At 36.7% G+C, this 278,992-nt stretch overlaps 8 protein-coding genes across 20 annotated transcripts; 5 read left to right on the top strand and 3 right to left on the bottom strand.

Annotated features, from left to right (window-relative positions):
* Positions 1-18,543: 18,543 nt before the first annotated feature.
* On the top strand, positions 18,544-19,440 carry Kmn2 (kinetochore Mis12-Ndc80 network component 2). Its single transcript, XM_067763406.1, has 4 exons — positions 18,544-18,652; positions 18,761-18,885; positions 19,060-19,158; positions 19,210-19,440. The coding sequence occupies exons 1-4, from the start codon at positions 18,649-18,651 to the stop codon at positions 19,264-19,266; spliced, it is 285 nt and encodes a 94-aa protein (XP_067619507.1). The 5' UTR covers positions 18,544-18,648; the 3' UTR covers positions 19,267-19,440.
* On the bottom strand, positions 19,174-20,767 carry PIG-H (Phosphatidylinositol glycan anchor biosynthesis class H). The gene is made up of 5 exons (XM_067763404.1): positions 20,703-20,767; positions 19,772-20,358; positions 19,578-19,705; positions 19,435-19,512; positions 19,174-19,364 (listed from the first exon to the last, which is right to left on the bottom strand). The coding sequence occupies exons 2-5, from the start codon at positions 20,103-20,105 to the stop codon at positions 19,281-19,283; spliced, it is 624 nt and encodes a 207-aa protein (XP_067619505.1). The 5' UTR covers positions 20,106-20,358; positions 20,703-20,767; the 3' UTR covers positions 19,174-19,280.
* Positions 20,268-94,872, top strand: flfl (serine/threonine-protein phosphatase 4 regulatory subunit 3 flfl). Of its 7 annotated transcripts, none has more exons than XM_067763399.1 (13): positions 20,268-20,296; positions 20,356-20,437; positions 68,210-68,338; positions 68,398-68,519; positions 68,592-68,835; positions 68,912-69,099; positions 69,163-70,101; positions 74,330-74,507; positions 74,594-74,849; positions 77,051-77,317; positions 77,407-77,534; positions 77,592-78,601; positions 80,368-94,872. In XM_067763399.1, exons 5-13 carry the CDS (start codon positions 68,598-68,600, stop codon positions 80,464-80,466), a joined length of 3,303 nt encoding a protein of 1,100 aa, XP_067619500.1. In that variant the 5' UTR covers positions 20,268-20,296; positions 20,356-20,437; positions 68,210-68,338; positions 68,398-68,519; positions 68,592-68,597; the 3' UTR covers positions 80,467-94,872. The 7 variants fall into 7 exon arrangements, 5 of the variants coding, with proteins under 5 accessions (XP_067619500.1, XP_067619499.1, XP_067619498.1 ...); XR_010949182.1 differs by lacking the exons at positions 20,268-20,296; positions 20,356-20,437 and adding an exon at positions 30,026-30,525 and having other exon boundaries at positions 80,368-80,704; positions 80,794-94,872; XR_010949183.1 differs by lacking the exons at positions 20,268-20,296; positions 20,356-20,437 and adding an exon at positions 30,026-30,525 and having other exon boundaries at positions 80,368-80,704; positions 93,408-94,872.
* Positions 94,873-103,466: 8,594 nt separating this feature from the next.
* LOC137238432 (cilia- and flagella-associated protein 36) lies at positions 103,467-108,829 on the top strand. Of its 2 annotated transcripts, XM_067763402.1 has the most exons (6): positions 103,467-103,476; positions 105,333-105,653; positions 105,975-106,174; positions 106,556-106,725; positions 107,760-107,913; positions 107,977-108,829. In XM_067763402.1, exons 2-6 carry the CDS (start codon positions 105,476-105,478, stop codon positions 108,295-108,297), a joined length of 1,023 nt encoding a protein of 340 aa, XP_067619503.1. In that variant the 5' UTR covers positions 103,467-103,476; positions 105,333-105,475; the 3' UTR covers positions 108,298-108,829. The 2 variants fall into 2 exon arrangements, with proteins under 2 accessions (XP_067619503.1, XP_067619504.1); XM_067763403.1 differs by lacking the exons at positions 103,467-103,476; positions 105,333-105,653 and adding an exon at positions 105,216-105,290.
* Positions 108,830-114,211: 5,382 nt separating this feature from the next.
* f-cup (flyers-cup) lies at positions 114,212-162,495 on the bottom strand. 4 transcript variants are annotated; one of them, XM_067763407.1, is made up of 12 exons: positions 162,219-162,494; positions 158,884-159,013; positions 138,981-139,558; positions 123,460-123,647; positions 121,367-121,570; positions 120,919-121,042; positions 120,367-120,539; positions 118,043-118,491; positions 117,432-117,575; positions 115,905-116,093; positions 115,056-115,247; positions 114,212-114,982 (listed from the first exon to the last, which is right to left on the bottom strand). In XM_067763407.1, exons 2-12 carry the CDS (start codon positions 158,886-158,888, stop codon positions 114,874-114,876), a joined length of 2,355 nt encoding a protein of 784 aa, XP_067619508.1. In that variant the 5' UTR covers positions 158,889-159,013; positions 162,219-162,494; the 3' UTR covers positions 114,212-114,873. The 4 variants fall into 4 exon arrangements, with proteins under 4 accessions (XP_067619508.1, XP_067619509.1, XP_067619511.1 ...); XM_067763408.1 differs by having other exon boundaries at positions 158,884-159,020; XM_067763410.1 differs by lacking the exons at positions 138,981-139,558; positions 158,884-159,013; positions 162,219-162,494 and adding an exon at positions 131,576-131,841.
* ninaB (neither inactivation nor afterpotential B) lies at positions 162,140-185,849 on the top strand. The gene is made up of 6 exons (XM_067763411.1): positions 162,140-162,370; positions 180,743-181,143; positions 182,760-183,121; positions 183,192-183,947; positions 185,266-185,327; positions 185,382-185,849. Exons 1-6 carry the CDS (start codon positions 162,326-162,328, stop codon positions 185,655-185,657), a joined length of 1,902 nt encoding a protein of 633 aa, XP_067619512.1. The 5' UTR covers positions 162,140-162,325; the 3' UTR covers positions 185,658-185,849.
* Positions 185,692-213,852, bottom strand: Adgf-D (Adenosine deaminase-related growth factor D). 3 transcript variants are annotated; one of them, XM_067763413.1, is made up of 10 exons: positions 213,767-213,852; positions 205,500-213,704; positions 204,300-205,437; positions 190,576-190,700; positions 190,156-190,516; positions 189,918-190,087; positions 187,836-188,017; positions 187,635-187,771; positions 187,125-187,482; positions 185,692-185,888 (listed from the first exon to the last, which is right to left on the bottom strand). In XM_067763413.1, the coding sequence occupies exons 3-10, from the start codon at positions 204,304-204,306 to the stop codon at positions 185,789-185,791; spliced, it is 1,440 nt and encodes a 479-aa protein (XP_067619514.1). In that variant the 5' UTR covers positions 204,307-205,437; positions 205,500-213,704; positions 213,767-213,852; the 3' UTR covers positions 185,692-185,788. The 3 variants fall into 3 exon arrangements, with proteins under 3 accessions (XP_067619514.1, XP_067619513.1, XP_067619515.1); XM_067763414.1 differs by lacking the exons at positions 204,300-205,437; positions 205,500-213,704; positions 213,767-213,852 and adding exons at positions 192,745-192,992; positions 199,525-200,468 and having other exon boundaries at positions 185,697-185,888; XM_067763412.1 differs by lacking the exons at positions 204,300-205,437; positions 205,500-213,704; positions 213,767-213,852 and adding an exon at positions 199,525-200,472 and having other exon boundaries at positions 185,693-185,888.
* A 12,456-nt stretch (positions 213,853-226,308) lies between these two features.
* LOC137245508 (adenosine deaminase 2-like) lies at positions 226,309-241,749 on the top strand. Its single transcript, XM_067776301.1, has 7 exons — positions 226,309-226,367; positions 228,203-228,313; positions 229,733-230,230; positions 235,621-235,790; positions 235,863-236,044; positions 236,098-236,234; positions 240,028-241,749. Exons 2-7 carry the CDS (start codon positions 228,241-228,243, stop codon positions 240,489-240,491), a joined length of 1,524 nt encoding a protein of 507 aa, XP_067632402.1. The 5' UTR covers positions 226,309-226,367; positions 228,203-228,240; the 3' UTR covers positions 240,492-241,749.
* Positions 241,750-278,992: the final 37,243 nt, after the last annotated feature.

Here is a 278,992-nt window from a genome sequence, read left to right on the forward strand (position 1 = left end):
CCAAATGTTGGAAAGTTGCTAAGGTAATCCCAATCCCCAAGCAAAACAAGGAGTATAGGCCTATAGCTAATAAAGATCGGTGGTATATATAGTATATATATGGTGGTATATATAGTATATATATATATTTTCGCAAATTTTAGCCCCATTTTAACAGCTAGAAGCTTCAAATTTCACCGAATACTTACGTATATAGCATATATTGTTGTCTGAAAAAATCATAGAGATCGGTTGTATATATAGTGTATATCTCATACAACCGATTGTTCAGATAAGAAACTTTTCGCAATTTCTACCCCATTTTAACAGCTATAAGCTTCAAATTTCACCGATTGCTTACGTATATAGCATATATTGTTGTCTGAAAAAATCATAGAGATCGGTTGTATATATAGTATATATCTCATACAACCGATCGTTCAGATAAGAAACTTTTCGCAATTTCTACCCCATTTTAACAGCTATAAGCTTCAAATTTCACTGATTGCTTACGTATATAGCATATATTGTTGTCTGAAAAAATCATAGAGATCGGTTGTATATATAGTATATATCTCATACAACCGATTGTTCAGATAAGAAACTTTTCGCAATTTCTACCCCATTTTAACAGCTATAAGCTTCAAATTTCACCGATTGCTTACGTATATAGTATGTATTGTTGTGTCAAAAAATCATAGAGATCGGTGATATATATAATATATATATGATGGTATATATAGTATATACGTATATAGTATATATATATTTTTTTACGATTTCGGCCCCATTTTAACAGCTAGAAGCTTCAAATTTCAGCAAATGCTTACGTGTATAGCATATATTGATGTCTGAAAACATCATTGAGATCGGTGGTATACATAGTATATATCTCATACAACCGATTGTTCAGATAAGAAACTTTGCGCAATTTCTGCCCCGTTTTAACAGCTAGAAGCTTCAAATTTCACAAAATGCTTAAGTATATAGCATATATTGTTGTCTGAAAAAATCATAGAGATCGGTGGTATATATATTATATACTTCATATAAACTGTCATTTTGACCCCTTTTTTATGGCTAGAAGCTTCAAAATTCATCAAATTTCATCAAATAGTTACGTTTACGTCATATATTTTTGAAATACGTGATTCGTAGTCATAGTTTTTACATGCAGACCACAAAAAACGTGAAGCTTTGCATCCTCACACAGATTACCTACCTATTTTTTATTTTATATTTATCTTAAAATCGTTTAGATATTGTAACGAATTTACTTGCAAATCCTCTTATTTGCCCTTCTACTAAGTTCGAACCACTAAACTGTTGAATAAATAACTCCAATATGTAATAATGCAAAATGGCCTTTATTCAAGTATTTCACAATAACACTCAAACTGTGCAACGAATAGCTTGCTCAATAACCAAACTGATTGACTTTCAAAATAATACTTCTATTGCTCGCTAGATATCGTCTTAATCAAAACTGCATGACAGCTCAAATCAAACTGAATTACATTTTACTCGCTTGTGCCGCTTTTATAGTTTACGCTGCATACATCTAGGCTCTTCTATTTCCAGAACTTACCAACTATTTCGAGTGTTTATAGTTCTCATATAGTTTCTACTTGTTTACAATTTTCTACTTTTCAGCGTCTCTCAGATGTATGTGAGTTTGTAGTTTACAGTCTCTCGCACACACATAGGCGTATAAGTAAATGCATCTGTGTGTGACATCTCTCGGCTGCCTTATATATGTGTATACATGATTTGATTATTGACGTGAACATCGCTTAGAATCGCCTTAGTGATGGTATAGCTTAGGGATGCTAATATCCGTGACACTGCCCTCCACCTAAGTCTGATCGTCCCGATCAGACAAATCTCTCGATCTAAACGCTGCTAGCATCGCCAAATGTACCACTCTTCTACTCCGTGGTTTCTCAATGCTTTGTATGCAGTAGATGGTATCACTGATCTTCTTCACAACCTTGTACGGGCCTTCCCAACTGCACCGAAATTTGGATGGAACACCTTTCCGCCGGTGAGGGTTGTATAACAGTACCAAATCTCCCGCCAAGAAACCTTTCGAATTATTTTCCTTGTCGTACCTGTGTTTCATCTTACTACTCATTATCCTGGATCGTTCCCTCGCACTCTGTTGCTTGACCAATGAAGAACTACTTCGCAGAGCTTGCGCTGGACGGATTTCCTTTGCATAATCAGTATCGTTCCGACGCTTCACAACAGTAGTGTGCCTTGGCTTGAAACCACCCTTGCATTCTTTCTTCGTTTCAGTACGTCCGTTAGGGCTTTTCAATGCCAGTGTTTCTCTCACAGGTACCTTCGGTTTTGATTTGTTTGGCCCATTTGTTCCATCAACCTTTACCTTTGAATTTCGTGGCCTTCGTCGAGTCTTCTCCACCAGTACCGGATTACTGCTGAACCCTTTTTCCAAACTAAAGTTAAGTGGCACATCTTGGTTCTCATAACACATCACCCTTCTCTGCATATCGATCTTGATGTCATGGTCAACCAAGAAATCCACTCCCAATATAACTTCATCAACAATCTCCGCCACAACAAATTTGTGTTGAACCATGACCTTACCAATCAATACTTCACATATCACTTCTCCCTGAACTTGGTTATAGTCGCCAGTGACCGTACGCAACTTTGCTCCAGGTAACGGTTTTACTCTCCTGTTGACCAAGTCAGATCGGATCAAGGAATGAGATGCGCCCGTATCTACAGTTAGTACTCGTTCTTTGCCATCCACATTCCCTCTGACGGTAAGACTGCTTGATTTCCTTCCAATTTGCGACACAGATATCACAGGGCATTCAATAGCTGGATCTAGCTCTCTACCTCTTACTCGCTCTTGCTCATCTCCTCCAGCTTTGCGTTTACGGCCACCCACATTGTTGGAACTATTAAGACCAAGATCGCAATGACGTGCTATGTGACCGGACTTCCCGCATTTGAAGCATTTGATAACTTTTTCACTTCGCTTTTGCGATCCTTTCAGTGCCTCCAATATTACGTCTACCCACTCTGGCCTTTCTACTTCCACACGGCGTGCTTTGAAAACTGGCTTACACAGAAGCGACGCCGTTTCCTGAATCAGAGCTTGTGACACCGTTTCTGCGAATGTTGGCTTTGGGTTCGCGTATGTAGCTCGCTTCGTTTCCACGTCCCGTATGCCATTTATGAAACTCTGGATTTTTACCCTTTCAGTTTATTCCACGGGTGCGTCCGCATTTGCAAGATGAGCCAATCTTTCAATATCTGAAGCAAACTCCTGCAATGTCTCATTTGCTTTTTGGTAGCGGTTTTGCAACTCAATTTGGAATATCTGTTTCCTATGCTCGCTTCCATAACGTCGTTCTACAGCAGCCATCAATGCTTCATAATTGTTCCGCTCTCCTTCGGGAATCGTCTGTAGAATTTCCGCTGCTGGCCCCTTCAATGCCACGAATAGTGCAGCAACTTTATCTTCCGCATTCCAGTTGTTCACTGCTGCGGTCTTCTCAAACTGTAGCTTAAAGACCTGGAAAGGAACAGAACCGTCAAAGGATGGTGTTTTTACCTTTGTATTGCTTGCTGAAACAGCTGGGCGGTTTAATTGCAACTCTTGTATACGACCTCTCAAAGCATCCACCTCGGCTTCGATTTTTTCCTCAAACTGCGTTATTTTCTCGTTCATACGTGCTTCGAGTTTTGATGATATACGCGCCCCTTGTGCTTCGAGTTGTACTGTTATGCGTGCCTCTTGTGCTTTCAGTTGTGTCTCCATCTTTGATGTAATCTGTGTCGACATTTCTGCCATACGCGTTTCTTGTGCTTCAATCTTCGATGTAATCTGTGTCGACATTTCTGACATACGCGTTTCTTGTGCTTCAATCTTCGATGTAATCTGTGTCGACATTTCTGACATACGCGTTTCTTGTGCTTCAATCTTGGATGTTATGCGTGTCTCCTGCGATTCCAGCTGAGATGACATGTTGGTGGATATTTGTGATGACATTTCTGTTATACGTGCCTCTTGCGCTTCCATCTTGGATGTTACTGTCGATGTTTGAGCAGTTATTGCAGCCAATATCATGTTCAAGTCTGTGCTGGTAACCGTCTGCGATGTTTCGTTTTTCTCTTCAATTTTTGTTGTTGTTTCGTCCCCATCAGGATAAAAGACAAACTCGTCCACATCAATTCCTTGCGACTCCATTACCTCTCGTAGCCGTGCTTGAAGTTCAATCTTATTGCCGGTTGTATTTAATCCACGGTTCTCCAACTCCTTTTTCAGTTGCTGGATCTTCAATTCACTGAACTTTGCCATGCCCAAGTTGTATTCCCAATCTTTGGAATTTATTCAACAATTCCTCTTCTGACACCAATTGTAACGAATTTACTTGCAAATCCTCTTATTTGCCCTTCTACTAAGTTCGAACCACTAAACTGTTGAATAAATAACTCCAATATGTAATAATGCAAAATGGCCTTTATTCAAGTATTTCACAATAACACTCAAACTGTGCAACGAATAGCTTGCTCAATAACCAAACTGATTGACTTTCAAAATAATACTTCTATTGCTCGCTAGATATCGTCTTAATCAAAACTGCATGACAGCTCAAATCAAACTGAATTACATTTTACTCGCTTGTGCCGCTTTTATAGTTTACGCTGCATACATCTAGGCTCTTCTATTTCCAGAACTTACCAACTATTTCGAATGTTTATAGTTCTCATATAGTTTCTACTTGTTTACAATTTTCTACTTTTCAGCGTCTCTCAGATGTATGTGAGTTTGTAGTTTACAGTCTCTCGCACACACATAGGCGTATAAGTAAAATCATAGATACCGGTGGTATATATAGTATATATCCCATACAACCGATTGTTCAGATAAGAAACTTTGCGCAATTTCTTCCCCATTTTAACAGCTAGAAGCTTCAAATTTCACCAAATGCTTACGCATATAGCATATATTGTTGTCTAAAAAAATCATAAAGATCGGTGGTATATATAGTATAATATGGTGGTATATATATTGTATATATATATATATATATATATATATTCGCAAATTTTGAGAAAATCATAGATACCGATTGCTTACGTATATAGCATATATTGTTGTCTGAAAAAATCATAGAGATCGGTTATATATATAGTATATATCTCATACAACCGATTGTTCAGATAAGAAACTTTTCGCAATTTCTACCCCATTTTAACAGCTATAAGCTTCAAATTTCACTGATTGCTTACGTATATAGCATATATTGTTGTCTGAAAAAATCATAGAGATCGGTTGTATATATAGTATATATCTCATACAACCGATTGTTCAGATAATAAACTTTTCGCAATTTCTACCGCATTTTAACAGCTATAAGCTTCAAATTTAACCGATTGCTTACGTATATAGTATGTATTGTTGTGTCAAAAAATCATAGAGATCGGTGATATATATAATATATATATGATGGTATATATAGTATATATATATAGTATATATTGTAACGAATTTACTTGCAAATCCTCTTATTTGCAATCCTCTGCTAAGTTCGAATCACTAAACTGTTGAATAAATAACTCCAATATTGAATGATGGAAAAATGGCCTTTATTAATTACTTCACAATAACACTTATACTTTGCTACTCGCTGGCTTAATAACCAAACTGATTGATAACTCAAATGAAACTCTACTATTGGCCGCCAGATCGCGTGCTTAATCAAACTGATTGATAGCTCAACTCAAACTGAATTACTTCTTACTCGCTTGCGCCACTTTTATAGTTTACGCTGCATACATCTAGGCTCTTCTATTTCCAGAAGTTACTAGTTAGTTTCGCTACAAAATCGCCAGCCACAACTACGTGCACAAATTATTGCTCTCTCTTGTGACAACTCAGATAAGATATATGCATGTGTTTGTGCATTGCCGCTCCGCTGCTCGTATACGTACATATGTGTAGACGCATTATTTATTCGTTTATGTATATACATAATGATTGAATTATTGATGTGAATGTTTGTAGTTTACAGTCTCTCGCGCATACATAGGCGTATAAGTAAATGCATCTGTGTGTGACTTATTTCGGCTGCCTTATATATGTGTATACATGATTTGATTATTGACGTAAATACTGCCTATCGTGGCCTTAGCATCGCCTTAGTGATGGGATAACTTAGTGATGCGAATATCTGTGACAATATATATTTTTTTTACGATTTCGGCCCCATTTTAACAGCTAGAAGCTTCAAATTTCACCAAATGCTTACGTGTATCGCATATATTGATGTCTGAAAACATCATTGAGATCGGTGGTATACATAGTATATATCTCATACAACCGATTGTTCAGATAAGAAACTTTGCGCAATTTCTGCCCCGTTTTAACAGCTAGAAGCTTCAAATTTCACAAAATGCTTACGTATATAGCATATATTGTTGTCTGGAAAAATCATAGAGATCGGTGGTATATATATTATATACTTCATATAAACTGTCATTTTGACCCCTTTTTTACGGCTAGAAGCTTCAAAATTCATCAAATTTCATCAAATAGTTACGTTTACGTCATATATTTTTGAAATACGTGATTCGTAGTCATAGTTATTACATGCAGACCACTGGCCTGGTGGATGTTGCGCGTTTGGTAGGCGCTGCCGATGGTGGCGCGCGGTGGTGCACACAGTGATGGTGTTAACGCGCGGTTGTTGGTGGTAGCGCGCGGTTGCGCGATCAATGGTGGTAGCGGTAGCGCGCGATGTTGGCTCTGCTGGTGGTATTAGCGCCCGTGGTTGTGGCGCGCGGTTTTGTCGTGCGATGTTGTTATCGTGACCGCCTGTTTTGTTGTTGCGCGCGATTAATCGTGGTAGCGTTGATGCTATTGGTGGTGGTTGCGCTCGTAATTGGTGCAGTTGTTGGTATTAGCCCTCAGGGTTGTGCGGTTGTAGCGCACGGGTTTGTTACTGCTTTTGTTAAGGGTGGTACGTGGTATTGCGCTGAGAACGGTGGTAGCGGTAGCGCGCGATGTTGGCGCTTCTGGTGGTATTACCGCCCGCGGTTGTGGCGCGCGGTTTTGGCGTGCGTTGTTGTTATCGTGACCGCCTGTTTTGTGGTAGCGCGCGGTGTTGGCGCTATTGGTGGTGGTGTCGCGTGCCGTTGATATTCTCCCCGGCGGCCGCGCACTGAATCCCAAATTAACTTTAAGTGCTAAAGGGGAACGCCAATCACATGCAATATTCATCAGAAAATAACGTTCAAAACAGTGGCATTTGATCAATGCATGATTAGTTACTACAACTGAATAATATTCACTCAATACATGACTATGCCCTACGGAGCGACATACAATGAAATAAATTGCTATTTTAAACTTTCCAGACGTGTCGTCGTTACCCCTTTCACAATCGCTATCAGCGCGAGAAGCCAGGGCCTTCCTGCAACTTGTTAAACAAAGTTAAATCGAATGGGTGGCCGTTGTTACCCTTATAAAATTTGTATGCACCCTATCAAATATTGCATAAATTTTACCATTAATTTTGTACGCATTATGCATAATTTAACTCATATTAATCTTTTCCTCTTTTCTGCTTTTCATTGGTAATTCACTACAACAATGGCTGCGTTTCAGCTTTGTCGCACCTAATCTCCATAAGCCACTGCGCATCCATTTTATTTTCTTCAAGTTTTGCCAATCGTGAATAGAAACTTTTTACAAAAGTTTATTTCAACTTCCTTGTGTAATTGACCACTGAAAACACCACAACCACCCGCTACAGAATTTTATGTTTTGAATCCTTTGAAAACGAAAGGCGATTTTCTCCAATGAAGCAAGCGTAAGCAGCGAGGCAACGCCCAGCCGAAGTAGTACACACACGATTTTCTATTTTCGCACAATTGGAATTTCACTTTAAACGAAAATTAATTATAAACACATTGGAGTGTACGTCCGTCGTCGCCTCAGCTAATCTTCTCGTGCACAAGTTCTAAGCTAATTTACTTTTTCCTCCCGTCCTTTTTAGGTTTTTCCCGGCACACATCAAAATCAATCACCATTCTTTTTCTTTGTCCAAACGCCAACTGACCATGGCATTCTAGCAAATTCCATGCTGTTATTGCCCATAGTGTACAAGTACAAGTGTGTTGACTTCTTTCCATAGTGTACAAGTACAAGTGTTTTGACTTCTTTCTGACAGGCACTCGCTTAAGTGGGCATAACGGGAAAATCTCGGTTGCCATTGTTGTTTCGGTTGAAAAAGGTCAATTAGGGTTCTGTGCAGAGACGTAAAAGATTGAAACAGGGTTTATGTAGTCACAAAAGTGTTGCTCCTGTTCCACAGCATTTTAATTTTATATCATGGCGAAAAACGTTCAGTTCAGAGTTATTGATTTTCATTAAAAGTTTAATTTATTACGGAGGGTTACTCCTTTAATTGTAAAAAGTAGAGAAAACGTAGAGTTTTTCAAATTATTGTGAAAAACTTTTTAATTCGAATTTCTGTACCCAAGTTCACTATGAAAACTGAAAAATGTACACTTATTGAAAACTCATTTGCACACACAATTTACACTTTGAATTTAATTGTATTTTTATGCACAAAATTTTGAAACTAAAAACAAAATTTTCATTTGTCAGAAAAAATAAAGAAAAAACTGCCTAATGTCAAAAAACCCTATCGAAATACAAACTGGCTTGTTTGTTTTTAATGAACTACGTCGAAGTTTTCTTGTATTTCGTTAGTTTTTTCAAATATAGTTCACATACTTTCACCAGTATTGAAACCTTATTGGCTCCCTCGACAAAAAATATAAGAGAAAAAAAAGAAAAATACATAGAAAATAAAGTAGCGTCATATAGGAGTTTGATTTGTTTGCAATTAGAGCACCATTATATTTGCAGAAGGCTTTCACAGCTACAAAAATTAAGGCGGATTTAAACAGACGCTTTGGTTGTGTTGCATTCATTAATTCATCTATCGGGCGAAGTATCGAAAAATTTACATAAATGCTTTGGTTGCGTGCCTACGCTAAACTATATTTCAAAAAACTAACGAAATACAAGAAAAAATACAACCTTTCATTAAAAACAAACGAGCCAGTTTGTTTTTCGATAATTTTTCTTTATTTTTTTCAGACAAATGAAAGTTTTTTTTTTAGTTTGAAAATTTGGTGCATAAAAACACAATTAGAATCAAGTTTCTTGTGAAAAAAGTGAAGCATTAGAGAAAGAAATAATTTGCGCGTGTTAATTGCATTGTTTTATTGTTAAAAATGTTAATGTAAAAATAAAATGTAAAACATAAACAAAAACATGACAAACTCGCTAATTATGGGGGAATAGTGGCCTCGCTTTTTCATGATAGAAATTATTTTTGTGTTTAGAAGTTCCGATAAAGTTTCGTTAGTTTTTTTAGCTTGAAATCCAAGCAAAAATAAAGTAGTGTCATATATGCTTTTGAAGTGACCAAAGCGTTTTATATAATTTTGCCCTTATGCATTTGTGTAAACAGCCTTAGAAGTGAAAATTTTCCATGTTACACGTGTGGCGCTTTATATTTTGACTCTAATTTAAATAAATTTTGCTTTCCGTATGTTTCCGCATTGTTGCAGGCTACAAATCTAGTATTCTTATTTCCGCGGAAATTCCCCCTGTGGGTTAGGGGTTAGAATATGCCCACGGTAGGTATACCGGTCGTAAAAGGCGACCATAATACCATGGGTACCCAATCCATGAGTAAGGTGTTTTACTCGAAAGGTAGCAGGGTGGACGCGGGTATCACCCTGTGGGACCCTAGGCAAGGTCTTTATAAAAACTGCTACCGCGGGAGCAGGAGAAGCCAGTGTGATCTGGTGCACTGCATCGAACGATGCTTTGTACTCAGGTCTCACCTCCTGTCCTGGGATGGCCCCCTTGTGGGAGCATCGCGGTGGCTGTGGTTTCAAATAGAGTTTACTTATGACACACGCTCTGAGTAGACTTGTTTTCCCTTGGGGACCTAAGACCCAAGGGAATTCGGTCTCATGCTTGCCACAAGAATCCTAATTTCATTGAGAAACTGACCCTGAGGGGCAGATGAAAGGTCGGTCACATCCCTTAATTGTGGCAACCGGAGGTGCCGGTTATATATGCTGTTAAACGGTGACGAAAGATGGTGAAGGAACGCATGTCTATCGTCAGCCGAAAAACAATCGATAATTGTACGAGTGGGCCGGTGTTCATCTCGTATTTTGAGATGTTTGAGGCTGCTTTAGACTGCGTAAGCGAATAGGAGGCGTTCGCGGTGTGGATGGCCACATCCAAATATGTGGCAAGATTTGACGTTGTCAAATCACTGCAGTGTGGCGGACTGCATTGCAAGGATGTTGCTGGAGCAGGTACTCGGTCACTTACAGGTCTGTGAGCGGATAAGGTTGGACACATCCCTTTAATTGTGGTAGGAGTTTATTTGGAGGCATAATGGAGCATAATTGTTGCGTAATTGAGTGAAAATTGGAGCGAATTTAGTAGAAAAAATAGAAGCCAATAGTAGCACAATATGGCACACAATATTTGTCAACGTAGTGTGGCCTCAAGCGATGTCGAGGGGCATTGTTGAGGCGGGCACTCGGCACTCACAGGTCTGTGTGCGGAAAAGGTTGGTCACATCCCTTGATTTTAATTGTGATGGAGTTTTTAAGACGGGGCATAATTTAATGCCAATTCTCACTCTGTTTGTCAACGTAGTGCGGCCCTTTAAGCAATATCTAAGCAAAACCAAGCTCCGTCGTTAACAATGTATTTATACATTCTTGTAACACTGCAGGACAGAAAAGGTTGGTCACATTCCTAAATTGCGACAAAAACACAATATCTCAATCTGATTAACTTGTTAATCAGATATCGAGATATCAAAATCAATGAAAGAGGGATTCTGAGGCAAGCACGGAACTCGCGGTGGAGTTGCCGTGCAACCGGGTGCCATTACCCGAAAATGGAAGAGGAGGATGGATAGTCCTCCTCGGCCAAACCAAGGCTGGTTGACTTGAACACCCCAGCTCACCGATTTGGTACCAACTTGTTGGGCCGAAGATCAACGGACATTGGTCTGTGTTTTACACCGGAGGTAAGTCTACGAAGACAGGGACTCCCGTAAGCACTCACTGTCTGTCGGTTGAAAGAGTTTTTAGTGGCATGAAAATTCTGAAAACTAAATTAAGGAACAAACTAAAAATTAAAATGCTTAATGCGCTGCTTAATATTAGATGCTCGTTAAAACGATTATCTAAATGTTGTAATGACTTTCAAATTACCGATGATCTCATATCTATGGTAAATAGCCAAACTTTATACCCAGACTTAAGCTCTTCTGATTCTTCAGACGGGGAATATTTTATATAAATAATTAGTTTGTAATATTTTTTTTATGTATATACACATATGCAATCATTTAAAGTAATTCCATGTGCTAGTCAAAGAAAATGTGCCTGATATGTTTTGAAACAGGAATGTTGGTCCACCAACTTTTAATAGCGACTGTTACACCAGAAATAAGATGCAAATTTGTGCTCACAGAAGCTTTAAAAAACTGTTTAATAGAGAAATGTGTTACAATATTTCCATAGTATAATACAACATTTTCTTACTTTAGTTTTCCGTTAAAATGGATAATATTAGAAAAAAAGAGAAATATTTGTGTTATTCAGTCGTTCTGGCGTTGATGTGCGTCTTCATTACAAAATGGTTCTTATTCTTGTATTAGTGTTGCCACACTTCTTGTTTTAAATGTAAGGTGGTGTTGCAACATTCTCCCCCCGGTATTGCGACCCTAGGGAGATAATACCCTAGCCCGATGCAACGTCACCGCTGATATCACCTTTCACATCAAGTATGGCTATTTTCGCTGCTGGACGATGATACTCGCCATCCGATGTACAACTTTTCGTCGTTAAGCTTAGTTTCAGGTGTCACAACGCGGTACAAGACGTTCTTGAAATTGAGCTTGTAGATCTTGTACGTTCAGTTTGTGATACGCTTCCCGTAGCTCCTTTTCCGCCGCCGCCAAGTTTGTTCCGTTGTCAGTGAACACCTGTATTGTCATTCCCCGTCGACTCATGAAGTTTCTGATAGCCGTCACACATGAATTCATGGATAAGGAATACGCCATCTCGACGTGTATAGCTCTGCATGTCATACAAGTAAATAAGACTCCATATCGCTTTTCTGTATGCCTCCCGACGGTGGCTAGAAATGGTCCGAAGAAATCTATTCCCACGAATGAAAACGGTCGTGTGTACGGCGATAGGCGTGCTTCTGGTAACACTCCCATTCGTGGTGGAACTGGTTTAGTGGAGTGCAGTTTACAATATTGACAATTTTTACGCACTGTACGTAATGCTCGTCGCAAGATGGGTATATAAAATCGTTGAAATATTTCGTTCACTATAGTCTCGTGAAGGAATTGTTTATACTTGCGGTGATACCATTCAATAACGAGTTGCGTAACTTTATGGTTTTTAGGTAGTATTATTGGATTTTTTTCCGCATGGCTGTCTCTCTATGTGGACGCCAACATATTCTGTTTGTAGCAAGTTAACTTCGTCCTGGCAATTACCGTCGCTACTATCTGATGCAAAGTCGGACAGCTCTGTCTGAGGTGCGTGTAGAAAATCTGGTCCACAAAAGCATTTACTGGTGGGGCTAAAGTCTGTGGTGTTCTTACACTTCGTGGTATCGTCTGCTGTATTCAGTTTAGATGGAATATACTTCCATTCACTAACCCTTGTGTTTTCCTGAATTTCAGCAACTCTAAACATAACAAACTGCTTATACTTCCGTGGGTCTGACCTTAGCCATGTAAGAACTGTTCTAGAATCAGTATAAAAATGTGTTTTTTGAATTTGGAGGTCATGGCCTCTAGTGATTTCCGCAGCAAGACGGGAACTTAGTACCGCTGCCAGTAACTCCATACGAGGGATCGAAATGGGTCGCAAAGGTGCTACCTTAGTTCTGGAAGCAATGAGGGAAACTTGAACTTGATTGCCGTTTGTAATTTTGAAGTACGCCACCGCCGCAGATTCCGCCTCGCTAGCATCCGCAAACACATGTAACTCTATCTGACACATCTTGCTTGGCAACGTACCTGAATAGCACCTAGGAACGTGTACTGGTTTGACGAATTCGAAAACAGATAACCATTGCTTCCACGTACTAACATGTTCTGTAGTAATCTGTGCATCCCAATCAATCCCACTGCGCCAGATCTCTTGTAGTAGTATTTTTAGTTGTATAGTGTAGAAGGACAAGAATCCTAGAGGATCGTATATTGACATGAGCAACCGTAAAACTTCTCTCTTGGTTGGCAGCCTGTGTCCGTTTATAATTTCTTTACTTCCTTTAGTAAACCTTGTGCTAAATGTAAACACGTCAGCGCTGGTTTTCCACCATAACCCGAGTACCTTATCCGGTTCTATAACTTGGTCAACAATTTTCCCAGCGGTACAAAAGTCTTCACGTTGTGAACCATCACTTACCGGATCGTTAGCAACCTCACCCGAATTAGTAAGCCATCCTCTAATATGGAAATTACCTCGCTGGTGCACTTCAGTTACATCACTTTTTAGCTTGGTAGCCTCCTCAACGGTATCAACGCTATCCAGCATGTTATCTACATAGCGACGTTCTGTTATTGACTTAGCAGCTCGTGGGAACTCGTTTGCATAATCCATGCATCCATTGCGCGATAGACGGGGAACAAGTTGCACCAAATGACATTACTTCTAGCACATATATATCTGGTTTTCGAACCGAATCGCAATCGCGCCAAATAAATCGCTGAGAGTGCTGGTCTTCTTCGTGTACTCTTATTCTGTGAAACATCTCACATATATCGCCGCAAATACCGATTTTTCCTATGCGAAAGTTGAAAAGTACGTGTATAAGTGGTCTCAGTAGGTCCGGGCCTTTCTCAAGGCAGTTATTGAGGGACCTTCCTTGATATGTAGCTGCTGCATCCCACACCACTCGTGTTTTATTGGGCTTGTTTGGATTGCTAACTGAAAATATGGGTAGGTACCACTTACGTTGAAATTCTTGCTTGATCTCGCCCTCACTGAGCTTCCGTATGTACTGTTTTTTTCCATGCTACCTATTAACTCATATACTCGGCCTCTTAAATCGCTATCTTTTCCCAACTTTTTCTCAAAACACACAAGTCTGCGCATTGCAAATTCAAATTTGCTTGGTAGTGATATATCGTCAGAGCGCCACAAGAGGCGGGTTGTAAAGTGATATCCTGTTCGCATAACGGTCTTTTCCAAAATATCTAGCTGGCTCGGGATAGTACGTAAACTCGATATTGCAGCTTGCTCTAGATTTTCCAGTTTCATATTTTCTTTTACTAGTCTATCAAGTGCCATGTTATTGTCACACTCGCACACATGTAGTTGAAAATCATTGTATATATTACGCTCATTACCCTCCACGGTGCCATACACTGTCCAGCCCAGACGTGTTTTTGTAGCAGCTGGTTCGTCAATCTTTCCTTCCCTAAACTTCAATGGCATGGCCAAGTGCTTGGACGCACCTCGCCCTTCAATTGCAACATTTTTATTACGTCGTGTTCGATTATGGTTGGTCCTGACCCATCATCGAATAATGCGTACACCTCAACGTCAGCATGCTGGCCGTGAATCGTGACTGGTACAATCCTGTACAGCACCTTTGATGTAGTATGGATCTGCGTGGCAAGCAGACTTGCTCCCGTATCAGCTTTTTTGTTTACTGCCACTGGCTTGTGTAGACTAGGTTGGTGTTTTGCGGTGCAGCCGTTTATACTACATTCGTTGCGCTCCTTACAAAATTTCGGATTATGTTTTTTAAGGCAAGAGCGACACAATTCCATGCGATGAATTATGTTCCACTTGTCGTGATAGCTCATCCCTTGAAAATTCTCACATTGTGCTATAAAATGATTTTCGTCACATGCTACACATTTACGTTCCTCGGTATTCTTAGTATATATCTTTTCCTCTTCTTCGAGAAATCCCACCCGGTACGTACGACGTACTTCTTGTTGACTACAGATTGGTGGTTTCATCATGATAGAACTTGCTGCCTGCGCTAACTCGAACAACAAGTCACTAAAGTCTGACAAGTTTGCTCCGGTAACGTATTTGCAATGAAGTGCCCAGTCCAAGCTAAACCTAGCTGACAATTTACCAATTAATTCTTGCAGAAGGATTGGATTGTCCAAATGTGCCATGAGGCCGGCAGCTCGCATTGATGAAACTAAGTTTCTGACCTCCATTGAATAAGAAACTAACGTTTCTAATTTATTTGCATTGACACTTGGTGCTGAGCGAATTTTTTCAAGAAGGCTATTAATGATAAATTCAGGCCTACCAAAAACCATTCGCAATGTGGCAATAACTTCTGGCACCAAATCAGGTAGCAGCAGTTGACTGCTTACATATTCAAGGGCTTTGCCTTTTAGTGCGCGCTGTAGTCTTAGCATATTTTCGTCATTAGTGAATCCACATATACGTGTCGAGCTATCATAATTGCTAATGAAAATTGGCCATTCCTTTAGCTTACCGCTGAATGTTGGCAGCTCTTTTGGAATGGCATGCCTTGCTTGTATCTGCTCAGCACGCAAAGGTGACCCCCAATACATACTATTCTGATTGTGCTCATAACAACGATTATAGGTACCATTCTGATCATTAGGTTGATTCTTATTATCATGTACTTGCCTGTGTTGCTCGCTTGTTCGATTTGTTGTACCTGCTGGTCCGACTGTCGGGTATACCGCTTTTTTACATGAAGGAAGACTAAACTTGTAAAACTGACTTTGTACGAATTCTTTTGCACAACTGCTTGTATTGCATGCATTCATGTTAGGTGTACGAGAATTTACTACATCATTTACGTTTGCCACACGAGAAATTTTTGTGGCTTTGCATGCTGTAATTTGTTGTTTAAAAATGTCGTACTTTCTTGCTACGTAACTTAGCTCTGCTTGTCTTTCCTCCTGCAAACGCTGTATCTCCAAACTCACATCAACTGTGGTACTTACATTTGTCTGGTCGGTACTCTTATGCTCCGTGTTGTCTTTGAGCTGTGCTTGACTTGCAATTGTATTTGTTGCTTGTGTTACCGTATGAATGATGGTTTGGTTTTTTTTACAATCGTTGCAGATCCAGTCGACCTTTTCGATTCCGTCTGAGACTCCAGCACAATGGAAGTGAAACCACTTGTCACAGTCATCACATTGTACCATTTTCCCTTCATCAGGTTCATTGCATAGTCCACAGCTTACCTTATCTTCGTTATTTTCGGCCATTGTAAGGTGCTTTTCAAGGTTTTAAATTTTTTAAAGAATGTTGGTCCACCAACTTTTAATAGCGACTGTTACACCAGAAATAAGACGCAAATTTGTGCTCACAGAAGCTTTAAAAAACTGTTTAATAGAGAAATGTGTTACAATATTTCCATAGTATAATACATCATTTTCTTAATTTAGTTTTCCGTTAAAATGGATAATATTAGAAAAAAAGAGAAATATTTGTGTTATTCAGTCGTTCTGGCGTTGATACATGGCGGAACGATACAAGGTGGCAGCATGGAACAGCTGATTATACGCTTTTTTTTTTGATTTGATACATCAACTTCCGACGCAGTACGATTTTGATGTTTGCCCATCGAATTAACAAAAACAAAGTACATGGAATTTTTATTTATGTTTGTAGGTATGTCATCATGCTGCCACCTTGTATCGTTCCGCCATGCGTTGATATACGTCTTCATTACAAAATGGTTCTTATTCTTGTTTTAGCGTTGCCACACTTCTTGTTTTAAATGTAAGGTGGTGTTGCAACAAGAAACCCTACAAGAATACTGACTATCATATGACTATCATCTGCTTGTCAGCAATGTCTACCTAACGATCAGCGCCTCATACAAACTTTCTATCACAAACTTAAGGGAACTTGCGCAAATGTGATGCAAACAACTGTGTACGTGTGAGTTTTTGTCTCCTTCTTATACACCAACATGGCCTACTGATTAAGTATATAGCCGTACTGCTCACTCTCATTCCTTTTCCTGGATCAGTGCTGACACTATAACTATCAAAAAGTGTCATAAATGATAGTTTACTGTAGATATCAGGTTTGACTGTTATACTATCATAAATGACCATTGTTATATTCCGCCAAAAATGAAACAATGCTTTTTGCTTTTTATTTACTTTATTTCATTACGTTTTTAATTTTGTACGTGATAAAAGCATACGTGTTTCTTATTTGTTTAAAATAAATAGTTTTATAAGAATTCGAGTTCAGAATGTTCAATTTAAATTCAGAAAATAACAAAACAACAGAAGAGCGCTTTCCTCATGCGGAAACACATTTGGGTACATGCGAACATGCGTGTGCGAACAAAGGAACATACGTAAATTTGAGTATCAATGTTGACGTCATCGCAGGATCAGCATTGTCAATTACAAGTGTGAGTGTATTAGTAAAACTATCAGCGTTTCTTGTAGGGAAAGTTATGCTTAAGTTATGTTTATAAGTTTTTATTTACAAATGTGTAAACTAAAATATAAAAAAATTTAATGAATTAATCAAAAAATTTCTGGCCTTTTTTTAGCTTCTTTTTTTCTAAATTTAGCCTTTTCTAACCTTTTTTTTTGCCAATCTAGCTTCTATTTTTTGCATCACCTAGCAACACTGGATTTAACTGTGGTTGCCCTGGTGGTTGCCTACGAGGTGGTAGTCGCAGTGATATTCCTGCGGCCATCATTAAAAGTTCCAGATACTTTGTTTTTGTGAACCGGTGGGCTAATGTCAAAATCGCACCGCGTTGAAAGGTGAAGGGTCAAATCGTATAAAAACGACAAGTCAGCTGTCAACTTAAATAGTTGCCGTTATTGGGAATTTTTCCACACCATTGGATTCTTTCGCGATGCCACCTGCGCGAAATTAACAAAAAATTGTTTTAACCACCCCAGGCAGACATGAGTGAGGGTGAATCCTACCTTTTTCCTATCACTAGCCAACTGGTATGTTCCAAGGGTGACTCTCCAAGTGGACCATAACAATTTCCTCCTCTGTCGCTGACTTACGCACTTGAACACCATTTTCGGCCAGCATTGAAACGATTTGCTGTGTGCTGTTGTCGTCCATTTCGGATTACGGAAGATATTAAAACTTTTTTGGCGGAAGAAATTTTCCGGAAGATATTTTTCTTCAATATTGTAACTAAAATTTGCCATTTTTTTTCTTTGGTACGGTACCACACCTAATGCTTTAGTAAGTCGGTTGCTATGTATCAATTGATTCTTTATTCGGTGTGTATTCAATCTTTTCATTTTTTTGTTGTTCACAATAGCATTGTATTACGATTCGTAATAGAATATGCTAATCGTAATTTACAATACATTACATATACACATATACTACAGAATCAAAAACCAAGTTCTCCAAAAAAAGTTTCTAATAAATGTACGTTACCATTTAACTATAATTTCCCGCTGGGAAGCTAATCCACTTACATTTAAATTTTTGCGTCCTTTCATTCCTAATATCAACAATACAGCTAAAGGAAATGTCAAAATATTTGTTGTATTTCAAAAGAGAGTAGAACAAAGGTGAAAATAAAACGAATTTGTAATGGGTCAGCATTTTAAACTATTTGATTTAAAACATAAAAGTATTGAAAGCATACATTTTGATTCCAAGACACTTTTCTAAACTATAGTCTAATCATTCAATTTATCTCTAGATGAACGGCTGCAGCAAATTTTTCATCTAAAGCCCTTGCAAGAGGAAACTATTACATATCGTAGTAATATGAGGATGTATAAGACTTTGATGAAACAGACGTGCAGAGCTGAGCTTCATAATTTGGTAAAAAATTCCTGTAGTTTTTGTAACAAAACATGACTTATTTATTACATTAAACATGTTCCTTCAAAGTTTTGTTCTTTAAATGCTTAGTTAAAGTAAATTCAAAAAAAAAAAAAATCAAGGTTTTTAAACAGTTTTGCTCTTTCAAGTAATAATTTGTTAAAATATATGCAGGTAAACGTGGTAATGGACGTATCTTGCACTGAAATTAAGATGGTCGATCAAAGTCAAATACCACAGTTTTCTGAACCCCGTCCGGACTTAACACCTAAAGCAAGTTACATCATATAAAATTACTTTACATTTATTGTCACATATTTACAGATTGATACATTGCGGGAAGAGATAAAGATGACTTCTATTGGAATGAAACTATTATAAAATATACTTTGTTTTTATGAAGGTGCATTGCTATTTGGCATTCTTTTATTAAGACAAATGTATATCTTTTGCAAGCACTCGAATGATGGATGTAAAGTCTGAAATATAAAATTTTATCAATAAAGCAAGTTTATATGCGTCCGTATCTATGTATCAATACAAGCTTACATTAAATATTGAAATTATTGGCTTCTTTTGGAAGAGCTCTCCTTGTGTTCTAATAATAAGTATATAATGCACATCCAACTAAGGGATGGTCAATAGGTTAGTTATGCCTAAAGTACATATTTACAATTTCTCGGCTGCCTTACATTTTCAATTACTTCGTTTATAACGATATCATAAATATTATTAACCGGAATGAGCAAGTTGGAAGAGCGTTGCAAAAACCGTACTGTATGGCACTGAAGAGCAAGATCCAAGCAAAATATAACCCTTTCTATAGAAAATAAAATAATTGTTCAAGCAGTTCGGTACTTTTTGAAGCAAATAAAACCGACTTTACCTGATTGGATCAGTGAAAAAAGGTTGATGAGTCGATACAGAATCCACAATATAAAACTAATATCACACAATGCATGCTTGCTGAACCATACTTCTCTGCTTGACGTAGAAATAGTATAAGCTATCCAAACAAATAGAAACAATATTATATGTTTAATCTTTTGACGTTTCTGCGAAGAATATTGCATATTTGTAAGTTCTATTTCGATGGCATCTTGTCCATATTCGCTCAAAGTTAGCTGCAAGTCGGGGGTTTCATTGCCATCGTACAGTTGACCGCGGCTATGACACAGGCAAACTTTCTTAGAGCGCTCCGGCGGAGATGTTTGTGACATTGCTTGGACGGTAGGATTTATCCACAGCTTTTGTCTTTAAAAAATACGGTCAGTAAACTGCGAGCATTGATTTTTGTTAGCTACACCATTCACCTACTACTGCTTACCGCTGTTGTTGTCAAACATATTTGACGTTTATTTTATGTACTTCATTCGTTTACGGGCTTCGAAGTTGGTGTGACAGTTTTTAGGTATTCATGGTGTATGAAAATTTTTTTATAGTTGCATAATCGAAAAACTTTTTGTATAGGTGCTAAAATGGGAAGATAAATGTGTGCTTTAATGAATAAACTAAAACTTTATAAGATTGCATGGAAACTTAAGCGAAATTTGTAAGTAGATACATTCCAAATATGCGAATTTATCTCAAGTGCTTTTGAATGTGTGTTTATCAATTTTGTCATTATAAGCCGTTTATCATATGTAATCATGTATTGTCATTCTCCGCAATATCTCACACGAAAATTCGTAAATATTGACAAAACCAAGAAGTTTTATACAAAAAAATGTTTGTAGTATTTGTGGTTGATTTGTATTGAAAAAAGGATTTGGAAATAGAAATTATAAAAAATTGTTATGCATATAAATGCAACAAACCTTTATTAACACGCAAAAACGTGTTTTGTGTACTTCTTGAACATGCAGTAATTGCACAAACTACGGTGCCACCTTGGGGCGAAGAGTGAGGTGTCGGTGATAGAGCTTAACATGCCAACCTAATAAAACCGCACTGCGTTTTTTTAGCGCACGCAAACAACCGGCGTTTTTTGCCCAAACCCAAATAAGCATACGTTGCGACAATGTAAAGCATGCGTGCAAACGTCAAATCTAAATGTCACGCAGAACAAAAATTTGGAAATCGAGTTAGGTTTTCACGCAGCAAATTCAATTTGGGCTGCTCTCATACAAGTTGTATGTGCATGAGACATTTTTGACAGAAACTGACTTGCGTGCGTTTATATTAGGTTGGCATGTAAGTGCCTAGCCGGATTAAGTTTCTGTAGTATTAGTAGTTCATACATATTTATGAATTATTGTGAGAACATTTTGCCATTCAAATGTATTTTCATAAATTTAAAGTGGAGTTTTGTCATTTCATTCATATTTTGCAAATGCAACATTGTGTTCCGCCGCCATTTTCGATCTTCGAATGTTGAAATAAATCGGAACACTTGGAATCAGTGTTGTCGTTGCCACTTCATTTGGTTTAGATCACTTCGTTTCTCCCTCAAAAAAATCACTTGTTGAGAGTAAAAAATCACCCCTGTATAAAAACAAAAATTTTTTTAAAGCCTTTTAAAATGACATTCGCTTACGAACTTCCAATTATAAGAGCTTTACAAAACTTTTCCATTTTTTTTTAATATGGGGGTTGGTATAAACATTAGAAGTGACTATTCGTTTATTCATTACGTATGAAAAAAAATATATAAATTAAAAACAAGTAAGGACGGGACTGCCTTCCGTTTTCATCAATAATGAATAGCAGTGAACTATAATCTGATTTAAAAGGTGAGCTGTTAGTAGCTCAAAGAACGTCACATTCAGTCCCGGTTTTTCAGTGCAAGTTTTAACAGTTAAAGTAGAGTTTAACACTGCCAATTTGGTTGCTTAAATTTAGATGAACGGCAAAATTATATGGTGTTGACCTGAGTTGCAGGGTTAAACTTCAGTCAACTTAAAAGGAAGCTTAAAGCATATATGACACTACTTTAGTTTTGCTTGGAATTCTAAGCTAAAAAAACTGACGAAACTTTATCGGAACTTCAAAACACAACAACAATTTCTATCATGAAAAAGCGAGACCACTATTCCCCAAAAATTAGTGAGTTTGACATGTTTTGTTTATGTTTTACATTTTATTTTTACATTAACACTTTTAACAATAAAAACAATGCAAATAACACGTGAAAAATATTTCGGTCTCTAATGGTTCACTTTTTTCACAACAAAGTTGATTTTAATTGTGTTTTTATGCACTAAATTTTCAAACTAAAAACAAAATTTTCATGTGTCAGAAAAAAATAATGGAATAACGGCCAAATGTCAAAAAAACTTATCGAAATACAAACTGGCTCGTTTGTTTTTAATGAACTAGATTGTATTTCCTTGTATTTCGTTTATTTTTTAAAATATAGTTTACACACTTACACCAGTACTGAAGCCGAATTAGGAGGGAGTGCGACAAAAAATTGAAGATAAAATACAAGAAAAAATACACAAAAATAAAGTGGTGTCATATAGGTATAACCTTGCACTTAAAAACCGTGCCTTAGTACTGCAAAGGGAGGGGTGTATAGTTATAGTCCAATTAAAATAAGACTTAAAGCTAGTGCTGTGGAGGTGGTGGTAGCGTGCTCCACCTACCACACCGAAGATCCTGGGTTCACGTCCCGCCAATGCAACATCAAAATTCTAGAAACAAGTTTTTTCCAATTAGAAGAAAGTTCTTCTAAGCCCTGTCGTACCTCGGCAATGATATAGCAAGCCCTCCGAGTGAATTTCTGCCATGAAAATCTTCTCGGTGAAAACTCATCTGCCTTGCAGATACCGTTCGGAGTCGGCATTAAACATATAAGTCCCGTCCCGTCAATTTGTAGGACAAATTAAAAGGAACACGAAAGAGAAGCTCGGTTTAAAATCTCGACGGCAGTTATCTCGCCTTACATTTATTTTCGTTTTTTTTTTTTAAAGTTGGTTACAGCATTTTTACATAACTTTCTATAAGATATTTTTCAAAAACTAATAGCATTTTCTTTTCTGAAATAAATTGTTGCCTAAGTAAATGGTAAAGCTTTAATAGAGTTACTCCTACCCCAAGGCGAATCTATAACAGGTGGTGGCAAAGCGAATTCAATCAATTCGCCGTGCAGATGAATGTCAAGTCAAAAGAAAATTTTCATAGATTTCGATTAACTGACATTTTGTTGTACAAGGCTTTGTATGGAAAATTATCAAGAAGAAGCAATCAGCTGATGGGATAGCACCACCTGTAATAAATTCGCCTGGTCCTACCCAAGAAAATGTTCAACATTTATAGTGCATACAAAGAACATTTCAACTCACCATATTCACTCATATTAACAGAGTATATGTGGAACTTAAGAGCGAATTGAGAGTTTCACAGAGTTCCACGGCCACACCGCCATTTTATTCAGGGTAAAAGTGTAACGCTTTTGCGTTGCGAGCAGACAAACGTTTTCACAAAAGAATGAAATACCCCGTAAAGGTGTTGCCAGTTTTTTAGAATAGAACAACAACCCTTGCGCGGCGTACAAAAACCGTAACACTTTAGTCAGAAAAGAAAACGCAATAACTATAGAACCTATTTTATTTTGACTAAGGCCTATACGCAAAGGCTGTTTTGATTTGTAAAAATATATATTTCATGTAGTCATTATTGATATTAGTATATATATATATATATATATATATATCTTTATATATAAAAATCACGTGTCACATTGTTTGTCCGCGATGGACTCCTAAACTGCTGAAAGGATTTTGAATTTGTTTAGCACCCCGTGTTGAGTTTGATCTAACTTGAAATATAGGATAGGTAATATCTCAGTTTATTGTCGCAATATTATTTTATTGCAAATTTTTTTACGTGTTTATACGTAATAATAAAATGTTACGTATACCCACCGGCACTCATATTTTCAGGTGGTACGGATATACTTCCGTGTAATTGGTTGGTGTTTAATTAAACAACGTGCTTAGCAATAAAAAATATTATAGCGAATGATATCAAATATAGCACATCACCAGGCCCGGCGAGAGGGGGTTGGGGTATGGAATGGGGGGATTACCCCCGGACACAGGGTTTCTAAGGGAACCCGCGATTTAGAATAACTAAGACATTTTTTTTAATTCAGGAGAGTCTTTAGTTGTTCCATGTACAATTTTAAGCCGAATTTCAAAGCAACATTTCGTTTTAATATTATAGTGAAGTGTGAAAAATAAAAATCTATATATATATAAGGAAAGGCTAAAATGTGCGTTAGTTGGTCGCCGGTGTTTGAAGAGATGCGTCAGTCGATTTTGTTCAAACGTGGACCCGGGTACCCCTAGAATGTGTTTATATAATATGGATATCAAATGAAAGCTGTTAATGAGAGCTTAAGTACAGAGTAATATATTATACCGCTTGGTAACTAGGGTCTCAAAATATAGGCCAAAACGTGGACCCGGATACCCCTAGAATGTGTGGGTAATATGGATATGAAATGAAAGCTGTTGCTGAGAGCTCCAAAGTAATTTTCATTGTGATATTCGATTTAGTCGCATCAACCTGGCAAAACTGATAAATATGCATGCGAAGCCGAAATAGAGACATGAATTAATAATACCCACATACCTATTTACATACGTCCTATTCGTTTTGCCTGAAATTTGGTATATAAATTTGCCTATATTAGTCTTTACGATCCTTTTTTTCGGGAAGTAGACTAGAGACGGACTGGGACTGAGACTCGGGGTGGGACTGGGACTGGGACTGGAACAAAATACATACCACCCTCTGGAACAGGCATTAAGGGATGAAGAAGAATGAGAAGAACGTGAGAGAAGAGAAAAGAGAGGAAACTGAGAAAGAAATAGAATGAGACGAATATGGAGATAGATGAAGCGAAAAAGACGGAGGGAGGAGTGAATAAAAGGAGGATCAGGAAAATGAAGAGGGTGGGGGGAGGGCAGAGTTAGACGGAAAAAGCTTATTAGAATGTATGCAGATAGACCAAATTTAGGGCACAACAACGTCTGCCGGGTCTGCTAGTATATATATATATATATATATATATATATATATATATATATATATATCTTCTTATTAAAATATTTACCGTTTTTCTTGAATGCTTACCTATATGACACTACTTTATTTACTCTTTATTTCAATTAGTCAATGGACTTAAATCCTTACAGACTATGATACAAACTAAAATTAAGAGATAGTTATTTGAAAAATAATACGTGGTACTTAGAAAGCAGATTTTAACATATTTAACAGTTTCGCTTTTGGAGCAGAAAAGTCTAGAGTAAAACAGTACTGATAGAGTTAAACTCACGGAGAGCACGAGCAATGGGAGCATTACTGGAATAGTGGGTTTTAAAATTGTCACAATAAAATGGATAAAAACTGCGAAGACACCTCCGAGGAATATTAAATCGAATCCTATCCAATAAATATGGACAGTCAACGGACCCATTAATAATATCATACGTAAATGACAAGCAGAGTATTGATCTGTGATTTTCTAAAGACTTAAGGCTTAAAAGCATAAGTCGCGCAGAGTAGGCGGGTATAGGATCAGAGAAGTTTAAAGGATGAAGGGCATATTTGAGAAAAATTTTTTTGTTTTCTTTCAATTCTGGTAATAGCAGTTTGACTACTTGGTCTCCAGATTAGATCTAACAAAAGACGTGTAAAGTAGCTTAAACGTGTAGGGATCATAGAATTTGGCAGCATTGCGCCTCACAAAGCCAAGCATAGAATATGATTTAGAGGTTATGAAATTTATGTGCTTACTAAAAGAAAACATATTGTCAAAGACAACACCAAGGTCCTTAATCTCATTAACACATTGAAGCTCACAATTAGAAATACTATAATTTGTAGTTAGAAGATTAATTGACTTCGAGTAGGTCATTTGAAAGCATTTGGACGGATTCAAAGAGATACCGGAGTTCAGGCACCATTGGTGCAACTTATTAATATCATTCTGCAACATTAAGGCATCATCTGGCGTCTTAGTGGCAGAAAATAGCTTTAAGTCATCGGCGTATAGCAAACACTTCGCGAATGAAAAGCAACTACTTACGTCATTAATAAATAAGATAAATAAAAGTGGACCTAATATACTCCCTTGGGGAACCCCAGAAGTAACAACAACACAACTGTCTGTTACTTAAATAAGACTTTATCCATAAAAGAAACGAAGAGTGGAAACCAAGGCAACCTAATTTTTTAATTAAAACACTATGACGGATTTTGACAAAAGCTTTTGAAAAGTCAGTATAAATGCAATCAACCTGAAAACCTGCAGAAAAAGATTCAACACAATATTCACTAAAAAGAGCAGGATTAGAAACTGTTGATCTACCAGCGACAAAACCATGCTGGAAGGGAGATATTAAAGACTTAACCGCAAAACTCAACTTGGCATTAACAGCATGCTCAAAAGTTTTGGAAATGGTAGAAAGCTTTGAAATAGGTCTGTAATTACGCACATCATTTTTGTTACCACTTTTAAAGACGGGGGTAATGGAGGTGAGCTTCCACTAGTCAGTGAACGTACCGGACGATAGAGATTTATTAAAAATTATTCTTAAAGGAAGAACTAGAGTCGGGCAGTTTTTTAACAGGACTGAAGAAAACCCATCAACGTCTGTTTGAGACGAAGATTTAAGTTTGAGGATAGCATTACTAATATCATCAGAAGAGAGACAGATGGCACCAAAGTTTAGAGCAGTGTTAAGATTCGAGGAGGCATCAAACGATTGATAACTATCGTCGGCAGAAAATTTTGATTTAAAAAGCTCCGCAAATAAGTTGGCTGTATCATCTGGTGTTCGCGCTGAGTGGCCATCAAGGAACACTCCAGACGGTATATTGGAGCAACCTTTTTTGGACTTGATATAGCTCCAAAATGTTTTCGGATTCAATTTAATATTAGACTCGATTGTATGAATATAGTTGGTGTAGAAGCTTATCCAAATAATTAAATTTCTTCAAGTATTGCTTGTATTTAGTGAAGAACAAATGGTTCTTCGTATGTTTAAACTTACGCATATATTTATTTCTGATATTCCTCAATTTTTTCAACTCTTTCGTATACCACGGAAGTCTGTAAGCCCTCATTCTTCTCATAGGAATTTTATGCAGGCAGTGATTTAATAGAATAGATTTGAAAGTTAGGAAACTATTAGAAGTATCCAGTCCCTCAAGTACCACTTCCCAGTCTATTTCAGATAAAAAACTATTAAAACTGGGAAAATCAAACGAATTAAAGTTAAAAGTAAATCTGCTTTCAGAAGTATCCTGTGCATAACTATAAAAACTAAAATTAATAACCAAGGGTAGGTGATGCCTGTCCTTGTGAATGATTGAATTTGTACATTCACTGATTTCACAATTAATATTATCACTAATAAATATGAGATAGAGTAATCTATTTAAAGTATTAACACATTTGTTGATTTGCAATAAATTAAGACTAAGTAAATTATCAATGAAATATAATTCGTGATTTGAAGAGAGATTATTAGGTGTAAGACCAAAATTACAAACATTAGTTGACCAGTCAATATTGCATAAGTTGAAGTCACCAAGCACGCAGAGATGATTATCACTTAGGTTATTAATAACTAGCGAAACTATGTTGTCAGCGTGTGCCTTGTATAGTTCAAATGAACTGCTTGGTGGCACGTGTGATGCAAGGAGATATAGGGAGCCTTGTGAATCAGAACCATTAATGCAAACACAAATTTGGTCGAGCAGAATGTCACCATTACTAAGGGGAAAGAAACAGGAGGATAACTGACGTTTGACCGCAATTAAGACCCCACCGCCACGAAGACAACCAGTAGCATTAGCATCTCGATCTTTGCGGAATACATTAAAAAGATTAGAGTCGAAGAACTCACTGTCGAAAAAACTTCCATTCAGCCATGTTTCGATGAAAACAAAGACGTCATAATCCAATTGGGAACTGAAGGTGTGAACAAGATCGGCTTTGGTCCTCATCCCAGAAAGGTTTTCACGGTATTTTTCTTGTATTTTCTCTTATATTTTTTGTCACCCTCCTTCCTTATACGGTTTCGGCACTGGTGTAAGTGTGTAAACTATATTTCAAAAAACTAACGAAATGAAAGAAAAATAAAATCTAGTTCATTAAAAACACACGAACCAGTTTTTATTTCTGACAAATGGAAATTTGGTTTTTAGTTTGAAAATTTTTTGCATAAAAACACAATTAAAATCAACTTTCTTGTGAAAAAAGTGTACCATCAGATACCGAAATCATTTTCCTTTGTTATCTGCGTTGTTTTTATTGTTAAAAGTGTTAATAAGAAATAAAATTTAAAACATAAAAAAAAAACATGTCAAACTCACTAATTTTGGGGGGAAGAGTGGTCTCGTTTTCTCATGGTAGAAATTGTTTCTGTATTTTGAAGTTCCGATAAAGTTTCGTCAGTTTTTTTAGCTTGGAATTCAAGCAAAAATAAAGTAGTGTCATATAGGTATTACTTTTGTTTAAGACATTTGGTAGAGCCGTGTGTATGTAAAGTTTTACCGTTTTGAGAGAAATGTCAACTTTCGCAATCGTACGTAAAATAGATTTAAAATTTTGATTTTCTTTGTGTTTTGATTTCCTTTCGTTTGGCAATTGATTTTTACATAGCCTTGTCTTCAAAAACATAATTTATTACTGAATAATCACAACATGGCTCGTTTGCTTTTAATGAACTAGGTTATATTTTTCTTGTAGTTCTTCGGTTTTTTAAAATATAGTTAACACACTTGCACCAGTTCTAAGGAGGGCGAAAAAAATAAAAGAAAAATAAAGTAGTGTCATATAGGTATTACATATTGTACGTAGCGTTACAATAGCATAACCCCCCTGTACTTCCCTTTTTCACTTAAACCTGAACCCCTCTGTACTTCTGTTTCTATAGCATAGCCAACAACCACTATGGTAAATAACCACACGCTACCACACCTACACTCGCCAGAGCATCTATCATCATCAACAATTAGACATTCCGATCCATTTTGTTTATCCGTCTTTTTGGAGAAATATCATTTCCCACTATAAGACACAACTTTAGCATTTGAGCCACACTTTTAGATTTCATTAGAAGCAATTTAGATTACTGGTAGCGTGTGGTTATTTACCATGGTGGTAGTTGGCTATGCTATAGAAACAGAAGTACAGGGGGGTTCAGGTTTAAGTGAAAAAGGGAAGTACAGGGGGGTTATGCTATTGTAAACGTTACAATATTTTGTCTTTTATTTATTTGTTAAAATGCGGTTTCTTACTGTTAAAAATTTAAGAAAAGTATCTTCTTTTGGGAGTTATTATACTTGCAAAGTCCGAAGCCACTCATAGCCAAAAGAAACGTCAAATTCTTCTTCTTATGCTTTGCCTGCAACAAAACTTTAAGGTTGGTTGGAAGTACATCAATCTACGCATCTTCTGCGTCGGTCCTATAAGTGAGTTTTGAAATTTACAGTTTTTTTGGCATAATTTATATGAAAGAAAAGTTTTAATTGCCCTAGTCCAAAGTGACATTTATTGGCAAGAGTGATTCCTCGCTGGATTTCAGAAATAATGTTGTTGTTTGGGTTAATGCTGGTTCCCAAATAAACGAAGTCTTTTACTACTTCAAAATTATGGCTGCGAATAGTGGCTTGGTTGCCAAGGAGCAAATGCGCTGATTTCTTGCTCGATGACAGCAGGTACTTAATTTTATCCTTAATTTCCAACAAACCAACATTTTCCGTTCTTTTTCCAGTTTGGAGTAAGCAGAATTTACGACCCGCGCCGTTTAGGCCGATGATATCAATTTCAAGCACACGCTTACATAATATAGTCCCAGAGGAGAATTATGCCGTATTGGCTGGTTAATCATCAATTCACGGCTGCCGGTTCGAAAATGCCCTAGTTCACTATTTGCTCGAAAATGACCAGTAACGATATTTATAAGAAAAATCTCACTATTAGCTTCAAAAACGCTATATCTCAGAAATATCCTGAAATTGAGGGACTAGTCCTTGCCAGCTTCAATGCTCTCTCCGTTTGTTATAAAAAAAATCACCACTATAATCACTCAACTTTGTAATTTCGAAATATATCACTTTTTGAGCGTTATCACTGTGATCGAAAATGCAGGAACGACAGCACTGGTCGGCACAGTGTTGGTTGGAATCCATGTTTTCTGATAATTTGATGGCGACCGATGAAAACGACTACGTTCACGGCTCGTTTGTAAAAGCTGCAAATTTTCGTGTGAATTAATAAATAGTGAGGGCTATAAAAATAAAGAAAAAGTCCGTAAGGATTTTAAAGAATTGTAAAAGTGTGTGAAATATTTAAAAATATGCGAAAACGCAAGTTAAAGTGTTGATGGGGGAAATGCAAGTATAATTGGAATCAGGCGAGCATTAATTACGAATAAAAAAATATATGTGCGTATACATATACATATATGTATATATAAAACCCAAGTTGAATCAAAAAGGAATTGAAAAAGTGAAATAGTGTGGCCAGCGCGAAAATCGTGAAGCTAGAGCTATTGCATATTTGACTTCATACATATAGAGGAACATACATGAATCCAGAGGCCGAGATTTCTCCAGCACGGCCGAGATTTCTTCAATACGGTTGATTTCACATCCATTTTGCGATTGCTGCGAGTACGAAAATTTTATTTATTTACAAAATTTATATCGTGTGTGTGTGTTTACTATTTATCTAACCATTTAAAACAGCAAGTGAATATCTACACAGATAAAATATCCATGCACACAAATTATCTACATATACTTCAATATGAATTTGATCTTGATTAGTAGGAGGTATGGTGAGGTGTAGCGTAGTAGAGTTATGCGTGATGATAGAGCTTCGGCAATGAGGTGTGAAACGTTTTAGGTTTGTGTGCAGGAGTACTGCCTGCTACTTCGACATTATTTGCGGCAAAACGGCCTACAAACACCCTCAAATTGCTTGCGCCCACTTCACAAAGCCAAATCATTGTTGTTTTGAGGCACTTCGTGTAATTTCGTGTGTGTACATCACGACAAAGCGTCACAATAATGCAGCAGCAATCTCACGATGGCGGCATGAACGAATGCCGCTTGACGCCCTTTGCCCTCTTATATACAATTGCATACATATCTACTAATCCACTCCGTACGCATTTAATTCATAAACATTTTGAAAGCGTGAAGGGCGAACGTAAATAGATTTTCTATTAAAATGAATCATATATAAACATTGCATAGAATTTGTTTTTAAAAATATGAATACAATTTGGTTTTGCAAAAGTTTTCACGTGAGAACGATGTTTATTGACAATTTCATGATTTGCTTTTAAATGTTTTCGTCACTATTCTTTTCACATCTATTGTTGCATTTCATGCGAGCAAATTTTTGTGGTGGATTGTGAAGCTGTTTGCTTACTCGTGGTGTGTTGTTGCAAATAACGTGTGTGTATCCACTATTTTGTTAATTACTTCGTCTGGTATTTTTTTTAATACGTAGCTACGTGTTGAGATCACAGTTTTGTTTGCTGTTGTTTACCTGTCTATTAAGGTTATACTTATTTAATTATTTATTAGGTATTGTTTGGCAAGACGGAGCACCATCTAAAAATTTGGTAATTGTTATTTGGGGTACAACTGCTAAAACTCGTCCAAAAATATCGGGAGAGGTGTCAAAAGACGCGCTTTGGACCCAGGATCACAAATCCGTAAGCGGAAATTGAGAATTATATTTCTGTGAAAAGATATTTCCAAAAAACCGAAAAATGGCCCCGGAGTGCTCCGAACCCGGAGATGGGATCCATAGTATTTTTGTGCAGAACACCTTTCTCCATTGGTGGCCTCCGGCCGTGCTTACAAAAAATTACCCTTGGTGGGTCCAACACCGGTTTGGAGACCAAAACTATATCCGCGCAAAACACACACAGTTTCTCTTGTGGGTAAAACAAAATCATCAAAATTACAACAACCACATGAAAATTTTCGATTTGTTTGCAAATATCTCCGAAAAGAAATAAAACTTCTAATTTCCGCTTTCGGATTCGTAGCCCTGGGTTCAATACGCGTCTTTTGACACCTCCCGATATTTTTCGACGATTTTTAGCAGTTGTACCCTAAAGTAAACAATTATCAAAAATTTTAAAGGGGATATCAAAAGACCCGAACCTGCAAATAAAATTACATATGTAATTTATTTTATGTCAAAAGTTAGAAGCATGAGGTTGTTCTGCGCGGATATAATTTCAATCTCCAAACCGGTGTTGGACCCAGCCGGGGTTATTTCTTTAAATCGCGGAAGAAAACCGGTCATAGAAAAAGTTGTCTTGGGGGGAAAAAAATATCTATTGATCGGACCACCAAGTTCGGATCCTCTCGGGGTCGCTTTTCAGTTTTTTTGCAAATATATTTTGATAAATAAAATGTGTAGTTTCCGCTTTCGGTCAAAACTCGTCTTTTACCTTCGAATATTGTGCTGGTATATTCGGGATCTGACTTTGCAAAAAGTACATCGCATGCCTACTCCAATTTTATCACGCATGGTTTCTATTCCTTGACCTTTGGTATATTGAGGATCTGCGCTATAATCACTACATAAATCCGCGCACCCGTCCCTTGCTTTTGAGGGTTTGAAAGAATTTCCTCTGGCCACCGCAGGCTCACGTATTAATTTATGGCACACTATCATCTTTACACCATTGTACCAGTCCGCCGAATCAAAGGTTGGAAGGGGCTTACTTGGTTCTTCACGCATCATTGAGCATTAAGCTAAAAAGCTCCCTTTCTACAGATCTCTACCACGAGAAGCGATAAAGTACTATTTAGGATGTAGCTTAAAAATGACTTCATTACTTGGTAGAACTCTCTCTACGAAGCTTTAAAGCAAATTTATTATTTGAAAGAAAATAGTAAATTATGAGAATAACTCATCATGGAGGATTTGCCACATTTTCAAAATATGGACTAAAAATATGCTATGATCCCCTAGCCCGAGCAATAGACATACTGCAAGGGAAAAGGGTCGTCATTACGGGTATTGGAGAAGTAATAGCGCAATCCTACATCACCTGCTTTAGATAATTCCTCTTTCAACTTTCGATCTACTGATTTCGGCGAGCTGAACAATGTATTATTTGAAATTAACTGGGAAAACATATTTCCCTCTAATGACGTCAGTGTTTGTTATGATATTTTCTTATCGAATTTGACTGAAACATTTCAAAGTATAGTGCCTCGTTTTGAGCCCAGGCTTCATAAATTACCATGGTATAATAAAACTCTTAAGAGGTTGAAAAATAAGCGTAACAAACTCAATAACTTATTCAAGGCAGATTCAGATAATATCCTTCTCAGAGAACAGTTACCTACCAGTGTGCGTCAATTTAATGTCCTTGACAAATTCCTTTACAATCGCTATATGGGTAGGCTCGAAAATGAGCTTAAAGAAAATCCCAAAGCCTTTTGGAACTTTATCCGATCGAAACGTGGTTCGACGAATATACCGATCTGCATGAGCTTTAATGGTGTACGCTCCCAGTCCCTACCAGAAACAGTTGAGCTGTTTGCTGATTTCTTTAAATCAAACTTTGATGATGCTACTGTAGATCAGAATGACTCTTATTCGCGATCCGGGCTCTATGATCGTCTAGATTTTGGCTCCCTCGTGATCTCCGGCGATGACGTCAGCAACGTTATGTCCTCCCTTAAACCCTCGTTAAAATGTGACAGTGACGGTCTCTGTGCCTTTGTCCTGAAGTTCTGTAGTGTATCTTTGTGCATACCTCTTCGGCATATATTCAATTTATCCCTGTCTTCCGGAACTTTTATCGATAGGTGGAAAAAAAGTTCCATTTGTCCAATCTTTAAAGCTGGCAATAAAAATGACGTCTCTAATTATAGGCCTATCGCCAAACTAACAGTTTGCTCGAAGCTTTTTGAGAAAATTATAAAAGAAGAGCTAACTTTTGTCATCAAAAGCGTCATTGAGCCGTTCCAACATGGGTTTGTGGCTGGTCGTTCGACTGTTACGAACCTAGTGTCGTTTTCTGATTTCTGCATCTCTGCATTTCAGGACGGTTGCCAGGTAGATACTGTATACACCGATTTCACGAAGGCTTTCGATAAAGTATCGCATAAAATATTTTTATTTAAACTGGAATCCATTGGATTTCACTCTGTTTTCCTATCATGGTTAAAATCTTATTTGTCGAATAGGTCCTTGTGCGTCGAAATTGAAGACTGTAAGTCCCAACCTTTCTTGGCAACATCCGGGGTACCTCAGGGTAGCATTCTTGGTCCTCTTTTATTTGTGCTCTTTATTAATAACATTGGTTCCTGCTTTAATTCGTCTGATTTCCTTTTATATGCAGACGATCTTAAGATTTTTCGTAGAATTAATGGCCCGTCAGATGCAGTGCTCCTACAAAATGATCTAAATAATCTTGTTGCTTGGTGTAATGCCAATAGTCTCTACTTAAATGTCAAAAAATGCTTTCAAATGTCTTTTTCCAAGTCGTCTACCCTGCATACCACGCCCTACGGTATTTCAGGTGTTCCACTGGCTTCTGTCAAAGAAGTTATTGATCTAGGTGTTGTCTTCGACACCTCTTTCTCCTTCGTTAGTCATATCTGTTATGTCCTTCCGAAGGCTTACAGAAACCTTGCCTTCCTTCGCAGATATGCAAAAGACTTCAAGGATCCCTATACCAGGAAGGCACTTTTTATCTCTTTAGTTCGCTCAAAATTAGAATACGCCTCAGTTGTCTGGAATCCCATCTATAGTGGCCACTCTGCCAGAATAGAGAGGGTTCCCCCATGTCTTAAAAGGTGGACCGCAAATTATCTGGGTGGTCGGCAGGCATAGGTGCAAACCAGAAACGAAACATCAAAACAAAGGAGAATTAAACAAGGGGTGCCACAGGGTGGTGTCCTATCCCCCTTTTGTTTAATTTCTACATATATAAGCTACCTTCACCACCGGAAGGAGTCACAATCGTTTCCTACGCCGATGACTGCACAATAATGGCCACAGGCCCAGGCCCAAAGATCGATGAGCTATGCAATAAAATAAACGGCTATCTCCCTGATCTCTCCAGTTTTTTCGCCTCGCGAAACCTGTCATTGTCACCGACTAAATCTTCCGCGACCTTATTTACAACATGGACGCCCCAAATGTCGACTATATTGAACATCCATGTCGATGGCACTACGCTACCGACTGTCCTACACCCCAAAATCTTGGGTGTGACGTTTGATCAGGATCTACATTTTGGTGCGCACGCAACCGCAATTGTTCCAAGAATTCAGAGCCGTAATAAAATCCTCAAATCCCTTGCTGGCAGTACCTGGGGAAAAGATAAAGAAACGCTCTTGACCACATACAAAGCAATTAGCCAGCCGATTACGTGCTACGCGTCACCCATATGGTCGCCAAGCCTAAAAACCACCCACTGGAAGAAACTACAGGTTTGCCAAAATACTGCTCTCAGAATCGCCACGGGCTGTCTTCTTATGTCCCCAGAACACCATCTGCATAATGAGGCGAGAATACTCCCCATCAGGGAGAGAAATGAGATGCTGACCAAACAGTTTCTGTTGAATACCCAGAAACCTGGGCATCCCAACAGACATCTGATTGACGAACCAGCAGCGCCTAGGGGCCTAAGGAGTCATCTCCGTAAGCATTTTGAGGAAATACGGCACCTGAGAACCCAGCCGTATGAAGCGGAAAAACACAAGCAGGTCCTTGGTGAACTCCATAGACAGGCGTCGGACCTTTATGTCGGGAATTGCCCGGTGAATCCAGTGCTTGAAGAAAAATATCCAGAACTCGCAGAAGAGGACCGCATACTCCCCAGGGAAACGCGTGTCACTCTTGCTCAACTTCGTTCTGGATACTGTAACAGGTTAAACTCTTACCTATCCAGAATCAACCCCGACATACAAAATGTATGCCCTGCTTGCAATGTGTCCCCACATGACACCAACCATCTCTTTAATTGTAATGTGGAACCAACGCCTCTAACACCCCTTTCCTTATGGTCCACCCCTGTTGAAACGGCAAGTTTCCTTGGACTCCCGTTAGAGGATATTGATGACAATTTGTGATCGGTCGCGGCTATTAGGTGGGGCGAGCATTGCTACAACAACAACAACAACAGAGAGGGTTCAAAGAAAATTCATTAGATTTTGATTAATTTCTATTAACTTTGACGATCCAACCCCATCCTATTACTCGCGATGCATGCTTATCAATCTCCAGTCTCTTGAAATCCGGAGAGCTGCGCATCTACTAATGTTTGTTTATGATCTCATCACTGGCTCTTTGGATTGTTCAGCTCTTCTAGCTAAAGTTAATTTTAATGTACCTAATAGGTGTCTTCGTACTTTCTTGCCCTTTTACTTGCGTGTTGGTAGAGCTAACTATTTGTTTGACCCGATTTTCCGCGCACTTACCGTATTTAATAGACTCTCAGGGAGTTTCCTTCTTGATTTCTCTTTGTCGAGAAGTACGTTCAAGTCTTCTCTGGATTTGTGGCTGTAATTTATTTTTATTATTTATTCATCTCATTGTTATCTTTTTTCTTTTTTATTATATACACGGTAATTAATATATAAGTTTGACTATATAGTTTTTATATATTTCTATTCATTTGTATCTAGCCTGTAAGATTCTTTTCGATCATAGACTTAATAAACATATATACATATACATATACATATATACATATACATATATACATATACATATACATATATACAAAAGCCAAGAGCTTAGTAGAAAAGGAAACGGACGCCCTTATCAAAATATTTGGAATTTTTTTTAAATATTAGTGACAGCAACGAGAGTTTGCTGCATTAAGCGATGAGGTCAAATACAAATTAAAAAATTTTACTAAAAAAGAGCGGACAAGTTTGCTTGTTGTTAACGAAACAAACTCGAGAGCCGGAAGAATCAAAATGAGGATTTTCTTTGATTGCTTATTGTTAACGAAACAAACCTCTAGAGGCGGAAGAATCTAAATGAGGATTGTCTTTGATTTCTAGAACCACATTTTATTTACTGCCCAACAATACTACTAGTAATAAATTATACGTTAATTAATAAGATCCAAATACAGCAAAACAAAGCAATGCGTTTGATACTAAAATGCTCTTATAGAACATCAAAAAGTATTATGCTTCCTATGTTAAATTGGCTTAGTATTCAACAATTAATCTGTTATTACTCTTTGAAGTGTATACATTACATAACACGGAATGTTACCAAATTATCTGAGTGATAGGATACAGCACAATCATGAGATCCATAACTAGGAACTAGGCGTAGCAAAAATTTAAGACTGCCTAAAGTAAGAACCGAGTTCGCAAAAAAGACCTTAGAATATGTAGGCTATAAAATGTATAATGACTTCCAGCAGAGATAAAAGACTGTGAAAACGTTGTTAAGTTTAAAGAAAAACTATTTCTATATTGTAAAAATTTAGATATATAATATTGGTTAAACAATGAATTTACTCATTTCTTTTTAATGATATAGTTTTAAGAAACAATTATGAATTTTGTAAATTGTACTATACAATGAATTAGGCTTTTTTGGCCGTAATAAATAAAAATAAAAAAATAATAAATAATAACGAAATAAACCTCGAGAGCCGGAAGAATCAAAATGAGGATTTTCTTTGATTTTGAAAAGGATGTCGGTAATGTAGACTTTCCGTTGTTACTAAAATAAGAGTCGGATCATATTGATTTCTAGTGGCCAAATTCGAAAAAAACTGGTATTTGGAAAAGTTTTTTTAAATGTATCAGTAAAAAATACAAGCTGAAAGTTTATAAATCCCACAATATTTTTTATTGCCAATAAAACACTACCAAGATACAAGTTAGGTAAAAAAATCTTTGACGTTTATATTAGACATAAGATGATACTCCCGTTAAAAGTATGATCGAAGCACTAAACTGGTTAAGTGTACGGCAAGGACGCAAGGACAGACAGTCTGCTGACTATAAAAAGTAGGCATGGCTTTCAGCCGATTTCGCTCATTATTTCAAGAAACTGTTATTGTCATAAAAACAATGCTATGCTTTTTCCATATAAGCCAGCCAACCAAGTTTTGTAAAGGTATCTTAATTTTTATTTATGTTATACGATCTTGTTGACCTCGGTTAGGTACATGAGATCAATATCTAAATGGTTGTGTTTTACAATAATTATATAATTAATTTCTTGTATTCCGGCCTTTTAGTTAAAATATTCAAGGTATGTTTGACCAGGTGCAGTCATAAGTTCATGAAGATGACTTCAGATTGAAGTCGAAATATTGGCAAGACAAACCATTCGACAAATATATATACATTGTTTAAACACATTTGCTGTTGAGTCCGTATTTGCATATTCGCAACTTTTATATATGTTAGTGTCGAAAGGGTTAATACTCAAGCACAATCTATCAAATAGTTTTGACATTTGTTCTATATTACCATTCTTTGTTTTTTTTTCTTATTATCATCATTCTTCTTGCTGCATATTCGACCGCCCGCTTTATTTTGTGATTAATAATTAAATTAGTTTTTAGTGGTTATATTGTAATAATTGAACTCATAATTAAAGTCATATTTGATTTAACCACCCGCGTATTATTTCACACGTGAGTTATCGTCAATTGGTAAACCGCTCTTTTAAAGCAATCCGCAGCAGTGCATCTTGATTAGATGGTCCGCATACAGTCCACAACCAGGTAATCCGCAACAACATTTTTTGATCCTTACGAGCCGAATCTGCTAAGCTGTGCAAGTATATATAAAGAAAAATATTCGCATTTAAATATATTTGCAATCCACATACGGGTCGTCGCATCGGAGATTTAAGTAGGTGTCACATTCTTACATTGTTGGGTGAACAATGGGCTCGTTTTAACACCGCGCAAGATGCAGTAGAAGTTTCGTGTGGAGCCGACAATATTGAGGTGGAGGAAAATGCTCGCATACAGGCCGAAACCTGGTATTGCACGGCGTTAGCCAATTTTAAGCGCGTGCAGATGTGTAGAGCTGAATCTGTATCGCAACCAATGTCATCGTCAGCAACCGTATCTGCATCCATATGGCTGCCCAAAATGGACCTTCCGTCATTCGCTGGTGATTCCACTGAATGGATCGCTTTTTACGATGCTTTCTGTTCGTTAGTGGACAACAATTCTACTTTGTCAGGCGGACAAAAGCTACATTATCTGCGTAGTTGTTTAAAGGGAGAAGCACTTAGCTTAATTAATGGGTTCCAGATTAGCGACGCTAATTATACAGAGGCGTGGAACCTGCTTAAGTCGCGCTACAAAGTTATGCGCGTCATTGGCGAAGCACATCTTCGGGCAATGGCTGACGTCAAAAAAGCCACAGGTTATACTGCTGATGCTATAAAGGGCGTTCTTAACTCATATCACCAGCATATACGAGAGATCAAGGCGTTAGGAAGGCCGGTCGATTTTTGGGACGATTGGTTGGTTCACGAGATAGTCAGCAAATTAGAGTTCGATACCCGAAAGCAGTGGGAGTTGTCCCTGGTTACGGAAGAACCACCAACACTTGAGCAGCTTACTACGTTTTTGGAAATAAGATGTCGTTCGTTAGCGATGCTTACTACGCCCGTTGCTCAAGTTTCTATAGGGAAAGCAGCATCGTCAAATCCAGTTGGAAAATCAACAAAAGTGTTTCACGCAATTTCTGAACCCGCAAACACACGTTGTATGTATTGAAAAGCAGCTCACAAGATTTATACTTGTGACAAGTTCCGCATTTTAGATTCCACTGCCAATTCCAAGTTTCTTAAAGATTCTAAAGCTTGTTTAAACTGTTTGAGTCCAGGGCACTTCAAAGATCGCTGCAATAGCACATCCCCCCGCACCATTTCGGTTGCTCCGTCTACCATGGGCCAGCCAACTGCTTTAACCAATCCTGAATCCTCTCCCATTAGTTCTCCGTCGAATACTGCTACCAATTCTGTCTCATCGTGTCTGAGTTCCGAAACCGACCCGCTACCTGTGAGGCAATACACCGTCTTGCTGGCCACCGCTTCTGTGAAGGTTCGCGATTACTCCGATCGATGGCAGACAGCTCGCCTATTATTTAATTCGGGTTCACATGCCACGTTTGTAACCGAGGCTTGTGTTCAGCGCTTGAGACTATCCCGCACATCGTCTTCGGGATTCGTCACTGGGATTGGTTCATCTCAGGGAGGAAAATGCAGAGGTGAGACATCACTTCTACTGTCGTCGCGTTTTTAGGATGACCGCTACTCTGTAGACGCCTTAATTCTGGCAAAAATCACAGGTGACTTGCCGTCACAAACGCTAGACATTCCTGAATGGCCTCATATTCGGGGATTGGTTCTGGCGGACCCGCAGTTCACGAAACCAGATCGAATAGACATTCTGGTCGGAATGGATTTCATGTCTTCTATCATCTGTGCCGAGCTTCGTAAAGGACCACCTGGCACACCCATTGCACAAAAAACCGTGTTTGGATGGACCTTGTGTGGAAGTGTCAATACTTCGTCGTCAACGTATAAAGTACAGTCGCTGCACTGTGACTTGCGACTAGATCGAGCTTTAACCAGACTATGGGAGCTTGAGGAGTCTCCGCGTAAAACTTATTTTACACATGAGCGCTTTTGCGAAGATCATTTCGCTTCTACACATCAAAGGTCACCTGATGGTCGCTTTCTAGTGGAGTTACCGATTGAAAATTGATGTACCATTGGTTGATTCGCGCGATTTTGCAGTCCGCAGTCTGCTACGCATCGAGCAAAGGCTTGCTCGTGATAACGACTTGCAATGCCGCTATAATGAATTCATGCAAGAGCTTTTAGATATGGGCCATATGGAACCTGTATCCGAATCAACGAGCAAAGGTGTCTACTATATGCCGCATCATCCAGTCTTGAAAGAGTCCAGCGTTACGACGAAGCTAAGGGTTGTTTTTAACGCTTCAGCTAAAACAACATCCGGAAACTCCCTAAATGACGCGTTGTTTGTTGGCCCCCAGCTGCAACAAGATCTTTATTTAATATTGCTGCGTTTTCGAGTTCATCGTTTCGCTGTAACGGCTGATGTAGCGAAGATGTACCTCCAGGTCTGCGTTCGCCAAAGCGCGTTGACTTGCATCGTATAGTTTGGCGTAATCATCCGTCTTCGCCAATTCAAGATTACCGCATGCTACGCGTAACACATGGTGTCGCAGCTGCGCCTCATTTAGCTGTAAAGGCCTTACAACAAACCGCAAAGGATTCTTCGAACAGCTGCGAAAAGGCCACTTCCGTCATCTTAAGCGACTTCTACATGGATGATCTTCTTACTGGTGCACCTTGCCAAGCTGAACTGCAGTCGCTACAAAAGAGTGTATCTGAGATTTTAGAGGAAGGTGGCTTCGAACTTAGAAAATGGGCATCAAACTGTAAGGAGTTGAACGAAAATATCGCTGAAGCCGCTAGAAGCGTAGCGCATTACGTAGTCGATGGCAAAGATGTTCATGCTTTGGGTTTATTGTGGGACACCGAGGGAGATATATTCACTTTTGAAGTTAACCTTAAGAAAGAACCTGCGAATTTGACCAAGAGATCATTTCTTTCAGATGCCAGCACGCTTTTTGACCCTCTCGGTCTGCTGGCTCCTGTGACAATTAACTCCAAAATCTGGTCCCAAGACGTTTGGCGCTCTGCAGTTGGATGGGACGACAAGATACCTGACGCAATCTCAAAGTCATGGCAGAATCATCGTTATGAGCTGCAGACACTGAAGGAGTTGAAGGTTAGACGCTGGCTAGGATGCGGATCGGTTGGTTCGTTTACGGAACTTCATGTCTTCGCTGACGCGTCCGAGCGAGCTTATGCTGCTGCTGTCTACGCCCGTACCTTGCAACAGGACGGCGCAATCACTGTTTCTCTCATCTCGGCTAAAACCAAGGTGGCACCGCTTAAGACAACAACTCTGCCTCGTCTCGAACTTTGTGCAGCGCATCTGGCTTCGAAATTAGTGAGAAGCATTTTGACCAGTTGGTGTAATCTCCGTTATCCGCTGTATGGTTGGACTGATTCAACGATTACCTTAGCCTGGCTACAAGCACATCCCAGCAGATGGACGACCTTCATTGCTAATCGCGTTGCCGACATTCAAGAGATCTTGCCACCAGAATGTTGGAATCATGTGCGATCTGAATTGAACCCAGTTGATTGTGCTTCTAGGGGAATATCGCCATCCGAACTACTGCGGCATGATCTGTGGTGGAACGGACCCGATTTTCTGAAGGGTACACATCAGTCTTGGAAAGAAAGCTCTATGAAGCAACACATAACAGATTTGGGCATTCGTAACAAAGTTGTAGCCCATGTGACGAGCTCAGACGAATACTGGCCAGTCATCACAAAATATTCATCGCTTTTAAAGTTGCGCCGAATCATAGTTTACACCTTAAGGTTTATTTTCAACGGTCGCGCTGCTATCCAACGTCTCGCTGAAAGACGATATGGATCTCTAAGTGGTTTGGAGGTAGTAGAAGCGGAACGCAGCGTAATTAAGTATAATCAAAATTTTTACTTTTCTAACGAAATATCTCGTTGCAGCGCAAAAAGACCGATCCCGTTGCGAAGTAGCCTTTTGCGCTTACAGCCGTTTCTCGACTCAAATGGAATTCTTCGCGTAGGTGGGCGACTGAAATCCGCAGAAGTCGCACAGGATATCAGGCATCCAATAATTTTACCCAAAAATCAAAATTTTACTTTTCTAACGAAATATCTCGTTGCAGCGCAAAAAGACCGATCCCGTTGCGAAGTAGCCTTTTGCGCTTACAGCCGTTTCTCGACTCAAATGGAATTCTTCGCGTAGGTGGGCGACTGAAATCCGCAGAAGTCGCACAGGATATCAGGCATCCAATAATTTTACCCAAAAACTCGCCTCTATCACGTCTCATTATTTGCGACATTCATCGTTTCACTTTACACGCTGGACCACGTATAATGCAGGTGGTTTTGCAACGTCGCTATTGGGTTATTGGTGCTCGTAACCTAATTCGTAGCATTTATCACAAGTGCAAAAATGTAAAATGTACCTGCTTGGCAGACAATACGCTGCAGTCATTTTTTGCGGAGTCCAATATTGAATGGCGATTCAATACACCAACCGCGCCACACATGGGCGGGTACTGGGAAACTGGTATAAAACGTATAAAATACCATTTAAAACGCGTTTTGGGAGAAACCCTACTATCCTACGAAGAATTCAACACGTTATTGACGGAAGTGGAAGCTTGTGTGAACTCGCGCCCATTATGCGAAGTTTCGACAAGTGCGACCGATCTCGAAGCGCTTACGCCAGAGCATTTTATCATCGATGAACCGATTAAGTCTATCCCGGAACCTGAGGGTCAAGGGTTCCGGGGAAGTCTCCACGAACGGTGGCAGCTAATTTCAAACTTGAGACGACACTTCTGGCGCCGTTGGAGAGACGAATATCTCGTCAGCTTACAACGTCGTAGCAAGTGGTTTCGGCCGTCCCGAAATTTTGAAGAAGGTGATGTTGTAGCTATTTTTAACGAAGCTACCCCTCCGACAAAGTGGACATTCGCAAGGGTAATTCGATGTCATCCCGGAACTGACGGGCGCGTGCGAGTCGTGACAGTGAAGACGGCCAATGGAGAGTACGTACGACCAGTTGCTAAACTATGTCTACTACCAACGAAGGCTGATCTTTTTTGCGACGAATAGTCATAAATCAAATTGTAATATTTTCTTTGCGTTTCAATATTTTTCTATTGTAAATTTTTTAAATAATTTATTGTCATCTTAAATTTTGAACCTATTCGTTTGCATATACTAAGATAGTTCAAGGGCGGCGGTATGTTGAGTCCTTATTTGCATATTCACAACTTTTATATATGTTAGTGTCGAAAGGGTTAATACTGAAGCACAATCTATCAAATAGTTTTGACATTTGTTCTATATTGCCATTCTTTGTTTTTTTTTTCTTATTATCATCATTCTTCTTGCTGCATATTCGACCGCCCGCTTTATTTTGTGATTAATAATTAAATTAGTTTTTAGTGGTTATATTGTAATAATTGAACTCATAATTAAAGTCATATTTGATTTAACCACCCGCGTATTATTTCACACGTGTGTAACGAAGCTTTTTTCCGTCCCAGCGCTTCTTCAATAAGTGCTAGGGGTATACTCGCCGTGTCCAAGGTTCGCTTACAATAGATTTGTAGATTTGGGACACCGTACAAATCGCTTTCATATATATTCACTTTATTTCTCTAATTCTATATATGTATGTACACTATAATTAAAATGAAAAATTCTACGTAATCAAAAGAAGAAATATTTGTTGTTTTCGTTTCACTGTATGCTTGCTCTATACTGCGTGGTGGGCCAACGGTACTCGTGTCCCGTTATGACGCCTCGATCGTCGTTGCTTGTGTGTGTGTAAATGTGTTTTGTGACGCCCTGCGTCGGCGTGCGTGTCCCGTTAGGAACGTCCCGTTAGGACGCCCGGCTGGTCGTTGCCTGAGTGCGTGTAAAACGTGTTTCGGTGCCGCCTTGCGTTGGCGTGTATGTACGCAACCCTAGTGTGGTTGACGTCGTGTATTTGCGTAACTCTGCTGTGGTCACCGTAGTATGGGTGCGTAGTGCTGTTGTGGCCAGCGTGGTGCTGTGACCAACGTAATGTGCTTGCGTAGCGCTGTTGTGGCCCGCGTCGTATGTTGGCGCTTGCGGTCAACGTAGTGGGTTGGCGCAATGCTGTGGCCAACGTCGTATGTGTGCGTAGTGATGTGGTCCACGTAATACGTTAGCGTGGTGCGGTTGCGGTCAGCGTAGTGGCTGGCGTAACGCTGTGGCCGACGTAGTGTGTGTGCGATTGTGGCCGGGGTAGTGGATTGGCGTAATGCTGTGGCCAACGTAGTATGTTTGCGATTGTGACCAGCGTGGTAGTTTGGCTGGCGAATGTCACCTGCTCGCGGGGTGCGTCACTGTGGTGGTGCCGTTGCTCACGAGGTCTCAAGCGGTGTTTGGTGGTATAACCGACACATTCACCACTTGAGGCCACGACTCACTCTTGTGAAGCGACCTGTCCGCATGGTAGAACCGACAACTTCAAGGGACGCTCCACAAGTAGCTCTGGTCACGACCACAGCTCCGTGCTTCGGCACGAGGGTAACTCTGGTACAGTTGACGTAGTAGGTTTGCGTAACTTTGCTGTGTCAACGCAGAATATTATCGGGGCGCTGTCGTGGTCAGCGTAGTAAATCGGCGCAGTACTGAAGCCAACGTATTGTATTAGCTATGGTGCTGTTGCGGCCAGCGTATAGGCTCCATTACTGATACTTAGCATAGACTTGACTTGGCTTGCGAACTGTCACTTACAGTTCTGTTAAATTAACATTGCATGTTACTGATTACTCAAAACTTAACTTGACTTAGAAGTCTGTTGAATTTTGATTTTCTATGTAAGTTCTAAGTGACGTTTACATTTTGAGATGCCATTTGTTTGTTTCCATTTCATTTTGACATTTTGTCATACAAATTGACATTTATTTAAAAATATATTTCAACGCTGATTATGATGCCAGATTTTATGCGCCAAGTGGAGTATAATCGTGGCTAAGTTGCCAAGTTTACGCCAAGTCAAGTCAAGTCTATGCTAAGTATCAGTAATGGAGCCTTATATAAGTTAACCCGTTGTGGGTTTAAAACTTAGAAAAAATTATTTTTTTGCCGGCTTATGCCGGTGTTTTTCACTTTATTACTTTTTCATGAGCAAGATACAACTGAAATACAACTGAACTACAACTGAGATACAACTGAACTTCAACTGAACTTAAAACTATATTAGTATGGCTTTTTATTAATTCTTAGCGACGGCCCAATTGCAGCGGCGTCGCATCGTTGTTGGTATTTTCATATGTTGCAGTGGTATCGTATCACTGCCAATGTTCCCATCCGCTGGTGACGCGCGGTTGACGTTTGTTGGATGCTCGTATAGAAATATGAAGCTAAGGTATGCGCAGTACTTGCAGTGTGAACTATGTTCCCACGGAGCGGTAGTGAGGCATCAGCATTTATTTCATATGCATGCGCGTTTTGTAACTGGAGTGAAGAATGCAGGTGGCTTATGTTGTTGATATCATATCACCAGTAATGTTCCCATGATGTGAATATGCTTAGTCAGCGTTTATCGCATTCTCGTGTGCTGCGATGTGACTTAGAGAATGCAGGCAACCCACTATGTGAATGTTTGTGAAGTTTGAATGTGTGTGGTGTTAACTCCTCCCCTCTTAAAGACGGTTGTCCTCGATCGTCTGAAAAATTTGAAAAGTCCTTACTTCGGGTACTGGGACTTGGACTTGCCTGGTTGTTTCTTGGCTCTGGCTGCCTTGAGTGATTGATTGTAATGGTTGCTTTGTAGGTTTATTTGTTTTTTTCCTGCAGTGCCTCCTGAGGCTGGCAATGACAAGGATAACTAGGATTATGGTAATCCCTGAGAATATTCGGTTGGCCGTGTTTTCTGTTTGAAGGGACTGGATTTTTATAGTGTTGTTCAAGTGTAACTCGCTAAGGGCTTCGAGTGACAAAAGTTTGGTGAAGCTCTCCTCCCTTGGATTTGGCTGTGCTATTGCTGGCATCACCCTTAAAGGAGGTGTTTCGAAATTCCTATAAGTTCTGCCGTTAGCTATTACCGTCTCATTTTTGAAGTTCAGTATATAGGTGCCATTTATTTTGCGCGTATCTCCGCTGATACTTATATTGCCATGGTAATCATTAAGGAATAGTATTCCTGGGGCAATTAGCTCGTCTCTTGGTATGTGGTGGCAATTTATCATGGGGCACGAAGAATTAAGGCTTTTAATTAGGTTAGTTATACAAAAGTCATTTTTTAAATCTAACAATTCGTCTTGCTTACAAATGCTAATTGAGTTATATTTTTTACAACTAGTTTTTATTCCGAATATTTCTTCTTTATTTTGAATAATATTATTGAATTTTAAATTAATCATTATATCTTTTTTTATTACTGATTTTATAATAAAATTGTTATAAATTACTTCTGTAGTTAATGGAATTTTCAAGACGTACAAAACAGAAGTTGAGTTGCTTAATACGCTAACTTCGGCTAATTCTAGAGCCTCTTCCATTGTGTTGAAGGGCATATTTTCCTTATTAAACTCCTTAATGGATATTTCAATTTCTTTCCTATTCAAAATCATGGAATTTATAATACCTAATCTAGCCCATTGTATGGCATATTTTATGTTAATTATTTCTTCTTTTATAAGCCTAATTTTATTTTGTAAATTTAAAGCGATTTCGTTTACAATTACCTCTTCGTTCTGAAAGTTACTTAATATATCGTTAGTGATTTTCGTTAGATTATTTATCTGCTGCTTAAAAGCATTGTTTATATAATATTGCTTATTATTATTGTTAATTAGTTTTTCTAAATTACCATTTATCATAATTAGGTCGTCATGATCTGGGTTTCCTGCCAGGTATTTCCAGGCAGTGCCAAGGATATCTAGGGATCTTCTTTGTCTGGGACTATGAGGAGGCTCTACGATTTCCAACATTTCAATAGCTTGTTGGGCCTCGTGTTGCAAGGTGGGATAAATAGGATTTTCGGTGGTTAAAACTTTGTCTATCATCTCAGTAATGTTTTGCAGAACTTGACGGTAGACTGCGGTATCAATGATGTGGATAAAGTTAAGGGTGCCATCCTTGATTTTTGAGAAACCATTATCGATGGTTATTAAGTGGGATGAGGAATAGTCGTGAATTTGGACTTCTCCCTGGGTAGTGCAGGCGAGTAGGCTGGAGAGAAAAAAAAATAAAAATTTTGGGGATACGACCATTTTATGAAATTTCCTTACTCTATTTATTCGAAGTTTTGTGAAATTTATTTGTTAAATCGTTCGCCTATGGCGTGTTAATCGATGGAAAATTCGTTACATGGAGGTAAGATAAGAAATGAGAAAAAGTGATTTTTCTTCTTTAAAAAAAAATTTTTTTTATTTTTTTTTTATTTTTTTTTTTTGTTATATTTTTATCAGCTCCTTATCAGCCCTTTGTGCACCGTCTTCCCTGATTGGGTTATGACTGTGGAGTTCCTGTCTTCTCTGACGACCTCCTTCCTGTACCTGGGTGTAAGCTTATTGCCTACTCTTTTGTTTATTCTGACATAGATGATGTCATTGGGACTGTAAATTTTGAAGATTGATCTTTTTTTATTGTGGAATTCTAAATCTTTTATTTGTTTTTCAGCTAAGTTTTTTATGTTTTCTTGCCTGTGGTTTTCCAATTGTTCGGGGTCGGTACTTACAGTCCTTCCGAAAAATACTTCTATTGGTTTTCTCTTAATTGTCGAATGGATGGAATAATTGTAGATTGCAGAGTGATCTGTTAAGTAGATCTTCGAAGCTGTCGTGCGTCCTTTCACTTTTCACGCATCGCATTATTTCTGAAAGGGTGGAGTGGAAGCGTTCAACCTGGCCGTTGACAGTACTGGTGTAAGGGGGTGTCTTGTAAATCTCTATTCCGTATTGGTTTTCGAGCATAAAGGTTATGGTTACAGAGTTTAAGGATTTTTCGTTATCAATAACGATTTTTTCTGGGATACCAAAAGAGGTTAGCAATTCTTGAAGGGGTTGTTTTATATCCTCTGTCGCCCTTGATCTAAGTACTTTCGCTTGGGCGTATTTAGGAATTTGTCGATGGCTGTGAGGATAACCTTATTGTTTGTGTGATATATATCGATATGGACAATGTGTCCTGGGTAATTGGGAATTGGGGTTGCTTGTATGATTGGGGCAGTCGGATGTCTTTCGTACTTATTTTCATTGCATATTTTGCATTGTTTTGTGATTCTTTTTATTTTAGCAGTCATTTGCGGGAAATAGCATTTATCTAAAAGCTGTTTTTTATTTTCTATTGCATTTCGATGAGCTCTATTATGCTCCTTTATGATTTCTGTTTCTTGTTCCGCTTCGTTCAAGATATCCTTTATGAATTTGCGGGTATAGAGTACTCTGTATCTGCTAAAATGAGTTTGGTATATTGTTTGGATTTTGCCCAGAATGCTATCTTCGGTTCTTATGCAGTTTGTTGTTGAAGGATTTAAGTATCGTTTAAGTAGGGTGGTGAGAGTTTCCTCCGTAAAATCTCGTTCGATTATGATATGACGGTGGTAGGTGGGGAAAATTATCTTAAATTGGTATGAAGGAATTTCTCCTACTGAAATAAAAATTTGGTTCTTGAATGCATTGATGGGTGCATCGGTGTAGGGAATAAGGGTTTGACCTGAACTTTCGTCGCTGTGTTGGGTGGGTGTCAATGAATTTATTTCTTGTGGTGGTCTAGAAAGTGCGTCCGCTACGACGTTTGTGTGGCCGGGCTTGTATTTGATCTCATAGTTGTACTCCTCCAAGATGGCTTTCCATCTCTTCAGTTTGCTATTGTTGTTCTTGTTGCTGAGGGCATATGTAAGAGGTTGGTGGTCTGTGAAAATTTTGACTACGGCAGGGCCGTAAAGATAGCTTCTCAAAGATTTGAGGGCCCAAATGATGGCTAACATTTCCTTCTCATTTGTTGCGTAGTTTTCCTCGGCCTTTGATAGGGTTCTAGATATGAATAGAATTGGTTTATTATCTTGTTCAAGCACTGCTCCTATTGCGTAATTGGAGGCGTCGGTAGTTAGATGGAATTCTTTACCAAAATTGGGGTATTGTAACATCACGTCGTTGAACGTAAGCGTCCTTTTTATTTTATTGAAGGCATCTATTGCTTCGTTGTTCATGGTTATTGCTGTTTTTGTAGATAAATGTTTACTCATTCGTCCTTCCTCCCCTCTTAAGAAGAGAGTAAGGGGTTTTGCTATTTTGGCGTAGTCCCTAATGAAACGTCTGTAAAACCCAGACATTCCTAGGAAAGATCTGAGGTCCTTTAGTGTTTTTGGTATGGGTACCTTTTCTATTGCTTCAATCTTTAATGGATTTGCTCTAATGCCGTCTGCAGTGACTATGAATCCTAAAAATTCTACTTCCTGCGCGAAGAATTTGCATTTGTCTAGCTGGATTTTCATATTGGCTTGCTCTAGTGTATCGAAAATTATTTGTAAGGATTTAGCATGGTCTTGTTCTGTCTTGCTGAAAATTATGATATCGTCTATGTAGACGTAACACAACTTCCCTATGTGTTGCCGTAGTATATCGTCGAGGGTGCGTTGGAAAATTGATGGTGCGTTTTTCAGTCCGAAAGGGAGTCTAGTAAATTCATATTTTGCGTTGTTTATGGAAAATGCGGTTTTTTCGATATCTGATTCTTTCAGGGGTATTTGGTGGAATCCGCTTTTCAGATCGATGACGGAAAAGAACCTATTACGTCCTAGTTGCGCTAGTACTTCGTTTATTTGGGGGATGGGGTACCTGTCTGCAATAGTAACCGAGTTGAGCTTCCTGTAGTCAATTACTAGCCTGTATTGTTTATTTCCTGCAGAGTCTGGTTTCTTGTTAACGATCCAAACGGGGGAATTATAGGGGGAGTGAGATGGTCGTATAATCCCATCTTCGACAAGTTTATTGACCTGTTTTTCGACCTCATTTTTTAGAGACATTGGATAAGGGTAATATTTGGTGTAAATTGGAGAGTCGTTTGTTGTACGGATTTCGCCGACGATTCTAGTGGTGTATGTTAGTTTTTTATCGGGTTCGGCGAATAATGTGGGGAACTGTTGCACTAAATTCCCGATAATGACTTTTTGTTCTGGATTCATATGTTCAGTTTTTATTTCTATGTTGTTCACTGACTTAGAAATTTGTTGCTTAATGGGGACTTTTATTTTGTTTTCTATAAGCATGTAGTCATTAGAGGTGTAAATAACAGCTTTGAGTTGTTTTAAGCTGTCGTTGCCAATTATGGCGTGAAAGGATTTCAGGGTTGGTAGGATAAAGAACTTTAGCTTTTTATCTCTAAGGCCAAAAAGGTTTAGTTCGGTATGATGTGATACACTCATTTTTCCGCCTACGGAGTTTGCAAAGAACACGCTGTCATTTGGTTTAGGGTTTGTAACTAACGCGGGCTGAATGTAATTTTTGTTTGAACCAGTGTCGATAAGGAATTTAAGTATTCTGCCACCGCTTGTTTTACATTCAAAGTAAGGAAGCGATGAGGGAGTTAATCTAAAAAATGAACGTCCACGTATTCGTTTGCGTCGTCTTGGCGATACTGGTGCTCCTGTTGTTCGTAAGTGTTGTAGTAGTCCTGCCATGATTGTTCATCGCTCTCCGGATCGTATGTGTTGGTGTCGCCTTCGTATTGGTCAGAGTCGGTTGTGGTGGAATCGAGGGTTGGGGAAATATGGTTGACACGTTGAACTTTGTTCGGGAAATTCCTAATATGTTGATGGGATTGCGTGGGCGGTGGTCGTTTCGACGTAGCATTGTTGTCGTTAGGTCTGTTGATGTAGTTAACATTCCTCGTTTTCAGCGACTGGTCTACTTCCATTGGTACCGGCGGCTTTGGCTGAGTTGGTCTTGGAGGTGGTTTATTGTTAAGAGGTCTACCAGGAGGTACACCTTGCCCATAGTAGTACTGAGGATAGGGCTGTCGGTCCGCCCTTGGATGAGACAGGTCATTTGGTACTCGAGGGTGCTGAGATCCCTCTTGTCGGCGTAGTGCGTTGTAAGACAACGCGAAATTGCCTTCCAATTGAGCGGGGTGTTGTATGCTTCGAGCGCGGCATCTGCACCACCGATAATTTTGTTTCTGATAATGTTCAGGATACCAAAATACCTTGGAGTACCTACACTGGGTTCGTAAATTTTTAGTACTCTTTCTACGCTCTTCTTCCAACTACTGAACTCAGTAGGGCTTCCGCTGAACTCTCTTAGGGAACGGACGACGTCAGGGATCTTGTCCATGTCGGAAATGCTATTTCTGAACCTCTCGTCAATTGTCTGATCAGTTAGCAAAGGGGGTTGAGCACTGATTCTAGTCAGGACTGAAGCGTCGGTCTGAAGGATTTCGGCTAGGGTGCTTCTTACAACTTCCCTAAATTCCTCGGTCGTTGTTACGACTTGGGGAGGGGAAAGGTTTGCAGGTGCTGTTGAGGCAGCTGTTGCTCCTGTATTTAGGAGTGGAGGCCTAAGTATATTATTCTGAGCCATTTTTCTCATTCGCTTACCAACCTCGCAAGTTAGTAAAACAAAAATTGTTTAACGATAGCAGTTCACTTTCACTTCACTTAACTTAGTTCTATCTTTATCTTACATTAGTCCCACGGCGTAGAGGGTTTTTGGTCCTTTTTGCATCTTTTCTCGATAGTTATAGAAATTCTCTGCTACTCTGGTTCCCTCGATGCGCACTCTGCGTGGGTGCGTGACTTTCTTCTACTGAAGCTATTCACTTGTGGATTCCCGTTGTCGCGATGAGTTTTCCGCGAATCTGTTTGCGAGGCACTGCTTTAGGGCCTTTTGGAGCGTTAAATTCGCGGGGCACTACTTTAGGGCCTTTTAACTCGCGACTGGGCCGTTGGGCGCCAGTTAACCCGTTGTGGGTTTAAAACTTAGAAAAAAATATTTTTTTGCCGGCTTATGCCGGTGTTTTTCACTTTATTACTTTTTCATGAGCAAGATACAACTGAAATACAACTGAACTACAACTGAGATACAACTGAACTTCAACTGAACTTAAAACTATATTAGTATGGCTTTTTATTAATTCTTAGCGACGGCCCAATTGCAGCGGCGTCGCATCGTTGTTGGTATTTTCATATGTTGCAGTGGTATCGTATCACTGCCAATGTTCCCATCCGCTGGTGACGCGCGGTTGACGTTTGTTGGATGCTCGTATAGAAATATGAAGCTAAGGTATGCGCAGTACTTGCAGTGTGAACTATGTTCCCACGGAGCGGTAGTGAGGCATCAGCATTTATTTCATATGCATGCGCGTTTTGTAACTGGAGTGAAGAATGCAGGTGGCTTATGTTGTTGATATCATATCACCAGTAATGTTCCCATGATGTGAATATGCTTAGTCAGCGTTTATCGCATTCTCGTGTGCTGCGATGTGACTTAGATAATGCAGGCAACCCACTATGTGAATGTTTGTGAAGTTTGAATGTGTGTGGTGTTAACTTATATTAGCTGTGGTGCTGTTGCGGCTAGCGTTTTATGTTTGCGTAGTGTTGCTGCGGCCAACGTATATGCTTGCGTAGCACTGTTTGTGGCGCTGTCACTGTCGGCGCAGGCGGACGGACGCTGCCTGTTCGCGGGTGCGCGTTACTGTGGTAGTGCCGTTGCTGGCGAAGTCTAAAGCGGTGTTTGGTGGTATAACCGACACATTCACCACTTGAGGCCACGACTTACTCCTGTGAAACGACCTGTCCGCATGGTAGAACCGACAACTTCAAGGGACGCTCCACAAGTAGCTCTGGTCACGGCCATAGCTCCGTGCTAACTAACTTCTGTCCTGTCTGTTGCTCCTTTTATTGCTTTGTTTGGTATTGCTGGCTCAAATGGTTGCGTTGCCATGGTTGCTGTTCGATGTTGCGAACGCTCGTTGCGTTGCTGAGATTTGTTAGTTTGTTGTGTTGGCATTAAAGTGTTGTGCTTGCCCGTTGTGTTGCTGAGACTTGTTGGTTGGTCTGCTGCTATAGCCTTTTGTGACTGGCTGTTGTGTCAATGCTGTATTGAACTTGTTGGTTGGTCTGTCGCTATAGCCTTTTGTGACTGTCTGTTGTGTTAGTGTTGTATCGAATATGATGTATGCTGTATTGAACTTGGTTGGTCTGTTGCTATAGCCTTTTGTGACTGGCTGTTGTGTTAGTGCTGTATCGAATATGATGTGGGGTCGTTTTGTGTGGGCCAAATTAATGGTGTTATATTTGGTCCTCACACGTGAGTTATCGTCAATTGGTAAACCGCTCTTTTAAATCAATCCGCAGCAGTGCATCTTGATTAGATGGTCCGCATACAGTCCACAACCAGGTAATCCGCAACAACATCTGTTCAAAATTATTCGATTACATTGTGAAACAAAAAATATACTTTGCTGTTAAACCTCTAATCACTGAAAATCAGCATGGTTTTATGGCCGGTAGATCCACTGTAACAAACCTATCTATCTTCTCTGATTTTTGCATATCTTCTTTTAATGACCGTTGTCAAGTTGATACTGTGTACACCGACTTCTCAAAAGCATTTGATAAAGTTAGTCATTCTATCCTGATTTCTAAATTGACTCGCGTGGGCTTCCACTCAATGTTTTTATCATGGATTAAATCATACCTCCACCAGCGTAGCCGTGTTGTGGTTATTGACAATAACTCTTCAAACACATTCACAGCCACCTCCGGGGTGCCTCAAGGTAGCATACTTGGCCCATTACTTTTTGGTAATTTTTATAAACGATATTTCCACCTGCTTCCAGCACTCTGATTTTCTATTATACGCTGATGACCAAAAGATTTTTAATACCATCGCAAACTCAGACGACGTGAGTAAAATACAATCTGATTTAGATAACGTTGCTGTTTGGTTTCGTGCCAATAACTTGCCACTAAATGTTAGCAAATGCTTTCTTGTAAGCTTTTCTAAATCACGTGGCCTCATTCCCACTTCCTACTCTCTCGATGGTACCCACCTCTCAACTCTTAACGAGATAAAGGACTTGGGGTTGTCTTCGATTCGAAATTTTCTTTCACGACTCATATAAATTCTACTATTGCTAAGGCGTATTCACTTCTGGCTTTTATTAGGCGTTCCTGCACAGACTTCACGGATCCCTACACCCTCAAGTTATTGTTCACTGCACTAGTTCGTTCGCAGCTGGAATATGCCTGTTTTATTTGGAGGCCGTATCATGAATGCCATATTGTTAGGCTTGAACGTGTGCAGAAAGCGTTTGTTCGGTTCGCGCTGCGCTCGACGAACTTTTCTGAACCGATTCCATCTTATGAATCCAGGTGCTCACTTATCAAATTAGAGTCCCTGGAATGCAGAAGAACTGTCCTATCGCTCACGTTTGTTTATGACATCATTAATGGTGTAGTTGATGCACCTTGTCTCCTCAGGAGTCTCCAATTCCATATCCCTATAAGGCCTCTTCGCAATATGCCTCAAACGCACCTTTGCTTAGAGTTATGACCGACTTTAATCGCATCTCTGATTCTTCAGCTATTGATTTTGCTCTTTCTAAGTTTACTTTTAAAACTATACTTACTGATATCTTTTCAAACAGATAAATGTACTGGTCAATCTCGTTATAGCATGTAAGTTTTATTGTGTCTATACTCAACTTATGTACTATACTATTAAATAATTATCTAACTTTAATTCAACATTGTTATCTAGTCTGTAAGGGCTTTAAATGCCATAGACTGAAATAAAGAAATATGAAATATGAAACATTTGCTGTATTTTAATAAACATATGTATATATTGGCCTAGAGCACAAACATACCTTGAATAATTATATAATAATTTCTTTAATTGATTGATATTTTGACATTCTTTTATTTTTATTGGCGGCCACCGTGGTGTGATGGTAGCGTGCTCCGCCTACCACACCGTATGCCCTGGGTTCACACCCGGGGCAAAGCAATATCAAAATTTTAGAAATAAGGTTTTTCAATTAGAATAAAATTTTTCTAAGCGGGGTCGCCCCTCGGCAGTGTTTAGCAAGCGCTCCGGGTGTATTTCTGCCAGTGAAAACTTATCTGCCTTGTAGATGCCGTTCGGAGTCGGCATAAAACATGGGACCTATATGTCCGGCCAATTTGTAGGGAACATCAAGAGGAGCACGACGTAAATTGGAAGAGATGATCGGCCTTAGATCTCTTCGGAGGTTATCGCGCCTTACATTTTTTTTAGTACGTTGTATTGTCTCAATCGCTCGTAGTATACATGCATATATTGTTCTTGTCGAATTCCGAACGAACAGCTGGCAGACGAAAGTTATATCTATTTCTTTTCTGGTAATAATGAATCTCATTTTTGTATATTTTACTCGGCCATTCAAATATTTCCACAGGTTGCCTAGTTTGATGTTATGTATAAATTTTAGAGTGTAGTGCATAATGAGTTGTGTTACACTAAGCCAATTTAAGCTTTCAAGCATTTCATGTATTGGGTTATCGTACCGTTTTGTAAGAATAAACCGCATTGCTTTATTTTGTTTCGCCTGTAGGTTTGCAATGTTCGAGTCGGTTTACAGGAATAAAATCGATCCTTAAAAAAAATCCTTACTCAAGTTATCATGTGAACGGACGGACGAAGCGTCGGACATGGCACAATCCAAATCTTTATCGATGCTGCAGATTTTGATATAAGGAAGTCTATATATACCATACTTTATGCCATTACACACAACCGTTATCCCATTAAATTTATTCTTGTGTACAATTACACGCAGGATATAATAAGATTAGATTGGTATATACATATCGTTAGCTTAATTCACAAAGGCCTTAACAAACTTCATGGATTGTGGTATGATATATGTATAAAAATACTCTCAGGAAAAATTAAAAAGTATTAGAACCAAATCCGAAGGGAGCTACGTCATTTTAAAAGCACAAAAAAACAAAAAATCCGGTAAATTTGTAAATTTGTTGGTAAGGGTCGCTGTGAATTAAGCTAATGATATCTAAATAAAAAATAAAAATAAATGAAAGGCGCGATAACCTCCGAAGAGATCTAAGACCGAGCTTCTCTTCCAATTTGCGTCGTGCTCCTATTGATTTTCCCTACAAATCGGCCGGACGGGACCTACATGTTTTATGCCGACTCCGAACGGCATCTGCAAGGTAGATGAGTTTTCACTGAGAGCTTTTCATGGCAGAAATACACCCGGAGCGCTTGCCAAACACTTCCGAGGGGCGGCCCCGCTTATACAAATTTTCTTCTAATTGAAAAAACTTATTTCTAAAATTTTGATGTTGCTTTGCCCGGGGTGTGAACCCAGGGCATACGGTGTTGTAGGCGGAGCACGCTACCATCACACCACGGTGGCCGCCAATAATGATATGTAGTTTTACAAAAATTAAGTTACGCTAATACACACCCAAGCACACATATGTATCTACACATATTACTTTATATCTAGCGTTTTGCATAAGCTGAGCTTGAACCTTAAAATTGTCAACAAAATGCTTGTGTTTTTTACCCACTTTCGTTTCCTTATGCATCCGCCCAATTAGACTTCTTCCACTTTGCCAATATGGACATTATCTTCTTTTACTTTTCATAAACTCTTGTATAAGTGCCAGTAAAATTATTAAGGGCCGGTGTTTGGCTTTTAGTCCGCAAGTAAATAAGAATTTTCCTTAGGGGTTAATCACTTTGTCGTAGATTTGACAATACTCTCGATGATGACAATAAAAATTGAGCTGTATATCAACAGATCTAGGTCAAAATCTTCAAGGTCCCAGGATGAAGAATTATTTATATTTTTCTGACTTAAAATAAGAACTATATTGTGTGCTAAAAACTGTTTTTAATCTTTTTAGTGGATACCGTGTTGGGGTTTAGGGTGCCTACTACACCGAAGGTCCTAGGATCAATTCCCAGACAAAACAACATCAAACATTTAGAAACAATTTTTTTCAATTAGAAAATTGATTAGGGAAAACCTACGGTGTTTCTGCCATGAAAATCTTCTTAGTTAAAATTCTGCCTTGGAGTTGCCTTCCGGATCCGGCTTAAAAATGTAGGCCCCATTCCGCCAATTTTTTGGGACACCCTAAAGGAGCACGACGGAAAGTGGAAGAGAAACTCGGCCTAATTTCGCTCGGAAGTAAATCGCGCCAATAATTTTTTTCTAATCTTCACAGTTCGCTAATATCGGTCGTATTAAGGTGGCAGACACACTATAGCAATCAACAATATTGTACATATTTTAAATAATTTATACCGCATTTATTGGCAATTTATTACCGAAAAAGCAAAAAAAAAAAGATGTATAGCTACGTCCGGTTCCGTGAAAAGTGAGTGTGCTGGCTTACATATGTACACATTACGCTCATACTTGCTACAAATAGAGGTGTAAAACTATCGATTATAGTATCGATATGTCGATAGTTTGTACCTTTCGATGATACTATCATTGTTTTATGGCTATCGAAACTATTGTTTGTAGCGATTCAGTACTATTGTATAAAGGAATTATAAGTTTATATAGAACTAGCAGACCAGGCAGACGTTGTTCTGCCCTAAATTTGGTCTATCTGCATACATCTTAATAAGCTCTTTCCGTCTAACTCTGCCTCCCCCCTCCTATATTTTTCTTAATCTTTTATTTACTCCTCCGTCTCACTCTATCTCTTTCTCAATCTCCATCTCCTACCCTCTGTTCTCTTCTCTCAAGTTCTTCTCATTCTCCTTCATCTCTTATTGCCAGTCCCAGAGGGTGGTCCTAATCCCAGTCCCAGTCTGTCTCTGGTCTAGTTCCCGGAAAAAAGGATCGTAAATACTAATACAGGCAAATTAATACACCAAATTTCATCGAATCGAAATCGAATAGGACGTACATAGGTACATAGGTACATATATAGGTATGTGGGTATTATTAATTCATGTCTTTATTTCGGCTTCGCATGCTTATTTATCAGTTTTGCCAGGTTGATGCTACTAAATCGAATATTACAACTTTAAAGCTCTCAGCAATAACTTTCATTTGATATCCATAATACACACACATTGTACAGGTATCCGGGTCGACGTTTTGGCCTATATCTCAAGACCCTTGTCACTCAGCGATATAAAAATTACTCTGTACTAAAGCACACATCAAGAGCTTTCATTTGCTATCCATATTACACACACCTTCTAGGGGTATCCGGGTCCACGTTTTGGCCTATATCTGGAGACCCCAGTCACACAGCGATATAAAAGTAACTCTGCACTAAAGCACACATCAACAGCTTCAATTTGATACCCATAATGCAAAAACACATCCTAGTATTACCCGGATCTACATTTTGGCCTTTATCTCGAGACCCTAGTCACCCAGGGATATGAAAATTACCCTGTACTAAAGCACTCATCAACAGCTTTCATTTGATATCCATTTTGTATAAACACATTTTAGGGGTGCCCGGGTCCACGTTTTGGCCTATATCTTGAGACCATAGTCACCAATAGGTATGAAAACTACACTATACTAAAGCACTCATCAACAGCTTTCATTTGATATCCATATTATATAAACACATTCTAGGGGTGCCCGGGTACACGTTTTGGCCTTATATCTCGATACCTTAGTCACCAATAGGTATGAAAACTACCCTGTACTAAAGCACTCATCAACAGCTTTCATTTGATATCCAAATGTATAAAAACATTCTAGGGGTGCCCTGGTCCACGTTTTGGCCTATATCTCGAGACCCTAGTCACCAATAGGTATGAAAACTACCCTGTACTAAAGCACTCATCAACAGCTTTCATTTGATATCCATATTGTATAAACACATTCTAGGGGTGCCCGGGTCCAGGTTTTGGCCTATATCTCGAGACCCGAGTCACCCAGGGGTACGAAAAATACTCAGTATCAAAGTACTCATCAGATCCCATTTGATACCCATATTGTACAAACACATCCCAGGATTACCCAGGTCCACGTTTTGATCTTAAGATCCTAGCCAGAACGGGATAAAAAGTATCGTATGTCCGTTCCCTGGTTATAAGCTACCTCTCCACCAATTTTCGGCCAAATTGGTTCATCCGTTCTTGAGTTATGCGTATTGTAACTAACACGACTTTCTTTTATATAGTATTTTTCTAAAAAAAAATCATAACTCAAGAATGGCTAAACCGATTTGGGATTTCAAAATCAACTAACCATCATCTCTCCTTACTGTATCTTTCCTAAAAATTTCATGGCAATCAAAATGTACACTTCTTTTTATATATATAGATATAAAATGCATTGGTAACTCCTGTTATGCTGGCATGTTGGTAACACTTATTGTCTTTTGTCCCAAAATTTCGGGAGAGTTATCAAACGACGCGGCTTGACTACGAGAACGAAAATCCGAAGGAGGAAAAGAAAAGGTGTAAGCTGTCACGAGATGTTTGTAGTTGAAATTGAGAGTTTTCAAGTGATTGTTGTAAAGTTGTTGTACACAGAAAGTGAATTGGTATAGAAAGAGGTTTTGCACAGATTCAATTTTTAACCCAAAGAGTTGTTGGACCGGCCAGTGCAATTTAATATAAGCGCGGGCGAAGGCCGCCAATGCAGAAAAGTAGTTTGCGTGAAAACTTGGTATTGGTAATTCGTCAATTACAAAAGAGACAAAGGAATTCGGATAACGGAATTCTAATGATTTTGAAATGCAGAAATCGGAAAATAATACTTCCGTTCAATAAAATAATTAGCTTGGACTCTAAAATGGTGGTAATTCTACACGACAGCATGACACTGCTAATACGCGTCCAAAAATATCGAGAGAGGTGTCAAACGACGCGTCTTGACATCAGTATTAATAATCCAAAGCCGGAAAAAAAAATTTTAACTCGTACAAAAGATACTAACGAAAAACCGAAAAATGACCCGCGGGTCCTTCGGAACACCTTTCTGCGTTGGCGGCCTTGGGCCGCACTTATAAAAAATTACCCTGGGTGGGTCCAACAGTGGTTTGGAGGCCAAAACTATATCCGCGCAAAACACTTATGTTCACAATTTTTTTGTGGGTACTCCAACATTAGAACAACCACATGAAAATCGCCAACTTCAACTGCAAATATCTCCGGACAGAGATACAATTTTTCTTTTCCGGCTTCGGATTATTGTTGTCGAGGTCAATACGCGTCTTTTGAAACCTCTTTCGATATTTGGATTTGGACGCCTATTAGCAGTGTCATGCTGTCGTATAGAATTACCAAAATGGTTTTCAAAATGGCAAACATTTTTTTTTTTTTTATTGAATTAAAAACCTATTTTGTGCCGCTTTGTAGATACCCATTAAGTAACTATTGAGAATTGAACACCATGAATACTCGGACATTTATTCTTTATAATCCAATCGGTCGCATACAAATTTCATGAAAGCTCTCCTAGAGGAGGACGTCAAACCGACCTATTAATAAAATGATGAAAGGCAATATGTACATATGTAGGCCCGCAGACACTCACTTTTCTAGAAACCGGACGCAACCTTCGGGGGTATCTTTATCGCTAAAACTACAACCAGAGGTTTCAACAAGTCAGTAGTGAGTGGAGCGCAAATTATAAAAAAATTGATTTTTATCCCAGATCATATAACGCGATACGGGCCATGATCACATTGAATTGTTTTGAGAAAATTGCCAATTAAAACCTTTTTCACACCAATCATTCAAATATAACCCGCTTGCAATATGTCCCCACATGACACCAACCATCTCTTTAATTGTAATGTGGAACCAACGCCTTTAACACCCCTCTCATTATGGTCCACCCCTCTCATAATGGTCCACCCCTGTTGAAACAGAAAGTTTCCTTGGACTCCCGTTAGAGGATATTGATGAGAATTTGTGATCGGTCGCACTTATTAGGTGGGGCGCAGCACTGCTACAACAACAACAACATCATATTCCAGGCCAAGGAAAGAATTATTTGTTCGGATTTAAAAAAAAATGCAACTCTGGGACTGGCTCGAATGATCCCGAAATAAGTAGTTCCGACAAGATTAAAAAACAAAAATAGTCCCGAGGCTATCCTAAATGCTTCAGAAATTACCTGTTTGTTTTAGGTGTGCATTATTTAAAAAAAAAAGAAAAAAAAAATTCTGGACGAATAAAAAACATCATTCGTCCGAAACTTGCGTGTTTTATTTAAGATTTCCTTATCAACTAAATATAAAAAAAGCTAAAAAACAAAACAGACTTTTCTGATTAAAAAACGAGCTACATATCAATAGCGTGGCAATTCCATCTCGGCGCGTTTTTGTATAAACTATAATAAAATTCAAGCTCGCATTCTTATCATAAATTAATTCTCCCAAGGTTAACTGTCTCCATAAAGTCCAAGACTGATCTACCAAGGAATGGAAAACTTCACGTGCAATTGGGCACGTGCACACATATACATATGTATGTGTATGTAAATTACAAAATGTGCCCAGGCTTGAACAGAAGCGTAAAAAATACATTGACGGCACCCTGTAAAAGCAGAGAAATTGGGTTCTTCTTTGTTTTTTGATATCTTGTTTTAGATTTTTTATGAAAATCTCGATAAAGCGGGTTTATTTATTTTCATTTGATGCAAGAATTCCTAAAGAAAATAGAGAACTGTCAATTTTACTATTGCTTTGTTTAATATATTTTGTTTATGTGATATTTTTTAATTTTACTTGCAATTATTCATTTTCAGACCTGCTCTACTCCTATACACTTATAGCACTTTTGTTTTTGTTTTGCCCTGAAGAATAGGCACAGATACAAATTCACACATTGAATATAAAAAAAATCATAGTACTCCCATATGCCCCCGCATATAAATTCGATTCATATGAAACTGCTTGAATTTCATATGAAAGTGCAAAAAAAAAAAACCACTTCCGTATGAAGCCAAGGCACTTCGGTATGATATTCAAATTTACATTATTATTATATTTAATAACTGTAAGTCAGAATCTATAAATGTTACTTCTGGTGTTCCTCAAGGCAGCCACCTTGGTCCAGTGCTGTTTCTGCTGTTTATTAACGACCATCCAAATGTTTTGAAGTACTGCAAGCCGCTAATGCACGCTGATGATGTCAAACTACTTATGCCTATCCGCTCACCTGTGGATAGATCAAATCTACAATCGGATCTGGATAGCCTAGTCGAATGGTGTAGTGTAAATATAATGTCACTAAACCTACCGAAGTGCAAGTTCGTGTGCTTTACATGGAAATCATACCAATCCTACGAGTATATGATTGATGATTACACAATTAACCAATGAGCCTTTTGCTCATACGGGCACGCTTTGCACATTTAAGTGTTAGGTGATGGACGATCAAGTGCAGGTATGTGGGGCGAAGAACACAGGAAGAGAATGATATACAAACACACATAAGATTGATAAAGAGAGAGTATTTGGCCTTATACATATGTGGAAAAAAGAGAGAAATTATTCGGCGTTTTAGGATAAAATAGCCTTTACCGGCGGCTTCGGTCGCACTAAAGGCCACAAATATGCAATTGCGCTTTTGTGATTGACAACTCGAACTGAATTTTCAGCTGTCATTTTAAAAGTTCCTTTATGATTCAAATCATAAACAAAGCAAGTTTTAAAATTAGAAAAATGGTCGCCGTAAATTAAACACACATGCTCCAACAATTTTTCCAGTGTGGATTTAACGATAAATGTATGTGAGCTGAAGAAATTTGAAAATTCCTCCATAATTTGAAATTTATTAATGAAAGCAGTTATGATAATAAAACTGATAAAATTAGTCGTTGTTTAAGCGATTGGTACCTTTTTTTATTTGTAAACTGTTACATTTCTTTCTAGGCACACGGCAACACTGCCAACAAGTCTGAAAATGGTTTCGTTTTCCCACGATTGTATACGAAACGTGCAGTAGTACGTTTTTCTACTACTACTTCCTCTAATGCTACTATAAAAATACTTTTTTTAAATACTTTTATGTATATATTGCAAAATGAATCGGCTTGCATATAGTTAATGTATGTGAAGGCGAAATGAATGTCAATAATGCGCTGCTTAGCATAAAGTCGACTTCAGTCTATGATTATTCCGTTTTTCGTATTTCTTGCCAAAAAATGCATGTTTTTGTTTTCGTACTATTGCAACACAGTTTGGAAATTGGTTTTCGAGGTTGAGAGAGAATATTTTCATTTCAGTTGTTTAGTGTTTCCGCAACCTTCTTGCCATTGTTTACTATATAGTTTGGCAGCTTAAGTAGAGGTTATGTTGCGAATAGAGTGAAAGGCAGTGGACTAGGCAGTCGAATGTTATATAATGAAGGAATGGTGTTCGGAGATTTTTCAAAGTTAAAAAAAAAATGATAAAAGCTTTAATATAAATAAAACTATTGTTTTAATAACAACAGAAACGCCATATATATTCTGTATACATAAATTTGTAAGGATTATCTCACTTTAAAATTTGAATTAAATAATCTAAAGTTGTTTTTGAAACTGAGTCGAGAACTGTGCGTGTGAATGTGCGAATTTTCACCGATCAGCTGTTAGTTGCGCTACTTGGTAAAATTTACAATGCTTCTTGCGATGAATATCGTTTAAGACGAAGCGTACGATATTTCCAATGTATTTTTTTACTCCCCTAACACCCCAAAACACCCAAATTCTCACCAAGCACTCGCTGGCACTGAAACTGATTTATCCATATTTTACTAAAACTCTCTTTATATCTTTGGTCCGCCAAATTAGAATACGCTTCGATAATCTGGAACCCTCGTTACCAGACGCACTGCGACAAATTCGAGTCGGTTCAAAAGCAATTCCTGATTTTTGCGCTAAGGGACTTACCATGGGACCCCTCAAGGATTCTTCCTCCCTACTCCTGCCGTATAAAACTTATTCAGCTTCCTACGTTACGGAGTCGTAGGGAGATGGTAGGTGTGTTATTTGTAGTAAAACTTATTAGAGGGATGGTAAATAGCCCTTTTCTGCTTGGTGAAATTTTATTTAATGTTCCCTTTATACCATCTAGACATTTTCAACCGCTTCATATAAGCACATGCAGATCGAATTTTGAAATGCACGAACCTCTTCGTTGTCTGTGTACTGACTTCAATAAGCACTGCAAAAACATTGATACGTGTTACTCACTCCACGTAATAAAAAATATCTGCTGACTACCTTAAATACGCAATGATCTGGGTGGGTGGCTTGGAATCGCGTCCTTTCCAACCTCCCACTCTTTATCACCAGCTTCAGTAACTTTGGGCGGTTGGCTTAGAATCACGTCCGTTCCAACCTCCCGGACATCGCAGCCCTACTCATTGTGTGTTAAATATACATCAGCTGCTCGAAATCACGTCCATTCCGACAGCACTAATAATCAATTCCCGTTGCTCGGCATCACAGTCCATCCCGACAACTGATTTAATAATATATATACATATTTTATAATATAATTTTGTTCAATTTGAGTGTTTCTGTAATTTATCTGTAATCCGTAACTACATATATTTAGTCTGATTAAGGCCCGATATTTCAGTACAGCTCAACTCAGTTTGTCAGTTAAACTACGCTTAAACTTATTCTGCAGTTGTTCAGTCTACTTTAACTGAAGTTTAAGCTGAGCTTAAGCGGCCGATCTTCCAGGTTTAAACTCTAGTTAACCTATCAGTTATTTACGTTCGTACGAAATGGCGTTGAATATACCCAAAAGCATTTGGACTTGAGTACCATTAGAGCTCATTTTGATAACTAGGCATACTTCTAAAATCTCAAGAGTTGTTTCGAAACAGTGGCTCAACTCGAGAATCATAGCGTACTCAGCAAAAGAGGGAAGTCTTTATAAAGCAAAATATGCTATTACTTAAGTTGAAAAAAAAAAATGTAATTAACAACGTGTGGTTCTCCAACTGGACTCAAATGTAAGATTCAATCAGGCATGCTTAACGAACGAAACGATATCATTTCGTTACGATAATCAACGCTAATAAACGAATCGAAGTCACTTCGTTTCGTTTATTAACGTTAAGATCGTCAAATCGTTTTCGTTTCGTTTATTAACGTTGATTATCGTAACGAAATGATATCGTTTCGTTCGTTAAGCATGCCTGGATTCAATGATGTTTATGTAGGATCTTCGATGTGGAAGGCGAAGCACGCTACCATCACACCACGGCGGCCGCCTATATAATTTATTCTTGATTAATCACGTTCATTACTGCTATCAGCCAGGTGTTTATTTCTTACAATAAACAGCTGTTGGTTTTGGTGGTACCTTCTTGGAGACTTTTATCAACTCCACCTCAACTCGATATATAATGTAAGATATCAACTGGAGAAATGGGTTGAATATTCATTTGAGAACTGTACATTTCTCAAAATCTCTCGAAATTAGGATAATAATCAAAACTTTTAATTTTCCAAAATTTCTCAAAGATTGGATAGTGACTGGAGAATGAAGTTGGATATCAACTCGAAAACTATCTGGTTTAAGAATAATTAAATAATGATGTTGGCTAGCACTTCCGGAACTAGATATATATTTCGCCGGAGAATTTTTTTCCATGTTTGTTGGGTAAACAAAATCCAGCTGTTTCCGTATCTACAAATTATCTAGATAATAAAAAACCAATGTTGCCGTACAAAAAAGCCTTCCCAAAGGCGGCCTTAAACTGTGAGTGAAAAACTGCTCAGTAGTTAAACTGGAGTTTAAATTTAACTAGAGTTTAGGCAAATTTAGTTTAAGCTTAGCTTAACCAACCACTGATAAACCGGGCATAATTGTTAATTTGTAGACTAATAAATAAAAAATAAATACACTAACAAATTGACACCAACAATTTTTTCATTACGGGGACCATCAAAACTCTTTAAACATTTAAAATGCATTTTTTTAAATTTATTGGATTTTTTTTCTGCTCAAGACAGTCCCGCCCTTACTTGTTTTAATTGTTTCCGTTGTTTCTCCTGTGTTTATTGTTGATTTTATTACATTATTAGAAATATCTATGTCAGCAAGAAATTTTTTCAATTGTATATAAACCGCGCCCACTTTTACATATATATAATATCTCTGTAAATAATCATGATAAGCCAGTTAAATTTGGACAGTCGATAAGTGCTTACAGGAGTCCCTGTCTTCGTAGACCTACCTCCGGTGTAAAACACAGATCAATGTCCGTTGATCTTCGGCCCAACAAGTTGATACCAATCGGTGAGCTGGGGTGTTCAAGTCAACCAGTCTTGGTTTGGCCGAGGAGGACTATCCATCCTCCTCTTCCATTTTCGGGTAATGGCACCCGGTTGCACGGCAACTCCACCCCGAGTTCCGTGCTTGCCTCAGTTTCCCTCTTTCTTGATTTTATAATCTCGGGTATCTGATTGTCAGGTCAATCAGATCGAGATTTGTGTTTTTGTCGCAATTTAGGAATGTGACCAACCTTTTCTGTCCTGCAGTGTTACAACAATGTATAATACATTGTTAACGACGGAGCTGATTTTGCTCAGACATTGCTTGAAGGCGGCACCTCCCTCCAACGCTATGCACCACATGTTATGATCAAAAACGCCCGTTCGCCGTGAACCAACTACCGATGTAATCTATCAGCGCAAGTGTCTTTCCTTAAGCATGAATAGCTACTTAAATGTTCCCTAGAGTGAGAGCGTCATATAATTCCTTGTGAATAAAACTATCTGATATTTGGTATTATCAGACAGTGATGCTCACAAGTACTTACGACACAAACACTCACAAGATACATCTTCACTAATCATGGTACTAAACCACTTGCGCAACAAGACACATCTCGCTAGTCACATGTACTTGTGCGTTTAAGATCATGTTCCAACTGAACCCAGCTAAACGTTCTATTCAGTTTTATGCAACTTTGTTCTGCATTATTTGCTACTTTATATATGCCCACATATTCATCGTTATTTGCTACTGTGGTATACAACTTCTAATAACTCCCTTCGTTGTATAATCTTCCTCGTTATTCTTCAATTTCGCTCCGTTTTATTCCACAATTTAGGGCTGTGGCCAACCTTTTCAACCATAAACCTGTGTTGGGGGGCTTTCCCGCCCAGCAATATCTTTGCATTAGCAGCTCGCCACACTGCAGTGATCTAACAACGTTAAATCTGCCACATTTTTGGATGTGGCCATCCATTCTGCGAACGCCTCCTACTCGCTATGCAGTCTAAAGCAGCATCAAACATCTCAAAAGACGAGATGAGCACCGGCCCACTCGTACAATAATCGTTTGTTTTTCGGCTGACGATAGACATACGTTTCTTCTTCACCATATTTCATCCGTGAGAATCTTTCTGTGATGGCAAATTAAAAAAAAATAAAAAAACAATCTTCATGACATATTTACGTAACTCCAAATTCCATCGCCTCAAAAATTTCAATATGGGCGTCGACACACTAAATATATATCTATAGTCACCTGAAATTCAAAAGACCTCAATCAAATATTGGGCTTTTGATCGATTATGATACATCACAAAAATCTAAAAAGGTTATCATACATTGAAAAGGTCAAAAATATGTAATATTTTAAGATGTTGCGATTTCCTTACCTTATCAGTTTTTTCATAATATATCAAAATAAAAAAGTATTCTCTTTCTAATAAAATGTGTATATTTCTTTTCCTTTTTTTTTTCAGACTATTTTCGCCACCCGGACGCTACTCCAATGTATGTCGAAAATTGAGAAAATTGTTGAAAAACAATGATTTTGAAAACTATTATGAAATTTGAATTCTAAATTCAAAGCCCCAGTAAAATAAGCTTTCGTAAGTTTAATAATCGTACAATTTGGCGTATTTAGTATGTAAAAACGTTTGTTTTTTAGCTGCCATTAGCAGCGGGAATAACAGGCCTTTGTGTATTAATTAATTTGTCGTCTTTTGTCTGCCAGTATAGAAGGAATCGAGAGCAGTGCAACCGGCTAACTACAAATAAAGCATTTAAAGTGTATGTATTTTATTTATACAAATAAAAGGCATTTTAACAAATAGCCTAATATGTAGTATTGTTAACTCTTAGATTTTTATGTTGCAGACTGAAAAGTGCGATATAGCTGCAGATCACACACTGGAATTTGTTGGTAATAATATATTAAAACGTAAACTCAAAGTAAAATTAAAAAGATTAAGAGAAGGCAATTTGGAAGAAAATATGACCACAGATACCCGCCGACGAGTTAAATTGTACGCTTTGAATGCGGAGCGACAATGGGATGATCGTGGCACAGGCCATGTATCATCGAATTATGTAGATAGGTTGAAAGGTGAATTATTGTTTAATATTTTTGATTTTTTTTTTTTTTTTTTTTTTATTATACTTAGCTTGTATTCATTCGATAGGTATTTCATTGTTGGTACGTGCCGAGTCGGATGGATCTTTACTTTTAGAAAGTAAAATTCAACCTGATACCGCCTACCAAAAACAACAGGACACCTTGATTGTATGGTCGGAAGGTGATAATTTTGATTTGGCACTAAGTTTCCAAGAGAAAGCTGGTTGTGATGAAATATGGGAGAAGATTTGTCAGGTAAACGAAGTTTAAACATAAAATATACACTTAAAATTCACAAAAAACGCATGTTTGTTTTAGGTTCAAGGCAAAGATCCGTCAGTTGAAATAACACAGGATATCGTTGAAGAATCTGAAGATGAACGCTTCGAAGATATGTCTGATACGGCACCACCAATTGAATTGCCGCCGTGTGAGCTGGCACGTCTTGAAGAGATATCCGAGACAATACAAAATTGTTTAACCACACCGTTGCGAAAAGAAAAACTTTCCATGGCATTAGAATCAGAAAATTATATAAAAAAATTATTAAATTTATTCCATGTATGCGAGGATCTTGACAATACTGAGGGCTTGCATCATCTATTTGAGATATTTAAAAACATTTTTCTTTTAAACAAAAATGCATTGTTTGAAATAATGTTTGCCGAAGATACTATATTTGATGTGGTTGGCTGCCTGGAGTATGATCCAAGTTCTACACAACCAAAGAAACATCGTCAGTATTTAAAACAATGGGCTAAGTTCCGTGAAGCAGTACCGATTAAAAATCAAGATCTGCTCGCTAAAATACATCAAACATTTCGTGTACAATACATACAAGATATTATATTGCCCACGCCATCGGTATTTGTCGAAGACAATATGCTAAACACACTGTCCAGTTTTATATTTTTCAATAAAGTGGAAATTGTAACACTTATACAAGAGGATGAACGTTTTTTGGTCGATATGTTTACACTTTTAACAGATCCTAATACCAGCGATGCCAAACGCCGCGATATTGTGTTGTTCTTAAAGGAATTTTGCAATTATGCACAAAACCTACAACCGCAAGGTAAAGACTCTTTCTACAAGACCCTTACTTGTTTGGGTATATTGCAAGCACTAGAGATAACATTGGTAATGAATGATCAAAAGACCAAGGCAGCCTCAATCGACATACTCACAGCAATTGTAGAGTTCTCGCCATTGGTGGTGCGTAACTATACACTGCAACAGGTTAATCGAACAGAAGGGGTAAGAAAGTTGTGGAATGAAATACAAATACAAATATGTAATTTTATAGAATTTTTGAGCTTAATATCGGTTAATAATAATTGTTATTCAATTATAATTTTTTGTTATTAAGGAAAACTGGACAAACATTTACTAATATATTGCTATTTTTATTTATTTATTTATTACAGTCTTTGGACTTAGATTAAATATATGAGATCACATTTATACATTGTACAGTTTTTGGATTTTGCATAATTGATTTTGATTTATAAAATGTATTTCTTTTTTACCTAATAGGTACTCCTTTACAATATTCGTATAATAGCCTCTTGAACTCTTTCATATTTTTACAATCTTTTAAGTCCCTAGGTAGTTCATTGTATTCTCTTAATCCCTCAAAAGATATACTCTTTTTATCAAATTCGGATTTTACAATTGGCAAGTGGAAATTATTTGTTTCTTGTGTTATAGTTATGGACATCGTTGTTGTATTTTACGCGATCATTTAGATAATTCGGTAGGCCTCCTAATTTCATATTGTGTATGAATTTCAAAGTATAATATAACACAAGCTGTTTCACACTAATCCAGTTCAAGCTGTTTAGTAGCTCTTGTATGGGAGTGTCAAAACGTTTCTTTAGAATAAATCGCATCACCGTATTTTGTTTTTTCTACAACTTATTTATACTTGAATCAGCTATGGTAAATAGAATCGTTGGGCAATATATAAAATGAGGTTCAACGATAGACTTATAAATCATTGTTCATAAAACCTATCTTCTTTGAAACTTTCCCGTCTACATATTTAAGATGCTTATCAAACTTTAATCTTTCGTCTATTATAACTCCTAAGTATTTTATTTGATTTATTCTTTCTAATGGGATATTTGCTATTTTTAGGGTAACATTGTCAACTCCAGAGTGGATTTTACTCGTAACCATCCATTTTGTTTTCTCAATATTAATTTTGAGCTTGTTTAGCCATAGCCATTTATATACAGAGTCTATATCCGCTTGTATTTTTGATATGGCTTCAGTTATGGATGGACAGCTTATCGTCAACAATGCATCATCTGCAAATAGTCTTATTTTACAGTGACTCAAACAAGTTTTATATTATGAACAAAATCGCGGCTAGTACTGATACCTGTGGTAAACCTATTTCTAATTACAGTTGCTGTTTTCTTCCTGTAAGGTAACTATTGAATTACTTTAAAGCTGTATTTCGGACGCCGATGTTATATAATTTCCTGAACTTCGTATCTCTGTCAATAGTTTCAAATGCTCTTTTAAGGTCAAGAAAAACTGAGACTGTTACTAGTTTGCACGACATTCCTTCTTTCCACTCTGCTATCACCATGTTGAGTGCGGTTTCACAGGAGTGTTTTGATTTAACCCTTATTGCTCGCTAATAATAATTTCATATTTATTTACATATTCGAGCAGCTATTCTTTTACAATTTTCGCTATTATTTTTTCATCGCTAGGTAACGTATTTATTGGTCGTATTTCTTCTGGTTTTACTGCTCCTTTAACCTTTTCTACTGGTATAATTGCAGACGTTTTCCAGAATGCTGGAAAAACACCACTACTAAATCTTTCATTAACTATGCTAGTACAATAGAATCGAAAGTATACCATACTATCTTTGAAGACACCTTCTGTTAATAATTTTTTTCCACCATATTTATTTTGTAATGTTGCCGCTGTACGCATGAACTGCTCCACATTTACATTTTTAAGTTCAAATAAATTTCCATTTATGTCTACCTCAGCTTCAACTGGCATATTGGTTTCAATACTACTACGGATTATTCTTACACTCTCAACAAAAAACTGATTTAATTGCCTTGCAATTTCATAATCTTCCTCAACATAAGTTTTGTTTATAAGAACTCATTTATTTGAGAATTCTCGTTGTTCATATTTACAGCATCTTTTAGACATTTCCACATCAACCTTTGGTTGTTACTGTTGATTGTGATTTTATTCTCCATATATTTCTTCTTTCTAAGCTTGATTACTCTTTTGTAGTGTCGTTTTATATCATTGTAATTCTCCCATGAGTTTGATATCTTTGCCAACTTGTTAAGTTCATATTTTTGCTTGTTCAGTTCTGTAAGCTCACGATCGTACCACTTATTCATTAGTATGATTTGAACTTGCTTTTCAAATATGATCGTATCCATTACGTCTTTCTCATCGATGTCACAGTTTGTAAGTTCGGCCAGATTATAGTTTCTAAGGTGGTTTAATAAAATTTCCCCCGTATAGTTGTCTCAGCATAAGCGGTTATCATACACTCTCATTTTGTAGTTTTTTTGTACAGGCAGTATACAAATTGTTTCGTGATCTGATATTCTCTGATTCTCTAAGTTTTGTATTTCGATATGGTAAAAACCGTAAGTTAATGATCGAGTAAGTAAGCAAACTAATATCAGCAGATTTCCCTAGTTTTAGGAACTGCGTCTTTAATTGCATGTTATACTGGGTACGAATGCCGGCGAAACCTCTGAAGAATAGAATAGAATATAATTAATCGCAATATACCAGTAAATGCTTGTTATACTCAGCTGAGCAGAGCTCACAGAGTATATTAATTTTGTTCGCATAACGGTAATCCGTAACGGCATAAACTAATCGAGATAGATATAGACTTCTATATATGTATCAAAATGATCTAGGCGAAAAAAGAAATTCATTTAGCCATGTCCTTCCGTCCGTCCGTCCGTAAACACGATAACTTGAGTAAATTTTGAGGTATCTTAATGAAATTTGGTATGTCAGTTCCTGGGTACTCATCTCAGATCGATATTTAAAATGAACGAAATCGGACTATAACCACGCCCACTTTTTCGGTATCGAAAATTTCGAAAAACCGAAAAAGTGCGATAATTCATTACACAAGACGGATAAAGCGATGAAACTTTGTAGATGGGTTGACCTTATGCCGCAGAATAGAAAAATAGTAAAATTTTCGACAAAGGGCGTGACACCGCCCACTTTTAAAAGAAGGTAATTTAAAAGTTTTGCAAGCTGTAATTTGGCAGTCGTTGAAGATATCGTGATGAAATTTGGCAGGTACGTTACTCCTATTACTATATGTGCGCTAAATAAAAATTAGCAAAATAGGATGACGAACACGCCCACTTTAAAAAAAAAAATTTTGTTTAAGTCAAATTTTAACAAAAAATTGAATATCTTTACAGTATATAAGTAAATTATGTCAACATTAAACTTCAGTAATGCTATGGTGCAACAAAATACAAAAATAAAAGAAAGATTCAAAATGGACGTGGCAGCGCTCTTTTTCATTTAATTCGTCTAGAATACTTTTAATGCCATAAGTCGAACAAAAATTTACCAATCTTTGTGAAATTTGGTATAGGCATAGATTCTACGACGATAACTATTTTCTGTGGAAATGGGCAAAATCGGTTGAAGCCACGCCCAGTTTTTATGCACAGTCGACCGTCTGGTCTTCAGCTCGGCCGTTAACACGATAACTTGAGCAAAAATCGATATATCTTTACTAAAGTTAGTTCACGACTATGACCACGCCCACTTTTTCGATATCGAAAATTTCGAAAAATGAAAAAATGCCATAATTCTGTACTAAATATGAAAAAAGGGATGAAACATGGTGATTGGATGGTTTTTTGACGCAAAATATAACTTTGGAAAAAACTTTGTAAAATGGGTGTGACACGTACCATATTAAGTAGAAGAAAATGAAAAAGTTCTGCAGGGCGAAATCGAAAGCCCTTGGAATCATGGCAGGAATACTGTTTGTGGTATTACATATATAAAAAATTAGTGGTACCCGACATATGATGTTCTGGGTCGCCCTGGTCCACATGTTGGTCGATATCTCGAAAACGCCTTCACATATACAACTAAGGGCCACTCTCTTTTAAAATACTCTTTAATACCTTCCGTTTGATACCCATGTCATACAAACACATTCCAGGGTTCTAGGTTCATTTTCCTATATGGTTATTTTCCCTTATTTTGTCTCCAAAGCTCTAAGCTGAGTATTTAATGTTCGGTTACACCCGAACTTAGCCTTCCTTGCTTGTTTTACATTATTTTTTTTTTTTCATTTACATAATAACCAAAATTAAATAACAATTGTTAATAGCGGTTTTTAGATCATGAACTCTTAATTATGTCAAATTGATACACCATTAAACACACAGACAGACACATGTGTAATGTTTATTTATTTTTTGTTTATTTTTTAAAGGATCGTATGTTATTAAATATTGCTATAGAACAAATGTTGAGCGATTCAGAGCCAGAATTGGGGGTTGCAGTGCAATTAATGGGCATTATTAAGATATTATTGGAACCCGAAAGTATGCTTACGGAAAAGGCAGACTTTTTAAATTTCTTTTATAAGCATAGCATACAAACGCTGATTGGTAGGTCGTTTTTGGGCTTAATAACTAATAATTTAAGTGTATGTAAATTTATTGAATCCTACTTCTTTGTTTTCATCACAACTTAGCTCCATTACTTATTAACACAATCGGTGATCGTCCAGATAGCGAAGACTACCAAACCGCACAATTACTTGGCATTGTCTTGGATATATTGTCATTTTGTGTGGAGCATCATACTTATCATATTAAAAACTTTATCATACAAAAAGATCTCCTAAAGAGAATACTTGTGCTTATGAAAAGCACACATACGTTCCTCGTACTTGGCGCACTTAGACTTTTAAGGAAAATAATTGCACTAAAAGACGAGTTTTATAATAGGTAAGCTGCTAAAAAAAAACAGAAGAAGAAGGTGCAAATTAAACACTTTTGTTTAACTTTACGTATCGAAGTTTCCTCCCCTACCAGAAGCAGTTACATATGTGAGTGGTCGCACTCATTGAATGGGGCGAAGAACTGTTAACGCAACAACAACATTGTGCCCTACGCCGATGACTGCAGGATAATGTCAACAGATCTCGGCCCATCCATTGATGAGCTATGATATAAAATTAACGTCATCTCTCGGGTCTTTCCACTTTTTTCATCTCGCGAAATTTGGCGCTGTCACTAACCAAATTCTCGGAGACCTTATTTGCAAAGTTGATAAAGCAGATGTCGACCATATTGGACATCTATGTCGATGGCACTACGCTATAAACTGTCCTATACCCAAAAATACTGGGTGTGACGTTCGATTAGATCCGTAACAAAATCCTCAAGTACTTGCCGGCAGCACTTGGGGCAAAAAAAAAGAAACGCGCATTGCCACTTATAAAGCAATTGGCGCTTGTATGCTAGACGTCCACAGTATGGTCTCCGAGCCTAACAGAAACACACTGGATAAAACTGCCAGCTTGTCAAAACCCATTCGGCATTCAAGAAGAAAATTAGCACAAAAAGGACCTCCGATACATCCCCGAAAATTAGTCAAATTGCTATGCCATCAATTGCCCAGTGAACATTATTCTCATAGAAAAATACCCTTAACTCGCCCTTAAGAAGAACAAGCTCCCCAGGGAGATGCGCGTCCATCTACCTCAACTTTGACCTGGATACTGTGATAGGTTAAGCTCTTACTTAAACTTGTCTATGTCCTGCTTGTAACGTGTCCCAACATAACACCAATCATCTTTTAAATTGCAATGGGGAACCAACGCCTCTTAACATCCTTATCTCTTTGGTCAACCCTTCCTCCAAGTTTACTTGAACTTCCGTTAGAGGATATTGATGACAATTTGTAAGTGATCGTACCTATTGGATGGGGTAAAGAACTGCTACAACAAGAAGAAGGTACAACACTTGGTGCTTGAATCGAAATCAGGAAAAAGTTTACAAGTTTACCATTTTTCCATTTTCGTTGTAAAGCTATACAAGATAAGTTTGTGTTGCCAGAAGTAACAAATTCGCATAAGCTGTGCCACAATTTGGAAGGATTTCGGTATAATTTTGGATTATCTTAGAATCCATCCGGACTATCATAATAATAATATTTCAACCGGATTATTTGGGTATTTTTTTTCGGGGTCTTCCATAGCTATTTCGGAATCACTTTTGGAATGTTTAGGTATGTTGTTGTTAGGGATTATCGTTCTGGAATCATCTCGAAACTATTTCCGCACTTTTTCGGGGTTTCGTTCGGGATGTCTTTGGATTTGGTTTAGGGATTATTTCGGGACTAGTGCAAGATTGTGTTGCGGATCATTTCGGTAATGCTAAAAACTTTCAGCGTTACTAAAAACATTCAAACTCACACCATAAAACGCGCTCTCTTCCGTTATACCCTTGTATAATTATAGCTCTTATGAATTGTGCACTTTATATTCAAAACTCGTGGAATTTTCCTGGGTAGATATGTAAATATTTTGATATACATACATATAATATCGACTATAGCATGCGTCTGGTGAAAATATGTATCTTATGTTGTTGAATCAAAGTTAAAAGGCGGACAACTTACCGAGGTTCATATTTATATGGCCACCGCGGTGTGGTGGTAGCGTGCTCCGCCTTCCACACCGTATGCCCTGGGTTCACACCCCGGACAAAGCAACATCAAAATTTTAGAAATAAGGTTTTACAATTAGAAGAAACTTTCCAAGCGGGGCCGCCCCTCGGCAGTGTTTGGCAAGCGCTCCGGGTGTAGTTCTGCCATGAAAAGCTCTCAGTAAAAACTTATTTGCTTTGCAGATGCCGTTCGGAGTCTGCATAAAACATGTAGGTTTCCCGTCCGGCCAATTTGTAGGGAAAATCAAGAGGAGCACGACGCAAATTGGAAGAGAAGCTCGGCCTTAGATCTCTTCGGAGGTTATCGCGCCTTACATTTATTTATTTTTAAGTGTAAATAATGATGTGATAACCTTGCATTTGACTTTTAATCTTAAATCTGTCGTAATAAAAAAAATTATATAATTTGAAATTTCTAGTTTATTTTTTAAATTTTTTTGTGAAATTACTTCAACATATTTATTTCTTGAAAACAGGCACATAGTTAAAGGTAACTTATTTGCACCAGTTGTTGACGCATTCATTAGAAATAATGGCAGATATAATTTACTCGAATCGGCTATATTGGAACTTTTTGAGTTTGTAAAACTAGAAGACATCAAAACACTTTGCGTCTACTTTGTGGAGAATTTCAGTAAAATATTTGATGAAATCGAATATGTACAAACATTTAAATATCTTAAGAATCGCTACGATCAATACCAAGACCGAATAAAGGATCGCGACAAGATGTCGCTGGATACGTAAGTGGTCATATTCAAAATAAATATTTTATTAAGAAAACATGAAAGGATTAACTTAAATATAACTTTTAACTATCACTTAAATACAGTGGCATACCTATTATACGTAGTCGTTTCCGCCGTGATCCGCGACAAATGGACGACGAAGAAGAGATGTGGTTCAATGAGGAAGAAGATTTCGCAGATGAATATGACACCTACAATAGTGTTATGAAATGTAGGTTTTTCGTTTTTTTGCTTTTGAAGTCGCGCTATTTATATTTTACACTTATAGCTGTTACCGAAAAGAATGGCCCATCACAATCTCCGTCACAACAATCATCTATGCAACAAAAATCACCACCCCAAGGTGCACAACATAGCGGTTTACTTGGCAGCAGTAGCAGTGTGAATACTTTGAACTCCACAACGACAACTTCAACGGCATTAACATCCGCCGTAGGTGTTAATACTGTTGGTAACGTTTCATCAATTAGCAGCGTTAGTCTTAGCGATGTGGTATCAAATGCGTCTAACAGTAGTAGCAGTATTGAGCATTCACAGTCTTCAGCTGCTGCCACACAGTCGCACTTGGGTGCTGCCGCAGTGGCTGCCAATCTTGCTCTTCATCATCAGCAACAAACGTCGCTGCACAATTTTCAGCAGCAGCAACACCTCAATTTGAATAGCACTTTGGTGGCAGCAGCAGCAGCCGCTGCAGCTGGTGTGGCAAGTACATCGACTGCCGGTGCTGCTGCGCATTTGGAAGCACAAAATCAGCACCAACATCAGCAGCAACATACAGATCATTCAAATGAGGATCCCGATATTGTTGAATTACGTCAACATTTGGTTTCCATTGTACCACAGCATCAGGAGTTGGCATTGGCCGCAACATCTTCATCAACTGCCGTGACACCGTCACCATCATCAGCGGTGGCTGCCCTGCAATCGCAATCACTATCGTCATCGATAGCGACACCATCCACATCGACTGCGCTATCAGAGTCGGCAGCTGCCGCTGCGGCAGCAGCTTCACAATTACTAACATCGATTGCATCGAGTGATGCTGTCGCTGCAGTAGCAGCAGCTGCAGCTGCAGCTGTAGCGGCCACAGTTACTGGTGTAACATCGAATATGGGCGGCAGTAGTGGTGTAGTAACTGCAGCAAATTTGGCTAATGCTGCGGACTCATTAGCGTTAAATGTTGTAAAGCACAACGATAATGTCGACAACATGAGTAGCGGCAATGTCAATGATGGCGCTATTTCAACGGTAGTCACTGGAGAAGGTACTTTAAAAAAGGTAAGCGAAATATAATAGGCCCCTCCCAAATATAAAGTTTACGTTGAGAGAGTTAAGGAAATATTTTTTTATATATTTTAAATGCTTCGAAATACAGACGAAGTTTTTTTTTTTGTAACTTGGTTATTAGACATGCGATGTTAAGAATTGGTATGTCATTGTTTTGGTCTTGGAAACTGTCTATTTGTTTTTAATGCCTTTTCGAACTGTGAAGTCGATTAGGATTGCTAATCCTGGTTAACCTGACTCTTATTATAAAAAAAATAACATTGGCAATGGCATATCTTTTTCAGATATCCTCTTATGTATAAGGCTTATTAGTAGCGTCGATAAATCCGCAAGTTTTCTTAATGGGGTGGGGTTGGAGTTACACTGAAATAGCAGCCCTTGGTCGGGGAAAAAAATTCTGAGTCGCTTCGGTACATAGAACCGTGGGAAGCGAAGTTTACTTAATGAAAATAGAAAGCGATCCTCGTGTTGTGAGTCTGCAAGTACTGTCTGTCACTGACGACATGGGTCATATTCTGGCAAAACTAGGAAGCCCGGAACAATATAAAATACTGTAACGAATTCAGAGGAAACTCCGATTATTTTACACCCTCTGCAAACGATCAAATCGCTAAACTGTTGAATAAATAACTCCAATATTCAATAATGCAAAATTGTCTTTATTAGACTACTTTGAAAGTACTTCACAATAACACCTATACTTCACAACCAATAGCGTGCTTAAATCAAACTGCTTACTGACTACACAGCTTATGCCGCTTTTATACTCTCCGTTGCTTCATTCGCTTATTTCTACTAAGGTCTAGTAATTTCGTGAACTTCATGCTTGGTTACCAGCCATATACATGTACATATATTTGTAGTTTATAGCCATATGCGTCTGTATATGTGAGTACTACTTCGGCTGATAGTTACATGTGTTTATGAGTAGCTCCCCGCTGTCTTGTATGTGTGTGTGTAGATGATGATTGATTTGTCTACGTACATACGAGTGGCTGCTTAGTATCGGCTTAGTGGTGGTAGTATCGCTTAGCGATGCTAATATTCGTCACAATACTTAAAAAATATGTACACTTGGCCCGATTCACCTCCGAACAGATTTACGCCGAGCTTCTCCTCCAATTTGAGACGTGCTCCTTTTTTTAATTTTTCCCTTCATATTACAGGGTCTGGACCTACATGTTTTATACCGAGATTGAATGTGATTTTGTATGGAAATCACCTAATAGTGTATCCCCAGCGCCGTCTGACGCCATAACCAGCGCTATAGAACTTTCAACTTTTGCTGCAAGCAAAACGTAAGAAGAACTTGGCTATGAGTGTTTTGAGACTTTGGAAGTATAATTATTTTCCCCACTCGTTGGTACGTTTATAACATTTTTCACAATTAAAAAGCGCATTTTAACAAATGAATAGGAGATCAAATATGTGAGCAAGTATTGAATGCCGAAACTGCTAAGTCTGAAGTTCTGTTTATATTTACAAACGCAACATGCGCGATTGTGACGAAGTTTGCTTCTGCATCAAAACTCATGAGCATGAGAGAATTAATTGTGACGCGGCCATAAGTCTGATACAGACAAAGGTTTAAGCTCTTAAATTTTTTTCCGAAGGGTATTTTATATATTCTATCATACAAAATGTGTTAAATTTAATTATTTCCTTATTTTTTGTTTTACACTTCGTTATAGATTTTTTGAATTAACAACAATTACAAAAAAATTGTATGTCGTTTATAATATTTCAATCAATTGCAGGGTCTTGTGGATTATGAAAGCGATTCCGGCGAGGAAGACGACTACGAAGAAGAGGAGGAGGAAGAATCGCCGCATCAAAAGAAACCACGTATGGCATAGCAAAATTATGCTACAAATACGGCTGCTGCAGCAGCAGCGGGGGCCGCAGCAGCAGCAGCAGCGGCAGCCGCAGCCGCCGAATCAATTATAAAAACATTCGCAACAATGTCTTCAACACATTACAACAGCAACAACTGCAACAATTTGTAAAACAATAGCCATAAAATGAAGCAGTTACCTGTTCCGTACCGAAATAAGTACACGCCAGCAACTACAACAACAGCAATTACAAAAATAGGTATAAAAAATAAATACATTTAATAATCATACAAAATGTAATAAACTCATAATGCCAACAATAAAACCAACCGGCTTTTGTTTGTGAAGGCAACAGCGACAACAACAACAATAACAGCAAGTTACGAAGAAAAGTATTAAGAGCGTAAGAAATTTAAGGAACTATTTGGTGTTTGGTGTTGATAATTAAAAAAAAAATATTGGCATTTGCAGATGAGTGAACGACAGACAAAATTAAATTTAAATAAATATAAAAGAAAAACGTACATACATAATTATACATATTGCATACAAGTATATATAACGCGTAATCTACTAGAAAATAAATAAAATGAAATTAATTTCGCAAAATATTTATTAAATAACTTTTGTCAAATTATAAAACAACAAACACAAAATTAAATTATGAATTGCAAGATTAGACGGTCTTGAGAGATGACGCATAACACACAGTTACATACACACACAAGCCATCATTATTAGTTAGAAAGTTGTTATGCAGACGAACTTTTAAGATAGATGAACAATTGATGCATACATAATAGACTGGGTCGATTTATTAACCGTGCGAAATTTCATTTTTTTGACTTCGATTTTCATTTTTAAGGCTTTTTTCATAACCTACTAAAAAATTTTCATTGGATTGTAAAGTTTTCATGTATAAAAAAAAAATTTTTTTTTTTCAAAAAACTGTTATCGCCAACGTGAAAGAAACCTTAAAAATCAAAGTAAAAAAAAAAAGAAATATCGCAAGCTCGAAAATTATTATGCCCAGTGGAACTTTTATTTCCTGAGCCCAAATCCTATAAAAAAATCGATGGCGCGATATCGGTTACTCTCGTCCATACAATTCGACCCAGCCTAATCATAATTTTCATGATTACTTGCTTTAACAAATGTAAAGCATTATGTAAAAGCGAGGGGAATTGTTGTCATCGTCGTTGTCACCGCAATGTTAAATGTAATTTACATGAGACAACAAAATAGATTATACAGCCATTGAAAATTTAAAAAACTTATACTGAAACATCCAAATAAATTCTACTCATTGAAATAGAAAACTGGAGTGCGTTTTTTAAATGTTTTCTTGCTAAAAATGAGAATTTATGAACAGTTTAAATGTGAACATGAAAAAGGCAGCAAACAAAACAAAAAATTTTATCTGTTATTTTCTTTTAATTATTTTGGTTAATTATAGAAAAAACTTAAGAAATTTTTTTGACGAAATTGCACAATTTTCGTTTCAATTTTAAAGAGTGTCGCAAAAATTCGAAAAGTACCGAATTGTTTAAGAAATTTCATACAAGGTTCAAAATTTTTACTGGGAATTTTCAGAAACTTTTTGATTTTCTTCGATAGCATGGTTCAACTATATACAGGTTGGCTCATCTGTAAAGCAACAAAATATGTCTGTTCAAATTGTCAAAATCTATGTATTGGTGTTGGTGCGAATGGTATGGAATGGAAACATAAAACTTAGCAGTTTTTGTATGAGTAAGTAAAATGTTGCCAATGTGTTGGTTTCATTTTGAGTTTGCCATCTCCTTTTGACAATCCCTTCGACCATGCAATGACATAAATAAAATCAGCTGATGAGATGAGCCAACCTGTACATAATTGAACCATGCTTCGATAGGAAATGTATTATTTTTTATATGGTAGAAAATCTGAAGAAAACTTCGAAAAAAAAAATAAATAAAAATTTTAAGTCAATGCGAATTGAGAGACTTATACTTTGTTAGATTAAAATTGATTCCATTACAAAACTGCAAATTCAAAAAGGTGACTTAAAATAAAAAATTACCTAATTTTATATGGCTTTTTAAAATTTTTTGGAATTTTCAATTATTTAAGCCCACTTGCAGAACGCAAGTTAACTTTTTAACTCAGAGTTAAGCTGACATGAGGGGTTAAACTCATAAAATTTTTATAAGATTGAAAGTTAACTCCAAGTCAAAAAGATAGCTTGCCGTTCTGCAAGTGGGCCTAAGAAAATGTTTTTAAAATTGGTTTGCTTAGCGTTTGTGTAAGATTCACGTAAATAATTTTTGCTGCTTCTTCAGTTTTCACAGTTATCATTAAAACAGCATGCTGGTGTTTTGTTGATTTCATAATTTTTGAGCTTTTTTCTGGGTATTGGACCGACGCAAATTTTTTGAGTGGAAAAAATAAAGTTTCTACATTTTTTAAATTGAGTGTCCAAATCAAAATATACAACAAGAAATGCCGAAAAGTCGTTACAAAATAGCTTTAATTCTTACCCTGTTGGAAAGAACAATATTAGCTTACGGGTTTCCGAAGCTCAAACATTTCTTTAAATTTCATGATATTTCTTTAATATTTATGATGGTGTGGTGGTAACGTGCTCCGCCTACCACGCCGAAGATTGTGGGTTCAACTCCGGGTCAAAGAAACATAGCTTTTTTCAATTAGCAAACAGTTTTTCTAAACGAGCCCCTCGGCAGTGTTTGGCAAACACTCGGAGTGTATTTCTACCATGAAAAGCTTCTCAGTGAAAATTCATCTACCTTTCAGATGCCGTTCGGAGTCGGCATAAAACATGTAGGTCCCGGCCGGCCAATTTGTAGGAAAAATTAAAAGAAGCACATTACAAACTGGAAGAGAACTTCGGCCTAAAATCTCTTCGGAGGTTATCGCGCCTTGCATTTTTTTATAAAATAAGCATGTGAGGGTGACCTGCCTCTCCACTTAGGCTGATTTTTTTTTGAAAATCTGCTCTTGGCACATTCGTTCGTGTTTTTATTAATTACCTATGTATACTTTCTTCACTTTCGAAGACTCGGAAGTTAACTTCGAAATTCAATCAATTTTTTTTTTTCCTTATAACTATTTTTTTAATAAAGAGGGATATGTCCAATACGCAGCCGATTGCTGTAAAGTCGCATATAAAGTTTTTTAGTTAGTACTTTGAAAAAAAAAAAAAAAAACAAAGAAGACAAATGTCATTGCAGTTACAGCATAATAATTAACGAGAAGTCAAGAAAATGAGTTGAAAACTTAAATAAATTGTACGCACATACATATAACAGATTACACAGTTTAAATGTGAACATTTGCATATACATACATACACACGCTGATGACCCTTAAGCATAATAGCAGATATAGCAGCGCTTTTAATTAAGTATAAGTTTCTAACACATACATAACATATACATAGTTATCTTAATTTTTGTATTTTACTTTAAGTTTAAAAAGATATTTTCAATAATTGGATATAACTTTATATTAAAATAAGAACGAGTCTTGCTCAACTGAAATTTAGACACACTTGGCATTTTCTTTTGGCTAATAACTGAATTTAATTTAGTAGCTGACGCGAATACACAAAAGTCAAGCGCCACATATTCACAATGAACCAAGATTTATATATAACACATGGCAGTGTGAAATACTAGTTATAATATAATATATATGTATGTATATACAAAAAGCATATTGATTGATTTTATTTATCAAAAAGTAGATAAAATGTTATTTGAAAGAGATCAAAATTGTATAGCAAATTATGTCAATGTGCTGGTATTTGTTACTGATTGCTGCACTGTTGACGTGATATACATACATACATATCGTCGACGTCGTGGTAGAAACTGCTAATTCCATACAACAAAGTTTTTCAGTAGAATGAAAAACGCATTTGAACGAAAACTTTGGACTTTCAAAATGTATTTAAACTATATGCAGTTAGTCGCTTTTCATAAAATTGTAGGAGTTAATAGGCTTTATTTTTAGTGGTTGTGGACTTTAAACAGTAAATTTTCATTTACAGCCGTGTACAGAAATCGTCCCTCATTCTACCAGTATCAACAAGTCGTTTTTAACGGAAAATGCAGCTAGCAGCTCTTACCGCGGCCTCGACGGTGTGTATGTTTGCTATTAAAATTTAAAATTAAAAAATTCACAAAAACCATACGAAACTAACTTGATTCTTTGAAATGCGTGCTTGAGTGGTTTTCTATCTGTTTTTGTTGTTTATTTGCTAGTTTTTCCCAATTACTAAGGTTGGCTTGCACATTCCAAGTAGCTTTTAGTTAAGAAATAAAATCACCAATTTTTGATTGCTGAAGTTATTTAATTGAATTTATAAGTATTATATTTATTCATAGAATACTTCTTCAGCGTAGCCATCGTCGCACATGATCTGGGAACGAAAGTGACTTTTGAAACCACAATAGTTCTGAAGTTATATGTTGAATTGTAGATATAACACGTCTTTTTAGCAATTTTGGTGTAACCAACAGAAAAAAATAAAATTTTATTGTTGTTAGTAACTCACGTTTAGTAAAAGTATAGTCAACAACGTATAGTGAACAATAGAGTTTGAGGAAGAACTCTGATGTAAAGTTTTTATGAAATATAAACCAAATACAAAACACCCGAACCTTGGCTGTGAAAGTTGAATTTGATGTATGGTTCAAATGCTGTCCAGAGATTATCTAACATAAAGCAAAACAAGTTGAGCTGTTTTTAACACACAACGCACTTACCGGTTGAAGTCAAAGTCTATGTAAAAGAACTCTTAAGTCACATTTCATACATACGAAAGTGTCACTGTCCCTGTCAAAAAGCATAGATTGATAAATGTTTGGTTTACACCAAGGTAAATTCTTTGTTTAGTAATTATTGAGAGCTGTATTGGCCGTTGAGTTTAAAGCAAAATACTAAATTTTTCTTTTTTAACTCCGACGCGTTTCGACACGATATTTATTGTTTCTTCTTCAGGGAGTACATAATATTGATAAATTTATTGGTTACACCAAAGTTGTGGTTAAGGCTCGAAACTTTAACGGTTTCATATATTTTGTCGTTTAGAAAATAGGTTTCGACCACGGATCGCATACGACGATATCGCCTCAGGTCTATTATTATAACGTAGCGGATATTTTTCAAGACATTCTGGTTTAATCATAACTCCAAAAAACAGAGACAAAATCATAATTGTGTTTTAATTTTTCTTTCCTTTCCGTTTATTGTAAATTTTTTGTTGCAATAAAAATTGGTGGCTGTCGTGGTGTGGTGGTAGCGTGCTCCGTATACCACACCGAAGATCCTTGGTTCGATCTCCGGGCAAAGCAACATCAAAAATTTAGAAACAGGGTTTTTCAATTAGAAGAAAAGGTTTTCTAAGCGTGGTCGCTCCTCGGAAGTGATTTGGCAAACACTCCGAGTGTATTTCTGCCATGGAAAGCTTCTCATTGAAAACTAATATATTGGAAGAGATTGTCGGACTAAAATCTTTTCCGAGGTTATCGCGCTTTGTATTTATTTATTTTAATAAAAATTACGCAGGAACAAAAAAAACTTATTCAACAGAAAGTTCCAGGCGAGTATTCGCTACATAATAATGTAAGGCACATGCAATCAAATTGTATTTTTAAAATTGATAGTTTCTATACTAAACGTACAACTTTATACCATTCAGGCCCGGTTTTTCAGTAGTTGGTTAAGCTAAGCTTAAACTAAGTTTGCTTAAACTCTAGTCAAATTCAAACTCCAGTTAAACTACTGAGTAGTTTAAGGCCGCCTTTGGGGTAGGATTTTTTGTATGGCAACATTGGTACTTTATTATCTAGATAATTTGTAGATACAACAGCTGGATTTTGCTTACCCAACAAACATTTAAAAGATATTTCTCCAGCGAAATATATATCTAGTTCCGGAGGTGATATCTAACATTAGATAATTATTCTTAAACCAGATAGTTCTCAAGTTGATATCCAACTTCACTCTCCAGTCACTATCCAACCTTTGAGAAATTTTGTAAAATTTATAGTTCTCGAGTTGATCTCCAACGTCATTAGCATTTTCAATTTATTATCCAAACTTTGAGAGATTTTGAGAAATGTACAGTTCTCAAATGAATATTCGACATGTTTCTCCAGTTTATATCCTACATTGGACATCGATTTGAGCTTAAGTTGAAAAAAAAAATTTCCAAGGTGGTACCACCAAAGCCAACAGCTTTCCCTCTTTTGCTGAGTACACTATGATTCCCAAGTTTAGTCACTGTTTCGTAACAACTCTTGAGATTTCAGAGGTATGCTAGTTATCAACATGAGCCGTAATGGTATTCAAGCTCAGCTTACACTTTTGTTAAAGTAGATTGAATAAATGCAGAATAAGTTTAAGAGTAGTTTAACTGGCAAACTGAGTGGAACTTGTACTGAAAAACCTGGCCTCAGTAAACCAAACAAAATCATATAAAGCTTCGTACATTGAGAATTTGTGTTGTTGCGGAAAATTGTGTCTTCAAAAGAGAATGTAATAAGTGTAGACGTTTTCGAAAATACAACGTAATACGTGCTTGTCGCCGTCATATCGACGCCTGAGAGGAATCTTGTTGTTGTTTTTGTAGCGATAAGGACACTCACCGAAGGTTTTGGGGAGTGTTATCGATGTTGATGGTTCTTTGACGGATATAGATCCGGCACGTTCGATGCTTGTGACCGCACCATTAAGGTACTAGCCCGACCATCTCGATTTAATATGACCCTATTCGAAAGCAATCCATATAGGGCTTTACAAAATTAGCAACGATGTAGTTAATGAAATAATAAACTTTCACGCTTAAAGCAAAATAAAAGAAGTTTACATCAATTATATCTAAAAGTTTCCGACTCATTTTCTTTCGCGGCTTAATTTTTTTAATTGCATATAAAGGAATGTTGTCTAAAAAAAAATACTTATGCGTTATTAAATTTTGTTAGAAATAAATTAAAATTGTAGGCATGTTTCTATTACGTTTGTTGTATTATAAACCTATATAATTTAAGTTTATATAATGGTCCATACACACAGTTATAAAAGCGAAATTATAGCAACATGACTGATTTACAATTTTTATCTATGATTTTATTTATTTGTATTCGTTATTTTAGACAGAACTTAAGCGAATTGTATAACGAAAACTATGCAAACCAACTTAAAAAAAATAGCAAAAAGTCGAGAAGTGTTTGAAAGTATTTATGAAAATTTGGATACATTCGCTAAGAATTTTAGGAAACTCTCTAAGTGTGCAATTTTTTAGTCTAAAAAACTGCAAGTTTGAATTTTCAAAGTTCGCGTTGACTTTTGAAATTGTTTTCTGAGTGAAAACAAACAAAATTCTCAAAAATTAATCGAGAGACTTAAAGCTCATATGATTGGACTATAAAACTGTATACTCAAAAAGTTTCTAAAAATTTATTAATTTTGTTTTGTTGATTTTCCGGCAGGGTGGAAAATTGATGTATATTGGAACGATTTTCTGTCATCCCTTGTCAAATTTGGTTTGGATACAAACCGGTTTCGGCGTTGTGCCATCGTTCCAATATACATCACTTTCTAAAATTTTAAATAAAATTTTGAAATTTTCAATAAAATTTTCCAAATCTTCTCGAGTACTTTTGCGAACATTTTTGAAATTCGTTTGTTCAGTTTTCATTCATTAGCTTTTTTTTGTAAAACTAACAAAAGATAAATTAATTAATTAGTAATTGCTGTTATTTGCGTGTACACAACTGTATGTATCTATACAAATTACGTATTTTACAAGCAATAGGTGTAACCGGTAATAAGGCCTTTGGCCAAATTATAAATACATATACAGCCCAATTCTAAACAAAAATTCCGTGCGAGTTTTTTCCCTTCTCCCATTCCTCGTATTCTAAATAAAAATTCCTTGTGAGTTTTCTCACTTTTCCCTTTCCTCCTATTGTGAACAATGTTCGAAAAAGCGGAAACCGGTTACGGGAGAAAAGTAGGTATTATGAATGTGAGTGAGCTTATTAAATTAAAGGGAATGCATCGAAACAGTTCAAGGAAATTGGTTCTTTTAAGAAAGAACACTTATTTTTACAAATTTCTGCTAAAATATGTGCATTCTAACACAATATTCTTTATTTTAAGTCGAAAATATAGCATAAGCAACGGAAGAGCTCTTGGTATATTTGATGCAGCCATCCAGAAATTGCGCAAGGATTTTTTATGAAGGTTTAAATAGATTTTGGCATATGACGAAAGATGAATTCAACTCGACTTGTCCGCCAGAAAATTGCTTTGCTGAATGGAAACAGGCAATTCCGGCGGATTTGTGTTATCCCGCCGTCTTCTTCTTCTTATGCTCCTCTGTTGATGTTGCTGTGGCACCAATTCATTACTCATTTCAGTGAATACTACATGAAATGCAATACTGTGCATTGTATATATTTTATTTCTTAATTTCAAACAAAATTTGCAATAATAATTAAATTTTTAAATTTTATAAACAAAATAAGAAATGCGCAACGAAATTTCAATTGACAAAACAGCTGAGTTCGAAAATTCGAAATTCCCGTTCCCCAATTACTGTTCTCCCTAGGAGAAAAGAATTGGAGGAATTTTTCCGCGGGAATAAAAAAATCCGCGAGAACAAAATTCCGAGGGAATATTTAGATTTGGGCTGATAACACACACCCAACAAAAATAATACGGGCAATTGAATGCTGACTTAATTTGAAAGTGAGAATATTGTTTGGGTTTCCAGAAGAAGAAGAAGAAACAAAACAATAATAAAATAAGCAATTTTTCCAAACATTTGTGTACCTCAACTGCGTATTTACTTGGAACAAAATTTGAACTTACACAGGCTGATATTTATCAGACGGTCGCTCACCCTTTGCTTAACATTCTTAAGGCGCTAAATTCGTATCGAATATAGGTTTGTCCCCTACGAACCCTGGTTATTAAGCATACGTTTATTTGAAGTCGTAAAAATGCAAAAATACAAAAAAGCGCACCAAAAGCAGGGCTGCAAACCCAAAAAAAATGGTTCGGTTCTGTTCAAAATAAAGTTTCAACAAAAATCACTTAACTTATTTAATTCACCACTTTGCTTGAAAATACAACTCTAAGATAAAATTGCACACATTTTTCTCGATGGCAACGCCGTCAGTTGTCACTTTTGATTTTAATAGCGTCTACTTGGTGAAAAGCTTGTGCAAAAATAAGCAATTTACATAATGAGTTCAAACCCCGTGCATAACAACTTTGTATATGAAAGAGCTTTTTCATTTTTCATTTATAACATTCTTTCATTTATAACATAGTCCGAACTATAACACAAACCACATACATATGTATAATTATAAATATTTTTTAAGTTAAATTAATAAAATTTTTATCAATTTTTGAAACTTTTTATTAACAATTTTTAGAATTTTTTTTTCTCATTGAATTGTAGTGTAATAGTGTGCAAGTTTCAAGTAGATAAGAATTATCGTTAATTTTTTGTTTAAATTTTTTTCCCCGAGGGTGTTGCCCATATCTACCATATAAAAACAAATTTTGTTCTTGCGGTGTATGGCAAAAAATGCGAACACCCTCTTGAAACTTGCACATTATTACACTACAGTTAGATGAGCTACAAAACTGCACACTCAGAAATTGTTTGGAGTTTTTAATAAGTCTGGAAAACTGATGAAAATTTGATTAATTTTTGGGAGCTTTGTGTAAGCTTTGAAATTTATATATATATATAGTTTGTGTTATAGTTAGAACAATATTTTAAATTGGAATTATTAAAAACAAATAAACATAATTTGGGAACAATACTAGTTTTAAAGGGAGACCATATTATTTTTCACATAACCGTATATAAAAATTTATAAGCTTAATGCCTAAGAAAAGCAAAGAAGACATTTACATTTTCATGAATATTTTTTATTTTGTGTAGTAATCTCGCATCTAAACTTTAGTAGGTATGTTTTATATGTTTATGGAAAGCAGCTAATTGAATAATATTTAATCTCAATAACTGTATTTTATTTGTATGCTTAGTAGGTACATATCGATGGTTGGTTGCACACAGATCCCAAGAAACGAATTTCAAATTTTATTTACTATCAAAACTCAGTATTAAACGTTTGAACCACTTGAACCGAACCGGTTCGGCGGTTTAGAGTTATCCGCGAACCGGTTAAATTTTTGCCTGAGTGGCTCGAACCACTGAACGAACCGCTTCGATTTTCGAGGGGGTTAGGAGCCCTGCTAAAAAGGAGAGAATGTATTGAATTCTTATGAGAGAATTAGGTTATATAATTTTCACCGTCCTGTTTTGTATTTATGCCTTTTTACGACTTGAAACATAAGTTATAGAAAGTATTCAATTGAAAGCGTTGAACAGCGAACAGGTCACAGCGATGTGTGAAGCTGTACTGAGATTGTTAATCGAAAAATAAAGCCAGTTAATAGTACACAGTATACGAGCGTTTTTTTTTATTTGGCAATCTATTGCGAAGTATCTAAGAGTAAGTAAAATAAAAAATAAATGTAAGGCGCGATAACCTCCGAAGAGATCTAAGCCCGAGCTTCTCTTCCAATTTGCGTCGTGCTCCTCTTGTTTTCCCTACAAATTGGCCGGACGGGACCTACATTTTTTATGCCGACTCCGAACGGCATCTGTAAGGCAGATGAGTTTTCACTGAGAGCTTTTCATGACAGAAATACACTCGGAGCGCTTGCCAAACACTGCCGAGGGGCGACCCCGCTTAGAATAATTTTTTTCTAAAAACCTTATTTCTAAAATTTTGATGTTGCTTTTTCCAGGGTGTGAACCCAGGGTATACGGTGTGGTAGGCGGAGCACGCTACCATCACACCACGGTGGCCGCCATGTAATGGACGAATTAAAAAATTCTTTAATAGCATCGTTCGCTAATTTTCAGCATTAAATTCCGGAACGAACGTGCGGAATTTGACTTACACCATTACTGCTTTTGGTTTATATTTGTAACGGTTTAGTAGATTTGTCCGGAACTGAAAGTGTTTTCTTTTTTTTTATTTTCTCTTCAACATATCTATGTAGTAATATAAAGCTAATAGCTATCAACCTGGGGCTCAATGGAAATCCTCTAGAAAGCGTTAAGCTCAGTTTTATTTGTTTTATTGACTTTTTTATATTTTTATTTTTAATTATCAGCCAGCCGGCTTGGTGTGGTGGTAGCATGCTCCGCCTACCACACCGAAAATCCTGCATTCAATTCCTGGGCAAGCCAACATCAAAAATTTAGAAACAAGTCTTTGCAATTAGAAAAAAGTTTTTCTAAGAGGGGCTACCCCTCGGAAGTGATTTCGACAAACACTCCGAATTCAAATATTTCTGCCATGAAAAGCTTCCCAGTGAAAACCCATCTGCCTTGCAGATGCCGTTGGGAGTCGGTGTAAAACATGTAGGTTCCGTCCCGCCAATTTGTAGAAAAAACTAAAACGAGCACAACGCAAATTCGAAAAGAAGCTCGGCCTAAAATCTCTTCGGACGCTATCGCGCCTTGTTTTTATTTTGTAATCAATACGTAAATATTATCGTTAATTACATACATAATTGCTTACATACATATTTTTTTTCTGTCGCTTCATCTTTCTTGCTTTTCTTTAGCCATTACGGGTTTATTAATTGAATTTATGTGTTTATTACAGGGATGCACCTTAACGTTAAGCTAATCGTTTATCAAAAAATTTCCACCGTTTCCGTTGAAACACTTCGAAATATTATCGATAAAGAAATTATCAAGGTAAATTGTATCTCGTTTTTAACCGAAACGAAAAGCTTTCGTTAACGTTAAAAACGTTAACAAAAACGTGATACTTTATGTTTGAATTGTGCTGGCAATGCTATAGCCATGGTGAAGCCGTAAGGTGCTAACAACGAGCGCACATACACACACAAACTCCATGTAATTTGTTTGTGTAATTCGTTGGTGGTAATGTCAAAAATACTCTGAGAAATGTTCGTACTGTCAAAATTCATGAGAAAAGTTGCAATCAGCTTGGCTAATGCTTTCACCTTTAATGACTCCGCCATCAATCAGCTTTGCCAGCATAGTTTGAAATTAATAATCAACATAAACGATTTGATTTCGTTTTGATATGGCAGAAAACGAAACGAAATCATTTCGTTAATTTGACGTTCTTAACGTTAATAAACGAAACGAAATGACTTTGTTTCGTTTATTAACGTTAATTATCGTAACGAAATGATATCGGTTCGTTGGTTAAGCATGCCTGGTTTATTATATGAAAGGTCAGCAATAAAAATTAACTTATTTTAAGAGTGGATAAAATTAAAAATGAAAATTTTTAAACACCTGCGAAAGAAAATTACGTTTAGTTGAATGAATAGCTAATTTTAGGACCAGAAGTCATAAAAGATATAAATACGGCGAATTGGCTGTAACAATAACAAAAAAAAAAAAACAGTCAATTCAACAATTTCATCATGCCGAATACGAATGAAGCAGCACGATCACTTATGTTATAATCCGTGTAAACCATGTTTTTTCGTCGACGATTCATACGAAAACTAGCATTTTCAAATTTTGTACATTGAATTCCTTTGTAAAAATTTTGAAAAGATTAGTTTTCGTATGACACGTCGACGTTTTCCTTATACAATTTTTAAGGTTTTTTAAAAAACTCAAATAATAACTGGTACAATTTTTTGATACATTTTGTTGCTGTTTTCATGTTCACAACTGTACATATATGAAAGCCGCAATTTATGGTTATGTTAATGCATTTTTTACATATTTATGTATTATTATTTTTCCATATATTTTTTAAATTTATTTTAATTTAAAAAAAAAAAAATATTTATTATATTTTTTTATAACTTTTTTATTTATTTCGATGTATGTATGTTCATTTATTTATATTTTTGAGTTTCAGTGCATACTCGCCTCGATATTTTTATTTTGGCCAATTTGTATCCCTCGCTTAACTATGTACGCCAAAAGTACAATGAATCCAACAACAACGCGTTCGCTTCCATAAAATGAACAAAAAACACGATACCCAAATATGTAAAATAAAAATAATAATTTGATAAACAAAAACAAGTTGAGCAAAACAATAAAAACTAAAACAATACAAAGCTAAAATGTTAAAATAAGTTAAATGACAACAAATCGTTTGTGACGTTGTTGTTGCAGTGCATCAGTAACTTACAACAAAAAAGTTATGCTAGTTATATTAAAGTATGTATATTATACATACTTTACATACATACATACATACGTAAATATGAATGAATGGATAAAAGTATAGTTTTTATTACTTACCATATAAAACTACCTATGTACTATTATTAACTATATAACTATTATCTTTACCGCTATTATGATTAATTATGCAGTTAAATCTATTATTTAATTAAATGTGTTGTATATATTATATATATCGACCTATCCTAATAGGAAGGTCGTAACTCAAAAGTTTTGTTAATCAGGCCGTATCTCAACAAAGTCGTTAATAAAGTCGTACCTCAGAAGACCGGTTAAAAAGAATGTAAAAAGCTTCAAATTTAACTCAATTTATTTCCTATTCATAATTCGCAAAAGACATAAATTGGTGAACCCGAATATGGATTCATGTGTCCTCTATAATAAAGTTTAGATTTTTAAGTCTAACGAAGTTGCGAAAAGAAATTCAACTAAATTTAGGTCATATCTGTTCTATCCAAAATTTTTTTATTTAAATTACAACCGTTTTAAACGGACACCCGAGATCCGACTTTATTAACGACTTGCTGAGATACGTTCTTTTTAACAAAACTTTTAAGTTACGACCTTTCTATTAGTATAGGTCGATATATAAATATTTATATATATTATAAATGAATATTGTATATATGTATGTGTATGTTAGCATTTCGCCTTTAAATAACATACATACATACACAAATAGATGCACCAAATCACATACTTTCTTAATCTTAAACAAGATTCTTCTATAACTTGCACTTTTCTTTTTTATAATCTATAAATAAATGTCGCATTTTTCTTTTGTTGCCTAAATGATTTTGTAACGATTTCTCTTTTTTTGTTTCATTTCCATTTTTAAACAAAAAAAAATAAAAAAAAAGGAAAAGAAACAATGATTGTCCAACAACTCTCACATGTGAACGAAATTCGTGCAAGTGCACTTTAGTAAAAAAAAAACAATAAATAATTATAAAAATAGCATTAAATACATAAATATAAAACTTTAGTTTACATATCTTTTTTGTTGTAATTTCTGCAGTAATGATTTTGTAACGCAATGTTTCATAACCAAACAGTTGAAACGAAGTAAATATGAAACGAAATAAGTAAAAGCAAATTATAATAAAATGGAATCAAATACAACATAAAAATATTGTATTTTAAAGTTTTCTTTACGTCTCCATATATAAATATATATACATACATGCATATATATCTACGTTTATAAAGTGGAAAGAAGAAAGAGTAATAAATTAAATAATAGTTTTTAATAGTTTTTAAACAAAAAAAAAAAAACAATGGTTTTTGATTTGGAAATGTATACAGGAAGAACATCCCAACGCACACTGGTCGGTCTTATATGGAGTTGGTGGTGATAGACAGCTTACATCAGATGTAATTTCTTTAAAAAGCCAGCTCAGTGAATGCCAAAATAATGCGGTGCTGTCTGATTTATTGTTAAGTGGGGTCCCCCAAATGTCAAATCAGGATTTGTCTGGAGTATTTCAGAGCATATGTCGCACGGTTCAAATAAGCGCGCCAACAATACGTGATGTTTTTCGAATTCAAAAGAGCAAAAATGGCAACTCACCCATAATAATAAAGCTCAATTCGCCTACCGAACGCTCTTTGCTTTTAAGAGCAATTGCGAATTTTTGTAAAACAAACAAAAGGCCATTGACACTCAGTGATATTGGGCATAGTGCATGGCAAAATATTTGTCCATGAGTGCCTAACGAGGAATAACCGCGAGATATTACAGTATGCACTGCAAATGAAAAACAGAAGCGAATCACTGCTGTTTTCTCAATTCGTGGATGTGTGTATGTCCGCGCTAGTCAACAAAGCGAAGCGCAGAAAATTAATGACAGAGAGAGCGCTGATAAAATTGCAGCAGTCAGCACATTGAAAAGTACTCAACTATAAACATATGATAAACATGACTTACTCATTATTGATTTTTTGTTTATTCTCAATTTTTATTACTTCTTTTTTATGGTGTTTATTTCCCTAACTTTACTCTTTATGTTCTCAATATTTCTAATTGATTTTTACAGCTTACTTAAAATCATCCAGCTTGTTTATTTTGATTATGGATAAATTGACCAATGATTGTGCTGACAGTGGGCATGTAAGGTTCATACTGAGTCAAATTTCAAAAGAACATGCATTTAACTTATGTCACCTAAATACACGTAGTCTTACGGTTGAAAAATTAGATTATCTCTCTTATGTATTTGCTGAGCAAAATATTGATTTAATTTGCATCACTGAGACTTGGTTTAGATGCAGTGTTGATGATCGGTCATACGCGATTAATGACTATGTATTACTGCGAAATGACAGAAAAGGCAATATTCGTGGTGGTGGAGTTGCAATTTATTGCAGAGAGGTTTTAAACCCAAAGATTATTGTTCAGATGACGCAAGTGTGGTTGAATATATTTTCATTGAAATAGGTGACTCACGAACAAACTGCTTCGTAGCGTGTATTTATAACCCGAGTAGGACGAACGATTTGGAAGATTTATTTAAGAAAATTTCTGAATTTACAGTTAAATACCAACATGTTGTCATCTGCGGAGATCTTAATTTTGATCTTCTTATTAACGATTCCCGTAGTAGAAGCATTCTTGGTAATTTTCAGGCTTATGACTTGAACATTGTTAACCAGTTCGCGACACGCTTTGCGCCAAATAGTAAACCTAGCATGCTAGATCTTATATGCGTTAACAATACTAAGTTTGTAAACCATGTTGACCAAATTCCTATGGAGGGTATCTCTGACCATGAAATGATTTTCCTATCCTATGGTTTAAAATTTAATGCAATAGAGCACGACATAGAATTGACGTACAGGGATTTCAATGGCATAGTGATGAAGCATTAAATGAAGAGGCCTCTCGTCTGGACTGGAGTGGATGTTTTTCATTTTCTCAGTTAGATGAAAAGTTGAAATATTTTAATAATCTTGTCCACTACCTCTTCAGTAGATTTGTACCTCTTAAAACCATTAGAGTTCGAAGTAATAAGAAACCATGGTTTACAAGAGAAATTTTAAATCTTATAAAAAAACGGGGTAGAGCATACAGGGAATGGAAGATATCTCAGAGTAAAAACCACTGGGAAGTTTACCGCCTTTTGCGTAACCAAGCTACCCTGTGCATTCGGAATGCCAAGATAGCATACCTAAACACAAAATTTAATAATAATTTGCCCCCTAAAACGCTTTGACAAAATCTTCGCTCGTTGGGAATATCTAATAACAGTAAAATTCAATGTAATTTTGATCCAAATGAAATGAACCAACATTTTTTGGGCAGTAGTGCTGATGGTAATACTAATGATAGTATCGATAATATGTCTTTCAGTGTAGACAGTACACCAAATATCAATCGCTTCGATTTCTCAGTGGTTACAGAGGCTGAAGTGTTAAACGCTATATTTGCTATTAAGTCGAATGCTGTAGGAATCGATGGAATTAGCATACGATTTATCAAATTGATCCTTCCTGTTGTTATCTCTGCGCTTACTTACATTTTTAATTTTTCTGTAACTAGCAGTAGTTTTCCTAGTCAATGGAAAATAGCCAATGTTGTCCCGGTCCCCAAAACTAAGTCTCCGAGCTCCTGCAATGAGTTTATACCGATAAGTCTGTTGCCTTCTTTATCGAAGGTATATGAGAAGTTATTGGCAACGTAAATAACTGAACATATAACTACGAATAACTCTCTATCGGATGTCCAGTCGGGATTCAAAAGAGGGCACAGCTGTGCGTCATCCGTGTTAAAGATTCTTGAAGATATACGTCCAGCCTATGACAATAATGAACTTAATGTGTTAGTACTAGTGGATATCTCCAAAGCGTTTGATACGGTTGATTTCAAAATACTTCTTTTCAAGCTCGAAGCCAGCTATAATTTCAGCCCTTTTGCAATCGAGTTAATGCGAAGTTATCTCCTCGAGCGATTTCAACAGGTTCAATGCGATAACCAAGTCTCTAGTCTAAAACCAATCACATCTGGTGTTCCACAGGGATCGATCCTAGGACCATTATTGTTTACACTCTTCATCAATGACATAGTTACTTGTTGCCACAATGCCTCCATACATTTATATGCAGACGATACCCAATTATACATGTCTCGACCTATCGGTCTTTCCGAAGACTTATTTGCTAGACTGAATGAAGACTTAAGACGTATAGCAAACTGGGCTAACCTAAATAAACTATCTCTCAATGCAGCTAAATCTAAGGCGATTGCGTTAGCAAATACATCAAATGACGTAAACAACTTTCCTGATATTATTCTCAATGGAGATAAAATCATTTTTCATAATGTGGTAACTAATTTAGGTTATAAAATCAACTCTAAACTGACTTGTGTTGACCATATCAACCTTGTGGTGAGGAAGATATATAATACCTTGCGTAATTTATACAGAACTGCCTATTTGTTACCACGAGACGCTAAGATGAAACTGGTCAAAGCTCTAATAATACCTCAAGTCTCTTATGGTGAACTAATATACGGTAACCTGGACTCAATGTCACTCAACAAATTGCAGCTGGCCTTTAACAATGTTGCCCGGTTTGTTTTTTCTAAAAAGAAATTTGATCACATATCTTCTTATGCAATGCAGATTCTTGGATGCGATATCTATAATTTCCTAAAAATGCGAAATCTCTGTTTTTGGCATAAGCTAATACACTCACAAAAGCCGCCGTACTTATTTAACAAACTAAGTTTCTGCCAATCTACACGGACTTTGAATCTAGTAGTCCCGAATTTTAAGTACACAACGTCATCCAGAACGTTCTTTGTCAGTACAATCCGTCTATGGAACTCACTCCCATACGCAACTAAAGCTATTAGGAAAGCAGGATGTTTTAAGCAGGCAGTATTATCTTTTCTCAACTCTTAACCTACCTTTTAATTATATATCTTTATCCTTGTCACAAAAATTTTGAACTGAGGATGTTTAATTGTTAAAGAATAAGTTTATTTTATTATATTTTTAACTCTTGTATTTGCGTTATATTATATTAGATTATATTATATTACTCTACTTTTATTTTTGATAATGTGATACGATTGATGTACTACCTAAAAGACTATGTCTTACTTGTACAAAAACTCAAATAAATAAATGAAATGAAATAAAAAATACTTCCAATAGAGATATCAAGGTGAAACTTTGGTCACGTCTTTAAAAATATGGGAGAATTATTTTTTCAAAAAATTGGTGTCGGTGTACCTTCATACCGACCGACAACCACCCACTTTCAACGCATGGATATATGCACATGCGCGATAGTTCGCATTGGTAAGATGTGTCTATCGCAAATACAATGTTTAATACGATTAAATAAAGAAATTAAGTATATTTTTTGTTGTTTTTTGGCCTTTAGTTTGTAAAAATGTTTGTAAATTGTCGAGCTCGAGGCCACACAATATTAAATAACACACAAAAACTTTTTATTTATATATGCTGTGTTTTTTTCACATCTATGTACGTTTACGCTTAAACTTTATATGGACTGCTAAGCGACAAACTTTAAATACACCTCTGAGATTTCAATACGCATTATACTCACATTTAACTGAAATATGTGTCAATGTTAACTTAATGAAAACTTTGGAAAAAAATTTCCTAAACAAAGTTTGAAGCAATCCATTTTGATCGTAACAAAATTCTAGTGGAATTAGTGACTAGTTTCAAAAACGGCTGTCTGTCTGCACTAATTCTATGCATTCTATGCGCGTCCACTATTTATCATAACTACCCTTCAAAAAACGCGAGTACTCCATAAATAGTGTAAGGAATACTCCTTTAGATGTATAGGAGTGTTCCAAAACTAATCTGTATTCATACAAAAAATGTGCTCCAATTAACATTGCGATGTCCTAGGAGAGGAGTAGGTGGTCCCACTCTCGCTTTGTTTGTGAGTATTCCATAGAGTACATACGTGAGAGTACTTTCCAAAGTACTTTCACTGTAGTACTCCATGGAGCACCCACAGAGGATCATATGCCAAACTACTAAAGAGGAATTGTGTCGGAAAGAATTATCGAAGTGAATTTAATTTAAAATGAAAGTAAAGGAAGAGGGGCAATACAACTTTTATATTTTATGCTACGAATATCCTAATGTTATTTAGCATTTGCGTGAATAAACTAATATTTCTCTATACATATTATAGTATTGTAACGAATTTACTGCAATTCGTCTTATTTGCAATCTTCTGCTAACGTTCGTATCGCTAAACTGTTAAATAAATAACTCCAATATTGAATAATGGAAAAATGGCCTTTACTAAAGTACTTCACAATATCACTTATACTTTGCAACGAATAGCTTGCTTAGTAACCAAACTGACTGATAGCTTAAATGAAACTGAAACTCGCCTCTACTATTGTCGCCTATTTATACTGTCTGATTTCCTCGTTGCATATTTCTAGGCTTTTCTAATTCCAGAACTTACTAGTTATAAATTTCTCAGCTACAACTACAGGTGAATAATTTTTATAGCTTCTCTCATACCCCATGCGCTTGTATGTGTGAGCGACAATTCCCCAATTATAATTGCATACCTTTCGGAGCATCTCAGATAAGATATCTGCATGAGTTTGTGCATCTATTCTCCGCTGCGTGTACGTACATAGGTGTAGACAAAATGATTAAATTATTGATGTGCATTCACGTCACTGCTTAGCATCGGCATAGAGATGGCAGTACCCCTTAGTGTTGCTAACATTCGTAACACTGCCCTCCACCTAAGTCTGATCGTCCCGATCAAACAAATCTCTCGACCTAAACGCTGCTGGCATCTCCAAATGAACCACCCTTCTACTTCGTGGTTTCCCAATTGTTTGTATGCGGTAGACGGTGTCACTGATCCTCTTTACAACTTTGTACGGGCCTTCCCAACTGCACCGAAATTTGGATGGAACACCTTTCCGCTGGTGAGGGTTGTATAACAGTACCAACTCTCCCCCCAAGAAACCTTTCGAATTATTGTTGCCATCGTACCTGTGTTTCATCGTACTACTCAATACCCTGGTTCGTTCCTTCACATTCTGTTGTTTGGCCAATGAACTACTTCGTAGAGCCTGCGCTGGACGGATTTGCTTTGCATAATCAGTATCGTTCCGACGCTTCACAACAGTAGTGTGCCCTGGCTTGAAACCACCCTTGCATTCTTTCTGCGAAATTCTTTCCTTTGTTTTAGTACGTCCGTTAGGGCTTTTCAATGCCAGTGTTTCTCTCACAGGTACCTTCGGTTTTGATTTGTTTGGCCCATTCGTTCCATCAACCCTTGCCCGATCTGCTTCCTTTGACTTTTGCTGTTTTTGTCGGATCTCTTTCACCAGCACTCGATTACTGCTGAACCCTTCTTCCAAACTGAAGTGGCACATCCTGGTTCTCTTAGCGCATAATCTTTCTTGGCATATCAATCCTGATGTCATGGTCAACTAAGAAGTCCACTCCCAATATGACTTCATCAACGATCTCCGCCACAACGAATTTGTGTAGAACCATGACCTTCCCAATTAGGACTTCACATATCACTTCTCCCTGGACTTGGTTATACTCGCCTGTGACCGTACGCAACCTTGCTCCAGGTAACGGTTTTACTCTTCTGTTGACTAAATCAGATCGAATCAAGGAATGAGATGCGCCCGTATCTACAGTCAGTACATGCTCCTTGCCATCCACATTTCCTCTGACGGTAAGCTGCTTGATTTCCTTCCAATTTGCGACACAGATATCACAGGACATTCAATAGCTGGAGCTAGCTCTCGATTTTTACATCTGGCACGCTCTTGCTCATCTCCTCCAGCATTGCGTTTACGGCCACCCAAGTTGGAACTACCAGGACCAAGATCGCAATGACGTGCAATGTGACCGGGCTTCCCGCATTTGAAGCATTTGATAACTCTTTCACTCCGCTTTTGCGATCCTTTCATCGCCTCCAATATTGCGTCTACTCACTCTGGCCTTTCTACTTCCACACGGCGTGCTTTGAAAACTGGCTTACACAGAAGCGACGCTATTTCCTGAATCAGAGCATGTGATACCGTTTCTGCGAATGTTAGTTTTGGATTCGCATATGTAGCCCGCTTCGTTTCCACATCTCGTATGCCATTTATAAAGCTCTGGATTTTTACCCTTTCAGTGTATTCCACGGGTGCGTCCGCATTTGCAAATGAGCCAATCTTTCAATATCTGAAGCAAACTCCTGCAATGTCTCATTTGCTTTTTGGTAGCGGTTTTGCAACTCAATTTGGAATATCTGTTTTCTATGTTCGCTTCTATAACGTCGTTCTACAGCAGCCATCAATGCTTCATAGTTGTTCCGCTCTCCTTCGGGAATCGTCTGTAGGGTTTCGGCTGCTGGCCCCTTCAATGCCACGAACAGTGCAGCAACTTTATCTTCCGCATTCCAGTTGTTCACTGCTGCGGTCTTCTCAAACTGTAGCTTGAAGACCTGGAAAGGAACAGACCCGTCAAAAGATGGAGTTTTTACCTTCGTATTACTCGCTGAAGCAGCCGGGCGATTAAGTTGCAATTCCTGTATACGACCTCTCGAAGCATCCACCTGTGCCTCGAATTTTTATTCAAACTGCGTTATTTTCTCGTCCATACGCGCTTCCAATTATGCAGAGATCTGCGATGATACCTGTGCTGAAATTTGTGCCGACATTTCGGATATTCGTGCGTCTTGTGCTTCAATTTTAGGTGTTATTTCTGACGATATCTCTGAGATACGTGTCTCTTGTGATTCCAGTTGGGATGCCATATATGTCTTTTGCTCTTCCAGTTGTGATGACATATTTGTGGATATTTGTGACGACATTTCTGAAATGCGCGTTTCTTGTATCTCCAATTGTGATGCCATATATGTCTTCTGTTCTTCCAGTTGGGATGCAATTTGCGACGACATTGATTCTATGCATGTGAACGTAGTCTTACCTGTCGGCTGTTGTCGGATATCAAAAATCTCGAAAAACTAAAATTTTGTATTACATCCGTTTACAATAAAACGGGCGATATAACGAACAGTGGAGTCATATGGCTGAGTGGATAGAAGCATTCGGCTTCTGCAGTTTTTTGGTTAGAAATTGGCTGAGACTATCCGCATATTCGAATATCAGGATATCCATACGGATATCCGTTGACACGGATAAAATCGGCTTGAATATCCGGTTAATATTCGTTGTAAAGCTATCCGAATTTATGAAGATACGGGTTAATAGCCGTATTTTTGGACATCCAGTGAAAGCAACAAATTGATGTACCATATATGTTTATTTAACATTAATAACAATAAATTCGTGGGACATTTAAATAAATTAACAACGTTGTTTCACAATATAAACACGGGCATTCTTACTTTCACTTGTTTGTAAAATTGTAGCTTCTTAATTTTTGACGTTAATTTAATCTACAAATATATTTTGTGAATAATTTTTCGATGTTTGCTGAGTTCAATTCTGATATGCAGATATTCAACTTATATATTCCAGTATCCGGACATACGGATATCCGGATTTCCCATTTATGCATCCGGATATCCGGATAGCCGGATTTTTTGCTTAGCTATCCGGTTAATCGAATATCCGCTTCATCCGGATAGTTGAAAAATCCGGATGCAGTTCACAGCCCTATTTCTAACATATACATTTGAATGCCTTAGTTGTCGGTTGTGAGTTTATGTGTGGTTAAGTTCCGCTACTCGGCTAAGACGAAGTGAGAATGGCAATATCCCGGTTAAAAAATAACAAGGATATTGGTAACGACGGACTATCCGTCAAATTGTTCAAAAACGGAGGCTAAGAGTTCGTAAATCCAACTCATATGCAGAATATGGTCGGACGAGCGCATGCCACAGGGGCCTGTTTCAAATAAGTTACATGAGTGCAAATGTCGCTTTTCTAAAAAATAACATGTGAGAAAATTATTGCAGACTTTTCTGTTTCATAGATACCTGATAGACACGATTACGATAAAAGTTGAAAAATCGACAATTGTTGGGCAAAGATGTTGACCATTGTCAGGACATTGACAGGATGTTCAATATGGCTACATTTTAGCGTTTTGACAGGGTGTTCAACAGTGTTGCCAGGTTAGCCTTTTTATTTACCTTTTTGTTTGCCTTTAGCCTCGAAGTTTTGGGTTTAGCTTCGTGACTTTTTCCTAGCCTATTTTTAATAATTTCTAAAATAAAATAATTTCAATAGTTCCTGTGAACACCTAATACCTAATAATATGAGTTCTCTAAAAAAGATTAATTCTTTTTCTGCTGAAAATTCGTTGAAAGTTTCAAAGCCAGATGTATTTTCTTACTTTGAAAAAGAGGAGTATAGTTATTCTTCAAGTCAAATAGCATTAATAGAGCTGCAGTGGCGAAAACTTATAACAATACAATGGAAAAATGTACACTCCACCATGGAATTTTGGTCGGAAGTACGAGAACATAAAAATGCATTAAACGAACCTCCTTTTTTAGAACTTGTCGAAATCATATTTAGTTTTTTAGTATTACCACTCAGTAACGCGGAGGTTGAAAGAATTTTTAGTGGCATGAAAATTCTGAAAACTAAATTAGGGAACAAACTAAAAATTAAAATGCTTAATGCGCTGCTTAACATTAGATGCTCGTTAAAACGCTTATCTAAATGTTGTAAGGATTTTGAAATTATCAATGATCTCATATTTATGGTAAATAGCCAAACTTTATACGCAGACTTAAGCTCTTCTGATTCTTCAGACGGGGAATATTTTATATAAATAATTAGTTTGTAATATTTTTTTATGTATATACATATATGCAATCATTTAAAGTAATTCCATGTGCTAGTCAAGGAAAATGTGCCTGATATGTTTTGAAACAAGAAGTTATGTTTAAGTTATGTTTATAAGTTTTTATTTACAAATGTGTAAACTAAAATATAAAAAAAAATTTTATGAATTAACAAAAAAAATTTCTGGCTGTTTTTTAGCTTCCTTTTTTTCTAAATTTAGCTTTTTCTAACCTTTTTTTTTGCCAATCTAGCTTCTTGTTTTGTCATCACCTGGCAACACTGGTGTTCAATAAGGCGGCGCATAGGGCCGGCTATCTTCAGGGGGTGATAGAAAGAGATACAGAATGAGACAGCGATAGACAATAACTAATCAGGTGATCCATTCTATTTGTAATTTTGACGTCTATGCAGAAGTTATCACACTTGTCTTATCCACAATGATGCTGACGATTGTCGTTCTGACAAAATTGGCGTGACATATGAAAGCAAACTTTGCAAACTTGTTTGCAAGATATTGAATATAAATTAGTTTTTAAAATGATTTTTGGTAATTTTTTAACCCGATATAGGCAATTTTGTTACTTTTTTGATGAAATTTTACATAGAAAAAGTTAAGCGAGAATTAATGATGCGGTTAAATGCACTTCATTACCATTCACGATGTGGTAGTTCTTATTTGAGACCAGTTTATACCGCTGGTTATACATTTTATTCTATACGCTCGAACAATGTAGCACAAGTGTTAATTTTCCTCCAAAGGTACATGCAAGCTTTTATATATGTAAATATATCTTTTAATAGGTCGTATGGCACTCTGCCATGAAATGTGCTAGCACAGGCAAAATTTCCGACAAATCGTTGTCCTGACAACCATTTTTTCAGGAACTAAATATGACCACAACAAATGTACATTCGGTCAGTATGGCTATCGTAGGGACTTTAGTATGAAATCACAGTCATACACATTTACGAAGGCTTTCAGTTTAAGTGCAGATTTTAATCGCTTGCAAAGTTTCATTATGAGTACGGAAGACTCATGGGTATTGGATTCTTTGGTGTGCTTTTTGCATGGACCAGTTTGGAATGCGCCACTGCAAACATTTATCGAGGAAAAGTCTTTGGGTACGTTGGAGATTTTCAAAATAGTCTATTCTAGCTAGTGCCCACGGGCAATAGAAACGATTTTCGTGGATTGAGTTTTTATATCGTGTGGGATGGCTGGAAAGCAAACTTTTGTGTTTATGGACTAAAATATTTTATTTGGGAAATTTCCAACCGCACGAATTAGCTGTAAAAATTATTTTCGCCTATTTGGAAGCGCCTCACAATCATTTACTCAACAAAAAATATATAAAACCCATCGATAATAATAAGAAAAATCGACGATTATGTACTGTAGTCGGGTGCTATTTAGTTTGTTTTTTACTTTTAATGTTGTTGCAGTTTTTGATCCAAATATGCAACCCGATGAGAAGAGTTCCGATATTGTGGCAATACACAATGAATATAAAAATTTAGTCGATTTTATGTTGGGAAGTTTTATGGAGGAAATGCAAATTACGCCAGAACAATTTGAGACTGCATGCATGGAGGGCCGGAATCCCGACAATCATTTGCACTTTCATCAAGGACTATTTCAGCAGGTTCGGTGCATGGGACTTTGGGCATCTAAGGAGCGGTTTGGCAGACATCTTTTGATAATTTGTCGAATATATCCTCGTATTGCGAGTGTCAATCGATTATTTGTCGATTCCATCTTATCCATTTAATTTTGTTGCTATGCAAGTAACGCCAAATCCTTGGACGATTATCTCATGCGAAGCAGATTTTGAAATTTTTTTGAAATTTTTTTGATTTACATATATAGTACAATTTTTATCCATCATAAAAATAATCGAGTATTGCTCAGCGGTCGATACTCGCAATAGGTGGCATATTTTCGGTCAGCGTTGACCGAAGATGGTGAAAACGGCCCTTAATATTTCTTCAAAGCAGACTCGATTATATTTGTTACACTTTTATAGATTTGGGCTGCCAATGATATAAAAATGTTTATACGGATGATGACTCAAAGGAATGTGGAGTTGCAGCTACAAGCATTGGATCTGATAGAGAAAAATCAATTGACTTTGTTGCAGGAGAACGAATTGGTTGACAATGTGAGCCCCACTGGCAGCAGCATTGGACATCCGAGGTTAGTCGGTTATCGGTTAAAAGACGCACGTTTTATACCCAGCTGTACTTGTGCACAGGGTATTACAACTTTAAACGCATTGTAATGGTATAAGTGATAGCATAGGGGTGCTTTACGTTGTTTTGGATGAGTTATCGGTTTGTTATACATTTTTTATCTGCGAGGGCTAGACGACCGATATAATCTCCATTTCAAATTCGTTATTTTTCGAAAACATCGATGTTTTTTTGATAAAAAGTGGATAAACTTGCGATAACGTTTCTATAATAAACCGGCTGCCCTCTAACACCTTCCCAAAACGTCCTAAAACAATCCCGACGAAATCCAAAATAATCCCGAAATGATCTGAAAACAATACCACAGTGATCCCAACATTACTAAAACAAAATCTCGAAATTATTCCAAAATTATTCCCGAACCATCCAGCAATAATTTCAAAAGGTCATGCAACTAGCCCAAAAATATACAATCGGGGCGTGGTATGATTTTTCTGGTTGAGATTTTGAGGATTAATTGCATACAGAACGTTAAATTTACATTATGTTAGTTCTAACTAAACTGCAGAGATATTTAAAATCCCCGAAATCAGTTTAAAAAAACCCTAGGCAACCCAACGCGCCTACTGTAAAACTTCTGTATGTTGGTCAAGAGTTTTTGACGGTTTCGGCTCGTTATAAACTTTCACATACCAAAATTAGAAGTATCGAAAAAGATTTTTAGTAAACCATGTTATCCATTTGGGATCTTATTTTGTAAGGGAAATACGATTCAAATGTTGTACATTGCGTATACTTGTTCAAATCTACAAGAAATTTCTTTCAAATCGAGCTACATAAGAATGCCTCTCTTAGTCCGTCCGTCCATGCGTTAGCACGAAAGTTGAGATACCTTTACCAAATTTAGTACAGAAATTTGTTTGGATCTAATAAAAACTTCCGAGGGGTTTTGTGCTTGCATAAGCTAAATTCTTGCTAAAAACTCGTTTCTAACTAAAACTTAATTTCCAAAACCGAATGTCTAATTTATCGATTCAGCGAAAAATATGATGAAGTCGAAGATTTCATAGCCAAATCCGTGGAAAAAGAGCTGGATAGTCCCGTTGCGGCTGTAACTCCTGAACTGGAAAATGCAGAAACAAGCGTGAGGGATAAATTTGAGCGTTTAAATTTATTTTTTGACAATCAAAGGGTAAGCAAACACGATATACACATATTTATCTCTCCCCATTTATCATCTATTGGCTTCTCATAGATTAATCCAGAGGATATTGTAACGCGACAAGAGTATCTACGTCAGCAACGTGATAAAATTATTGAAATAAAGAAAAAAACACGCGCCAAGCAGCTACTCGATACGGTGCAGCACCGAAATGATACTGAAGGATCAACATCTACCGGACGTCCTTCATCGGCACGAGTAGCTCAGAAATTATTAGAAAATGGTGGAAAATCGACTGAATTACTGGAAAAAGTGAATGCAGTTGAAGACATTGATGGGCAACCTAGCTCGGCATTACAGTTACGTAGGACTCTGGCTAAACGTTTGCGAGCCGAAGTAGTTGAGCGCCAGTAGATAGATCTACACCTCAGTCAAAAGTTGTAATAAAAAAAAACTTATTCACCTTTTGATGCAACAAATACTTGAATAAACATGGCTTAAACTGAAGTGAAAGCTCATTTTTATATTGACGTCTGAGTGGAACATGCTGCCAGTTTGAAAGTCTTATCTCAGAAAAATCTTATCTCAGCCAACATCATTTCCAAATATCACCATTTTTTTGCTTCTTTTTTATTTAGTAATAAAAACAAAAACTTTATTGAATTGCATAACGACAGGGATATAAATCGATTTCGAAAATGCTTCCCAAAAAACTGGAAAACTTATAATTTAAATATGTATGTACATCGAAAATTTCCAAAATTTTATTTAGAATTTCCGAGGATGCGGTTTTTTGAGTCGATTGATTTGACGCTATTTACACAAAAAAATGTTGTGTTGCTGATTATCGGCAACTTCTCTTTTCCATGCGACAATTTGACACTTTTTTAAGTTTTTTTTTTTTTAATTTTTATTTATTTATCGAAAATTTGAAAACTTATTATGAAATATGAGAAATATAATTATATTTATAAAAATCATTATAAAAAACTTACAAAAACACAGAATTTGACTACGTATGAACAGCAAGTCGCCGAGCACAATAACTCGGTGCTCGTCCGCTTTTCTCGCCCCCTCTTTTTAGCAAATAAAGAGTTCGAGCACCAAAACTATTTTTGTATATACAGTGACGTTTAGTCTGACAAGTCCGAAATCTTTCCAAAATCGCACCAATTTTTAGCATTTTTTTCCGAAGGGTGTTTAAGACTTTTTTCATATATGGGTAGATCCTTAAAATGGTCAACCAGAAGTGAAAAAAATGTTTTCCGATCGCAAAATCGCGATAGAAAATAGATGCCTTCATATGTCTTATACTTCAAATAATTACGATTTTACTGTTTTTTCTTTAGACTGCCCAAAAAATACATATTTGTCAAAAGTGCGTTCTCTTATGCAGTATTGTGTTTTTATTTAATTTGTTTACTAATTCCATTAATTCAATACTAAATGTCTCTCTTTAATATTTGTTCTATTATTGAAATCTATTTTAGCTCTTCGATATTCTCTTATGACAATACTTACAACTCAGCCGTATAACTGTTAATCACGCATTAACGCTAAGCGTCCAGTATGTAACGTCCATAACGAAAATTTCCAATTTTTTGTCCAAAAAAAAGTGGTGCGTTGAAAAATACAGCGAAGTCATTTCTTAAGCAAGTTGCATTAAAGTTAGAAGAAAAACAAATCGAAATTCGTAAAAAGTTATTAGTCAATTCCTTTTCCTTTCGTAACTTTTGTAACGTCCGAACGGTAAGTCGCTCGCTGAAAAATTAAGGACAAGCAGCTACAATCGTCAAAGAACTTTTCAAGAGAGAAAAAAAACAGAAAAAGGTATAGTAGTTGCGCCGTACAGCTGTAAACAAACTTTAGGAAAGGCTCTTAAAAAAGTAGAGAGCCTTGCCGCAAGATATCAATAGGAAGCGTAAAATAATTGATGTCCTTTATAAAAAGTATGTACGCAAGAGCATAGCTGATTGTAACTACACAGAAGAAGAAAATGAAGATGAGGACGTTAAAACAATACATAACTTTTTTGGTCGTGATGACATTTCAGTTCAAATGGCGGGTCGAAAAAATACACTCTTGAAGCATATCAATTATTTAAAACAGAATTTGTTCATACAAGTATATCTCGAACAAAATTTTACGACAATAGACCAAAAACCGTGCTTATGAGTAGGGACAAGCCCCATAATATGTGTGTCTGAAAATATCATGCGAACTTTGCTTTTATGTGGGAAGCTGTGACCAATAAAATCCCATTATTTCCTTCTAAGTTTATGACTTTTTAAAAAAGGTCTGTTGCGATATCAATAATGAGATGTGTATGTTAAATCAATGTAAAGATTGCGAATACAACATAACATCAACTTTAGTTCCTTTACGTTTCTTAAATGAACTGAATGAAACTATAAAATGGAAGCATTGGCGGACTGTCGACAATCGGATGCTTTTAAGTGTATCTGAAGAGCTAATGAAAGAGCTCATTTTTGAAATATAGTCCCAGTTACCTGCTTTCAAGCTGCATACATTTATTAAGCGCACTCAACAAACTTATTTTGAAAACTTAAAAATGAATCTTAAGCCCAGGGAACTTGTTATTCAAATTGATTTTGCTGAAAACTATAGAATTAAAGTACAAAACGAAGTCCAGTCTGCTCATTTTAGCTACACACAAGTAACATTCTTCACATGCGTAGCATGGATCGATGGTCAGGCTTACTCAGTTGCTATTGTAAGTGATAAATTTTTTGCTGAAGTTATCAAAAACTTACAGCAAAGATATGACATTTCAAAAATGTTTGTATTTTCGGATGGTTGCATCAGTCAATTTATTTTTTTATTTATTTACTTGTATGTCTAATATACAGCAGACACTTAAGAATATAGTACAACTAATGTAAATTAGGTATTACTTAAAAAATAGGTTTTTAGTTTGAACTGTATAACCGATTTGGTATACGTTAAATCTAAATCCAGAAAATTTGAGAAATAGTTGTAATCAGAAATAATTCTATACAAGGGAGCGTTGGCGCTATAGACTGTTATGTTAAGTCCAACACGAAAAACAACAAAATTCCGTAAATTTCTGCCGGGCACATTAAAGTTAACTAGCTGAAGTAAGGAAGGACAATCTATCCTGCCAGAGACAAGATCAATAATAAATGTAACCGATAACAGCGTTCTCCTATCGGATAACGATACCAAACTAATTAATCGACAACGAGCAACGTGCGACGGAATCCGTTCAGTAAAGTTAAGAGAGCGTAAAGCAAAACGAACAGACTTGCAAGTATTCAGCCGAAGAAGCAACATCGTGTTTTTTTTAGAAATGTCCGCGTAATAAGTACATATTCGTTTTATGTAGTAGTGTCGTGTAAAAAAAATATGTTTTGTGTTAGATAAAAGAATTATGTTTTAGATATTTAAATAAACTTTCGTTTATTAATAAAAAATTTTTTGTAATTATGTGAAAGATTAAACTCAAATTTATTTTGCTAATATCATAATCGTATGATATAATGGAGAAATAAGCGTTTAAATCATGATATAACGGAGCAACATAACTGTAAAATGAATATTAGTGGTTGACTAACAAAATTAACAAAATAGAAAATTTAATTATGTGAAATATTAAAATCAAATTTACTCTAAAGCTACTATCATAATTGAATGTAAAATGAAGATGCAGAGGTAAAATTATCATAAATACAAGAAAAGCGGTAAAATTATCATAATTTCATGATATAACGGAGCTACAAAACTGTAAAATGAAAATTTTTTGGATGACTAACGGAGCAATCAAAATGGAAGAAAAATAAATTAAGTGATTAATAGATATGCAACAATTAATACAATACGTAAAAGAAGTACATTATAAAAATTATTAATCGACATAAATAATGACACCAGCTAGTATTTAATAAATCAAAAGGACATTAGTAATCACAAACATGAATTGATATACATATGGATACATGCACATGCATTATACTTATTTTAACAAAAAATTAAATTAACATGTGACTATATAATCTAAAATTACCAAACTTAAAATCTATGATACGATGAAAATTAAAGGAAAAATTAAGGACTTAACTAAATTTTGGAGACACTGTGAATAATGGAAAGTTAAACAAAAATATTGACACTGCAACATAACTTATGAATACAAAATTTATTTTAACTTCCCAGTCTTTGCATGAAGCAAAATGGTTAATTAAAAGACCTTATATCTATGGAAAATATAAACAAATTAAATTGGACAAAAATACAAATAAATATTATTTCTATGATCATATTTGTATGATAAAATGGAGTGACAAAGCGGTAAAATTATCATAAGTTCATGATATAACGGAGTTACAAAACTGTAAAATGAGAATTATTGGAATGAATATAAATTTATGAAAATACGATACCTGATATGACGAATATACATCTACAAAAATAAGTCTACAATTGAAATTACAATTAAAAATTTAATAATCTACATAAAGAAAACAAGTCATCACTGGGAATTACCCAAAAGAAATGATAGTACCGACATAAAAATATAATTCATGAAGATTTACAAATCTTGATAAAGCACATGGCAAAAAGTCATATATTTAATAAGTACAAGGAAAAAATTTGTGCTACGGGTTTGTATTGTGCGACATATGTTAGCTGCTTATGCACGTCTAAATGTTGCAAGTATATTACCTTTATACGTTTGTTAACCTGGCGATTTAAGAGGCAATTTAAAAGTCCTCTTGCCATTTATTGGAATTGAAAGATTCAATTTCCAAAACAGGAAAAAAAAGAAGCAAAACGAACAAAGTTGGACTTTCTCCAGACGATTTATATGGACTGAATGGTATGGTCTCCAAATGATAGCTGCGTATTCCAGTTTGGAACGGACAAGGGCCGAGTACAAAAGCTTATAGGTATATGGGTCTGAAAAATTAGAAGAGTGGCGTTTCACAAAGGCAAGTGTTCCAAAAGAATTTGTAATTATGTAGTTTAAATGAGTAGTAAAATTTAGTTTACTATCAAAATACACGCCAAAATCTTTAATTTCATTAACCTCAGAAAGGCACGAGTCCGCCAACCAATAGGAAGTATTCAAAGGCTTGACCATTTTAGAGTAAGTTACTTTGAAACACTTGTTAATATTTATATAAAGCCTGTTCATAGAGCAATAATCTAAGAATTTATTAAGTTCACTTTGAAAATAAGTTTATCTTAAGAACCATCCCTCACTTTGCTCAACGCTTCAATACGAAATTTTTTCAATTGAACTTTTTTGCCACATCACATGGCAAAGGAGCGGTGGATGGAATTGGAGCTGTCGTGAAACGCAAAGTCTGGGAACTTACCAGAACACAAGACATAGTCTTGAGCAATGCTAAAGATTTTGACGATTGTGCAAAATCAAACATCACTGGAATTGAAATAATTTATATTTCTTAGTTAAAATAAATGAAGAAACAAAAGACTTAGACGGAATAGGGAATTATGTAAAAAATATAAATAACTTGATGTCTTACCACACTTTTACTTACTCTCATAAGAATCATATAGAAGCTGCTATAACATCGAAGTCAAAACCAATAAATATTTATATCTGATAGCACAATTTCTATGTTCAACTAATTTTGCTATAAAATAAACCCGTTTTCTTATATCTTCATACTATTTATTTTTGATTTAATTTATAATTTACATTGGAGGAACATATTTGTAACGTCCGTAACGTAACGTCCCAACTTATTTGTGCCATGATTACAAGGTCAATTCAAACCGTAGACTGTTTTGATAATGACTTTCGCTTACTTAATTTTTTCACTTCCAAATCAATTCGCACGAATTAGATGAGTTAGAGGAGAACATAAATGTTAGTTCCAATTTGAGTAACGTCCGAACACTAGTTTGGATGCCAAAAAAATTCTTAACACCACATACTTACAGTTATAACACTTTTTCTATGTAAGTACTATCTCACAGTATTACTTCTACCCTAAGACACATATACTTTTTTGCTGTAGTGCAATCTAAAAATCCCTCATAAATTTTTTCACAATTCATGAATAAAGCATCCTTAGGCCCATATGCAGTATGGCAAGTTAACTTTTTAACTCAGAGTTCGGCTGACAGGAAGGCTAAACTCATACATTTTTGACAAACTTTTTAAATGTACTCCACGTTAAAAAGATAACTTGCCGTTTTCAAGACGGCCTTAAGAAACAGATTTTATAAAAAACAATGCGAATTCAGAAAGCGGAAAATGCTCAGATTATTTGCTACTGCTTTTTAACTCGTAAGTTCAAGAACTTTAATAAAATAATTTATTATTTAAAGGCTTTGGTTTTTATTATAGTTGGCGTTACAGCTTTCCGAATAATTGCTTTGTATTTAACAATGTAGACATTTAAAATTATTGTAAAATTTTTATATTCTAAAATGATGTTTAACAAAAGTATATTCATTGCTTAATTTAGCTGATAGTTTAGAGCGACAAATAATTGTTTCTATCACATATCGTTTAGTGCTAATTTTGTGTATTACATTTATTTTGATATTTCTTTAATTTTAATAAAGCTGAGTTTTCAAAAACAAATTGTTGCACGTATATGACTAGTTTAGTAGATTATTAGTGGCAATTAAAAAATAAATGTGGTCGCATCCCAAAAGAAACGGTAAATTCCTAATGCTAAACATATACATACAAGCATCGTACATACATCATATTTGTATGCAAATTGCGGTTTCTGTACTCACAAATAAAATTCCGAAACTAAATTAACCCAACTGCTTTTAAATGTGCCAATGCAACACACAAAGCGGTTGAGTTTTTTTATTTTTAAATAAAATATAAGAAAAAGTCTGAAAATTCTCGCGACTATAAAATTGTTAAAGACATTTCTCATTTCTTTACCAAAAACTTGCAAAGTTATGCTATGTTAAAAGTAAAACAGAAAAAATAAAAAACAAAAATTACAGCATAATTTATTTAACAGGTATACGATCACGCAGGTATGACATAATAGCATCCGTGCCCTTGGCTAGTATTTGATGTCGTGGCTGCCGGAAGGGATTACCAATCAGCTCGAGTGTACTGCGATACAAAGAAGTGAATTTAGATTTAAAGAAATTGATTAGAAAGCAAATGATAGTATTTTTGAACTTACACAAGTTGTGTTAAATTACCAAGAACGGGTGGCACTTGTTCAATGTTGTTATTGCGCAAATCTAGGATAGATAACCGTTTAAGTGCACCCAATCCATCTGGTGTGGCATCTATATGATTGATACGATTATCGCTGGCTAATAGGATTTCAAGACTTTTTGTTTGATAAAGACAGCTTGGTATGTGATCAAAACTATGAGAGAAATGAGAAATTTACAAACGATATTTAATAGCTAGACGTTTCCCCATTATTCATTAAGCATCGACTGTTGAGTGAAATATCAATCTCGGCTACCGTTCGAAAAGCCATCTACCTCAAAAAACTTTTGGAAAGCGCCATATTTCAGAATTTGTTTCAAAAACGACATATTTGAGCATAAATTCTGAAGAGATTTAAGTGGTTGATAAGCGCAATACAAAGCTTTATAGTTGGTGACCCCTGACATCTTCATGGAACTAGGTGGTGGGGGCTTTATGGGCTATATGCTTGTTTTGAGTATAGTAAATCATTCCCGAGTTAGCCGGGCTCGTACCTCATTCAACAAATGACCATCAACATCGATAACACTCCCCAAACCCTTGTGGTAATAAGATCACAATGCTATAATACCGCAACATTTTTCTCAAATAGGGGCTATGGTAATGTAAATTCTATGTTATAGGAAAATTTTGAGATTGGGCGTTTTCGAACAGCGATATATGGTGGTATACCACTCAGCTGTTGATCTAGTTTTTTACGGCATTGGCAATGAAAAAAAAGTTGATGAGAACTTTCTCAGAAAACTTCTTTAAATCACATATGTATTAACTTTTAATCGAAATCCGAACAGTTTTTATTATTAACACTTACCGATTATTGCATATGTTCAACTCCCGTAGCGTATTCAGAACACCCAGTTCTTTCGGCAGATCGGACAGTTGATTGCATGACAAATTGAGCAAAGTAAGGCGCGTAAATTGAGACAAAAATGCTGGCACTTTAGTTAGCTGATTCTTGGCAAACACCAACTCACTAGCACAGCCCTTGAGAAGTTGAAGCCTGTGAGAAAAAGTAATAAATGCGATGAAGAAATTTCGTTACACGCAAAGATTGCAAAAAACTGTTATTGGCCATCTACATAAGAACACCAATACACAGACTAATACAGACAGATAAATGGATTGATTGTTATTTTTTTGAGTTGTACTAGCTTCTTAAAGATTGTGAAGGTCCTCTCCGAGCAATTCGAAACCAAACGAAGCTTCAGACAAGGCGACATATTTTATTGCGACTTCCTTAACCCAATACTGGAGCAGATAATTCTAGAGGCGGAACTAAACTCTGATGCCACAATCTCTATACATGGGTCCAATTGCTGGCGTATGCTGATCATATTGATATAATTAGCTTGAACAAACTCGACGTGAGCTCTACTTATCTGGATTAGATAGAGGCAAAATTAAGTGGGCCTTGCGGTAAATTGGACAAGACGGAGAGCTTACTGTCAACTAAGAAAGATTCGGAGCATGCGCGCCTTGGTAGGCACATTAACGGATATAAATTCAAGACTGTGAAGAACTGTGTCTATCTGGGACCAAGTATTAGAGAAGAACTCTTACCAACAACTGTTACTTTGGACTGAGTAAGCAATTGAAAAGTAAAGTCCTCTCCCGTCGAACAATAATCACGCTCTACATGTCGCTTATCATACCAGTCTTGATATGTGGCTCGGAATTATGGACGGTGTCAGGAGAAGATGATATTACAATTGGAGTATTCGAGAGAAACTTTTCTTTCAAAGATTTATGGTCCTGTACGTGATACCGACAGCAAGTATTTAAGAAGGTATAATGATGAGCTTTACGCAGATAAAAATTTAGTGGAGCGATTAAAAGCCCAAACGCTTCGCTGGCTGGGTCATGTAATGCGATTCGAAGTAGTGTGGTTTTGAAGAGGCAGGTGGAGGAAGACTTTATCTCCCTTGGTGCTCCCAATTGGCGTCCGTCATCGTAAAATAGCTGGATTGACTTCATGCGAAACCGCTTAGGCGGTTAAACACCAAATAATGATTATGATGATAACTTGTACTTTGTTAGCTTTGTTTGTTGACAAAACTGCATACTCAAAAAATTAAGAAAAATCCGAATAAAAGGTTCGAAAATTTCTCGCATTTTCGAAAACGTTTTTGAGGTTGGTTTACATAGTTTAAGTTGCAAAGTTCATAAATATATTAGATACAAAACTCATATGTATATAATGTTTGTAAGCAATAAACAAAAACTAAAAATAAAAAACTCCAGAAATAGTATTATCTTTAGAGTGAAAAATAAAACTCGAGTAATGTAAGTATCTGTAATAAGTATGTATAATATCTGTGTACAAATTTCTTGTACTTACGATTCAGGCAATGTTTCCAAACGATTTTTAGATAAATCAACGCAACTAACATGCTCCTCCGATGCCGTTTGGAATACCTCATCAGGAACTGTTGATAGATATTGCATTGTCACATTAAGTGTGTGTGTATTTCTCATTTTGTATCTGAAATTTTAAGCACGTATTCGATTACCGTTAGTCCAATCGGAAGCATGTATGTAATTAAAGAATATTCTGCGAATAAAAATTACAGCCACCACGGCCATAAGGATCTTGGTATGGTATTGGCTGTTGATATATTGGATAATGTGGATCGTAGGTTGACGTTGATGTGCCATAACAGTTATTATATGCGCTAAATGGATTATTAATATATTTCGATATATCCATTTTCATATATTGATATCCATTGCAGTTGAAGGCAAATTGTTGCATTGTATGCATTGCTTGTATTTGTTCTTGTGCTTGTCCACCTGTTTGATCCATAATATTCTGATGTCCATAATTCACGTTTGGATTAAGTCTATATGAAGGGGAAAGGAGGGGATGGGCACACTCAATCACACACACACACACAAACATACATATCAAATATTCACAAAACTTCACTAAATAAAAAAAAATACACTCACTTATCGGGAAATATTGCATCCTCATCATAGCCGCCAGCTGGACGACGTGGGCTATTCAAACCATCTGCACCCATGTTATGCGCACTATTGGGTATAAATGAAGTTGCCGAAGATGTCGATGATAAAGAATTTGTGTCACCTTGATAAAGATGTTGTTTTTCGACAGCGGCGCGCGCACGTTCACGCAATGTTCGTAGAATACGCGTCGTACCACACTGCAATATATCGCGTCGTATGGATTTAATCGGATTGCCGTCGATTTGCAGGCTAACCAAATGTGCCAAGGAGGCCAACGACAATGGCAGATTACTTATTGAATTATTTGTAAAATCAAGCCGTATTAGATTCTTTAACAGCGAAATTTCATCCGGGATTTTCGTAATTTTGTTATCGCGTAAGTCGAGAATTTTCAAATGTGGCAAGTTTGAGCAAAAACTCTCGGGTAAATTCTATAAAACAAATTAAAAAAAAAATTATAAAGTTTTTTTGAGTAGATAATGGGTCAATCAATTTTAAAGTTGCCTTTAATAGGGGTTACTCAAGATGCGTCTGATTCGAGCCATCTGTATACGAAGAAAAGTATCACAAAAAGGCCGTATGAGACATCCGCAAAAAGTCACCACTTTACTATGCCAACAATTACCCGATGAGCCCCGTTCTCAAAGACAAATACCCTCAATACACAGCAACCTCCCGAGGAAGATGGGTGTCACTCTAGCTCAGCTTCATTCTGGATTCTGTAATAGGCTAAACTCTCACATATCTAAAATCAATCCCAACATATCCAATGTATGTACCGCTTGTAAGTGTCCCTACGTGGCACCAATCATATTTTAAATTGCAATGTGGAACCAACGTCTCTAACACTCTTATGTTTTTGTTTCAACCCTGTTGAAACAGCAAGTTTCATCGGACTCCCGTTAGAAGATATTGATGACAATTTTTAGAGTGATCGCACCTATTGGATGGGGCACAGCACTGTTATAACAACAACTGTAAGATTCTTCTGGCCTACGCAGCTGTTATCTCTTGGTCTCCAAATAGTTTGGGTGCATATAATAAGCGAAGATGATGAAAAGATAGAAGTACTGCCAAAATACATCAGGCTTAAGACAGTCTAAGATGCTGTTTGGGTGTTATACACCACATCTCTACAATGCCACTGAAATAATAATTTGAGAATCCTAATAGGTATTATTCGGCGCACTTGCAGAACTGCAAGTTGTCTTTTTAACTCAAAGTTAACCTTAAGATACGTGTCGGGAAAAAAATAAATAGTTGGCACGATTTACACCAGAGGAGATTTAAGCCGAGTTTCCTTTCCAATTATCGTTGGGCTCCTGTTAAATTTTTTCCTTCAAATTGGCGGGAAGGGACATACATGTTTTAAGTCGCCTCTGAACGGCAGCTGCAAATTAGATGAATTTTCACTGAGAAACTTTTTATGGCAGAAATACACTCGGAGTGTTTGCTTACCGCTGTTCCGGGCGAGCCCGTTTCAAAAAACTTGATAGCCATGTTCGTCCATGCTTGTACGCTAGCTCCCTCACAAATTTGATTTACCTTTATCATTTGTCGTAACCGATTGAATGGTCCACCCCAATTAAAACTGCAAGTTTCCTTGGACAATAGAGGATATTGATGACAATTAGTGATCGCTCGCGCCTATTGGATGGGGCGAAGCACTGCTATAACAACAACAACCACTAAAGCATATAGTATCATACAACCGATTATTCAAATACAATTTTTAGCGGTTTAGGAGGCGGCAGGTATGCCTGTCGTAAAAAGCGACTAAAATACCAAATTGATTTAAGGGGCTGTGTAGTGCAACCCAGTTGTCAATCTCACCTACCTGTGGCGAATCCTGTTTCTTTAGCTGCCGAGGCTCTGGCGACCCCAAGTTCCTCATGGATCTAGGAGGTGGGAAGGTCGGATGGCCTAGAAAGTTCCATGTGGTTGTTGTTACTGTAGTGATAAGGACACTCTCCGAAGGCCTTGGGGAGTGTTATCGATGTTGATGGTTCTTTGCCGGATGTAGATCCGGCACGTTGCTGTAACAAGCACCATAAAGGTACTAGCTCGACCATCTCGGGAACGATTTTACTAATTTGTCCCTTATTTTAACAGCTACTAACTTTTTGTGTATTAGAATACTCGTAGCCATGCCAAATTTTCCAAAGAAACTTCTGCTTTTTCAGATAGTAGAATAAGCACAATTTATCCTTCATTTTAACAGCTATAAAGTTTAAATTTAATGGGATGCTTACAGATAGAAATTGTTTTTTTTTTTTAAATACATAACTAATACAAAGTGTGCTCACCGCCACCAAATTATTGGCAACATATAGCTCCTGCAAACTCTGACATCCCTCAAAATTTGGCAGATGCGTAATATCATTATGTTGCAGGTACAGGCACAACATCTTCCTTAGACTGCCCATGTCCTCTGGTAGGGCAACCAAATCATTGTGATTCAGATCCAATTTTTGCAAAGCTTAAATTGTAATTAAAAACATTTATTAATACTCAATTAAATAAGTAGTGGGTAAGTTAAAAAATCGCACACCTAGATCAAAACAGCGAACTACTAAAAAACCAGTAATATTCAGAAAATGCGAAAAACTGGCTGCCTTCCCCATATACGCAGAATCAATTTTTTATTTTTTACAAAATATATTCTCGCTGATTAGTGAATGTGCTAGTAAATCGAGTATACATTTCGGTAGGTATTAAATTGGGGAGCCCGGAGGCTTGGCTATATTCAAGATTTTTGAATAAACTACCCATTGATCCAGGTGTACGATAAGTATGCGTTATAACGACTCAAAGGAATGTGGGTATTTTAATTTATATTAACCTACAAATAAACTTACAACGCATATTCACTAGGTCGGTTGGCAGATCTTTAATGTGATTATAAGAGAGTAAAAGCTCAGAAACGCGCACCAGGAAACCAATACCGTTCGGCAGCGCCGTAAGGGAATTATGTGAAGCATCCTTTTAGTGATATAAAATTGTTAAACCATATACCAAAAGCCATAAGCATGTGTAATATTTTTTGCATTGTTATTGCTTACATTATACATAAATATGTGAACGTATTAAGGTATTAAAGTATGTATAAGATAGTTGATTTGTTATTAAATTGTACATATTAATATAGCGCACATTTCATACATACTAAAACTATATACTTGAGGTTTAAAGAAAAGATTTATCATAGCTACATTTTAAATGAAAAAATATACTCCTTACCGTCAGTAATTATAAAAGGTTAAAATCAAAAATTATAATTATCTATTTAAATTGTTTCATTCATACCAAATACTCCAACATATGCAAATCACTTAGAGCTGGATGCAGTTCCTCGAATTCATTGTACGATAAGTTCAAGTAACGTAACTCAGGTAACGAATAAAAATCAACAGGTAACTCTCTCAATTTGTTGCGACTCAAATTAACACGCACTAATTTTTCCAATCTGCATATTTCTCTAGGAAGGCTGGTTAATAAATTGTCATGGAGCTAAATAAAGAGGTTTAAAAAAATTTTTATTAGAAAATATTATTATTTTTATTTATATATTTATAAAAGCTTATACCTCCTGCGAAGACAGTCACCTTGTAGCGGTGCAGGGGCTTACGCCGATCGCATTCGATACTAATTGGTCAGATGGGAGCGGGGCAACCGCGCTCACCTGACAGATGTGGTCGAATGCGATCGGTAACCAGGAACTGTCACCTCCTAATCCAGGGTGTCATGCGTCACCGTGCCCATTGGACTGGTTTGCAGCCAGGAGGTCCACAACACCGGCTGTATTATAACGGCGCCTCCCCAACACCGGGCCACCTTGGGGAGTAACCATGGCCTTACCATGTCAAGGGGCTCTGCCGCGGCGGACCAACCCAGTTCCCCAAACTAAAGCAGAGACAACAACGCTTGCCATGTCAAGCAAGTTGTCGTAAGGAAAAGATGATGAACAACAACAACAAAAAAACCAACAACAACAATAACAATAAAAGCACAACAAAAAAAACGGGCTCCAGGAAGAGCAGCGGGCAGAGAAGCAGCAGGCCACGCACGTACTCCAGGCAATTCCTGGAAAGCCTCACGAGAGAGGAGGCAATGCTCTTCTTAGAGCATCAGAGGGACGAATCTCCCTCCACTAGCACTGGAGTATACAGGGAACCGGCTCTCAAAACCGCGAACCCAAGGGCAACACCAAAACCCAAGGAGAGCAGCGCGGGCCCGAAGAGCACTCCAATCAGGAAGCAGAGGAACCCGCGATCCCCAGTGGACCCCTATCCACTGGTGAGCAGCGCGGGCAAGTCAAACAAGGTGAGCAGAAGGCGGCGGAAGGAAACAAACCCGCGATCCATGGAGGGCCCAGTACCTCCATTGCGCAGCGCGGGCCGAAAGAGAAAACAAAAGAGTTAACTGCAAGAGAGCGAGAAAAGCTGACAAAGAGAGGCTACGACGGTGCATCCAAGCACGAAAACCACCACCCTAGCAGTCCCTCTAGAGGGACGAGTAAGTCTAGGCGTTCACCGTCGGAGCATGACTCTAGTAGCAGCTCACAGAGCACCTATGAAAGGTCCCAGGAAGGGAAAAATACAGAGCGGAACCCGGAGGAGTGGAAGCGGCCTAACAGAAGGCACAACAGAGGCAGGCAACCTGCACTTCCACCACGGGGCAGTCCAGGAGCGCTGGATGACAAGAGACGATTTGGACTAAGTGACGGACGGACGGACATGGCTCAATCAAATTTTTTTTCGATACTGATGATTTTGATATATATTCCTTTATACCTGTACAACCAACCGTTATCCAATCAAAGTTATAATACCCTGTGTACAAGTACAGCTGGGTATAAAAATAGAAAGTAGCTGGATTTGAAGATTTAATAGTTAAAGTAGCAAACTACTTTAACTGAAAATAATATTAATTTCACACAGAGGGCTAATAAAATAATTAGTCTAGTTTTTTACATTAAAGCCGTTATTGTACTCAACCTTCCATACAAAATACTGAATTCTTAATTATCTTAATATTGCTTTGTGCTTCGAATTTTATTGTCAACAATATAACAGTGATAAAGAAATTATTTAGGAAAATTTATGAAAATAGAAATGTACATTGTTTTTTTTTAGCAAAGGATAATTAGGCTTTGTAAAACAAGGGGAACATTTCTGGTCAGGTGAAACATCTATGAATTGTTGCGCATGCATTTTATTAAATTTTTTTAACGTTAAATTTTGTTTTAGGCTATTCGTTAATAACGCAAGACGCCCTGTGTGAAAAGGAAAAATTAATTGTATCATTAAACAAAATTTAATGCCATTAAGTTTGTCTGTGAAATTTGTATAAAAACTTGTTTGAAACAAAGGTAACAAGCAAAAAGAAATTATACTCACAGTTAAAGTAGTCAGTGAATCGAGATTCTCAATTTTTGGCGATAAATGTGTTAGAGCATTTGAACTCAGGTCTAAATTCGTTATAGGCATTTGATTCCACCAAGCATCCTCTTCCTTCACCGAAAGCTGTTCCAATGATGTTGGCAGATCTTTATCCGTTTCATTTATTTGGTAAATTTGTTCAGGCACTAGAAGAAAAGTTTTGTTTATATTTTTATGAGACACATTTTTTCATTAGATCTAAAGCTGCTAATTTGTCCCGCGTAATGAGGCATCAGGATATTGAGTAATGGCCCGATTACCTAAATAGCAAAATAACTAGAAAAAAAACTATAAATATATGTCTAGTAGAAGCATACAAATCTGGTGCGGGTTATTAGGGTACAGGGATATCTAACTAGAATATTTTGTGACTTAGACTTGGCGGTGTGGTGGTAGCGTGCTCCGCCTAACACACCGAAGGTACTGGGTTCAAGTCCAGAGTGTATTTCTGCCATGAAAAACTGCCGTTCCGAGTTGGCATAAAACATTTAGGTCCCGACACGCCAATTGCAGAAAAAAGTAATAAGGAGCACGACGCAAATTGGAAGATATGCTCGGCCTAAATCTCCTCGAAGGTAACTTGTGACAAGTATTTATATCTTTTTTGTGTATTTTAGACTTTTGTCAAAATATTTCAGAAACATTTCAAGACTCAAGTAAGTTTCGATAACTGACGCTAATTGTGAGATGCAAGGGAGATCAAGTCTTCCTCCACCCGTCTCTCTCTCTCAACTCATAGGAGACCTCCCCTTCTTTTGCTTATAAATACGGGTGTCGATAGGAATAATTTCTAAGCTGGAGCGTCTTCGTATATTCGCATAACATCACCTAGCAAGCAAAGCCTCTGGACTTTTATTCGTTGCATTATGTTCATACCAGCTTAAGATCATTACTATGCCTTCTTCGGTACTCGCCTTCGGCATCACATACGGTATCAGAATTTGTATCTCGAGTACTTGAATGGTCGTCCGATCGACATTCGACACCGTTCATGAATCCGAGTAGGTTGGATATATAGAGCGTAACTTTTGTACGTCGGGAGATGATTTTACTTTTGAATTTCCTACTCGGTTCAAAGTATATTTTCTTGGCAAGAGTTTTTATGCGCTGGATTTACTGGTTGACATTGTTGGCCGCCAACTGAAAAATGGTGAAAGCCGCCATTATCATTACCAAAGCAATCTGCAGCGAGCTAGAAGCTTAACGTCATTAGCGGGGCCGGACTCGTACTCTACTTCTTCTTCTTGTAGTTGTGCTTCGCTTCATCCAATTAGTGCGATCATACAGTTTCAATACAGTGGAATCAAAGAGATATGGGTGTTAGGGCGTTGATTCCACTTTGCAGTTGAAGACATTTATTGCCGCAGGACTTTGCCGACTCATTGATGCGGCTTAAACCATGATTTCTTCATTGTGCTTGCGGAGATAACTCCTTATGTCCCTGGGAGGCGGGCTCTCTTAAATCAGATGTCTGTAGGACGCCCTGGTTTCTGAGTATTTAACAGAGACCACCTGTTCAGCATTTCGTTTTTCTCCTCGCACTCAAGCCGTTCGGCTTCATGTTTATTTATCTTCTCGTCCACATACCGCGCGTTTCTGCGCTACATTCCTCATCGCACTACGAGTTTTTGCGGTCTTCCTGGAAGCCTATGGTGTCCGCAGAAACGGTATATATTGAGAGAGGAATTATGTAACACCGCTCGACAGTAACGTCCGGTCGAAGATTGCTCTCAGTAATCAGTTATGCGAGCCAACTGAAGTAATCATCTGCTGGCAGTTTCTCCAAGGCAAACTATCCTTGAGCCAATGCATGTATTTTCTGCGCTGCACAGAAGCGTTTGCGTATCCAATCAGATATTCGCATGTCGCAGCGCAGGGACATACATATCGCACACTAACTACAAAAGAGTCACAACTTAAAAAAATGTAAATGTTCAGGAGAGAAGAAAAACGGTTTATGTGAAAACGTCTGTAATGTTATACTGAAATCCAGTTTTCAAAGAAGGATACCTTCATTACAAAATGAATTGACGAAATTTTGTTGTAATTATTTGTTTACGGACAAAATATATAGCAATTTTGAATTATGACTATTTCTAAGAAAACTTACTACTCGTACATTCACAATTATTTCACCAAAAAAGGCATATTTCACAATAATACAAGCAACTTTACTCACTATTTACGTATAAAAAGACACAATTTTAATTAATACACAACAAAGTTAAAAGTTTTCTGCAACAAGATAGTCAGAATTTAAAATAATACACTTTATGCGTAAAAAAACTGTTCACTTGTTCTTAAGCACATTGACACAAATAAAAATAGTACTCTTTAGTTGATAGAGCGCAAGCGATGCAATCAACACCAAAACTGGCATAACGGTAATTTTCCAGTTAAAGAAGAAAATAATGACAACGAAATTTAAGGGGCAGTTAGAGATGTGTGCTGTGAATTGGTTTATGGAAAAAATCGATTTTGAAAAATTTTAAGCTGTGAATCGTTTGTAGTTAGTGTGCGAAAAAAAAAAAATCCTGTCGCCTATTTGGGAGCCGAGTAGCCGGCAGGTGGGCGTCTCTTCTCCATGTAAGGAGCGGCCTGCTTCGAGCAATCTGTGAACTCATCACTCGCTGATTGAAATTTAAATAATATTCTAGCATGGATCAAAACGATAACGGAACCTATTCTCCACGGGGTAACCAGCATTTGCGACACAATCCCTCTGCTTCGGCAGCTGGCACATCGGATGTGGAGGTGCCAAATTCACGCTTTAATATTAGGATGAATGAAACTGAAACGACCGACCAAGATCATATTCCTGAAAGTAACCAACATCACAGAATCGGCATGAAGCATAAAACACAAATATGTACATGGAATGTACGAACTCTCTATGAGAGTGGTAAGCTTGAACAGCTACGGAGGGAAATGCAGCGATACAAAATAGACATATTAGCCATACAAGAGTGCAGATGGACAGGATATGGCCGAATAAATGACCAAGGAACAACGTTCCTATACTCGGGCCGAAATGAAGGAGAGAGTCACACCAGCGGCGTAGGTTTTTTAATAACAAGTACAATAGCGAAAATTATCATTGAATGGGTGCCGATAAGCCCCAGAATTATTATACTTAAACTCCGCACTAGAGCAAGGAAACTAGTCATCATCAATGTTTATGGACCAACAGAAAGCCAAAATGACGAAATCAAAAACGAATTTTTCGATACGCTCAACACCTGCGTAAATTCACACGTTAATCAAGGGGACATATGTGTTATTCTGGGCGACTTTAATGCTAAAGTTGGATCTGACAATGATGGTCTAGATATATACATGGGTAAACACAGCCCTGGTACCCGGAATGACAATGGTAGTAGGCTTATAGAATTTTGTTGTGAAAACGGTCTGGTGATCGGTGGAAGCTTATGCCCACATAAATTAGTCCACAAAACAACATGGACGTCTCCGGATCAACGCACTAATAACCAAATTGATTACGTACTAATAAACAGCAGATGGAGGTCATCCTTGCTAGATGTGCGCGTTAAAAGAGGAGCAGATATTGGTAGCGATCACTACCTTGTAGCTGGTAGTTTCAGATTTAAGGTAGCCGCAGTACAGAAAAACCTTCAAAAAATGAGCAAGAAAATTGATATTGAGAAACAAAAGCATGAAGAATATCAAAATGCCTTTAATGCCGCAGTACGCGAACGTGTTGAACAGGTAAACATGAGTGGTAGTACAGGTGACAGGCTAGACTCCGTTAATAATATCTACCAAGAAGTTGGTAGCAGTATCCTTGGACACAAAAACAAAGCAAAGTATGGCTAACAAATAATACGTGGACTCTTATTGAACAGCGGCGGAAAATTATAGAATCGCTTCTCAGACTACAGGTTTACGCCGATCACTTTATCGGCGGCGGCGCGCCGGCGTACGCCGGTGTTCTTACTTTAAAAGCTTGATTTTTCTATTTAAAAAAATAATATTTAGGAAAGTTTTTGTTTATATGTATTTAAGGAAATCAAAGTGTTGGCCATTACGGAAAGATCCGGGGTTTTTGCATCAAAATCTCGCAGACCGTTCAAAAATTTTCAGGAGTAGCTCCTTGCGAAGGGATTGTCCCTCGTCCGCATGCTCCAGAGAGGCTTCGAACCTAACCCCGGTCTTTGGAATTGGTACTACTGCGTCTGCTGAAAAGAAATAGAGATACATAAAATAGTTACACTTTTGCCTGTATATCTCGTGCAAAGCGTAGTTTCACCTAGGGTTAACTCTTAATAATCGTCGCGAACACAATTTCTTTAAATCATTTGTCGCTCCTTGGCGGTCACGCATAAAGGCGACTTAGGGTTGCTATGAATGGTCTATTAATACTCATGACTATCGTGGCACAGGGCGCCTCCAGTTTTTTCGGCTGTTTTTAAGAGCTAAAATTTCCGATGTGCGAACAGTAGGAATCCCTACCACCAGTCGCTACCACGCCTCCTGAGCCTCACACCATATGCCAGTACAGAAGCTATACGACTGCGACTTCGAACTCATACCTTCGTCGACGTCACTTTCCTAGAAGCTATAGGTGTAGCTCCGAAGACTTTCCAACGGATGCTTTTGTTGCGCTATGCTGCCGAGCTACACTTTGAAACGTTAGGGAGTGACTATTCGGCCAAAGATGCCGCCCTCGAAATCATAAGCAGTCTAAGTGGATGTCATTGGGTCATGGGTGAAAATCCGTATAATCCTCGGCGCATCTACATAATTAAAATTTTACAAGGACCCTGGATAAAATTTTTAAAATGTAGATCAAAGATTGCAGACATTTGTGTTCACAACATTGATTTCAATAGTCTTCGTTAAATCAAATTTAGAATGAAAGTCGACGGATTTTAAGTTGAAAGTTGTTAACTACGGTTTTCCGGCCTTACGATATAGGAGCTCATTATGGATGACCGCGTAGCTTCAGTTTTCAGACAAGTTCAACTGTCCACTACGTTATGGTAGTATCACACACGGTCATTAGTTCCACTGTCTTGGGAAAGCTTTTGCTTCACCACTTTGAGTGTTCTTGCGAAGGACAAAGCCTCACCTGGTAGATATATGTACCTACGTATTCACAATTTTAAAAGGAGCCGTAACATGTAGGTGATATTTAAACTTGGTTGATAGGCTATAATCAATGTGATTCACTCCAAGGAACTAGTTTTGGATAGGGCCGCCAACTTTAGAAAATGTCAAACCGGGAGACTTGGGTGTTGAAGGATGAAGTGTGAAAATCAAAATTAACATTTCAGACGCTATTGTATAGTTTCGCAAATAAACAACAGATGTTTGAATGTAAGCCCAAGCGATTTTTCAAACCCTTCTCATATGTACATATATCCTCAACTTAAGTATGAGGTAAGAATAATTTCAAAGGAGTGTTTATGCCCCTAGAACCTACTAAAGGATTTTGCATCACTGATTTCGCTTATTCTTGAGGACAGTTTAAAAACATGTTCGCCTTGGGTCATTTTATTTGAAATAATTGTTCATTATTAATTTTTACAAAAATGCAAAGTGAGCATATAAATTTATTATATAACTTTTCTTTTAGTATTTTGTTTTAATAACTTGCTGAATTGGGTGATGGAAAGTCCGTGTTAAGCTGACATCGAAAGCGCCTGTTATTTTAAATAACTTTTGAATAGTTATAAAGAGTTAAATTTCGCAATTAGTTTCTTATAACTGGCAGTGATGCGCATCCGTTGATACCACTTTCGACCATATCCGACCAATTTTCGACATGAACCATAAATGGCCTAAACAGTCTTAAACGAGTAGAAAATATAGTAACGCGCCGGACGCCGCGCCGCCACGCCGATATTTTTGACATTCGGCGGCGGCGTGCGAAAAACGACCAAAATCGGCGGCGTATATCTCTATCTCAGACGGACGAACAACAATGACACGGAGGAAGCAAGGCAGTTATCCGCAAGGTATAAAGAAATATGCAAGCTAATTAAGAAGTCTGCTAGAAAAGACAAGAGGGAATGGGCTGACACATTAGGAAGTCGAGCTGAAGCGGCAGCCAGATTAAATAATATGAGGGAACTCTATGAGATTAGTAGGGAACTCACCGGAAAATACAGGAGTGGTCAAAAACCAGTAAAAGACTTAAACGGAAATCTTATTACTGATAGCGAACAACAAATGAGTGTATGGGTGGAACACTTCAAGAAAGTATTAAATAATTCTGTAGGTGAAGCGACCTTAAATTCCAACACTATTGCTGCAAACTACAACAACCAACCCCACTTCAATGGGGTAAACAGCGCGTCCCCTACGAAAAATGAAATAATTTCAGCAATCAAGTCCTTAAAAAGGGCAAGGCCCCAGGAACTTATGACATATATGCTGAATACCTCATAGCAGATCCAGATACCGCAGCTGAAACCTTACTTCCAATCTTCTGTGAGGTATGGGAAGAAGAATCCTACCCTCGTCAGTGGAATGAAGGCATATTTGTAAAAGTCGCAAAAAAGGGAGATACCTCTGATTGTAACAACTACAGAGGTATCACCTTACTCTCGATTCCTAGCAAAGTGTTCTCCACGATCTTACTGTCCCGAATTCAAGAGGCGGTGCACGGGACTCTAAGAGAAAATCAGTTTGGCTTTAGACAAAACCGATCCTGTATTGATCTAATAAATACCGTCCGAATCATTGTTGAACAATGCTGTGAATACAGAACATCAGCTTATTTACTTTTTATCGACTTTAAAAAGCCTTTTGATAGTCTCGACAGGAAATCTATTTGGGAAATACTACGAAAACGAGGGATGCCCAATAAAATAATCAACATTATAAAGGCAATGTATGCCGAATTTAAGTGCCGGGTCAGTCACGATGGGTGCCTCTCAGAACCCTTCGAAATTAAAACCGGGGTGCGACAGGGATGCATACTCTCGCCGCTCTTGTTTATCTTGGCATTAGACGAGGTTATGAGGAACGCAGAAAATGGTGGACACGGTGTACAGTGGACGCCTTTCACTCAGCTAGGGGATTTAGAATATGCAGACGATGTCTGTCTGCTAAGCCACAGAAGTACTGACCTTCAACACAATTTAGAAGCTGTCAACACACATGCAAAGGAGGCCGGACTAAGCATCAATACAGCGAAAACCAAATTCATAAGATGCGGCTATAGTATTTCATCAAGGCCATTGATGCTTACGGTTGACGAAAATGAAATCGAAGGTGTAGAGTCCGTTGTTTATCTTGGTAGTATTGTCTCAAATAAGAGCGGTGCAGATGAGGACGTTCAGTCTCGCATAAACAAAGCAAGAATGGTTTTTGGGCAACTGGCAAACGTGTGGAGGTCCAGCCAAATATCTTTAAAAACGAAGCTTCGACTGTTTAATTCGAATGTTAAATCAGTACTGTTTTATGCTTGCGAGACGTGGAAAAGCTCAACTTCAATTCAGAAACGTCTACAAGTTTTTATTAATAAATGTCTGCGCCGAATCCTGAAAATTCGATGGCCGGAAAGAATTTCAAATGACGACTTATGGTCTAGAACAAATCAACCAAAGGCTGCCACAGAAATAACCAAGCGTAAATGGTCGTGGATTGGTCACACTCTCAGAAGACCTCCAGTAAATATAGCCAGACAAGCATTGCGATGGAATCCACAAGGAAGCCGACGACCTGGTGCACCTGCGAAAACTTGGCGCAGAACTGTGGATAAAGAACTCGAAGACGCAGGATATACGTGGAATGACATCACAAGAACTGCACCTAACAGAATAAGATTTAAGTCGGTGGTCGAGGCCCTATGCTCCAATAGGAGTTGAGGAGGATGATGATGATGATGATGATGTGCGATATGCTACGTTCCATTTGGACTATTGTTCTTTGATACGGATAGAGTCAAGTAGCTGGTATTGCAGATGAGAAGATTTTATGTGGGGCTCCCAACCACAGCGTACGCAGGATAAGTACACAAATTTACGAATTTTGTTTAAGTTTAAAAAAAATTCAATCCAATTTATTTTAATTTAATGCTTAATTCCACTACTTTTTTTAACTTTACACTCCATTGGCAGCGGTTTTGCGATTTTGGGTTCGATTTCATCCTCGGTCTCTTGCTCGCTGGTCGAAGAAGCCATACGATATTCTCGTATGTGATAGTATAAACGCCTATGTGCCGGACCACACATACAAAACGACGTGGGCGTTTTGCGTGGCTGCTTTAAGGATGCAATTTTGTAAGTTTATTTAATTTAAATTTGACTGAAATGATCTTAAAAATATTTAAAATTGGTTAATAGCAACCGCGAACTTTGAACGACAATATCTAACTGTGTCAATCCATGGCAAACTTTTACTTAATGTAGTTTCTTTTTTTGCAAACGTTCTACTGTTTATAACGGTTAACGGAGCATGAAATTTGGTAGGACCATAACGGGGTGAAATTAATAACGACGCAATTTCAACTGATGCAATATGACATTCAAAGTATTAAAACAAATAAAAATATAAAAGTTTGCATATATACTATTCACAGATTGTGCAACATATTTCTTTTCAATGTACAGTAGACGGTTTCAGGAAAAAAACGACTCTGTGTTTCTTCAGGCTGTTGAAAAATCAAGTTCATTTAGTTATGTCTGTTCACGGATCGGTCGAAGGTGGACGGAAATGTCCGGCCCTCCCCGTTTTTTGTCAAGAGCTAAATGTAAGCTGCAAGTTTAAGTTAACTGATCACTGTAGCGTCTTCAAAGTGGAAGTTGCAGCGATTAAAGATACGGTGGATGAAACCATACTCTACAAGTCACTTATCGTTCCCGTGCTGCCATATGGTGCAGAAGCATGGACCATGACAACATCAGAGCAAACGGCTCTGGAAGTATTCGAGAGAAAAGTTCTTCGAAAGATTTATGGACCTTTACGCGTTGGCGATGGCGAGTACCGAAGAAGATTTAACGATGAGCTGTACGAATTATACGAAGACATCAACATAGTCCAGCGAATTAAAGCGCAGCGGCTGTGCTGGCTAGGCCATGTTAGAAAGTGTTTCTATCGGAACCCGCCTATGGAAGGAGAGGTAAAGTGCGGCCCCCACTCCGTTGGAAGAACCAGGTGGAAAACGATTTAAAGCGCCGGTTGGCAGAGAAGGAGCGACTGGCGCGCCTTGTTGGACGGCCATAACCGTTTAAACGGTTAAGCGTCAATTAAGTAAGTATCCTGTGCTGCCGCAGTCAGGGAATTTAACATCTAATCTGATAGCTAAGTGGCTATCAAGGCTTTGAGTTCAACTATAGCGTGCTATAGGGTGGTTTGGGAGTGCCTGACCTCGCTTGCGATTGCATCAAACTATTTTATGATAACGGTAATCTGCGTCCGGGCCATAATGATATCCCAGGCAACTATAAAGCAGATCGCCCGCATCGGTACAATTAAGCCCGATGAAGATGGTTGTAGGGATTTCGGGATTCCGCTGGTCACCTGTGTTCTGCTCTTGCATAGATGGACCTCGAATCAGCTCAGCAAGCGTTGGGTGGACACCACCTCTTGCATGGAAGCAAGAACTTTATGGCCGGAAGTGGGTGGCAGGAGGACTGCAGAAAACATTGGTTTCATCGACTCACTTTATGCTTGATTGCAGTTTTTTCCAGAACTAGGAGAAATTATTTCGGTCGCGATTCACTTGAACCTCCGGAGGATTTCTGCAAGATTGAAATCGGTTTCCCTCGTAACTATATCGTTGCTAAGCAACGATTCTCTAAGTAGATACGGCTACGACGCCGTTATTTGAAGTGGTATGACAACAAACATCCTGTCCAAGTGATCTTCACCTACTAGGGGCAACTACCACCTAACCTAACTACCGCTTCCCAAGGCAGTCGGTTCTATGTACCGGAGCGACTCGGGATTTTTCCCGACCAAGGACTGTCATTTCAGTGTGACCCCATTTAATTTGTTTCGTCCCTCCCACAAATTGTCATCCTCCCAGCAGCTCCTTGCAGCAGGACTGCTACACATTCTCTTACTCCGGGAAGGTATCGAACCCAATCCGGGTCCGTCTCCTGACCCCGGTCCTGAGAAATGGTTTTGCTGCATTTGCCAGAAAAGAATCTTCTCTGTTCAGTGTGTCTCGTGCAAGGGATGGTTGCATCGGACAGGTTGTTCTGGGCTTGATCCCAAAACCCGACGTCCACGTAACTTTTATAAATCTTTTGTGGCTCCTTGCTGCTCACGCCCAAGGGCGTCCCGTTGTCTACGCCTAAGCGCCCCCCACTACCTTCCAGCAGCCTCGCTGCTCAGCAAGCCACAAGTACCCGCTGCTGCTCGCGCCCCACGGCGCCAACAACTCAAACAGCTGATACCACTCATAACTACTACCTTCGTAGTAGAGCTGGTAGCAATGCTGAGCATCAGCCCCTGCCCCCGTCTTCGTCTCCCCCCCTCTTTTCTGGCAGCAATCGTGCAGGTCAGGGAAACAGACTCTTAGTCCCTACCTCCGTTTGCACCGTCTGCCAGCACAGAATATATAGGTTTGCGACATCCGCTCAATGCAGCTCCTGCCTTGGGTGGTGCCACTTTCCTAGATATTCTGGTCTCTGCGACGGCAACCCCTCGACGGGTTTCATCGCGCCATGTTGCCAGGTCGCAAACCCAAATCATCCGGGTACCCCAATGCTTGCCCAAGGGCACCCAGCCCCAAGGCCACAACAGCAATTGCGTCCTGGCCTTCCACAACCTAGGCGTAGTCACCCGTCACTTACCCCTAGAGTGGCGGCATCACCCCTCATGCACTTCAGAATTCTGTAGTTAAACTGTAATGGACTAACTGGGAAGATTACGGAGATAGTTGATTTCATGAAGCGGCACAACATCCGCATTGCTGCGATTCAAGAGACTAAACTCATAGCAAGATCTGCATTGCAGACCTGCTCTGGGTATAATGTCCACAGGAAAGACCGTGAGAGCGGAAATGGAGGCGGCCTCGCGTTTATTATACACCACTCTGTGCAATATTATATATTTGATCCTGGCATCGACCGCAGGGACAATGTCTTAGAACGTCAAGGCCTATCTGTCCGGTCAGGCGATGCAAATCTAGAAATCATCAACATCTACATCCCTCCTGTCACCTGTTGCCCCAGGGCGGTATCCACCCTAATATCGAGGCCTTACTCACTGGCAACAATCGCATTATCTTAGGCGATTTCAATGCCCATCACGACCTATGGCATTCAAACTTGCGGGCGGACAGTAGGGGTGAGATGTTGGCGGATCAAATAGAAGAAACGACGTTCTGCACAATAAACGGAGACGCCCCCACACGTATGGTAGGAAGCTGTCATAGCTCGCCAGATATCTCAATCGTGAGCGCAGAACTCGTAAACTGCGTCAACTGGCAGCCGATGGTAACATTGGCATCCGACCACCTGCCCATACTTATTTCGTTCGAGCGTACCGCCGACTTCATCGTCACCGAAAAACGCACTTTCATAAACTTCAAAAAAGGAAAGTGGGAAGAATATAAATCTGCAACAGACAGCAGCTTTGCTGACCTCCCTATCCCGACTGATGCCCGCCAATGGGAGCGTGCCTTCCGTAAGGTCATTGAATCCGCCAAAGACAAAGTTTCCATCGCCTTTGGTGATAAGGTGCTGTCGGATGCGAAAAAATGCGCGAGCGCTTTCTGCCGACAATATATAATGCATCCTACGGTTGACAAAGATAGACGGAGAGCCAATAGACACGCACATAAACACAAATTCAGCGCGTCACCAATCACCATCACCGCTAGAGAGGTTGAGGACGCCATTGGTCGCGCTAAACCATCCAAAGCAGTGGGCCCAGACGGCATAGCCATGCCGATGCTTAAAAACCTAGGGAAAGAGGGTTTCAAATATTTAGCGCATGTCTTCAACCAGTCTCTTTCCACCTTTGTCATACCCGAGAAATGGAAAATGGCCAAGGTGGTCCCGCTACTAAAGCCTGGGAAACCAGCTAACGTAGGTGAGTCATATCGTCCGATATCTCTCCTATCGCCAGTGGCAAAGACGCTTGAAGCCATTTTGCTCCCTTATTTCCAAGCACATTTGCAGCTAGCCCCTCATCAGCATGGCTTCAGAAAACTCCTTAGCACTACCTCCGCGCTAAATGTCATTAGCACCCAGATAAATTACAGTTTGAATCAATATCCCCACCATAGAACAGTACTCGTAGCGCTAGACCTATCAAAAGCCTTTGATACGATCAACCATGGCTCGTTACTGCAAGACCTGGAAGGGTCTACCCTTCCCCCATGTCTTAAAAGGTGGACCGCAAATTATCTGGGTCGTCGGCAGGCATCGGTGCAATTCAGAAACGAAACATCAAAACCAAGGAGAATTAAACAAGGGGTGCCACAGGGTGGTGTCCTATCCCCACTTTTGTTTAATTTCTACATATCTAAGCTACCTTCACCACCGGAAGGAGTCGCAATCGTTTCCTACGCCGATGACTGCACAATAATGGCCACAGGCCCAGGCCCAAAGATCGATGCGCTATGCAATAAAATAAACGGCTACCTCCCTGATCTCTCCAGTTTTTTCACCTCGCGAAACGCATTATCACCGATTAAGTCTTCCGCGACCTTATTTACAACATGGACGTCCCAAATGTCGACCATTTTGAACATCCACGTCGATGGCACTACGCTACCGACTGTCCTACACCCCAAAATCTTGGGTGTGACGTTTGATCAGGATCTACATTTTGGTGCGCACGCAACTCCAATTGTTCCGAGAATTCAGAGCCGTAATAAAATCGTCAAATCCCTTGCTGGCAGTACCTGGGGCAAAGATAAAGAAACGCTCATGACCACATACAAAGCAATTAGCCAACCGATTACGTGCTACGCGTCACCCATATGGTCGCCAAGCCTAAAAACTACCCACTGGAAGAAACTACAGGCCTGCCAAAATACTGCTCTCAGAATCGCCACGGGCTGTCTTCTTATGTCCCCAGAACACCATCTGCATAATGAGGCGAGAATACTCCCCATCAGGGAGAGAAATGAGATGCTGACCAAACAGTTTCTGTTGAATACCCAGAAACCTGGGCATCCCAACAGACATCTGATTGACGAACCAGCACCGCCTAGGGGCCTAAGGAGTCATCTCCGTAAGCATTTTGAGGAAATACGGCACCTGAGAACCCAGCCGTATGAAGCGAAAAAACACAAGCAGGTCCTTGGTGAACTCCATAGACAGGCGTCGGATCTTTATGTCGGGAATTGCCCGGTGAATCCAGTACTTGAAGAAAAATATCCAGAACTCGCGGAAGAGGAACGCATACTCCCCAGGGAAACGCGTGTCACTCTTGCTCAACTTCGTTCTGGATACTGTAACAGGTTAAACTCTTACCTATCCAGAATCAACCCCGACATACAAAATGTATGCCCCGCTTGCAATGTGTCACCACATGACACCAACCATCTCTTTAATTGTAATGTGGAACCAACGCCTCTAACACCCCTTTCCTTATGGTCCACCCCTGTTGAAACGGCAAGTTTCCTTGGACTCCCGTTAGAGGATATTGATGACAATTTGTGATCGGTCGCGGCTATTAGGTGGGGCGAGCATTGCTACAACAACAACAACAACCACCTAACCTAACTTAGTCGGAAATTTGTGCACTAAATTTTCGGGACGAATAGTGAGAGCCCTGCGGTTAACACCAAAACGAAACTATTTGGTGAAACTATTTTTTTTGAAACGGTCTAATGTAAGCTCTATTATTTTATAACATAGAAGTTTATTGCTCTAAAAAATGCATTGTCAAGTTCAATGCGTGTAAATACATATATATATATATATATATATATATACATATATATATATATATATATATGTTGCCTCACTTTAAAATCACTCAAAAAAAAAAAAAATCGTATCAATATAAAAAAGCACTCCCCCAGCGGGTTAGGGGGGGTCAGAATATACCCGCGGTAGGTATGCCTGTCGTAAGAGGCGACTAAAATACCAGATTCAAGGGGCTGTGTAGCGCAACCCTGCAGGTTGCCAGCGAAACATATAGCTTCTCCAAACCCAATTGTCAACCTCACCTATCCGCGGCGAATCCTGTTTCACTAACAGACGAGGCTCTGGCGACCCTAAGCTCCTTATGGAACTTGGGGTTGGGGAGGGAGGGGATGGCCTGAAGGTTTAATGTGGCCACATAAATCGTTCCCGAGATGGTCGGGCCAGCACCGGAGCGTACCGGATCTGTATCCGGCAAAGGACCATCACATCGATAACATTCTCCAAAGCCTTCGGGGAGCAACCTTATCGCTACAACAACAACAACATTAAAATGTGCAGCTTCAAGTCGTGCCAGACAATCGCTCGTTTCCTATGAAATTCGCTATGGTTCATGCTCATTTGGTTCAAACGGCTGAGCTCTTAAGTATGAGCCCGATCTCTGCGCACTGCTTAAGGATATGCCACTTATATTCCTGCGAGGAGGGGCCGCATCAACCAGGTGTTTATTGGAATTTAAACAGCCGATAAAGTGCTTTTTAAGAAACTCCATATTTGGGCTGTTCACAGCAGACCATCTGCAAAGAAAGTTATTGGGACTGCGATTGGAGCTGCGACTGAAATCAAACGTTGAAATTCCCATGCGCTCATTGTGAACTCCAATCATATAAAGCCCCGTTAATAACCGAATAAAAATACCAAAAGAGAGACTTTTTAAATTAATCGGAAACGGGATTTAAGGGGTTGTTAAATGCAATATAAAGTTATATAGCTTAACAGCTTCCTCCAGCAGAAGTGATTCTGGCGACCTCGCGTAACTAAGGGGCGCAGAAGTTCAATGTGGCTATATCGAATCGTTTCTGAGATCCTTCTGAGTGTTAATCGTTACAACCTTAATGAGAAATCAAGCTCGAATCTTATCTATGACACCTTCTCATTCTACCCACCTTACATGTGGATTTCAGTGCCCACTTCACATTAGTTTTAAATTAATACTAATACACAGCAGTATTTGCTCGCAGCTTAAGGTGATATTGAAATTTTGATATACATACATATGTATACTAAAATTTTGAATTCCGGACCCTGCTAAAAAGCTATTAGTACATATATTTGTTTTTAATTACTGGTTGAGTGATGCGCTCCTTTTCGTAAATTTCTGACTTGGCTTAATATACTTCAATATAATATGCGACCGACTTTACAAAATGCCTACCATAAATAGTAAGTAATTAATCATTATGTGAACGTATGACGTACAATCGGCAGGGATAATTCCAATATATGTGTAGCGATAAACAACAAAACTTGCTCATTCGCGGGATGAGTTATTGGTTTTTATAATTAACCAAAATTAATAGCGCATGGACAATACTTATTCTTCTATGATTTTGTTCCTTGCAAAAGTTATCGATTGTGACCACACCATTACTGTTTTTATAGCAATTTTATATCACTTACCTGTGGTTAAACCTTTGCCACTTAGCTGCAAGGCGCCCGTTTTGCGTGCCTGTTTTAGTAAATGCTTCGGCAATGCATTTTCATCTTCTGTTTTATCTCTTTTATGGAATAACGGATTCAATTGGCCCAACCGCGAGCGCACGCGACGTGTACGAGATGTAGAATTATTGATGGAGTGCATCGAATTAGTGGTGGATGTAGTGGCATCAACACCAGTTGTACCACCACCACTGCCACCACCATTCAGTCTTTCGCTGCTCATTGGATTAAAATATTGCGCTGAACTAAAACAATTACTATTTCCAGCTGCTATATCAATATCTTGATCCAAAGGAGGCCAATTTGTGTTTGGCAATCGTAAGAAATTGTTGAAGTTGTAGTTTGTATTGGAGCCGGATAGGTCGTTGGACGGCTCATTCTCTATGCTACTGAATAAATGGAATAATGGATTGTTAGCATTACTGTTGCTGGTAGTGTTGTTGCCCTGTTGGTGAGGACAATTGTCAGGGTTAAGAGGTGAAAAATCCAGATAGTTCTCTTGACTAATGCAGCGATAATAGGATGGATAATTGCGGCAACTGTAAATGGAGGCCGATTTAAGTAATGCTGCATTGCATTGCATGAACAATTCTTATAAAAACAAATATATAAACATTACCGAAGTAATCAATTACAGTGTGCACCATTTCAAGTGCCCCGAAATTGCGTTGCTTAGGCGTGTTGTGTGCCCCCCAAAAGCGGAGCGTCTTATAAGCAGTTTGACTGACTACTTACTTAGATTTGTTATTATTGTTTTAACGGCTTTCGGCACTTGTTTTATTATTGATTTACCTAGTTGTTTTTGTTTTCATTTATTATTTCATTCGGTTTTAATTGTTTTATGACTAATATAACGTGTTTTTGTTTGATTGTTCATTATTTGGAACAGCTGATCGAGTTATTGGTTTACGAATGAGCAGGAAAAGCATAAAAAATGTTGGCGAGAAAGCGAGAAAAAAGTTCAAAAGTTAAATTAACATAAAGCTGTAACTAACAGTGAACTTTATAAAATTGGAAGCAGATATGCAGAGCTTTTAAATAGTGGGAAAGGCTTTAAGTTAAAATCAGCTTTTTTCATCTATGGTAAATAAAATGGTGAAAATAAAGTATTTACCATGCATGGTGAAGATTAGAAAGCAGACAGTCGCTCAGAAAATGATGGCACCACTACGGTGTGGATTAAAGCGCCGGACTCTAAAGTGTCGAAGATTATCTGTAGGCCTTACATCCTTAGACTAAAAAAGTTGCTTCTATCATTAAAAAGAGAGGACTGTAGACTCATCCTGGGTATTCTGACTGGACACTGCCTTCTGCCGTCACATGCTTTTAAATTAGGCATGGTCAGTGATAATCAGATGTAGAAAGTGCGGGTTGGAGGAGGAATCTATCGATAACATTTTACCAGCCTAAGACTCCACCTATTAGAAGTGATACAGCTGTCAGATCTAAAAGCAGCTAGTCGCATATATCCTAGATAGCTTCGGGTATTTGCCAAGAGGACGGATTTATTTTATAACATGCATAGCTCCTGGTTTTTATAGGGGTTTGGTCGTTAAATAAACTTCTGGTAACACTACGTACTCTTTTTTTTTTTTTGAGATTTGATATAATGGCTGGAACGTTTGATTCCACTGCCAGGTAATTCTTCAAAACTTGACAAATAATTCAAAAATATTATTGTAGAATTAGTTCTTGACAAAAATTCCAAGCTTGATATTCTTCTTGTAAATCTTCTTCCTTGTTTTTATATCCGGGGCAAGTTGGTCATTTAATTTTTTAAATTATATGTATACGTGACCCGGTCTATGAAAAGGTGCTTCATTAAAGGAGTTAATCAATTGAGTTACTTTGGTAAGATTCATATTAATAAAAATATCATTTGAAGAAAAATTATTAATAAAAAGATCATATGAACTTCTAATCTTATTCAAAAAACGACAAACAAAAGTCTTATGATATACATCATCAATCAAACCACACCTACAATAAGGAGAACTGAAAACTCCAATTTTGTGTAGATATTATTTATCATATGTGTGACCAGTTAAAATTCTGTTAATTCTTGTAATATCATAAGGAGACAAACTAATTTTACGAAACCAACAAAAGTTGTTCCTTATATTAAAAATGGATGCAAACAAATTTGGGTGATCCTTTGAAAAATTTAAATAATTTGAAAAATTTAAATAAAAACCATCAAATTCATATTTCTTAAAATTTTTTGAGCCTCATCAACAGTGAATTTAACATTTTTAAAAACACGATCATAAATAGCCTTTTTACTTAATTCATCAGCTTGGTCATTACCATAAATGCTAACATGACTAGGTGTCTAAATAAAATGTATGTTATCAAATTTACTATCAATAATTTTCTTATGAATTCTAATAGCAATAGAATTAACAGTGTTATTATTTTTTAAAACTTGACATGAAACTAAACTATCAGTAAAAATAACTACATTAGAGCAATTATTAATAAAGGAAACATCAATAGCTTCTTCAATGGCTAACAATTCACCAAAAGAAGAAGAAGCTTTAAATGATAAATTAAAACAAACTTCTAATCCATTATTTAAATAAAAAATTCCACAACCAGTGTTATCATCAGAAAGAGAAGCATCATCATAAAAAATTGAAAAATTACGAGATTTATAATCATTTAAAATTTCATTATAATGACATTTAATAATATTATTTGGCAATAACGATTTTTTCATAGGTAAAGTTTTATCAATAATTAACAAATTCGATCGAGAGAAATCATGAATAATCATATCAATATTAACAAAAATTTACTTATATTCTTTATAAATAGAATAATAGCTAGAATTACAATTCATGTAATCATTCAGTCTATGTGAAGTCATCATGGACCGGCCAGTTCAATCTAACGTACCCTACGGTTATAATTTACAACAGGGGTCGACCGCTAATACGCGGAAATGGAGGCGGCCTCGCGTTTATCATACACCACTCTGTGCAATATCATATATTTGATCCCGACATCGGCCGCAGGGACAGTGTCTTAGAACGTCACGGCTTATCTGTCCGGTCACGCGATGCAAACCTAGAAATCATCAACATCTACATCCCTCCTGCCACATGTTGCCCAGTGGATACCGCCCTAATATCAGCGCCTTACTCACTGGCAATAATCGCATTATCTTAGGCGATTTCAAGGCCCATCACGATCTATGGCATTCAAACTTGCAGGCGTACAGTAGGGATGAGATGTTGGCGGATCAAATAGAAGAAACGACGTTCTGCACTATAACCGGAGACGCCCCCACTCGTATGATAGGAAGCTGTCACAGTTCGCCAGATATATCAATCGTGAGCGCAGGACTCGTAAACTGCGTCAACTGGCAGCCGATGGTAACATTGGCATCCGACCACCTGCCTATACATGTTTCGCTCGAGCGTACCGCCGACTTCATTGTCACAGAAAAACGCACTTTCATAAACTTCAAACATGGAAAGTGGGACGAATACAAATCCTTTACAGACAACCGCTTTGCTGCCCTCCCTATCCCGACTGATGCTCGCCAAGGGGAGCGTGATTTCCGCAAGGTCATTGAATCCGCCTCGGCTCGCTTCATTCCCGCCGGTAGAATTCCCGAAATTCGGCCTCACTTTCCGGCGCAGGCCGGAAATTTAGTGCGAAAACGTGACCTTATAAGACAGCTCGCTCCCGGCGACCCCCAAATAAGGGATATAAACCAACGCATCAGATTGCTTGTGGATGAACACGAGCGGACGAGATGGGAGGAGCACCTAAGCGGTTGTAACCTCTGTACCGGTGTAGGTAAGCTTTGGTCCACCCTAAAGTCCCTATCGAATCCGTCAAAGCACAATGACAAAATTTCCATCACCTTTGGCGATAAAGTGCTGTCGGATGCGAAAAAATGCGCGAGAGCTTTTTGCCGACAAGGTATAATGCATTCTACGGTTGACAAAGTTAGATGGAGGGATAACAGGCACGCGCACAAATATAGATTCAGTGCGTCTCCAATTACCATCACCGCCAGGCTCGTCGAGAGAGAGGGGGAATGGGGGGATTCCCCCGGGACCGGGGTTTCTCAGGGGCCCGCGATTTAGAGGTACTAAGACAATTTTTTTAATTCAGGAGAGTCTTTAGTTGTTCCATGTGCAAATTTTAAGCCGAATTTCAAAAGCAACGAATATTGATAATGATTTTTTGCCTGGGTCTTCGAACAGTGAGGAGACAAAAATATATGTTTAGATGAATCCGAAATCGTAAAGTTTTCATGGTGACACTGATGAAGGTTCATCTACAAAAAGTCTTCCAACAATACCACCAATTCTGTATCAAAGTCCAGTATATGTAAACGACTTCGATATCGGTACCGTGAATAATGATTTTTTGCTATCTGAAGAAGTCAACGAAATAATTCGTCGAGGTCATCAAAAGTGTCCTGTCATTTTTCCACGTAATTGTCATGACGAGGCATTTCCTACCTCGTTGTTAAACAGAATCATGCAAAATGGAGAAAAAGTGGAGCGTGACTGGTTAGTATGGAGTGCCTGTAACAATGGTTTTTATTGCCTACCATGTCGTCTGTTAAGCACCAATACTTTAAATCGACCTAAAATTTATTGTGCGGATATTCTAAATTTAAGGTATGGAAGAATAAACTGCCATCACACGAAAATACTCAAGATCACATTAAACGATTTTTACAAAATCTAATTCAAAAGGTTACAATTGATACACTTATCAATGAATAGCTAATCACTGAAACTCAAAAGTGGAAAGAAATTTTATATAGAAATTTTGACACTATTTTATTTTTCGGTGAAAGAGGCCTAGCTTTGAAAGGCAAAAGTATATATGTATCTTGGTGAATGAAACGATGGACATTTTTTGGGCATCTAAGATCTCATAAGCCATTATGATCCGATACTTAGAGATCATTTGGAGAAAGTTAGGATTTCACAACAGCAGCACAAACGTTTACAAGTTCACTATCTTTCAGACATTCAGAACGAGTTTATAGAAATTTGTGCAAAGCACGTGAGGGCAACTATATTAGATCAAGCCAAGCAAGCCAAGTATTTTGCTATTATCGTTGATGCTATGCCTGATGCTAGTCACGTTTACTACGTTCATTTTGCGCTAACTCCATTTCAGTTCGAAAGCAACAAATTTTACAATTCAAGAACGGTTTTTAGCTTTTGTGAATTGTAAGCAGAAAATCGCTCATCTAATTTGCCATACACATTCACAAAAGCACATTCTCGACAAAAACTCGAATGCTGATTACTCGCCTTGTGAAACCCACAGTCCCAATTTATGTGGTGTTGATGCTGCAGAATGAAAGTTCGAATGTATCTTGCTGTCCTCAATTTGGTTCAAAATACTGACTACCATTAATGAAAGAAACGTGGTCCTCCAAGCTAGAGACGCCACCGTAGATGTTGAGGTCCGACATCTAGATGTCTTATTAGCTGATTTGAAGTTGATCAGGAACCAATGGGAAACAATTTTAAACGAATGCAAAACAGTTGCTATCCAATTGAACATATCGCCAAAGTTTCCGGACATTCGAAAGAGAAAACCCAAAACACGTTCTGAAGATGATTTAAATGAGATGATTACGGATGATTCAAAGTCTTGACTTTTAAAACAATACATTCCTGGTGATCGTTGATTCGGTAATCACTGGCATTACAGAACGATTTGCAGCTATGAGATATTTGAGCGAGACGTTTTCCTTTTTATGGAAATTCGAAGGCATGGATGAAACTACAGTTCGGGCGACCGCAGAAAAATTTGTCGAAAAATACAAGTCGGACATTTCTCAAAGCTTAGAATGCGAAATAATTCACTTGAAACACATTTACGAAGCAAATTTGATAAAGGTCTATCACCATTGGAATTGCTAAATGCCGTCTATGTTCAAAATCTGTATACAATTTTCCCCAACACTTTGCACTATACCTGCCACTGTAGCTAGTGCACACAAAATCACAGGTAAAAAGCAACAGAGTGCCAATGATGGAACCTATCTTCCTCCGGTCCGAAATTCGGTTAATGCAGCAGAAATTCTTTGAAAGTCGAGTGTTCGTACTTTATGAACAATGTGGAGAGTTGCTTAAATGTGGATAAACTTTTTGCATTTTTCAGCTAAGACAACTAATAAAAATAGTCGTGAATTAGCCTAATTGACATATTTATAATGTTTCAAAACCTGTATAAGAGCTTTCAATTCACGACCCGAAAAAACGGAATAATAAGATATCCTTTCCAACAGGTTGTTTAGGGTTCACAATAAGCGTAAATTTTTCATGAAACATAAACTTTCTCATCAAAAACAAGTGAACACTTGTTATTTTCATCTTATAATTATCTAACCGGAATTTAAGCTTACCTTATTGCTTTTGCTGGTTCAAGACTCTGGCGGCGCTGTGGTGTAGTGTACTCCGCCTACCACACCGTGGGTGCTGGGTTCGAGACCCGCGCAAAAGCAACATCAAAATTTAAGAAAAAAGTTCCTTCAATTACAAAAAAGCATTTCCAAGAGGGGTCGCCCTCGACAGCCCACTCAGCATTTAGGTGATTCCATTTTGAATTTCCCTACATATCAATACAATTTGATTTCTCTTTCCGACTAAATAATGAGTTATCATTCAATTGAACAAAAGAAATCATCAAATATGAATACTTTTGATGATGAAAAACTAAAAAGCATATTTCGATCACTCATTGGAATCATTTTTGAAGTATTTTTATGAGTAAATTTCAATATTTCATAAAAACCAACAAAAAGAATAATGAAGTATGCTTACCTTTGATGATCAAAAACTGAATATAGTTTTTCAATCACATTTTGGAATCATATTTGAATCAAATGTGTTTGCTTTAGGTGATCAAAAATTTATAATCATTTTTTATTCAGCTTTCTGAATCTTTTATGAATATATTGTTTGACTGAATAATGAATTTTATACTTGTTGAAATTTTACTTTTCATTAAAAATTTTATTTTTTTCACATACACATATTTTTTCAATCATCAAGATAAGAAAAAATATATAAAAATTTTATTATTTATGCAAAAAATATTCTTCAAGACAAAAATAATGTAATGCTGCTCGTGAACGAAGATTTCCCCAACCATTTCTCCCTTTCAGCTTCCCAGAAAATACACAATGATTGGAAAATACATATGAAGGTTGTGAGCTATTTGAACCCCAGGTAAGTGAAACTATCTTGACATACCTGGATACAGCTTCAACATCCCGTATCGTATCCGTATTTTAAGATGCAGACGATAATGCTGATGTTGGATGTTGTAGTCGTAGGTGTATATCGGTCAAGTTTGTTTGCGAGTTACCTGTGAATCTAATAGCTCACTCTTGAATGCTTTCTTCCCCTGATGAAATAAAATTATTATGTAGTATCATATTTTGAATGAGATATGAAGAATAAATGCATTATAATGGCATTCAAAAATGATTCAAAAATCTCAACCAAAACGATTGAAATATATTCACGAATATGACCAGAAAATGACTGTGAAAAGCAGTCAAATATTGCTCTAAAACTATTAAAGCTCAATTTTACAATGATATCAAACATGAATAAAAAGCGTTTCGAAATAAGAATCATAAATGATTATTCAAGAATAATCACATTTATGGTACATTTTTCTCCCGACGATACGTTAATTTTCGAACAGAAAATGCTTTTAAATTTGAACGTTTTTAATCATCTTGGGGTATGATATTTAAATATTTTTTGATCAAAATTTTCAAAAAATGCTGGCTGGAAGTGGTTTGGCAATCACTCCGAAAAGTTTCTGCCATTAAAAACCTTCTCAGTGAAAATTCATCTGCTTCCAAGTGCCGTTCGGAGTCGGCATAAAAAATTAAAGCCCCGTCCCGTATATTTGTAGGAAAAACTAAAAAGGGGCAAGATGCAAACTTGAAGAGAAGATCAGCCTAAATATTTTCTGAGATAAATCGCGCCAAGTATATATTTGTTTTTAATTATTTTTTATCACGGTTCAGGCCTGCTTATTCAATCGTTTATTTGTCAATTTAGTAATGTCTGGCTCCATATTAAAATGCTGTGATAATTATTTCTTTGCGCTAAAAAATCTGAGAACGTGTGTTAAGTGATCCCATTGCCCTACTATAAAAAAAGATACACGCACATAAAAATAAATCTTGTATTTCATAGTTTTGATATCGGCTGACACTTCGGCCAAAAAGCCGCCTGAATATGCATTGTAATGTGATATCTTGGAGAAAAATCTATAATTTTGTTAATCAGTCTTGGTTTAAGTATATATTTTAGTAGCGCAAACAAATCTATTTTTTTATCACTTTTGCTCTCGCTTCCGTACAAAGAACCAGACTGGAGGAAAAGTGGCCATCAGACCAAAACTAAACAAAAAGCACCACTTTTGTATAAATGGATCGAAGTGGTAACCGTAGCCGCTATGTCAAAAGTACCGTTCTTCGAATCTGCTGTGAACAGTGTTGTCGTTGAAAATTTGCAAAAAGCGGTCAATAAAGATTTTACTTTTATGCTACACTTCCACACAGAAACATGCCACAAGCAAGACCGCACCAAAATTATACATTGAACAGATCCGTTTAAGTCAAGCTCTTAGCAATGCACCTTTTAATTGAAATTTGTAACAGGTATAAGCTGTAAATCAAGTTAAAAGGACTAATAAAAATCCTTCTCTACATTAAAATACCCAAAAAACTATGGTCATATTCACAATCAATGTTATGTAGGTAAGCTTTTTAAAATAATTTGCTATGGACAATATGTCAAAAAAGCTGTGACCAAATTTGAAGTATAGGTAACTATATTTCGACTTTGAATTCGCACCTTTATATTTAAGTTACGGATTTCTTATAAATTCGAAAGGATACAAATTCTGAATCTATAGATACTTCTTAAAATAATCAAGTGAATTTTTATTTTGATCTTTATGACAGGGTAAAATATTCAGCCCCAAAATAGTTCTAAAAATATTTGAAATAGTTTTCAAAGGAGCAAAATGTTCTAAAAAGGACGAAATCTCCGCAAAGCGACACAATGACAACACTGTATGTATATACGTATGTATGTATTTCAAAAAATCTCTCTTTGATTACCCGCAAACGTTCATGCAAAACCCCATCTGAGAGAAAAATTCTAAAAATTCTTACTGAAAGTTAAAAATTTGCATGAAAATTCGCGGAATTTTCCCCAATTTTCTAAAAAGTCTTAAGTGTATATTTGGATTGTTGGTGTTATATAATAACACATATTTTTAAAAAATATCGAAAATAATGAAGGTCGAAGCAAAACTTAGTAAAAACTGGAAAAATCTGAGTGATGATGACTTTTGTAGATGAGTGTAGATATGTATGTGTGTTTGTATGAACAATTTTAAGGTCACTTTATCTTACTTAAAAGGTTGACTAAAATCAACGTGACATCAGGACGGACAAGGCGACAGCTGTTTCGATTATACCTTGTAAATCTCTTCTCTTCGTTTAAATATTATTCCATAAATTAAAAAACAAGTCTGATGTTTTTTTACAAATCGATTGTAATGCATAATTTGCAGTTGAGAATTGTTTGGTCGGCCAAGTCTCACGAGCACGTGCTGCAACTATTCTCACTCGCATTCATTCATTGATTTTTGTAGCATGTGGTGCACATGTGCAACATTCGAGTCGGTAGTGCTTTGATCGCTTAGGTCATTCAGTTAGCTCATCAAGTTTGTTGTCAAGATCAATTATGTCGAGGCAGACCCGATACTATGGCTGAGCGACGAATAAAAACCAATATTTGACATATACATATGTATGTTTATAGCTGAGTGAGCTTAGAAGCGCTAATACTTGCAAAATGTCGTCAATTCAAATCAAATGTTTATTTCAAGGGCCGAAACTGTTATTCCTTTTATAATATAATTCCTTGCAAAACTATTAATTTTGGACTTTTAATATATTTGGATCAAGATAAAATTATTTTCGGATTTTTATTTTTTTAGTCCGATAGAACTGGTTAAATTCGGACTTTTAAAAATAAAAGTCCCGAAATAAGAGATAATCCGGCCTTTTATTTTTTAAGGCCCAAATAAAAGTCCCGCTTGATAACAAAGAAACAGCTTATCCGAAACAAACAATTTTTTTATTCGGATAAGCCGTTTCTTTGTTATCAAGCCGGACTTTTATTTGGATTTAACTTTTATTTCGGGACTTTCAGTTTTAAAAGTCCGAGTTTAACTAGTTTTATTGGACTAAAAAAATAAAAATACAGATTTTACTTTTATATGTGGACTTTTATGGAAAAAGTTCGAAAAATAAAAGGGATGCATGATTCGACATGGTATTGCTATAGGAATACCTGGGAACTCAAACATTTTCACCTAGGACAATTTTTTGACCAGGACTTTTTCGACTCCGGAAAAAAAAATTATTATTTTCCGTCCCTGGTTTATTTACCTCGCCGGAAATCGACTGAGATTCTAAATGCACTAAAAGCGCAATTACCTCAAATCAAAAACTCTCCCTGCAGGGTGTATATACATATGTTGATAAATTTTGTAATACCATAACATATGCAAATGAATGCACATATTCGACGATCAATTTGATTACTTCGATAATGAACTTAAATTAAGCAATTGCAGAGGGCGATGCAGGGCGTGTTCGAAAATGCAGTGCATGCAGTATTGCAGAAAAACATCTAAAAAATGGGTGGATCCAACTTTCATCACTAAAACTCATTTACATAATTATAAAATAGTAATCCATCTTTTAAATAATGCTCAAGAAATAGTCAGTTTCATCTTTCTCTTGAGAAAATAAGAATGTGAAGTAAATGTTTCCTCTACATTTTTTTTAGGTTTAGTTCGGGAAGCTGCAATTGAATTTCAGAATTTTAAATTTTTAGTTCAGAAAAATATAACTGAAGTTCAATTGAAAATTCTGAACTTCAATTGTAACTTTCTGAATTTCATTTCAACTTTCTGAGCTGAACCTGAAAAAGGTGTAGTTTCCCTAGATCGATTTCATACACCCCGAATAAAAGCCATCTGCTATTGGATGTGATACATAGCAGATAGGACAATTTATGCTCCACAAAAATTCGTTGACTACATTGACTAGTAGTTATATTACAAGCAGTGCAGAAATAACCACCTCTTACTACTTTGGGGCAACTGCTATATAAAAAAAATTGACTTCGTTCAAAGAAACTAAACACACGTTGGGTTTTTGAAAACCACTATGCCAAACCTTGTTGGAAACCAACTTCTTGTTAGCTCGTATTTAACTTCTTTCCCAGCTAGGTACGTACTTCTTCCATTAAACAATATTCCAGAGATCACTAAAGGGTTAACATGTTCTAGAAAAATATTCACCAGGACAATATTAATAAACTTGCTCTTGGTTGAAATCCTTTTAAGAATAACGTGAAAAACGAAGGAACGTAAAAAAACAAAATTTGACCCTTTGAAATGTTCAACATATTTCGTAATCATACTCGTAAAGCCTTTTTGTATCCTATAAATAAAGGGCCAATTAATGGTGACTTATCCATAACCAGATAAAACAGCTAATCGAACCAACCATATGGAAATCAATGTAATCGATTAATGGTGCCATACCATAACGCTAACGCCGTAACCATACCATAGCCATCCAATTTGTTTTTGGTATCTCGCCATATACATAACCTAAAAATATTTGAGTTGTAGCATTTAATAACTTTTTGTAGATTTTATTCATTGTTTTGGATACGATATGACTAAGAGACTTATTTTTTGTGGAATATGTTTGTAATTTTTATACCTTTCATGAACATGAAATGGTATATTAATTTCGTCACGAAACCGAAAATTGTAAGTCCTTAAAGGAAAATAGATAGACCCACCATTAAGTATACCGAAATAGTCAGGTTGAAGAGCTGAGTTGATTTAGCCATGTCCGTCTGTCCGTCTGTCTGTTTGTATGCAAACTAGTCCCTCAATTTTTGAGATATCTTGATAAAATTTGGTGAGCGGGTGTATTTGGGTGTCCGATTAGACATTTGTCGGAACCGACCGGATCGGACCACTATAGCATATATCCTCCATACAACCGATTTTTCATAAAAAGAGGATTTTTGTAATATCTTACCCAATTTAACAGATTGAAGCTTCAAACTTCACCATATACTTTCGTATATTGCACATATTGTTGCCTGAAAAAATTTATGAGATCGGTCGTATATATAGTATATATCCCCCACAACCGATTGTTCAGATAAGGAACTTTTCGTAATTACTGCCCTATTTTAAGAGCTAGAGGCTTCAAATTTCAACGAATGCTTACGCATATAGCATATATTGTTGTTTAAAAAAATCATAAAGATCGGTGGTATATATAGTATATATATGGTGGTATATATAGTATATATATATATTTTCGCAAATTTTACCCCCATTTTAACAGCTAGAAGCTTCAACTTTCACTGAATACTTACGTATATAGCATATATTGTTGTCTGAAAAAATCATAGAGATCGGTTGTGTATATAGTGTATATCTCATACAACCGATTGTTCAGATAAGAAACTTTTCGCAATTTCTACCCCATTTTAACAGCTATAAGCTTCAAATTTCACCGATTGCTTACGCATATAGCATATATTGTTGTCTGAAAAAATCATAGAGATCGGTTGTATATATAGTATATATCTCATACAACCGATTGTTCAGATAAGAAACTTTTCGCAATTTCTACCCCATTTTAACAGCTATAAGCTTCAAATTTCACCGATTGCTTACTTATATAGTATGTATTGTTGTGTCAAAAAATCATAGAGATCGGTGATATATATAATATATATATGATGGTATATATAGTATATATATATTTTTTTTACGATTTTGGCCCCATTTTAACAGCTAGAAGCTTCAAATTTCAGCAAATGCTTACGTGTATAGCATATATTGATGTCTGAAAACATCATTGAGATCGGTGGTATACATAGTATATATCTCATACAACCGATTGTTCAGATAAGAAACTTTTCGCAATTTCTACCCCATTTTAACAGCTATAAGCTTCAAATTTCACCGATTGCTTACGCATATAGCATATATTGTTGTCTGAAAAAATCATAGAGATCGGTTGTATATATAGTATATATCTCATACAACCGATTGTTCAGATAAGAAACTTTGCGCAATTTCTGCCCCGTTTTAACAGCTAGAAGCTTCAAATTTCACAAAATGCTTACGTATATAGCATATATTGTTGTCTGAAAAAATCATAGAGATCGGTGGTATATATATTATATACTTCATATAAACTGTCATTTTGACCCTTTTTTTATGGCTAGAAGCTTCAAAATTCATCAAATTTCATCAAATAGTTACGTTTACGTCATATATTTTTGAAATACGTGATTCGTAGTCATAGTTTTTACATGCAGACCACAAAAAACGTGAAGCTTTGCATCCTCACACAGATTACCTACCTATTTTTTATTTTATATTTATCTTAAAAATCGTTTAGATATGTTCAAATTTCACCAAATGCTTACGTGTATAGCATATATTGTTGTCTGAGAAAATCATAGATACCGGTTGTATATATAGTATATATCCCATACAACCGATTGTTCAGATACGAAACTTTGCGCAATTTCTTCCCCATTTTAACAGCTAGAAGCTTCAAATTTCACCAAATGCTTACGCATATAGCATATATTGTTGTCTAAAAAAATCATAAAGATCGGTGGTATATATAGTATATATCTCATACAACTGATTGTTCAGATAATAAACTTTGCGCAATTTCTGCCCCGTTTTAACAGCTAGACGCTTCAAATTTCACAAAATGCTTACGTATATAGAATATATTGTTGTCTGGAAAAATCATAGAGATCGGTGGTATATATATTATATACTTCATATAAACTGTCATTTTGACCCTTTTTTTATGGCTAGAAGCTTCAAAATTCATCAAATTTCATCAAATAGTTACGTTTACGTCATATATTTTTGAAATACGTGATTCGTAGTCATAGTTTTTACATGCAGACCACAAAAAACGTGAAGCTTTGCATCCTCACACAGATTACCTACCTATTTTTTATTTTATATTTATCTTAAAAATCGTTTAGATATGTTCAAATTTCACCAAATGCTTACGTGTATAGCATATATTGTTGTCTGAGAAAATCATAGATACCGGTGGTATATATAGTATATATCCCATACAACCGGTTGTTCAGATAAGAAACTTTGCGCAATTTCTTCCCCATTTTAACAGCTAGAAGCTTCAAATTTCAGCAAATGCTTACGTGTATAGCATATATTGTTGTCTGAAAAAATCATTGAGATCGGTGGTATATATAATATATATCTCATACAACCGATTGTTCAGTTAAGAAACTTTGCGCAATTTCTGCCCCTTTTTAACAGCTAGACGCTTCAAATTTCACCATATGCTTACGTATATAGCATATATTGTTTTCTGAAAAAATCATAGAGATCGGTGGTATATATATTATATACCCCATATAAACTCTAATTTTTGCCCCCTTTTTACGGCTAGAAGCTTCAAAATTCATCAAATTTCATCAAATAGTTACGTTTACGTCATATATTGTTGAAATACGTGATTCGCAGTCATAGTTTTTACACGCAGACCACAAAAAACCAGAAACTTTGCATCCTCACACAAATTACCTACCTGTTTTTTATTTTATATTTATCTTAAAAATCGTTAAGGTATGTAGATCTGTTCACTATATATTTCTTATCTTATACATCCGATTATTCTGAGATTACGAACGGGATAAGATTATTTTTCAGCCCCATTCATGAAAGGTATGAAGTCTTCGGCACAGCCGAAGACAGTCCCGTTCTTACTTGTTTGCGTTTTCTTCATTCTTATGAAATTTTCACGATTTTTAGGTTAAGGCATCATTAATCGATCACATTGGAGTTGGTTATGGATATGGGTATGATTACGACTATGGCGTTAGGGGTAAGGAAGTTTAATTGGCCCTTAATAGCTGAGTTTCAATGAACACCATATATGTAGTACTCCTATATTGCTAGTACACTGATAAATATTACAATAAAAATTAAAAATATGAAAATGCAACAAAAACGTCGTGATGCTGATATTTATCTGACTGACTTCGAATCCACAAGTCGCGGATGGTGGTAGCTTTTTGACAGCTAACCACTGTTTTTACCAGACAAACATACAGACTCATCAAAATCGGCACATACATACATGAAAAATAGAAGTATCACAACAAAATGTGAAATTGTTCATATGTAGCACATGATATAGCTCCTGACAGAAGTAAAATTTTGAAAATCAGCCTTCGAGCGATTATTGCTATGTGCTAAATGCGTTGAACAGTATCAATTTATAAAAATTTTATTACGTGTTTTAACTGTTCTGGTTTTTTAAATACAAAACCCCATATAATTGTTAGAGAAAATACATTGCATGTGTGGAATGGTTTGAAGAACTAAAAATATTTATTAATTTGACAATTTATTTTGAATCTCGAAACTAAACATTTAGGTGCCTAACAGAGAAAAACCGTTTGTAAATAACAGCTGCTTAGCTCAGTGGAACGCGCTTAATGCGAACTAAATAAAGTATGAAAAAATTATTGCCTACTTCAAGGCGTCAATTTCTTTTTTTTATAATCTATATATAGTCTTCCGTATTCTTCGAACAAATATTTCCTCGAACTTTCATTCGGTGTTAAAATTATTACGCTCACAAAAATGATACGGCACGTGTCATAAGCGACGCCTTGCGTTTGCAGCACGAGAGTACTGCATTTCCGAACGCGCTTTAAATGTGCGAGACACGGCGTATAAGTGATATTTTGTAGTTTATACGCGAACAATTATTGTTTAACACATCTAGATTAGCTAATAACGGATTATTAAACGCATACACTTAAATGTTTATATTAACTAACTACATTAGAGTGGTTCGAAAACCAATTGCAAAAGACCGCCGCTGAATGTAAATCTTTTGTTGAGAGTATATCGAAACAAAATTTAAATTGGTTTGGTTTTTAAATATACAGCTCGAAATTGTTTCTATTTTTATAAATTAGGTATTAGACATACGCTTCTTGAAACTTATTTGCAATTATTTTGGTCTTGAAAAGTTGTGTATGTCCTTCTAATGTCCTTTTAAGCTCCGACTCCGTTTTCACATAGTTGTGTCTGCTAAACGATTTATAGAACCCTAAGCTCCTTTTGCAGAATTAAAATTCATCTTTTTAACTCAGAGTTAACCTGACATAAGCTCACACGTCTTTGACACATTTTTTTAAACCCAGCTGTACTTGTACACAGGGTATTATAACTTTGATTGTATAACGGTTGGTTGTACATGTATAAAGGAATCGAGATAGATATATATCAAAATCATCAGTACCGAAAAAAAAATTGATTCAGCCATGTCCGCCCGTCCGTCCGTCTGTCCGTCCGTCTGTCCGTTAACACCATAACTTGAGTAAGTATTGAGATATCTTCACCAAATTTGGTACACGAGCTTATCTGGGCCCATAATAGATTGGAATGAGCGAAATCGGATGATAACCACGCCCACCTTTTATATATGTAACATTTTGGAAAACACAAAAAACCTGATTATTTAGTAAATAATACACCTAGAATATTGAAAATTGACGTGTGGGCTGGTATTGAGACTCTTAAAATGGGCGTGGCACCGCCCATTTGTGATAAAATCAATTTTACAAATATTATTAATCATAAATCAAAAATTGTTAAACCTGTCGTAGCACAATTCGGCAGAGAGGTTGCTTTTACTATAAGGAATGCTTTGAAGAAAAATTTACGAAATCGGTTAAGGATCACGCCCACTTTTCTATAAACGATTTTTAAAATTGTCGCTGACGAATAAAATGGGCAATATCTTTGCAGTCATTTCCCAAGTGGATTTATAACAATAAATAGGAAAAAATTCAAATTTAAAAAAATGGGCGTGGCACCGCCTCTTTTATGACTAAGCAAGTTTCTCTGTTTTGGGAGCCATAACTCGAAGAAAAATTAGTTCAGAATAGAACCAAATGTATGTATATGTATTATTGCGTAGACTTGTAAGACTATTAAGCACACAAAACAAACAACAACAGCATTTCGAATGTACAGCTGGATATGTAATGTTCGGTTTCACCCTAACTTAGATTTCCTTACTTGTTTTAACTAACTCTGTGTTAAATATATAACTCGCCGTAGGAAAAAAACTTTGTAAAAAGGACTAAAATGCCTGAAAGGCACATTAGAAGAACATCTGGAGCTTCTTAAAATAAAAATAATTGCACCTTGTTTTTCAAGATTTTGTATTTGAGTTTCATTATAAAATTGCTTGAATGTTCTGTCAAGCTTAGAAGTATAAAAAGTATCTGGCTGGACAATGCCACTAAAGAGAGTATCTGGCAATCAGGCTAGTGATTTCTAATATCGTTACGAAGATAATATATGAAAATCAGACTTTATGGACTGACGAAAGTAAGGTCTAATTTTTGCACCATATCAGCTCAAGCCACACCCATCAAGATTCATAGTGTACCAAAATTCCTATTTCAGGTGGAATTATGCGCTGACGAAATTTCAGCTCTTATAAAATGACCAAGGTCTGGCTGTCACAGGCCCTTAGGCTATTTCAGAAAAGCTCAAAAGAGAAGTTTTATTTTGTTTCGAGACGCTTTCAGAATAAGTTTCAAATCTTAGGTGCAGTCTTTTGCACCTTTTTTATTTTATTTAAGACGCCAAATTAGTTTTTGAAATAATATTAATATTAGTGTGGTTCGCTACTGCACTCTTAAATTTGATGCACAAATTGCATTTTCCGATTCGTATAACTATTTGACGGATTATTATCCTCCGTTTGAAATATTTTAAATTGTGAAGTTACAGACGACCACCCTAACTTTTATATTGGAATTTCATATTTTTAGGCCTATTTGGTATCTAGTGTGTTAAACGGTTGTGCGGGGTTTCGAGAACATACAAAACATTGTTTTTCAAAACGTTGAAAAATTTTGGAAAAGTAAAGTTGAATCATCTACATTGCATATTGTTAGCTTAATGTGAAAATGTGTCAACTTTCACGAATTTTACAGGAGGCGAAAAAAAGGAATAATTTTTGAAAATAACCTTTTTTTCAAAACTGTGAATGAGGATACCTTAGTAATACTTTTGAGTGTAGAAGCTTTGAAAAAAAATAAATAAAATCATGTATGCTAACCCAGCAGCTATTTTATGACTTAACACAATTTCCGCGCTCAAAACACATTTTTTCTCCAGACTTAACACTTTTTACTCAATGTTTCCCCATCACTCCTTCCCTTTAATGATTGAAATATAACACTAAAACTATATATTTCACAAAAAATACTATTTATTTGTCAAAATATTTTAAATTTAAACAAATGCTTGGGTGTAATTTTTGACTCCAAACTCTCTTTTTCTAGTCACATTGAATCCATTGTTTCAAAATTTGTTGCAATGTTTGGGTTCGGTAGTCGTAACACCAGTGACTTTAAGGACCCTATGACGTTGAAAGGACTTTATATATCCTTGGTCAGAAGTGGTCTTGAATATTGCTCAATAATATGGACTCCTTTCTATGAATCTAACTTCTATAAAATTGAGAAAGTTAAAAAAATGTATACAAAAATTGCTTTACGTATGCTTCACTGGCCAGATAGCCTCCCATCATATACTAGCAGGCACATATTGCTTGGTCTTCAGGCTTTGCATGACAGAAGAACTTTTATCTCACTCATGCTTGCCCATAATGTAATAAACTTTAGCACGAATTGCTCTGATTTATCTAATTTGTTCATTCCATATATTCCACTGGGTGATCTTCGCCATAATAGATTATTTATCGAAATAACTCATAAAACGAATTATGCTATGAATAAACCTGTAACTATGACTATACATCTAGCAAATCGATTCAGTAGTGTTATTAATTTAATAACAGCTTATATAAGCTTAAGCTTGAATTGTTTTCTATTTTTAACTAGTCTGTAAGAAAGCATGTAGTTATCGACATGTAAGAATTGAAGTAGATTGTGGTCAGCGCAAAGCATTTATCATACACCAAAGGCATGTCTCAATTGGGTGAATCCAATTTCAAGGGGTTGTGTTGCGCAAGGGGTTTTCAGCGCTATTTATATAGCTTCTCCAACCCAATTGTCAACCTCACCTACCCATGGCGAATCCTGTTTCATTTACAGCCGAGGCGCTGGCGACCCCAAGTTCCTCATGGAACCAGGGGGTGAGGAGGGCGGGATGGCCTAGAAGGTTTAATGTTGTCAACGTCCTGATCTATATCCGGCAAAGGACCATCAACACCGGTAACACTCCCCAAATCCTTCGGGGAGTATCTTCATCGTTAATACAACAACGAAGTGTGTACTTTTAGACTGAATGAATTAGATAAATAAATAAAGTGTGCGCACAAAGAAATTACCAGTAATTCAGATTGATATTATTGACAGGTTGACTTAGCACATTTACACATCATTGCCCACATAACGTAAAAATGAAAAATAAAAATATATTTTTTTGTGATCGATGTATTTTGAATTTAGTTTTAAAACTGCATTAAAATACACTTTTTCAAGAAAAGTGACTTAGCACATTTTCACATTAAGATAGCGATGTTAGTATTCCTTGTTTTATTAATTTATTTCATTCAATTTGTTTCAAAATCACTTGTGTCTGGCTGCCTTTCTTCTTATATTCTGCTGCTCAACAGCTCTTTTACTACAATTTCTTATTATAGTTAATGGATATTCACTTCTGTACTTACCTCATTTTCCTTTTTTTACCTATTTTTGTAGAATTATTTTCAAATTGTCTTCTATTTTCTTTAGTTTGCAGGACACACTTTTTGGAAGAAATATTATAAATGTTGTTGCTGTTGTTATACTTCACAGTGGCTATTGACTTGAACGGCGTTTTACATTAGAATGCACATAGGCACGTGAATGGAAATAGAATAAGCATAAAGAGAATATATAATGTTATTAGTCAGATTTATTTTTATTCTTACATTTATGGTTTCGTATTGCAACCACAACAATGGCTTCACTACAACAACAAACATAATAAGTCTTTAACGCGCTAGAATAGCGTCAAGGTCATGCTGGTGAGGCTACTTTGTTAGACGTCAGGCTTGGTGTCCGCTAGTCGAAAGTATAGAATTTCTTTACATCGAATTGTTCATGTTCCATGTGTGTTGGATTGTTTAGTGCTAGTACGCTATTTTTAGTTTATGAAATATAATTTATGCATAAGTCAGTTCGGTTGGAAAAAGAGTTTACTGAGACAGTTTGTGTATTTAATATTTTATCGGGATATGGGTTTCCGGAGCACTTGAGCTACTCAGTCGTATATCTCCTCAGTCTAATACCTGTTGCTATGTTTGAAGATTCAAGTTGGTAGCTCAGTGGCAAGTCTTTTTAAATTTGATCGAGACATTAATCCCTTCCCAACAAGTTTCCAAATACCCTTTGTCCTCTGAAATATGTTTAAAATTTCAGATCTTACTTTACAGGAGGTTAAATAAAAATATATAGAAAAATTTCAAATTTCAACCCGTGATTTCCTACCCCTTTTGTTGCACTATCTTGGTCCAATGGACCATGTGTAGGATATCAAGTTTAATGGAAATTTTCTTAAAACTTGATCACGAAACTCCCACCTTTGCTATGAACTTTCTAAATATCTCGCTTCGTGCGCCACCACTCGCAAATTTTCATTTTATTCAATGCATTGCCATCGGGTTCTCAATAACGTGTGAGGTATTAAGTTTGTAGCTCATTCGGAAATCTCTTAAAAATCGATCGCAAAACTCCATCCTTTATGCGCGATTTTCCAAAATTTTTAGATTCTTGCGACATCTAGCGAAACAATTTTCAAATGTGTTTAGTTGTTTTCTCTTTTACAGACCTCTAGCTTGCCGTGAAGTATAGTAGGTAAAAAATTCTAAATCTCGTATGAACATTCTAATTATCTCGACGCGTGCGCCAGCTGGCGAGATTTTTTTTGCTTTTATTAAAAATTAACGATGCCCTGAACAAGTTTCCAGCTCAACGAAAATTTTCTTAAAAATCGATTGCAGGATTCTACATGCTCTGTATGGTTTTTTTAAATATCTCGATCCCTGCCACATCTGAAAGAACTATATGCTATGATCAAAACCTAGAGTTTCCGTCTAAAGGGGAATGTTACTTTTCCACATTCGGAAGAGTTTCTTTAAAATCGTGTTCCCGAAGCCGCCTAACACCATTTTTTCCCTCATGTTACGTTGCTATCGGGTTATGAGCTATCTTTTTCGTTCTCACCCCCTCAAATTCTGAGATGGCACAATCTTCAACCGAATTCTGAGATAGGGCGTTTTTCTGAGATAGTCCATTTATTTTAAGATAGGGCGTTCTCTACCCAAATTCAGGTGGGGGGGCGTTGGGGACAGTTAAGGCGTTTTCACACAGAGCCCTATTCTGACTGACCTTTGACTTTTTATTTTCAAGGCACATCATAATAAATACATACATACATACACATTAACCTGGGACAAAAAAAGTTGAAAAATACTGCTCCCCAAGTTTAAAGCTGATGGTGGGGTGTACCTGGAATTTTTATTAACTGTGCGCAGGTTTTTTTATGATTCTTGTAAATACAGCAGCGAACAGAAGAATAGCAGAGGCAAAATTTTTTAAATTTCGCAACCAAAACTCTTCCTTTTTTATTTTCGATATTTTATTATTTTTTATTTTATTTTATTATATTATTTTTTTTTATTTGTGAATTTTGTAACCGAAAGCAGACAAACCAATTTCGAAAACGTTTTCAAAAAAAATCGGTTTTTATTTGAAGCGCTCTTAATTTTTTTGCGTATGCATTTTTGTAACCTAATCAATTTTAGTCTAACAACTTTGTAATTAAACATTCCATTTTAAAAGTTATATGCCACTATTTTCGCTATTCGCAATCTCTATACTTTCTTCTAATGTCCTTTCGACCTCTGAGGTTGTTTCATTTAGTTTTGCCGAGTTTGTCCAAATTTTGGAAAAGCGACTGCGGAGCTAGAAAAGATAGTATAAGAAAGTAAAGACGAAATAGCCTAATCAAAACTAAAAATAATTTCGGCGGTATTGGTAAGGATAAGCAAAATACCAAAAAAATTCCGATATCCTCTCAACTTAAGCTGTAAATTTAGAGGTAGTCCTTTGCAACTTTTTTTTTTGGACCCAGTCTAATATACATACATTCCTATGCCAATCCTGAAACTGCCTTTAATAATTCAACTAATTCAAATAAAGAGCCATATAAAATTTCCTTTCATTTCCAAATCTGCCACTTAACTGAAGAATAATACAAATATACAATTAATTTCAAAAAAATTCGCACACAAATAACCTTTCGAGTGTGTAAAGCTTTTCAAATCATAATTTACCTTGACTTTGTCACAGCTACGCGAGTGTAATGGCGGTCAATGCTCTTCCTACTACTTTGAGCGCCGCAAATTGTGGGATCAATTACTGCTGATTAAAATGTGCGTGAACAAATTTCGGTTTTGTAGGCAATGCGGGGGCGGGCATAAGTCCCGTCATTTAGGAACATATTAAATATTTATGTATTAAAAAAGTAGCAATGCCAGCGCCGGTAAAAAGGTAAGTTTTTGTTGTAGGTAAGCATCGTCAGGGGTAAATCGTGGTTGTAGTAGTGACAGAAGCTGCTGCCTTTGCTGTGGGTTTTTTTGTTTAGGCTTTGTTGTGCCCCATGATAACCAACTTATTTTGCGCAAATTTTGTATGCTTTTAGTGTTTGCTACAAACAAACAAACAAACCAACTAACAAGCAAACAGACAAACAGAAAAATTGCACTTAGTGCTTAAAGGTATTATGAAGGTACAAGAACGCAAATCTCTGAACATGTGAATTTTTAAATTATATTTGCCTCTGACCGGCTTCTCTGCAGCTTTGTTTGCAGCCAGTTTTATTTACGAACGTTTGAGGTGGAAAAAAATTTACATTTCTATTAGTTGTCGTTTTTATTTCGAGCTAAACGCATCGCTAGTGAATAATCAGTCTTGTTGCAAAACGTTTCTAGTCATTCATTTAATTAATAAATTTAATTACCTGTCAGACACGGTGTGAATTTCTTGGTTGTGGCAACAGATGTCCTTGACTTTGCTGTTGGAAAAAATTATTCACGTTTGGCGTTTAAAATAAATTTAGCTTAAATTATGGCCGAAGGCGTTATAAGGACTTTTATACGCGACTTTTTTGCGGTTTGTTGAAATTTTTGCTTAGTTTTGAATTTTTAAATTATTTGTGAAAATTTTTTGTTATTCTGCAAATTTTGTTGAGAAAATTTTGCATAAAATTTAGAAGTAGTGCAACCGAAAAATATTTGCTTCCGAACGTTGTTAATTGAAATAATTTAATGAATTAATTTGACTTTGACTTGAAAATTTTTGTTTTGATTATCGGAGTTTTTTGTGGTTCATATTTGAAAGGAATACATTTTAGAGTGAATAACTTGTTCATTTAAATATAACAACCCAAATAGCATAAATTTTGTAACCTATGCGCAAAAGAAAAAATATATATTTGGCGCCATAAACCTCCGAAGAGATTCAGGCCGACCTTCTCTTTCAGTTTGCGACGTGCTCCTTTTAAGTTCTTACTAAATGGAGGAACCGGACTTATATATTTTATGCCGGATGCGAACAGCAGCTGAGTTTTCACTGAGAAGGCGGAAAAACGCTCGGAGTGTATGCCAAATTACTACCGAGGACGATTCCTTGAGAAAAACTGTTTTCTAATTCAAAAGTTTTTTTTTCTAAATTTCAGTGTGGTAGGCGAAGCACGCTACCACCACACCACAGTGTCCACCTAATTTTGTAGATCTCTCAATTTTAGCACTAAATAGTGAAATGTGAAAAAGTCTGGTGTAAATATACATGATTACACATTTCGGAGTGATATCAAAACAAATTTTGGAGTCAACGCTGCTGCTCGTTGTTTTGAATAATGACAGATGTCAGTGGTGTCAGTAGCGTGCTCTGCTTTTCACCATGACACAAAAAATGGAGGTAATTCCATTTAGTGTGACGTTAGCCACTTGACCTTTGCGTGGACAATGACAATTTCACCAAAAACAAGCTACCAGATTGAAAAATGTTACGAATTTTTCTAATTTTGATGGATTTCATATTAACGAATACGACTAAATTATTTTCATAGTTATTTTAAATAAAAAAAAAAAAAACAACAAAAATGAGCCCCATTCCTTGGAAATATTTTAATACGAATTATCAGCCTAGAAAAGGTTTTTAATAAGTTTTTCGAGCTCCCGAAAATTGTTTTGGTGGAAGAAACATGGATGGAAGTATGCAAAGCAAGGGAATATAGCCTTCTTAAGTGTCCATACGTTTGCGCAGAACATTTTGACAAAACATACACGTTTGTCAATTGCTTGCTCGAAGGAGGTCCTTATAAACCGACACCGCAATTTCTTGATAAATTGGCTACAAGTCCCCATTTTTTAATATAATTCAAGCGTTGCGTATTAGGAGGGAATTGTTAAACCATTTTTTAGGGAGAACATTACCCTGTAGCTCTGCAGTTTAGCCACTAGTTATGAGAGTGTTTTGCGGCCAGAGGTCACATTGGAGCAGCCCCGCCTATACACGTTCTGTGCCCTTTTAGCATTGGCATAGATGTGCAGACTTTGGAGGTACACTTTTTCTCAACATCCCGTGAGAAATATCCACTGTAGGGGCATGATAATAGAGCCATGCTAGAACAACAGGATTTTTCGTGTATTTTTTTTCTGCCTAGGGGTCAAGGTGCCATGAAGATATGTGTCATTAACCGGTGTATGAGTCGTTATCCACTATTTTTCAATAAAATTGCATGTTTTACTGTATTTTCAATCGATATGTATGCACATAAATCTTGCTAAAGCATATTATTATTGTCTCAGGTGACCATTGCGTTTTCATCCTAAAGGAAATTTCCCTCTCGAAAAACCACAATTTCGCCTTAAACAGTAACGGTATGGCAACGCTTCTTGCAAAACAACAAGCATTATGAAACTTCAAAAATCCCCAAATACGTCAAAAAATTTTGAGTGGAACTACCTTCTTTTTTGTATCATGCTTTTCACACCGATCGTTCTGGGATCAAGTCCCGGCAATATCTATATTTTTTTATTACTCTTATAATTTAAATTCAATTTTTTAAAATTGTTTTTTTTTAAGCACACCACAAAAGCAGTTTTGACATTAACATTTTTTAAAGTTAAATTTTCCTTCTTTCGACGCTGTCACGTCTTCTTCGGGGAGTTTCGTTATTCTATTAAATAAATTTTATTTTTGAGTACATTTTCGTTTTGCTTACCCCCGCTGTCAACTTACGTACTAATTTAACTAGCTAATTTATTTGTTGGATCCTTCAATTGTTGTTGAATCCTAAAGGCCTAAGCACATTTAACGTTTGCGTCGTTTGGCACTTACGTTGCGTCAACAGCTGGTTTTAAATTTCATTATTTGACATAGGGGAGCATAAGGGAGTATAGGACAATTAATTTGTATACTCAACCGATATTTCCATGATAAAAGCACTAACAAGTTATATTTAATTATTTTAAATTTTATTATTGACCGTTATGACCAGTTTTTCCGTTATTTAAATGGTAATAAAGCACAATAAAATTAACTTGAAGAATATTTTTATTGAAACTGTGCTAACAATTTAATAATAAAAAGACAAAATGACAAATATTTCAACATCCCTGTTCCGAAAATAGTCATCGTTCTAAATAAGTGTTGCCAATGTGCTATATAAAAGGCACTTGCATGAAAAAGTACTAACATATATTTGTACATCCACAATTGGTGATTAAACAATTGAAGGAAAGACAATTCATTATAAAAGCTCTTAGTACAAGTTTCTTCATACGTTCTTCTTAACGGTATATGGCCATATACTGTATCTAAATATACTGGTTTGTGGGTTTGGAAATTGCAATAGCAATATACTATTTTTCTCTATTTTCTAGGTAAAATATCCTTCTAAATACAATAGTTTGTAATTACAGTTAATTAACGTAGGCTCTATAGGTAGTTGTAGGTTTTTAGACAGCAAAGAAAATTGACTTTCTATACAACTGCTCACAGATGAAAGAAAACGGGGAAGGTGAGGGAAATAAAAAAATGAAATGTTATGAAAATTTTCAGAATTTGGACGCATCAATGGAATCACCGATAGACCTATGTACTTTGATGTATTTAAATTTAAAAACCATTTTACAACAATATCAAAATAAGTAAGACATGTAGTAATATTTTGACATATAGCATGAAAGCAATACATTGTCTTTGCGATGTTTCAGCAAAAATTCGATTATATATATATTCATGTTTTTGGAATACTTTATATAATCAAGAGGCCTGTGCTGCTAAGTAAGTAAGTTATCCGTGAGATATGCCTAAAAAGGAAACCAACAAACGCACAAATTGTTTAATCTTATATGAAAGAAAAATCAACCCAAATACGAAGTATACAGAATCTGCTATGATGTGCTATTCTTTGTAAAAAATCACAATTTTTAAAAGAATGCTTAGAGAATGTACACTCAATTGATTCAATATTTTTACAGCTCTGATGTATACATATTTAAATTTGTATGGAGAGGGACCACACCACTTTTCCAATATACCCAAATATTCGTTCATAATTTTACATTTATAATATTGACAGCTATGCATCTATGGTGTGACTTAAGAGGTTCAGGTGAAATGTGATATGGAAGAAAACATTTCTGTGGGAGGTGTATCTACAAAAGATTCGGGAACCTATGCTAAGAATTATAAAGATCGAATAATTGCGCTGGTTAGGTTGAATGCAAATTTTCGAGCATACCGTGCCTATAATTTGTAACAATTGTTTTTGTTTTTATCGGCCTATTGATAAATGATTCAAGGTTCGATTCGAGCTCAAGGCCAGAACAATAATTTTTTTTCTAATGATAATTATTGTTATTTTTTAATTTTTCTAAATTTGAAAAATTGTATTTTGTTTTTGGAATAGTAAGTAGAAAATTTGTCAGCCAACCTGCCATAGCTGCGCAGATAATTTGTAACAATACATTATTATACATATCCTAACTCTTACTGGGTTATTTCAATTTCATTGAAATTTTTTTATAAGAATAATTACATACAAACAAAAATATAGAATTGTTTTCCGGTGTATGTGAGTTACTCACCCATAAGAATTCTGCTTTAGGACATGCTAAAAACACCTACAAGGTATACCCGTTTCTAACATTACTGCTGCAGCACATAAGCTCGTCTTCCTATTTTTAAAAATATTATCACGATACTGTAGATTAGAGCTGGATTTCGAACCGATTTTTAATAGATTTAATCGATCTTTTTTTAAGAAATGAAGAATCGATTTTCTTTTTAGAATCGTTCGATTTTTTTAGCCTCCGAAGTTTTGATCATCTTTCAGCAATTGTGCCTATTTCATATTTATTGATAAAAACGTGCAGAAAATATATTTGTTGTAATGTGTTATAAATTTAGCTTTATTGGCGCATGATGTATATTGGATCGATTTTCCGTCATCCGTGTCAAATTTGGTTTTGAGACAAACCGGTTTCGGCGTTGTGCCATCATCAGTGTCAATTTTCGTTCTGATCTGTTGTTGTCATTTGTCCTGTATTTATAATTCGTAGGTACATGAGCAGGTATTGTCAAATTGATGCTTGTGTATATTTAGTTATGTGTATGTGCTGTGTGTTCATTCAGAACCGAAGGTGGTTTACTAATCGATTTGTGTGGCTGACTGGGGTAGGTAAAAATCCGTGATTTTAGTCGTTTGACCTTGTTTGTGGGCTTGTTGTTTTGGTGCGTTAATCGTTTTGTGTTTATTTGTTGTTGTGTGTTTGTCTATTGTACCTGTGTGATTACTTTGTTTCTTGTAAACAAGTCTTAAAGGCTCGAATATTGTGTCAGAAATTGTGTTTAACTGTTCGTTTATTATTATACCGTCGAATGTTTTCTGTTTGTAGGTTTCCATGTTTTCGAGTACGTTGAGACGTCGGCCTTTTGCTTGTATGTGAAGAACCCTAACTGTGTTATTGACGTTTGCTGGGGAGCATCCATTCTCGACCATGTGATTCGCTAAGTTAGACTCGGGTATAATGTTCGGATTCCGTATTGTTTTGTTGTAATCTCTAATATGTTCTCTGAACCTCGTTCTTATTTGCCGTCCTGTTTGTCCTATATAACTATGCTGGCATCCGCAGGTAAGCTTGTGTACGCCGTGGCTGCTAACGGATCCTCACTAGGGTAGGCACCTTGTCGTTGGTGTGAGGGGTTAGCCGAACTCCATAGCGCCCGACTATGAGGCGGAGCTGTTTAGGACTGACATCTACGCCGTTTCGCCTCATACGAGGGCGGCGGGATGTCGGTGACCAAGAACTGCCAACCCCCTAATCCAGGGTGTTATGCGGACCGTGCCTATTGGACGATTTGCAGCCAGGGGATAAAACGGAGCCTTCCCGATACCGGGCAACCTCGGGAAGTATTAATGGCCTTACCACAACAAGGGGCGCTGCTGTGGCGGACGGTTCTTTCCCCGTATATAATACTGGACCGCTGAGCCCGCCTTGTCGGGCAGGTGGTCGTACGACCAAGATGAACGACTCATTAACCGACTGTAATAAGGACGATGTAAAGAGGAGGACTGAGTCGCAATCCAAGGACGACAAATACGAATTAAGCGATGCGTCGGACTCGGGGAGCGAGAGTAGTGCTGATTCAATGAACTCCGTGTTGGTGAAGCACACAAATGAAAACGGAGTAGAAGAGTGGAGAAGGGTACGGAGCAGAGGAAGTAAAAGAGCTCTCTCGCAGTACCGTGCAGCACTAAGAATTGTTCAACGCTTGGGAGCAGTGGTCGATCCAACAGAAGTGGAGATCGAGCGCTTGGAAAGGGCCCATGAAGCGGTAGAAGTAGGTCGAAGGCAGTTCAAAAGGTTTGCTGCGAGAAACCCTCGGTTCTGCAACCGGTACGAGGAGGAAGAATCGTCGAATGGCAGAATGAAGAGGCAACGTTCGGCGGAAGGCGACAAGCCTGCTTTCAAGAGGCAGAAAGGACCCAGTCCTAGAGCCGCGAGGCAGGGCAGTCGCATAGACAAGACAAGTAGGCCCAAAGCTGTAAGACAGATGGGCTCCAATAGCGAGGTAGCAACTACCTCGAAAGCTGCGAGTCAGAGGGAAGTTCCAATTAAGGAAGTAGGAGATAAGCCAAAGGGAGATAACGCTAAGACTCCGGCTTTCTCGGAGGCGCTAAAGGGAGTTAACGCTAAGACTTCGGCTTTCTCGGAGGGGCCAAAGGGAGATAACACTAAGACTCCTGCTTTTCCCGAGAAGATGAGTGATGTGGCAAAGCAGTCACTGACTGTGGCGCTGGTTGATCGTAGCAGTCCTTTCGGACAAATGACTACTGAAAGGTGGAGATCTGTGGAAAGGGAGCTTATTAGCTTAATGCTTAAGATGATGCGGGAACAACCAAGTAAGCCCCTTCCAACCTTTGATTCGGGGGGATGGTATAACGGTGTGAAGATGAGAGCGTGCGACAACATCGCGAGCTTGCAGTGGCTGGAGGAAGTGGTTCCAAACCTCCAAAGGCAAGGCACAAACGCGCGGTTTGAGTTGGTGGATAAAGCGCAAATCCCCACGGTACCAAAAGTTAAGGTATGGATACCATGCGTGATGATGTCGGAGGATACACTGCGACTTCTGCAGAATCAGAATCCGAACATACCGACACAGGATTGGAAGGTACTTACTGTATCTCGGCCTACCGAGGATGGTCAGTTCTACATCTTCCAAATAAACAAGCAGGCGGAGGATATTTTGTACACGCAGCTTGGTAAAATGTCCTCCGAAAAGGACCTCAAAAGCCTAAGGGAAAAAAGACAGGTGGAGGTCCCCGACGTCACCACGAACGTGCTAGAAGAGGACCAACCGCTAAATGGTGCTGTGACTCGCACAGAGGAACACCCTGCACAACAGTCACGAGAGGCTGAAGGGGGCCTCGAATACTCTAAACCAAAAGGGCAAGGGGAGGACGACGACGTCAAGACGAAGGTGCTGGAGGGGGACAAACAGCCCAATGGTGCTGCGAGTCCTACAGATAAACCTCCAACACAGTAAAGTGACGTCGAGCGAACTCCTCCTAACCCTTGAGGAGGGTTCGTTTGACGTGGCGCTGATCCAGGAGCCGTGGCTCTCATCGGGAGGAAAGGTTTCTGCACTTAGCGCGCGCGGGTTTGGCGTTTACTACGCGCAAACGGAAGGACGGGTGCGAGCTGTAGTAATGGTAAGGAAACAGCTGCATTCATATATGCTGCCTAATTACACCACTGAGGATCTCGTAGCGGTGGCCGTTGAGCAAAAGAATAAGCAGGCATTTATCCTGGCGTCCTGCTACATGGCCCATGCTGCGGAGGTCCCACCGATGGAGTGCAAAAGGCTAGTACAGGAGGAAGGGCGCAAAGGGCGGTTGGTCATAGGCGCAGATGCAAATGCGCACCACAATGCGTGGGAAGAGCAGATACGAACGAGAGAGGCGAATCTCTGTTTTGTTACATCCTGCAAACCAATTTGCAGATAACCAACAGGGGAAATGTCCCTACATACATTGGTCCAACATCCAGCAATGTTCTGGATATTACATTCAGCTCCGAGCGTGATATATCAAGGTATGATTGGATGGTTCTTGATAGACCATCCTTCTCCGACCATGCGTATATTAGCTTCAACATCCCCCTAAAGAGGGTAGAGAAGGGAGGAACCTTTAGAAACCCTAGGTCAACGAACTGGACTAAATTCCAGAAACATGTAGAAACAAAACTGGGACAACCCAAAGAGGTTGCTAATGTAGAGGAACTGGAGGAGTCGAATGAATTCCTAACAAGGACGCTTATGACTGCGTATAACAAAGCTTGCCCTTTAAGAAGATTCAAAGGAAAAGCAAAGCCGCCATGGTGGAGCAATGAGCTGAGTCTTCTAAGAAGATAGCTAAAAGAAATGTTTAAGCTCGCAAAGACCGCGGAAAGCGAAGCGAGTACAGGGATCTACTGAGGATCTACAAGCGTGAAATTACCAGGGCGAAGAGAAACTCATGGAAAAGTTTCTGTACGGACATAGAGTGCTCCAGCGAAACAGCACGATTGAAAAAAGTCCTAGCAAAGGGAAACATAGTCCAGGGACTAATAGAGAAAGAGAACGGGGAATGGTCACGTAATAATGAGGAATCCCTTGAGGTGCTTCTCGATACACATTTCCCATCGGGAGACGGTTTAGAGGAGCCAGCAGACATCACTCACACTTCGATCACGGAGCTAGTAGTGCCGGGCTTGGTGACCAATACCAAGATTGAAGACGTTTTCTAAGTTTAAATCGCCGGGCCCAGATGGTATATTCCCGGCCATGCTACAAGTCTCAAGTAGAGCGGTCGTGGAATGGCTTAAAATAATATTCGATGGGTGCATACGACTGAATCATGTACCGCACTCTTGGAGAACTGCTCATGTAGCTTTTCTACCAAAGGCTGAGAAGATCGGTCACATGTATTCCAAAGACTATAGACCCATTAGCTTAACATCATTTCTGCTCAAAACCTTTGAGAGGCTGATAGACGTGTACATAAAGTCCAACGTGGATGAAAAGCTGCTCTCCACAACACAGCATGCGTACACCAAAGGCAAGTCGGTAGACACCGCATTGCATAGGGTGGTAATAAGCATAGAGAAATCCCTGGAATATAAGGAGTATGCTCTAGGAGTCTTCTTGGACATTGCCGGGGCTTTCAATAATGTTGCAAAATGGGCGATTATGGATGGCCTTAATTACATTAAAGTACATCCTGCCTTAATCAGATGGATCGGCTGCATGTTAAATTGCAGAAAGATTACATCACAATGGGGATTGTACGAGGCCACGAAATCAGTGGACAGGGGCACGCCGTAGGGAGGGGTGCTATCACCTCTGCTGTGGACGCCGGTCATCAACCAACTGCTCAGGCAATTCGATGAGGGACCTGTAAAACTTACGGCTTACGCAGATGACGTTGCAATTGTCATAAGTGGAAAGTGCCTTCCAACGATTAGTTCTTTGATGGATCGGGCGCTTCGCGATATTCATACCTGGGCATCTAATGTCGGGTTGAAAGTCAATGCGGAGAAGACGGATATGGTCTAGTTTACAAAGAGGTACAAGGTCCCAAATTGGACCAGGCCTAAGTTAGGAGGGGTGACCTTACAGGAGAAACCTTGCACAAAATATTTAGGAATCATCCTAGACCGTAAGCTGTTATGGAAGCTCAACGTGGAGGAGAGGGTCAAGAAGGCCTCAACGGCATTCTACGCATGTAAAAGAATGCTGGGGTGTACGTGGGGCCTATCGCCCTCTCTTTCTCATTGGTTTTTTACAGCGATTGTAAGCCCTATTCTATACTATGGAGTTCTTGTTTGGTGGAAAGCCACACAAAAAACAACATACCTCAAAAAATTAGAGGGGGTATGCAGACTATCGATGCTTAGCATTACGGGAGCCCTGAAAACAACCCCGACGGCTGCACTGTATGCCATTTTGCACATCCCACCTGTAGACCTGGTAGCAAAGAACAAAGCGTTAACGACCGCAACCAGGCTAGGTGCTTCGGGGCAGCTTGAGCGCCGACCATATGGCCATAGTAGTATAGTGTCATCAATCACAAGACGAACAGACTACATGATTCCCTATCTGCGCTTCGAGGGAGATCTTAAGGACACACTAGAGGTGGACGGTTGGCGCAAGGGTGCGCAAATGGCGGACGAGGCGATACATGTGTACACCGATGGTTCCAAAGTAGTGGAAGGAGTAGGCTCTGCGGTATACTGCGCTGATCCGGAAATAAGCAGATCCTACAGGCTGCCGGATTACTGTAGCGTTTTCCAAGCGGAATTATTAGCCGTAACCAAAGCAGTAGAAACGCTGGAAGAGAATAGCTTAAGCTGCAACCGTGTTAACTTTTATATTGACAGTCAAGCAGCAATTAAGGCAATAATCTCGCATAACACAGCATCTAAATGCGTGTTAGAGTGTAAGCAGTCTCTGGAGAGAATCGGGACAGGGAGAAGCATACATCTATATTGGGTCCCAGGGCATATGGGAATAGATGGGAATGAAAAAGCGGACGATCTAGCTAAAAAGGGCGCATCCCTTGAAGCTTGCTCCGAAGATGTCCCAATTAGATTGGGCGAGATTAAGCGAAGGCGAGAGGTGCACATGATCGACCAAGCGGGAAAGGCGTGGGTTCAAGCGCGGGGCTGTAAAGTGTCGAAGATTATGTGTAGGTCTTACAACCTTAGACTAACACAGTTGCTCCTATCATTAAAAAGAGAGGACTGTAGACTCATGACGGGTATTCTGACTGGAGTCTGCCTTCTGGCGTCACATGCCTTTAAACTAGGCTTGGTCAGTGATAGCAGATGTAGGAAGTGCGGGTTGGAGGAGGAAAAGATCGAGTACGTTCTGTGTTCGTGCCCTGTACTTGCCAGGCTAAGACTCCAGCTATTAGGAGTGATACAGCTGTCAGATCTAGAAGCAGCAAGTGGCTTAAGTCCTAGGAAGCTTCTAGTATTTGCCAAGAGGACGGAGTTATTTTATAACATAGGTCCTGGTTTTTGATAGGGTTTTTCAGTTTGGTCATTAAAACAAACTTCTGGTAACACTACGGACTCAATCAGTCTATGTGAGGTCCTCATGGACCTGCCAGTTCAACCTACCTACCTAGTGTTAGTTCTTAGTTTTCGCCCTAGATTTTTCGATGTTTTGAATGCTGTGTTAATGTTGTATTTTTTAAAGAAGTTTGCCAATTTATATGTTGCTTTTCCAGTATATGTCATAGTCGTCCAGCTATTATTTTCTTTTTCATTATTTCTTTTTGGTTCTCCATTTGTCCTTCTGAGCTTATCTACTAGTGCTTTTTTATATCCGTTTTTGCAGCGATATTATATATGACCTCAAGTTCTCTCTTATATACCTCTTGTGTAAGAGGTGTTCTTTCAAGTCTATGTACCGGATGCCAGCATAGTTACATAGGACAAACAGGACGGTAAATAAGAACGAGGTTCAGAGAACATATTAGAGATTACAACAAAAAAAAAAAATGGAATCCAAACATTATACCCGAGTCTAACTTCGCGAATCACATGGCCGAGAATGAATGTTCCCCAGCAAACATCAATAACACAGTTAGGGTTCTTCACATACAAGCAAAAGGCCGACGTTTCAACGTACTCGAAAACATGGAAATCTACAAACAGAAAACATTCGACGGTAGAATAATAAACGAACAGATAAACACAATTTCTGACACAATATTCGAGCCTGTAAAACTTTAAATAAACACAAAACGATTAACGCACCAAAACAACAAACCCACAAATAAGGTCAAATGACTAAAATCACGGATTTTTACCACACAAATCGATTAGTAAACCACCCTCGGTTCTGAATGAACACACAGCAAATACACATAACTAAATATACACAAGCATCAATTTGACAATACCTGCTCATGTACCTACGAACTATAAATACAGGACAAACGACAGCAACAGATCAGAACGAAAATTGACACTGATGATGGCACAACGCCGAAACCGGTTTGTCTCAAAACCAAATTTGTTAAGGGATGACGGAAAATCGATCCAATATACATCATTTATCCACCCTGTCGGAAAATCAACAAAATAAGATAAGCGCATATTCACATACCAAATAAAATAGTGTTTTAATTTCCAAAAAGCTCGACGTTTTTAAAAACCATGAACTATGACCATTATGATGGTGGCTATGAGTAAAAGGAGAAATATGAAGAAATTTAACATTACCAACAATTGGCGCTTAGGCGCCTAGGAGATTTTGGCATTGCAGTTGCGCAAGTAAGCCGATCTATCCCGGCTTCAACATAACTGACACCAATTGCAGGCACCAAGGGAGATCAAGTCCTCTTGGCGGAGGTCTTCCGCTTCGTCTGCTTCCAAATACGGATGCTGTGCCGATGAATTCCCATAACAAGACCTATCGGCTGGTTCGACGGAGATGACCATAATTCATCGGCCATCCCATCAACTCTCCATACCGCAGCTGTGATGAGAGATTAATAGAGGGTTATAGCCAAAAGTTGTTCTCCTATCGATTTCTAAGCTAACATTGCAGAGAATGCAGAACTAACTGAAGAAGTGTCTGCGCACAAATTTGGAATATCTGGAAAAACACAGAAAGCATGATATTTAGGTATCGAATTCACCATCAATCTCACTCCGATGGGAGGAACAAGTGAATAACCCTGCGGTACTCTTTGATGTTGCCAAAGAGCTTCAGTCAACGAAACGAGAAAGAAACTGGCGAGATTTTTAGCGGTACAACCTTGGTAAATATATAAATACATTTATCCACTAGCTTTGGAAGTAGTTGTGTAAGACTGCAAGGTACGCAAGGCTGCTTGGTTGTTTGATATAATGAGCATACTCCTCGAATATAAGCTACTTCGTAGACATTCTATACAACAAACTTATATTGCATGGATTTCTTCCTGAAAATTGTCGCCCATAGATGCCAGCTCCCGTTTTTCTGTCATAAAATTTTGATCCATCGGTGAACCGCACCTCTGCGTAACGATCATATGGATTCTCTATTTTCCCAAAGACTGCTGTCCCCAATTCCGTGATATTGTGAGCGTAGGGGACACTGCATTAAGTAGTTGCAATACGGGGTTTCCTTGAATCTTAGTGCAGTAAGTGTTGTCTCTTTCTCTATTAGTATAAGGAATGGATGTATTCCCACTAAGGCACTAAGTGCATCAGCAGGCGAAGTTCTCATCGCACCCGTTATGCCAATACAAATTAGTCGATGCCGTTAGCTCTTAATTTTGTTATTGCTGTTCCTTCCGAAGTTTTCGGCAACCAAACTAATGAGGAATAGATGACTACATATATTGGCTTCATTATATCAAATATCCAGTATACGATTTTGGGAGATAGCTGCAATTTTTACCATAGTGTCGGGTGTAGTTCGCCTGCTTGGTTTTGTTGCTTTGCTTAAGGTAGCATCAAGATGGATTTCAGTGACTGAAGGAGGTCATCTCTGACTAGGGTCCACAAGGTAAGAGAGAGAGCACCCCCTTGAGAGCATCCCCTGGTGGTCACAATTGACTCAGTTGCTCTCTTTTAAACAACAAACACGTTCTCTTCGGATTGCCCACTGTATATATTGTAAGAAATTTACTGCAAATCCTCTTATTTGCCTACTGCTATCGTTCGAATCCCTAACTTTTTAATAAGTAAATCGACTATTCAATAATGTAAAATGACCTTTATTAAAGTTTTTCACAATAAGACTACTATTGCTCGCCAGATAGCGTCTTAAATCAAAACTGATTGATGCGCCTCTACTGTTGCTGCCTTTTATAGTGTTTGGTTTCCTCGTTGACATTTCTAGGCGGTTATGTTCTAGAATCTACTAGTTGGTTATCTGCTATAAGTTTCTCAGCTAAAAGTACAGATGCATAATATTTATAGCTTCTCTCACAGCTCATGCGCATGTGTTTGTGCGTTGCTTCTCCGCTGCGTGTACGTACATACGTGTAGACATAATGATTAATTTGGTTTTGTGCATACAAGTCGCTGCTTAGCATCGCTTAGAGATGACAGTACCCCTTAGTGTTGCTAATATTCGTTACAATATATATATATATATTCACACTTGTTCTCGACAATGGACGTACCTATCTGAATAATGGAAAGAAAAGGAACCGGCATTCAAAAAGGATAGACAAAAAACTACGCATGTATTTAAATTTAGTGTAACGAGTTTCTGACCAGAAATGCTTTGTACACATTTCAATTTTTAATACCAAGTTCAACAACCGCCAAGAGCAAGGACGCGCAAAAGCAAATGTCTAACCACAAATATACTACATTCGTTTGATTCCTTTAGAGACTCCTCGTAAAAATTGTGTAAACATACATATGTACATAGACAAATAAAATCGACTCTCAATAAAACCAAGTCAAAAGGCTTTAGAGTTGGCTTTATGACAACAAACTTGTTCTTGCACTGGCTAAACAACAATGTTTCGTCCCTGAAATGGAACTTTTCAGTTTGTGCCAAACTACGTCGGCGTAAGCTTTAAGCTTCTTGTATCTTGCCATAGAACGTGTACTTCTTAACATTTAGCTATTCATGATACTTACATGCATACCATGCATGTACAGCAGCGAATAGAAAAATAGCAGTGACACATTTTATAAAAGTTCTTCTTGGTTTAATTTTAGATATTTCAATAAAGATTTACATACATACCTTTTTTAATTGAAATCATGCCAACCAATTTCAAAAAATTCGAAAGCTCGAGAAAATTTTCACAATAATGTCATACTTTCTACTTGGAGTTCTCTTATTTTTTTTGGGTAAACAGTTTTCTAGCTCAATCTATTTTAGTCTAACAAGGTACAAGCCATAGGTCTTTAAAAATTCGCGCTGATTTTTCACAGTTTGTTTATGATCTTTATCATGCTGATCTAGATGTGTCAAAATACCCAATTCGACAGTCGCTTTCTCATGGCCTGTTACCATGCCCATTATCAAGTTTCTGCTGTGGACATTTCTCTAGGCATTTAGTTTACAGTGTAGGGTATGTTGAGAAAAAGTATACCCTAAAGTCTTCAGTGTGTGGCAGAACGCCCTTACTGTAAGGACCAATGTGTGATATTTTTCAAGGCCTTTCATTTTCTACGTATGGCAGGACGCAACCTCCAATGACATTCCAATGTTAAAGGGGCATATAATGTGTATAGACCTTCATAGATACAGCATATTTTGGATTTTTTCTCCGTGCAAAGTGTGCAATTTTTTTTATTTTGAAAAAAAAGTGAAAAATCAATGGGAGATTTGAGAGACTTATAACTTGTACTTTATTAGACTAAAACTGAATGGACTACAAAGCTGCATATTCAACAAAACTAAGAGAACTTCGACTTCTTTTGTCAAGAGCTAAATGTAAGCCGCAAGTTTAAGGTGGCTGATCACTGCAGTGTAATCCAAGTGGAAGTTGCTGCGAATAAGGATTAGGTGGATGAAATGCTATCCAGTGCTACTACGGTTAGGGAATTTAACATCTACACCTTGCGGGCTATCAAAGCCTTGAGTTCAACTACAGTGCGATCGTGGGTGATCTGGAAGTGCTTGACCCCGCTTGCGACTGCATCGAAATATTTTATAATTAAGATTACCTGGGTCCCGGGCCATAGTGATATCCCGGCTAACTGTCAAGCGGATCTCTTCGCCCGCAGCGGTATAATTTAATCGAATGAAGATGGCTGTAGTGATTTCGGGATTTGGATGGCCACCTGTTGTTTGTTGGGCGGACGCGACCTCTTGCAGGGTAGCAAAATCTTTCTGGCCGAAAGTGGATAGCAGGAGATCTGCCGAAATAATTGGGTTCACTAAAGCTCACCTTGTGCCTTTTGACAAGGCACTGTCCCATGGGTATACATGTGGTACGTCTCAATATACTGAAAACTCCATCCTGCTGTAGCTGTATGGAGGATGATAAGGTGGAATCACCAAATCACTTTATGCTTGATTTCCCAGCTTTTGCCAGAACTGGGCGAAAGTACTTCGGTCGCGACACACTTGGATCTCCCGAGGATTTATTCAAGGATGAGATCGGTATCATTCGGAACTTTTTCGTTGCTACTCAACGATTCTCTAAGTAGCTAGATCTACGTCACCGTTATTTTTGTTGTATGTGGTATCACAACGCACCTTCGCGTTGTCCAAGTGAGCTATCCTTATCAGGGCAGCTACCACCTAAACTAACCTAACCTAACCTAAGAGAACTACGTTTATGGGATTGGTTTACATAGTTCCAGTTACAAAATTCATAGAAGTTTTTTCTTAATATATCGAAAATATAAAAAAGGACTTTACTAACGAAAAAAAAAAAATCCACTGCTATTTTTCTGTGCGCTACTGTACATATGTATGCTTTTATTTACATTAGTTCTATTCATCATACCTACAATTATTAGTTAAGGCTTAATCTTAAATAACTTAGGGCATATCTTTATTTGGCTAGTACAACATTGTTGCTATAGAATTAACGATTTCGAAGCACATTGACCTATCCACAAGAATTTACAAAAACACAATTTGTATTCGTGATACCTTTGATTCCGGCTTATTCGTGCTTTTACATATTAACACAAGCCTCGTCGATTAGTGTTGTCTAGGTACCATGGTCAATGTCAAGTTCAATTATTCTTGGTATGACATTTGAAGTGAATAAAATGTTTTTCTTTTTGCTTAGTACAATATATTGTAACGAATCTACTGCAATTCCCCTTATTTGCAATCTTCTGCTAACGTTCGTATCGCTAAACTGTTGAATATATAACTCCAATATTGAATAATGGAAAAATGGCCTTTATTAAAGTACTTCACAATAAAACTTATACTTTGTAACTGGCTTGCTTAATAACCAAACTGACTGATAGCTTAAATGAAGCTGATTTCTCGCCTCTACTTTTTATACTGTCTGATTTCCTTGTTGCATATTTCTAGGCTTTTCTAATTCCAGAACTTACTAGTTAGTTATAAATTTCTCAGCTTCAACTACAGATGTATAATTTTTATAGCTTCTCTCATACCCCATGCGCTTGTATGTGTGAGCAACACTTCTCCAATTACAAGTGCATACTTTCGGGAGCAGCTCAGATAAGATATATGCATGTGTTTGTGCACTGGTTCTCCCTGCGTGTACGTACATATGTGTTGACATGATGATTGAATTATTTATGTGAATTCACGTCACTGCTTAGCATCGGCCTAGAGATGGCAGTACCCCTTAGTGTTGCTAACATTCGTAACAATATTTATTTGCGATTTCAGGCATGGTTCCTACCGCAGGTGAAGAGATATTGAAATTACTCTAAATTTTTTTCTTAATGTGAACGTTTATTAAAATATCAGTAACGCGGAGTGCTCCTAGACTTATTATGCTAATTTTGTGGTGGGGTGACATAAGATCAACGGAAATAAGCTCTGAGCTTAAGCAGCCGATCTGACAGGGTTAAACTCTAGTTAACGTATCAGTTATTTGCGTTCGTTGGCAATGACGTCGAATATACCCAACGCGCATTCGGCGTTAAGTGCCACTACATCTCATATTGATAACAAAGCTAAAGTTGTTTCGAAACAGGACTCAACTTGATAATCATTACGTTCTGGGCAAAAATGGAATTTTTATAAAGCCAAAAATGCTATTACTTAAGTTAAGAAAATATAGTTCCCAACTAGTATTTATGTGTGGCTCTCTCACTGGATTCAAATGTAAGATTACAATGCTACAGTATTTTCAAGAAAATTAAATATGCATGACTTATTTTTAATTAATAAATAATGGTGGTACCACCTCGGGGAAGATTTTTTTCAACCCACTTCAACTCGATATCCAAAGTGGGATATAAACTGGAGAAACGTATTAGATATGCATTTGAAAGCTGTGCATTTCACAAAATCTCTCAAAGGTGGAAAATAATTTGAGAATGGCGTTGGAGGTCAACTCGAGAACTATACATTTTACAAAATTTCTCCAAAGTTGGATAGTGATTGGAGAATGAAATTGGATAACAATTTGATAACTATCTGGTTTAAGAATAATTACAGCATGATGTTGGATATTAGCTCTGGCTGGAGAAATTTTTTTTCCATGTTTGTTGGGTAAACAAGATCCGATTTTATATACAAATTATCTAGATAACAAAAAAAAAAAAAACAGTGTTGCCGTACAAAAATCCTACCACCAAACGTGGCCTTAAACTGTGACTGAAAAACTGCTCAGTAGTTTAACTGGAGTTTAAATTTGGGTAGAGTTTAGGCAAACTTAGTTTAAGCTTAGCTTAACCAACTACTGAAAAACCGGGCCTGAGAAAACTTCCGTTTGACCTTATAACCATTTCCGAGAAAAGGCACATTATTTTGGTTTTGAGAAGCATTTTTAATGCTTCTAATATCCTTTTGGGGTCTGAAGTCGTCTTAATATCGTTTTGTTTGCTAAAAATTGTGAAATCCCTGTAATGTGTGCCTCTCCATTCACCAAACTATAAAAAAAGCAGTTTCGTGAAAGGAGGAAACGGCTGCCATCCATTTTGACTATTTTTTCTAAAAGCGTAGTAGTTTTTTGGGGCTACTGACAGATGTTCGCTTAATGAAGCAAGTGGCCCTGTGTGAAAAGGAAAACTAAATTATTTCATTAAACAAAATTGTGATTCGATAAAGTTTCTGTGTGAAATGGGTATTATATATATAGTCGATATTCTAAAAATTGATTAAAAAAAACACCGGCTTGGTAAATGATGTTTTTATATTAAATTCTTAGGCGCACTTTGCTGAAAAACCAGTCATTAGTGTGCAATACTTAGTTGCTTAAAAATTTTTAAAGTAAATGAAAATATGTATTTACGCTGTAGTATATACCATTTTATATAAAAACAATAATTATTAATATGTTTGTCTATTGCTTAGATTAAGTACAATCCTAAGGCACATGACCCTGAGTCAGTGCGTATAGATGCCGGTGGACGATGCTATCCCGGTTGTGCCTCCGATGTGTGGTTGCGTTCGTGTGAACAGGAAATTATTGAACCCATTGAAGGACATGTCCGTGGTCATATTCCGGTTTGGTTAAATGGTAGTCTATTACGTAACGGTCCCGGAAATTGGAAGATGGGCGAAATGACATTTCAACATTTATTTGATTGCTCAGCATTGGTGCATCGATTTGCGATAAAAAATGGACGTGTCACATATCAAAGTCGTTTCGTTGAGACTGAGACACTGAAAAAGAATCGTGCAGCACAGCGCATAGTTGTAACGGAATTTGGCACAGCATCAGTACCAGATCCTTGTCATTCGATATTCGATAGGTAAGCTAAACTGTTCAGCCGAATTTAAATTTATTTAGATATTTAATCAAGTGTTGATATTAACTTTGCCTTTGAATGTGATCATACAGAGGTTTGGTTGAGAAATAAGCCCATTACGGACGCGGAACGAAATTAGATGACATGACAAGAAGACGATTAGACGATGATAAAATTGACCTAAAATCTGGTATAAAAATTTAGTATCATTCGAGGGATTCCAAATATTTATACTAAAAATAGAAGAGGTAGCTGGGGTTGGACTGTTCCTCAAGAATTTGCCGGCCAATCAGTGATATCGACTCCACAACCCTTGTCTGTGCCATAGAGAGAGCAGCTAGACTGCACCAGTACATTGCAGAGTCTGCGACCAATGAAACGATTTTTGTGGACAGCCAAGATGCTTTATTTAAAATCATTAGATTCCAACTTGAGGAAATCGGATATAGTACGACCTTAAAAATGACCCTAGGCCACATCCATGCCTCCCTCTGATGGATATGAGGGGAACGAATTCCGAAATGGATTTAAACGAAGTGGACAGCTCCCAGCGACCACCACTGAGTTAACTCCTCAGAAAAATACTATCGCCCAGTTGGGATGAATGTAAGGTCTCAAGGTACTAATGACCATGTTAGGAAAGAGTTAGAAAAGCGTTGCCTAAATATTCCAAATACCGGGTACATTTGACAATTGCTGGGGTATCCCACCAAGAGAGTAAAGTGGTGACCGAGCCAAGCCCAGTGAACATTGCTAGTACCAAACAAAAGAAAGTTTATTGCGGTTCTTACAGGAATTAGCGGTGCATTCGTAGATGGATACAAACCTGCTAACCTTGACTTATTCCGATTACTTCATGCCAGAGAGAGAAAGAAAGAGGAAAGGATGAGATAAGAATGGGAGAGTAAAGGAAGGGAAACGAAAGATAAAAAAGAGAATGGAACCGAAACGAGACCAGAACTAAAACCAGAAACTCCAGCTGAAATCGGCATCAAAAAAACCGTAAGGGATTGTGGACTGAACCGGAATGGTAACAAAATGCGGAACTGAAGCTGGACCGAAACTTGAATAGAAACTGATACCGGACCGGATCCTAAACTGAACCGAGATTTAAATGAAACCAAAACTGAATTGTAATCGCTATTGACACATACACTGGAAATGGAGCCCAAACGGAAAGAACCAGGAACCGAGCCGGGAATAGTTACTGGCCTTAAACCCGACTGGAACCATAACCGCAACCAAACCAATGCTGAAATTGGGCCAAAGCTGAAAGAAAATCGGGGCCGACGCTGAAAATGTAACCTCTCCGAAACTGGAACCGAACCTGGAGTGGATGCAGGAACTAAAAACTGGACTGGATCGAAACCTGGTGCGCAGCCTCAACTGAAATCAAGCGAGAACAGAAACTGAGCCGAGACGGGAACTAAAATTTCATGGACTGTACGGAAATAAGAACCGAAGCTGGATCAAAACCAGGTTGGAACTGAAACGACAATCGAAAACGGATCCAGGATGAAACTTTAACCGAAACCGGATCAAAACTGAAATAAACTGTTTGCTTACATTTCACGAACACCTAATACTCAAGTTTTTTTCGTTTTTTATTTTATTTTCAGAGTCTCAGCTATATTTCGCCCCGACAGCGGCTCTGATAATTCCATGATATCAATTTATCCTTTCGGAGATGAGTATTATACGTTTGCAGAGACGCCTATGATGCATAGAATAAATCCGCGCACATTAGCCACAGAGGGACGCATTTGCGTTACCGATTTTGCGGGGGTCGTCAACCATACATCACATCCGCATGTACTACCCAATGGCACTGTGTATAATCTGGGCATGGCTGCCACCAAATCTGGTCCTGCTTACAATATAATTTGTTTTCCACATGGTGAACAAATGTTTGAGGATGCTTATATTGTGGGTGCGTTGCCGTGTCGCTGGAAGCTGCATCCTGGCTATATGCACACATTTGGTACGACATAACAGCATAGAAAACTCGAAAAAATCGCATTTAGCTGAAATTTTGTTTATATCTCTTCCAGGCATCACTGACCATTATTTTGTTATTGTTGAGCAACCGCTTTCAGTTTCCCTAACTGAATTTGTTAAAGCGAATCTCTCCAATCAGCAGCTTGCTTCGTGTCTCAAATGGTTCGAGGATAAGCCCACGCTTTTCCATTTGATGGATCGTGAAAGCGGCAAAGTGCGTTACAGTTTCCAATCGGAAGCCTTCTTCTATTTACATATTATCAATCAATATGAGGAGGACAATCACGTGGTCATCGATATTTGTTGTTATAAAGATCCGGAAATGATTAATTGCATGTACTTGGAATCCATAATGAATATGCAAACGAATCCAAATTATGCGTCACATTTTCGTGGACGTCCATTGCGTTTTGTGCTACCCTTAGGTGTTGATGTTACAGTGGTGTCGGTGCCTAAAGATCCACCTACCAATAAGCGGCCAGTGGTGAAATCGTTTTCTTTATACGGCGTCAGTACGCATCTGCAACCGCCGAAGATGAAGCATTCCGAATCGAATTATGAGGATATTGCGCATATGGCAATAAATAAGCTGGAGCAAGAGGAGTTGTTGGAGTATAGTAGTACAACGCCCAATGTAGGCATGGAAACGAAAGTCAAAGTGGACGATGACACATTGGTTAATTTGGTTACTTTGGCGTATAGCAAAGCGCAGGCGTATCAGTTGGGTAATCGTGGTATAATGGTACGTCCGGAGTTGCTTTGTGATTGGGGCTGTGAAACACCGCGTTTCAACTATGAAAAATATTTGGGTAAGTTTGTTTGCATTGCGGTTCACGGGCAGCTCGATGTACACGAGGCGAATCGTCATACACGCATACATGAGATGTAATATAGGGATCTTCCAAGCGGACTAAAAATATATATCCGTAAAATAAACTGTGAAAAAGCATATAGTCCTTTTTGGTGCAGTGGACAGGAAATTGTCCTAGATGTAAAAAACACGACATCTACTCGAACAGTGGGGTGTCTGGATGCAAAATTAAGCGCTCAAATATAGTCGGCGAGTGTCTAAGCTTGTTGCTGCATCGAGCTATTTCGAGCTATTTTTCGATAAAGATTATCTATGTGGCAGGTCATACCGACCCTCTGGCAATTATTATATGGATCTTTTAGGCGGAGCAGGTACGTGCAAACCAGGGGTGGATGTCAATAGGGGCTTTGGTATATCGCCGGCCACTTGCATCTCCGCATGCCAGGTGTCGAAAACATTCTGACCGGTTGTTGATGCCAAGCGCTTAGCGGAACTACAAAGTTCTCTAATGCTATTTGGCATTCAAGGGGTTGTTAAGCGCAATACAAAGCTGCATAATTTCATAGCTTCGCCAACCCAATTGTCAATCTCATTTACACGAGGCGAACCTTGTTACAAATATGAACGTATCGTACACATATTTATCGGGTGGGGTTCTGGCGATCTCCAGTTTCTTTTGGACGTAGAGGGTGGGGGCGGGATAACCTAGATGATGCAATTTGGTAATATTAAGTCGTATCCCAAGATATCTGGGCTAGGAACGTACCGAATCTATACACGGCAAAGGACCATCAACATTGATCACACTTCCCAAAACCTTCGGGAAGTGTCTTTATCGGTACTAGAAAAAACAAAGCCATCCCATGGAGGATGACGAGGTGGGGTTCAAATGTCTCGGCATGGTTGTATACGGTTCCCAGGAGGAAATTTCGAAGATTTATGTCTGCCTCATACAGAAGTATATCGTTGCTATGACTCACTTAATGATTACAAACCAATGTCGGCCTTAGTTGTTGTGCCATCATACCGGACAGTAAAAGCCTTCAAGGGAGCTGTTTTTATCAAGTTAACGCAGCGGCCACCCAATGTAGCCTAACGTGATCTTAGCGTGCTAGCGCCCACTGACCACAATTGTTGTACGCTTAGCATCTATGACAATATGCTTTATCTGCATCGTGCCTAATACATTCAAATTGCACCATAAACTTGAGTTCGTTTTCGTGTTGAATGCTCACTGTTAAACTCTAATTTGCGCAATGCAAATGTAATATTAGGTTTTTTTTTTATAAAATGTTAATATTTTTTTACACTGTTAGGTAAAAAATATCGTTACTTTTATGCAATCAGTTCGGATGTAGATGCGGAAAATCCGGGAACTGTAAGTTTTTCTGGCATCTTTCAAGTATTTTGTTCTAATATTCCGAATTTGCAGCTCGTTAAAATTGATGTGGTAACGAAGGACATACAAAAATGGTGTGAACCGAATTGCTATCCCAGTGAGCCCGTCTTTGTGCCCTCACCTGATGCAAGCGACGAAGATGACGGTGTGATTTTGGCATCCATGGTCTGGGGTGGGTTGAATGAAAATCAAGTTGGTTTATTGGTGTTGTGCGCTAAAACTTGGACTGAGTTAGGCCGTTGTGAATTCCATACAAATGGACCAGTGCCAAAATGTCTACATGGCTGGTTTGCATCTGGTGTGGTCTGAACTTATATTTTATTATTACATAAAAGCTTTATAAGTTAAACTTAAAAACTATGTTAGTTATTTATGCTAGTAATAATACACATACACATATACATACACTAAACGTTTTTATTAAATTATATTGCATTCATTTAGAATTTTAAATTAATCACATTGTAAATAAATTCCTCCCATTTTTTCTGGAAAACTCGATTTATTTTGCGTCGTTCCTCAGAGTTTAAGATGGCGTATCTGTGAATTTGAAGAAAGGAAAATTCGCTAGTTTTGTTATGATCCATGTTACAAATTATAAATTAATTGTTTGCCTTATATAACAGATTCTTAAAGATATAAGGCCTTTTACGTCAAGTGGTCCCACTCGAAAAATCTGATATCTACAAACTCCAAACTAGCCCATTTTTCCTTGAGAGTTTTTTCATTAATATTTAGACCATCAAATTTCAACGTATAAAAGAGAAGTTAAGATGATTCTTGTAGAAATTCTTCCTAACTTAAAAAAAGGCATCAAACAAAAATTTAATAAATTTTTGCATTCGTTTTTTTTCAACTTCTTCAAATATCATAGTGGGCCGGTTTCGATTTGTTTAGTGCTGCTCAAAATAAAGCTGCACAATCCCCCTACAAAAATTGCATAGGCCATTTTTGGACTTGGAAGACTTTTAGGGCACAGATTGTCAATAGTTTAGAGGGATCTAGGAATATGATATTGGAACAGTTCTTTATGCGATTTATTTCATAAATCTAAGACTATTGACCAAAAATCAGAAGGTATTGAAATAATTATGGAACTATTTCAAGAAAAGTTTGATATAATTTCGGAACTGTTTTCGTAGTTATTTCAGGTCTAACATTTTCGTACCACCTCAGCGCTATTTTTGGGAAAAAATGTTTCAAATTTTTGGAATTGAATAAAATTTTTCCGGACTTTTGAATTTCCGATCAATTCGAGACTATCTCCGGATAGTTTCGGATTATTTCAGATAAAATCGAATGTGTTTCGGAATATTTGAGAACTGTAAGTGAATCATTTTTTGATTGTTTCGGGAGTTTTTCATGCAGGCGTTCAGAACTAGAGTTTTGCATAAAATAAGTTTCCTTAATTCCTTCACTTGAAGGAGTTTGAATTTCTTTTCAGCCGTAACCTTTTGTGAAGGTGAAGAAGCCGGGGTATAGGTGAGGTCGGAAAGGAATCTAAGATACTATTAAAGCGAAATATCTAGTTTTACAGGTTTATACCTTCTAGAGTCCAAGTGCCAAGTAGAAAGCAGGCAAGGCTCTAGAAACTTTATGTTCCTTACTGAAGGACGGCCACTTCAGTTTTCATAAAGAGTTCAATATGACAACCAATCGTACCTTTGGTCTGTAATTCTGTAACTTACCGGATTTATATTCCGCAAAGGGTATCGATAATACTTTACTTTACGAAAACAATACTTGGACCACTTTGAAATTAAATGCATTACTTACTTAATTGAATTCAAGGCGAGTTGTTTGAGAAACCGCAAATCTGCTTCAGCGGGCGCCAGCGCCATAAAAGCGTAGTAAAAATCATAACTCAATCCTTTAGAATTCCACATGCCTGGATAGTCCGCCGTTATAACAATCGGAAAATTCTCGGCTATTAGAAATGTTGCTGGATGATTACGCAAATCCCACACAAGACCCATAACTTGACTCGAAATCGGACTTACTTCAATGGCAATGTTACGTTTCTTTACCGTTGACCAAATATTCGGATGCTTTGATAGCGCAAAGCCATGTCCGATGCGTTTGGTGTTTAGGAGTAGAGCATCCATTAGATTCCAATCGGTTTTACCAAACCAATCTAAGATATCAAGAAAAAGGTGTAAAATGAAATATGAACGAAATGCCAAAAATTAAAACTACATAAACATCGAAGAAATTAGTCTACCGCGACAAAGTCAAAGTCGGTGAGTCGGGAGGCTTTAAATCTTATGTAAATACTAATAAACTTACTTGTTTCCCCCGCATGAAAGAAAAAGTTTGCTGTCGCTGGCATATCAGTCAGTTCATTGACAAATTTATGCAATGGATGGCCAGTATCCTCGTTACCAACCAAATCGAAGCCAATAATAAAGTTCGGTTTTGCATCGCTTTAAAAATTAAATTTCGACAATATCCCAAAAATGCTACAAAATGTATTAATCGTTTACTCACTGCAATTGTTTAAAAGTTATTAAGTGTTGTGCCATTTCATCCACTGTCGCCTCATTTGCCTTCGTATAAATGACTTTTAGACCCACAAAGTCTGGATGACGTGCTTTAAACCCCTCAACGATCGCTTCCAATTCGTTTGCTACTTCCAGGGCATTGAATGTACGATTGCTATCGCCATATAGCTGAGATTTATTTAATAATTATTAAAAAAATAACATTTCCATGTTGCAAAATTTACAATTCACACGGAAGGTAGTCGCCGAATATTTTTTCGTATTGAAAACGGTCTTATCTTGATAAATGTATTTTCAAGAAATACCCTGCAGCGAATCCCACTTGGTTCGAACTAGAGCAGCACTACCGCATTATGAGGTGGTACTACCTCTAGTTTTGTTCCCCTCGCCTTGCTTTCAATGTACAGTTTTAACATTGTGACGTCCTACGAAATTACCCCAATTTGCAGACCTTTTGTCCACGTTTTAACTGGTTCAGACGCAGGTGATCTTTGATTAATTTATTAAAATACATATAGGTCAGACTTAAATGCTGTTGGTACAAGTGTGGTTACAATTGTCTCGTTGTGCATCCGTTTAGCACTAGTTCGGAAGTAGTAATTAAATCAGTAGTGCGAAACTCTCGCTTTTCTTGACTGTCTCCCACTTTATTTGCAGGGTATTTTCGAACGTGCTAAAGAGAAGGAAGCGGAATACGATTTTTTGAACTTGCTTTATCTGAATCGAAACCGATTTCGGAAGTTGAAGCAGAGACCAAGGCACAATATAGCAAATAAAAAATTCCATTAGAGACATTTTCTACAGAAGGACCTCAAGGACCGATTCCAAATAATCGGAACCAAAATTGGAATGAGAAATTAAAATCAAGCAGACCTGTGCTCCGCAATACCCCTGGTATAAATTCATGGTAGAGAAAAGTATTTATTTCAGAGGGTGAATATTCAATCGAATCTCCCACACAATGTTGGCCATCACGCAATTGGGGCGCCGAGAAAGATCAAGTATCCTTCTTCCTCTTCAAATGCGGATGTCGATAGGAATATTTTCAAAGCGGAGCGTCTTCATATATTCCCACAAGATGACCCAGCCAGCCAAGCGTTGAGCTTTTTGTGTATTGAAACCGAGTCCACCGTGTTGAAATTGAAGGGAATCCTTGACATCGAAGAACAGCTCAGAGCTAAGCTAAAAGGGCTTACGGAAATCTTTAAAGCACTTCCGTGACGACATAGAAGAGGCTAAATGTTAGAAGTTCTAGTTGATATGAACTGCCAATTGCAATGCTTAGAACACGAGCACTTCCCTTTATTCCCAGAAAAGCTCAAAGCCCAAAACTTTTTCGATAAAACTCTATGGAAAATTTGAGCCAATTTGTAATGCAGCTAGACTGAATGCAACATGAGATAAGGTAATTTCGATCTTTTTTCTCGACTACTACTGAAGGAACCAGAAACGAACAAGGTTTCCAATTAATTTTCGTCATCTTTCCGTGGATCTTTTATCGGTACTAAAATGTTGGGTAGGTGGTGATGCAAACGAATGATTTTGTTTGCACGAGAAAATAGAACGTTTTCGACCTTTCCGCTCTGGCCAATGTATGTTCTAAACGTCTAGCTAGCCACTGATAAAATCATTGCATTAGAGTGCGTACTCGTTGAAGACTGTTGTGATCGTATGAGCCATATCCCTTAAACCTTTGGGTGTATGGATTTTAATCGCTTTAAAATTCTAAAGGGAGACCCGATATAGTGCTTAAGTATTTCAAAGCCGTGCTGCTAGTCTCGAGCGAAAGGCACTCTTTTGCTAGCTCGTTGCTAGAGTCACAGCTTGGCTCACGGCTCCCTTTTGCTGTGCACCAACATCAAGGTACCTTGGGCGGACACAATGTTTCAGCTTTTTGCACATCTAAAAAAGAGAAAAGGCTTTTCATTGGGCCAGTGAAACCAGTTTGGACCTATGGACACATTTCGTCTATGTGAGGTTCTCGGGAACCGTCCAGACCAAAAAGGGGAATCTTTTTGGTTCAAACCCTTTTTACCATTTAATAAGAAATCGAATAACTGGAACATACCGGCGTAAGTGGTGTTCTTAATTCCGCATAAAAAATATTATCCTCGCACAATTCCTCAAGTAAACGCCTATGGTAATTACAAAAAGCCGGTTGGTAACTGTAAAAATGTTCTACACTCTTGAAAATGCTTTGGAAACGTTGCCAAATCTTGCGTTTATCCGTAATCATGGCTAAAAAGTTACACAAAAAGGCACAAATTAGAACTTACGCTCAAACAATACATATGAAATTAACTTACATTCTGGATGTACGGTATACAAATTAATATGTTTTTCCAATTGTCGTTCGTAAAGTCGTCGATCCTCAGAATTGATGCGTTCCAAACAAACATTTTGCACTTCACTGTGACATTTACTTTGCTCATAGGTAAACATCAGCAAACCATTTACATCGCGACAGGTATATAGATTATACAGTGTGGTCAAATTGCTAATAATCCAACGTGAACTGACCATACCGGTGTTATGACCATGCAGCAGGGCTCCCTTTGGCAGTTTTTGTATAATACGAAACACCTCACTCTGGCGTAGATATTGTTTGCCTTGGAAGAAGTGCATTGCTGGTGGAAACTTTTCAGGCGTTTTCAGGCCTTCTGCCATCTATTGAGCGAAGAAAACTTTAAGTAACAAAATACTATAATTATAATAACGCTAAGCACCTCCGATCGCTTGGCATTCATTAATATTCCATTAGCTTTATCTTCTGCTGATGAAAGCCAAATTGTGCCCCCAACTGCGGCTGAGCGTTCAGCATCAATGATTTTATTTCGAAGCGTGTCATAAGCTATTAAAAAAAAAAATTATTAAATAATCAGAAATGAAGATTTGTTTGGGCTAAGATGAGATTTTCGAAATCAAGTGAGGTTTCAGACAAGTCGACTGCAGTTTCCCATGCTGGTGAAGGTAGTCTTAGTAGCAGATCTAAACCGCAATGGTACAATTGGTTTCGTATGCTGATGATATTCATACCATTGACCTCAACAAACGCACCGTAAGTTCTGCATCCTCTGAATTGGATTTTGCAATAAACGAGGGAAAGACGCAATCAAACAAAAAATGGACACATTCGCGCCTTGGAAGTCACGTACAGAGAAGATGGTATGGTGCTTGGAGTATTTCAGAGTAAAGTTTTCCATAAGATTACGGTTTATACAGGCGGATATATGGGATTTACTTTATTTGTACGAGCTTACACATATTTGAATATGTAACAGCGAATAAAACAAACAAGGGTCATGCGAATGTATGGTGGCTTTGATGGGCAGAAGTAATTGCCATCGATGGCCATGTTTGAAAGCAGGGGAAGGTGAAGACTTGGACTGACTTGGGAGTTACTGCAGCAGGACGACTTGATCTCTTCTATCGATTCAAGTTAGCGTCTGTAAGAGATAACTGGCCTGACTTGTCACATCGCCTTGGCAGTTTAGCGCACAATTAAATATGATAAACCGGAAAGTTTTGCCGAAACGGTCCCGAAACAGTTTGGTGAACCCTTATCCTGTAATAAATAGATAAACAATGCCGAAATCTTTTCGAAACCTCCCAAAATGACCACGAAAAAAAATACCGGATTAATCAAAAAAAAACCCCCCGATGTGATCCTTATAGCAATCCCGAGAAGCCCCCGAAATTATTTGGTAAACAGTCAAGAAATTGTTCCGTAATGTTCCCAACAAAATTACTATTATTATCTCAATACATTTAGATGTGGAGATAGTTTCGAAATGATGTTGAAACAAACCTGGAAATTACAGTACGAAATAATACCAAAAACAGTTCCAAATTATTCTGATATAGTCTCAGAATTATTGCGAAAAACTTAGAAATACTATCACGAAATTTTTGAAGAAAAAAGCCGAAATTATCTGAAGTAATATCCAATATAATCTGAAAGAAGCCATCCTGAAAAACTTGCCTAATGTATCCGAAAACCGCACTTAAACGCAGCCTATAAATGATCTTGAAAACATTGACCTCTATCAAAATTAGCCTTTTTGGGTCCTTTTTATAAAGTTCGCTGTAAGTCGGATTTTAAAACTAGCAAGGGGGTTAAAATGCTCCAGCAAATTTTTATAGAGGCTCTTGCAGTGTTCGAGGGAAAAGTTTTTCCAAAGATGAGCTGTACGAGCTTTACACAGATATCAACATAGTTCATCGTATTAAAACGCAGCGGCTACGCTGGCTAATCCATATTATGCGAATGAAAGATGATGCTCTGGCCAAGAATACCTTCTTGGAGCCCGGCTGCGGAAGTATAAAACGACTTAATTTCCCTTGGTGTTATCAATTGGCGGTAGTTACCCCAACGAAGAAACGGTTAGCGCCAATTAAGTAAGTAAATCAACGTTTGTACATATAGCGTGAGACCACAGAAACATAAAAATAAAATGTTCTGCCTGAGATATGTTACAATAATGCTTTATTTAGGTCGGTTTTTCTTTGAAAAGAAAGATTAGGCCGAGCTTCTCTTCCAATTTGCGTCGAGCTACTTTTTAATTTTTCCTACGAATTAGCGGGACGGGACCTAAAGGTTTTATGCAGATTTATGCCTGAAATACACTTTAAGTCCTTGCCAAACCACTGCGGGGGACGACGTCGCCTAGAAAAACTTTTTGTAAAGTATTTGATACTTCAACCTAGGGCCTTGGAACTCGAGCGCGCTACTACTACATAACGGCGGCCGTCTTCTTGTATGTAATGTCGTTTGGAGTGTGAAAATACATGTGGTCCTTTGATGCTTTTGATGCTATGCACATTTCGAACCAAATTTAATCACAAGCTGTATCTTGTTTAAACAGATATGAATATAGTGAAGCAAATAAACTTACAAAATCTACGCTTATTAAGCTATGTATCGGCGCTCGTGTTTGAAATGGATGATGAAAGGTGACTGGATCACTTTTGGTGCTCTCTGTTGGGGTCAGCTACAGCGAAGCAAGTATGACTGACGTGACTTGAAATGTAGATGCTGAAAGAACCGTGGAGGTTAGGCGCCCAAAAATAGTCCCGAAATCACGAAATCCTGAAAACCTCATCGACATCCCGAAACAAGCGCGTTTTGATCCTGATAACAATCCTGAAATAATTCCGTAAAAAATCAGAAGATAATTTTGAAAAGGGTTCGAAATAATCCAGGAATGATCCTTAAAGCGATTACGAAATAATGCTCTCTACAACAATTAAAAAATGGTCCGGAGATAGGCCCGAAACGATACTAAAAACAACGGAACTGAACGGTTTAAGAAATGGCATGAAAAGGTTAAACAAAATATTCTCCAATTTACCAAAAAAAAGTTCCGAAATGATTCGGACATAGTCTTAAAATGAACTTTTTAATTAGTCCCGAAATTGTTATGGTTTCGAAAAAGCCTTGACATGTGCTGGATGATATCGAAAATAATACCGAAAACAATTTGAAATTTTTCGATAGTGAAATCGAAATTATCTCCAAATACTATTCTATGATCCCAAAATATGCCGGAGATAGTCCTTATAATATGTTTCTTTAAAACAGTCACGGAATGATTACCAATACAATTCCAATAGTATCGAAATAATTCTGATCGAAAAGACCCTGATTGCTCCTTTCCAGTGGGAGTCGGAAGGAACTGCCCAGTTTTGCAAAATTTGTTAGACCTCTATCCATATTACCCATGCACCAAATATCAGTAGGTCAAATACAAATCGCTTCAAAATGATTTATAACAAGTAAGGAAGGTTAAGTTCGGGTGTAACCGAACATTACATACTCAGTTGAGAACTATGGTGGCAACATAAGGGAAAATAACCATGTAGGAAAATGAACCGAGGGTAACCCTGGAATGTGTTTGTATGACATGTGTATCAAATGAAAGGTGTTAATGAGTATTTTAAAAGGGAGTGGTCCTTATTTCCATAGGTGGACGCCGTTTCGTGATATCGCCATAAAGGGGACCAGGGGTGACTCTAGAATGCGTTTGTACACTATGGGTGTCAAACGAAAGGTAATAATGAGTATTTTAAGAGGGCGTGGGCCTTAGTTCTATATGTGGACGCCTTTTCGAGATATCGCCATAAAGGTGGACCAGAGGTGACTCTAGAATTTGTTTGTACTATATGGGTATCAAATGAAAGGTGTTAATGAGCATTTTAAAAGGAAGTGGGCCTTAGTTCTATAGGTGGACGCTTTTTCGGAATATCGTTATAAAAGTGGACCAGGGTTGACTCTAGAATGCGTTTGTACAATATGGGTATCAAATGAAAGGTGTTAATGAGTATTTTAAAAGGGCGTGGGCCTTAGTTCTATAGGTGGACGCATTTTCGAGATATCGCCATAAAGGTGGACCAGGGGTGACTCTAGAATTCGTTTGTACGATATGGGTTTCAAATGAAAGGTGTTAATGAGTATTTTAAAAGAGCGTGGGCCTTAGTTCTATAGGTGGACGCCTTTTCGAGATATCGCCATAAAGGTGGACCAGGGGTGACTCTAGAATTTTTTTGTACGATATGGGTATCAATTAATGAGTATTTTAAAAGGAGTGGCCTTAGTTCTATATGTGGACGCCTTTTCGAGATATCGCCATAACCGTGGACCAGGGGTGACTCTAGAATGTGTTTGTATGATATGGGTATCAAATTAAAGGTATTAATGAGGGTTTTAAAAGAGAGTGGCCCTTAGTTGTAAGGTATTAATGAGTATTTTAAGAGGGCGTGGGCCTTAGTTCTATATGTGGACGCCTTTTCGAGATATCGCCATAAAGGTGGACCAGGGGTGACTCTAGAATTTGTTTGTACTATATGGGTATCAAATGAAAGGTGTTAATGAGTATTTTAAAAGGAAGTGGGCCTTAGTTCTATAGGTGGACGCCTTTTCGGAATATCGTTATAAAAGTGGACCAGGGTTGACTCTAGAATGCGTTTGTACAATATGGGTATCAAATGAAAGGTGTTAATGAGTATTTTAAAAGGGCGTGGGCCTTAGTTCTATAGGTGGACGCCTTTTCGAGATATCGCCATAAAGGTGGACCAGGGGTGACTCTAGAATTTTTTTGTACGATATGGGTATCAATTAATGAGTATTTTAAAAGGAGTGGGCCTTAGTTCTCTATGTGGACGCCTTTTCGAGATATCGCCATAACCGTGGACCAGGGGTGACTCTAGAATGTGTTTGTATGATATGGGTATCAAATTAAAGGTATTAATGAGGGTTTTAAAAGGGAGTAGCCCTTAGTTGTAAGGTATTAATGAGTATTTTAAGAGGGCGTGGGCCTTAGTTCTATATGTGGACGCCTTTTCGAGATATCGCCATAAAGGTGGACCAGGGGTGACTCTAGAATTTGTTTGTACTATATGGGTATCAAATGAAAGGTGTAAATGAGTATTTTAAAAGGGAGTGGGCCTTAGTTCTATAGGTGGACGCCTTTTCGGAATATCGTTATAAAAGTGGACCAGGGTTGACTCTAGAATCCGTTTGTACAATATGGGTATTAAATGAAAGGTTTTAATGAGTATTTTAAAAGGGCGTGGGCCTTGGTTCCATAGGTGGACGCCTTTTCGAGATATCGCCATAAAGGTGGACCAGGGGTGACTCTAGAATTCGTTTGTACGATATGGGTTTCAAATGAAAGGTGTTAATGAGTATTTTAAAAGAGCGTGGACCTTAGTTCTATAGGTGGACGCCTTTTCGAGATATCGCCATAAAGGTGGACCAGTGGTGACTCTAGAATTTTTTTGTACGATATGGGTATCAAATGAAAGGTGTTAATGAGTATTTTAAAAAGGAGTGGGCCTTAGTTCTATATGTGGACGCCTTTTCGAGATATCGCCATAAACGTGGACCAGGGGTGACTCTAGAATGTGTTTGTATGATATGGGTATCAAATTAAAGGTATTAATGAGGATTTTAAAAGCGAGTGACCCTTAGTTGTAAGGTGTTAATGAGTATTTTAAAAGGGCGTGGGCCTTGGTTCTATAGGTGGACGCCTTTTCGAGTTATCGCCATAAAGGTGGACCAGGGGTGACTCTAGATTTTTTTTGTACCATATGGGTATCAAATGAAAGGTGTTAATGAGTATTTTAAAAAGGAGTGGGCCTTAGTTCTATATGTGGACGCCTTTTCGGGATATCGCCATAAACGTGGACCAGGGGTGACTCTAGAATGCGTTTGTACAATATGGGTATCAAATGAAAGGTGTTAATGAGTATTTTAAAAGGGCGTGGGCCTTAGTTCTATAGGTGGACGCCTTTTCGAGATATCGCCATAAAGGTGGACCAGGGGTGACTCTAGAATTTGTTTGTACGATATGGGTATCAAATGAAAGGTGTTAATGAGTATTTTAAAAAGGAGTGGGCCTTAGTTCTATATGTGGACGCCTTTTCGGGATATCGCCATAAACGTGGACCAGGGGTGACTCTAGAATGCGTTTGTACAATATGGGTATCAAATGAAAGGTGTTAATGAGTATTTTAAAAGGGCGTGGGCCTTAGTTCTATAGGTGGACGCCTTTTCGAGATATCGCCATAAAGGTGGACCAGGGGTTACTCTAGAATTTGTTTGTACGATATGGGTATCAAATGAAAGGTGTTAATGAGTATTTTAAAAAGGAGTGGGCCTTAGTTCTATATGTGGACGCCTTTTCGGGATATCGCCATAAACGTGGACCAGGGGTGACTCTAGAATGCGTTTGTACAATATGGGTATCAAATGAAAGGTGTTAATGAGTATTTTAAAAGGGCGTGGGCCTTAGTTCTATAGGTGGACGCCTTTTCGAGATATCGCCATAAAGGTGGACCAGGGGTGACTCTAGAATTTGTTTGTACGATATGGGTATCAAATGAAAGGTGTTAATGAGTATTTTAAAAAGGAGTGGGCCTTAGTTCTATATGTGGACGCCTTTTCGAGATATCGCCATAAACGTGGACCAGGGGTGACTCTAGAATGTGTTTGTATGATATGGGTATCAAATTAAAGGTATTAATGAGGGTTTTAAAAGGGAGTGGCCCTCAGTTGTAAGGTGTTAATGAGTTTTTTAAAAGGGTGTGGGCCTTAGTTCTGTAGGTGGACGCCTTTTCGAGATATCGCTATAAAGGTGGACCAGGGGTGACTCTAGAATTCGTTTGTACGATATGGGTTTCAAATGAAAGGTGTTAATGAGTATTTTAAAAGAGCGTGGGCCTTAGTTCTATAGGTGAACGCCTTTTCGAGATAGCGCCATAAAGGTGGACCAGGGGTGACTCTAGAATTTGTTTGTACGATATGGGTATCAAATGAAAGGTGTTAATGAGTATTTTAAAAGGGAGTGGGCCTTAGTTCCATAGGTGGATGCCTTTTCGAGATATCGCCATAAAGGTGGGCCAGGGGTGACTCTAGAATTTTTTTGTACGATATGGGTATCAAATGAAAGGTGTTAATGAGTATTTTAAAAGGAGTGGGCCTTAGTTCTATAAGTGGACGCCTTTTCGAGATATCGCCATAAACGTGGACCAGGGGTGGCTCTAGAATGTGTTTGTATGATATGGGTATCAAATTAAAGGTATTAATGAGGGTTTTAAAAGGGAGTGGCCCTTAGTTGTATATGTGAAGGCGTTTTCGAGATATCGACCAAAATGTGGACCAGGGTGATCCAGAACTTCATCTGTCGGGTGCCACTAATTTATTTATATATGTAATACCACGAACAGTATTCCTTCCAAAATTCCATGGGCTTTTGATTTCGCCCTGTAAAACTTTTTCATTTTCTTCTACTTAATATGGTAGGTGTCACACCCATTTTACCAAGTTTTTTCTAAAGTTATATTTTGCGTCCATATTGGCGGCCACCGTGATGTGATGGTAGCGTGCTCCGCCTACCACACCGTATGCCCTGGGTTCGAACCCCGGGCAAAGCAACATCAAAATTTTAGAAATAAGGTTTTTAAATTAGAAGAAAATTTATCTAAGCGGGGTCGCCCCTCGGCAGTGTTTGGCAAGCGCTCCGGGTGTATTTCTGCCATGAAAAGCTCTCAGTGAAAACTCATCTGCCTTGCAGATGCCGTTCGGAGTCGGCATAAAACATGTTGGTCCCGTCCGGCCAATTTGTAGGGAAAATCAAGAAGAGCACGACGCAACTTGGAAGAGAAGCTCGGCCTTAGATCTCTTCGGAGGTTATCGCGCCTTACATATATTTTTTTTTTTATATTTTGCGTCAATAGACCAATACAATTACCATGTTTCCTCCCTTTCTTCGTATTTGGTATATAATTATGGCATTTTTTTTTCAATTTTCGTAATTTTCGATATCGAAAAAGTGGGCGTGGTCATAGTCGGATTTCAGCCATTTTTTACACCAATACAAAGTGAGTTCATATAAGTACGTGAACTGAGTTTAGTAAAGATATATCGATTTTTGCTCAAGTTATCGTGTTAACGGCCGAGCGGAAGGATAGACGGTCGACTGTGTATAAAAACTGGGCGCGGCTTCAACCGATTTCGCCCTTTTTCACAAAAAACAGTTATCGTCCTAGAATCTAAGCCTCTACCAAATTTCTTACGGATTGGTAAATTTTTGTTCGACTTATGGCATTAAGAGTATTCTAGACAAATTAAATGAAAAAGGGCGGAGCCACACCCATTTTGAAATTTTCTTTTATTTTTGTATTTTGTTGCACCATATCATTACTGGAGTTGAATGTTGGCATAATTTACTTAAATACTCTAAAGATATTAACTTTTCTTTTAAAATTCGAATTTAAAAAATTTTTTTTTTAAAAAGTGGGCGTGGTCGTTCTCCGATTTTTCTAATTTTTAGAAGTAGACATATAGTAACAAGAGTAACGTTCCTGCCAAATTTCATCATGATATCTTCAACGATTGCCAAATAACAGCTTGCAAAACTTCTAAATTACCTTCTTTTAAAAGTGGGAGGTGCCACGCCCATTGTCCAAAATTTTACCATTTTTCTATTCTGCGTTATAAGTTCAACTAACTTACCAAGTTTCATCGCTTAATCCGTATTTGGTAATGAATTATCGCACTTTTTCGATTTTTCGAAATTTTCGATATCGAAAAAGTGGGCGTGGTTATTGTTCGATATCGTTAATTTTAAATAGCGATCTGAGATGAGTGCCCAGGAACGTACATACCAAATTTCATCAAGATACCTCAAAATTTACTCAAGTTATCGTGTTAACGGACAGACGGACGGACGGACATGGCTCAATCGAATTTTTTTTCGATACTAATGATTTTGATATATGGAAGTCTATATCTATCTCGATTCCTTTATACCTGTACAACCAACCGTTATCCAATCAAAGTTAATATACTCTGTGAGCTCTGCTCAACTGAGTATAAAAAACAGTTCTGGGAGAAGGCAGCAGAGGCTACCACTGCGCAATTTTTAAAAATTGACTAAACCCATATTCACGTATGTATGACCTGGATAAAGAATAGTACTGGCCTAGATAAAATAAACTCAGAGGAATAACGAGTCAAACAAATACTGTTCCCAGAAGAGCTTTCCAGGCTTTCGCTATCTGCGTACTAAATTCCATCAAAATCTGATTTCCTCTCGACTTTCAAATGTATTACAAAAATATTTCAATTTTTTTCCACAAATTACAATTTTGGTTTGTTTAGTGAATTTTCTTACATATTTCTCCACTTTCGATGGTTAGGAGTACGGACAAATTAATGAATAACGACAGTAAGAATCGTTTACGCATCGCGTTTTTGTTTTTGTTTTTATAAAACTGGAATCTTCGTTTCTATAACTGATAACTGCATTTAGTTAAAAGTTAACGTGAGTCCTTTTTCTTGCAAACAAAGTTGAGTTTCTTTTTGAAAAACTAGAAAAATTGCACTAAATAAACAAGTTCGCGCTAAAGTTTTTCAATTTGTTCCGAACCGTTTCGCAAATGCAACTAAACTAAAAATTGTTTAAAACTATCGCAAAATTTCCTCAACATTGCAAATATTTACGCTAATCCAGCTTATATTTATTCTCCCCTGCAGTGACAGTGATAAGACAATTCAAGAGTAAAAGTTAACGCCAAAGTTTGTTTGTTTATTTTTGTTTGTTGCTGTTGTTGTTGTTGTCGCATAAATTGTTCTATATAAAGGTAAATAAGCTGATATTAGCATAGATTTCAGTTTCAGTTCAGTGTCAACAATAATAGCAATCAAAATCATCATACACATAATAATAACAATAACAACAACAATACAATTAATTAACAGCTGAGATGTCTGAGCTGAGAGTTATGTGGATCAGCAGCGAGCTTTAATACTTGCACATCTCAATACAAAGCATTGCATCGCCCCCACTAAAGGAGACATTGAATGAATGAATGAATGAGCGAAATTTCACTGAATGATGTTTACATATGGGGTATTCCATCCCATTTCGACCAATTTTAAACGCGACCCCTTTAGAATTGGCTGAAAGTTTTTCTTCTTTTTCTAGCTTACGAAAGACGTTTTTCAGAATTTTTTCAAATTTTTTCATCCAACTCAAAAAAAGTTATGAATTTAAAAAAAAACACCGTTTTTGTTTTCAAAATGCTATAAATTTTTCAAAAATTGACCTTTTGGGATCTTTTTGTTTTTTTTTTTAAATTTGTTTTTAAATGTACTTTTCGGAAAAAATACAAAAAAATGTTTAAAGTTTTTTTTTAATTTTTCAGTTTTTCGAGATTTTTCGAATTTCGCCATTTTTTTTTTTTTTCTCATAAAAAACTTCAATCAATTCTGCAATCATCCCCACTAATCCCGGAGTGGGCCGATTTTTATTTATATTTTTTTTTTATTAAATTGAAAAAAAAATTTTCAAAAATAAAAATTTTTTTTTATCAATTTTATTTATATAACAAAAAAATGTAAGAACATGATTTTTAAGTATTCTTTTCTTTATATATTATGGTAATCTACGATTAAAATGACTCGCTTTCGCTGTCCAGCAACTGCATTAGGCCGGATTACCATAATACATAAAGAAAAGAATACTTAAAAATCATGTTCTTACATTTTTTTGTTATATAAATAAAATTGAAAATAAAGTTTTTTTTTCCAATTAAATAAAAAAAAATATAAAAAAAAATCGGCCCACTCCGGGATTAGTGGGGATGATTGCAGAATTGATTGAAGTTTTTTATGAGAAAAAAATATGGCGAAATTCGAAAATCTCGAAAAACTGAAAAATTAAAAAAAAACTTTAAAAATTTGTTTGTATTTTTTCCAAAAAGTACATTTAAAAACAAATTAAAAACAAGTAAGGAAGACTAAGTTCGGGTGTAACCGAACATTACATACTCAGTGAGAGCGGCGGAGACAAAATAAGGAAAAATCACCATGTAGTAAAAAGAACCTAGGAATGTGTTTGTATGACATGTGCATCAAATGGAAGGTATTAAAGAGTATTTTAAGAGGGAGTGGCCCATAGTTCTATAGATGGACGCAATTTAGGGATATCGCCATAAAGGTGGACCAGACCTGACTCTAGAATTTGTTTGTACGATATGGGTATCAAATGAAAGGTGTTAATGAGTATTTTAAAAGGGCGTGGGCCTAAGTTCTATAGGTGGACGCCTTTTCGAGATATCGCCATAAAGATGGACCAGGGGTGACTCTAGAATTTGTTTGTACGATGTGGGTATCAAATGAAAGGTGTTAATGAGTATTTTAAAAGGGCGTGGGCCTAAGTTCTATAGGTGGACGCCTTTTCGAGATAACGCCATAAAGACGGACCAGGGGTGACTCTAGAATATGTTTGTACGATATGGGTATCAAATGAAAGGTGTTAATGAGTATTTTAAAAGGGCGTGGGCCTAAGTTCTATAGGTGGACGCCTTTTCGAGATATCGCCATAAAGATGGACCAGGGGTGACTCTAGAATTTGTTTATACGATATGGGTATTAAATGAAAGGTGTTAATGAGTATTTTAAAAGGGCGTGAGCCTTAGTTCTATAGGTGGACGCCTTTTCGAGATATCGCCATAAAAGTGGACCAGGAGTGACTCTAGAATGCGTTTGTACGGAATGGGTATTAAATGAAAGGTGTTAATGAGTCTTTTTAAAAGGGAGTGGGCCTTAGTTCTATAGGTGGCCGCCTTTTCGAGATATCGCCATAAAGGTGGAACAGGGGTGACTGTAGAATATGTTTGTACGATATGGGTATCAAATGAAAGGTGTTAATGAGTATTTTAAAAGCTCGGGGGTCTTAGTTCTATAGGTGGACGCCTTTTCGAGGTATCGCCATAAAAGTGGACCAGTGGTGACTCTGGAATGCGTTTGTACGATATGGGTATCAAATGAAAGGTGTTAATGAGTATTTTAAAAGGGCGTGGGCCTAAGTTCTATAGGTGGACGCCTTTTCGAGATATCGCCATAAAAGTGGACCAGGAGTGACTCTAGAATGCGTTTGTACGGAATGGGTATTAAATGAAAGGTGTTAATGAGTCTTTTTAAAAGGGCGTGGGACATAGTTCTATAGGTGTACGTCTTTTCGAGATATCGCCATAAAGGTGGACCAGGGGTGACTCTAGAATGTGTTTGTATGATATGGGTATCAAATTAAAGGTACTAATGACGCTTTTAAAAAGGAGTGATGGTAGTTGTATATGTGAAGACGTTTTCCAGATATCGACCAGGGTAACCCAGAACATCATCCGTTGGATACCGCTAATTTATTTATATATATAATACCACGAACAGTATTCCTGCCAAGATTTCAAGGGCTTTTGATTTCGCCCTGCAGAACTTTTTCATTTCATTCTACTTAATATAGTAGGTGTCACACCCATTTTACAAAGTTTTTTTCTAAAGTTATATTTTGCGTCAATAAACTAATCCAAATACCATGTTTTATCCCTTTTTTCGTATTTGGTATAGAATTATGGCATTTTTTCGTTTTTCGTAATTTTCGATATCGAAAAAGTGGGCGTGGTCGTAGTCCGATTTCGGCCATTTTTTATACCAATACAAAGTGAGTTCATATAAGTACGTGAACTGAGTTTAATAAAGATATATCGATTTTTGCTCAAGTTATCGTGTTAACGGCTGAGCGGAAGTACAGACGGTCGAATGTGTATAAAAACTGGGCGTGGCTTCAACCGATTTCGTCCTTTTTCACAGAAAACAGTTATTGTCCTAGAATCTAACCTCTACCAAATTTCACAAGGATTGGTAAATTTTTGTTCGACTTATGGCATTAAAAGTATCCTAAACAATGTTACCCTGGTCATACGGCAAGAAGACATTGCCTTGTGGTCCGCTCGGGTACGCTTGCGTATGCGAGACTGAGCTCGCCGGACTGGGGTGGGTTTCTTTTGCAGACCACTGAATTTGCATTGCGACCGCGGCAACAAACCGAAAAAAACTCGTACCCGCTTTTTATTGCTTAACAAAACTCTAAAGCTATAACCCCTAAACTAGTGCACCACAGTCATGCATTCCCCCCGAATGTCGTAGTCAGTCTTCAATCAATCCCCCCCTTTCTAACGCGTGTTCAACCGAATCCTTTGTTCTCCGCCATCAAAATCCGTCCACTGAAGATCGGCCCTCATCCCCATGACGTCGTCACCACGTATCCATGGCCTGTGTTCATCCGCGTTGACACCAGCTATCGTCCATTCGTCCGTCAGTCTACTTACCGATTCGATCACCCACATCCCGCCCCATCATCACACACAATCGTTTCGTTTAGAGATCCATTTCCCACTTACAAATGTTTTATTCAAATATGTTTCGCTTCACTAAAATTACCATACCTACTTCCTCGCTCTATACGTAACTTCCCCTTAAAGCTGGAAACATTGGTGCTTTATCGGCAACCGTATCGGAAACCTTTTAACAGCTGATTCGACCAACCTAATGAGAATCAATGCAATCGATTATTGGTGCCGCTAAAGTCGTAACCGTATCGTAGCCAACCAATTGGGTTTTGGTTTACCGTCGTAACGATAAACAGCTGATTACGTTAGGGATACGGATACAGCGATACGACATACGGCACCAATGACTCCAGCTTAACTCACTATCATACTTCATCCGTATGGCTTATTCAACAAGGTCATTGATATTTCATATGGAAACTAATTAACTGGATAATGCTTATACAAAAAAGAGAATTCGAATTCTCGCATTCATTACTCTTTCAACATCGCCGTTCATCCAATTTAGCGACATCTCATTCGGCCACAACTGACCTTGATAAGCCATATACATATATACATGTACTTACAAAATAATTTGCTTGTAGTGCCTGCGCACCACGACCAGCTGAGATTAACTCCCTCTATCTATGTACATACGTGCATAACAAACACGTCTGACAAATGAAATGTTTATGGAGGTTGGTTCCTACATGTGTATGTATATATACGTATATCTAATAAATGAACTAAATACGCAGGCTGGAATTCATGTTACCTTGCATTCAATATGAATTTTCAATGGGTGATCTTCTTGCTTCTTAATGCTACTATTAATGCCAAAAGATTAAATTAATGAATTAGAATTAAAGAATAAAATTTAAATGTTATTGTGTCCTCACTATTGAGTTATTTACTTTCGCACTCGGTATGCAATAGAGTGGCGATTGTCGATTGTGGTTTGCTCCGCTTTAGTTTGTGCATATTCATGCCTACATGTACTGTGGGTTCGAAATATGAAGTCCCTAAGGCGCCTTGAGGATGAGCTCCTGCAACTGTTATGCTAATGTCAGCATGAGCACTATATTTGTTTAAACAAACTAAAACCACCACTTTAGTGATACTTTGCGCTCACAGGTTCGAGCATTTCCTCTTTCTTAAAACTTATAAATATTTGATATTGAGTGTGTGCCAGAAAATTGCATGAATTTGCCCGAACTCTTTTGCCAGCAGAATGATAGCACGGCGCGTAGACACGCATGTTTTGTACCAACTAAGCTCAAGCTAAATCACTCATGCAATTGTCTGCTACACAGCCAATCGTTCTAGCTACTCTGCTTATTTGCTTCGACGCTCTCCGCCAACTCCGATTACCCGATCATGCAATTTTACGTTGAGCGTTAGCGCGCCACCAGCAATACTCGTTTTTTGAGCGAAACTGAGTAGTTCACCCTCAACCACTTAAGCGCATCCAAGCATCTAACGCGCTCGCTTTCACGTCGGTGTTTCGCGCTGATGGAACAAATTCAGCGAGCTTTCTATAATGCTCTTGGCGATTAATGAGAGACTTGCTCGGCTGACATAATCTACACCAGCGTTTCTCTGGACCTGCTCTTCTTAGCGCACTTTTCGCGCTATGGCAAATATCATACAATAACTACTTACTATAACTAAAATGTTACTTATCGGTTGTAGCAACCAGCATAGGGTTGTGAACGTTTGTTTCCTGCAGGGATTTCACTCGTTGCTATTTTGCGATGTTGCTCTGGTCTTTTGCCTGTTTTCCTCACTTGGCGCTGATGTGGATGCTAATGCAGTGGCTCGTTGGGCTTGTGTATGCGCTGCTTAAAGGTGCTGCCACGTTGACGCGTTTACTGTCTCCTTTTTCCTTGTCGCCCAATTTCAGAGACATCCAACTGAAATATTGATGAGTTTGTTACACTACATCTTCACTATCATTTTAGGTTAAATAACTCACCTCAATTAGACGCTGTTTGGAAAAATACTTTTGGACTGAGATTTTTGTGCTGCTTCTGCCGGCGGTTGTGATTGAAAAGGCGGAAATGGGAGCAATGCAGTAATGGCTGCGATTTTAAAGACAGTGCCCAAGACAGTCAAACAGCGAACGCACTTAAATTGCGTTCACCGGAACAATCGATTTGTAAACGCAGTCAGACTGCGTTCGCGAGTAAAGAAACAAATTTGATGGTGAGGAGACGTATTAAGTTTTAAGGCGAGTATTAAGCTCTCACGTAACAGGGCGAGCTAATCGGCCTCGCTTGATCCGATGAGCTCGAGAAACGGTGAGCTTTTTCCGTGCGTGCTGGCTTACCCGAACTCGAACCCATGGCCCTGGCTCATACCTTAAGGTCCTTGGCGTGGAAGACTCCGATGAGCCTTCCTCCCATGTCCGCTAGTTCGTACAAACAATGACCCACTCGTCGAAGAACAACCGCTCTAAGATATTTGGGGCCTAGCTTAGCACTGAATTCCCTTGCTGCGTCGCTCTGTCTAAAACTCCTCCGGTATACAAGTTGCCCTACTGCAAAAACTTTTGGCCTAGCGCGCGTGTTATATACCTTGCGACCCTTCTCATACGCGGACCTCAGGTTCTTTTGTATTTTGTCGCGTAACAGTCTAAGCCGAATATCCTTCGGGGCTATCTCCATATTCGAATCGTTCATTTCTCCCAGCGTGCGTAAAAGCGAATAAGTCTCTCCGTGCTGCACCATGGTCTGCCCGAAAATGACCCGATACGGTTCGGTTTGTATGGCTTCATGCACCGCACTACGTAGTGCGAATGCAGCTCTCGACAAGTGCGTGTCCCAAGATTTCTGGTCATTTTCCGCAATATAAGATCTGACGATGGCTAGTAATGATCTGTTGATCCTTTCCGAGGCATTAGCTTGCGGGGAATAGACGGCAGTTCTAACGTGCTTAACCCCATAACCTTTCAGGAAATCGCTGAATGCCTCCGACACAAACTGTCGTCCATTGTCCGAATGGACTATTTCGGGCACTCCGAAAATATGAAAAATATCTCTTTCCATATATTGAATCACCTCCTTTGCCGTAGCATTCCTCATTGGCTTGACGAACAGAAATTTCGAATAATGATCTAACACGACAAATACATAGCTGTTTCCGTCTCGAGATCGGGGATATGGTCCGCAGAAATCCACGTAGAGTCTTTGGAAAGGTCTTTCGGTCACCGTTTGTTTACCCATAAGAGGTCTGCTTATCACATTGGTCGCCTTACTGCGCTTACACACGTCACAATCACCCACGAAAGTTCTGACCGAAGCAACCATGCCTGGCCAGAAGTATCTCGCTCTCAAGCGGTTTACTGTCTTGGCTATGCCCCCGTGTCCAGCCGACACACTGTTATGCGATCGCTCTAGCAATGCCCTCCGTAGACCTTCCGGCACCCATACTTTCCACGCCGACTCCTCCGCCTCGGCACCTGATCTGAAACCATCTCTTTTAAAAATAACATTCCCCACTATCTTCGCATCTGGCAGCCGATCCGCATTGCGCTCTATAGCCCTCAGCATATCCTGGTAACTCTCCGACCGAAGCTCGGCATCATCCAACGAAATGTCCGTCTCAAGCCCACTGCCATCGATTTCATCCATATGAACACGGCTTAATACGTCTGGGACTATATTCTTCGCTCCCTTGCGATGGACAATGTCGAAATCGAACGCTTGCAACTTTAGGCTCCAACGCGCCAGTCTTCCCGACAGATCCTTCTGCTGCATGAGCCATTTGAGGCTCATGTGGTCCGTAATGATGGTAAAGGGCGTGCCGTCGATGTAAGGTCTGAATTTCCTGACACTAGTCACTGCTGCCATACACTCCAACTCCGTGATTGTGTAGTTTCTCTGGGCTGCATTCAACTTCTGCGAGATGTATGCTATCGGCCGCTCATTCCCTTCCCCGTCCAGCTGAAAGAGCACAGCTCCAATGCCCGTTGTAGAAGCGTCGCATTGCACGTAAAACCGTTTCGAGAAGTCAGGGTTGATGAGTATCTTTGGCGATGTCAAATCACTCTTGAGCTGTTCGAAGGCCGCGATGGCCTCAGTTGTCATCACAAATTCATTCCTCTTCTTCAGACAATCCGTCAAAGGTGCGGTTGTGGTGGCAAAGTTGGGCAAAAATCGTCTGTACCATCCGGTTAGGCCCAAGAATCGTCTTAACTGTTTGGTCGTCTTTGGTATCGGGAAGTCCAACATGGCTTGTATTTTTGACGGGTCCGCTCTCAACTCACCTTGGCCGATTATGAACCCCAAGTATTTGATCTCCTTTTGGCAAAACTTAGATTTCAACAGGTTTATCGTTAGGCCGGCTTTCGATAAGCATTCCGCCACTTCCGAAAGATGCTGCAGGTGCGTTCCGAAGTCTGGAGAGCATACAAGAAGATCGTCAATGTAGACGAACACGTTCTCTCTTAGCCTCGAGGGAATGACTCGGTCCATCAACCGGCACAGTCGCTGACTGGCATTGCACAGCCCGAACGGCATCACCTTGAAGTGATAAAGCGGCCGCCCCGGGACTGTGAATGCCGTCTTCTCCCGCGCCTCCTTGGCCAAAGGGATTTGCCAAAACGCATCCTTCAAATCAATTCCGGTTATATAAAACGTGTCTTTCAACCGACTCAAGATACCCTCGACGTGCTGAGTAGGATACGCGTCCTTTTTAGTGCGCTCATTCAGCTTTCGCATGTCTACACATAGCCTGTTCTTTCCTGGCTTTTGGACCAAAACGATCGGCGAACTCCATGCGCTGTCGCTCTCTTCGATTACTCCGAGCTCGAGCATCCGATCTATTTCCTCATAGGCTAGCTTTTGTTTCACGGGTGTCAGCGGGTAATAGCGCTGTTTAACCGGAATGGTCTCGTCATACACCTCTATGACATGCTCCATTAGGCTGGTTTTCCCTAGGCCCAGCTCGGCGGATGATGGAAACAATGACTTCACGCGCTCCAGCTCCAGAACCTGCTCATGAGCCAGCTCCACCATTCCCGCTTTATCCACGCTTAACTCCGACACTACGGCCGACAAAAGCCCAAACGCTTCCCAAAAATCGATACCCAAATACAACTCTTGTTTCAGGCTCGGTACCAGAAACAAGTCGAGGTATGCTGTCTTGTCACGCCACTTCAGCTTCATCCTCACTTTCCCTACTATGGCTTGTCCTTTCCCATCGGCTGTCTTTATCTCTTCGTCAACCGATCTGAAACTCTCCCTCTTCAAACGTCCTATAGCAGGACCCCCTAAACAGCTTACTGAGGCTCCGCTGTCCAATAATCCCATCATGAGTATGTCCCCGACCAGAACTTCAGCGTATGGTCTCCGATCTCCGTCACTTCTTACTATCGTTGCTGTTATCGCCCGTTTCATGGTCTTCCTTTCTTCGTCCCTCTCTCGCAGTCTCTTGATCTTCTTTCTTTTCCTTCTGCTACTTTCCGTGCTAAATTCGTCTTCCGCTTTGTCTACGATCCCGAATATCCTTCTGCGAACCTCCCGGTATTGCCTTTCCCTTTCCTGTAGCGTCTTGATCGGCGTCCGTACCGATGTGGGCTCACGTCCGGAGTTCACTCTTTTCAGAATGCTTTGCATTATTGTTTGTTTTCCGGGGCTCTCCTGTCCTGGCAAGATGACCCGGTGTTTCCGCCAGGAGAACAGTTTTCCTGCCCGCACTTCTCGCATACCACAAACTTGGCTCCTGCCTTATTGCATTTGTAGCATACCAGTCCGTGGAACTGAGAGTCGCAACCATGGTCGACAGCTCTAGGTTTAGTCGTCGTGTCCGATGACTTCCCGGGGCTTTTGTTTCGATTAATTGCATGCCCTTTCCTTTCAAATGCCTCAGCCGCGGTTCCTTCGCTGACGTCTCTGCACTCGTCTGTGCGTTTTAGGTCTAATTCATCGACATCCCTCCTTTTTGTGAACTTCTGATCATACTCGGCGAAGTGTTTTTCGGCGCGCCTGCATTCTGACTTCAGTTCGCTGAGTGTAGTGATGTTGCATCCGAACACTAGATTCTTTATCCTCGGCTTCAGGTTCCTACGCATCAAGTTCACCAGGCTCAGTTCCGGCAACTTCGTCTTCATGGTCAGCGCCATTCCTCTCACGACCGCATAGAAATCATCGAAGGACTCTCGTACATCTTGCTTTCTCTCGTTCATGGCCTGCAGAATCTCTTCATCACAATCCGCTTTGCGGAAATGATCCAGCAGTGCCTCCCTGAGGTTGTCGAAACCATCTCCTTCCTCTCCTGACTTCTCTTCCATATACATCCAGAACCACTCCTGGGCAGCTCCGCTCAACAGCAAGTGAAAATTAGAGTATAGGTCTCCCGGTGAGATTCCATGTCTCCTCTGCAGGGTTTCCACTCTAAACAAAAATCTTTCAATTGGTATGGACTTGGAACTACCATCGAATTTGAGTCCCCAGTCCCTAATAATTTTAAACTTGTATTTGTCCTTATCTGAATTAATGGGTTTTAGTTGTAGAGAGGAAGCACTCTTTCGACCCCCGAATGCGGGTTGGTCAAAGACTGTTTGTTCCTCTTCTCTTTCATCTTTCTCGTTATCAGCGGCTGTAGCAGCGGCGTCGATAACCCCTCTCTGATTCTTCGCAGTTGCCTGCTCACTCTTGCGACTACTTTCCACCTTGGAAACACGCTCTCCTAAACCCTTAACGTCCTTTCGCACCGTGTTCATGGCATCTTGTATTGCCTCTGTGGTGGCACGATTGACATCCATCTGATATTGTATAAACATCATTTCAAATTTGGCTAGCAATTCTCCCCCTACCTTTTCTATTGCGCTCGCTCCCGGTGAAGTGACATTCCCTAACGAGGTTAACCTACATCCCGATGGTGAATCTGTCGCCTCGCGTTCCACTTCCCCCGTGGATAGCTGCTCTGCGTGCGTGGCATCTCCTTGGCCTACCGCTGACTTCGGAGAAGCTTGCCTGCCCCTTTTGCCTCCCTTTCTGACCATCGCGATTCGACAACCTCTGCTGTCTGACCTTACGTGGGTTAGTGCGCCAAAATGGCAGTTTCTTTCGCTTCGCGGAAGAAATAAAAGGAAAACTAGTGCGGTATGGCACCGTAAAAAAAACTGTATCCAATTGTCTGGGGATTAACCCACAAGTCTCGACCAAGTATTTACTCTAACGTCTATCAGTCTCCAGTCCAAGAGTCAAAGGATATACCCAATAATTAGGGTATAGTAAAATATAAAAATGAAAATAAAAAAAATTATATAGTTTTAGCACACCAACACTTGAAGGCGCGTTACTCTTCTTTTCAACAAAACCGAAATATCGCTAATATTTAAAATCAAACTCCGTCTCGCTTGTCGATAGCGGAAGTCTACCAAATGCAATGCGTACCTTGCTAATGGTAAGATTGAGTTAAAATAATGATCTAGTCGCGATATGATTTACTCTTGGAAACGTTTATACTTTAAAGCAATTATTATGTTCAACCCGTGTGTGTGATGCGTTGGGATTGGGGTGACCAATCTTCCTACCCGTCTAAAGTCATTGTCTACCTGTCCTCCTATAATATCTTCTTTCCATTGTCCGTACGACGGGATTTGAATCTCCCTCGTGTGGGACAAGGTATGTTCCCCTTGAATGTTCCTCGGAAGCTACCTCATACTCATCTGGCCTTAACCCGCTGGTAGTATCCGCTTCACTTACGGAACCCTCTTTCATTACAAAGTCTACCTCATGGATATCTGTTTCTCCTTCAGATAACCAGTGGCCGACCCTGATATTCCCTATTCCCGAGATCAACCTCATGAAGCTCGTCATCTAAAACAAATCATCAGTAGCTGATCAAAACTCATAACAAAGAATGTATCATTGTTCACACAGTTAAAGGCTTTCACCGTCGCCTAGTAAGATATCAACAACGAAGCCCCCTTTTAATGTCCACCTCTGTCCGAAATATAACTAACTTATAATACTTGACTGCGGACACAAGCTGTCCAAAAAAATTTTGCTTGGAATTCCCCCTGCTTGAGGGCCCCACACGTTGGGCGCCATTCTCTTATTGTTACCCTGGTCATACGGCAAGAAGACATTGCCTTGTGGTCCGCTCGGGTACGCTTGCGTATGCGCGACTGAGCTCGCCGGACTGGGGTGGGTTTCTTTTGCAGACCACTGAATTTGCATTGCGACCGCGGCAACAAACCGAAAAAAACTCGTACCCGCTTTTTATTGCTTAACAAAACTCTAAAGCTATAACCCCTAAACTAGTGCACCACAGTCATGCATCCCCCCCGAATGTCGTAGTCAGTCTTCAATAAATCCCCCCCCTTTCTAACGCGTGTTCAACCGAATCCTTTGTTCTCCGCCATCAAAATCCGTCCACTGAAGATCGGCCCTCATCCCCATGACGTCGTCACCACGTATCCATGGCCTGTGTTCATCCGCGTTGACACCAGCTATCGTCCAATCGTCCGTCAGTCTACTTACCGATTCGATCACCCACATCCCGCCCCATCATCACACACAATCGTTTCGTTTAGAGATCCATTTCTCACTTACAAATGTTTTATTCAAATATGTTTCGCTTCACTAAAATTACCATACCTACTTCCTCGCTCTATACGTAACTTCCCCTTAACTCACTATCATACTTCATCCGTATGGCTTATTCAACAAGGTCATTGATATTTCATATGGAAACTAATTAACTGGATAATGCTTATACAAAAAAGAGAATTCGAATTCTCGCATTCATTACTCTTTCAACATCGCCGTTCATCCAATTTAGCGACATCTCATTCGGCCACAACTGACCTTGATAAGCCATATACATATATACATGTACTTACAAAATAATTTGCTTGTAGTGCCTGCGCACCACGACCAGCTGAGATTAACTCCCTCTATCTATGTACATACGTGCATAACAAACACGTCTGACAAATGAAATGTTTATGGAGGTTGGTTCCTACATGTGTATGTATATATACGTATATCTAATAAATGAACTAAATACGCAGGCTGGAATTCATGTTACCTTGCATTCAATATGAATTTTCAATGGGTGATCTTCTTGCTTCTTAATGCTACTATTAATGCCAAAAGATTAAATTAATGAATTAGAATTAAAGAATAAAATTTAAATGTTATTGTGTCCTCACTATTGAGTTATTTACTTTCGCACTCGGTATGCAATAGAGTGGCGATTGTCGATTGCGGTTTGCTCCGCTTTAGCTTGTGCATATTCATGCCTACATGTACTGCGGGTTCGAAATATGAAGTCCCTAAGGCGCCTTGAGGATGAGCTCCTGCAACTGTTATGCTAATGTCAGCATGAGCACTATATTTGTTTAAACAAACTAAAACCACCACTTTAGTGATACTTTGCGCTCACAGGTTCGAGCATTTCCTCTTTCTTAAAACTTATAAATATTTGATATTGAGTGTGTGCCAGAAAATTGCATGAATTTGCCCGAACTCTTTTGCCAGCAGAATGATAGCACGGCGCGTAGACACGCATGTTTTGTACCAACTAAGCTCAAGCTAAATCACTCATGCAATTGTCTGCTACACAGCCAATCGTTCTAGCTACTCTGCTTATTTGCTTCGACGCTCTCCGCCAACTCCGATTACCCGATCATGCAATTTTACGTTGAGCGTTAGCGCGCCACCAGCAATACTCGTTTTTTGAGCGAAACTGAGTAGTTCACCCTCAACCACTTAAGCGCATCCAAGCATCTAACGCGCTCGCTTTCACGTCGGTGTTTCGCGCTGATGGAACAAATTCAGCGAGCTTTCTATAATGCTCTTGGCGATTAATGAGAGACTTGCTCGGCTGACATAATCTGCACCAGCGTTTCTCTGGACCTGCTCTTCTTAGCGCACTTTTCGCGCTATGGCAAATATCATACAATAACTACTTACTATAACTAAAATATTACTTATCGGTTGTAGCAACCAGCATAGGGTTGTGAACGTTTGTTTCCTGCAGGGATTTCACTCGTTGCTATTTTGCGATGTTGCTCTGGTCTCTTGCCTGTTTTCCTCACTTGGCGCTGATGTGGATGCTAATGCAGTGGCTCGTTGGGCATGTGTATGCGCTGCTTAAAGGTGCTGCCACGTTGACGCGTTTACTGTCTCCTTTTTCCTTGTCGCCCAATTTCAGAGACATCCAACTGAAATATTGATGAGTTTGTTACACTACATCTTCACTATCATTTTAGGTTAAATAACTCACCTCAATTAGACGCTGTTTGGAAAAATACTTTTGGACTGAGATTTTTGTGCTGCTTCTGCCGGCGGTTGTGATTGAAAAGGCGGAAATGGGAGCAATGCAGTATTGGCTGCGATTTTAAAGACAGTGCCCAAGACAGTCAAACAGCGAACGCACTTAAATTGCGTTCACCGGAACAATCGATTTGTAAACGCAGTCAGACTGCGTTCGCGAGTAAAGAAACAAATTTGATGGTGAGGAGACGTATTAAGTTTTAAGGCGAGTATTAAGCTCTCACGTAACAACAAATTAAATGAAAAAGGGCGGAGCCACGCCCATTTTGAAATATTCTTTTATTTTTGTATTTTGTTGCACGATATCATTACTGGAGTTGAATGTTGACATAATTTACTTACATACTGTAAAGATATTAACTTTTCTTTTAAAATTTGACTTTAAAAAATTTTTTTTTTAAAAGTGGGCGTGGTCGTTCTCTGATTTTACTAATTTTTTCTAAGCATACATATAGTAATAAGAGTAACGTTCCTGCCAAATTTCATCATGATATCTTCAACGGCTGCCAAATTACAGCTTGCAAAACTTCTAAATTACCTTCTTTTAAAAGTGGGCGGTGCCACGCCCATTGCCCAAAATTTTACTAGTTTTCTATTCTGCGTCATACCAAGTTTCATCGCTTAATCCGAATTTGGTAATGAATTATCGCACTTTTTCGATTTTTCGAAATTTTCGATATCGAAAAAGTGGGCGTGGTTATAGTCCGATATCGTTCATTTTGAATAGCGATCTGAGATGAGTGCCCAGGAACCTACATACCAAATTGCATCAAGATACCTCAAAATTTACTCAAGTTATCGTGTTAACGGACAGACGGACGGACGGACATGGCTCAATCAAATTTTTTTTCGATCCTGATGATTTTGATATATGGAAGTCTATATCTATCTCGATTCCTTTATACCTGTACAACCAACCGTTATCCAATCAAATTTAATATACTCTGTGAGCTCTGCTCAACTGAGTATAAAAAAAAAGATCCCAAATGGTCAATTTTTGAAAAAGTTATAGCATTTTGAAAACAAAAACGGTGTTTTTTTTTAAATTCATAACTTTTTTTGAGTTGGATGAAAAAATTTGAAAAAATTGTGAAAAACGTCTTTCGTAAGCTAGAAAAAGAAGAACAACTTTCAGCCAATTCTAAAGGGGTCGGGTTCAAAATTGGTCGAAATGGGATGGAATACCCCATATGTATATGCACATTAGGGTGGTTGTTAGGATAGTCTTATAAAAAGAAATGAATATGTGTGCATGTGTGTCCTTTATGGGCTTCCAAAGACCGCAACCGATCTTTATAATAAGGACAGATTCATGCGGCCACGGGTGAAACATTTGTGTAACATCGATTCTATGTGATGAGATCAACGATAATTGTTTACAAACCCAAACTCATGACGTGACTTCATGCAGCCACCATCAGACCTATGAATGATTTTGACTCTTGGAATCCGAGACAGTATGGTCTCATTAGTACTCTCAACAGGCCTCCTGGTATGACCTCGTCATCAGAATATCGCATATGAGCTATAAGATGAGATTCCTCTTATTACTCTACATCAATGGGACTAAAATGTGCTGCGATCTCACGTTTTTTGTACTCAGGTTAAGGTCACCCTGTTTGTCGGTCTTCCTGACTCGGGTAGTACTGGGTATAGCAAAAAAAATACAAGGCACGATATACTTCCGAGCTTCTCTTTCAATTTCCTTTGTGTTTCTTTTCAACTTTTTCCACAAACTAGTTTCATGCCGACTGCAAATTGCATATGCAAACATATAAATTAATAATGTGAATATGAATTTTTGCTGCGAAACCCGGAATGCTTGCCAAACCACTTCTGAGGAGCTCATTATCCAACCTAAGAGAAAAGTAGACAAATCTATGTAACTTGAGCTCTGATGTGACTCAAGTGCAAATGTTTATTGGGTCAATCTGTATATATGTCCAATACACTTTATTATTCAATAGCCCCGATGTTGAAATGGTTTATTTTATATTCTCAGTGAAAACCCATCTGCCTTGCAGATGCCGTTCGGAGTCGGCATAAAACAAGTAGGTCCCATCCCGCCAATTTGTAGGAAAAATCAAAAGAAGAGAAGCTCGGCCTTAAATCTCTTCGGAGCTTATCGCGCCTTACATTTATTTTTTATTTTTTTATGGGGTGTGAGGAGTTCTAAAGTATAAACATGAATATTTCCGATATGTATTGGAACCATTTTTTGTATTTTTCTCCTATTCAAAAACTGCAACTAATTTCGTACACCCTTGAAAGCGAAACTGTGTAACTTACAGAGAAAAAACCAAAACAGCAAATATATACAATAAAAGGACTCATTCATACTCCCAAAATATTAAAAAAGTCCATATATCAACTAATAACAAATACCAAGAAAACAAACCCGAATTCAAACGTTCACGTGTAAATGAATTTGACTATAGATTTCGAATATGAAATCATCATCAGACAAGTCAACAAACTGTGGACGGGTGCTGCATAAAAATTAAGTGGTCGTGTAAGCAAACGGGAAACGGTCATGCGAAAATTAGTAATGAACAAACACTTGAAATTCTTTAAGGTTTATGATGAGAAGATAATTTGGTGGGCGCGTGGGTGTTACGAAGGTATAAGAAATTTCCTACAGTGAAAAAGCAAACTAGTCAACTAAGAGGGCAATTCCAACTAGTGCGTCAGTGCGTCAAGTTTAATTAGTTTAAAAAACAAGAATTAATAACTGAAGAATAATCTGTATTGATATTAAATACATACACGATATATCGGGAATCTACCCGACATATTTTGAAAACCTCAAACGTCATCTATAGACATAACTGACAAACGTAACATCAAACACAAGAAACAAGCCTCAATTGAAATCGCTCCTTACTCAATTTCAATTTTAATTTCAATTTATTTGTATAAACATCTTTTACAAGTAAGACTCAAGTCTTATAGGTAGTACATCAATCAGTCTTAAAGATTACAAAGGAAATATGACACATGTAAATATAATTCCAAAGAAATAATAAAATGAAATCGTTAAAAAAACCATAATAATACTAATAATATTAATATCTTAAAAAATAGCATTATACATTTTAAAATAGAAACATTTTCGGGACATTGATTGAGAATCAAAGATCGAACTATCGTGTAAGATAAGTTAAGAGCTGAGGAAAGTTATTACTGCTTGTTTGAAACATCCTGCTTTTCGTATAGCTTTTTTTCGTGACACCCTATCTCGAACAACAGAAACAAGTAAGGAAGGTTAAGTTCGGGTGTAACCGAACATTACATACTCAGTTGAGAGCTATGGTGACAACATAAGGGAAAATAACCCTGTAGGAAAATGAACCGAGGGAAACCCTGGAATGTGTTTGTATGACATGTGTATCAAATGAAAGGCATTAAAGAGTATTTTATGAGGGAGTGGGCCATAGTTCTATAGGTGGACGCCATTTAGGGATATAGCCATAAAGGTGGATCAGGGTTGACTCTAGAATGCGTTTGTACGATATGGGTATCAAATGAAAGGTATTAATGAGTATTTTAAAAGGGCGTGGACCTAAGTACTATAGATGGACGCCTTTTCGAGATATAGCCGTAAAGATGGACCAGGGGTGACTCTAGAATGCGTTTGTACGATATGGGTATCAAATGAAAGGTGTTAATGAGCATTTTAAAAGGGAGTAATCCTTAGTTCCATAGGTGGACGCCGTTTCGAGATATCGCCATAAAGGTGGACCAGGGGTGACCCTAGAATTTGTTTGCACAATATGGGCATCAAACGAAAGGTGTTAATGAGTATTTTAAAAGGGAGTGGGCCTTAGTTCTATAGGTGGACGCCGTTTCGAGATATCGCCATAAAGGTGGGCCAGGGGTGACTCTAGAATTCGTTTGTGCAATATGGGTATCAAACGAAAGGAGTTAATGAGTATTTTAAGAGGGAGTGGGCCTTAGTTGTATAGGTGGACGCATTTTCGAGGTATCGCAATAAAGGTGGACCAGGGGTGACTCTAGACTTTGTTTGTACGATATGGGTATCAAATTAAAGGTGTTAATGAGTATTTTTAAAAGGGAGTGGGCCTTCGTTTTATAGGTGTTCGCCTTTTCGAGATATCGCCATTAAAGTGGACCAGGGGTGACTTTAGAATTTGTTTGTATGATATGGGTATCAAATGAAAGGTGTTAATGATTATTTTAAAAGGGCGTGGGGCTTAGTTCTATAGGTGGACCCCTTTTCGAGATATCGCTATAAAGGTGGACCAGGGGTGACTCTAGAATTCGTTTGTGCAATATGGGTATCAAACGAAAGGAGTTAATGAGTATTTTAAGAGGGAGTGGGCCTTAGTTCTATAGGTGGACGCCTTTTCGAGATATCGCCATAAAGATGGACCAGGTGTGACTCTAGAATGCGTTTGTACGATATGGGTATCAAATGAAAGGTGTTAATGAGTATTTTAAAAGGGAGTAATCCTTAGTTCCATAGGTGGACGCCTTTTCGAGATATCGCCATAAAGATGGACCAGGTGTGACTCTAGAATGCGTTTGTACGATATGGGTATCAAATGAAAGGTGTTAATGAGTATTTTAAAAAGGAGTAATTCTTAGTTCCATAGGTGGACGCCTTTTCGAGATATCGCCGTAAAGATGGACCAGGGGTGACTCTAGAATGCGTTTGTACGATATGGGTATCAAATGAAAGGTGTTAATGAGCATTTTAAAAAGGAGTAATTCTTAGTTCCATAGGTGGACGCCGTTTCGAGATATCGCCATAAAGGTGGACCAGGGGTGACCCTAGAATTTGTTTGCACAATATGGGCATCAAACGAAAGATGTTAATGAGTATTTTAAAAGGGAGTGGGCCTTAGTTCTATAGGTGGACGCCTTTTCGAGATATCGCCATAAAGATGGACCAGGTGTGACTCTAGAATGCGTTTGTACGATATAGGTATCAAATGAAAGGTGTTAATGAGTATTTTTAAAAGGGAGTGGACCTTCGTTCTATAGGTGTTCGCCTTTTCGAAATATCGCCATAAAGGTGGACCAGGGGTGACTCTAGAATGAGTTTGTACGATATGGGTATCAAATTAAAGGTATTAATGAGAGTTTTAAAAGGGAGTGGTGGTAGTTGTATATGTGAAGGCGTTTTCCAGATATCGACCAAAATGTGGACCAGGGTGACCCAGAACATCATCTGTTGGATACCGCTAATTTATTTATATATGTAATACCTGCTAAGATTTTAAGGGTTTTTTATTTCGCCCTGCAGAACTTTTTCATTTTCTTCTACTTAATATGGTAGGTGTCACAATCATTTTATAATGTTTTTTCTATAGTTATATTTCGCGTCAATAAAACAATCCAATTACCTTACCATATTTCATCCCTTTTTTCGTATTTGGTATAGAATTATGGCATTTTTTTCATTTTTCGTAATTTTCGATATGGAAAAAGTGGGCGTGGTCATAGTCGGATTTCGTTCATTTTTCATACCAAGATAAAGTGAGTTCAGATAAGTACGTGAACTGAGTTTAGTAAAGATATATCGATTTTTGCTCAAGTTATCGTGTTAACGGCCATGCGGAAGGACAGACGGACGACTGTGTATAAAAACTGGGCGTGGCATCAACCGATTTCGCCCATTTTCACAGAAAACAGTTAACGCCATAAAATCTATGCCCCTACCAAATTTCAAAAGGATTGGTTAATTTTTGTTCGACTTATGGCGTTAAAAGTATCCTAGACAAATTAAATGAAAAAGGGCGGAGCCACGCCCATTTTTAAATTTTCTTTTATTTTTGTATTTTGTTGCACCATATCATTACTGGAGTTGAATCTTGACATAATTTACTTATATACTGTAAAGATATTAAATTTTTTGTTAAAATTTTACTTAAAAAAAATTTTTTTTTAAAAGTGGGCGTGGTCCTTCTCCGATTTTGCTAATTTTTATTAAGCGTACATATAGTAATAAGAGTAACGTTCCTGCCAAATTTCATCATGATATCTTCAACGACTGCCAAATTACAGCTTGCAAAATTTTAAATTACCTTCTTTTAAAAGTGCGCGGAGCCACGCCCATTGTCCAAAATCTTACTAATTTTCTATTTTGCGTCATAAGTTCAACTCATCTACCAAGTTTCGTCGCTTTATCGGTCTTTTGTAATGAATTATCGCACTTTTTCGGTTTTTCGAAATTTTCGATATCGAAAAAGTGGGCGTGGTTATAGTCCGATATCGTTCATTTTAAATAGCGATCTGAGATGAGTGCTCAGGAACCTACATACCAAATTTCATCAAGATACCTCAAAATTTACTCAAGTTATCGTGTTAACGGACGGACGGACATGGCTCAATCAAATTTTTTTTCGATCCTGATTATTTTGTATATCTATCTCGATTCCTTTATATATGTACAACCAACCGTTATCCAATCAAACTTAATATACTCTGTGAGCTCTGCTCAACTGAGTATAAAAATGGTATTATGACTGCGGACAGCCAAATTATTACCATCGACTGTAAGTTGAAAAGCTTACTAGTGTAGAGGTACTTTCAAACTCGCTAGTTTGGCTGCAGGGTACATTCAACAGTATGGCGTGTATGCTCAGCAATGCTAGGGGCAAGATTAAAATATATTTTTTACTATAAATTTTATATTAGTATGAAGTCATCAACGTTCATTAAGTGACGTTTAACCATATCGACGAATTTGGTCGTCTCGTAGGGAATATTCGCCAGTCTCTACTTCTTCGTGATTATTGTCAAAATCGGAAGCACCCAAAAGGATCACCTAGTTTTGTTTATTTACATAAGTCTTGAACGGTTCGTTCAAACATTTTATGACATATGAGATTTTTCAAAAGTTTGTTGAGATAGGGCGGTTTTGAAATGGCAATCGTTTTAGAAATATTATTGGCTGTGAAAGAAATAAGTTTAGAAATAAAACAGTTAGTAGTTTTTATTAATTTGTACTAGCACACAAGGGGTACATACGACCTGTGGATCTCTGCTCTATTTGTCTTCAGGTAAATGTTACTTAAAGTTGGTTGGTGTCCATATGTGTGTATGCATTACAACTACAGGTGCGCACCCTGCAGGAAAATATTTAAAATAGTACAAGAGTGGCTTCACAAATTACACTACATAACAAAATAAAATAATTTTTAGGTAAGAGTGCTTTTTATAACACAGTCTTTCTCTATCTCGCTTGTGGGATCTAAGAAAAAAGAAAAAAAAAAAATGATCTGTTATGCGAAATAGTAGAACTAATTATGCGAGAAATGCCCCATTTACCCGCGCTATGAATGAATTTAATAAGATCTCATATTTTGTCGAACTTGATTTCTCTTTGTCGAAGAACGTTTTTATTAATTTATTAAAGTGTGTTTTTTAGTTATCAATTCTTTTATATTAGTCTGTAAGTGCTAGTTTTTCACTGACTTGTTAACTTTTTGTATTTCTTAATTGTAGTCAGTTTTTTAATTGTATGAAAATTGTTAGTAGTCTGTAAGAATTTTGTTAATAATATGCTGTAAGTTCTTTCATTGGTAGTCTGTATGAACTTGTGTTCATAGACTTAATAAATAAATAAATGGAAATAATGAATTTAAATAAAAAGAAGAAACTTTGTCATTTGCTTTTATTTGGTTTATATATAATTTAATTTTCTGTTCAAATTTAAAAAAAAACATGCGGTTAACCCAGATATGCGGACGGAGCTTCTGGTGAAGCAATTTCCACAATTTTTTTTTAATACCGTTCTTTTAACATAAACTACTACAGAAATTAAGATAAATTAAAAAAATAAAAATATTTTTTAAACGATTTTGTAGGGTGTACTACATGTGGTACGCTCGGCACATACACAAGGAAAAAGTAGTAATTTTTGGTTATATAGGAAAAATCGTTTTTATTCTTCTATGTAAAGTACCTATTATTTCATTTAAAGTTAAAAACTGAAGACAAAAAATTTGTTTTTTTTTTTAATTTTTTTTGTACTCTAGTGCCGAGCGTACGCCAGCAAATAAATCAACAAAAGTCACATATAATTGGGTTTTACTTTCCACTACTGGTGTGCTACAACTATTTTTAATAAAAATATACAAAAAACAGAACAAAACAAAATTGGCTTAAATGTTTTTTTTTCTTACCGATTACGCATTATCTTCACACTTTTGACAATTTTACAAACCTCGCATTTTTGACATTAAGTAAAAAGGCAATCAAGGAATTGCAACAGAAATCTTTTTCAAAGCTAACTATGATGCCTGTTTTGTATAGTAGCACAGCGACAGGTTGGTTACTTAGTTTAAATTACCGTTTACGAAATATTTTGAAAATAACAAGCGTACTACATGTAGTACGCTCGGCATATCTGGGTTAAAGATCATATATGGGATTTTCGAAAAATATAAAAATCTTAGAAAGTAACCAATTTTAAAAGCTCTAGCGTTTTCTCTTTCCCTTGCCATGAACCAGAAAAATTTGTCCAAACTATATATCTATATCCGTTTTCAATATCGGAGTGAAACCTACAACATACTGAAGTGCTCATTGAAACTTTAAATTTTACAGCCCTATTTTGTTAAGAACTCATACCAAGCCTACTCCTAGTCGACATTGTGCGCCTACAGCGGCACCTACTGAGAACCTAAACCTGATCACACAATCATAAAAATATCCACACAGTTAAGAGCCCCAATAGCTTCAAAGTTCTGAGTGGTCAAACAAACTACGTCTCATTTTGAATTAAATTGCTATATATAACTTTTCCTAGCCGAGTGCTGTTATGATAACGATATAGAATGATATATCTTTATATACTATAATAAAACCCTAGAAAATCGTGCCTGTACATTTCAGATTTTTTTGAAAAAAATTGTTGTAACTAGATGATACTGGGAGTGTTGTAAAGTAAATGTGTCTGGTTACCTGTACGTGTCAATCTCCTAAGAAATTTGAATGTCGCGAGTGCACTATTTGCCTACCATAAGAAAGGTCCCAGGTACATATCAAGCATGAATTAGCCTAAAATGTTGTTGCCTTCAACGCTCCTCAGCAATAGTTTGCTAACCCCTACTAGTATATTTTGCCCTAAAAAAGTTGCTCAGCAAAAATGCATCTGATTTAGTAGATTTTGGTTGAAGTCGGCATAAGAACTGCATACAAATATTAAAGTATGAATGGGAAATAAAAATGTGTAAAAGGGGGGTGAGGAAACAAATGAAGAAGAGAACGGCGATGGAGATAGACGGAAATACGAAGAAAAGGTTAGAGACCAAGACGGAAAAATGGATGGGTTGAGATACAGGTGGAGATGAATATAGACATAAAGAGCGTGGTAGAGATAGAAAGGGAAATTGAAATGGAAATTTGGATGAAAAAGAAAATTATTAAGGTTATAAGGGTAAGAATGAGAAGAGAGAAAATATTATCGACATTTACATCTGCCTTACCTGGGCAAAGCCGGGTACCATATTAGACATAAACAAAATAACTTTCTCAGGAGCGACTAACATTTGAATTGTACTATTGGAACAACATCATAAAGCAGAATGAAGATAAACAAAACCTACGAAATTACTGAATTACCAGATATAAATATCGAGTGAGGATTATTGCCATATTTACTATTTATCATAGCTTGTGATAAGCTGAAAAAATACCAAATAACTGTGATCTATGTTTTTTGTAGGTGGCAAGGCAACCTTTTTAGAAATGTTAAAATATCGTTTAAAGAGGGAAAAGAAAATATTAAAACATACATGTACACATATATTTTTTTAAAGTATGTATATAGTTAGCTTAATGTGAAAATGTGCCAAGTCACTTTTTACGAATTTTACAGGAGACGAAAAAAACTGAATAATTTTTGAAATAACCTTTTTTTCAAAACTGTGAATGAGGATACCTTAGTTGCAATACTTTTGAGTGTAGAAGCTTTGAAAAAAATTTATAAAAATCATGTATGCTAACCGAGCAGCTATTTTATGACTTAGCACAATTTCCTCACTCAAAACAAATTTTTCTCCTGACTTAGCACTTTTTACTCAATATGTTTCCCCATCACTCCTCCCCTTTAATGATTGAAAAATATAACACTAAAACTATATATTTCACAAAAAATACTATTTATTTGTCAAACTATTTCTAACGGTTCTGGTCTGGACTCTTTTGCCGGATGGTGCGCAGACAATAACTTGTTTTTAAATTCAAACAAATGCTGTGTTGTGTCTTATTTCATAAAGACAACTGCCACATACTTTATCTACAAACTAAATGCTAAATCTCTTAATCGTTGTCAAGAGAGTAAAGACTTGGGTGTAGTTTTTGACTCCAAACTCTCTTTTTCTAGTCACATTGATTTCTTTGTTTCAAAATTTGTTACAATGGTTGGGTTCAGTAGACGTAACACCAGTGACTTTAAGGACCCTTTGACGTTGAAGGCACTTTATATATATCCTTGGTCAGAAGTGGTCTTAAATACTGCTCAATAATATGGAATCCTTTCTATGAATCTAACTTCTATAAAATTGAGAAAGTTAAAAAAATGTACACAAAAATTGCTTTACGTATGCTGCACTGGCCAGATGGCCTCCCATCATATACCAACAGTTACAAATTGCTTGGTCTTCAGGCTTTGCATGACAGAAGAACTTTTATCTCACCCATGCTTGCCTATAATGTAATAAACTTTAGCACGAATTGCTCTGATTTATCTAATTTGTTCATTCCATATATTCCACTGCGTGATCTTCGGCATAATATGTACACCCCTATTCTGCATTTCGATTACGTTCCCGTTCTACGCTCCGCTTTAATCGAAGTTTGGTATTCTGCATTCCGACGGAATCGTAAAGAGAAGGGGAAGAGCAAATGATTTTTCGAAATCAGCTGTTGGTACGGAATGTGTGAACATTGGAACAAAATAAATTAAAGAAAATTTGTAAAAAACACTGAAAAACGTTTATATTTTATTATCCACGCCATTTTGTACAAAAAAAAGCAATAGAATATATTGCCGCAGTGTTATATTTTTTTGAGTGAAGTGCTTTCATAATTGTAAGTGTGTTTTTGTCGTTCTTTTGGCCAATTCCCTGCCGTGGCCACCAAGTTTTGTTAAAACGGATTCCTACACGAATATAGTTGACATTTTCTGAATTTTAAGGATGCTAATTTCATTGCACTGGCCTAAAATACTTTATAAAGTTTTATTTATTCTTTCCGCAAGGATTGTTTACGTTTTCGCTTCACCTTCCTCTACGCCGGCAGCTTGCTTTGGCATATAACTGGACCCAACGAACAGACACAAATTATAGCTGTCTATAATAATGGAATCAATAGCCGCGGCATTATTTAAGGAGTTGGAAAGCAACGCATACGAAAATTGCCAGGCGAGAATGGAAAGGCAAATATTACGAGATTTGTGTAATCCATTTGAGATGAGTGACGAATTGTAAGAAATTTAACTTAAAAGTGGTAAAGTTTAATGACTTATTTTCTTATTTAGGTTCAAAAAAAACTTTCAACTTAATAAGGATGTTTTCAAGTATATGTTAGATACTTTTGCGGGGCAAATACGTCCAAGGACTTTGACATCGACATGTTGTTTTTGACCTGGAAACATATAAAAAAACAATCATCATCAAACCTTCTACGTTTCTTAACAAGTTTTACTTACATTTTTGTTAAAATTCTGTTATAAATTAATAAACAAATAAAAAGAAAATATTTTTCCGCCAACTAATTTGCAACTTAGAAAAACGGAACTACGATCGAAATGCAGAATACAAAAAATCGAACGATTCGAAGTTGGATCGAAAGAGATTGGAACACAGAATACCAAAAGTGCCAAATCGAAAAAATTCCAATCCAAGTCGAAATGCAGAATAGGGCTGGTAGATTATTTATCGAAATAACTAATAACAAGGATTATGCTATGAATGAAGAACCTATAACTAGGACTATACATCTAGCAAATCGATTCAGTAGTGTTATTAATTTTAATAACAGCTTATGTAAGTTTAAGCTTGAATTATTTTCTATTTTTAACTAGTCTCAGCATGTCTCAATTGGGTAAATAAAATGCACGCACAAAGAAATGACAAGTAATTCAGATTGATATTATTGACAGGTTGACTTAGCACAATTTTTTTTTAACAGCTGACGACTTAGCACATTTACACATCATTGTCCACAGCACGTAAAAATGAAAAATTTAAATATTTTTTTGTGATCGCTGTATTTTGAATTCAGTTTTAAAACTGCGTTAAAATACAATTTTTCAAAAAAAGTGACTTAGCACATTTTCACATTAAGCTAACGATATGTATAATTATATCATGAGTTTGTAAAAAATTGAAAATTGCTAGCCCTATTTCCTAGTGGGTTTGTATGTGGCAGACTTGCGTGAGTGTAAAAAAAAGTTAGTAAAAGCAATACCTGGCTAATGGCTAACATTAGTAAATTTAGAAATCAAATACAAAAAGTCATTCATTGGTACCGGTTGTGTTACGCGTAAATTTAAAATTATCGAAAGAAATATTTTGGTAATGAATTGGTGTTAGATTTATACTTGGTAGAAGTTAATGGATTTTTAATTGGTGTTAACACAACAGGACGTAACTTGATAAATATTTGGCATATTTCTCATATATTCTTAGTGCTTACGTAGTGAGAAAAGAGTAAATCTAACAATACTTCGTTATCTTAAAAATATCGTTAATCAGCTCGGAAAAGAAAGCCCCAAAAGTAGTGTCTGATTTAAGATTTTTTGGAGTAATTTTAAATAAATATCATAAAATGTGATTTTGTCTAGACTTGCGAGAAATCAAAAATATTTTTAAAGGATTCCTGCATTTTTGTATATCCAATTTTCAGTTATAAGCAATAATATATGTACATACGTTTATACAAGAGATGCTTAAAACTTCTTTAAACAATAAATATTCTTTTTGTGAAAAATATGAACATGTGCTGATTACGCAATTTTTCGATACTACTATAAAAAAAAAATAAATCAAAACACATATCGCACGTTTTATTGGAAATGGAACTGGTCCAAAATTAAAAATGTTTGGAAAAACGCGAACGAAGTTTTATTTTTTCATACCGTTTTATTATAAAAACGAGATTCAAAGACAGATATGGCGGTCAGTTTTCTCATTTTAAGTATTCCATATATGCCATCATAATCTCACCAGCCGGCTACTTTGTAGTTTTACGTCTCTGATGTAAACATAATTATGTGTAAATTCTCTGATATGACATACTTATGTTTTCGTTTTCCTGCGTATCACCTCACGATTTAAAGAGTCGATTTGACATCATAGTCACGTCACACACATTCCATCATATTTGTATTTATTGTATTGTATTTATTTAATCACATTAGTGTATTAAGATAATGAAATCTTTTAAGAGTACAACAAGCAGGTATTACAATTGAATTATAAATTTGTATATGAAGCAAAATATGCCTAAACCTTAATTTAAGTTACATAAATTAACAGATCAAAAAATCCAAAAAAAAAAAACGATTATAAGAAGTATAGAGAAGTAGTTTGAAATTATTTTAAAAAGCCAATTAAAGTTTCAAGATTAGAAAAGTAGCTGTAAAGAATACGTCTATAGTTGTTTTGGTCTAGAGCAGGCATCGGCATTTAGTGACACAATTGTGCATACCCAATTCACACGTATTCTTATTCTCTTTAGTTTAGTAGTCGTAGCGTCGCTCGCAATGTTGACGAATGTTATTAGCAAGCAACAAGCAAAGATCGTTTGTTAATTTTTTCAATGCACACAAGAGAAGAATTTTTAATGTTGACCAACCCTTTTGCGCAACTACAATGTATTTAATTGTATAAACCTTTTGCTTCCGATTGTGCGCATTAAAAATATAATAACAAACGATTGTGTCTTGTTGCTTGCTAATAAGCGAATTAACTAAGCAAACCGATGCATCAAGTGATGTGCGCGATTATCGCGCTCTCACTAACACATCTGCATTTCCAATTTGCCGATGCCTGGTATAGAGAGTTTCTCACAGAAGCAGGGATTGAATTCCAGAGACGCGTGGTATTGACAAAAAACAGCCTAGTCGAAGGTGCATAATTAAAAAATGATGTTGCTATAATCGGCTACACTGCTCATATTTTTACAGAAATGAAATATTTTGTTCAATGAATTAAGCAAAATGATTGCTTATATCATTAAGGGTTGCCTTTTTTAATTTGGTTTAAATTACGTTTAAGTTAAGCTCAGGTTAAACTTGTCATTTGGGTCGTTTGCATAAAATTTTAATGTTCATCTAAGATTAAAGTGTAACTGTAGTTTAAACTCGTACTGGAAAACTAGGCATAATTGAGTTGTATCTACCATTTAGAATGCTTATCACAAGACTTTTCATTTTAACATTGGACGATGAGAGCATTGTATGTAATATTTGTTGCTATTCTTCTACAATTACTACCTCATGCAGACACGGTTTTCTTATGTAAGTGTTACATGGAGGTAAGAGTAAAATGTACATAAGAAACTTAGGATGGTCCTTAAAAATCAAGTGACATTTTTTTTAAATCTCTACCCTTTCAAACGGCATCAACACGATCAAAGAAAGAACAAACGTATTTTGGTTTCGATTGGATACGGTTAAGGCGTGTCGCACAGGGGCTAAAGATCTGACTACCTAATGAAGACACACCTTAACCGACTTTAGTTGGGAAACAAATTTGCAACCTCGATTACCGAATTTAGGCGTTAGTCTAAAAAACTAAAAGTTTTTGAGTCCACATAGCAAAATCTGAACTTTGAGCACTGTGCGTCAATCGCGACTAAAATGTATACGTTGAATTTGTTTAATTTTTTATAGTGGTAAAACCGATTGAAAGGGTTGGACTGGAAACTAGTCTTAATCAAATTTTTTAAAGACCACTCTAATATTGCTACCTGTTTATTAGACCGTTTAATAATACTTTTCGTTCCCATTTAAAGCTTTCACTTTCGTCAGGAGATACAGGTATTTGAGAAATGGTTTAGGTGTTGGGTTCTGTCAAAAAGAAGCCTCAGAATCTGAGAACATTTTCCAATTAGTATGTTAGAGATAAAAAAATATTCGTGAACCAGTGATTTTGTCATTGTTTGTTTGTTTAAAAATAGCAATACGAAAGTTGCGAAGAAATTGCCATGAGTGGCTGCGACAATCCGTTAAAATCACGGATACTAATAATCTTAATCACTGATGCTGTATTTTATTGCCGATTAGGCAAAAACTAAATAATTGTATATCATATATGTATGTATTTTTCTACACCGAATTGTGGCTTTCCTATATTTAAAACGTTCCCTCACTCCCTTCCATATATCTCTCACCATCTCCCCCTTCCTCTAGTTCTCATTTTACCCTAGGCTCCGTCCCTCTTCTGCCCTATCTCCTACGTTGAGGTAGAGATCGTTATCAACCGGAAGCACGTATTTTTTGTAAGGACCCTGCAAAAATCGCGAGTACTCCATGCATGCATGTATGGAGTACTCGCTATGGACCAAGCGAGTGCTCCAAAATTAACCACAATTCATACAAAAAATATGGTCCAATTAACATTGCGATGTCCTAGGACCGGACCATATACTCCAGCTCCGCATTACATCAGAGTAATCCATGGAGTACCCACAGTCCAATAAACATCGTGTAGTGATTACAATCGTTAAAAACGAGCAATGATCGGCTTACAATATGTTCGTGTAGAAACATGAGTTGGTCCATTGCTGCATTACAGTGGAGTATAATGGTAAGTACTCCAGTGGACCACATGATCCAACGATTTTTGCAGGGGGAGATCATGTTTTTCATCAAACGGTCTAATGTACGACAATGTATGTAATATGCTCTATAATCTATAATTATTAACCTTCCCAGCATATGAAGATGCACGCAAAACAATTGTACAAGCTGAGGATCGTCTCCTTACCGGCAGTCGGATATATCTCAATGATAAAGAGGATAAGGTCAACAAAATGTTTATGCGGTACAAGCTTGATGAATTGGGGGCTGGTTTCTTTGATGCAGATGTGAATGCAGCTGGCTTGCATTTCTTCAAAGGGAAAAAACTTGTCGAAAAAAGTAAAATACTCAAATTTCTCAAACGCTTGCCTAAAGGTGCTAATTTGCATTTGCATCCTACGGCCAGTGTTTCATCAGAATGGGTGGTGCGCAATATATCCTATACGCCGGGTTTGTTGCGCTGCACAGATAAGAATGGTGTTAGCATATTAAGCTTCCGAAGGACGCCAAGCAAACACGGTTGTATTACCAAATATGTACTTGTGAAAGATGAACGTCGTCGATCGCTTAGTCCAGCTGGGTATGACCGCGGTTTTGAGAAGCTTATCAATTTATACACGCCAGTACCGGAATGTGAGTATGTATTAGGCTAGTAGAAATTGTATGTATGTAGGTACTTATGTGTATATATGGGCTGTACAGCAGTTCTTCATCTGAAGTGTGTTTGGTCACAGTTCGGGCCGTATAGTATAGGGGACAGGGCGATGACTCTCAGCAGCTTCTTTTTGCATTCTGTTAATTTTAGGATGTTTGCCCATCAACTTGTTTAGCGAAGATATTTCCCCCAGTAAGTTAGTTGGTAGTCAAATCATACGCCTAAAAACTGACTACCTTCATTATTTGAAGAGAATATTTCTACATAGTACTTCTTTGTGCCGAGCTGTAATGAGTGCAGCAAAGTTATCTGCGTATCCGACTAAGATTTAAGCATTTGGCATTTTAAAATTGAAAATTTTCTGCACCAGAGATCTGCTTTGAGTAATAATAAAATTAGTGCACTTAGTCATGAGCCAAAAAATTGTGTCTAATGCAGAGCCGGCCAAAAGTTGCACATTGTGCAATTTGAGTTCATATTTTCAGACAGACACTAACGATGTGCGATCACGATCGTTTGTTTTCGCTGCTCACTCACTAAAATCAAGAGTGAATGCAAAAGGAAAAGTCCATGCTACTTTTTGTGCACATAATAAAAACAATATGCTGCAATGTTAAAGTGACTTTTAATACGTTTTAGTTAGTATTATTAAGTTCCTTTGAACATACATATTAATATTGACAATTTCATATAAGTAACTTTTTATACGTTCTACTTAGTTTTATTAATTTTTGTACATTTTTTTTATTGAATAACTTTATGTTTTGAAAATATATATTTCTATCTTTACATTTACTTTGTTTTATAGTTCTTTCTTGATGAAAAGGTGATTTTTAAGTAAATTTTGCATTGAAGAAACACCATACCTTCTTTTATAAAAAAGTTTTATCTGGCTAGCTCGACATCCGCGTTCTTAGTTATATGAATAATAGTAAGTATTGTTAGGATTAGCTTGAAATCAAATAACCAGAGTCCTTTTTAATTTCGATCTTCACAGTCTACATTTTCTTTTAGCACACTGTGGAAAGTTGTCACTCAAGTTTTACACACACTTATGCAATTGTTTTAGTATTTGTGTGACCGGCTCTGGTCTAATGTGTACTTATTCAAGTACAGAGAAATACTATGAGTGATTAGCACATAAAATAGAAAATACATACGAGTGCCCCGTAACACATATGTCTCATACATACATATACATATGACATTGTTGAGTATAAACTGATGTCATAGTCGCTTTAACTCAGTAGCACCTTGATTTCGTGTGTAATACACTGTATACTTCGTTTATCATCGGCTTTACTTTGGGGCTGTATTAAGTTTAGTTTCGTGTACATCGTTGTGTTGCTAGCGCCAGAAGACTGATATGACTTTATTCATTTTATTGCACTGTGAGTCTTACTTATTCCAATTAGTGCTTTCGTGTAACACAGCTGACTTTCTTGCTCAATAAGACAATTGAGTACTGAACTGCTTCGTGACTTAAGCTGCAGACATTGGTTCGGTAACATTCGGTAACCGTATCGGTAACCTTATAACAGCTGATTCGACCAACCTTATGAGAATCAATGCAATCGATTATTGCTGCCGCTAAGGTCGTAACCGTATCGTAGCCAACCAATTGGTTTTTCGTTTACCGTCGTAACGATAAACAGCTGATTACGTTAGGGATACGACTACAGCGATACGACATACGGCACCAATGACTCCCGCTTTATAAGCGGCTATTCATTTTACGAAGCATGACTATGTAAATGTGTGTTAGTGGATATAAGTGCTTGATTTTCTTTGTTTGCATACGCACTAATATTCATTTTTTGGTTAGTCCACTAATAACCTGAAAAGATGAATAATTTCAGCTCACTGATCTGCACACTTTGCGCTATTAAAAGAAGTACTTAAGTTTATGGTTGCACGAAGGTCAACTCAACAGGAATTTGTGTTACCTTGGTGTACTATTTCAAGGTCTAACGCCCTGCATCCTGGATGATAATCTTCCTGTTCTTTCCAAAGCGACCGCCGTACGTGGATTTGGAAAACTCTTAAGAAGTGTTCCGGCTACGATTGTAGGTACTAATGGGTACTGCGTTATAACCCAAGCAACCTGTTCACATCTTCAAGAAGCTCTTCCTCCTATTTCTGCTTCCAGCTGTTCATAATAGCACCTTTCAACTAATTCTTCTCTCTTTCGTACGACTCTGCGTGGAAAATGGCTTCTCCCAAACGTCAGGCTCATGTATATACTTGCCTTAACCCTAAAAAGTTTCGTCTAATTGTTTGCTATATTTTCTATGTACTAGTAAACTGACTGTTTGGGCTGGTTATATGATAGCATTGGCTAGGATTAGTTCATAGTTTTAACACTCCCATCAATTAATGAGGCGCGATCGCGGATCGGTTATGTGTCTTTGGAGGCAATCAAAAACAAAAAAATAGCTATATTTGTGATCGCTGCAAGTAAGGTCTTCAAGCATTTTCGACTTTTAAATGGCCACAAAGACCTCAGTTCCTGTCTTGGTTTGTGGTAGGCGTTTCCCAGTCAAAGTTTCTTCTTCGGCGTGATTATTAATACTAAGTGTCCAGTAAGTATATTCTAGAGGTAGCTAGCAGCAAGGTTTTTTGCTGCGGCTTCTTCAAGAAAAACAAACTGGCAAATTCTAATAAAAAAAAAGAACTAAAACAAGTAAGTAAGGTTAAGTTCGGGTGTAATCGAACATTACATACTCAGCTGAGAGCTTTGGAGACAAAATAAGGGAAAATCACCATGTAGGAAAATGAACCTAGGGTAACCCTGGAATGTGTTTGTATGACATGGGTATCAAATGGAAGGTATTAAAGAGTATTTTAAAAGGGAGTGGGCCATAGTTCTATAGGTGAACGCCACTTCGGGATATCGCCATAAAGGTGGACCAGGGGTGACTCTAGAATGTGTTTCTACGATATGGGAATCAAATAAAAGGTGCTAATGAGTATTTTAAAAGGGAGTGGGCCATAGTTCTATAGGTGGACGCCTTTCGAGATATCGCCATAAAGGTGGACCAGGGATGACTCTAGAATGTGTTTTTACGATACGGGAATCAAATGAAAGGTGTTAATGAGTATTTTAAAAGGGAGTGGGCCTTAGTTCTATAGGTGGATGCCATTTCGGGATATCGCCATAAACGTGGACCAGAGATGACTCTGGAATGTGTTTTTACGATATTGGTATCAAATGAAAGGTATTAATAAGTTTTTTAAAAGGGTGTGGGCCTTAATTTTATAGGTGGATGCCTTTTCGAGATATCTCCATAAAGGTGGACCAGGGGTGACTCTAGAATTTGTTTGTACGATATGTGTTTCAAATGAAAGGTGTTAATAAGTATTTTAAAAGGGAGTGGGCCTTAGCTCTATAGGTGGACGCCTTTTCGAGATATCGCCATAAAGGTGGACCAGGGGTGACTCTAGAATGTGTTTTTACGATATGGGAATCAAATGAAAGGTGTTAATGTGTATTTTAAAAGGGAGTGGGCCTTAGTTCTATAGGTGGACGCCTTTTCGAGATATCGCAATAAAGGTGGACCAGGTGTGACTCTAGAATTTGTTTGTATGACATGGGTATCAAATGAAAGGTGTTAATGGGTATTATTAAAGGGAGTGTGCCTTGGTTCTATAGGTGGATGCCTTTTCTAGATATCGCCATAAAGGTGGAACCGGGGTGACTCTAGAATGTGTTTGTACGATATGGGTATCAAATTAAAGGTATTAATGGGGGTTTTAAAAGGGAGTGGCCCTTAGCTGTATATGTGAAGGCGTTTTCGAGATATCGACCAAAACGTGGACCAGGTTGGCCCAGAACCACGAACACGATTCCAAGGGCGTTTGATTTCGCCCTGCAGAACTTTTTCATTTTCTTCTACTTAATATGGTAGCTGTCACACCCATTTTACAAAGTTTTTTCTAAAGTTATATTTTGCGTCAATAAACCAATCCAATTACCGTGTTTCATCTCTTTTTTTCATATTTGGTATAGAATTATGGCATTTTTTTTCATTTTTCGTAATTTTCGATATCGAAAAAGTGGGCGTGGTCATAGTCGGATTTCGGCCATTTTTTATACCAAGATAAAGTGAGTTCAGATAAGTACGTGAATTAAGTTTAGTAAAGACATATCGACTTTTGCTCAAGTTATCGTGTTAACGGCCGAGCGGAAGGACAGACGGAAGAATGTGTATAAAAACTGAGCGTGGCTTTAACCGATTTCGCCTATTTTCACAGAAAACAGTTAACGTCATAAAATCTATGCACCTTCTAAATTTCACAAGGTTTGGTAAATGTATGTTCGACTTATTGCATTAAAAGTATCCTAGACGAATTAAATGAAAAAGGGCGGAGCCACGTCCATTTTGAAATTTTCTTCTATTTTTGTATTTTGTTGGACCATATCATTACTGGAGTTGAATGTTTACATAATTTACTTATATACTGTAAAGATATTCAACTTTTTGTTAAAATTTTACTTTAAAAAAAAATTTTTTTTAAAAGTGGGCGTGTTCGCAATCCGATTTTGCTAATTTTTACTTAGCACACATATAGTAATAGGAGTAACGTTCCTGCAAATTTCATCATGATATCTTCAACGACTGCCAAATTACAGCTTGCAAAACTTTTAAATTACCTTCTTTTAAAAGTGGGCGGTGCCACGCCTATTGTCCCAAATTTAACTAATTTTCTATTTTGTGTCATAAGGTCAACCCACCTACCAAGTTTCATCGCTTTAACCGTCTTTGGTAATGAATTATCGCACTTTTTCGGTTTTTCGAAATTTTCGATATCGAAAAAGTGGGCGTGGTTATTGTCCGATTTCCTTCGTTTTAAATAGCGATCTGAGATGAGTGCTCAGACACCTACATACCAAACTTTATCAAGATACCTCAAAATTTACTCAAGTTATCGTGTTTACGGGCGGACGGACGGGCGGACGGACGGACATGGCTAAATGAATTTCTTTTTTCGCCCAGATCATTTTGATATATGGAAGTCTATATCTATCTCGATTAGTTTATGCCGTTACGGATTACCGTTATGCGAACAAAGTTAATATACTCTGTGAGCTCTACTCAGCTGAGTATAAAAAAGAAATGAATGAATGAAAGTAAAATAATATAAAATAACAACATAAAAAAAATTAAAAATAAGAATGGGAAGGATAAAAATAAAATATATACAAAATTATAAAAAAGGAACTGACCCATCAAAATTTCTGGAACAACAAATTTTTAAACCTTGGACTTCAACCTTAAAAATTAACGCTAAAAGCCTTTTAACAACTAGTAATTGCATTCAAAAAATGTATGTATGATGTGTAATTACATATTCCACCAATCTACAGATGATTATCCTACAATCAAGACCGTTTGGACAAAATTCCAAAATATGTTTAGAACAATGAGCGATGTTTTACGCTATCTGCCAGTTTTTCGTGCCTATAGTTGGCGAATGTTAGAGGAGATGTACGAGGATAAATTGATGTATGCAGAACTTCGCATGGAATTCAAAGAGGTGAGGTAATGGAGCTTGTAAAATTATATTTGTGGTCACGAAATTTACTTATACAATCCAACTCACTTTTAGCTATATGACTACAGTGGCAGAACATTTCCACCAGAAAGCTCACTAAAGGAGCTGCTCAGCATTGTGAATGATTTTCGTCGCCAAAATCCAAAATTTATGGGTATCAAAGTGATATTCACTACAAGGCGCGATGTTGAAAGCAACAAAGTTATAGAAAATTTTTCTCACTTCAAAAAGTTGCAGTAAGACTTTGAAATGTGCTTTGAAAACCTGTGCTTCATTATGGTCTCTTTAGTTTAGCATATCCTGATTTCATTATTGGTTTCGATTTGGTGGGCCAAGAGGATTTGGGTCAACCGTTATATAATTTCATTTCAGAATTTGTGAATCTACCAAAGACGGCGAAATACTTTTTTCACGCAGGCGAAACGAGTAGGGATCAATTTTATTTAATTTAGCTTTAACATATTTGGGGTAATCATAATTTCGTTTTATTTATGCCGTTAACTTTTACGACTGATGAATTTTACATACTTAACACTATGCTATCTTCATAAAGAATCAAGAATTTACAAGTGTAACTAGCTCAGCTGTATGCGGTTCTTTGTGTTACACGGGCAGCTCGCATCTTACTTACTTACTTAATTGGCGTTTAACCGTCTAAACGGTTATGGCCGTCCAACAAGGCGCGCCAGTCGCTCCTTCGCTCCACCAACCGGCGCCAATTGGTCACCAAGGGAGTTTAAATCGTTTTCCACCTGGTCCTTCCAGCGGAGTGGGGGCCGCCCTCTACCTCTGCTTCCATAGGCGGGAACCGATAGAAACATTTTCTTGGCCGGAGCATCATCTTTCATTCGCATAACATGACCTGGCCAGCGCAGCCGCTGCATTTAATTCGCTGGACTATGTTGATGTCTGCGTATAGCTCGTACAGCTCATCATTAAATCTTCTTGGGTACTCGCCATCGCCAACGCGTAGAGGTCCATAAATCTTTCGAAAAACTTTTCTCTCCAACACTCCCAAAGCCGCTTTATCTGCTGTTGTCAGGGTCCATGCTTCTGCCCCATATATCAGGACGGGTACGATAAGTGACTTGTAGAGTATGATTTTCGTTCGCCGAGAGAGGACTATACTTTTCAATTGTCTACCTATTACAAAGTAGCATTTATAGGCAAGATTGATTCTTCGCTGGATTTCAGTGCTGATTTTGTTGCTAGTGTTGATGCTAGTTCCCAAATAAACGAAGTCTTTTACTATTTCGAAATTATGGCTGCCAACAGTAGCGTGGTTGCAAAGGCGCGTATGCGCTGACTATTTGCTCGATGACAGCAGGTAAGTTCTGCAGCTAGTATAATTTTCCTCCAGCATCAAATTAAAGAAATCGCACGTTAGGGGGTCACCCTGTCTGAAACCTCGTTTAGTTTCGAACGACTCGGAGAGGTCCTTCCCAATTCTGACTGAGCTGATGGTGTTGCTCAACGTCATTTTGCACAGCCGTATAAGTTTTGCGGGGAAACCAAATTCAGACATAGCGGCATATAGGCAGCTCCTTTTCGTGCTGTTGAAGGGGGCTTTAAAGTCGACGAAGAGGTGATGTGTGTCGATTCTCTTTTCACGGGTTTTTTCCAAGATTTGCCGCATTGTGAAAATCTGGTCGATGGTAGATTTACGAGGTCTGAAGGCGCACTGATAAGGTCCAATCAGCCGGTTCACGGTGGGCTTCAATCTTTCGCACAATACACTTAAAAGGACCTTATATGCGGTATTAAGAAGGCTGATTCCACGATAGTTGGTGCATTTTGCAGTATCCCCCTTCTTGTGGACGGGACAAAGAACACTTAGATTCCAATCGTCGGGCATGCACTCGTCCGCCCATATTTTGCTAAGAAGCTGCTGCATGCGCCTTACCAACTCCTCGCCGCCGTACTGTAATAGATCCGCAGGCAATCCATCAGCGCCCACGGCCATGTTGTTTTTCAATCTGGTTATTGCTATTCTAACTTCGTCATAATCGGGCGGGGGGACATATATTCCATCATCATCGATTGCGGGATCGGGTTCTTCATCTCTACGCGGTGAATTGCTGCCTCCATTTAGAAAAGCAGAGAAGTGTTCCTTCCATAATCTAAGCACTCTCTGGACATCAGTTACAAAGTCGCCGTTTTCGTTCCTACAGGAGTTTGCCCCGGTCTTAAAACCTTCCGTCTTTCGCCGTATTTTTTGGGCGTTATTCCTGGTGGCTAGCAGCTCAAGCTCCTCGCACTCACTTTCTGCTTCTGCTTTTTTCTTCCTGAAAAGCCGTCTCGCTTCCCTTTTCAACTCACGATAGCGTTCACACACTCCTTTTGTCGCTCTCGCTTTTAACGTAGCCCTGTAGGCAGCGTCTTTTATTTCGGTTGCAACGCGGCATTCTTCATCGTACCAGTTGGTTTTCGTGGCCGCCGGTAACCAATTATTTCCTCGGCGGCAGTACGAAGTGCTTTGGAGATATGCTCCCCCTGCTCCTGTATTCCTTCAGGATGAGTTGAGCTCTCAGAGAGCAGTTGTGAGAGTCGAGTTGTGAAATCATTGGCAGTCTGTTGTGATTGAAGCTTTTCGACGTTTAGCTTTCCTTGTGTTTTTTGTTCCTTTGTTTTAGCCGCGTTGAGGCGGGTGCGTATTTTGGCTGCAACGAGATAATGGTCCAAGTCGATGTTAGGTCCTCGGATCGTGCGGACATCTAAAACACTGGAGGCATGCCGTCCGTCTATCACAACGTGATCGATCTGGTTGCGAGTATTTCGATTAGGAGACAGCCATGTAGCTTGATGTATCTTTTTATGCATGAACCTCGTGCTGGATATGACCATGTTTCGAGCACCGGCAAAGTCAATCAGACTCAGTCCTTTAGGAGAAGTTTCATTGTGTAGGCTGAACTTTCCGACTGTAGGGCCAAAAACACCTTCTTTGCCCACCCTAGCGTTAAAGTCGCCAAGCACGACTTTTTTATCATGACGGGGGCAGCGCTCGTATGTGCGTTCTAATTGTTCATAAAAAGTGTCTTTCACCTCATCGTCTTTCTCCTCTGTCGGCGCATGGGCGCAGATGAATGATATATTAAACAATTTTGCTTTTATTCGGATAGCCGCGAGACGCTCGTCCACAGGCGTGAACGCCAGCACTTGGTGACAAAGTCTCTCCCCCACCACGAATTCGACGCCGAAACTGCGCTTATTCGTATGACCACTCCAATAGATGTCACAATTTTTCATCTTCTTTCTTCCTTGCTTCGTCCAACGCATTTCTTGGATGGCGGTGATGTCAGATTTTGCTTTGACGAGGACATCAACCAGCCGGGCATCTGCACCAATCCCACTCAGGGAGCGGACGTTCCAGGTGCATGCCCTCAATTCAATGTTCTTCAAACGTTTGCCATGGTCGTCATCAATAGGGAGTGTATTTATCCGAGGCTTGTTGTTATATTTCATTGGAGTATGGTTTTACGTGGCGCGCCCCAAGCCCAGCGCACAACCTGCTCAGCGGGGGTGAAAATATTACTTGCACGTTTATATAGCGAGCCGCTTGCTCCAAGACAGACGCCCGCTTGCAGCCGCACCTAGAGGTGTACAGACGCTGCCGAGGAAATCTCCCCCGGCTAGGCCTTAAACCGATTATGTCAGAGTGGCCTAGCCAGGTTGTAGCCTTCTCACATTAGCTCACCGTTAAACGGATGTTTGGCGGCTACCCAGAGGATACTTGGCCGCAAGCGACCGGCAGTAGTGAGCTACTTGAACCGCATGCAAAAGAATCGCTCTGGTCATTCCCAGGTGAATGGCGGTCAGAAGCTTTCCCCACTTTCGTGGACTTCTACACACGGCTCCACCCTCCAATAATTTTGCGCAGACACGTAAAACAAATAGACACCTTTATGCCCGAGTTTAAAGTTAATGTAACTCTGCCACTTCGGCCGCTTAAGCTGAGATGAGCAGGAAAATTTTATATTATCTATCAAAGTGGCAAGGTTAAACTCTAGTCCACTTTAACTGTAGTTTAAATGTTCGCATTGAAAAACCGGGCATAAGAGAAGTAAGAAAGTTTCAATGATCATAAAATATGAAAATTCAATTTATGTAAAAAAGGCTACTAAAGGAAAGATCCCAGGTCTTAACCTTGTCACCAAATTGATGATTACCCCAAATAAGTCTCTATATTTTATTTAAATTTAAACACACATCTTTCGCGTAGACTGGTATGGCGCATCTACCGATTTCAATCTCCTGGACGCTCTACTACTCAACACTACACGCATTGGTCATGGCTATGCCTTAATGAAACACCCAATAATATTGAATGCAGTAAAGGCACGTGACATTGCCATTGAAGTGAGTCCCATTTCGAATCAAGTGCTGCATTTGGTTAATGATTTGCGCAATCATCCGGGCAGTTTCTTTATGTCACAAAATCTACCGATGGTTATTTGTAATGATGATCCTGGTTTATGGGGCAGCAAAGGTTTAAGCTATGATTTCTATTATGCTATTATGAGTTTTGCACCAAATCATGCGGGTTTGAAAACGCTTAAAAAGCTGGTTTGGAATTCAATTCGCTACTCAACATTGAATAAACAGGAAATGCGTTTCGCTTTCCAAAGTTTAGAGAAAACATGGAATCAATTTATAAATGATGTGCTACAAGGGAAAGTGTTTTAATGTTATATTAAGTTGTGAAATGCATTATGTAAATTTGTTTAAAAAAATATTTTTATTTTCACACTACTCACTTTCCATTCCAACTTTGAACCATCCCGGAACTAGTTAAGTAGCTCATACTTCCCAGTCCTCTCTCAAAAAAGTGTCTGAGGTGAGTCTTATGCAGCCGAGAAGTTTTCAACCCACAATATTCTGTCCTATCTGCAACAAAGACGAAGTATCTGAGGTCAGAAAACCGCTGCCTCATATCACGAAGCTTGATCCACGATTTTAAGGTCAGGTTTCCCTTGAAAATTGACAAGGGGATATAGTATGTAAGGATGGCGTCGTGGCACTGTACATAAACAAGTCCAAAATAGATTGCGGTGTTGGGGCTTCTCCGAAGAGTTAAAAATCGCTCTCCAAACTCACTTGGTACTTCCAAGTACAGGTACTATGAATAAAGATGGCGTGCTATTTTTGCTGGAGAATGTTACAAGTGGTCGTGAAATATGCATATACCGATACAGCCAAGCAGGGATCATGGTATCGGATATACCACGTGTGTCCTCTTAGCCCAATGATAGCCGTAAGACGGCGCTATGAGAAGCAGAAAAACACTTGGTCATAGTAATGTTGACGTCAATGAAAAACCGGACGAACCACCAAGAGATGGTCGTTTAGTAAATACTAAAACAGTTTTGTGCTGCCCGATTTGTGGATGGTATGAAAATGCTCAACTCGAAAGAGCACATAAGCTATACCTGCTGACAGTAAAATCACATAGGCTTTTAAAATAGCTCAATCCTCTTGGAATATCACAAGCTTCTTCTATATTCTTTCTAAGGATCGCATACACTCTAACACACTTTGAAAATGTTGTGCTATGCAAGGTTATGGCCTTATACGCTGCGTGGCTGTTAATATAACAGGTCACGATTACTATTTTCCTATGAAAAACACTACAGTGATCTGGCAACTTGTAGGATATGTTTCACCCTACCCCTTCCCCTTCTTTGGAAACATCGGTGTATTTTTGAGAAGCTGCATGAATTAATTGTGGCTAGGAAGTAACTGTAATAGTCGTGAGGTCAGAGTTAAATATCCATACCTTGACCTCCAGTACTATTTTATTAACTAGATTTTATTGGAACGGTCCAATTACTGTGTTAAACTAAGCCCAAACTAACGGCAGCACACGAAATGGGTAACAGGATCTGACTTCCATAAGGTAAGTTATAAATATTTGTCACTTTAACGAAAAAATTTATAAATATGAATGTAACAAAAGAACATAAATAGATAAATATACGTATATATATCGGCAATTAATTTATTATAGCTCCCAATTTTCGCTAGTTATCGCGAAACAGGAATAGCTGATGTCTTTTTTCAATTGCCAATGGGTTGCTGTAGGTAAAGGCTAGATGCACCGTTTCCTTGTCATACATACAAAAATTCCAAAATGTATGTAAATGATTTATGTTAAATATATTTATATTTTGTATATGTTGTTTAAATGTGAAAATGACTTATGTCAAAAATGTTAATATTTGACAAATTTATTAGTGTTTTTGTATTGTTTCTTGCAGTCCTGATGATGACCTTAGATTAAGGTCGAAATATCGATTAAATTAAATAATTAAACACAAAAATCAAGTGTTTTATTTATAACAAGTAAGGAAGGTTAAGTTCGGGTGTAACCGAACATTACATACTCAGTTGAGAGCTATGGTGACAACATAAGGGAAAATAACCATGTAGGAAAATGAACCGAGGGAAACCCTGGAATGTGTTTGTATGACATGTGTATCAAATGAAAAGCATTAAAGAGTATTTTATGAGGGAGTGGGCCATAGTTCTATAGGTGGACGCCATTTAGGGATATAGCCATAAAGGTGGATCATGGTTGACTCTAGAATGCGTTTGTACGATATGGGTATCAAATGAAAGGTGTTAATGAGCATTTTAAAAGGGAGTAATCCTTAGTTCCATAGGTGGACGCCGTTTCGAGATATCGCCATAAAGGTGGACCAGGGGTGACCCTAGAATTTGTTTGCACAATATGGGCATCAAACGAAAGGTGTTAATGAGTATTTTAAAAGGGAGTGGGCCTTAGTTCTATAGGTGGACGCCGTTTCGAGGTATCGCAATAAAGGTGGACCAGGGGTGACCCTAGAATTCGTTTGTGCAATATGGGTATCAAACGAAAGGAGTTAATGAGTATTTTAAGAGGGAGTGGGCCTTAGTTCTATAGGTGGACGCATTTTCGAGGTATCGCAATAAAGGTGGACCAGGGGTGACTCTAGACTTTGTTTGTACGATATGGGTATCAAATGAAAGGTGTTAATGAGTATTTTTAAAAGGGAGTGGGCCTTCGTTCTATAGGCGTTCGCCTTTTCGAAATATCGCCATAAAGGTGGACCAGGGGTGACTCTAGAATGAGTTTGTACGATATGGGTATCAAATCAAAGGTATTAATGAGAGTTTTAAAAGGGAGTGGTGGTAGTTGTGTATGTGAAGGCGTTTTCCAGATATCGACCAAAATGTGGACCAGGGTGACCCAGAACATCATCTGTTGGATACCGCTAATTTATTTATATATGTAATACCTGCCAAGATTTTAAGGGTTTTTTATTTCGCCCTGCAGAACTTTTTCATTTTCTTCTACTTAATATGGTAGGTGTCACAATCATTTTATAAAGTTTTTTCTAAAGTTATATTTCGCGTCAATAAAACAATCCAATTACCTTACCATATTTCATCCCTTTTTTCGTATTTGGTATAGAATTATGGCATTTTTTTCATTTTTTGTAATTTTCGATATGGAAAAAATGGGCGTGGTCATAGTCGGATTTCGTTCATTTTTCATACCAAGATAAAGTGAGTTCAGATAAGTACGTGAATTGAGTTTAGTAAAGATATATCGATTTTTGCTCAAGTTATCGTGTTAACGGCCATGCGGAAGGACAGACGGACGACTGTGTATAAAAACTGGGCGTGGCATCAACCGATTTCGCCCATTTTCACAGAAAACAATTAGCGCCATAAAATCTATGCCCCTACCAAATTTCAAAAGGATTGGTTAATTTTTGTTCGACTTATGGCGTTAAAAGTATCCTAGACAAATTAAATGAAAAAGGGCGGAGCCACGCCCATTTTTAAATTTTCTTTTATTTTTGTATTTTGTTGCACCATATCATTACTGGAGTTGAATCTTGACATAATTTACTTATATACTGTAAAGATATTAAATTTTTTGTTAAAATTTTACTTTAAAAAAAAAATTTTTTTTAAAAGTGGGCGTGGTCCTTCTCCGATTTTGCTAATTTTTATTAAGCGTACATATAGTAATAAGAGTAACGTTCCTGCCAAATTTCATCATGATATCTTCAACGACTGCCAAATTACAGCTTGCAAAATTTTAAATTACCTTCTTTTAAAAGTGGGCGGTGCCACGCCCATTGTCCAAAATTTTACTAATTTTCTATTTTGCGTCATAAGTTCAACTCATCTACCAAGTTTCGTCGCTTTATCGGTCTTTTGTAATGAATTATCGCACTTTTTCGGTTTTTCGAAATTTTCGATATCGAAAAAGTGGGAGTGGTTATAGTCCGATATCGTTCATTTTAAATAGCGATCTGAGATGAGTGCTCGGGAACCTACATACCAAATTTCATCAAGATACCTCAAAATTTACTCAAGTTATCGTGTTAACGGACGGACGGACGGACGGACGGACATGGCTCAATCAAATTTTTTTTCGATCCTGATTATTTTGATATATGGAAGTCTATATCTATCTCGATTCCTTTATATATGTACAACCAACCGTTATCCAATCAAACTTAATATACTCTGTGAGCTCTGCTCAACTGAGTATAAAAATAGGCCTTAAGCTCAAAGCAAATTAAAACTGATGTAAAATTGTTACAGTTTAGGTAGTCTTATTCGGCTAAAGTGTGAAGCTAGACAGACCTATTAAATATTTTGAGTAGAAAGTAAGAAATTATTATAAACATTTGTGTTAAACAATTTGTGTATTCAAGTAGTTCAACGGAAATTGAAAGCCCATGCAATAAATAAACTACGTAAATTAGTTGGTTGACATTTTTTTGTACTAAAAACTGGCAGCGTGTTACATTTTAATTCAATTGCTTCAATAAACTGGAGGGTGTAACAATTTTGTAACAGTTTTAGAAACTACACAATTGGAAATCTTTCGTGGCTAGAATTTTAATATGAAGAGTGGAAATGAAACATTTAATGAAATAAAAAGTTGGTTAAATAATTAGAAAAAAACTTGTTTCTAAATTTTGATGTTGCTTTGCCCGGGAATTGAACCCAGGATCTTAGGCGTAGTAGGCGGAGCACGCTACCTCCACACCAAGGCGGCCTCCGAGGTTTTTTAAAGGCGAATCCGATCTAATGTCATTTTAGTGCGCATAAAACATATACATATATATGTTTCACTGTTAAAACCCAACGTTTCGCTAATTTTTACTTCAGAAGTAGCATTTATTTTGCTTGTACCAACAACAAAAATAGAAAACAAATTTCAAATTTTTTGCTGCTCCGTCTATTAAAACCAGGCAAATATTTTTTGGCCGTAATGTCTATAATTTATTATTAAGTTTTTTTTTTTGTTTCAAGATATAAATCAAAAAACGATTCGCTGAACAGGGCCCGTATCGTGTGTTACGATCCGTGATCGGAAAATATTTCTGAAATCACAATAGCTCTAAGATGATGAGTTGGAGTAATAACATAGCTGGGATGGGGACAATTCGTATTCATAATATCCATAATTGATTGGTCTTTTCAATAAAAGGTTGACCGTTTCTTTTCTATCGTTTAAGTGAAAAGGCTTTTCGTGTGTTACGATTCGTATCGGAATCCATTCTTCACTCAATTTATAAATATGAAGCTGTCAAACTATACAAATTATGATAAATTATAAATACAACTAGTGCGCGAAGTCTCTAGTTCACATATGTCCTTATTCCGACTCACGATTTCAGAGCTATTTTTATTTAATCTTTGAGTGAAAACTTGATTTCGATAAGAATCGTAACACACGATACGGGGCCAGATCTTGATTTACTTACTTTCTTTGAGTCACTCATATTTTGCAAACTTGTCTACTTGTTTCACACTTGTTCGGAACGAAACCTTTTAGAATCGATTGTTAGGGGTATTCATGTCAACTCGTTATAAACTTATGTATCTGCTTAAAAATTGTTTTTCTATTTTGTATTTCGTTTTCACAAGCTGTGGTAAAAATATGACCACATAAACGGATAACCAGGGTCTAGTGAACTATTTCGGAAATGCTTAGTGTTTTTTAAAATTTGCTAAGGTTCGGTTCAGTTGGAGTTTAGTTACCAGTTAGTCTTTTGGAGCCGGCTACTTCTTTCAAACCAGTAGTTTTCTCGAAAGATGTTGTTTTACAAACAACGATAACTTTTGTGGTATCGCTAACATTTTTAGAGCCTGGAACTTTTTTTATACGGTTACTTCTTTTGAATAGGTCACTGTTCGGCCTGAGTGCGTCGTAAACCGGCAGTGGGTAGGCGCACAAGGGTCGATCTTGGAGTGGATGGTTCGCTCAAAAGAAATAAAGGAAACAAACGCACAGAGGATTTCCTCGTTATAATAATGTTTTATTAAGAGTGTTAGGAAATATAGAGTGGATACAATATTACCTTGTTGTTGAACGTGACGGTGGCGATCTTGGGCGATGTGTGCTGGTTGGCGGTCAATCGAAAAAGAGGCCGGTTATCCCGTTGAGGACAACCGCTAAGCCGCGAAAAAGTCCTCTGGTATTAAGGAGGGGAAAAAAAGCCACACACACAACAACCCCCACATATACGTGCATGGGTGCTGACAACCCGCACACACAAGTGCATGCGTATGAAGCGCATGCATGTGCATGCATGCACACAAATGCGGCGTGAGTGTGGGCGGCTGGAAATCTTATTAAAACGTTAGGGAGGGGCGCCGTCAATCAAGTAAAAGTTAGGCCTTGGGCCTAAACATGCCGCCCCCCTTGCGGTACTCAACATCACAGTCCGCCAAGGATCACCGACCGTGAAGAAGAGAAGAAAAAAAATAAAAAAACTTATAACTAATTATATCTAACTTAACATAAATGCCCGTCAGGCCGCCGGCTTGGCGGCACGCAAGATGGTCTGCGCAATGGGTGTGCTTGGTTGCTGATGCCTCTGTCATTCGGCACTTTTCCCGTTATGATTCAAGGCCTAAGCCAGGTTTGCCTAGAGCTAGGGATTGCGAAAAGAAGTAAGAAGATATACGTGTTCATATTTCTTGCCGTTTATTACAAATTCATTGGAAATTCTATGCTTGTGAATGTCGTATGAAGAAAATTCAATAAAAAAATAACTTATTGTAATGATACAAGATTTTAAACGCACACCTCCTGCGACTGTGTACAACAGAAATTCAATAAAATAAAAAGGATAAAAAGTGTAAAAATTCATGTTTCGGTCGTTACCGAATATTTTGCTGTTAGGCTTTCGCTGTGCCCGAGAGTACCCAACCGAAGATGGTACTCTGAGCTAACAAAGGGCCAAACGTGGTGGGCAGAATCCCTGGGAGTATTATCTCGGCATATACATCTGTGCCCAGGACGAGGCGGATCGGGGCGGATGAGTAGAACTGCGGATCCGCCAGACGAAGATGTGCGTACGGGGCTGCGATGGCACTGTCGATGCTGGTTGTGGGTGTCGTGCGCCGAAAATTCGCTACGACCGCAGCATGGGTCGCAATCCTTCTGTTCTGTCCGTGTCTTCCTCGGATACGCAGCAGACATCCTGCTTGCCCGCCAATGTTGCTGGTAGGAAGTTGGAGCTCCTGGGCGAGCTCATCCGAAATCACTGTGGTGGGGGAGCATCCGTCGATTAAGGCGCGAACGAGGTGTAGCCGCCCCCCTGCTTCTATTTTCACGACCGCGGTGGGGGTGATCGCTACCGTCGGTATCATGGTGGCGGTGGCAGCTGAATGCGGGGCTAGGAGCCCTGCCCGGAAGGCGGACACGGTAGTGAGCTGCAGCGAGTTGGATCCATGACTGCGATCTCGTGGTTGATGATGGGTGTGATATCTTTGTTGCAGGCGAAGAGGCCTTGTCTCCGCTCTGCGATCGCGCGGTGGTTGCCTTCGTTGAGGGTCCTTAGTTTGCCGGCGAAGAGACCGAGTCTCCGCTCGGCCGTCACGAACATGGCGCTGGACTGTAGATGTGTTGTGCTGGAGCCGCTTCCTTTCATGCTGCAAAAGCGGTCTAAACGATTTGACTGCTGGTGTTGTGTTCGGGCGAAGAGACCGAGTCTCCGCTCCGGTTCGGTGGATTCGAGCTGGACGAAGAGGCCCAGTCTCCGTTCCAGCATCTGACGCATATAACGATATGGAGTCGTCAATCCGCTCACGGGGTGATTCCAGCTCCTCCTCAACTTGTACACTCCATGGCTTGGAGCGAGCTTCGTGGAGTAGCTGTTCCTCTTCATCAATCGAGGAGATGTGAAGCATCGTGTGATGTTTTTCGCCGCATTTTTTACATCGGCCTTGGCTTGGGCACGCGTTCGAGCGGTGGTCTAGAGCCAAGCAATTTCCACAGCAGCTCCCGCGGATCGCTAAGTAAAGACGCTCCTCGGGTTTTTTGGCCCGAAAGATGGGGCACAGGCGTATGGGATGTTGCTTAAAACAAGCGCGGCATTCCGACGTATAACGCATGACGTTCTTGGTAGCGCTTCGTTGCATAGCGGCAAAGCGACCCATTTTTCTGAAAGAAATGCAATATGTTTGACTGGGTCGAGTCATTCTCGAAAATGCGGGGGCGAGTGGTCCCTAGGTGTATTATTGGGGATTTGGGAAATTTTATTAGCGCGCGCATAAGGGGAAACATCTGTCGCTGCATAAAAAAAAATATTCATATGTGGCGTGCATTATATGCATGGCCTCTTTCCCCGCACGTTATGTGCCTGGGTCTTTAGTGCCTTATGTTGTTTATTTTGTGTCACCCGGTAGCGTTTTAGTTGGCCACGGGCACACTAGTGCTGCAGAAAAAGAGCATTTACGATTTTTCGGTTCGCACATTCTGGTGCCGGACCGGGTAGAAAGTGTATAGCGTGGGTTCTTTTGATTCGCTGTTATTTGTGTTGTTGGTGCTAAAACCCAACAACTTCCTTTCGCCTACCTTACTGAGAGTGAGCGCTTGGGCTCTGAGGTTTCGGGTATTTTTTTCTCAATTCAATAGCACAAATTAACTGTGTAAATATATAGACAAATGGCAATCTGTTTAAAAAGCCAAATATCAAAAAATATTTGCATTGTGCTCGTTTATTAAAATCTAGAAGTTTCTGCTTTTAGTACACGTCCCACCTATTTTTTTCTCAATTCAATAGCACAAATTAACTGTGTAAATATATAGACAAATGGCAATATGTTTAAAAAGCCAAATATCAAAAAATATTTGCATTGTGCTCGTTTATTAAAATCTAGAAGTTTCTACTTTTTGTACACGTCCCACCTATTCTTTTTCTCAATTCAATAGCACAAATTAACTGTGTAAATATATAGACAAATGGCAATATGTTTAAAAAGCCAAATATCAAAAAATATTTGCATTGTGCTCGTTTATTAAAATCTAGAAGTTTCTACTTTTTGTACACGTCCCACCTATTTTTTTCTCAATTCAATAGCACAAATTAACTGTGTAAATATATAGACAAATGGCAATATGTTTAAAAAGCCAAATATCAAAAAATATTTGCATTGTGCTCGTTTATTAAAATCTAGAAGTTTCTGCTTTTAGTACACGTCCCACCTATTTTTTTCTCAATTCAATAGCACAAATTAACTGTGTAAATATATAGACAAATGGCAATATGTTTAAAAAGCCAAATATCAAAAAATATTTGCATTGTGCTCGTTTATTAAAATCTAGAAGTTTCTACTTTTTGTACACGTCCCACCTATTCTTTTTCTCAATTCAATAGCACAAATTAACTGTGTAAATATATAGACAAATGGCAATATGTTTAAAAAGCCAAATATCAAAAAATATTTGCATTGTGCCCGTTTATTAAAATCTAGAAGTTTCTACTTTTTGTACACGTCCCACCTATTTTTTTCTCAATTCAATAGCACAAATTAACTGTGTAAATATATAGACAAATGGCAATATGTTTAAAAAGCCAAATATCAAAAAATATTTGCATTGTGCTCGTTTATTAAAATCTAGAAGTTTCTACTTTTTGTACACGTCCCACCTATTTTTTTCTCAATTGAATAGCACAAATTAACTGTGTAAATATATAGACAAATGGCAATATGTTTAAAAAGCCAAATATCAAAAAATATTTGCATTGTGCTCGTTTATTAAAATCTAGAAGTTTCTACTTTTTGTACACGTCCCACCTATTTTTTTCTCAATTGAATAGCACAAATTAACTGTGTAAATATATAGACAAATGGCAATATGTTTAAAAACCCAAATATCAAAAAATATTTGCATTGTGCCCGTTTATTAAAATCTAGAAGTTTCTACTTTTTGTACACGTCCCACCTATTTTTTTCTCAATTCAATAGCACAAATTAACTGTGTAAATATATAGACAAATGGCAATATGTTTAAAAAGCCAAATATCAAAAAATATTTGCATTGTGCCCGTTTATTAAAATCTAGAAGTTTCTACTTTTTGTACACATCCCACCTATTTTTTTCTCAATTCAATAGCACAAATTAACTGTGTAAATATATAGACAAATGGCAATATGTTTAAAAAGCCAAATATCAAAAAATATTTGCATTGTGCTCGTTTATTAAAATCTAGAAGTTTCTACTTTTTGTACACGTCCCACCTATTTTTTTCTCAATTCAATAGCACAAATTAACTGTGCAAATATATAGACAAATGGCAATATGTTTAAAAAGCCAAATATCAAAAAATATTTGCATTGTGCCCGTTTATTAAAATCTAGAAGTTTCTACTTTTTGTACACGTCCCACCTATTTTTTTCTCAATTCAATAGCACAAATTAACTGTGTAAATATATAGACAAATGGCAATATGTTTAAAAAGCCAAATATCAAAAAATATTTGCATTGTGCTCGTTTATTAAAATCTAGAAGTTTCTACTTTTTGTACACGTCCCACCTATTTTTTTCTCAATTCAATAGCACAAATTAACTGTGCAAATATATAGACAAATGGCATTATGTTTAAAAAGCCAAATATCAAAAAATATTTGCATTGTGCCCGTTTATTAAAATCTAGAAGTTTCTACTTTTTGTACACGTCCCACCTATTTTTTTCTCAATTCAATAGCACAAATTAACTGTGTAAATATATAGACAAATGGCAATATGTTTAAAAAGCCAAATATCAAAAAATATTTGCATTGTGCCCGTTTATTAAAATCTAGAAGTTTCTACTTTTTGTACACGTCCCACCTATTTTTTTCTCAATTCAATAGCACAAATTAACTGTGTAAATATATAGACAAATGGCAATATGTTTAAAAAGCCAAATATCAAAAAATATTTGCATTGTGCTCGTTTATTAAAATCTAGAAGTTTTACTTTTTGTACACGTCCCACCTATTTTTTTCTCAATTCAATAGCACAAATTAACTGTGCAAATATATAGACAAATGGCAATATGTTTAAAAAGCCAAATATCAAAAAATATTTGCATTGTGCCCGTTTATTAAAATCTAGAAGTTTCTACTTTTTGTACACGTCCCACCTATTTTTTTCTCAATTCAATAGCACAAATTAACTGTGTAAATATATAGACAAATGGCAATATGTTTAAAAAGCCAAATATCAAAAAATATTTGCATTGTGCTCGTTTATTAAAATCTAGAAGTTTCTACTTTTTGTACACGTCCCACCTATTTTTTTCTCAATTCAATAGCACAAATTAACTGTGCAAATATATAGACAAATGGCATTATGTTTAAAAAGCCAAATATCAAAAAATATTTGCATTGTGCCCGTTTATTAAAATCTAGAAGTTTCTACTTTTTGTACACGTCCCACCTATTTTTTTCTCAATTCAATAGCACAAATTAACTGTGTAAATATATAGACAAATGGCAATATGTTTAAAAAGCCAAATATCAAAAAATATTTGCATTGTGCCCGTTTATTAAAATCTAGAAGTTTCTACTTTTTGTACACGTCCCACCTATTTTTTTCTCAATTCAATAGCACAAATTAACTGTGTAAATATATAGACAAATGGCAATATGTTTAAAAAGCCAAATATCAAAAAATATTTGCATTGTGCTCGTTTATTAAAATCTAGAAGTTTTACTTTTTGTACACGTCCCACCTATTTTTTTCTCAATTCAATAGCACAAATTAACTGTGCAAATATATAGACAAATGGCAATATGTTTAAAAAGCCAAATATCAAAAAATATTTGCATTGTGCCCGTTTATTAAAATCTAGAAGTTTCTACTTTTTGTACACGTCCCACCTATTTTTTTCTCAATTCAATAGCACAAATTAACTGTGTAAATATATAGACAAATGGCAATATGTTTAAAAAGCCAAATATCAAAAAATATTTGCATTGTGCTCGTTTATTAAAATCTAGAAGTTTCTACTTTTTGTACACGTCCCACCTATTTTTTTCTCAATTCAATAGCACAAATTAACTGTGTAAATATATAGACAAATGGCAATATGTTTAAAAAGCCAAATATCAAAAAATATTTGCATTGTGCTCGTTTATTAAAATCTAGAAGTTTCTACTTTTTGTACACGTCCCACCTATTTTTTTCTCAATTCAATAGCACAAATTAACTGTGCAAATATATAGACAAATGGCAATATGTTTAAAAAGCCAAATATCAAAAAATATTTGCATTGTGCCCGTTTATTAAAATCTAGAAGTTTCTACTTTTTGTACACGTCCCACCTATTTTTTTCTCAATTCAATAGCACAAATTAACTGTGTAAATATATAGACAAATGGCAATATGTTTAAAAAGCCAAATATCAAAAAATATTTGCATTGTGCCCGTTTATTAAAATCTAGAAGTTTTACTTTTTGTACACGTCCCACCTATTTTTTTCTCAATTCAATAGCACAAATTAACTGTGCAAATATATAGACAAATGGCAATATGTTTAAAAAGCCAAATATCAAAAAATATTTGCATTGTGCCCGTTTATTAAAATCTAGAAGTTTCTACTTTTTGTACACGTCCCACCTATTTTTTTCTCAATTCAATAGCACAAATTAACTGTGTAAATATATAGACAAATGGCAATATGTTTAAAAAGCCAAATATCAAAAAATATTTGCATTGTGCTCGTTTATTAAAATCTAGAAGTTTCTACTTTTTGTACACGTCCCACCTATTTTTTTCTCAATTGAATAGCACAAATTAACTGTGTAAATATATAGACAAATGGCAATATGTTTAAAAAGCCAAATATCAAAAAATATTTGCATTGTGCTCGTTTATTAAAATCTAGAAGTTTCTACTTTTTGTACACGTCCCACCTATTTTTTTCTCATTTCAATAGCACAAATTAACTGTGTAAATATATAGACAAATGGCAATATGTTTAAAAAGCCAAATATCAAAAAATATTTGCATTGTGCCCGTTTATTAAAATCTAGAAGTTTCTACTTTTTGTACACGTCCCACCTATTTTTTTCTCAATTCAATAGCACAAATTAACTGTGTAAATATATAGACAAATGGCAATATGTTTAAAAAGCCAAATATCAACAAATATTTGCATTGTGCCCGTTTATTAAAATCTAGAAGTTTCTACTTTTTGTACACGTCCCACCTATTTTTTTCTCAATTCAATAGCACAAATTAACTGTGTAAATATATAGACAAATGGCAATATGTTTAAAAAGCCAAATATCAAAAAATATTTGCATTGTGCCCGTTTACTAAAATCTAGAAGTTTCTACTTTTTGTACACGTCCCACCTATTTTTTTCTCAATTCAATAGCACAAATTAACTGTGTAAATATATAGACAAATGGCAATATGTTTAAAAAGCCAAATATCAAAAAATATTTGCATTGTGCTCGTTTATTAAAATCTAGAAGTTTCTACTTTTTGTACACGTCCCACCTATTTTTTTCTCAATTGAATAGCACAAATTAACTGTGTAAATATATAGACAAATGGCAATATGTTTAAAAAGCCAAATATCAAAAAATATTTGCATTGTGCTCGTTTATTAAAATCTAGAAGTTTCTACTTTTTGTACACGTCCCACCTATTTTTTTCTCAATTGAATAGCACAAATTAACTGTGTAAATATATAGACAAATGGCAATATGTTTAAAAAGCCAAGTATCAAAAAATATTTGCATTATGCCCGTTTATTAAAATCTAGAAGTTTCTACTTTTTGTACACGTCCCACCTATTTTTTTCTCAATTCAATAGCACAAATTAACTGTGTAAATATATAGACAAATGGCAATATGTTTAAAAAGCCAAATATCAAAAAATATTTGCATTGTGCCCGTTTATTAAAATCTAGAAGTTTCTACTTTTTGTACACGTCCCACCTATTTTTTTCTCAATTGAATAGCACAAATTAACTGTGTAAATATATAGACAAATGGCAATATGTTTAAAAAGCCAAATATCAAAAAATATTTGCATTGTGCCCGTTTATTAAAATCTAGAAGTTTCTACTTTTTGTACACGTCCCACCTATTTTTTTCTCAATTCAATAGCACAAATTAACTGTGTAAATATATAGACAAATGGCAATATGTTTAAAAAGCCAAATATCAAAAAATATTTGCATTGTGCCCGTTTATTAAAATCTAGAAGTTTCTACTTTTTGTACACGTCCCACCTATTTTTTTCTCAATTCAATAGCACAAATTAACTGTGTAAATATATAGACAAATGGCAATATGTTTAAAAAGCCAAATATCAAAAAATATTTGCATTGTGCCCGTTTATTAAAATCTAGAAGTTTCTACTTTTTGTACACGTCCCACCTATTTTTTTCTCAATTCAATAGCACAAATTAACTGTGTAAATATATAGACAAATGGCAATATGTTTAAAAAGCCAAATATCAAAAAATATTTGCATTGTGCTCGTTTATTAAAATCTAGAAGTTTCTACTTTTTGTACACGTCCCACCTATTTTTTTCTCAATTGAATAGCACAAATTAACTGTGTAAATATATAGACAAATGGCAATATGTTTAAAAAGCCAAATATCAAAAAATATTTGCATTGTGCTCGTTTATTAAAATCTAGAAGTTTCTACTTTTTGTACACGTCCCACCTATTTTTTTCTCAATTGAATAGCACAAATTAACTGTGTAAATATATAGACAAATGGCAATATGTTTAAAAACCCAAATATCAAAAAATATTTGCATTGTGCCCGTTTATTAAAATCTAGAAGTTTCTACTTTTTGTACACGTCCCACCTATTTTTTTCTCAATTCAATAGCACAAATTAACTGTGTAAATATATAGACAAATGGCAATATGTTTAAAAAGCCAAATATCAACAAATATTTGCATTGTGCCCGTTTATTAAAATCTAGAAGTTTCTATTTTTTTTTATACACGTCCCACCTATTTTTTTCTCAATTCAATAGCACAAATTAACTGTGTAAATATATAGACAAATGGCAATATGTTTAAAAAGCCAAATATCAAAAAATATTTGCATTGTGCCCGTTTATTAAAATCTAGAAGTTTCTACTTTTTGTACACGTCCCACCTATTTTTTTCTCAATTCAATAGCACAAATTAACTGTGTAAATATATAGACAAATGGCAATATGTTTAAAAAGCCAAATATCAAAAAATATTTGCATTGTGCCCGTTTATTAAAATCTAGAAGTTTTACTTTTTGTACACGTCCCACCTATTTTTTTCTCAATTCAATAGCACAAATTAACTGTGCAAATATATAGACAAATGGCAATATGTTTAAAAAGCCAAATATCAAAAAATATTTGCATTGTGCCCGTTTATTAAAATCTAGAAGTTTCTACTTTTTGTACACGTCCCACCTATTTTTTTCTCAATTCAATAGCACAAATTAACTGTGTAAATATACAGACAAATGGCAATATGTTTAAAAAGCCAAATATCAAAAAATATTTGCATTGTGCTCGTTTATTAAAATCTAGAAGTTTCTACTTTTTGTACACGTCCCACCTATTTTTTTCTCAATTCAATAGCACAAATTAACTGTGTAAATATATAGACAAATGGCAATATGTTTAAAAAGCCAAATATCAAAAAATATTTGCATTGTGCCCGTTTATTAAAATCTAGAAGTTTCTACTTTTTGTACACGTCCCACCTATTTTTTTCTCAATTCAATAGCACAAATTAACTGTGTAAATATATAGACAAATGGCAATATGTTTAAAAAGCCAAATATCAAAAAATATTTGCATTGTGCCCGTTTATTAAAATCTAGAAGTTTTACTTTTTGTACACGTCCCACCTATTTTTTTCTCAATTCAATAGCACAAATTAACTGTGCAAATATATAGACAAATGGCAATATGTTTAAAAAGCCAAATATCAAAAAATATTTGCATTGTGCCCGTTTATTAAAATCTAGAAGTTTCTACTTTTTGTACACGTCCCACCTATTTTTTTCTCAATTCAATAGCACAAATTAACTGTGTAAATATACAGACAAATGGCAATATGTTTAAAAAGCCAAATATCAAAAAATATTTGCATTGTGCCCGTTTATTAAAATCTAGAAGTTTCTACTTTTTGTACACGTCCCACCTATTTTTTTCTCAATTCAATAGCACAAATTAACTGTGTAAATATACAGACAAATGGCAATATGTTTAAAAAGCCAAATATCAAAAAATATTTGCATTGTGCTCGTTTATTAAAATCTAGAAGTTTCTACTTTTTGTACACGTCCCACCTATTTTTTTCTCAATTCAATAGCACAAATTAACTGTGTAAATATATAGACAAATGGCAATATGTTTAAAAAGCCAAATATCAAAAAATATTTGCATTGTGCTCGTTTATTAAAATCTAGAAGTTTCTACTTTTTGTACACGTCCCACCTATTTTTTTCTCAATTCAATAGCACAAATTAACTGTGTAAATATATAGACAAATGGCAATATGTTTAAAAAGCCAAATATCAAAAAATATTTGCATTGTGCCCGTTTATTAAAATCTAGAAGTTTCTACTTTTTGTACACGTCCCACCTATTTTTTTCTCAATTCAATAGCACAAATTAACTGTGTAAATATACAGACAAATGGCAATATGTTTAAAAAGCCAAATATCAAAAAATATTTGCATTGTGCCCGTTTATTAAAATCTAGAAGTTTCTACTTTTTGCACACGTCCCACCTATTTTTTTCTCAATTCAATAGCACAAATTAACTGTGTAAATATATAGACAAATGGCAATATGTTTAAAAAGCCAAATATCAAAAAATATTTGCATTGTGCCCGTTTATTAAAATCTAGAAGTTTTACTTTTTGTACACGTCCCACCTATTTTTTTCTCAATTCAATAGCACAAATTAACTGTGCAAATATATAGACAAATGGCAATATGTTTAAAAAGCCAAATATCAAAAAATATTTGCATTGTGCCCGTTTATTAAAATCTAGAAGTTTCTACTTTTTGTACACGTCCCACCTATTTTTTTCTCAATTCAATAGCACAAATTAACTGTGTAAATATATAGACAAATGGCAATATGTTTAAAAAGCCAAATATCAAAAAATATTTGCATTGTGCCCGTTTATTAAAATCTAGAAGTTTTACTTTTTGTACACGTCCCACCTATTTTTTTCTCAATTCAATAGCACAAATTAACTGTGCAAATATATAGACAAATGGCAATATGTTTAAAAAGCCAAATATCAAAAAATATTTGCATTGTGCCCGTTTATTAAAATCTAGAAGTTTCTACTTTTTGTACACGTCCCACCTATTTTTTTCTCAATTCAATAGCACAAATTAACTGTGTAAATATATAGACAAATGGCAATATGTTTAAAAAGCCAAATATCAAAAAATATTTGCATTGTGCTCGTTTATTAAAATCTAGAAGTTTCTACTTTTTGTACACGTCCCACCTATTTTTTTCTCAATTGAATAGCACAAATTAACTGTGTAAATATATAGACAAATGGCAATATGTTTAAAAAGCCAAATATCAAAAAATATTTGCATTGTGCTCGTTTATTAAAATCTAGAAGTTTCTACTTTTTGTACACGTCCCACCTATTTTTTTCTCATTTCAATAGCACAAATTAACTGTGTAAATATATAGACAAATGGCAATATGTTTAAAAAGCCAAGTATCAAAAAATATTTGCATTGTGCCCGTTTATTAAAATCTAGAAGTTTCTACTTTTTGTACACGTCCCACCTATTTTTTTCTCAATTCAATAGCACAAATTAACTGTGTAAATATATAGACAAATGACAATATGTTTAAAAAGCCAAATATCAAAAAATATTTGCATTGTGCCCGTTTATTAAAATCTAGAAGTTTCTACTTTTTGTACACGTCCCACCTATTTTTTTCTCAATTCAATAGCAAAAATTAACTGTGTAAATATATAGACAAATGGCAATATGTTTAAAAAGCCAAATATCAACAAATATTTGCATTGTGCCCGTTTATTAAAATCTAGAAGTTTCTACTTTTTGTACACGTCCCACCTATTTTTTTCTCAATTAAATAGCACAAATTAACTGTGTAAATATATAGACAAATGGCAATATGTTTAAAAAGCCAAATATCAAAAAATATTTGCATTGTGCCCGTTTATTAAAATCTAGAAGTTTCTACTTTTTGTACACGTCCCACCTATTTTTTTCTCAATTCAATAGCACAAATTAACTGTGTAAATATATAGACAAATGGCAATATGTTTAAAAAGCCAAATATCAAAATATATTTGCATTGTGCTCGTTTATTAAAATCTAGAAGTTTCTACTTTTTGTACACGTCCCACCTATTTTTTTCTCAATTGAATAGCACAAATTAACTGTGTAAATATATAGACAAATGGCAATATGTTTAAAAAGCCAAATATCAAAAAATATTTGCATTGTGCTCGTTTATTAAAATCTAGAAGTTTCTACTTTTTGTACACGTCCCACCTATTTTTTTCTCAATTGAATAGCACAAATTAACTGTGTAAATATATAGACAAATGGCAATATGTTTAAAAAGCCAAATATCAAAAAATATTTGCATTGTGCCCGTTTATTAAAATCTAGAAGTTTCTACTTTTTGTACACGTCCCACCTATTTTTTTCTCAATTCAATAGCACAAATTAACTGTGTAAATATATAGACAAATGGCAATATGTTTAAAAAGCCAAATATCAAAAAATATTTGCATTGTGCCCGTTTATTAAAATCTAGAAGTTTCTACTTTTTGTACACGTCCCACCTATTTTTTTCTCAATTCAATAGCACAAATTAACTGTGTAAATATATAGACAAATGGCAATATGTTTAAAAAGCCAAATATCAAAAAATATTTGCATTGTGCCCGTTTATTAAAATCTAGAAGTTTTTACTTTTTGTACACGTCCCACCTATTTTTTTCTCAATTGAATAGCACAAATTAACTGTGTAAATATATAGACAAATGGCAATATGTTTAAAAAGCCAAATATCAAAAAATATTTGCATTGTGCTCGTTTATTAAAATCTAGAAGTTTCTACTTTTTGTACACGTCCCACCTATTTTTTTCTCAATTGAATAGCACAAATTAACTGTGTAAATATATAGACAAATGGCAATATGTTTAAAAAGCCAAATATCAAAAAATATTTGCATTGTGCCCGTTTATTAAAATCTAGAAGTTTCTACTTTTTGTACACGTCCCACCTATTTTTTTCTCAATTCAATAGCACAAATTAACTGTGTAAATATATAGACAAATGGCAATATGTTTAAAAAGCCAAATATCAAAAAATATTTGCATTGTGCCCGTTTATTAAAATCTAGAAGTTTCTACTTTTTGTACACGTCCCACCTATTTTTTTCTCAATTGAATAGCACAAATTAACTGTGTAAATATATAGACAAATGGCAATATGTTTAAAAAGCCAAATATCAAAAAATATTTGCATTGTGCTCGTTTATTAAAATCTAGAAGTTTCTACTTTTTGTACACGTCCCACCTATTTTTTTCTCAATTGAATAGCACAAATTAACTGTGTAAATATATAGACAAATGGCAATATGTTTAAAAAGCCAAATATCAAAAAATATTTGCATTGTGCCCGTTTATTAAAATCTAGAAGTTTCTACTTTTTGTACACGTCCCACCTATTTTTTTCTCAATTGAATAGCACAAATTAACTGTGTAAATATATAGACAAATGGCAATATGTTTAAAAAGCCAAATATCAAAAAATATTTGCATTGTGCCCGTTTATTAAAATCTAGAAGTTTCTACTTTTTGTACACGTCCCACCTATTTTTTTCTCAATTGAATAGCACAAATTAACTGTGTAAATATATAGACAAATGGCAATATGTTTAAAAAGCCAAATATCAAAAAATATTTGCATTGTGCCCGTTTATTAAAATCTAGAAGTTTCTACTTTTTGTACACGTCCCACCTATTTTTTCTCAATTGAATAGCACAAATTAACTGTGTAAATATATAGACAAATGGCAATATGTTTAAAAAGCCAAATATCAAAAAATATTTGCATTGTGCCCGTTTATTAAAATCTAGAAGTTTCTACTTTTTGTACACGTCCCACCTATTTTTTTCTCAATTCAATAGCACAAATTAACTGTGTAAATATATAGACAAATGGCAATATGTTTAAAAAGCCAAATATCAAAAAATATTTGCATTGTGCCCGTTTATTAAAATCTAGAAGTTTCTACTTTTTGTACACGTCCCACCTATTTTTTTCTCAATTGAATAGCACAAATTAACTGTGTAAATATATAGACAAATGGCAATATGTTTAAAAAGCCAAATATCAAAAAATATTTGCATTGTGCTCGTTTATTAAAATCTAGAAGTTTCTACTTTTTGTACACGTCCCAACTATTTTTTTCTCAATTTAATAGCACAAATTAACTGTGTAAATATATAGACAAATGGCAATATGTTTAAAAAGCCAAATATCAAAAAATATTTGCATTGTGCCCGTTTATTAAAATCTAGAAGTTTCTACTTTTTGTACACGTCCCACCTATTTTTTTCTCAATTGAATAGCACAAATTAACTGTGTAAATATATAGACAAATGGCAATATGTTTAAAAAGCCAAATATCAAAAAATATTTGCATTGTGCCCGTTTATTAAAATCTAGAAGTTTCTACTTTTTGTACACGTCCCACCTATTTTTTTCTCAATTGAATAGCACAAATTAACTATGTAAATATATAGACAAATGGCAATATGTTTAAAAAGCCAAATATCAAAAAATATTTGCATTGTGCCCGTTTATTAAAATCTAGAAGTTTCTACTTTTTGTACACGTCCCACCTATTTTTTTCTCAATTCAATAGCACAAATTAACTGTGTAAATATATAGACAAATGGCAATATGTTTAAAAAGCCAAATATCAAAAAATATTTGCATTGTGCCCGTTTATTAAAATCTAGAAGTTTCTACTTTTTGTACACGTCCCACCTATTTTTTCTCAATTGAATAGCACAAATTAACTGTGTAAATATATAGACAAATGGCAATATGTTTAAAAAGCCAAATATCAAAAAATATTTGCATTGTGCCCGTTTATTAAAATCTAGAAGTTTCTACTTTTTGTACACGTCCCACCTATTTTTTTCTCAATTCAATAGCACAAATTAACTGTGTAAATATATAGACAAATGGCAATATGTTTAAAAAGCCAAATATCAAAAAATATTTGCATTGTGCCCGTTTATTAAAATCTAGAAGTTTCTACTTTTTGTACACGTCCCACCTATTTTTTTCTCAATTCAATAGCACAAATTAACTGTGTAAATATATAGACAAATGGCAATATGTTTAAAAAGCCAAATATCAAAAAATATTTGCATTGTGCTCATTTATTAAAATCTAGAAGTTTCTACTTTTTGTACACGTCCCACCTATTTTTTTCTCAATTGAATAGCACAAATTAACTGTGTAAATATATAGACAAATGGCAATATGTTTAAAAAGCCAAGTATCAAAAAATATTTGCATTGTGCCCGTTTATTAAAATCTAGAAGTTTCTACTTTTTGTACACGTCCCACCTATTTTTTTCTCAATTCAATAGCACAAATTAACTGTGTAAATATATAGACAAATGGCAATATGTTTAAAAAGCCAAATATCAAAAAATATTTGCATTGTGCCCGTTTATTAAAATCTAGAAGTTTCTACTTTTTGTACACGTCCCACCTATTTTTTTCTCAATTGAATAGCACAAATTAACTGTGTAAATATATAGACAAATGGCAATATGTTTAAAAAGCCAAATATCAAAAAATATTTGCATTGTGCCCGTTTATTAAAATCTAGAAGTTTCTACTTTTTGTACACGTCCCACCTATTTTTTTCTCAATTGAATAGCACAAATTAACTATGTAAATATATAGACAAATGGCAATATGTTTAAAAAGCCAAATATCAAAAAATATTTGCATTGTGCCCGTTTATTAAAATCTAGAAGTTTCTACTTTTTGTACACGTCCGACCTATTTTTTTCTCAATTCAATAGCACAAATTAACTGTGTAAATATATAGACAAATGGCAATATGTTTAAAAAGCCAAATATCAAAAAATATTTGCATTGTGCTCGTTTATTAAAATCTAGAAGTTTCTACTTTTTGTACACGTCCCACCTATTTTTTTCTCAATTTAATAGCACAAATTAACTGTGTAAATATATAGACAAATGGCAATATGTTTAAAAAGCCAAATATCAAAAAATATTTGCATTGTGCTCGTTTATTAAAATCTAGAAGTTTCTACTTTTTGTACACGTCCCACCTATTTTTTTCTCAATTGAATAGCACAAATTAACTGTGTAAATATATAGACAAATGGCAATATGTTTAAAAAGCCAAGTATCAAAAAATATTTGCATTGTGCCCGTTTATTAAAATCTAGAAGTTTCTACTTTTTGTACACGTCCCACCTATTTTTTTCTCAATTCAATAGCACAAATTAACTGTGTAAATATATAGACAAATGGCAATATGTTTAAAAAGCCAAATATCAAAAAATATTTGCATTGTGCTCGTTTATTAAAATCTAGAAGTTTCTACTTTTTGTACACGTCCCACCTATTTTTTTCTCAATTGAATAGCACAAATTAACTATGTAAATATATAGACAAATGGCAATATGTTTAAAAAGCCAAATATCAAAAAATATTTGCATTGTGCCCGTTTATTAAAATCTAGAAGTTTCTACTTTTTGTACACGTCCCACCTATTTTTTTCTCAATTGAATAGCACAAATTAACTATGTAAATATATAGACAAATGGCAATATGTTTAAAAAGCCAAATATCAAAAAATATTTGCATTGTGCTCGTTTATTAAAATCTAGAAGTTTCTACTTTTTGTACACGTCCCACCTATTTTTTTCTCAATTGAATAGCACAAATTAACTGTGTAAATATATAGACAAATGGCAATATGTTTAAAAAGCCAAGTATCAAAAAATATTTGCATTGTGCCCGTTTATTAAAATCTAGAAGTTTCTACTTTTTGTACACGTCCCACCTATTTTTTTCTCAATTCAATAGCACAAATTAACTGTGTAAATATATAGACAAATGGCAATATGTTTAAAAAGCCAAATATCAAAAAATATTTGCATTGTGCTCGTTTATTAAAATCTAGAAGTTTCTACTTTTTGTACACGTCCCACCTATTTTTTTCTCATTTCAATAGCACAAATTAACTGTGTAAATATATAGACAAATGGCAATATGTTTAAAAAGCCAAGTATCAAAAAATATTTGCATTGTGCCCGTTTATTAAAATCTAGAAGTTTCTACTTTTTGTACACGTCCCACCTATTTTTTTCTCAATTTAATAGCACAAATTAACTGTGTAAATATATAGACAAATGGCAATATGTTTAAAAAGCCAAATATCAAAAAATATTTGCATTGTGCCCGTTTATTAAAATCTAGAAGTTTCTACTTTTTGTACACGTCCCACCTATTTTTTTCTCAATTCAATAGCAAAAATTAACTGTGTAAATATATAGACAAATGGCAATATGTTTAAAAAGCCAAATATCAACAAATATTTGCATTGTGCCCGTTTATTAAAATCTAGAAGTTTCTACTTTTTGTACACGTCCCACCTATTTTTTTCTCAATTAAATAGCACAAATTAACTGTGTAAATATATAGACAAATGGCAATATGTTTAAAAAGCCAAATATCAAAAAATATTTGCATTGTGCCCGTTTATTAAAATCTAGAAGTTTCTACTTTTTGTACACGTCCCACCTATTTTTTTCTCAATTCAATAGCACAAATTAACTGTGTAAATATATAGACAAATGGCAATATGTTTAAAAAGCCAAATATCAAAAAATATTTGCATTGTGCTCGTTTATTAAAATCTAGAAGTTTCTACTTTTTGTACACGTCCCACCTATTTTTTTCTCAATTGAATAGCACAAATTAACTGTGTAAATATATAGACAAATGGCAATATGTTTAAAAAGCCAAATATCAAAAAATATTTGCATTGTGCTCGTTTATTAAAATCTAGAAGTTTCTACTTTTTGTACACGTCCCACCTATTTTTTTCTCAATTGAATAGCACAAATTAACTGTGTAAATATATAGACAAATGGCAATATGTTTAAAAAGCCAAATATCAAAAAATATTTGCATTGTGCCCGTTTATTAAAATCTAGAAGTTTCTACTTTTTGTACACGTCCCACCTATTTTTTTCTCAATTCAATAGCACAAATTAACTGTGTAAATATATAGACAAATGGCAATATGTTTAAAAAGCCAAATATCAAAAAATATTTGCATTGTGCCCGTTTATTAAAATCTAGAAGTTTCTACTTTTTGTACACGTCCCACCTATTTTTTTCTCAATTCAATAGCACAAATTAACTGTGTAAATATATAGACAAATGGCAATATGTTTAAAAAGCCAAATATCAAAAAATATTTGCATTGTGCCCGTTTATTAAAATCTAGAAGTTTCTACTTTTTGTACACGTCCCACCTATTTTTTTCTCAATTGAATAGCACAAATTAACTGTGTAAATATATAGACAAATGGCAATATGTTTAAAAAGCCAAATATCAAAAAATATTTGCATTGTGCTCGTTTATTAAAATCTAGAAGTTTCTACTTTTTGTACACGTCCCACCTATTTTTTTCTCAATTGAATAGCACAAATTAACTGTGTAAATATATAGACAAATGGCAATATGTTTAAAAAGCCAAATATCAAAAAATATTTGCATTGTGCCCGTTTATTAAAATCTAGAAGTTTCTACTTTTTGTACACGTCCCACCTATTTTTTTCTCAATTCAATAGCACAAATTAACTGTGTAAATATATAGACAAATGGCAATATGTTTAAAAAGCCAAATATCAAAAAATATTTGCATTGTGCCCGTTTATTAAAATCTAGAAGTTTCTACTTTTTGTACAGGTCCCACCTATTTTTTTCTCAATTGAATAGCACAAATTAACTGTGTAAATATATAGACAAATGGCAATATGTTTAAAAAGCCAAATATCAAAAAATATTTGCATTGTGCCCGTTTATTAAAATCTAGAAGTTTCTACTTTTTGTACACGTCCCACCTATTTTTTTCTCAATTCAATAGCACAAATTAACTGTGTAAATATATAGACAAATGGCAATATGTTTAAAAAGCCAAATATCAAAAAATATTTGCATTGTGCCCGTTTATTAAAATCTAGAAGTTTCTACTTTTTGTACACGTCCCACCTATTTTTTTCTCAATTGAATAGCACAAATTAACTGTGTAAATATATAGACAAATGGCAATATGGTTAAAAAGCCAAATATCAAAAAATATTTGCATTGTGCTCGTTTATTAAAATCTAGAAGTTTCTACTTTTTGTACACGTCCCACCTATTTTTTTCTCAATTGAATAGCACAAATTAACTGTGTAAATATATAGACAAATGGCAATATGTTTAAAAAGCCAAATATCAAAAAATATTTGCATTGTGCCCGTTTATTAAAATCTAGAAGTTTCTACTTTTTGTACACGTCCCACCTATTTTTTTCTCAATTGAATAGCACAAATTAACTATGTAAATATATAGACAAATGGCAATATGTTTAAAAAGCCAAATATCAAAAAATATTTGCATTGTGCCCGTTTATTAAAATCTAGAAGTTTCTACTTTTTGTACACGTCCCACCTATTTTTTTCTCAATTGAATAGCACAAATTAACTGTGTAAATATATAGACAAATGGCAATATGTTTAAAAAGCCAAATATCAAAAAATATTTGCATTGTGCCCGTTTATTAAAATCTAGAAGTTTCTACTTTTTGTACACGTCCCACCTATTTTTTTCTCAATTGAATAGCACAAATTAACTATGTAAATATATAGACAAATGGCAATATGTTTAAAAAGCCAAATATCAAAAAATATTTGCATTGTGCTCGTTTATTAAAATCTAGAAGTTTCTACTTTTTGTACACGTCCCACCTATTTTTTTCTCAATTGAATAGCACAAATTAACTGTGTAAATATATAGACAAATGGCAATATGTTTAAAAAGCCAAATATCAAAAAATATTTGCATTGTGCCCGTTTATTAAAATCTAGAAGTTTCTACTTTTTGTACACGTCCCACCTATTTTTTTCTCAATTCAATAGCACAAATTAACTGTGTAAATATATAGACAAATGGCAATATGTTTAAAAAGCCAAATATCAAAAAATATTTGCATTGTGCCCGTTTATTAAAATCTAGAAGTTTCTACTTTTTGTACACGTCCCACCTATTTTTTTCTCAATTGAATAGCACAAATTAACTGTGTAAATATATAGACAAATGGCAATATGTTTAAAAAGCCAAATATCAAAAAATATTTGCATTGTGCCCGTTTATTAAAATCTAGAAGTTTCTACTTTTTGTACACGTCCCACCTATTTTTTTCTCAATTCAATAGCACAAATTAACTGTGTAAATATATAGACAAATGGCAATATGTTTAAAAAGCCAAATATCAAAAAATATTTGCATTGTGCCCGTTTATTAAAATCTAGAAGTTTCTACTTTTTGTACACGTCCCACCTATTTTTTTCTCAATTGAATAGCACAAATTAACTGTGTAAATATATAGACAAATGGCAATATGTTTAAAAAGCCAAATATCAAAAAATATTTGCATTGTGCTCGTTTATTAAAATCTAGAAGTTTCTACTTTTTGTACACGTCCCACCTATTTTTTTCTCAATTGAATAGCACAAATTAACTGTGTAAATATATAGACAAATGGCAATATGTTTAAAAAGCCAAATATCAAAAAATATTTGCATTGTGCCCGTTTATTAAAATCTAGAAGTTTCTACTTTTTGTACACGTCCCACCTATTTTTTTCTCAATTGAATAGCACAAATTAACTGTGTAAATATATAGACAAATGGCAATATGTTTAAAAAGCCAAATATCAAAAAATATTTGCATTGTGCCCGTTTATTAAAATCTAGAAGTTTCTACTTTTTGTACACGTCCCACCTATTTTTTTCTCAATTGAATAGCACAAATTAACTATGTAAATATATAGACAAATGGCAATATGTTTAAAAAGCCAAATATCAAAAAATATTTGCATTGTGCTCGTTTATTAAAATCTAGAAGTTTCTACTTTTTGTACACGTCCCACCTATTTTTTTCTCAATTGAATAGCACAAATTAACTGTGTAAATATATAGACAAATGGCAATATGTTTAAAAAGCCAAATATCAAAAAATATTTGCATTGTGCCCGTTTATTAAAATCTAGAAGTTTCTACTTTTTGTACAAGTCCCACCTATTTTTTTCTCAATTCAATAGCACAAATTAACTGTGTAAATATATAGACAAATGGCAATATGTTTAAAAAGCCAAATATCAAAAAATATTTGCATTGTGCTCGTTTATTAAAATCTAGAAGTTTCTACTTTTTGTACACGTCCCACCTATTTTTTTCTCAATTGAATAGCACAAATTAACTGTGTAAATATATAGACAAATGGCAATATGTTTAAAAAGCCAAATATCAAAAAATATTTGCATTGTGCCCGTTTAGTAAAATCTAGAAGTTTCTACTTTTTGTACACGTCCCACCTATTTTTTTCTCAATTGAATAGCACAAATTAACTGTGTAAATATATAGACAAATGGCAATATGTTTAAAAAGCCAAATATCAAAAAATATTTGCATTGTGCCCGTTTATTAAAATCTAGAAGTTTCTACCTTTTGTACACGTCCCACCTATTTTTTTCTCAATTGAATAGCACAAATTAACTGTGTAAATATATAGACAAATGGCAATATGTTTAAAAAGCCAAATATCAAAAAATATTTGCATTGTGCCCGTTTATTAAAATCTAGAAGTTTCTACTTTTTGTACACGTCCCACCTATTTTTTTCTCAATTGAATAGCACAAATTAACTGTGTAAATATATAGACAAATGGCAATATGTTTAAAAAGCCAAATATCAAAAAATATTTGCATTGTGCCCGTTTATTAAAATCTAGAAGTTTCTACTTTTTGTACACGTCCCACCTATTTTTTTCTCAATTCAATAGCACAAATTAACTGTGTAAATATATAGACAAATGGCAATATGTTTAAAAAGCCAAATATCAAAAAATATTTGCATTGTGCTCGTTTATTAAAATCTAGAAGTTTCTACTTTTTGTACACGTTCCACCTATTTTTGCTCAATTGAATAGCACAAATTAACTGTGTAAATATATAGACAAATGGCAATATGTTTAAAAAGCCAAATATCAAAAAATATTTGCATTGTGCTCGTTTATTAAAATCTAGAAGTTTCTACTTTTTGTACACGTCCCACCTATTTTTTTCTCAATTGAATAGCACAAATTAACTGTGTAAATATATAGACAAATGGCAATATGTTTAAAAAGCCAAATATCAAAAAATATTTGCATTGTGCCCGTTTATTAAAATCTAGAAGTTTCTACTTTTTGTACACGTCCCACCTATTTTTTCTCAATTCAATAGCACAAATTAACTGTGTAAATATATAGACAAATGGCAATATGTTTAAAAAGCCAAATATCAAAAAATATTTGCATTGTGCCCGTTTATTAAAATCTAGAAGTTTCTACTTTTTGTACACGTCCCACCTATTTTTTTCTCAATTCAATAGCACAAATTAACTGTGTAAATATATAGACAAATGGCAATATGTTTAAAAAGCCAAATATCATAAAATATTTGCATTGTGCCCGTTTATTAAAATCTAGAAGTTTCTACTTTTTGTACACGTCCCACCTATTTTTTTCTCAATTGAATAGCACAAATTAACTGTGTAAATATATAGACAAATGGCAATATGTTTAAAAAGCCAAATATAAAAAAATATTTGCATTGTGCCCGTTTATTAAAATCTAGAAGTTTCTACTTTTTGTACACGTCCCACCTATTTTTTTCTCAATTGAATAGCACAAATTAACTGTGTAAATATATAGGACAAATGGCAATATGTTTAAAAAGCCAAATATCAAAAAATATTTGCAATTGTGCCCGTTTATTAAAATCTAGAAGTTTCTACTTTTTGTACACGTCCCACCTATTTTTTTCTCAATTCAATAGCACAAATTAACTGTGTAAATATATAGACAAATGGCAATATGTTTAAAAAGCCAAATATCAAAAATATTTGCATTGTGCCCGTTTATTAAAATCTAGAAGTTTCTACTTTTTGTACACGTCCCACCTATTTTTTTCTCAATTGAATAGCACAAATTAACTGTGTAAATATATAGACAAATGGCAATATGTTTAAAAAGCCAAATATCAAAAAATATTTGCATTGTGCCCGTTTGTTAAAATCTAGAAGTTTCTACTTTTTGTACACGTCCCACCTATTTTTTCTCAATTCAATAGCACAAATTAACTGTGTAAATATATAGACAAATGGCAATTATGTTTAAAAAGCCAAATATCAAAAAATATTTGCATTGTGCCCGTTTATTAAAATCTAGAAGTTTCTACTTTTTGTACACGTCCCACCTATTTTTTCTCAATTCAATAGCACAAATTAACTGTGTAAATATATAGACAAATGGCAATATGTTTAAAAAGCCAAATATCAAAAATATTTGCATTGTGCCCGTTTATTAAAATCTAGAAGTTTCTACTTTTTGTACACGTCCCACCTATTTTTTTCTCAATTCAATAGCACAAATTAACTGTGTAAATATATAGACAAATGGCAATATGTTTAAAAAGCCAAATATCATAAAAATATTTGCATTGTGCCCGTTTATTAAAATCTAGAAGTTTCTACTTTTTGTACACGTCCCACCTATTTTTTCTCAATGAATAGCACAAATTAACTGTGTAAATATATAGAAAAATGGCAATATGTTTAAAAAGCCAAATATCAAAAAATATTTGCATTGTGCCCGTTTATTAAATCTAGAAGTTTCTACTTTTTGTACACGTCCCACCTATTTTTTCTCAATTCAATAGCACAAATTAACTGTGTAAATATATAGACAAATGGCAATATGTTTAAAAAGCCAAATATCAAAAAATATTTGCATTGTGCCCGTTTATTAAAATCTAGAAGTTTCTACTTTTTGTACACGTCCCACCTATTTTTTCTCATTCAATAGCACAAATTAACTGTGTAAATATATAGACAAATGACAATATGTTTAAAAAGCCAAATATCAAAAAATATTTGCATTGTGCCCGTTTATTAAAATCTAGAAGTTTCTACTTTTTGTACACGTCCCACCTATTTTTTTCTCAATTGAATAGCACAAATTAACTGTGTAAATATATAGACAAATGGCAATATGTTTAAAAAGCAAATATCAAAAAATATTTGCATTGTGCCGTTTATTAAAATCTAGAAGTTTCTACTTTTTGTACACGTCCCACCTATTTTTTCTCAATTGAATAGCACAAATTAACTGTGTAAATATATAGACAAATGGCAATATGTTTAAAAAGCCAAATATCAAAAAATATTTGCATTGTGCCCGTTTATTAAAATCTAGAAGTTTCTACTTTTTGTACACGTCCCACCTATTTTTTTCTCAATTGAATAGCACAAATTAACTGTGTAAATATATAGACAAATGGCAATATGTTTAAAAAGCCAAATATCAAAAATATTTGCATTGTGCCCGTTTATTAAAATCTAGAAGTTTCTACTTTTGTACACGTCCCACCTATTTTTTCTCAATTCAATAGCACAAAATTAACTGTGTAAATATATAGACAAATGGCAATATGTTAAAAAGCCAAATATCAAAAATATTTGGCATTGTGCCCGTTTATTAAAATCTAGAAGTTTCTACTTTTTGTATACGTCCCACCTATTTTTTCTCAATTGAATAGCACAAATTAACTGTGTAAATATATAGACAAATGGGCAATATGTTTAAAAAGCCAAATATCAAAAAATATTTGCATTGTGCCCGTTTATTAAAATCTAGAAGTTTCTACTTTTTGTACACGTCCCACCTATTTTTTTCTCAATTGAATAGCACAAATTAACTGTGTAAATATATAGACAAATGGCAATATGTTTAAAAAGCCAAATATCAAAAAATATTTGCATTGTGCTCGTTTATTAAAATCTAGAAGTTTCTACTTTTTGTACACGTCCCACCTATTTTTTTCTCAATTGAATAGCACAAATTAACTGTGTAAATATATAGACAAATGGCAATATGTTTAAAAGCCAAATATCAAAAAATATTTGCATTGTGCCCGTTTATTAAAATCTAGAAGTTTCTACTTTTTGTACACGTCCCACCTATTTTTTTCCTCAATTGAATAGCACAAATTAACTTGTGTAAATATATAGACAAATGGCAATATGTTTAAAAAGCCAAATATCAAAAAATATTTGCATTGTGCCCGTTTATTAAAATCTAGAAGTTTCTACTTTTTGTACACGTCCCACCTATTTTTTTCTCAATTGAATAGCACAAATTAACTGTGTAAATATATAGACAAATGGCAATATGTTTAAAAAGCCAAATATCAAAAAATATTTGCATTGTGCTCGTTATTAAAATCTAGAAGTTTCTACTTTTTGTACACGTCCCTTAGCCTATTTTTTCTCAATTGAATAGCACAAATTAACTGTGTAAATATATAGACAAATGGCAATATGTTTAAAAAGCCAAATATCAAAAAATATTTGCATTGTGCCCGTTTATTAAAATCTAGAAGTTTCTACTTTTTGTACACGTCCCACCTATTTTTTTCTCAATTGAATAGCACAAATTAACTGTGTAAATATAAAGACAAATGGCAATATGTTTAAAAAGCCAAATATCAAAAAATATTTGCATTGTGCTCGTTTATTAAAATCTAGAAGTTTCTACTTTTTGTACACGTCCCACCTATTTTTTTCTCAATTGAATAGCACAAATTAACTGTGTAAATATATAGACAAATGGCAATATGTTTAAAAAGCCAAATATCAAAAAATATTTGCATTGTGCCCGTTTATTAAAATCTAGAAGTTTCTACTTTTTGTACACGTCCCACCTATTTTTTTCTCAATTGAATAGCACAAATTAACTGTGTAAATATATAGACAAATGGCAATATGTTTAAAAGCCAAATATCAAAAAATATTTGCATTGTGCCCGTTTATTAAAATCTAGAAGTTTCTACTTTTTGTACACGTCCCACCTATTTTTTTCTCAATTGAATAGCACAAATTAACTGTGTAAATATATAGACAAATGGCAATATGTTTAAAAAGCCAAATATCAAAAAATATTTGCATTGTGCCCGTTTATTAAAATCTAGAAGTTTCTACTTTTTGTACACGTCCCACCTATTTTTTTCTCAATTGAATAGCACAAATTAACTGTGTAAATATATAGACAAATGGCAATATGTTTAAAAAGCCAAATATCAAAAAATATTTGCATTGTGCCCGTTTATTAAAATCTAGAAGTTTCTACTTTTTGTACACGTCCCACCTATTTTTTTCTCAATTGAATAGCACAAATTAACTGTGTAAATATATAGACAAATGGCAATATGTTTAAAAAGCCAAATATCAAAAAATATTTGCATTGTGCTCGTTTATTAAAATCTAGAAGTTTCTACTTTTTGTACACGTCCCACCTATTTTTTTCTCAATTGAATAGCACAAATTAACTGTGTAAATATATAGACAAATGGCAATATGTTTAAAAAGCCAAATATCAAAAAATATTTGCATTGTGCCGTTTATTAAAATCTAGAAGTTTCTACTTTTGTACACGTCCACCTATTTTTTTCTCAATTGAATAGCACAAATTAACTGTGTAAATATATAGACAAATGGCAATATGTTTAAAAAGCCAAATATCAAAAAATATTTGCATTGTGCCCGTTTATTAAAATCTAGAAGTTTCTACTTTTTGTACACGTCCCACCTATTTTTTTCTCATATTGATAGCACAAATTAACTGTGTAAATATATAGACAAATGGCCAATATGTTTTAAAAAGCCAAATATCAAAAAATATTTGCATTGTGCCCGTTTATTAAAATCTAGAAGTTTCTACTTTTTGTACACGTCCCACCTATTTTTTCTCAATTGAATAGCACAAATTAACTGTGTAAATATATAGACAAATGGCAATATGTTTAAAAAGCCAAATATCATAAAATATTTGCATTGTGCCCGTTTATTAAAATCTAGAAGTTTCTACTTTTTGTACACGTCCCACCTATTTTTTTCTCAATTGAATAGCACAAATTAACTGTGTAAATATATAGACAAATGGCAATATGTTTAAAAAGCCAAGTATCAAAAAATATTTTGCATTGTGCCGTTTATTAAAATCTAGAAGTTTCTACTTTTTGTACACGTCCACCTATTTTTTTCTCAATTCAATAGCACAAATTAACTGTGTAAATATATTAGACAAATGGCAATATGTTTAAAAAGCCAAATATCAAAAAATTATTTGCATTGTGCTCGTTTATTAAAATCTAGAAGTTTCTACTTTTTGTACACGTCCCACCTATTTTTTTCTCATTTCAATAGCACAAATTAACTGTGTAAATATATAGACAAATGGCAATATGTTTAAAAAGCCAAGTTATCAAAAAATATTTGCATTGTGCCCGTTTATTAAAATCTAGAAGTTTCTACTTTTTGTACACGTCCCACCTATTTTTTTCTCAATTCAATAGCACAAATTAACTGTGTAAATATATAGACAAATGGCAATATGTTTAAAAAGCCAAATATCAAAAAATATTGCATTGTGCCCGTTTATTAAAATCTAGAAGTTTCTACTTTTTGTACACGTCCCACCTATTTTTTTCTCAATTCAATAGCACAAATTAACTGTGTAAATATATAGACAAATGGCAATATGTTTAAAAAGCCAAATATCAACAAATATTTGCATTGTGCCCGTTTATTAAAATCTAGAAGTTTCTACTTTTTGTACACGTCCCACCTATTTTTTTCTCAATTAAATAGCACAAATTAACTGTGTAAATATATAGACAAATGGCAATATGTTTTAAAAAGCCAAATATCAAAAAATATTTGCATTGTGCCCGTTTTATTAAATCTAGAAGTTTCTACTTTTTGTACACGTCCCACCTATTTTTTTCTCAATTCAATAGCACAAATTAACTGTGTAAATATATAGACAAATGGCAATATGTTTAAAAAGCCAAATATCAAAAAATATTTGCATTGTGCTCGTTATTAAAATCTAGAAGTTTCTACTTTTTGTACACGTCCCACCTATTTTTTTCTCAATGAATAGCACAAATTAACTGTGTAAATATATAGACAAATGGCAATATGTTTAAAAAGCCAAATATCAAAAAATTTTGCATTGTGCTCGTTTATTAAAATCTAGAAGTTTCTACTTTTTGTACACGTCCCACCTATTTTTTTCTCAATTGAATAGCACAAATTAACTGTGTAAATATATAGACAAATGGCAATATGTTTAAAAAAGCCAAATATCAAAAAATATTTGCATTGTGCCCGTTATTAAAATCTAGAAGTTTCTACTTTTTGTACACGTCCCACCTATTTTTTTCTCAATTCAATAGCACAAATTAACTGTGTAAATATATAGACAAATGGCAATATGTTTAAAAAGCCAAATATCAAAAAATATTTGCATTGTGCCCGTTTATTAAATCTAGAAGTTTCTACTTTTTGTACACGTCCCACCTATTTTTTTCTCAATTGAATAGCACAAAATTAACTGTGTAAATATATAGACAAATGGCAATATGTTTTAAAAAGCCAAATATCAAAAAATATTTGCATTGTGCCCGTTTATTAAAATCTAGAAGTTTCTACTTTTTGTACACGTCCCACCTATTTTTTTCTCAATTGAATAGCACAAATTAACTGTGTAAATATATAGACAAATGGCAATATGTTTAAAAGCCAAATATCAAAAAATATTTGCATTGTGCCCGTTTATTAAAATCTAGAAGTTTCTACTTTTTGTACACGTCCCACCTATTTTTTTCTCAATTCAATAGCACAAATTAACTGTGTAAATATATAGACAAATGGCAATATGTTTAAAAAGCCAAATATCAAAAAATATTTGCATTGTGCCGTTTATTAAAATCTAGAAGTTTCTACTTTTTGTACACGTCCCACCTATTTTTTTCTCAATTGAATAGCACAAATTAACTGTGTAAATATATAGACAAATGGCAATATGTTTAAAAAGCCAAATATCAAAAAATATTTGCATTGTGCTCGTTTATTAAAATCTAGAAGTTTCTACTTTTTGTACACGTCCCACCTATTTTTTTCTCAATTGAATAGCACAAATTAACTGTGTAAATATATAGACAAATGGCAATATGTTTAAAAAGCCAAATATCAAAAAATATTTGCATTGTGCCGTTTATTAAATCTAGAAGTTTCTACTTTTTGTACACGTCCCACCTATTTTTTTCTCAATTCAATAGCACAACAAATTAACTGTGTAAATATATAGACAAATGGCAATATGTTTAAAAAGCCCATGATCAAAAAATATTTGCATTGTGCTCGTTTATTAAAATCTAGAAGTTTCTACTTTTTGTACACGTCCCACCTATTTTTTTCTCAATTGAATAGCACAAATTAACTGTGTAAATATATAGACAAATGGCAATATGTTTAAAAAGCCAAATATCAAAAAATATTTGCATTGTGCCCGTTTATTAAAATCTAGAAGTTTCTACTTTTTGTACACGTCCCACCTATTTTTTTCTCATTGAATAGCACAAATTAACTGTGTAAATATATAGACAATGGCAATATGTTTAAAAAGCCAAATATCAAAAAATATTTGCATTGTGCCCGTTTATTAAAATCTAGAAGTTTCTACTTTTTGTACACGTCCCCACCTATTTTTTCTCAATTCAATAGCACAAATTAACTGTGTAAATATATAGACAATGGCAATATGTTTAAAAAGCCAAATAGTCAAAAAATATTTGCATTGTGCCCGTTTATTAAAATCTAGAAGTTTCTACTTTTTGTACACGTCCCACCTATTTTTTTCTCAATTGAATAGCACAAATTAACTGTGTAAATATATAGACAAATGGCAATATGTTTAAAAAGCCAAATATCAAAAAATATTTGCATTGTGCCGTTTATTAAAATCTAGAAGTTTCTACTTTTTGTACACGTCCCACCTATTTTTTTCTCAATTGAATAGCACAAATTAACTGTGTAAATATATAGACAAATGGCAATATGTTAAAAAAGCCAAATATCAAAAAATATTTGCATTGTGCCCGTTATTAAAATCTAGAAGTTTCTACTTTTTGTACACGTCCCACCTATTTTTTTCTCAATTGCAATAGCACAAATTAACTGTGTAAATATATAGACAAATGGCAATATGTTTAAAAAGCCAAATATCAAAAAATATTTGCATTGTGCCCGTTTATTAAAATCTAGAAGTTTCTACTTTTTGTACACGTCCCCACCTATTTTTTTCTCATTGAATAGCACAAATTAACTGTGTAAATATATAGACAAATGGCAATATGTTTAAAAAGCCAAATATCAAAAAATATTTGCATTGTGCCCGTTTATTAAAATCTAGAAGTTTCTACTTTTTGTACACGTCCCACCTATTTTTTCTCAATTGCAATAGCACAAATTAACTGTGTAAATATTAGACAAATGGCAATATGTTTAAAAAGCCAAATATCAAAAAATATTTGCATTGTGCCCGTTTATTAAAATCTAGAAGTTTCTACTTTTTGTACACGTCCCCACCTATTTTTTTCTCAATTGAATAGCACAAATTAACTGTGTAAATATATAGACAAATGGCAATATGTTTAAAAAGCCAAATATCAAAAAATATTTGCATGTGCTCGTTTATTAAAATCTAGAAGTTTCTACTTTTTGTACACGTCCCACCTATTTTTTCTCAATTGAATAGCACAAATTAACTGTGTAAATATATAGACAAATGGCAATATGTTTAAAAAGCCAAATATCAAAAATTTTGCATTGTGACCGTTTATTAAAATCTAGAAGTTTCTACTTTTTGTACACGTCCCACCTATTTTCGCAATTGAATAGCACAAATTAACTGTGTAAATATATAGACAAATGGCAATATGTTTAAAAAGCCAAATATCAAAAAATATTTGCATTGTGCCCGTTTATTAAAATCTAGAAGTTTCTACTTTTTGTACACGTCCCCACCTATTTTTTTCTCAATTGAATAGCACAAATTAACTGTGTAAATATATAGACAAATGGCAATATGTTTAAAAAGCCAAATATCAAAAAATATTTGCATTGTGCCCGTTTATTAAAATCTAGAAGTTTCTACTTTTTGTACACGTCCCACCCTATTTTTTTCTCAATTGAATAGCACAAATTAACTATGTAAATATATAGACAAATGGCAATATGTTTAAAAAGCCAAATATCAAAAAATATTTGCATTGTGCTCGTTTATTAAAATCTAGAAGTTTCTACTTTTTGTACACGTCCCACCTATTTTTTTCTCAATTGAATAGCACAAATTAACTGTGTAAATATATAGACAAATGGCAATATGTTTAAAAAGCCAAATATCAAAAAATATTTGCATTGTGCCCGTTTATTAAAATCTAGAAGTTTCTACTTTTTGTACACGTCCCACCTATTTTTTTCTCAATTCAATAGCACAAATTAACTGTGTAAATATATAGACAAATGGCAATATGTTTAAAAAGCCAAATATCAAAAAATATTTGCATTGTGCCCGTTTATTAAAATCTAGAAGTTTCTACTTTTTGTACACGTCCCACCTATTTTTTTCTCAATTGAATAGCACAAATTAACTGTGTAAATATATAGACAAATGGCAATATGTTTAAAAAGCCAATATCAAAATATTTGCATTGTGCCGTTATTAAATCTAGAAGTTTCTACTTTTTGTACACGTCCCACCTATTTTTTCTCAATTCAATAGCACAAATTAACTGTGTAAATATATAGACAAATGGCAATATGTTTAAAAAGCAATATCAAAAATTTTGCATTGTGCCCGTTTATTAAAATCTAGAAGTTTCTACTTTTTGTACACGTCCCCACCTATTTTTTTCTCAATTGAATAGCACAAATTAACTGTGTAAATATATAGACAAATGGCAATATGTTTAAAAAGCCAAATATCAAAAAATATTTGCATTGTGCTCGTTTATTAAAATCTAGAAGTTCTACTTTTTGTACACGTCCCACCTATTTTTTTCTCAATTGAATAGCACAAATTAACTGTGTAAATATATAGACAATGGCAATATGTTTAAAAAGCCAAATATCAAAAAATATTTGCATTGTGCCCGTTTATTAAAATCTAGAAGTTTCTACTTTTTGTACACGTCCCTCACCTATTTTTTCTCAATTGAATAGCACAAATTAACTGTGTAAATATATAGACAAATGGCAATATGTTTAAAAAGCCAAATATCAAAAAATATTTGCATTGTGCCCGTTTATTAAAATCTAGAAGTTTCTACTTTTTGTACACGTCCCACCTATTTTTTCTCAATTGAATAGCACAAATTAACTATGTAAATATATAGACAAATGGCAATATGTTTAAAAAGCCAAATATCAAAAAATATTTGCATTGTGCTCGTTTATTAAAATCTAGAAGTTTCTACTTTTTGTACACGTCCCACCTATTTTTTTCTCAATTGAATAGCACAAATTAACTGTGTAAATATATAGACAAATGGCAATATGTTTAAAAAGCCAAATATCAAAAATATTTGCATTGTGCCCGTTTATTAAAATCTAGAAGTT

The sequence above is a fragment of the Eurosta solidaginis genome, chromosome 1, assembly GCF_040869045.1.
Source record: "Eurosta solidaginis isolate ZX-2024a chromosome 1, ASM4086904v1, whole genome shotgun sequence".
Lineage (NCBI taxonomy): Eukaryota > Metazoa > Arthropoda > Insecta > Diptera > Tephritidae > Eurosta > Eurosta solidaginis.

What these genes read in the sequence shown, in the direction of transcription:
- f-cup (XM_067763407.1), bottom strand. An exon ending in TGGCAAAGGTTTAACCACAG is followed by an intron (nt 123,648 to 138,980) that starts GTAAGTGATATA and finishes CTTTTCTTCTAG; the next exon opens with TGCCTGAACAAATTTACCAA. An exon ending in TTGGAAACATTGCCTGAATC is followed by an intron (nt 116,094 to 117,431) that starts GTAAGTACAAGA and finishes TTTTTCTCACAG; the next exon opens with GCTTCAACTTCTCAAGGGCT.
- ninaB (XM_067763411.1), top strand. Translation starts at nt 162,326, where the DNA reads ATGGCCGAAGGCGTTATAAGGACTTTTATACGCGACTTTTTTGCG. An exon ending in CAACTATGAAAAATATTTGG is followed by an intron (nt 183,948 to 185,265) that starts GTAAGTTTGTTT and finishes TTACACTGTTAG; the next exon opens with GTAAAAAATATCGTTACTTT. An exon ending in ATGCGGAAAATCCGGGAACT is followed by an intron (nt 185,328 to 185,381) that starts GTAAGTTTTTCT and finishes CCGAATTTGCAG; the next exon opens with CTCGTTAAAATTGATGTGGT.
- Kmn2 (XM_067763406.1), top strand. An exon ending in GAGCTGAGCTTCATAATTTG is followed by an intron (nt 18,886 to 19,059) that starts GTAAAAAATTCC and finishes AAATATATGCAG; the next exon opens with GTAAACGTGGTAATGGACGT. An exon ending in GTCCGGACTTAACACCTAAA is followed by an intron (nt 19,159 to 19,209) that starts GCAAGTTACATC and finishes ACATATTTACAG; the next exon opens with ATTGATACATTGCGGGAAGA.
- flfl (XM_067763399.1), top strand. Translation starts at nt 68,598, where the DNA reads ATGTTGCAGACTGAAAAGTGCGATATAGCTGCAGATCACACACTGGAA. An exon ending in TTATGTAGATAGGTTGAAAG is followed by an intron (nt 68,836 to 68,911) that starts GTGAATTATTGT and finishes TTCATTCGATAG; the next exon opens with GTATTTCATTGTTGGTACGT. An exon ending in TATGGGAGAAGATTTGTCAG is followed by an intron (nt 69,100 to 69,162) that starts GTAAACGAAGTT and finishes TGTTTGTTTTAG; the next exon opens with GTTCAAGGCAAAGATCCGTC.
- Adgf-D (XM_067763412.1), bottom strand. Translation starts at nt 199,597, where the DNA reads ATGCGTAAACGATTCTTACTGTCGTTATTCATTAATTTGTCCGTACTC. An exon ending in CTTTCATGCGGGGGAAACAA is followed by an intron (nt 187,483 to 187,634) that starts GTAAGTTTATTA and finishes TTGATATCTTAG; the next exon opens with ATTGGTTTGGTAAAACCGAT. An exon ending in CTCGCCTTGAATTCAATTAA is followed by an intron (nt 185,889 to 187,124) that starts GTAAGTAATGCA and finishes TCAAATTCACAG; the next exon opens with ATACGCCATCTTAAACTCTG.
- LOC137245508 (XM_067776301.1), top strand. Translation starts at nt 228,241, where the DNA reads ATGAGAGCATTGTATGTAATATTTGTTGCTATTCTTCTACAATTACTA. An exon ending in TGCAGACACGGTTTTCTTAT is followed by an intron (nt 228,314 to 229,732) that starts GTAAGTGTTACA and finishes TAACCTTCCCAG; the next exon opens with CATATGAAGATGCACGCAAA. An exon ending in ATACACGCCAGTACCGGAAT is followed by an intron (nt 230,231 to 235,620) that starts GTGAGTATGTAT and finishes ACCAATCTACAG; the next exon opens with ATGATTATCCTACAATCAAG.
- PIG-H (XM_067763404.1), bottom strand. Translation starts at nt 20,105, where the DNA reads ATGTCACAAACATCTCCGCCGGAGCGCTCTAAGAAAGTTTGCCTGTGT. An exon ending in TTTTTCACTGATCCAATCAG is followed by an intron (nt 19,706 to 19,771) that starts GTAAAGTCGGTT and finishes TATTTTCTATAG; the next exon opens with AAAGGGTTATATTTTGCTTG. An exon ending in TAAACGAAGTAATTGAAAAT is followed by an intron (nt 19,513 to 19,577) that starts GTAAGGCAGCCG and finishes ACCATCCCTTAG; the next exon opens with TTGGATGTGCATTATATACT.
- LOC137238432 (XM_067763402.1), top strand. Translation starts at nt 105,476, where the DNA reads ATGAAATCACAGTCATACACATTTACGAAGGCTTTCAGTTTAAGTGCA. An exon ending in TATCGAGGAAAAGTCTTTGG is followed by an intron (nt 105,654 to 105,974) that starts GTACGTTGGAGA and finishes ATGTTGTTGCAG; the next exon opens with TTTTTGATCCAAATATGCAA. An exon ending in ATCAAGGACTATTTCAGCAG is followed by an intron (nt 106,175 to 106,555) that starts GTTCGGTGCATG and finishes ACACTTTTATAG; the next exon opens with ATTTGGGCTGCCAATGATAT.